Here is a 236819-nt window from a genome sequence, read left to right as displayed (position 1 = left end):
CTGCAGCCACGGTGGTCCTCCAGGATTGGAGTTGGTGACCCCTGGTCTAGTCAGTCTTCTTTTGATATTCTCTCATGCTACTGTGTCTTTTATGGTGTCTTTTTACCCAACATGTTATTAGCTTCCATGATTACTTCTGAACACTGTCTGGCAGTTGATAGTGTTGAGTCCACTATGACTCCTAAATCCTTCTCATAAGCTGGAGTTTTGATTTTAAGACCTCTTCTTGTGTTTTCAAATCTAATATTTCTACTTCCTACAGTACATGTATAACTTTACATTTACTGACATTAAATTTCTCCTGCCACAAAACTGCCAAAGCCTGAATACTGTCCATGTCCCTCTGTGACATGATGATTCTACATTGTCTCTCCTTCCAGCACCATCTTTAAACCTGACTAGCTTGTTCTTTATATTCTTTCCCAGATCATTTATATATGTTAAAAAGAGCAGTGTCCCCAGCACTGACCACTGAGGGACACCATTATGTACATCTAGACAGCACAGGTAGCACCATGGATCCAGTGTCTTAGGTTTGAATTCCTAGACTGGTCTTTTTCATGTGGGGTTTGGCACAATCTTCCCATGGATTTTCTGTTTTTCATATTCGTATTAGTGCACTGTGGGGACAGCTTAAAAGCTCTGGTGGCAGATACACCATTCTAACGCTTCTTCTCTCCCTACTTCTGCAGACTGGATGATTGACAATCTCACCACCTTGTACGTCCCTTCTGGTATCAGTCCAGTATCTTGGATAGTCTAATTTGAGACATTCGTTTTACTGAAAATCTTTATTTTTGGTTTCCTTTACAATATATAGGGTGACAGTGTTGCCCCAAATCTTTATCTTTGTCCTCTTTTACATAGTTTAAAATTGACAGTTCCAATCTAGCCCCGTGGGGGTATGTAGTGTACTGGTGCATTTGTGTCTAATGCTGATGAGTACCATGATCTTAAACTGGTGTCACATGTGGGCACCACAGGGTTACCTTCCAGGCTTATCAGGAGTAAGCACCACCACCCTGGGACTTTTCTGTCTGGTTTTGTCACCCACAGCTCCGAGAAGACAATTTAGGGCAAGTGACCCTGTCCCTTCCAGGAGCTATAAAGGCAAAGCATTCCCAGAAGGAGGCATCTTATTTGAGAGATGAGCCACCTGTACTATGGATCTCCAACCCTGAAGCTTGATCACTCTCCAGAACCTTTAAACAACAGGCAACGGTTAAATTTAGCTTTTGCTTCCATACCATGCCACCATGTGGCCTGGTTGGCACCCCAACATTTTCTCTTGACTCCTGTCATACCCTAGGCTGACTACACTGGATAAACACATTTGAAAATAGCTATATGTATACAGTACAATAAAATTAAGACTATAGTCCATGGTCAAGAATGATAGCCTCAGGATTTTATTCCCTGATGTTAATAAACTACTTTAACCTATTAGTGTATGTTATATTAATTTGCGATTAGGTTTTGACATGAAGCAATAATAAAAAACACCATTCAACAAACGTTATGCAGATGTTTATGTTTTAAATATTGTTTGGAATGTTCTTGGGCTACTTTAACAGCTTCCTAAGTATGTGGGTATGCCGTGCAGAGTGCCATCTACTGGTTATTTCCAGTCCATGCTGAGATGTTACTTGTAAATGAAAGAATGAAGCCTGGAGGAGAAGCATTTCCATGATCAATGCAATCACATCACATGTCTCATGCAGCCTCAGAACAAGTGCATGGCAGCACAAATTGATCCTCATGGCCTACATTTTGTGCACTACCAGAAAGCAGTGAAACAGCCATCATCATTATCATCATCACTACACTTTAAAGAGGCACTGTAAATTGCAATCTGAACCTTCTCTTCATGTTTAGGTGTTACCTCAGAGCTTGTTTAAAATTTCCTTAAACTCTTGAATGACATTATATAAAGGTTTAAATAGGATTTTTGTCTGCTGTATATGTCTTAAGTCACAGTTAGAAGTCTGCTAAGGTTAAATTTCATTAAAATGTTAGAATTGTAGAGCAACTGATGAAAGGAAAAATCAATAAATTTCTGTTGTAGATAGTAGTGGTTTAGTGAATCTCAATTTAACAATAAGAGTAATAAGAGTCACTAATTGAACAGGAATTGATGAGCTATTGTTAAAGTGTAAGCTCTCATCCAGGGCTGTCTTAAGACATGAGCATGATGGGCAGCTGCCCGGGGACCCCATGCTAATCTATGCAGGTTGTGACTTGCTGAGTGGGCCTATAATGCTATTAAGATTCTATCCAGCAGGGGACGCTAGCTCCCTGGGTGCAATAGGCTCTTTTTTAATTACGGCATGTTACATAACCCGAAATTATATAGATGTAATACTAAAAGGCGATATGACCCCCCGCCCCCCCTTAGTGATACGACGGTAAGAAATCACATAGGAGAAATAACTTTAGCTTTCTTTAATGACGATTTATGTGGCACAACAGACGAGGAAGCCATGACAAGACTATTACCGAAGTGGGATCTCGATGTATACAGTCCGCCATTTTTGTCGCTGCACTGGAGGGATTTTCAGGATTGGATGACGTTATCTCCCATCCGTCCGTCAGCTTCAAAGGTGTGCTGGGCAATGTTCCAAGGCTATATACTCTTTCTCCATGTCCATTCCAAACAAGGAAAAGAAGATCCAATATCATGCTGACTCTGTCACACTGAAATAGTACAATCCCCATTTTCTTAGTTGTCCCTTTCTTGTCTTCTATTGCTTGCCTAGCAGTTCTAAATGATGAGCCCCTGTGTGCTAAATCTGGCCTTGTGTTAGCTGTACATGTGAGAAAAAGAAGATCTTTAAAATATTTTTTGTACAGAGCAAAGTGGCATATTAAATATATAAACTTATTATAAGACATCCCTGCTCTCATCAGGTTTTTTAATGCTCTTAAGAGTCACACAGGGAGTCAGAGGCTGGGTCTGAACCAGCCTTGCAGTATTAAGTCCAGTGTCAAAGCCACTAGCGTCACTCACTAATTATGTCACCAGAGGGTGCTGACAATTGGCTTGTTGATTAAGACATGCAAGCAAGCACTCGGCACACATGAAAATGATGACTATATACGTCTACAGGTATATCCAAATCTACCATGTACAATATTCTTACTTGTTTCATTATCTACATCTAAAATGTTGTTGAATTACAAATTGAAGTGAACAATGTCTCAGTTCTCTGGTGACAGTGATCCCAACCTCTAACCTGGATACTGGTCGCTTTCTTTAAGACTAAAGTGAATTCTGCACTCATCTGATTGATAAGGTTTCTTATTTGCTTTCAGAAAAGATCCCTTACAGAAGTGTAATCATTGATCTTGAAATTATTAACAATAAGATGTTATTGTTGATTACTTGTGGAGATTCATCTTTGAATTTTCTAATCCCTTGTGTTTGTTATTTAAAATTGAACAAACCATATAAATGGAAAGATACAAAAAAGTCAAAAATTTTTCCATAAGTTTATTAAACTACAGAAGGAAGTTGAATTATCACATAAACTAGGTCAATAAGCTTTTTTACATAAATTAAAGGATTATTGTTGGTACTGACACACAATGCAAAACAAGCTCAATTGTCATTTTAAAAAGGCAAGGTGACAAAACTGGAGTTGGCAACATTCATTTCAGAGAGTTCTGAAGACATCTAACATTTTTGACTTTTGCAAAATAGTATCTGTATTTAGGATTTTGACACCATTTTCAGATCTTGTCTTTCAGAATCCTCTCTCTACTCTTCAGAAGTTTTTGAATCCCGAGAATAAAACTCTTTTAGCATAGCCTCTGGAATTCTTTTCAGCATTTCTTTGGGGAAGATGCGTAGGAGCTGCCAGCCAATATCCAGGGTGTCAAAAACTGTGCGATTCTCATACGCTCCTGTACACAGAGACAAGCACAATAACATTAGCTTTGCAAAAGCAGGCTTTTTAGTAGACATTTGACAAAACACAGCCCTAGTACTTGAAATTACAAAATTACCTTCGCTCGCCCACCCCCGGGTTTGGTTTACAGGATATACAATTTAAACAGATTGTTATTTAATGGGAATTGTTACATATGCATTATTTTCACTTTTACTTTAAAACTTCAGTTAAAACAATATTTGGAAGTAACTTTTCTTCAAGATCGCATTGACTTTTGATTCCATGTTTGGACTTACATCGTGGCAACGCAACGTATAACTGCCTCTGAGTGAATATCGTTCCTTTCTCTTTAATAAATAAAATGACTTTTTCAAATATTTGTCCCTGCTCTTTCTTCTTTGCTTTGTTATTGACATGTCATCTAGAATGTAAAGAATTATTGTCCTGATAAAATTTATAAGAGCGCAAGAAGTGTGTCTGCCAAAAGAGGTTACATGACCGTGGTCTTATTTGAAAATGGTTGTAAGTACAGAGTGACTTGAAAGAATCTCATGTTAAAAGTCTCCATCTCACGGGACTTCATACCGTGCCAGCGTTTTTGGAATCTTTTAAATCTCACTGGCAACACGAATTAGACAATCTACAAGTCTCTGACTTAAAGTTTAAATCCCAACAATATATTCAATCTCATTTTACTGTTCCATTTTTTCACAGAGTAATAATTTCCATTTGTTTTTGCTAATGCAATCTTTACTATCCTTTTTTTGTGACTTTCAAATTTTTGTACTTCCATTATCTCTAACCTGCTCTGCATGGATACCATGCCAACATTTTTGAATTCTTTATGATGTTTTACTTTGTCATCTACTCTTTGTCCTTTATTTCCAGTCCCGGGCGTGGTTAAATCTCTTTTTCACGGGACGTACGTATATGAGTCTGTCCCTGAGAAAATCACATCTCGTCTCCTTCCAAGATTTTTTTAAAAATAGAGAGATAAGAAAAAGAGTTCTTTGTTTACTTTTTGGCATATCCAAGAAATTAGACAACTAAGCCCACCTTCTCCCTTGAGAATAGCTTAAGAGTAATACAGTTGGTGGCTCAGCAGTGTAATGGTTTGTGTTTGCTACCTTACATTTCTAATGCCCTTAGTTGATTTTATTGCTCCCATATCCTAAAAATGAACACATTAAATTGACTGATGAATGAATGTGTGTAGATGTCGATGTGTGTGCATTGCAATAGACTGACATTCTGTTGAGTGTCGATTCCTAACTAAATAAGTTTAGAAATTGGACTGAGGTCAAAGAACCTAAGACTTTCTACATTATTTCAACTGAATTTTGTATAATCATATTTAAACTCTTTCTTCAGATTTAATAATATAGCTAAAACTAAAAAGATTACAAGATGCAAGCTTTGGAGACAGCTCAGGTCCCTTCTTCAGGCAACATGTAAACTTTTTTAGTTAGCCAATGAAAGTTGTAATTTTGCTTGACTTCTCAGTGTATATTCTATTGTAATGGTACAGAACGTTTTATAATAAAGGATATTATTTCTACTAAAGACTGACTAAATGACAAGCAATACTTCAAATATATATATAATATATTCAGAAGTTGTTCCTCCTATTTTATACCAACCTTGAGCAATGAATTGCTTCTCAAACTTCTGTAGAAACTCCAAATAAAGAAGATCATCTGAGGACAGTGCCTCTTCACCAACTACAGCTTTCATGGCTTGGACATCTTTGCCAATGGCATAACAAGCATACTACCAAAGAGAGAGAGAGAGAGAGAGAGCAAGGTGGAGGGTATCAAAAAAGAATCAAATTTGGCTCCCCTATGATCAAGTCTTCTATCTAGTCTAGATTCCCCAGCTTTTTCTGCACCATTAGAACAACTGTGATGAGAAAATAGATCTCAGCCCCATAATCTCATCCATCCTATTTATCGGGTTTCTCCAAAAGAGAGTCACCAGAATCGTTACCTAATTCAGCTGTAACTCTTCCAGTTTTGCACAAGCATCCAATAATCCACTGTAATGCACTGTACCATTGTCACTGAATTACCTTCTTTTCTGTTAACAAAACCTTTTTCCATTAATAACTGGAGTTCTGTAGTACTGTCTGCAGTTCTGGGGCCTCATGTATAAATGGTGCGTACGCACAGAAATGTTGCGTAAGAACTTTTCCACGTTCAAATCGCGATGTATAAAACCTACACTTGGCGTAAAGCCACGCACTTTTCCACGGTACCTCATGCCTTGTCGTACGCAAGTTCTCCGCTCAGTTTTGCAGACTGGCGGCACCCAGCGTCAAAGCAATTCTACTGTTCCTGTGTGGTTACACCTTATTTTCCTGACGCGGCTTTATAAATACACTGAAACTAACCGCATATTGTTTATTAGTGTAATGCATCTGATTGTAATTAACTTGTAACAATATAATGGTCCAGGGAATAGCCATAGTATTCCAAATACCATAACTGCTTTAGCGTTGTTACTCTCATTGCACCTTCTTCTTCTTCTTCTTCTTCTTCTTCTTCTTCTTCTTTCAGCTGCTTCTGTTAGGAGTTGCCACAGCGGATCATCTTTTTCCATATTACTCTCACTGCACCACTCGGAGTATTTATATCACTGTATCTGAGTGTGAATCACAGCAGCAGCTGATCGGAAAGAAAATTATCAGTATACAGCTTCAAGCACACGCTGCCTCAGCCATGACAAAACGTTTCAAAGCCTTTCCTGTACGGACTTCGCGGTTCACAAACAGTTTCATCCCAAGAACTTTAAATGCACTCAATCAAGTGCTCCTTGTAGAACTGTTTGTACTTATAAGTACAATTACCTCACTGTAAATTTGTACTACAGTTATAATATTACACAACCTGCCCCACTTTATAAAGCGCGTATTTACATATGATGACAATATCATTTTTAAGGTGAAATGCAGCAAAATATGTTTATTAAATTATACAGATAAAACTTTAACGTCATTTAAATAAACCAATATTCTTCACTGGGACTGGTGTGAAGGATAGAATAGTTAAACATGTACTACGAAGATATTTCAATGTTCCTTAAACGTTTTGAAGAATCGGCGCTCTAAGCTTACAGATGGCTTAATGTCTATTACAGAGCTGATTGTGTGGCGATCGGTTACTATGAAAAAGAAAAGCAAGGACTGCAGGGGCGGCCACCCCAATATATATTGAATATAAAACAGAAAGAGAAAATAACGACACAGCTAAAAATGCGGCGTCAAATTTCGACTAAAGTTAAATGCTTGTGTCATGAGCACGAGGCAGCTATGCAGTGTCCGCAACGGACGTGGCCATTCACCGTGCATTAGATACCATATTGACATTGGCAGGCAAAGGAGCCACCGATTCTTCCTCTGGCCAGGGACGCCACAAGCCTAGAGCCCCTGAGTACTGTTGCAATAAATTATTTCATCAAAGGTCGCACACAATCACTGCGCCGTAAAACCCATGTTTAATAAAGTGCTTTAACTCCTATCATCATGAAAATGATATCACGTATACATCTCAGTATCTTAGTTATTCAGAGAGCTGTAATATCACGAATGTAATGGACTCTGTGTCCAGTTGGAGGAAGAGAGCCAGTTTAAGAAGAAAGTAGTGATTCACACACATAGATCACATACGAGTAGAAGATCAAATACAAAACAAAGCATTTAACGTGCTACCTTAATTACGATGTGATTTGAGAAACTGGTTAATTAAACGATTTTAAGATGAAGTTTATGATGTTCTACTTTAATGGCAAAATAAACTATGAGATTAAAGTGGAAATGTCGAGATTGAAGTTGACATTTCGTGCTTTTTCCCCAATGTGTGGCTTTTTTTCTCTGTACCCTAATAAGCTTTCATATGACTCTAAGACAGTGGGCTACAACTCGCCTTTTCACAGCGACTTTGATATGTGACTTCTTTTTTATTTCCGGCACTGTGAGACTTTGTGAAGGTGAGCTTTCAAGTTTTTCCAGCACGCTATGTCACTCGATCAACTTCCTTTTGTTGATTATACCACAGTTTAATTAAACAAATAGTATGTTTTTCCTTTGCCTCCACTTGGTATTCGCTGAAATTCTTATATTTTCCCCTGTACTTTTCCCATTGTCTTTTCACAGAAGGCTGAGCTTAAGGGCGATTTATATTGATTTGCATATTCAAAGAGGCGTAATTCTGGGAGGAGTTGGGGTGGGACAAAAAGTGCCTGCACGAGTGTTACTTTTCCGGGATTTATGTAGCGGAAGAACTTGGAAGTTGAAGTACGCACAGATTCCTGCATCTGGACTTTTCTGTGCGTAATCACATTTCGGCTTTTGTGCTTACGCCATGTTATAGTGCGAGTTCTACGCACGGCGTTATACATGAGGTCCCTGGTCACCATACTACAAAAAAGACATACCAGCAAAACAACTGGGTTTTCATTCTGATACGGACTTAATATACTAAAACAACCATTGGGATTTACCTTAAAGCCCAACTCCTTCTGTCTACTTTATCTAGTATTTTTTCTACTGAACGAAATCACATTATTTTACTGTGTCTTTGCAGCTCCCAAAATTGCCCAAGGTTAAATATCAAAGTATCAAAGATGTTCAACTATTCTGATTCAACAAAGAAGATGGTGACAGAAAAAGCTGTTTATCCAATTATAGTTTGTATGCAGGGATGATATGTGGCAAGGATTTCCCATAAAAAAATGTCATCTCATACTAATTCAAAAATGAGCCCAAGTCAAGTTCCCCACTAAACTTTTTCAAAACAATCTAGATGCTGTCACCTCATGCCTTATCTATAATAACTTTGAATGATAATTTTTATAATTTTGCTGTTTAAACCAGATATGCAGAATATACTGATTACAATGTTTCAATCCATCCATACATCATCAAACACACTTAATCTAGTTCTGGATTTATAGAGCAAGTGCCTATTAAAGGTGGACTGAGATCAAGGCAATAATCAGTCCTGGAATGAACATAAGTCCCTTGCATGGCACACTGATGCCCACTCCATGCAGTCCTTAATGAATGCACACTTTTGAAATGTGGAAGAAGAACCAGAGCTACTAGAGAAAACCAAATGAAAAAGAAATGTGCAAACTCTACAGATGTCCCCACGATCATGGTTACAATAAAATTAAAGTTCATCTCAATTTTACATAAATTATGTTTCTTATACAGATAAATGGTTGTCTTGTACAAAGCTTATTTTTGCAAGAATGCACTTTCTGAAGAGATTTAGCTAATATCCATATATTTCATATTAAAGTTTCAGTTACTATTTCAAAATATCATTATAACAATAAAAGCAAGTACTGTAACAGCAGACATTTTGAAAATGAGGAGAAATTAGAGACCCATGGCCTATAACAAATAAAACATTCAGGCCTGAAATTAAGACTCTTAGGAACTGTACTATCTTAAATGAGACCACAATAACTTAACTGTTTTTTTTTTGTTTGTTTTTTTGCATTATTCAGGTGTCTTTTTTATTTTCAAAACAACTACACATGTTTTCTGATTAGGGAAATTCAGACTGACTAAGATGTGATGAGTCAAGAAAACAAAATACCAACCAATTGGTTGGAGACATCAGCATGGTCCTTTCGTGTCATTTCTTCACCAATTGCAGATTTCATAAGTCGAGAGAGTGAAGGAAGCACATTGATTGGAGGATAGATCTGTTAAAGGCAAACCCAATAATGTAGTGTAAGTAGAGAATAAACACTCCCATCCCTAAACATCTGACATTAGGAAGTGACCCCTTTATAACATACCTGCCTGTTGTGTAGCTGCCGGTCCACATAGATCTGTCCCTCAGTGATGAATCCTGTCAAGTCTGGAATGGGATGGGTGATATCTGGCACACAAAGATGGAAAAGATTATTTATAAAGCATTTCAAACAGCTTTGCCTTTTGTTTGCCATTCAGTATTCTACATTTTGCTTAATCCAGCCATCGAATTCTGCAACTGAATCATATTTCACTCAAATTTTAATGTAAATACAGTGCACACCCATTTCCACAAACTCTTAACGCTCTAAATTTTGACTGCAAACTAAGATCACAATGACAATGAAGTTAACACAGGTACAATTTTCTTCTTCTTCTTCTTTCGGCTGTTCCAATTAGGGGTCGCCACAGCAGATCATCTTCTTCCATATCTTTCTGTCTTCTGCATCTTGCTCTGTCACACCCATCACCTGCATGTCTTCTCTCACCACATCCATAAACCTTCTCTTAGGCCTTCCTCTTTTCCTCTTCACTGGCAGCTCTATCCTTAACATCATTCTCCCAATATACCCAGCATCTCTCCTCTGCACATGTCCAAACCAATGCAATCTCGCCTCTCTGACTTTGACTCCCAACCGTCCAACTTGAGTTGACCCATATAACATAGCTGGTCTCATTACCGTCCTGTAGACCTTCTTTTTCACTCTTGTTGATATCTGTCTATCACAAATTCCTCCTGACATTCTTCTCCACCCATTCCACCCTGCCTCCACTCTCGTTTTCACATCTCTTCCACAATCCCCATTACTCTGTACTGTTGATCTCAAGGTATTTAAACTCATCCACCTTCCCCAACTCTACTCCCTGCATCCTCACCATTCCACTGACCTCCCTCTCATTTACACACATGTATTCTGTCTTGTTCCTACTGTCCTTAATTCCTCTCCTCTCTAGAGCATATCTCCACCTCTCCAGGGTCTCCACAACCTGCTCCCTACTATCGCTAAACACAGACACAATTTTGATGATATGAAAATGGTCTATCAATTTTGTTTCCTTTTTCCATAAATGTAAATCACACCATTGCAGATACCTTTCAGCTGTTTGCAAAACCTAGAAAATACCTTCACACTTAACAGATTTTTTTAATTAAAAAAAGCATAAAAAGTGGCATAGTAAGTCAACATAATATTCTAATTTTATTTTATTCCATTCTATTCTAATTCTTCAAAGGCACCCAGGGTCTTTAGTGACAACACTAGCCATAAGGTGGGATCCCAGCTCCTTCAAACAGCCCACTTACACATACACCTGTATTCATATTTACACAGAGGCAATTTTGAATTGACAATCTTTTAACTATGAAATATATCCCATGTTGGTTTATTCGCATCAGCAAGTAGAGAATAAAAAGGGTTCATCATACATAAGGTGACATTCTATGGAAAATGTCATGCTAACAAGAAGAGAATTTCATGAAACTGTATCATAAAGCAGCAGCTCTTTTATTCACAATGGGATCATGAAGGGTTTCATTAAAATGAAAGTTCATTGGCATGGAAGAAATAAGCTAAAACGTAAATGCACTTTGAAAGTCAACTTAATAAAGTGGAAGCAGCATACAGACAGCTTTATGATGGGTGAAAGTTTCATTTAGTTATGCCTGCACTCATCACCTTCTGTGTCTGCTGGGTGAGTCACATGCCATCTGTTTCAATATTAGAAAGAAAACTGTAAGAAATTGCAAATGTATTCATGTGAGGGATGAGTGATGGGTGTGCCACAGCCAACCATTTAAAGTTCAGTTTATAAAAATCTTTTTAAACTCGTATAGTTTTTATTTAATAGAAGTCAATAGTTTTTTTCTAGACATTAATTTTGTGGAAGGCATGTTACCTGTAGTCCACTCCACAACCAAGTGTTTATCTTGGAGCCAGAGCATCAAAATGAATTGCATGTTGCTTGGACATTCAAGTACTAATTGCCCTGTACTCTGTATATGAGACTATACTGCTACTACTACTTTTACTGTTCAGAAATTCTCATTTCTCCTTACAAGAGTGGGTGGTTGTATACACCATGACAAAATACAAGGGGCACATCCACTGGGCAAAATGTCTGAGCAGCAGTAAATATCCTCCTGAAATGCACAATATTACACTCATTTTTGATCCCCATAAATGGACAATATCTACATATAAAGTGATGGAAAATCTGGCTGAAAATGGACCACCATATGATCAAGATACGCAAATCATACATGTTACACAAGTAGCACCCTAGATGAAGAATGAAAAAAAAACTCACCATCATTTGGCATGGTAAGGATGGGAATCTGTGTAATGGAGCCGTTTCTACCCTCAACTCGGCCTGCTCGCTCATAAATGGTGGCCAGGTCAGTGTACATGTAGCCTGGGAAACCACGGCGTCCAGGTACCTCCTCTCGAGCCGCAGACACCTGATGAGAAATGAAGACAACAACATGTAAGTAATGACTGAGTAACTGTCGTGCCGACTAAGGGAAAAATATTTTTACCCTCACAGGTGGTGCAGTGGTAGTGCTGCTGCTTTGCAGTATGGAGACTGTGGAAGATTGTGGGTTTGCTTCCCGGTTCCTCCCTGTGTGGATAGCGCTTTGAGTACTGAGAAAAGCGCTATATAAATGTAATGAATTATTATTATTAACTGATGGTAATCTATAAAATTTGGGTGCTGCATTACTAAACGTCAGCAACTGAGAGCAATCCAGAATTACAGTATGTTGTAATAGACCAATGAACAACTTGAATTTTTTTTTTTAAATTACAAAGCTCAACCTGATCATACAATATATAAAATGCATGATTTGTTAAAGGGGCGGCACGGTGGCGCAGTGGTAGCGCTGCTGCCTCGCAGTTAGGAGACCCGGGTTCACTTCCCGGGTCCTCCCTGCGTGGAGTTTGCATGTTCTCCCCGTGTCTGCGTGGGTTTCCTCCCACAATCCAAAGACATGCAGGTTAGGTGGATTAGTGATTCTAAATTGGCCCTAGTGTGTGCTTGGTGTGTGGGTGTGTTTGTGTGTGTCCTGCGGTGGGTTGGCACCCTGCCTGGGATTGGTTCCTGCCTTGTGCCCTGTGTTGGCTGGGATTGGCTCCAGCAGACCCCCGTGACCCTATTCGGATTCAGCGGGTTAGGAAATGGATGGATGGATGGATGGATGATTTGTTAAAGATCTAAGAATTTTACAAGACAATTCATAAGTAACTATCAATCCATGTTTCACTGTGTCTAAATTGTTTTCTTGCTTTGAAAATGAATAGGAACTAGGAGTAAACACAGCGTTTTATGTTTATGTTGGATTATTATCACACGCTCAACACAGAATGGTAATATACCGGTAGTCATCTTTAAAGCTAAGTCGTTTAGCAACATAAACCACAGTGAAGATGTGCAGGTCAAAACAATAAAATAACATTTACACTTAAAATTGACCTTGAAATGAATGGAAAAAATGAGTTGGTTGTAAGTATGGTTCTTAAAAGCTTCTCTAAACAAAGTAACATAGAAGTTGAATCATCTTAGCAAATCCCTGATACGCAGGTTACAGTTGGTCCAGAATGCTGCCCCTCGCTTTCTGGTTGGAGCAAGAAAGTCTGACTTTGTTCCTCCAATTTTAGCTTCTTTACACTGGTTGCCTGTCAGTTTTCGAATTGATTTTAAAATCTTGCTGCAAATTTTTAAATCTTTACATGGGATCGCTCCTGCCTACTTATCTGAATTGTGTGTTTTGCACCAGCCATCTAGAGTGCTTAGATCTTCTGGTCAGTTGTCTCTTGTTGTCCCTCGTACCAAATGTAAAACCAAGGGGGACAGGGCCTTTGCAGCTGCTGCTCCTCGCCTGTGGAACTCTTTACCTCATCACATAAAGGAGTCGTCTACAATTGAACTGTTTAAAACAAGATTAAAGACTCATTTCTATTCACTTACATTGCGTGACCTTCAGTACTACTTATGGTTTCCTCATTGTGATTATATAACATTATTTCTATTTATTATGTATCTTATTTTATGTTCATATATTTTATTTATATTTATGTTTTTATGTTAATTGTTTTGTTTTTCTTTTTTTCTAATATTGTAAAGCACTTTGGCCACAGCATTACTATGTTGTTTTAAATGTTCTATATAAATAAAATGACATTGATATTGACATCTTTGGTGTCATGTCCACTGGTATGATACTTCATCACAACTGTTACAGTCACACATATTTACTGTATCAATTTGTATATAGTAAAGGTTAAAGAAAATTCCATAGTCACAGAAAATTCAGTGCTATTTGAATCTATATATTGTGCAATTTCTAGGTTAATTTTATTGAACTGTAGCCAAATGTCAACACTGACAGGTTCATATGTCCATGATGCTGAATGAATTGACTATGTGGTGATTTTGTATAAAGTGTCAATGCAGTATCTCCAGCTTCCATTGTTATTGAACAATAGAATTAGAAATGAAAGGTCTGATTGTATCATTATGGATTTTTTTGTGGCATGTAAATCCATCCACCAATTATTTCTCTTAACCTGTGTTGAAACGTAGTCCCATAGCATCAGACATAAAGGAGGAACCAGCTCTTCATTGAATGTCATGGCACTCTCATTCACATACCAGCACGCTAGGTCAGTGTAGTGTTACCAATCAGCTAAGCTGTCACATGTTTAGCATGTGTGAGGAAACTGGAAAAACTGAAGAAAAATCCATGTAGTATTAGAAACCTGGGAATCCAACTAAGGTACCTAGAATACCTGCATTAACCACACAAAGAAGATGATTAAAATGTTTTCTTGAATACTGTGCAATCTAGACTACTCTAAACCATTTCACACAATTTGTTGAATCAAAATTTAAAAATTTCTATAACAGGTGGCTGACGGGAAGTGAACCTACCAATGAAGGAAAATGTTTTCTTAAGTAGTAAGGAATTGTTTGTAATTCCAGCCAACTTTCAACCTGGCAACTGTTTGTCCAGCTCACCATTGCTGTAAAATGTGCCAGAAAATGTCTCTCAGAGTCCTCTTTTATCATGAAAATGTTCCACCACACAGAGCACACACAACAATGGAAACTTATAACTTTTACCCCACACTCCTTATTTGTCAGATTTGACACCATCTGACTTCTTTCTCTTTCCTGAGATGGAGAAATACCAGTGTGGTTGCCATTTCACACAGATGATGGTGTCATTGATGAGGTGGTGTGACTCGCAAGGAGTTTCATTTTTTTCATGGGCATCTGGAGGTTGGAACACTGGTGGGAGAAGTGTGTTCACCTTTAGGAAGACTACACAAAAATCACAAAGAGATCACAAAATCCTAAAATAGAATTGGGCTGCACCATTTCTATTCCAGGAAGGCTCCCTTCCGATCCACGCCCTTTTTACAACTTGTTCATTTTTAATGACTTTCCACTGAGGTAGCACAATGGTGAACACTGCTACCTCACAACCCCTGGACATACAGTAGTCTAGGTAATTTCACATATTCTCCTCATGACCACACAAGTTTTCTCTGACTTTTCCAGTTAGTTACCACCGCTAACAGAGTCTTCTAAATTTAATTCTTTGTGTAAAATGGCTAGTATAAGTCAGTGGTTTGTGTGTGTGTGCGTCTTAAATCCCATTTAAGGTTGGTTTCTATATGTCTGAGCCAATGCCAATTAGCTATTGTGTTGTGTAATCCTAAACTGAATTTATATTTAATGCATAAAATTGTAGCATTTCATATTGTACTGTAATGTTCTCTTCCATTATTGCTACTTTGGAAAGATAAACTATTGATTATGAATAGATAAGGTAACATTAATTAATTGTGCACGGGTAGATCTCTGTCTTTATTTAATGGACTAAGCAAGCTCAGCAAATGAAAAGATAGCCTTTGCTTAGGACAATAATACTTATCTTTAAATTAATAGACAATTTAATGTCCATACATGATATTTAATCTTCCCATAGTCAAAATTAAAGGTATTATAATTATTATTGTAATTATTATTTGTAATAGTAGTTATAAAACTAATGACTGCAAAGTGAATTGTAGCGCATATGAGAACATGAGGGCAACCATTAAGAAGGGTATCAGAGAGGCTAAAAGACAGTCGGAGAGGAATAAAGCAGATAAGGCGAAAGAAGACCCCAGGAGATTCTTTCAGTATTTTGGTAGTAAAAGAACAGTTAAGGAGGAGGTCAAGTTCATCAGGAATAGTAAAGGGGAATTAAAAGATACAGACAGTGAAATAGCAGATGCCCTAAACTTACATTTTTCTGAGGTGTTTACAAGTGAGCAAGTGGATAACCTCAGAGTGGTAACAGGGACTACTAAGGAGGTACTGAGGGATTTGGAAATTGAGGGAGAAGTGCTGCTCAGATTAAATAAGATGAAATCAAACAAATCACCAGGACCAGATAATATTTATCCTCGTGTTCTTAAGGAGGCTAGTGAGTACAGATATAAACCCTTGACACATATTTTTAGGAATTCACTGAGCACTGGAGAGATTCCGAAGGACTGGAAAATGGCAAATATCAGCCCATTATATAAAAAGGGTGACAGGGCAGATCTAAGCAACTATAGGCCAGTAAGCTTAACAAGCATCAAAGGAAAATTAATGGAAGGAATTATTAAGGATAAGATTGAGCAACACATGGCAAGGACAGGAGTTATTCTGAACAGTCAGCATGGGTTCAGAAGAGGGAGGTCATGTTTTACTAACATGCTGGAATTCTATGAGGTTGCAACAAAAGCATACGATCAAAGTGGAGCTTATGATATTATTTATCTGGACTTTCAGAAAGCATTTGATAAGGTGTCACATGAGAGGTTGGGCATCAAGTTAAAAGAAGTGGGAGTTCAGGGTGATGTTTTTAGATGGGTGCAGAATTGGTTCAGACACAGGAAGCAGAGGGTGATGGTGTGAGTAACGTCATCAGAACTGGCCGATGTTAAGAGTGGTGACCACAGGGGTCAGTGCTAGGGCCGCTGCTATTTTTAATATAAATAAATGATTTAGATAGGAATATAAGTAACAAGCTGGTTAAGTTTGCAGATGATACCAAGATAGGTGGATTAGCAGATAATTTGGAATCCGTTATATCATCACAGAAGGACTTGGATAGCATGCAGAATTGGGCAGATTTGTGGCAGATGAAATTCAATGTCAGTAAATGTAAAGTATTACACATAGGAAGTAAAAATATTAGGTTTGAATACACAATGGGCGGTCGGAAAATCGAGAGTACACCTTATGAGAAGGATTTAGGAGTCATAGTGGACTCTAAGCTATCATCTTCCCGACAGTGTTCAGAAGCCATTAAGAAGGCTAACAGAATGTTAGGTTATATAGCACGATCTGTGGAGTACAAGTCTAAGGAGGTTCTGCTCAACCTTTATAATGCACTGGTGAGGCCTCATTTTGAGTACTGGGTGCAGTTTTGGTCTCCAGGCTACAAAAAGGACATAGCAGCACTAGAAAAGGTCCAGAAAAGAGCGACTAGGCTGATTCCAGGTCTACAGGGGTTGAATTATGAGGAAAGATTAAAAGAGCTGAGCCTTTACAGTTTAAGCAAAAGAAGATTAAGAGGTGACATGATTGAAGTGTTTAAAATTATGAAGGGAATTAGTACAGTGGATCGAGACTGTTATTTTAAAATGAGTTCATCAAGAACGCGGGGACACAGTTGGAAACTTGTTAAGGATAAATTTTACACAAACATTAGGAAGTTTTTCTTTACACAAAGAACAATAGACACTTGGAATAAGCTACCAAGTAGTGTGGTAGACAGTAAGACGTTAGGGACTTTCAAAACTCGACTTGATGTTTTCTTGGAGGAAACAAGTGGATAGGACTGGCGAGCTTTGTTGGGCTGAATGGCCTGCTCTCGTCTAGAGTGTTCTAATGTTCTAATGTTCTGATAGCAGTGGTATTGTGACATGTATTGAGTACAGCACAACTCTTACTTGACTGCCTGACCAACATGCAACACCTTGCCATGATAAACAACCATCCATCCATCCATCCATTATCCAGCCCACTAAATCCCAATACATGGTCACGGGGGTCTGCTGGAGCCAATCCCAGCCAACATAGTGCGCAAGGCAGAAAACAAACCCCTGGTGGGGCGCCAGCCCACCACATGGTGCACACACACACCAAGCACACACGAGGGACAATTTAGGATCGCCAATGCAACTAACCTGCATGTCTTTGGACTGTGGGAGGAAGCTGGAGTACCCGGAGGAAACCCACGCAGACATGGGAGAACATGTAAACTCCACGCAGGGAGGACCCGGGACATGATAAACATGAATGTATTAAAATATAGAACTTAATTTTTTTCATTAAAAGGTATTAAAGGAATTTGGTCTTCATGGTCAAAGTGTTTTCAGTAGCTTTCTTCCACAGCCCCAAAAAAGCATTTTTTTACTTAATATAAAAAGGTGGAGCCATGTGAACCCTCTGTGTTGACATATCTTGTGGAAATACCCAAAAGGACTTCAAGCACTGTTAAGTATACTACTAAGAACACCTTCTGGCTGCTCCCATTTAGGGGTCACCATAGCATATCATCCATCTATAGCTACCCCTGTCTTTTACATTATTTTCTGCCAACTGCCTTCACGTCCTTCCTCGCCACATCCCCAAACCTCCTCTTTGGCCTTCCTCTTTTCCTCTTGCCTGGTAGTTCCAACCTCAGCATTCTTTACCTGATGTAGCCCTCATCTGTAAGTGTCCAAAACATCTCAATCCAGCCTCTCTCACTTGGTTGTTGTCCCTCTAATATACTCATTCCTAATCCTATCTATATTCATTACTCTGAGTGAAAACCATAGCATACCAGCAGGGTATCAGCAAGACAAAGGGAACAAGCTTACTAAGACATCATACGAAAGTACCTGTGAGATAAGGAACATCCTATTAGAGTCTAGGCAGAGTTAAGTGGTGCGATAGGTGCTACCTATCTGAGATACATCTACTGGGTGGTGGCCCTTAAGTGCCTTCATGAAAATTTGACTGGGTAATGTGACAGATAGGAGCTCTCTTGACTCCTTGAGCCCTCAGACCACTCGTCAGACACCAGGTAAAAAACCAAATACTTGATTTATTAGGACAATAAAGCACACAAAGCACCCTCTCCTCCCCAATACTCATAAACAAATCAATAATAACTAATCACAAATATAATAAACCAATCCTCCAACTCCCAGACGCGTTGCCACCCAGCTCAGCTCAACACTCTGGTGTCTCTCAGTCTTTTATAGTCCTTGTCCCGGAAGTGTTTTGCCCTCTCTGTCCACGTGACTAGGAACACTTCCGGGTCAAATAAAAAATATTTTCTTTACCCCGAAAGCACGTCATTCCCCTTGTCCATATGTACTTCCGGGGCATAGGGAAAATAGTCACTGCTCCTCTCTGCAGCACCTTCAAGTGGCCCCCATGGTATCCAGCAGGGCTGTAAAGGAAAATTCCAATGTCCATTATTCCCTGCTGGCATTCAGGGCACCACCATGCTACATGGAGGGCTCCACCCGGCGGCGTGGGGGTGTTGGCTGGGATGAAAGGCCAGCCATCTATCACAGTAAGTATTAAAAAATCACCATGGGACAAGAAATACAACTGTGGTACATCAGGTAGTTCTGCTGACTATGAGACACAGAAGAATAGGTTCAAACTAATGTAGAATTTCTGAGTCCGGTCTTTTTCCAGGTACTCTGGTTTTACAACAGCACAATGTGGCATTTGATTATTTGGAGACTCTAAATTGTCCCAGTTAATATTTGCATGAATGCAATGGGTAGATGTTCTAGGCTGGTGCCTGATGAACCTGGGATGGACACCAACACAATGTAATCCTTAATGTGAATTAGATGTGTTTAGAAATTGGCCAGACATATATAGTATTGTGGGATGGAAGATTCAATTGTGGGAAATCTCTTTGAACCAATCTAAGCTGATGATGGCTTTCAAATTCAGTAAAGAATGGCATGACTTTTGACTGTTGCTAATTTTTGTAGCATGGTCTCATCTTACACCACAGGTGGGCAAAGACAGTCCTGGAGGGCCACAGTGGTTGCAGATTTTTGTTCCAACCCAGTAGCTTAATTAAAAAACAATCCGTATTTAATTTCATGGCTTGCTAGTGTTTTAACTCTGCCATGTCCAGTCATTCTCATTTCCTTACTAAGGATATCATCCAAATGATTTAAAGTCTAAAACGGACAAGTTATTCTCAGTGCTTCCCTTTTTTCTCTTCAGTTTCCTTCCAAGTATTTAATTAAACCCAACAGTGCATGACGAATACACAAAGGTGTAAATGGAAACAAGCTAAATTGAGAAATGCTGGTCTCTTTTGTCATTTGCATGTTATTGCTAATAAGGAGCAATTAAAAAACAAGAATGCAGCTGTTTAAAACTAAAATAAGCAATAAGGGTTCAAAATCTTAATGTGTGAGACAACTAAAGTAAAGCAGAAGTGTTACTTAAGCAATAAGTGCTTCTTATTAAGCAATTGGGTTGGAACAAAATCCTGCAGTCACAGCGGCCCTCCAGGACTGAATCCTCCCACCCCTGTTTTACACAAACACTTTTTAATTAATATATAAAGACTCATTTGCAGCTTATTCATATTTCCAAAAGCTAACTAGAAGCTGTTGAGAAAACCTATATGGTCTTATGTAAGGTATTCCTTATACAGCATCTGAGGTGTAATAGGGACATAGAGACTACTTTTCAGAGCACATATGATAGAACAAATAATAAAAATAATTCTCAAAAATATTTTCATATGGCAGGAAATGGCTATTTCGTATTAGGAGCAATATGACAAAATAATACTGAATAATAATAATCTATTAAAACATATAGTTGTATTTCATGACATAGGAAAAGCAGTCTGGCTCTTACATCTTTTCTAGACAGCCATGTATTAAAATCCTACCTCTCGCAAGGCCTCTGCATAGGAACTCATATCTGTCAAGATGACCAGCACATGCTTCTCACATTGGTAGGCCAGAAACTCAGCTGTGGTGAGTGCCAGGCGTGGAGTGATAATACGTTCAATGCTATGAAGACACGATCGATATAAAGAAGTTGAATACAAGCACAGATTTGCAGGAACATTTTCTGTCTTTATGAGTACCAGATAAGCATGACATAATTATTGGGACTAATGTTTGTGGGAAGCAGGAGGTTTCCAGCTTCAGTCTTCCATACTACATAAAATAAAACATGACTGATAAACTGTGGGACATACACTTATCACTTAATCTGCCTGCTGGCAAACTGTTACATATACAGGGTGGTCCAGATCTAATTATGCAGATCCAGATCGTCTGGATGACTTTGATTTATGCGGGGACGATTCCAGTTCGGCGTGAAGACGATTCTTCATGTCAGTTCGCACACTTCTTCATGGTCCGGGATATTTCGGGTGATTTTCTATGTAATAAACTTTATAAGTTATAGCGTAATGAAAATTGCATAATTAGATCTGTACCACCCTATATAAGGGCCAAATTGTGTTGAAAGACCTTTAAAATAGTTATTACCACAAAAGATTACATAAAATCTTTCTTTCAATGCAGTGAAAAACTTAGTAGATAGTAATAAAAAGAAACGAAAAAGAAAATCCACATGGCCACCATCAATAAGAGTACGGAAACATCAGGTAGGGATTTGAACGTGTGACTCTAAATCTGTGAAGCAGCAGCATAAACAGCTTTTCTATTGTTTTACATTTTTTAAGAGTTGATAAAAAGCATTATTGATTTTTTTTATTCATAAAACTATATAAGTTTGACAACTTTGACAGAGGTAATTTCTAAAATACATTTAATTATAAAATTTTGAAAACACAGCTGTTCGTTAAACAAACAAACTTCACGGATTAAATTATCTTATTTTGTTCATGAAACTTTTTTTATATACATAAAAATACCAAGAAAGAAAGACTTTGCTCTTACGTGGGGTCATTGGCAAGATTGAGAAAGAGACACACGTTGTCCATGGTACCATTCTCCTCAAAATCTGATTTAAAAAATCTGGCAGTTTCCATGTTGACCTGCCAATAAAAGTAAAAATGAAAGCGTAAATATCGTTCTGAATAGCATTGTTTGTAAGAGAAACTGAAGCTGAAAATGAGAGACAGAGAGCATGAAACATATTTACAAGTTAATCAGTAGTAATTTTTACAAAAGTCATTTCCCACCTTTCTTTCTGCTTTCACCCTACAATCATTTCACTGCGTATTGTCATTGGATCGAACACATCATTGATAGCTGTATCTAGCCATTAAGTTCATAATTGCTTTTAAATTTATTTTTATTTATTATAACATCTCCCATCTCTAGCTGTGTCTCATGCATCTCTTTCTTTGGCTACATTGGCCATGTGGTAATCACATGAGGGTCATATGTCTTTAATTATCCCATTATTCAAGTAGGCACGTTTCAAGCATGGTTTCTCATTCCAGGTGAGTTTAGAGTAGCCTGTCAGCCTAATGAGCACACCTTTGGGATATGAGAGATAAAAACAAAATACCTGGAAAAAATACACTAAGAAAACAGGGGCAACAAGCAAACTCAACACAGAGAATGCATCAGGCCAAGAACCTATTAGGAGCTGTGAGGGAGCAGCAACTGCCGTAACTATTGACTTAATCGTAATCTTTACATTGGAAGAAACCGACTTTATTTTTAGAGTGTAATCTGCTTTTTATAACAATGATATAATAATAGTTACTGTCAGGGATGCCAGGGGCTATGACCCGGCCGGGACGCCAGGAGGGACCGGAAGAGGGTCAGAGCCCGGCCTGGATCACGTGGGGTGTGCCTTCCGGGTTGTTTTGGGAGCCACGGGTCAAGGGCTTGGAAGCTCTTCCCTGTAGGGGCCGTGGCCACCGCCAGGAGGCGCCCAATGCCTTGGGATTTGTTTCCCCAGCACTCCTGCCACACCAGGAAGTGCTGGGGAAGACTGGGACGGTGCCGGGGGCAGCGGGAGGACAGCCGACACTTCCGCCACGCTGGGGCGTGGCCAGAAGATGCCGGGAACACCTGGGGCTCATCCGGGTCCTCCATAAAAGGGGCCGTCTCCCGTCATTCAGGGCTGGAGTCGGGTGGAAGGAGGACGAAGCAGTGGAGAGTGGAGGCGGCCCGAAGAAAGGCATTGTGGCCAGGACATTGGGAGTTTGGGGTTTGTGCACGTGACTGGGTCTTTGTGACCATTGTTTGGGGGTCTTGGTGACCTATTATTGTAAATAGTGTGTAAATAAACGTGTGGTGGTGACAAAACAACATGTCCGCCTGTCTGTGCCCGGGTACCGTTCACATTACTATAAAACATATGTTTATCTTTATGGTCTATTGGCAAAGTTGAGTGATGGTATCAAACAACACTTCAAATTAAAATCTTACCGTTTACCAACTTTGAGAGCTTGAGAAGGTCATTTAATCTTCCAGTGTTCATGTTATGAAAATATGGATATAATAGTTTATACCGGGTGGCATGGTAGCGCTGCTGCCTCGCAGTTAGGAGACCCGGGTTTGCTTCCCAGGTCCTCCCTGCGTGGAGTTTGCATGTTCTCCCCGTGTCTGCATGGGTTTCCTCCGGGTACTCTGGTTTCCTCCCACAGTCCAAAGACATGCAGGTTAGGTGCATTGGTGATTCTAAATTGTCCCGGGTGTGTGCCCTGCGGTGGGCTGGCACACTGCCCAGGGTTTATTTGCTGCCTTGCGCCCTGTGTTGGCTGCGATTGGCTCCAATGACCCTGTAGTTAGGATATAGCGGGTTGGAAAATGGATGGATGGATAGTTTATACTGTGATTTATAAAACTCCTGAAAAAACTATGTTAGTCAAAGAATATAAATGTATGTCATGGTCCTTGCTGTTTAAACAAATCATTTTTCACACATATGAGTACCTTTTCAGCATGCTTGTTCTCTCTCTGAACCTTGTAGGATACTGGCTACTACCAAAAATTATCATTAGTTACTTTTTATATAGTTTTACTCAACGGATTTGCATTCATATAAAGTACACTTTACAATAACATCTTATGAACTGTTTGCAATGATAACCATGAGATACCTATGACCCTTGAGGCATAACCATCAGAAATACATGGCACATAACCAATAGAAAGGTAAGAGTGTCACTGGCAAGCCTTATTTGGCTGCCTTTGTGGGTTTATACAAATTTCACCAACTGTTGTTCTACAAAGTGTATAACCAAAGGAGTACCATACATACCAGTGTTCATAGAAAATGTAAAAACTAAGTTATACTGTATATGAAACATACAAGTGTTCCTTTATTTGATTGATGCTCTCAAAGTTGAAGGGAGTTGATCTGGTTTAATATACTGCAATAGTAAGCTGCTAAAAATGTTACAATAATTACAACTATACATAAATATCAGAAAGATATTCAGTTTTTCTACAAGGGTAAAAGCAGTCATTGGTGTGTTTTCCTTTGTCTGTGTGGCTGAATTTTTACATTTACAACATAATATAGCCTACCTTTGTATGTGTTACAAATTTGCCTGTGACTATCATGTAATAAAATGGCATGCAAGCCACTTTTATTTAATTAGGTTTAATTATATGATTGAGAAAGCTCGATTTTAGCATCTTTTCAATTCTACCATCAAAAATAGCACTTTCAAAGCATCAATCCCTATCTCTTTCTCTATCTCTCTTTCCTAGCCGGTTACTATCTTAGGTTCCATGTAATGTGTTTGCTTCACAAGGGCATTTGGGCATTTGAGCATTCAGGTTCACTTGCATGATAATGACAAGTTCAAAGAGGCTCAGAGTGATGTTAAAAAGCTGGGGCTTTATTGAGATTTTAAAGGTCAGACGAATTGATTGCCTTGATTTGTGCATCCAGGGCTGCAAGCTAACGTTTTCAGACAGACTTACTCCCATCGCCGCAAAGACGATAGCAAAGTTGTCCTCATGAAAGTCGCCTACGCTCTTATGCTGTTTAACCAAACCAGCCTGTCTGCAGATTTGAGCTGCAATCTGAAAGAAATGAACCAAAAAAAGCAAATTAATAAACAGTAAGTATAAATAGTTGAAGCAGAGTTCATAGTTTAAAAGATGTTTTATAGCTAACACAATGGGCTGTGGACCAGGAGCCTGCTGATTCCATTTCTATCTCATACTTGCTAAACCTGTCAGTGCCACATTTCTAAAATATATGAGAGTGGTATGGTAGAGTGGATAAGGCATTCGGCTCCAGTTATAAAGTTGCAGGTTTAATCCCCCTATTCGACTCATTGGATGACCATGATTAAGTAACTTCACTTAGTTGAGCTCCAACTGTAAAGTAGATACTCTTGAAAGGTGACTGTCAATGATAACGGTAATAATAAAAAAAAAACACTAGCATAAAATATTTCAATAACTTAAAACAGTTTTTAGTTACAAGTAGTTTTGGATAAAAGAATCAGCTAAATAAAAAATACAAACAACTGTACTTCCATTTCTTCAAAATCAATGAGTTATAGGAGGCCTCAAAACTCCAACTATAGGGTGGTCCAGATCTAATTATGCAATTTTCATTATGCTATAACTTATTAAGTTTATTATATAGAGAATTCACAAAAAAATCTTTTTGTTGCTGATAGATGGAAGCACCTGCCCTGCATTCCAAAATGGCGGGGAGACGGTTGTGAACAGCGGGTGCGATGTGTTCGCCTTTTCATAATTGCATAATTAAATCTCTGCGGTGGGCTGGCGGCCTGCCCAGGGTTTGTTTCCTGCCTTATGCCCTGTGTTGGTTGAGATTGGCTCCAACAGACCCCCGTGACCCTGTAGTTAGGATATAGCAGGTTGGATAATCGATGGATGGATAATTACATCTGGACCAACCTGTAGATCAAGACCCTTTAGTTAGCCCTGGAACAAAGAACATTTTTTTCATGTTATGTTTTTTGTCATTTTGTGTTGTAACTGCTGATAGATGGCAGCACCTGCCTGGTTGATATGTAAAGTTTTTTTTGTGGTAGTGTACTTACTGTTATAATTTGTCGTGTATAATTCCCCTCCTAATATAAGCTACTGATTTCTTTTTTATGTTTTTATTTTTGCGATTTCTGTTTTGATTTTATTGTACCAAGCTGTGTAATATAATATGCTAATCGGAAATGTGCTTAATGGTGCCATATAAAATAAAGGTTGAGTGATAAAGTGAAAATTGAATTGTTCACTACATTAAGTGTAATGAAAACGTCTGATAATAATGCTTTGATTTGGGTCTTCTTTCAAAAATCTACCCCAAAATACTGCATGGGTTTTTAAGCTTTTAGCAACATTTAGATAGATAGATAGATAGATAGATAGATAGATAGATAGATAGATAGATAGATAGATAGATAGATAGATAGATAGATAGATACTTTATTAATCCCAAATTTATAGCAGTCAATTTGTGCTATATACTATTTAGATGAGTTAGATCATATAAAACCATCTCCTTTTCTACACTTCTGCACAAATGTTTACAAATAAGAAACTGATGAACAGGATTGATATACAACATATACTGGAGGTATAATATACAGGCTCTTTGCACAATTACTCGAGACAATGGCTGAAATGGATCATGTGGGGGGCAGTTCTAAAAGGAAAACTAAAAACCCGATTTTTATTACAGTAGATTGAAACAAAGTAATGAGGTAGCAGGACTGGAACTTACACATTAACTGGCTCAAAGTCACAATAATAGCATGAAGTTGACCTGATTCAGAGTTAAAGACAACCATTCCTACCAAAACTTACTGCTGCCATCCTATACTCCATTCACATCAGGTACCTGCACGTACCAAATGGCCAGCCTGATCACTTTGCAGCTATGGAGGGAGGCTACACACTGAACCAGGTGACTGATATAAACAGAAATAGAATAGACAGAGACTTGACATCATTTATATGTTCCAGCCTTTTTATTTGCCCTGTGAATAAGGCAGGAAAGCCACAAATGCCTTTGACTTGCAAAGTTTACAAATGAGTCAAGAGTCTTGGGTTACAATGGCATGTGAAGGGAGTAGATTCTATTGTTTTGGCAATTAAACACCTCATAGCCTGGCATAATGTCTGGGTCACACAGTAAATTATACAGGCTCTTCAAAAGGAGATCTTCTGACCAGGCACTCAGATGACCCAGGGGGAAGTTGGAGTTCACTCCACACCATGACAAAGAGAGAGAGAAATAAAATAGTTCAGAAAAAATCATCCTAATCAACTCAACTGGTAAAAAAGAATCTACTAAGTAAGAGTCTTTCGGCATCTCAAAAGGAAAAGCAAGTTCTTCCAGCTGGAGTCCCCATTCATTTTTTGCATCCATTGCAATTTTTTTAATGTATATAATGCAAATGCTAATTACATTTTTCTTGTAAGTAAAACTGATTTCATTAAATTTGTTTTACAATGAGATACAGATACTGGACCATATATAAATGTGTTATTAAATACTGTATATAGAAAACAAATCTCTAAAAGGAAACAACATGACAGTGTGAGTCTCCTTCAGTGCCCAAGAGCACATTAGAATTAAACTATTTAGAGGATACCTCATTATGTGGCAGGCCTGCAGCAGAGAAGATAGGGATTTTCTGGCCACGAGCAATGCTGTTCATGCCGTCAATGGGTGAGATGCCTGTCTGAATCATTTCCTCTGGATAAATGCGCATCTCGGGGTTGATGGGTTGCCCTGTGAATAACAAAAACACTGTTTAATGTACTGCACTTGACACGTTCATGCTAATAAACCTGTCAGATTAAGAAGGCAATATCAGTACTAGCTCCTACTCAATAACACATAATGTTGCCATTCTGCCAGGAAGGGTGCCTTTCAGGCTATTTTCCAGTCCATGTTCACCCAGTGGTATATTTGTAAGCCAATGGTCTTCTTACTCATGGGATCTGAACCCAATCAAGACCTTACCAGACTGCCTAGAATAAAGCTTTGGCACACAACATTGTGATTGGGAGACAAGACTCAAAAAAAGTGTACGTTCCCACTGGACTAGGGATTAGCACTGCCCTCTACGTCTTTCTCCTCTCTTCCTGCAGAACAACCAACAACCCTTCAAACTAAACTAAAACAAACTAAAGATCACGTCTGGCCCTCAGAAGACACCCACAACACCACTTCCAGTTCCAAGCCTCAAGATCCCACCTACTGCTGATTACAATTCCGAGTAGAATAACCATTTTCCATGATGTCATTTCCCTTCCACTTACCATATATATGACCGTCATTTTGTTGTTTTTAGTTCTGTTTGGACTCAAGTCTGTAAAGACCTCAACCACTTTTCAACATTATATAGAGGGTGGATCCCCAAACCTTTGACGTGTTCTTGTGCTTTATTTACAGCTTGTGACATTGATTTTCATTTCTGGCAACAATATATAAGTTGATTGACTCAATCTTTGATGAATGACATTGGAAGAAAGACATTTAATGATAGATTTTGTAGTGCTTATAAGATGTCCTTGTGGTACATTACAACATTTAAGCCAGTAACTACAGTTACTAAATTCTACTTGTTTCCAACAGACTGCAGATATGGGTGTCAGAGGGTAAAGAGCAAATTGTTTTATTCCTAGCGCTATGAGAATTTGTAATTCAGTTACTTGAGGGGAAATGCTAAATTTTAAATTGTTACTTTTTTTTCTGATAAATGTAATTATTCTTTGTTGTACTAATCCTGAGTGTGTGCATACCACTGGTTGCCACTTCTTGTCAGTTGAATCTTTGTATAATATGATGAAAATGTACAACAATGCCTTTTTCCTTTGTAATTTCTTGCTGCAAACAAATTTACCAGTAGGATCAAAAAGTCTACCTACCCTAACTTAACCTAATGTATGACACAACTGCCAATTGCAAGGCACAATTACCCAAAGAAATCCAAAGAAATCAGATGAACACAAACCCTTCTGCTTTGACGAGTGTCCTATTGTTGTTTGTTAACTGTATACCTAATGTATATCTACGTTTATATAAATCAGAAAACAACACTGCAGTTGGACAGGTTATTAACAGGCATCCAATCATGAATTTCACATTTAGGACTGCAACACACCTCAGACACTTACTTTTTTCATAAATATTCACATTTTGCCAAAGGCCAACAAGTTTATGGATGACAGCACACTCACCATTGATATCCAAAAAGTCCTCTGCCAGTACAGTGGGGCCCTTGTCGATTGGCTTTCCAGATCCATTGAAAATTCGCCCTATGGAGTTAAACAGGATAGAGGTTAATGAGAATACATTGCAAATTAAGGAAGCTACACTTCTGAAACTTCTGTAGTTTCAGCCCTAGAGTCATTCAAATGGTGAACCACAGAAAATCAAACAATTTCATGCCAACTGAAAACTTCAAATGTTCACGTAACATTATATGATGTTGCTTTATATTGCTTTTTCCCAGTAGTCTCTAATCCTCATTAAAGCAAAATAACTGGTGGAAGTTAAAATCATGGGGTATGCAGGAAAAGATGCAAACCTTGACTCAAACTTACAGTATTTGATGAAAAAAGTCAAATAGATAATGATAGTAATCATATGTGGGAGAAAGGGGGTGTAGCCCACCAAATGTGTCAAAAAGTGATGCTACACAACTTGCTAATTGACCGTGAACTCGGGAACTAAAAGGTGTGGAGTTAGGCAAGCAAGAGTGAGTAGTCAGCAAGCACTCAGACTTTAAAGATTTTTGCTGGGAAACTGAGAAGTGTTTTCATCATTTGCTATTTGATTTTCCTTTCTAAAATTCCAACAATGGATGGGAATAGTGATGTTATTACAGTGAGATTAAGGCAGTCTGGTAGAAGTACAGTTTATCCTATTATACGTGCAGTAACTAAGGTGCACCTTTTACTTGCAAGAAAGACACTTTTATGCAAGTGTATTGTTATACTGTACACTTTAAAACAAAACCAAATGGCCAGATGATCTCATAGTACGAGTGAATGTGACCAACCACTCTCAATAAATCACCTGGAACCACTAAATACTTTGACATTTTACCAACATCTTAAAGTATTTGGAAAAATCTGCAAATAATATTGTCTTCAGAACCAAAGCTCATTAAATACTTCCTGATCAGAAGTTTTTAAGTTAACCAAGCACTGAACATATTTTATATATGTAGGTGTCAACAGAATTAGTATTATTAGTATATCAATACCAAAGTCCATAAATCACTATACTCTAACTGTCCATTCCTATTTCTTAACTCATAATTAAATGTCCTATGATCACCAAAACTGCCAGCAGAATGGTCCTGGAATGCCAAGATATATTGAATGCACTTGTGCAGTTTATTGTTAATGTGTTATATATGTTAATTAGACAACTTCACAGTACCAAATAAAAAAGACAGACTTGTTCACTTTATGATCCCATTTATTCTGGTGATGCCCTGTGGCAGTACCATACACAAGATAGAAATTAACCATTCATATGGTGCTAGGAAATTGCCAGGTACATCTTTGCACGCACATATTACTAATAGGACAATTGAGAACTGCCAATCACCCTAACCTGCATGTCTTTGCAAGGAGAAAAAAAAGACAGATTGCCAGGAGAAAAACCAAATGTCAGTGATTTAAATCTAGATATCTGGGGCTGTGATGGACCACTGCTAGCCAAAAAATAAAATTACAAAATTAATTTGTAATTATGTGAAACATTAAGGGGCAGCACAGTGGCGCAGTGGTGGCACTGCTGCCTCGTAGTAAGGAGACCTGGGTTCGCTTCCCGGGTCCTCCATACGTGGAGTTTGCATGTTATCCCCATTTCTGCGTGGGTTTGCTTCGGTTTCCTCCCACAGTCCAAAGACATGCAGGTTAGGTGAAATGGCTATCCTAAATGGTGTGTGTGTGTGTCTCCTGCGGTGGACTGGCGCCCTGTCCTGGATTTGTTCCTGTGTAGGCTGGGACTGGCTCCAGGATATAGTGGGTTGGAAAATGAATGACTGACTGAAAGATTAAGAAAAAGTAATTAGGCTGACTGAAACACTTCTCACTTGGTCAAGTGTCAGCATACTGGTTGATTCAGCCTGCCTTGTTTCTTCTTGGCTACCTGTGCTTAAGGGGCATTCTGGGATGGACAGGTTCTGAAATCATTAGAAGTGGATTAACAGGTCATTTTTTTTATTCTGTAGGGTAGCTGACAAGAGCAAAAAGGTGTAAACAACATTGACACTGTCACCGTTCATTCAGATCAATGTGACCAGGGTGATGGCAAGTGAGGGGTGACAGGCATGAAAAGGTCAGGGAACTTCACATCTTGCACTTCCCTGCACCGAGAGTGTTTCAGGGTGGCTTGAAGGGGAACAAAAGATGCTCAGCCTCTGGATCATTCTTGGTGCAGCATGCAGTATTGACACCATACATGTTTGCTAATCATTTCAACCAGACAATAGAACATAAAAAGTTACAATTAGAAGTAAATGTATTATGACCATTTCGTAATGCTAGCCTTAATGTGATGAGAAGTCTCATGGAAGAACAACCAGTTACAAACAAAAACACAGAGACAACACTTAGCAAAACTCAGAAAATCTACCCTGCTGGTATAAAACCTTTAAATGGAACTTTGTTTGAATTAATGATTCACCAATTTTATTAATCTTTTTTGTTTATTTCCTGCAAAAATCAACCCTAAATAACGTACCAGGCTTTTGAAGGACATACTGATGCACACATTGATTTTTACACAGTGGAACACTCACAATTCCCAAATCATCCAATTATAAATACACATTCTGGGAAAGGAGATAAATTAGAAAGTCTGTAGAAAACTCAGGAAGAACTTAAAAACTCTGCAACGACAAGGGTGTTTTATCCCTGTTCTCTTCATCTGTGGGGCAATAGTAGTTTCCAGTTTATCCCTGTGCTGTGTTTTAGTCGCTCAAATCCTTTAAAAGAATGTTTAGCTTTAGCTCAGTTTCCAGTAGAATCGAGCCCTTATCACAGGTATGCACAATGAGCAAACAGTGAGAAGCTTGCTGCTTTAAGATGTCAGAATCAGCTGTGGTCCCCCAGAACTATGCTCACTGAAGACCACTTAGAGAAAATGGATGGGTGAAGGGAAGAAGAGACGCCCAGGTGTAACTGCAACAATTTGAGGGATAGTGAATTAGTAAAAAACAGCATCAAGGTGTCCCGGGCACTAAAACAATATGTGCAATGCAATTTCTAACCTTTTAGGGCCCTAAACAATTCAGGGTATATCTAGGGCACCTCACTTAACTCTTCTTTTGTGTGTGAGTTGTGGCTCCCCACTGGCCACAATACCCAAGGCAGTCACTTCATTTACCTATGACTAATGTTGGCTGCACTTCTATGGTAAAGGTTAGAGTTTTTAATCAGCAGAGGTAAATTCAGCCTTTGGAAAGTCAGATTTAGGTGTTTTAAGCTCTTGTACTGGTATACAGTTACATCATTATTGGGAGCAGATGTAGGACTATGCCACATTTGTCAATAAATTTAACCAATGTATCCATGCTTAGACAGGCAAATTTGAAATGCAGTTTAGCACAAATATTTCCTGATTGAAAACACATGAAAATGAGTGGCAAAATGCAGTGTCATGAGTAGACCACTATAGTGTGTTTTATGTTGTGCTTTGCCAAGGACAAAGTGCATTAGCATTGGGTCATAGAAACATATAAAATGAAAACATAAAAACTAAAATATATCCAAAAAGTGGAAACTGTCTTTCCTCTAGTAGATGCAGATGTGATAGAGGTAATTAGAAAGTACAGTAGGATATTCCCTACAAGTGTCTTAAATGCATGATTAATAATTACATTCATCCAGTACTAATTTTGCAAAAGCAGATGAGGAACACACATTTTCATGGCGTAGTTCCTTTGACTGGGCCTTTTAGTATGAAAAGAAAGGGCACAGTAGATAAGAAAGTTCAATAGAAAAGGCTAAACAGCTTTTCAGATATATTTTGGGCAAATTTATCTATTCAGTGCACATTTTGCAAGCACCAGACAGGGGACATAGATTTCCAACGCATAGCTCAAGCCGTAAAAATAGGTGGGCAGTGGGCAGGACTGACGTGCAAAGTAAGAAGAAAATGCTTCAGAAGACTGTATGCAAGGTTTAAAATGGATTTTCAAGAATTATATTAACTCTGTGTTCAATTTGCAAATAGCAGACTGAGGACATGGATTTTTGAAAATTAGCTTCAGCAACTGTCTTCTCCAGTTTGAATGACTGAACAACAGAGATTAAAAAGTGCTATAGATGAGACAAATCCACAGTAATGGGCCTGGGTAGGCTATGCACACCTATTTTCTCATTTACCCAACGTGTTTTGTAGCTTATCTCTTCTAAATTTTTTCAGCTTTTTTAAAAAAAATGTTCAAATGAAAATGAGCCTATACTATGTCCCTTAATTAAAATATCAATTAAATATAAACTTACACAGCTAAATTACCAGTGTGAACTTTATCACTGTAAGTGTTCACTTTATTTTTAAAATTTTTGGAAAGTGTCTATGTAACAAGGTTTAGAAATTAAGACTGATTATTAATTAGAGTATCAGCTACTAACCTAATGAATTTACTACTTGAGGTAGGTCTTGTGTGTAATCAATATCTCAGTTAAAAAAACATTTTAGGTTTTATTGGCAAAAGTTAAGAAACTAACCTGCAAAACATGACAAAGTCGGATTGTGAAATAGAACAATTTTGGCAATGTCCCTATGGCAAATGAAATCCCCACTGCTATCGGCGTTACTTTTAGTGATGGGTTAGCTGGCTACCAACTCAGCTACTGGGTGTACTGGAAAAATTACAACTATTCCACTGCCAAATGTCGAAGGATCAATTAGGTTATGAATTCACCTGATATTCACATGCCACCAACTCAATCGGTGTTAAAGTTTACAGCTTTAACAGCCAGTAAGGTTCACAGTTTTGCAGCACTTTGATAAAACAGATAACAGTGTGTGGCTGTAATACTGAATATCAAAAGATGTGATTTAGGTTTTTGGAGATATTTCAATTAAGGACAAATTCATTCTTACATAAAGAGAGTGGTAACACTCATATCATGTATGCATACAAAAATTACAAACAATTGCAAAAATGATAATTTGTCTGTTTGTTGTTATATAATACTATTGGTCAAAATTATAATGAGTATTTATTTGGGTATTTCTGCATTGCAGAGGGCAGGTGTGTCATACATTAGGTTAGGTTAGGGTAGGTAGACTTTATGATCCTACTGGGAAATTTGTTTACAGCAAGAAACTAAAAAAGCAAAAGGCATTGTTTTACAGATTCATCATATTATACAAAGATTCAACTGACAAGAAGTGACAACCAGTGGTATCATATATACACACACTCAGGATTAGTGCAAAAAAAGAATAATTACATTTATCAGTACAAAAAGCAATAATTTAAAATTTAGCATTTTGCAGCCTCTCCACAAGTAACTGAAGTCAAAATGCTTATAGTGCTAGGAATAAAGGAGTTCTTAAGTCATTGCTCTATACCCTCGGACACCCATATCTGCAGTTGTTGGAAACAAGTATAATTCAGGAAAAAGTGGATGGCTATTTTCTGATTGAACTGATAGCAGTAGAGTGTTGTACCGTGTTAGCCATAGATTGATGCAGGAGAAAGTAGGGCAAAATGACATCTTGCCTGAAAAAGGGGCCTTAGTTGCCTCGAAAGCTTGCATTTGTAATCAATTTAGTTAGCCAATAAAAGGTGTCATTTCACCCTACTTTCTCCTGATAGAATTGAGTCTGCCTTCTTTCTAACCTTTTTGTCATACAGTTCAGTGACAGAGGTCTGCTGCAAACCAGTAATTTTACTGCTGGATTTTACAGTGGATGGTTTATATTAATAGTGCTGATATTGCCAAACCAACATATAAAAGCAAATATAGCAATAGATTAAATAAAGGACTTATAAAACAGTGTCACTATGTGTTTTTTTGTTTTTTTTTTTTAAATAATTGAGCTACCTAAGAAAGGAAAGCTGTGTCTTCCCCTTCCTACAAATTTGATCTATGTTATGTGTCGTCAAAAGACAGGTATATTTTCAAAATTTGTAAGTGGATTTAAATTAGTGTTAAGAAGGATCCTATATTTATCAGTAATAAAAATATTAGGTCCACTCTTGACAACTTTAGGTTCAGCCTTTTATGAAACCCTAGTGCTATAGACGACTGTCTATAACTTTTTTCTTTTTACAGATGTTTTGATCAGTTTTAGTCGCCCAGTTTTTGCATGTAAAATGTGTGGGGAAACTGCATTTTATAGACAACCCCTCGAAAATGAGTTCCCCGTTCATTTTAAAGCAGAAACAATCATCAATAAATGTTATTTTTGCCTACAAGCTTTTCAAATATGTCTTGATCAGTTGTAATTACCAAGTCCGTGCTTGTACTTTACTGCAGGAAATTGAATTTCATAGCGACCGCGGTGAAAGTGAGCTCCCTGCCCAATTTAAAGCAAAAAAAAAAACAGAATTAACATTATGTGATTTTTCCATCAATTTAAGAATTTAGAATTTAAACTATTTTATTCACACATTTCAATTGATCATATTACAGACGAGAAAATGAGTAGCTTCGTGACAGTGGAAGGACTCAGCGTTGTAGTTTTAAATGAATCTTAAGACGGACAGAGGACAAACACGCTAAAGAATTCCAGATAAAGAACAGCCGCTGGAAAAAAATCAAGAGAAAAAAAGAAAACTACGCAAAACTAGAAATCGGGAAGTCCATAATAAGACAAAATCTAGAGCAGAAAAAGCAACAAATTACTAAATCGTCAGATGACACACCTACAGCAGCCACAGATGTAGATTACGATGACACCAGGCAGTGCCCGCCGACACTGAATAAGATTTTTCTATGAGACCCAGCCCTGCAAAAAGGAGGCGTGGCTAACGTAAGCCCAGCCTGTCTCACTGAAGCCAAAGCCCGCCAAGAAATGGCCGTGTGTCCGATTAGCTCGCGCGCGTTAGCCAAGCGTCTTCACAAGACACCTGCAGGAGTCGCCACCAAAACTGCAGTCCCACTACACCGTTCGCGACCGCTTCCTGTGTATGACATCGTTTGAACCCACTTTTGAATTTTGATATCGAAAAGAATCTTTTCATGTTTGACAAATGATAAGAGTACACTGTTCACAGAAACCTAACCGTAAATAGAAAGTAAAGAAGTGAATATCTAGCTGTTGTCAGACCTACAGTGTATACAGAGTGCAGAAAAAATAAAAACTAAAAGCAAGAGGGCAATTTCTACCATAGTAATTTCTATAGGTAAGTACTTCTTAGTTTTTTAATTTTTAGTTCTTGCTTTCAATGCCATCAGTGTTGGAGTCATATGTTCTTTACTTTTGTTGCATTATACCAGGGGTTCTCAATCACAGTCCTGGAGGGCCGCAGTGGCTTCAGGTTTTTATTCTAATTTGTTTCCTAATTAGAACGCAATCCATGCTGATAATGAAACTTGGTATTGAACCATTTACATTTAATGCTTGCATTCATCCATGAGCAATTTTAATTACACTTAAAGTTTCCTTCAGTGAGGACATTATCTTACTCTTTTGTGGACCAGAATAGACCTAAACTTAATGGTCTTCCAATTCCTCTCTCATTTATTTCTAAACATTTTTTATCACAGATACTTCATGGTAAGCACGTTATCTGGAAAGCTGCTGGTTTATTGCTCATCTGCATCTCATTATTAACTAATGTCTGATTAAGAAAACAGGCAACAATTAAAACTTAAATTCAGCTTCTAAAATCTAAAATAGGCAATTAAGGGTTCTGAATGGTAACAGGCAAAAGAACTAAAATTAAGCCCAAAAATGTATTGCTTTAATAGAAAATAAAAGAGTTCTAATTAAGAAATTGGTTAAAGTGAATGCCTGCAGCCATAGCAGACCTCCAGGACTGTAATTGAGGACCTCTGATCTACAAAGTAACTAAAATTTGTCTTTGAATAAAAACACTAACAAGGCATAGAGTTAAACACCAACTTTCATTATCAGCAGGGACTGAGTTCTAATTAGGACACTGGCTGGAATGAAAAACCCGCAGCCACTGCGACCCTCCAGGACCGTGATTGAGGACCCCTGCATTATCCATCCATCCATTATCCAACCTGCTATATCCTAACTACAGGGTCACGGGAGTCTGCTGGAGCCAATCCCAGCCAACACAGGGCGTAAGGCAGGGTGCCAGCCCACCACAGGGCACACACACACACCAAGCACACACTAGGGACAATTTAGAATCACCAGTGCACCTAACCTGAATGTCTTTGGACTGTGGGAGGAAACCGGAGCACCTGGAGGAAACCCACGCAGACACAGGGAGAACATGCAAACTCCACCTGGGAAGCGAACCTGGAAGCTAACCCGGGTCTCCTAACTGTGAGGCAGCAGCGCTACCACTGCACCACCATGCCACCCACCACTGCATTAAACAGTCAAAATTGAGAAGCAGTACCTTCATTCTTCCATGTATTTTCCAACACACTTATTTATTTCAGACTACCTAGTCATCCAGTTAAACCCATTTAATCCTATTGAAGGTTATCACAGTAGCATTGGACACAGGGCACCAGCCCATTCTAGGGTCCATCCTCTCACCCCACACATTAAAAATACATAATAAACATATGAAATGATAAGTTGTTTTAGGTAGCATCTGCTGTCACATAAATACGAAAATAAATTAAGAATTCAAATGAATACTTACCTTGAATGTACATAAACTGCCGCAACCAAGAGAACAACATTTAGACCCAAATTTTTAAAATCTATTCATTCACTACAAACAACATCTCTCTATAGTGTGTATTAATAAATTAGGCATTTTTTATTAAATCAGTTCCTTGCAAATGTATATAGTACTAGGGTGTTGTACCGTGTTAGCCATTATGAATGTAGTGAGAAGTCAAGCAAAATTACCCCTTTTATTGGCTAACTAAAAAGATTACAATATGCAAGCTTTCGAGGCAACTCAGGCCCCTTCTTCAAGTAATCTTGAGTTGCCTCGAAAGCTTGCATATTGTAATCTTTTTAGTTAGCCAATAAAAGGGGTTACTTTGCTTGACTTCTCATTATAGATGTATAGAAAAAGCTATTATATTTGTATCACAAAATATGGTTGATTGAAAATGGAATGGAATGAATAAATAGATATTACCATCAATACAAAGTTGATTAGAGAATAATCAATAAGTCATTAAAAATCAAATTGAAAGACAGAGCCAGAGCAAAGTAAACATTTTTAGAACCTTGGCCACAAGACTGCATCGCCTCGAGCACAGAGGTTCTGCATGATATGTTAATGGCCTTTCCATTTTTGTATTATCTATTATCTGTTATTATAAAATAATTAACAGAGGTTAATTGATTTTCATTGTTTGATTTATTTAGAATTTCATATGAATGATTTTCAAGGGGCTTACAGGATATTATGCACAAAATTCCTAAGTGCAAATAAATGTTTGTATGGATGCACCTTCTATTGCAAATCTCACATTCAAAGATATAATACTTTAAATGAAAAATATGACTAGTATGAAACACAGACATAGCTGTGAATATATACTCTAAAATTAATAAAGGCTGTGAATCGCTACCTAAAATAGACAGAAAGGTTAAAATTAAACACTCAATATTTATAGAATGCCTCTGTTCTAATAGCCATAGAAAGCTAAACTTTTTGGCAAGTAACTATTGGAACATTTAACTTTCATACTACCAGGGGAGGATTACTTTAAGCATAATCATATTACCAGACCAAATTCTTCTAGTCTAACAAAGTGAACAGCTTGCTAAGGATGATAGAGCCTCTTTTTAAAAAAGGTACTGAATCTCTACTTTGTCCATTCTGTTTTAATATTAAGAGGACCAGGGTGGTAATAATAAAAGATAAAATCAAACAAAAATCTTTATTTGGTATGACATCTTTTAATACTAAACATCATCCCAAGGCACTGTACAAATATGGGTATACAGTACAACTGTTGACACAGTGACTGGGTGGTGGGGTTTCAACTGGCAATAGTTTATTTTTCAATTCTTTAACTTAAAACCCTCCAATAATTTGTTATTTAATTTAAATTTTACTGGGATGTAGTATGGGAATCAATTATCTGTCCTCTGATTTTTATTAATGCTATATAATTATACATTCAAGTTCAAACTTCATATTTTGTGTCAAAATCTACTTCATCATGTTCATTATCATCATTAAGTTGAGCTGCTTTTCCCTGCTAAATCTTTTTAAAGACTGAATATATGTCATAGGTTGAGCCTCCCAGTGGGTGGTAACCTGAATCTGAAGGCCGTAGAAAAGGCATTGAGAAATGAACTGAGAGCAGACGTTTAGTAAATGAAGTTATTGTGAATGTGTAAAAGAAGAACTCCTGCTATAGCCTATGAGAGAAATAAAGTGCCAGAAAAGGGTATCATCCACTGCATAGTACAGACTGGGTGGCATAAAGAAGGCTAGCATGAGGCTTTAAGTTTCTCCCTCATAGTATGAGACAGAGGTGGCCTTAGGGGTGTGCGGAGCCTAGGGCTGAACAACCCCACGCGGGGCCGGTTACGTCAAACGCTGTTACCGGTATGTGTGGACTGTATAAACTTGAGTGCAAATTTGATTAAAATAATTTTCACATACACTGGATTTTCTCATTACAGTATTTAGCTAAATTTTTGCAAGATAATACACAGACTTTATCTAAATGCAATGATATAATCTATTAAAAAAGTTAAATTCATAATTCATAACAATACCACAACAGTGTGAAATGCAATGCAGTGTCATGCGGAAATTAGCAGGGCCTTTTCTATAAAATTACCCAAATTGCAAATATACTCTGAGTCTCAATATCCAATAAGTGTTCCTCTTAGAAGCATCTCAAATATATATAATAATAATTCTTTGCATTTTTTATATCACTTTTCTCACTACTCAAAGCACTCAGCAATGCAGGTTAAGGGCTTTGCTCAAGGGCCCAACAGAGCAGAGTCCCTTTTGGCATTTACGGGATTCAAACCGGCAATCTTCTCATTGCCAGTGCAGATCCCTAGCCTCAGAGCCACCACTCCGCCTATATATATATAAAACGCCACTCTATGTATGAGAATTCCAGGTTCATGTTGATTGAGTTGAAGCACTAAAAGCTGCCTAACCCTCAGAGTTGGCACTACATGGAGTGTAGTAGTAGATGTATAACAAGCCCACAGATAACAGGTAGAGGGTGCTCAGTGAAGTGAGATCACACATTTTGATAGCAAAAATACATTGTGAGAAGACCCTGTTTTACATAAAATACACTTTATCATCATTTATAGGAGATAGGTATAGCAAAATGCATAGTTACATGATGCACATGTGTGAGTCGTGCCACCTGCTTTGCTGTAAACTAATGTTCATGGGTACTGCAAAATTTATTACCTGGACTATGTAACTATTCATATCTGATGGAAGTATATTGTTGAATGTTAACCCTGTCACGGGACTTAAATAGTAAGATGTAGTGTGCACAGAATGTTTTATTTAAGAATGGCATTATTCCATTGAATTGTTTGCTTATAATACATATGAAAAACATTTTGTCTGCTCCACACAGCAGTGAAGTCAACCTCAAGGCACCACTGTTTGAGTTGCTAATGCTGTTTTCTGCAGAGTGAAAGCAATGCCCAATGAAAGCCATTTACAGCAAGGTTTCAAGAAATAATAGAAATGTTCATCAGGGAAGTGTCAGTAAACAGAACAACTATAAAGAACAAAATCATGGCATAGAAGTTTTAGAGTACTTGGAAATCAGTGAACTGGAGCAGAAGAAAACACCAAGACAGAAACATCAGTAAATGAAAACAGGAACAGGTATTTTCATTATTGCAAATGTTTGTAGAAAATTACTTTGATTGCAATTACATAATAATCTAACAATTAATGTATGAAAAGACAAAACCGACTTTTGTCTATGTGAGACACTGACAGATGAAGTGCAGCTATCTAATATTCCCTCTCTATGACTGTGACTGTGTAGTAACCTATACTCACTAATAAAAAAGTAAAAATTTTATCAATAAATTATTCAGGGATTGAGCCAGTGAAGGTAGCAGAGTCACTACATTAGAGAAATTTGGATTTGGCTCGAACATTTGTGCATTGATCAAACTACTGTATACCAATCCTGAAGCTTAAGTTTGTATTAACAACATTTGTTCAGACTACTTTAAACTAGAATGTGGTATCAGACAAGGATGCCCCTTGTCACCACTGCTATTTGCAATTGCCATTGAACCACTGGCGGTTCACTGTCGAAATTCTTATCAGATAAAGGGGATTTTCAGAGGTGGACTGGAACAGAACATTTCTCTATATGCAGATGATATGGTACTGTATATATCAGACCCACAAAATACTGTGTCTGCAGTCTTAATAGCACTTACAGAATTTCAAAAGATATCTGGTCTCAGAATTAATTAAAGTGTACTCTTTCCAGTGAATTCTCAAACATATAATAATAGATTGGACACCCTAACTTTTATCATTGCAGATTAGTTTAAATACCTAGGGGTAAATATCACAAGTAAACACAAAGCTCTTTATCAACAAAATTTCGCCGTCTCTATGGAAAAAATTAAGCAAGACTTGCATAGATGGTCAACCCTTCATCTCACTCTAGCTCGAAGAATTAACATTGTTAAGATGAATATTCTTCCTAAGCTTTTTTATTTCAAAACATTCCAATATACATCAATAAATCATTTTTAAGCAATTAGATTCAACAATAACCTCATATATTTGGAACTCAAAACATACACGTATCCAAAGAGCGACCCTACAAAGACCTAAAGCAGAAGGTGGCATGGCTCTACTCAACTTTCAGTTTTATTACTAGGCAGCAAACATACAAGCTATAAAAACCTGGACACAAATAGATGAACATACACAGGCTTGGTCCGCAATAGAAGTAAAATCCTGCAGTACTTCTTTATATTCCTTGCTTTGTGCCCCAATAAATGCAAGTTATCGGTAATATACTAACAACCCAATTGTGCTTCACTCACTCAGAATATGGAACCAATGTAGAAAGCATTTTAAGATGGAGAAGCTTTTATCTGTGGCACCTCTGCAAGAGAACCACCTCTTTCAACCTTCGCAAACATATGCAGTTTTTAATATCTGGAAAAGATTTGGGATTAAATTGCTTAGAGATCTTTATATAAACAACATCTTTGCATCCTATGAACAATTACATTCTAAATTTAACTTTCCAGCCACACATTTCTTTCACTATCTTCAAATTAGGACCTTTGTTAAAGAGAACCCCCCGATTTTCCTCATCTTGCACCCTCCTCCATGCCGGAAAAAATATTGCTCAATTTCAAGGACTTTGACACCATATCTGCAATATATAAAATTATTTTGCAGTCCCTCCCTTTTAAAGATCCAAGAGGACAATAGGAAAAAGATCTCTTAATCAATATATCAGAAAAGGAGTGGAAAATAGCAATGCAGAGACTTCACTCGATCTCCATATGCGCAAAGTATACAATTATTCAACTCAAAATTATATATCGAGCACATCTGTCTCGCCTAAAACTGTCCAAAATGTTTCCAGGGCAAGATCCAACCTGCGAACGCTGCAATCAAGTCCCAGCCTCACTGGGTTACATGTTTTGGTCCTGCACCAAATTAACATCATTCTGGACCAAAATCTTTAAGTGCCTTTCAGACAGCCTCGGTGTCACAATCCCTCCTAACCCATTAACAGCTGTGTTTGGTGTTCTTCCAGATGGGTTTAAATTGGAGAAGGACAAACAAACTGTGATTGCATTCACTACACTTTTGGTATGCAGACTTGTTTTGCTAAACTGGAAGAATCCTAACTCTCCTCTTTTATATCAGTGGAACACCGACGTTTTATACTATTTGAAATTGGAAAAAAATCAAATATTCAGTTCGAGGATCTGTACAGAATTTTTTCAAAACCTGGCAGGATCTAATCAATAATATTTTAGAATAAGCTCTTAATGCACAGAGGAAGTAATTCTCTCCGCATTTCTTTTTCTTCTCCATTCATCTCTATTGCCCTATTAAACTCATCAATTTAGGTATGTTTCCAAGCCTTAAGTTTTACTCCGTTGGCCGTGCTCTCTCTCTCAGGGGTGGGGGCGACTTGTTTTCATTCCTATTTTTTGTAAAAATTGATCTATTTGTATTGAATGATTACAATAAAATTAATAAAATTAAAAAAAAAAAAAGATATGTAAAACAATGCTAAATTTTGCATTGCTACCATGAAATGCCACATTCAACAATTGTGTCTTGGCAATAACAATTTAAAAATTGCCTTGTGATTTCAGTTCTTCTTCTTTATGTACTTAGTATCCTTTGGTTAAAATACCGTTGTGTCAGCAGTTCCTTTCCAGTAAGAAGAATGAAGTTTTTCTAAATGCTGCTAGTGAGATTTAAACACAATCCACACATCCTCTTCCTGTTATCTTCCAGCTACTCTAACTAATTTCAAAGGTCAACAAGGTACTGCTGTCTGGTTTGAAAGATCTGAAAAAGAAAAGTTTTATAAAAACGCATATAATTTTTATGATGAAATAATTTAAGTTCTGAAAATGGCTTTGCATTATTCCAGTGCCACTACTTTAGCTAAATACTCATTTTGTTCAGAGGCACCAGTGACAACTACTATGGTTCTCAATGTTCAGTTCCTATGTTCTACACGTATTATATTCCGAGAATGGTCTTCTCCTATTAAACCTGTAACACTTCAGTTTTTCTGTTCTTCTGCCTCTTACTTTTACATACAGTCACTGCAAAAAATTTAACGATCTTCTAATGCTTTAAATAGATAACTATTAAAGGAACTATGTAAAATTAAAGCTGTTCAATAAAACATAACTGATATGTACTAGCCATTAGTTGAGGAATCATTGTAGGAATTTTATTCAGTCTGAATACAATTAAATGTGCTGTTCATTAGAGGTTGTGGTCAGACAAACCTGTGGGACACAGTGTTCTTAAGTCTCCTGAGATGGCCTAGTATAATATTCCACCCAATCCATTCCAATTATAGTATGCATGTCAACAGCCCCGACTGTAAAAATATGGCATTTCATATCCAATTGCAATTACATGAGTGTTCACTATAAGTTCTTTAACAAATAACCTGTCAAGGATTATTAAGGAAACAGTAACGGCATACTGTAGTGAATACACTTGACTTGAGCATTCCTAGTTTTCATCCTCTTTCTCTGTATGTTTAGCATTCATTTGCTCAGAGGTTGATGTGCTTCCTGCTTCCTGAGCAGCTCTTCTTTTCTTCACATTAGCAGCCTGCTTCTTCTCTTCTTTCGTTGGCATCTTTTCGCGTTAACACTGATTAAGTCAGTGTTTTGTTTGCAATGACTGTACGTTTCCTTAATCTTTCACTTAAGCTAGCACTTAAGTCTTCAATCTGCCTCAAGAATGATTTAAGATATGAAGAGGTAAGGGAAGTGACGGCAAAGGTGGTAGGGAGGGGAATAGCGCCCGTACACATGCGCCACATGGCCGCCCTGCTGGCCACTGCTGAGAGTTGATTTTACAATGAAGTAAAATACAAATAAGTGGAATACCCTTGGAGGTCAATCATCACCCCGAAAGCGGATAGTAGAAGTCACACAGTATATGTGCACCAAATTTCAGGTCAATAGTTCAAACGCTACAGGTGATTTATAATCCTGGACAGACAAATGGACAGCTATGTTAGCATATTATATAAAACTATTATGAAAATTTAAAAAATAGCAGTTTAAAGAAAAAACTTTCAATATACAGTATGTACAGTATATGCAGGTACATACAATATGCATGTGAAAAATAAACAATATTTTATATTTACAACAAGTTTTTAATTTACAAATGCATCTGTCTTTCTGCAACTCACAAACTTTACTGGATGATGAAGATTTAACTACACAGATAGTAAGAAAAAGAGCATGAAGTTGTGTTGCGCTAGTAACATCGTCATTGATATCACAATCATGTTTGAAGAGAAAAGTGCTCTCAGCTTACATTGACTTCAGTTTGCAGTGAAGAACCTGGAGAATAAAACCTGAAAAATATGCCTGCAGTTGCCTTTGTAAAAGAGACCATTATTTTGGGCACATAGCACCATCTATAGGGAAATATAGTTACTGTGGAAAATTATAATATTATACACGTTACAAATTAGACATAGCAGGACTATTTTGAAAGAAATTGCGATATAGTGAAAAAAATATCAATAATTATTTTTTCAATAAAAATGTATTTAAGTGCTACGACCAAAAAACTTTACTTTTCTTTTTTAAAATTTTTACTATAACTGTTTTATTGTCTTTGATATATGTTGGCTCAATCACTGTGTGAAGTCTGCCTTTTCTCTTTGCATCTGTAAAATTTTACTATAGGTACTCTGGCTTCCTGAAGATGTTCATATATGATTAATTTAGTCAAATCAGTAACTATTTGAATGTGTGTAATTCTTCATTGGACTGATATATCCCACATCTTTTTCTGCAATTCTTAATAGAGAAAACGAGCTCAGAAAGTGGACGGAAGAATGAATTAATTCTAATATTGCGTAAAGTGATGAGTGCGGCTTGATGGCTGAGGTTCTAGGCTTAAAAAACATAAAGATGCACATACTGTATGACCATGAACAAATTACTTCAACTGTCAAAACTGTCAAAAAGCAGTACAATTCAAGTAGTTCCTGACTGTATACCGACGTCGTACAATTTATTACATCCATTTTGCCTATGTACTCGTAATCTGAATTTATTTAACTTGTGTAGCCTATTCTTATTATAATTATTATATGACTACTACAATATTTTAATAATAATGAATAAAGTTAAAGTATTTCTTTACTTCTATGCAAGATTTATTGCATAATAATAATAATAATAATAATAATAATAATAATAATAATAATAATAATAATATCAATTTCTGAAACTCTTTATTAAAATTAAAGATCACAGGTGTCCAGCATTATTGGTGTAATAATAACGTTTTCAAAAGCGAAGGTACACGCAAAAAATATGAATTGTTGACGATGTTCACCTTTTTGTATCTAATTTAAATTATACTTCAATTAAAAAAAATGTTTGGTGGTATTCTTTATATTTTTCTACGTTGTTACATGTCACGATAACGCTGCTAATTTATATCGAAACAAAGCATTCGGATTATTTTCAGATTATTTTCTTTCAACAGAAACATAATCCATCTGAGGGACTGTTGTCATTACTCACTTATTTTGTATTAACCGTACTAAAAATGAATCCTTTTCTAATCCCCCAAATATGGTATTCCAATTTTCCTTATACACCTTTAAAAGTTCATTTAACTTAAAACAATCAAGTTTGGTGTACATACCTATCTCACATTTTTATGCTATTTTGCAAAAAGAATCGTCCTTTCTGTTGACAACACATTTCCGTGGGATTTACACATCTTTGTAAACTTGGAAACAATATTAATGACTTTTAGTAAATTGTTTTTTTTTTCCCTAATGCCATGCGGTTTGTTGGGTTGCGGAAGCCAATTTATGATAATTTTTTATACACGTCGCCCACCCTGCATCGGAAAAGCATATTTATCTTTGTTTCCTGTACGACAATGTAATGAATGTCAACATTACAGGAAAAGTGCGATTATCTAAAATATACCTTGTTCACCTTATGCGGTAATAAGTAAACCATTACACGCATAAACAATCTTGATAATGACGCCAGATGTATGTTATGTTTTTGATTAACTTCGATTTAGCAAATTAAACGTTACTTGAATGTGAGTATTGAACTGGATTTCAAGATAAAAATAATATATCGATTGAAACGTAAAATTTTTATTTAAAAGATACTCAACAAACTATTGTAACTTATTTAACTTTAAGCCAAGACAGTTTAGTTGTACTCGTATTTACTTCAAATAAACACGTTATATTTATTCAAGTCATTTTCGTAGAACTAATTAAAGAAAGAGTTTTAGGTTAGTCCAATAAACTATTATTGAGTGTATATTTTATATCTTTTTTGGTAGCTAAATACGTGATTAATATTTATTAATTTCATGCAATAAAACAGGGAGGTATATTTTTAACAATTTATTTCCTTTTATTATTAATAACTAATAATTAAGCGCGATCATAATTATTTATCAAAGATTATGATTACAAGTTTAAAAGTTTAAAGCCCATTTGCTTATTTAGGTGGTACTTCCTAACTCACCCAGCATGTCCTCGGATACTGGGGTGCGTAGGATGTCCCCAGTGAACTCGCAGGCGGTCTGTTTGGCGTCAATTCCAGATGTCCCTTCAAACACCTAGAAAGAAAGAAAGAAAGAAAGAAGGAAAGAAAGAAAGAAAGATTGATTCGCATTTTAAAAATGTTAACCTAACTGCAAAACAATCATAATAATGCTTTCTTTACATTATTTTTATTTTAAGTTGCAAAATAATTCTAAAAAAAAATTCAAAACTGTACTGCAATTATGGCCACGACACCGGCAATTCTGCTGTTTAAAAATACACTTTTGCGGAAGCGTTCCTTAATGGCTCAAATATATATATATTTTTTTATCGTTTTAAAATTCTTTTTTTCTCATCTGAAAGTTTGTGCATATATTTTTCAACAGTAAGGATGATTTTACAGAATCAGTTTTATGATGAAAAATTTTTGCTCGTGTACTCATCGAAAGTATTCTCTAGGCGATTATAATGTATAAAAGCATAATTATTTGCAGAAAAATATTAGGCATTTTTTTCTTAGGTTTTATATAGAAAAGCATAGTAGAATATCTACAGCTAATTCAGGGACTAATTCGTTGCAGACTTTGCAAATTTTTCTCGGCCATCTGCAGTTAAGTTACATGTGAACTCATTTTTAATAGACTAAACCGTTTCACTTTTATTTCATCATCTTTTAATGTAAGCACCATGTAACACATGTTACTTCTGAATTGTCTTATTTAACACCTGGATGCTTGTTTCACTTACAGAGTTAAAAAAAACCCACATTTTAAAATGCGCTCATAGGCTGTAATGGAGCACAGAAAATTAAACGAATGATTGACGTGCACGTACACTCTTGGTAGAAGTATATACAGGTATTGTTAGTACAGCAACCAGAATTAATACGCGATCACCTAACATCAGGAATACGAGTGAACTAAGTTTGATGATTAAGCAGCGAATTCTCATCTACGATGTGTGTTGGAAAAAATCATATTTCATTGCTTCAGTTCAATAACAAAATAAACCAAAACAACACCTTTCTTTATAAATTTTTATTTTTTGCATAAGGAAAAGTGAAAAACGTTATATTCGTTTGAAACAAATTATAAGCGTAGACCAAAATCATAATGTAGTGCTTTCCTCAAATTTTATGTTATAAGATATTAAATTACCTTTGAAATATTATTTTAAAAATGTGTAAATATTTTTTCAATATACGACAAAGAAAAAAATATATATGATCAACTTACTGGTGAGGCCCTATCCCTGCGTTTTCATTGTCAACGATACCAGTAGATATGGAAAAAATGTCTGGCAAATTTGAGAGGAACAAAATAAAAATCATTGCAACAAAAGCAACAGGGTCTTTATTTATACATTGTTGAGATTAATGTTTTCTGTTAATTGTAATATTCAGTAAAGTCGAATTTATAAAGAAACGATAAAAATATGCATTGGGAATATATCGTCCATTCTGCTGCCATGTACGCGTGATATGCATTATACTTTATTTCCATAATTCATAAAACTTTTACTTTACGGAAACAGTGCAGTAATTGAAACTGCAGCAATCTAGGCTGGAATATGTATAGTTAAAGTTCGAAATAAACCACAGCTAATTCATGGGACAGTTGATTTAATTTTAGAAAAAAAAAAAGTTATCTAATGAAATTCATACAGTTCAATAAATAAATAAATAATAGTCTCAATTCCATTAAAATTGTTGAAGTCATTTTTTCTGTTTTGACGGGCATCGATTTAATTTTTGGAGAGGTACGATTTTACATCTCGAAATTAGTATGGTATTAGTATTAATAATTTTACAGCTCTACTAGCCCGAGGCCAAAGAGAAGTATTTTAGAATAGACCACAACACCCGGAGAATATGGGGAACAACTGCAAATACACAAAGCCGATGGGGGCAGGGAAGGGGGGAGAGGGAGGTACAAACTGGGCTGGGTTTCAAGTGTTCTCAGGCCCACCTACTTATTACACGCACATAACCTCATTTAAACTTTTAGATCTGTTGGCGAAAAAAGTTTTTTTTTTTCTTTTTACATCTCTGCTCTTATTTCTTAGAAATAGAGGCTAAGAAGTTGATTTTACCATAGACGCAAAGAATTATTAAGCTTGCGAATGGTATACAAATAAAACGTCAGGTACACAGTGATAAAAGATGAGTTTTATTTTTCCTTGTATTGCGTCTTCGAATTAGATAAAGTGAAGGTTGATTGAATATGATGTGTACTTTGTTTTTACCCAATGCTAACAAGAACATTATTTTATATGGATAGTGCAAGAAGCATCTACTATATTGCTCTTTAACTACTGCATACTTTTTATGCATGTGTGTATGTATGTATGTATTTTTATGCATTGTATTTTGTAACCTGTTCTAAAGAGATATGCAATTTTCATTTTACTGTGTATACATAACAATAAACTTGACTTGATTTGTTTATCTGGCCAGGTCTGGTGCTCAGAAGAATCATCTACTATTGTACAAAAGTTCAGTTGGCATCGATATGTGCAACGGTTGTAATAAATGAGCACCCTGACAAGGACAGAAATAAATGTGCGTTTAATGGAATTTAGCTACCAAAATATATAACATGAATATTTAGTCATTTAAAAATAGTTAAATGTATATACACTCCGTTGTGCACTTGAATAATAAAATTCTAGATTATTTCAGAAAAATGTATCCGTTTTTTGACTACGACGATTTGAAGAAATACTTAAGCGCCTTTTTGAACGAACACAGCTTAGATTTTGTATTTGAATGTATATTCGTGTTTAAATATAAACACCGCAATTATTTTAAAATCCATCTCTGATTTAATTTGCTTTTTTCAATTTTGGATCCTTTGCAATGAGAATCGTGTTCAAATCATTAACCAACACCGAGCAGGATTCCAGTCAGTCGCAGAGCACACTCATATACAGTATGCGTATTATCGGAACAGTTAATTCATTAAGGTAAGCGCCGTATTTTTGCGATGCGGAACCGCAACACAGACACTCCATACAAACAGCGATCAAGAAGGACAGCTGTGATACATTTTCTGGCTTTCTATATTATTTATATTTTTTGTATCCTCACAATGATGCCTGCATACATTTGATAATAAATTTAATTTTTCATACTGAAATTCTGCTCGTGAAAGAGTCCAAAATGATGTATTCTGCCTCTTATACATGTTTATATCTTTATATTTATATCAAATCCTTTTTATCTATTCAGGTTTTTTAAATTGAGGAAGCATTTTATATTTTAGCCTGATTTTTAAGACACTATTTCAACATGTGTCATGGCATAATTATTGGAAACGTTTAGTTTTTAAAAGCATTTCAGACAAGTTTGTCAGTTATAGAGTATAAGTATTCTCTTCTATAGAGCATTCATATTTTACCCAAACATTCTATTGAAAAGTCATTTTCTTTTCAGTAATATTATATGTCAGTAATCTTAGACTTTAATAGATACTATTAAGGGATGCATTTCTAAAGGATAATAACAACATTACACAGGTAACATTGTCAGATCTCCAAACTTATATCATTAGTGTTCAACCGTAAACAATGCATTGGTTATATTGTGATGGAACAGAGTAAAAAGCCTATTATTTAGGAAAGTTATCAATCTTATCAGTAAGTTTAGTTAGATTTACTTTTTCAGGAAGTGTTTGTGGTGTCTAAGGTGTTACTTTTATACCATGGTGTTTTACTTTTTTTCATGATGGCTGTTTACAAGTCATCTGACTGTGACTTGTCCTCATAGACAACTGTTTGCTGAAACACTGAGCGTATCATCTCAGTTTGCTATGGCACTATGCCTCCACACCCCTCTATCTATCTATCTATCTATCTATCTATCTATCTATCTATCTATCTATCTATCTATCTATCTATCTATCTATCTATCTATCTACACATACATACTTTTCTCATTCATTAATTATTTTTATTTATTATCATGTACATTACATATCAATTATGAACTTGTTATGCTGCAGTTTAACAGGGAAATACATACAGACAATAAAACAAAAAGGAAAAATCATGATAGTGTTAAATAATATGAAAGGTAATTAGTACAGAACTATACAGCAGAGAAGTAGACTCAAATCCATTGATTTGAGTCATGCATTTGATGATTTCAGAATCAACTCAAAATTAAAACTGATTTTTTTAATCTTGCATAGAAACGTTTTCTGACTAACTCCCCTTAGAGGTCAGCTGTGTGAGGTCTGTGATAGTCTTGCTGAAGGTAAGGAAAGAAGCCTATTTAAATGGATCTTAAGGTATCTACAATACAAATATTTTTTATGTATGACTGATGTGTTTTAAGTGTATTGTTTTACTTAGTTGCTCCACAGGAGTGCATTGCTGGCTCCCCGATTCAGAACTCTTATTTCAAATTCTGCGCTCATTGCCATCTGTTTGGAGTTTATATGTTCTTCCTGTGTTTGTTTATGTGGTGCTGTGGTGTCACCTGCTGCACTCGGGTCCCAATCCAGGTGGTCTGTTGTGTGGTGGTTGTGGCAATACAGATGTCAACCTGTATGCCAAGTTGTTTGCTTGCCTATGGTAAAGTCATCCCTAATGGAGGATCGCAGGAATCATGGGAAAGAGGGGTCCTTTCATCGGATTGGCTGGCCTAGCACTGTTTCAGCCATGGAATGGCCAAATGGGGGAGGCAACTTGATGGATGAGGTCTCCAGGACTCTAAAAAAATCCAAATCTTATTATGTGGCATCATCTACTGTTAAATTCTTTTCTGTACTTCTAAAATTTTTTTTTATGCTGTATTGAGGATTTGTTCTGTTCTGTGTATTGTATTGTATTTTATTGTATTGACCCCCTTCTTTTGACGCCTACTGCACGCCCAACCTACCTGGAAAGGGGTCTCTCTTTGAACTGCCTTTCCCAAGGTTTCTTCCATTTTTCCCTACAAGGTTTTTTTTGGGGGGAGTTTTTCCTTGTCTTTTTGAGAGTCAAGGCTGGGGAGCTGTCAAGAGGCAGGGCCTGTCAAAGCCCATTGCGGCACTTCATGTGTGATTTTGGGCTATACAAAAATTAACTGTATTGTATTGTATTGTATTGTATGCATAAAGGGAACACCCACTATCATCAAGTAGGCATCTCTCAAGAAACTCAGTGTTTCTTTCCTTCTGACTACCTAATGATTGAGACCACGGGAGAAAACATCGTGGATAGTCCCAGGCCACTGTGCCACAATATCAACAAAAAGTGCTTAGTATCTAAAAATCACCTGTATGTTCAGGTCAGAGAATCTTTATAACAGTTGTGACTAATAGGCTTCTAGAGGCTTGGACCATTAATACAGTAGATGCCATCTACAGTATGTAATGATTTTAACTCAATTAAATGTGTTAGCATTGGGTTGATGAAGAGGTAATTGGAGAAACTGACATAGAATTCAATGCATAATCTGAGGAGGTTTTCTCTCCCCAAACATACCAGCCATTAATCCATGTCCTTACCTTATGTTTTTTCATGCTTCACTTAATAATTAATTGTATTACAGGAAATGTCTCCATGAAAGTAAAGCTAGATACACCTTTATGCATAGATTTTTTAAAACTTAGCACCAAATGTAGTTATTAATAGTGTAAATAATTTTATTTTATTTCACAATTGTTTATATAATGTAATCACAAAAATGCATTTCATCATGAAAATGATTTCTTCTTCAGCATAAATCTCTGTATTCTAACTGAACGGTCACCACATGAATTTAATGTGCTCTCTCTGGTGACTGCAGTTCGTCATAATGGCTGGCACAAAAGCACTTAGCTATATTTGGCCTGTACTGTATATATATATATATATATATATATATATATATATATATATATATATATATATATATATATATATATATATATATAATCCTTCATAAATTAAAAAATGTTTTCAAAAAATAAATATGAAAAATGAAAATGAAATCTTTAATAACATACACTGTATATATATATACACCATTTACATTGGTAGATTCTCACTGAAGGCATCAAAACTATGAATGAACACATGTGGAGTTATGTACTTAACAAAAAAATGTAAAATAACTGAAAACATGTTTTATATTCTAGTTTCTTCAAAATAGCCACCCTTTGCACTGATTACTGCTTTGCACACTCTTGGCATTCTCTCGATGAGCTTCAACAGGTAGTCACCTGAAATGGTTTTCACTTCACAGGTGTGCCTTATCAGGGTTATTTAGTGAAATTTCTTGCTTTATCAATGGGGTTGGGACCAGCAGTTGTGTTGTGCAGAAGTCAGTTAGTTGGACGATCATTTATTTTTCAACAGGACAATGACCCCAAACACACCTCCAGGCTGTGTAAGGGCTATTTGACCAAGAAGGAGAGTGATGGAGTGCTGTAAATGGTCATGAAAATAACAAAAACACATTAAATGAGGAGGTGTGTCCAAACTTTTGGCCTGTACTGTATATATATTAAGGATTTAACTTTTTATTTTGGCTATGGTGAGTTTTGAGTTTATGATGTTCTCAATATTGTTTTATTTTTTTTTTTTGGAAAAATTCACCCCTTCTTGGTAAGTCTCAGTAGAAGATGAAGCTCCTTTGAATAAGGGCTGTTTGCTGGTATAAACCCACATGTGGAAGTTGTTTCTTCTGTATAGCAGTCAATAAGAAGCATACTGTTTAGGGTCCCAAAAGGTTAAAGAGTTACATCAGTTAAGCAGTATTTACTTAAAGTATACAAGTTGCAGTTTATAATAATAGATGGAGTACATTAAGTTATTTAGTATGTTCCCAGGAATTCATTATATCGGAGTGTACTCTCAGTGTAAGATAAGGTTCACAGTGTCAAGAAGGACCATACAGTAAGTGATGGGGTTCATTGAACTACATAAGACTTTCTAAACCAATGTAGTTTTAGGACAGTGTTGGCTGCAGTGTCTTGTGCAATACTAAAATAATGGAAATCTTTTTTTAGAGTGCATTAGTGAACTACTATATAGTTCTTCAACAACACAGCTGTCATTTAATGAGTTGGAGACATTCTAAAATATTGCACTTTCAGAGTACCTAATGTTCAAGGAATGGATGCTTAAGAGGTGTCATTGAATCATTAGCACAAATGCTTCTAACTTGCATAGAAGGCACCTATTAATTTTTCATCTAAGCAAAATTCCTACCTGAACAATGGCTTTGGATCCAGAAACTTCAAGCACCTGTCCACTCCTTTGCGTCCCATTCGGAAGAGTGAAATTTACAATTTCAGCAAATTTGGGGAACTGCCAAAAATATAATAGCAGGTCAGGTAATAGTTGCATTTATTGTATTAAACCTTGTACCTGTTAAAGCTAAGGCAGAAACTGGCAGGTGAAAGACCTCAAAATTATTGCAAAAGAATAAGGAAATAAAGAAAATTAACAACAAGTTAGGGAGAAAAGAAAAGAATAATCAAACTGCAGTCTAAGGTCTGTTAATAAAATATAAAGTGAACTAAATACTAAAGCCAAAGAATAGGGTTAAACATTGTCTAAAAAAAATTGAGTAAAAAACATCTTAGACAAACTGGAAAGCAGATTCATCATTTATAAAACTTTTTATACTTAGAGATGTGTATAAGCCATTTCTTATGCAAAATTAAGGTTTATGATACACAAATATGGTGTGGAAACTGACTTAATATCACAGAAAGTTTCAACCATTCCTATGCAGAGTTTTTTGGTGTTAGCATTTTAACAACCTCAGGCGGTAGGACAATGAAGAGAACAGAAACTATCATTTCATTGTGCATTTCAATAATGTGTTAGTCTCATTCTGATGCCCATCTTGCCTTCCATTTTCCAAGCTTGCTTTTCCTTAGCAGAGTCATATTACAGTTAACTGACATGTTCTCTCAATACAGGCTATCTTTCATGTTGGTAATAATGCATAATGAATGTGCTTAGTGTTGACTGGCTTATTGTGTAGCCAATTTATTTTGTCTATAAAAAGGGTGTGTTGTTTAACTTAACTGTCAATGGTAGTGTTTCTAAGAAGTCAACGATCAGACACTACTTGACCCTAAAATCTGCTTTCCAAACTACTATTTGGTAAAATAAAGGAATATTGGTTCAGCTGGAACTCTTCACAACAATATTTTCTCAATACATTTAAGAATTACATATTAAATAATAATTCATTACATTTATATAGCGCTTTTCTCAGTATTCAAAGCACTATCCACACAGGGAGGAACCGGGAAGCAAACCCACAATCTTCCACAGTCTCCTTACTGCAAAGCAGCAGCACTACCACTGCGCCACCTGTGAGAACAATTAGTTATTAGTTGTATATTAATGTACAAAAGCAAATTCATACAGTAATGTTACCTTTATCACAATATGTGTGAAGTTAGTTGCACTGATTACATTAAGAAAATCAGCAATCATTGTAAATTGCCTTTTGGTCTTGGCCTGATTACCCTGACTATAAGGAAATTCTATGAATCTGGGTAGCATTTTAATTACACCATCCCATACAAATGGCATGGTAATACTTAGGGATGATTGTGAGATTTCTCACCAGTCACCCAGTAACACTGGATAGTGCCTGTGGCCTAATACCCTATGGTTGTTGAATCCTGTATAGGAACAGAGAATATGTGATTTCTGCGTGATGGTCTTTGTAATTTAGGTTCTTATTAGGCACATAACTCCAAGAGGACAGCTCTAGGAAATCTAAACCAGTTTATAAACCAGTCATCATTAGCATATAAATTACACATATACTTTAACAATATTTAAATTACACAAAAACATAGTGTTTTTAAGTTTATCTGTCTTTGGACAGCGGGAGGAAACTGGAGCACCCTGAGGAAACCCACACAGACATGGGGAGAACAGGGCGGAGTGTATATTGTATAAGGTGAAATAAAGAACAAAAAAAAACAAAACATGCAAACTCAATGCAGTGAGGACCAGGGAAGCAAACCAAGGTCTCCTTACTGCGAGGCAGCAGCGCTACCACTGCATCACCGTGCCGCCCTGGTGTAAACTTCATTTGTTTTGTGTTTTTCTTTGAGATTCATTATTATTATTCAGTGTGATTGTCTTACTTTATGTAGTTATGTACACTGTATATTTTAGGATTTCACAGCCCTTTTAGTCTAGATGTAAATATGTTTAAGGACTCAGAGATTGTACTCAATAAAGAGTGCTATAAAAGAACAGATTAAATTGAGCTAAATTATTCCAAGACTGCTTTTATGTTCTACCATTTATGATTTTTATGGACATAATATCCAACTATATCCAAGTATCAAGTATGGTGGCCCGAAGATTACATCTCTGCTGTTTGTAATTGATAAGCTCCTTTTAGGCTAAGGTGTCCATGATCTCAGACATGTAACCAAGTGCGAAGCAGTTTCACTCAGACAAGAAAAGCCACCTGGAAAACAACTTTTAGTAAGAATGACCTTTGGTCTCATGAAGCAGCAACAGTATTCCTGGCCTCATATTGGTCTGTGCTGGATAAATAGACATTAGATTATTGGACAATGGTTTGATTTTACAGTTGTGAGCTGTAAGTTACCAAAAATATGAGGTTGTTGGTATATGTCTTTTTTGTAAGCCACTTTGGATAAAAGCATCTTCTAAGCAAATAAATGAAAATGTACAGTAAGTGGCTGAAATTAGGTCCTTACAGTTGCAAAGATCTCAAAATCTAGAATAAGGCTGCTATGCTGCATTGTTAAGAGAAAAGTGAGATGGTTTGAACATGAAGTGAGGATGCTCACTGCATTCAACCCACAGGAGATGTACTGGGCAAGGCCCATTAAAAGAAGACTTAACTGTAAGACCAGGAACACATCAGATACTTTATATCCCTCTGCTTGCATGACACCACTTTTGAACTGCCCAGTTGGAGCTATACATTTTCTACATGTTATCATTATGGTCATCATCAAGATAGGAAAATGAAAAATTAAATGAAAATAAAAGAAAATGGTATTCATATACAAAAATGAATGAAAAGGCTGTGAAAAATGCACATCAACAGCTGAAACACTGTGTGAATAAACTTAGAATAGGGTCAAGGGATGTGCCTAAAAAGTAAACTCTTTTAAATTCAATTTTATCCTTTTTATTCTATGCGCAGCCATTTTAGCCGCTTTTTTACAATGCCAGCTCTTCTACACTACCTATACACACAGACAAAAAGGTGATGACTACAGTTTGGAAAAAAATATATAAATTATTACAATCTAATTGCACCATTGCCTCTAGCTGCGATTGGAATCCATCTATCCATTTATTAATTACTTCATTATTTTTAGGACATCAAGATATTTCTGCATATCATGACAAGATATCCAGTCTTGGACAGAATGCTATATCATTGAAGAGCTCATTTACTAAGGTACTTACCCTATATCCACAATCTTATTTTACCCATATGTAGTGTAACTAAATAGAAATCAAGCATGCAATCTATAATGTCTAGACTATCCAGTAAACACTAAAATACATCTATTAAACCATTTTTCTTCTAACTGATAATATATATCATTGTATCTTGCATTAACAGCTGTATCTTGAAGCATTGATCTAATATGTATCAAAAAGTTTATCAACATGAACAGCTACTGGTTAATGGTTTGGTGTGAGCTGGTCTGGTCTGAATAGACTGTCAGGAAAAGAAGTAATGCTACCATGTTTAATTGATGTAATTGACTAATCAACTAAAAAAATAATCAGATTGCATTTTCTTAATCAACTAATTATGCCTCCCAAACCCCACCTTGCATGCCCATGTTGCATGTCAGCATTCTGCTCTACCTGTACTCAAGGAACTCCTCAAGTTCACACAGAATGCAACCTTTGACACCAATTCTGTGCAGACATTCCAGATGTCAGTTTCACAAGAAATTATCAAAAGATGGGAGCTGGTGATGAGCTATAGAGGTGATACCACAAACATAAATGTATTTGATGCGGCCCTTGACCTCAGATTTTGTAAGCTCAAATTTCTATCTTCAGAAAAAGAATTAAAAGTGCAGTTGAAGGGAGGAGGAGGAAAAGCAGCAACAGTCCACCAGTGAGATCAAAAATGTGGCTTATGCTAAGGAGGAGAAGAAGCAAGTGTCTTTACTGGACTCACTACTAGGGTCTGACTCAGAACTACATGACAATGAGAATGACAGTGCAGAAGATGCATAAGAAAGCACAGTTATCCCCAAATGGTGAGAAAGGAGAGTCTATCCTATTTTGGAGAGCATCCTCTTCCCACTTCAGTGGTGAAAAGATTATAAGGCAAGTTTTCCCACATTGGCAATTCTGGCAAAATCATATTTGTGTGTACCCGCCAAATCTACTGCTTACAAAAGCCTGTTTTCAGCCACTGGAAATATAGTCACAAAGAAGAGAGCTAGCCATAGCCCAGAGCATGTGGGCATGTTAATGTTCTTTCATTGTAAAACTGAGGTCTAAAAGGGCCCAAAGGCCTAATGTTTTGAACTTTTTTCAAATTGGACTGCTGACATTAAGTTAAGTCGTTAATGACGTTAAGTCCATTATTAATCAAAAATATTGTTTGACTTAAATATTTTATTGTTAACAGTGTTTTCTTGTTTATCTTCTTGTTGGGAGTTATTTTAGTTGTGTTTTTTTCTCATTTCCTGATGTTTTCAAATTCCATATATAAAATTATTCAATACATATTCACATACAGCATCCACATGCCTGGTTGAATTATTTGGACAAAATTAGTTTTCAGATTAATCAATAAAATAGTTGACCAATTAATTATTTACAAAATAATCACTTCTGGTAGCTCTAAAAAAAAGTAATTTTTAGATGGTGTTTCTACAAGGAAACGGCTTACCTTAACATTATCCAGAACCACAAGGGGCCCATTCACGGCACATACTGTTCTGTAGGCTGGGAACAAAAAAAGAAACAAAACAAAGAATCCAGCTATTTCATGATGTCCTTGTCTATATTATAAGCTTTATAATGATTTAGTGTATGGTGCATTTAATTTTATCTTTTGTCATAAAGTGATTAGTTCAAAGTAGTAAGGGGCAAAACCATTCAGATCAACAACTACATGTGACAGAATATTTATTACAGAGAAAAGTAAAAAGAGAGTGTGGAGTTGTTTAGAAAGAAGCATTAAAACTACAAATTCACAAAAAGCTGCTACTATTCAAGCCAAAATGAAGAAATTACAAGCTTTTTAAAAGTCGGAAACGGCTTTACACCTGCATACATTCTGGGGTGTGTGCTGGAGGGGGGTTCCTGCTGGGGAAGACCTCCTCTTATTCTGTCATGTGCAGTGTCTCCCTCTGCCCTTTCCCCCACTGCCTGCTCTTGACCTGCATTAGTTCTGACACGTAGAAGCACCAATTCTGTAAAGGTCTTGACCCCCCAGTAGGCCTTGGCAGTGCAGAGCTCAGAGCTCACACATCTGTGAGGGGAAGAACGGGACTGCCTACTGTGCCCGTAATCTCTGCACCCCTCACCTTCTGCCCCGCATTCAACAGATTGCATACCCCCTGCTCTTCAATTCGCTTCAAAGTTATGAAGAATTTAAAGGGTAGTTTTGGAAGTGTATAAGCCCTAATTGGGCCTGATTTATGAGGGATTTTGCAGCTGTGCAAGGCAGTGTGTGTGTGTGTCTGTGCGTGTGTGTGTAAATGTTTTGCTTGAAAGTTACAGCACATTAGCAAATCAACCTACAAATTCTTGTCTGCATGCAAGCAGGCCTCAGACTGAAAGTGAAATCCCTCCCCTGCCACAATACAAATGAGCTCTGTTTTGATTTAGTTGTTGCTGCTGTTTGGCTGGCCACCTGCAATGAATCTTGGCCAGTGGATTTCACGTGACTGGTCACAGGGTCATCTGACCTGTTAAAGTGGCAGGACCCAGAAAGAGAGAGGCAGCAGGATAATATGTGCCAAACTAATTTTGGTGGTTGCTTCAGTATAACTTCAACTTGAAAGTAAATTAATTTTCAACATCGGAGTGTGAGACTCAACTATTTATAACCTGTGCTGGAGAGCTGGGTGAAATCCTGGTTCTTGAGAGTTTAAACTGTACACATTGTGCTCTGGATTACAGTGATTTAATTATCCAGGCCTTATTTTAAACATTTTATATTGGTTACTATTACAAAGAATTTTACACTCATAAAATAGAATCAAGTATGAATATCAGTCTTGAGTGTTTATATAAGATGTCTGTAATAACCTTTAAATCAAGTAATGAAATAACATCAATCATTCTTTGTTTTGCATTATATATTTTAAAGTGAATGCCATGACGGAGTGCTTTACATTTCAATTAACAGAATTGTGAGTGGGCGTGATTATAACTATTATCCGAAAGAATAACTATTGGAATTACGTTTAAAAAACAATGAAGGAATAGTCTCTGTGTTTTTATATGGTGCTTCTGATGCTGAGCGCTTTTACATTAATTTGCCAGTTTCATAACAAAATAATTAATAATTTAATAATTTAAATAGATAGACAGTCACAGTGTGACATTATAAAGATGTGTTGCTGTTGTTATAAAAGAGCACTAGTAATGTTTCTTGACACACCTATACTGAGTAATTCATTGGCTCAAAGCACTCACTGTTAGTGTGTCAGAGAGAGGATATGCAGCATTGTCCATGATGGTACTCAGTTTTCCTTTAATTCCATCCTTTGAAACTACTTCCAGGAGGTCCAGAGTGCATCCTATAACTGAGCTTGCCCTTTTAGTTAGCTGTTTGACAATTAATCATTCTTTCTTTTATATAGTTCTGTCACAAAGACCTTTACAAGTATCAATGCCACAGGGCAATTTACAAAACAATTAATAGTATAATGGTCAAAGGAATGGCAGAATGAATAAATACATTATCTCAAAAATACTGTTTGTTGTACACAGTGTATTCTACAGGAAGTTCTATCATGAACTACTTTACAACACTATTAACAATTAAAGATGTGCAAAACTGAAGCAGTTAGATCCATGGTCCTGACTTTGAAGCCCATGCCCAGTCTTTATCTATATGCAAGCTACATGTTTTCCTGGTGTCTATGTGGGTTTACTTCCAGGTATTGCAGTCTCCTTGGAAATCCACAAAACATGTGTTACATCAGCCCATGACTCTAAATTACCCTGTATGAATGTCAGTGTGACAGTTTATGCACTAGGACCAAGTCCAGGTCTAGTTCTTTCCTTGTACTTAATAGTGCCAGAGTGGGCTCTGGCTCCCTGTAACCCTGAATGGGATTATGTAAATATGAGAATCTTACTTTTTAAGAGCAGCATGAGTTGTGATTATGGGTGGCACAGTGGTAGCGCTGCTGCCTCGCAGTTAGGAGACCCGGGTTCGCTTCCCGGGTCCTCCCTGTGTAGAGTTTGCATGTTCTCCCCGTGTCTGCGTGGGTTTCCTCTGGACGCTCCGGTTTCCTTCCACAATCCAAAGACATGCAGGTTAGGTGGATTGGCGATTCTAAATTGGGCTTGGTGTGTTTGTGTGTGTCCTGCAGTGGGTTGGCACCCTGCCCAGGATTGGTTCCTGCCTTGTGCCCTGTGTTGGCTGGGATTGGCTCCAGCAGACCCCCGTGACCCTGTATTCGGATTCAGCAGGTTAGAAAATGGATGGAGTTGTGATTCTTGTCATTATTTTTATATAGACATTTTGATAATAGCTACTATCATATAAACCATTTAAAGGTACTGTTATCCAATTTAACACTTACTGGGCACAGTCCATTCATTCCTCTGAAGCTGCATTATTCCATGTATAGCAAAACAATATCCCAGCAATAAATGTTAGAAACTACCCATGGGTAGGGCACCATTCCACTGCAGTGCAAATTCGTAATGTAGTCCGGTTTCTTCAATAAAACTGACAGCATGTTTTTGAGATGTGAGACATCTTCCAATGAGACGATGCTCACTGTTACAAATACTGTATAATATGGTTTTTGGCGTTAATTCTTTTGGTCTTTTAAAACAAGAGGGAAAAGTAAAGCTCTGGTGTCATGTTTGCTGAGTACAAGAAGTGAACGAGGTGAACTTATTTCATAAACTACACTCAATGCTGCCTCTCTTTTGTCATTTGTACAGAAAAGCCGCTGACCTCTCACAGGCTTGTTACAGCAGGTCACATGAAGCAGACGCTCTGGAGAAGGAAGTCTTTATATATTATGACACATCAAATTACTTCCAGAGTCTTATCTGATCGGCACATCCAATTTAATTAGTCCTGCTTGCAGGCTGCAGAGCTCCTTTTGTTAGGCGTTACAACTTTGCAGCAGATCTTACGACAAAGCCAGCTTTTCCATCTAATTGCAATGTATTGGAGAATGGCTTGCAAGGAAAAAAGTGAGAATGAAATGGTTTGCTAAGTTGGCATGAGCATACATGGGGGGTGGGGCCGCAGATTTTTTTTGATGTGACGTTTGTGCTTTGCTCTGCTAAATTGAAAGTTATTAAACTTTTCAAACTATGGTCTCAGTGCTGTGCCCAAATGGAAGAATAAGTTCCAAATTGCAGAACCAGTGCCTCCCAACCTGCACATGTCTGACTGAGCTTGAAAACTAAGGATCTCAAGTGCTGAAGGTAATGCCCAGAGGTCAAGTGGCACATTGATTTTTGTGAGTTTTTACCTTTTCTACTGTAATTTCTATTTTGCTTTTGTGCCTGTTGCAATTGCAATTGCATTATTAGAGTTATCATGCTATAAAAATATAAGTGAAATTAAGTTAGTTCCACATGGAATTATTAAAGAATTCTTTTAAATTTTTGTGATTCATCTCCAGATGGACACTCCAATTAAATTGAACAGCATGCCCATTGTTCTTCTCAGACTGCAGGTAGGGCAATTCCCAGACCTGCATTTTACCTTATAGTTTAAAAGAAATTGAAACGTGTTATGGCAGCAAAGGGTATAAGGCAGGAACTATCTGCAGAGAGGCCCCTTTATTGCAAGGCAAACTCATACACATATTTACACTCACTCATGAAAGGTCAATTTAGTGTGTGTGTAGGCATCTATTGTATGCAGCTCAATTAGAATTCAATGTGTTACTGTGGTGCGTGCATTCAGTAAGATTTGCCCTCATGTAACCTGCTTTTGAAATATTATTTCATGTCCTTTGTATATTTAATTTCTAGCAACTACTGTATTTATTTTTATGCTACATTGCTTTATTGATTTAGTTTACATTTTGTTGTTTGTGGGATGGCACGGTGGTGTGGTGGGTAGTGCTGCGGCCTTGCAGTAAGGAGACCTGGGTTCACTTCCCGGGTCCTCCCTCCATGGCATTTGCTTATTCTCCCTGTGTCTACGTGGGTTTCCTCCCACAGTCCAAAGACATGCAGGCTGGGTGCATTGGCGATTCTAAATTGTCATGAGTGTGTGTGTGTGTGTGTGTGTGCCCTGCCCAGGGTTTGTTCCTACCTTGCGCTATGTGTTGGCTCCAGCAGACCCCCATGACCCTGTGTTATGATATAGCAGGTTGGACTGACTGACTGCTGTTCGTTTTCATTATTATGTTGTTTCTGTTTATCAGAAAGTATTTATTGAACTCTGCCAGGAGAAACCATGAGAAAGCTATGTTGACAGCGATTTCTAGAATGGATGGGTTAAAGCTCCTAGTTAAACACTGATTGGTTAATTGTGTCTTAAAGATATAAAAAAGTGTTACCACAACCTGGCATGGAGAACCCAACAACTGATGACCCCCAGACACTCTAGAGCACCTGATCAAGATAACAACCAGCACACTGAGAGCACCTCAGTTAATAAAAAAGAGTGCCCTAACCTCTTCCGCAACAGTCACCTTGCTGATAGTCTCCCAGCAGAGCCTGTTTGCGGAACATGATGAATAACTCTTTAATACAAGCTAAGCATGACATTATTATTTTTGTCATGAGTGGTGTGGTGTTAATTGAAAAAAGAAAGAAAAAATAACACAGTTATTAATCTAGCATATACCTCATAATATTGTTGCTTAAAAACATACAGTACTGTAAAATTTCACATACTGTATCTATCATGTATACAGTGAGTGCGATATTACAGACAGTACTTAACAAAATTATGCATTCATTTACAACTCACAATTCAGATAAAATAAAATTGTACTTTCAGCTCAGCACTTCTGTATTGTATGTAAGCCACCAGACACGAGTATTATATTTGCCTCAAATGTTCCACAGTTGAATAGTGGATAATGTGATGAGTAATTCTTTATAGCCTCTTATGTGGCTAATTTAGATATGCATTTCCTAGCACATTTTGTTATACCCCTCTTTTATATATTACTGAGTTACAGTATATGCCTGTTTATTTAATACTTACTTATACTAATCTATTGTGATGAGGTCAGTGCCATTCTACAACAACATCAATTAGCCCATCTATTCATTTATTTTATGAAAGCACCATAAAAGGGCAATAAGTGTCCACATTCTATTCTGATATCACGTGGCTATCAGCAAGAACCAACCCTGAATCAGGCACAAGTTTCAGACACGGTGTATTCATCTTGGACCAAGTTCCAGTCACCAATCAATTTAATATGTAAAAAAAAAGTTATGTAGAAGTGAGCAGGCCAGAAATTAACCCAGTCTATTTAGTTTAGTTCTGTATCAACTGCATAGCACTGTCTACTACTCTAGCTGCAGGGAGCTGTACTCCTATCTTGACAATCACAAGTTAGGAATGAACCCTAGACACCACATCAGGCTATTGTGCAATGTGCTTAAGGCAAATTCTCAGTGCCAGTTCAGAATCTCCAATCAGTCTAACCTGTACGTCTTTGGGATGTATGGGGAAAATTAGCAAATATGGTCAAACCCCAAGGAGACACACAGAGAACCTGCAAACCTTTTTACAGCAAGAGGACATTTAGATTAGAATTCTAATATACTTGTAATAAAAGGTAAATAAACTATACATTACACTGCGAGGCCCCAATACCAATCAAACGTCAAATGTCTAAAGATATTTGATCTACACATTGCAATTAACATTCATTTTTATGGTTCCAGTACATTTTTATCACCATCCTACCCTTAGATAACAATGTAATTTACCATATTTTATGCTTCATACCATTTAAAACATACATACGTATATGTCTCACTTGCAACGGTGTTAAAATTATGACAGGCGGATTTTCATCCATGCTGTTTTTGGTTAAAACCAAATTATTAGCTAAGTAGATTCAAACTGTATACAGTATCCAATTATGTGTTCTATAAGAGTAACATAACGTCTGATGGATGAAATATTATCAAACTGGCTATTCCTCTTTATACCTGTTTAATAAGGGTTAGCCTACTAAAATCACAAAGCTACCAACAACCTTGCCACACGGTTCCTGGGGCGCATACGTTTCAGTAGATATTAAGTTTATAGTTGAAAGCAATAAAAAAAGGAACAAAAAAGGATTCTGTGCAGGGTTAGTAACATTATGTGACATGACAAGGAGAGTAGTGGTTCTGCTACACCCAATAAGGTGGGGCTAGTAAACATGCATAAGGGAAAAGTCAACTCTATTACACCTTTTGGAGTAGGTTTAACAAGGCCACAGAGAGAGCACAGGACATGCTTGAGATTATGTATGGAAATGTCTACAGAAAGAACTGCAATGTATCAAAAGGGGAAAGTCTGTGCAACATACTGTAACTACATAAGGATGTCATAAATGGATGCATGTACGTAATAATTGCTACAGTCAGTTATTGTGATTATTTATTTTGCTCTATCTAAAACTACATTAACCTACTATGGATTTGTGCAATTTATTAAAGTATGCTTTATTATTTATACATACTGTACATAGATAACAAATAAAGAGTTTAGTGAAAAAGTTAAGAAACATTGACAAGAAAATGCAATGTCAGCTAAAAAAACTTTATTTTCTGCTAATGTGTAGAGGTACTTTTTTAAAGAGCTAATGTTACATTATCCAGTATTCATTGCTTTGTCAGAGGTTTCTATTCTGCGGAAGGTCTCCCCCTGTGTGTATCTGGTGGGTAGGCTGAAGTGCTGGGCTTACTTTCCTCCCAGGCTACTGTCTAATCATAACTGACAGCTTTCATTTTAATTGGTCTTAACACCCAGATGGACAGCCCTTAATTTGCTGTTGCTAATAACTGTGTCCAACGATTGAAAAAATAAATAAATAAAAGAAGAAGAAGACAGGGGCTGGGGGGTTGCTTTGATTTGTTGGTGATAGATACAAAAGTGGTAAACACCCTTGGGTTTGACCTAGCAATGTGAAGGGCCCTTTGTTCACACATTTTGTGAAAACAGCTCAGAGAGGAAAAGAGAGGACTTAGTTATAGCCTTTCTCTGTACATTTTACAAAGGGCAGTGAGCTATGCAGGTGTGGGCAGTGTGGATGCATGCCTTGCTAGTAATTAAGTTTTCAAAGGGGTGGGGGTAGGGTAGGTGGTGGTAGGAGGGGGTGGTGTTAGGATTTATCAGACATACCACTCTCTCACTGATCATCCTTTCTGTGTGGGCCTGCCACACTCAGGAACATGATGGATAATAATAAATGGCTTAAAACCTTATATTTCTTAATGAGGGCAACTGCCCTGACCCTGAGGACTATTTTGTAGGAAGTTGGGAGACAGAATATTACATTAAAGCCATCAACAATTTGCTAGACCCAGAACTTAAACAAGCTGTCATGCATATTATATGCATAATCTCCATTATGATTCACCTTTGTCACACTTCCATTTGAACTAGTGTGGTGCTGAGGTGTCACCCATTGCACGACCACACTTGGGTCCTAATTTGGGATCCTAATTTGAGGCAACACTCTATATCAGTGCATATCTTATTGTGTGAGGTCACGTTCTTTGGCCTCTCCCTCAAGGCAATCTGTCTGCTTTGAGAATGGGAAACCAAAACCGTTTATTCTACAGAGGCTGATCGTAATTCAGCAAAAAGCCATTTTTTTATTAAAGATATACTTTTTATTTAAATTTATATAGTATATTCAGTGGGTGGCATGGTGGCGCAGTCGGTAGCACTGCTGCCTCGCAGATAGGAGACCCGGGTTCGCTTCCCGGGTCCTCCCTGTGTGGAGTTTGCATGTTCTCCCCATGTCTGTGTGGGTTTCCCCCGGGCGCTTCGGTTTCCTCCCACAGTCCAAAGCCATGCAAGTTAGGTAGATTGGCGATTCTGAATTGGCCCTAGTGTGTGCTTGGTGTGTGGGAGTGTTTGTGTGTGTCCTGCGGTGGGTTGGCACCCTGCCCAGGATTGGTTCCTTCCTTGTGCCCTGTGTTGGCTGGGATTGGCTCCAGCAGACCCCCGTGACCCTGTTTTCGGATTCAGCGGGTGGGAAAATGGAAGGATGGATAGTATATTCAGTTCACTTTCTGACAGAAGTGACTGAAAAACTGGCCAATAATTTGGCCCTCTGGCAGCAGTTCTGCAAACACTGAACTGGCCAGTGATAAGACATTGTAGAAAGTTTTTAGTTTACTGGTCAACATTTATTTCACTTCTCAAATTTTTGTCATGAGTTCTTAGTAGAGACTGAAAAAAACAAGACTACAAGTACAATGTGGTTCCTATTCAGTATACTGTAGCTGGGCTCACTCATTCTGATTAGGTGATGCTTTATCAATGAAGGCATGTTCCCACCTTAATTCAGACCAAAAATGTATGTAAAATGTATCAGTTCATTTGATTTTAAATGGATTTTTCAGGTCAGCATGTACAGTATTACTGTATCTGTGAATGTAATGTGTGTTGTGTTATTTTATTGTTTTGGTCCTAATCATTACACTCAAATAATTATATTGCCTGATATAGTAATTGAACAGTGCTTTCCTAGCATATCTTTCTTCACCTGAAATAATCGCATGAAACAAACATATATCAAAATGTATGACGTATGCATTATTAGAAACCCAAGGGAGGCTAACATAAGGAAGAATTAAAAATGATTAAGAACAAAACAAGGAAACAATTTCAACTATAGACCGTCCTTAAAGCCCTCGTTATGCTACACAACTTTCCAGTGTTTTTTCCCTTTCATTTAAACAATCTTAGAGAGATGGGGACAGTCACAGAACAATTATGTGACCATTTGTCACATAGTGTAACATCCCCAGTGTAACATCCCCAGTGACTGAGTCATCGCAGTCTGCAATTTGCCACATCAAAAATCAACCTGGTCTGATTTTGTCTTAAGTTATAGGAGTGGAATCCTGTGCATGTGATAGTTGACAACCTATGAGAGGATGGCTGAAAGTACAATGAATACAGTGCATAACATATGCTGCAGGGAGGAAGGAAGGAAGGAAGGTGTTTAGGGTTATACAAACATGAAAGGGTCATCTGTCTGAGGTCTATTGTTTGTCATACCATGACAGAATTTAAAAAAGAAAAAGAGGAATTCCCCTTATTTAGGAAACATTTGAACATGCACTGGTGCTGTCAGAAATTTGAAAAGGTTTGAGGTAGTAGCGTAATTCATCAATAATGTAAGGAATTATTGAGGGAAAGATTGAGCAACACATGGCAAGAACAGGAGTCTTGCTGAACAGTCAATTTTTGTTCAGAAGAAAGAGTTCATGTTTTTCCAGCATGCTGGAATTCTATGAGGATTCTATGAGGATGCAACAAGGATATGATCAAAGTGGAGCAAATGATATTATTCATCTTGACTTTCAGAAATCCTTTGACAAGGAGCCACATGAGAGGTTTGACATCAAAGTAAAAGATGTGGGAGTTCAGGGCTTTGCTTATAGATGGATACAAGAGTGGCTCATACACAGGAAACAGAAGGTAATGGTGCAAGGAACACTATCAGATTTGGATGATGTTAAGAGTGGTGTCTCACAGCAGTCAGTATTAGGGCCACTGCTATTTTTAATAAATATTAATGATATTGAGAGGTGTATAAGTAACAATCTGGTTGATTTTGCAGATGATACCAAGCTAGGTGAATTGGCAGATAATTTTCAAACCACTGAATCATTACGGAGTGGCTTGGACAGGATACAGGCTTGGACAGATTTGTGGCAGATGAAATTTAATGTTAGTACAAAATGTAATGTATTACATGTAGGAAGTAAAAATGTTAGGTTCAAATACACAATGGGAGGTCAGAAAATCAAAAGTATACCTTACAAGAAGGATTTAGGAGTCATAGTGAACATGACACTATCAACTGCCAGACAGTGTTCAGAAGTCATTAAGAAGGTTAATGGAGTATTAAGTTATACAGCATGATCTGAAGAATACAAGTCCAAGGAGATTATGCTGACATTTTATAACATACTTGTGAGGGCTCATCAGGAGTACTCTGTACAGTTTTGGTCTCCAGTCTACAAAAAGTGTTAGAAAAAGTCCAGAGAAGAAATGAGTTCATCAAGAACATGGGGACACAGTTGGAAACTTGTTAAGAGTATATTTTACACAAACATTAGGATGCTTTTCTTCACACAGAGAATCATGAAGTTGTAAACATCTTGCCTGAAGAAGGGGCCTGAGTTGCCTTGCATATTATAATCTTTTTAGTTAACCAATAAAAGTGTGTCATTTTGCTTGACTTTTCACTATATTCATAATGGCTAACATGGTACATCACCCTAGTTCTACAGTATTCTAAGTATAAATTCTAAAAAGATGGGAAGGGCTTTTTGCCTATATTAGTTGGAGTTTGATAATTTTTAACACAGAGCTCTCTTTAGTCATACATACAAAATGATTAATAGTGTTTATCGTCATAGAAACAACTTCATTAGTAAACATGCACATAAAATCAACTGCTGTTCAATAAGCAGTTATGCATCTGGGTTGCTGTCAATGTAGAGTGACCATTGGTTGGAGTCGCACTACTGGGGTATATTGTGGTCCTTCTACATTTCTTTAGGTCAGGGTCTGAAAAACTGGAAGAATTAGTCTGAAATATGTTACTCCCATCACGTATTTGTTAAATTTAAAAAAATTACACTTAAAAACAGTTGAATATTTTCATATACCAAAATGTAGTCTCTGTAGGTTAAGGGAATAAAACGGTATATAAATTTGATATTTTGATGAGCTCTTTCAAGATTAAATTATTTAATCGGTTCTCAAAAGGCCTATACAGATGATTTAGGAGGTTTATTATTAATGAATAAACTACACTTTTGTGTAAGTTCCAAGCAAAATGCTAGGCTGTAGAGTTAATTTTTGCATTATGTTTAAAATAAATTCAATATTAACCAATACCCTAATATTTGAATTTCCAAAATGACATTTGTCGACATTTCAGTGATTCACAGTTTAGTATGTAGACATAGAGTAAATTAAAAATCTTGATTTTAATATTCATGAATGCAGTTACAGTCTACAAGTTATTGACAATAAAACTCATAAATGTCCCCATGGGCATACAACCTTGCAGTCATTCCAGTCCCTTACAAAGCTACTCTTACATTTCTTCAACAGTCTGAACTGCTAGCTGAAATCTTTTGCTCATATTCAGGGCAGATGCTATTTCTCTCTCTCCATCCTTCTTTTACTAGTGAAGTTCATTTAACGCTTTAGTGGTTGTATCTTTGTTTTTTATCACTATTTGATAGAGTTATTTTTTTTGCTGAGATTTAGATGTTTAAATTTAACTGTTAATGATCCTTAGTCACTACTTTTGGTCTGTTTAGTTTTTGAAAGTGGGGACAGTCTTAGTTATCTTATTTTTAATATTTTTGGAAAAGTTGTTACTAAGTTGGAATATTTTATCTGAAGATTTCAATAGACAGGAACAAGAAATGAATAACAATGTGGATTGTAAACTGAATGACATAATAGCCAAATGCAAAATATTGAAATTGTGTTTACATGAATGCTACTGTATTTGAACTATTCTGGAAAGCAACATTAAATTTGAGTCTCTCAAAATAAGCATCCTGCAACACTCAACTTGCAATCCTTTCCTACAAAGCAGCTTCTTTCATTGGTGGAAACACATTTGATGATAAGTAGGCTTAATATTTTTTGTCCATGATTTGGAAGGTGGGGAGCTCTGTAATTATTAAATGGGTCCAATAACTACCAGGAATGTTTCAAACATTCACCAAATGTTTGCTGAAACAATTGAGTCTCGTCTTATTGGTTCACTCACAGGGATGTCAGCTGTATGTGAGGACCCTGTGATGACATGTGGGCTTTAAATGGGGAAATTGCTGGAATCGATAGTCTTAGCGTTCATTACGCAACAGCATTTTTGAATCTTGACTAGGCTTATTCATTCAAAGCCCAGGGACAGACTGGATTAAGGGAATCTGAAAATGGATAGATGAATTTGTGAACATAGGTTCTGTTAATATTAATTAAACAAGTCAATGTCATACTACATCATCAATGGAACTTTGGTAACAGTTTAGTTTAGGTACTGCGAGAAATGCAGTCTATCACTCATTTACTCTTATATACCAAGACCTTTACAAAGCTTCTTTTGGTCTTCATAACACTTATAAAACATCAGTAGATGGATTATGTATCTCTGTGCAGTGTGGCATATTGACATGATTTTAAAATTACTTGTTAATATGAAGGATTCACAGGTCTTCTATTAAATATGTAATATATTGAGAAATGAGTCTCAGTTAAGCCATCTCAGACCACTCCAAAGTGAAGTTTTGTTAGAAAATTAAATGGCATAGATGAATAAACACTTTACTTATGCTTTGCACATGTTTTGAAAACCCAAAAAAGTGTTTGTTATGGTATTTTACATAACAGTAAATGAGTAATAGATGTACTTTACAGTACCTAAGCTAAAGTGTTAGCCTAACAGACATGAACATTATTAATCATAATAAAAGTAGTTGATGAAAAAGTTAATTATTTCTAATGCTACATGTAATATAAAATTGTGTAGGAGGGCTTGGGTGGCATTAACATAGGTTATTTCAGCTCGAATGCTGCCAGAGAATTATGTTACAGCCCACTTACATGTGGGTAGCGTCTTTCCTTCTTTTACTTTTAATGAATAGAGCTTTTTTTATTAATTAGTTCTGATCTATAGTTCCACAATTCACTTTTCACTATTTTACTGCATGCTTTCCTTCCTGTCCCCAAATCACTCCAGAAAGGCAAAAGAAAAAATCTCCTGGACACCATTTGTCTATAAAGCTCACAAGATCACTGGGGTCTACAACCTCTCACCTGTATTTTCTAATTAGTTAATTTAATAGCAGTCAGCGGGCTAGTTATTGTATTTGTCACCTTGAATTTTTTTCTGTTTAACAAAAATGGAAAGTGAGAATTTTTCCCATTAATTTTTCTTTATCATATTAAAAGCTATCTGCATGAAGCACTTGAATAATGCTGATGTAGAAAAATAGGTTAAAACAGCTTTTTAACATATTGTAAATTAATCCATCACATGTTGTACAGTGATATAATAGTTAGTTTTACTGTTTCATAATACCAGGGAAGTGAGTTCAGATTCTGTACTGATCACTGTGTACTGAGATTTTCCACATGTCTAGTGTTTTTATCGGTACAGAAGTGTTCTTTCTCTGTGTCATAGTCATGGGTTTTAGGTTCATTGATGACTTACTAAATTACCCATATCTGAGTATATGCTGCAATAGACTGATGCCACATGATGGTTTGGTTGATGCTGTGGGAACATTTTCAACTCCCCAAGAACTATATATTGGCTTTAATTAGTTTAGAAAAGAATGTATTAATTAATCAAATATCTTTTAAAATTATTATAAAGCCATATACAGTTCCAGTAATACAGCACTGGATTTTAGTTGTCGCTGAATGTCACTGAGCTCTCTCTCTCTCTTTATACATATATATGTTGTGATTGATGTTTTTATTTATGGAAAATATGGAAGAAGATGATCTGCTGTTGTGACCCCTAATGGGAGCAGCCAAAAGAAGAAGAAGAAGATTGATGTTTTTATTCATTAATTTTTTTTTCTTTTAGGCTAGAAAACCTATGCATCTTTTCTGTGGTTTTCTAACCCAGAGATTCAATTTCTAACAGTGGTTGCGTGTTTGGAGGTGGCAATGCATCGTGTGATGCACCAAGACTGTGCCACAGTGAAGTCAGCACAACCATATAAAGGTCACTTTACACAGTTCCAGCTGATCTGAGATTTGGATATTATATAGTGATTTTGTGTGACTTTCTTTTTATTTTTTGGTATTGAATCTGTACTTGAATTAAGAACTTTGGTTTAGCGTTTGTGACTCTGACAATCATTTTCTTGTTTCCCAGTTTTTACCTGAACAGGTTTGTTTATCTGAACATGTCTTTCACTTGGCCTTTCCTCTTTAAATTAGACTAACTCTTTCCTCACTAGACAGTGCAGTTCAAATATATTTTCCTTTGATGAATTTACTATTATAAAAATGAGCAGGAGATGGATATGAAAGGAAATCAAAAATCTATCTGAAGACAAATGATTTGGAATGAAACTCAGATGACTAAAAGTGCTCTCAGTACATGAAATGTGGCTAAATTCCTTTAAAATGTTAAAAACTATTACATCATGCACTAAAATGCATAAAATGCAAACCTAAATTCAAAGTTAATTAAAAAGCCCTATAAAGGAAAACAAAAAAAAAAATCACACATTCTTAATTTTGAAGTTATGTACAATATTGAGTCACCTGGAAGTCCACAATGCTGACCTTTATACTGTTACCCTGATGATGTCACTTCCAGATGTCATTTCTTACCAAACGGAGACTTGCCAACAACAGGAGTTCCAAAAATGTAGAGACTATATAAACAAACGAGCGGAGTGGTAGCAATAAATTTATGATGTTAGTGAGACTTAGGAAAATACCCAAAATATGAAAGATTAACTGTAAAATAAAATAGAAACCTTTCAAAATCATACTAGTATCTTGAGTTAAGTGATTGGCAACTGAATTTACAGTTGCTGGTGCATTGCTATATTTTTGTGGACATCTTGTCCTTATACCATTGGCAAGTGACTTAAATAAGTGATCAGCTATTTCTAAGTCTCTTAATTTTTCAAATTGCTCTAAAAATGCAGCTAATTTCTTACTCAAACATAGAATTTAAACAGAGCAAAACTTAGTAGAAATGATGAATGTGCTGTTTGTAAGAGTGAACTATGTAAATCTGTGTATTCTCCATCCACAGGTATGTTTTGGTATGGTGCTTATATACTCCTTTTTACTTTCTCCATAAACACACTCCTTGGCTTTGTGAAGGTTTCATTGTCACGTTGGTATACGTCTAAAGGCTGGAAGAGTTAAACCAATGTGTATGATGGAAGGTTGATATTGGATATGTGGGAACTCATTCAGTAAATTACAATGTGGTAGTAGGACATTATCATTCACACATGACATCCAGTGAAGGTTTGATGAAAACTCTTTTTGCCAACTGTTTTTGTAAAATTGAATGTACAAGGGCAAGGTTGTTGCAGGATACCCAAATTTATAAGCAGATGCCTGCAGCACTAATGAAAACATTTTACAAGTAGGACTATCCATAGTGCATCTGTTAGTTATTACTGCTATATAACACAAACTTAATAAATGCTTTTTTGTATTAAATGGTAATACGTGACTATTTGATGCACTGATTCCTTAAAGACCATATTCAAAAGTATTATCCATCTTGTTACCAAAACGTGCATATTATTTGTATATTAAACATGGTAGAAAATCAGGTGTAGAAATTAAGAAAAGCTGAAAAATGATCTTCTTGCTCTGAGCTTCATAATAGGCACTGTACAGTGTTTGCCATTAATTTTGGCACTGAATTTTTATCATTATCAAATCGCATCCGCAATCTCCTACCAACAAGCCTGAAGCTTTCCTTTGCCTTTCAGTTGCTGTTTTGCTGGTTTAGGACCTGCACAGTACTCCATCTGCTTGTCTTAAAAATTTTCAAAGGAACAGGATAAAACTGATGCATGATGATTAGTGAATCACATATTCAAGGACACTAAGATACATTAAAACAAATTGCATTTAAGACTGAGGCTAGGAAAAATTTCTTTAAACAAAAGGGCTTTAGGAATTTGAAAGAAACCACAATGGAGACAAATAATCACATTATTGGACTAACAATGCTTTGAGTTGAATAGTAAAATACATACTTAATGTAAACCTTGAAAATAAAAGAGAATCGTAATTAAGACAAAGCTAGGAAGCATCTCTTCATTAAAAGCGGTCTTGGAATGTAAATGGTGGATTTGAAAGAAAAAATCGTTGTGATTTTGTAACATCTTAAAATATTTATCAAATCAAAATAGACTGATGAACTGAATGGCTGTTCTATCTTTTTGAAATATGCAGTATATATATTTTTTATTATTACGTTTAAACCCTTATGTTAAAGTGCACTCTGATTTTATTAAGGTGAATCAAAGAAAATGCTCTGACTTTCATGTATTCATTGTTGCTATGAAGTTCACTGCAAAATCTATTAGAGTACTTTTTGAATTACAGGTTTTGCAGTCATGTTCAAGTTCAAGCACTTTATTGTCATTGTGTAACACAACGAAATTACTTTTTGTGACAGCCCCAAGGTGCATTTAAAGAAAAGTCAAATAATTCCAAATATGGTTTTGCAGTCATGTTCAGACCTTATAGTTTTTGACTTTGATTTTTGTAAAGATCTACTGAAATCTTGGCTGATAGTACACCAAAGTAGAATGTCAGAATGCAAATTTGTCTTTAGTGTTAATCTTTGACTGAAGTCAGTCCTAAACTCTGCTGATGTGAATCAGTCCAAAACCCACATCTACTGTAGGAAAAGGTGTGGAGTTATCATCTAACTCAGAGTTTAACCCGACATTGGGATCATTCTTAAAAGCAAACCTGCTAATGTAAGTAACTGCTCATTTGTAGACACTAGTATCCTTTTCCATCTTGATCTCTTCGAACACTGAGCGTAGTTATTTGATATACCAAAACATTGGTATATTATTTAATGAGCTGGCATGTATTCCTTATTTCTATTTAGTTCAGAGTAAAAAAAGAAAACCATCAATAAGTCAATTTAATTTTATCCCTAATCCACATCTGATGCATGCATCTAATACATGCAGTATATATGATTAATTTTTTTCATTTTGATTTCTTACATCAGTTCAAGTTTTGTCTGCTTCTTTCAAGTATCTTAAGTAAAGCACTTAAAAGCAAAAAAGCATAAGGACATACTGTAAGAACATTAAAACATTTGGTGACAACAAGCGTTTTAGCACAAGATAATTTCTATACATCTAATTTTGCCTTAACAACCTCAAGTTGCAATAGTTTAATTTCAGTTACACTGCAGCTACCAAATGTTCATAAATAAAGTGAAAGAGTTTCTTGGAAGGAAGATTCCAGAAAATTAATTGGGAAGATTTTGTTCCATCTGAATATGTATATAATGCAAAGCTGACTGACTGACTGACTGACTGACTGACTCACTCACTCACTCACTCATTCACTCATTCATTCACATATTAATACAAACATTATTTACTGTTTAATTAAAAAGCTGAAAACTGTTCAGGATGGTACATCTAGGGCACTAGGTATCCACTAAGAAAGGATATACTGTATCTATATATTAATATTGACGGGTAAAAAAACACTACAAAAAAAAAATTAAATAACCTTGAAGATTTCTTTTATTTATTTATTTTTTAATTTGTCGATGTTTATTAATATTATGCTAACTTCTGTGCTCTTCATTGTGCTGAGATCATGCTTTAGGCAAATTAAGTTAAGTAGCTAAAGGGGTGGACAGATGACTGAAGATGGTGTGGTGTCCTGGACAGGACAAAGGAGATATGATTGAATGGAAAAATACAGTTCAATGAAACTCAAGAAAAATGAATAGGTCAATGGTTAATAATTATTTATGTGTTATTCTACTCCCTGTTTACCTCCAGTGCCCAGTCAAGGCTCTGAAAACTGACCCACCTTAGAAACCAATGGAAAAGTGCAGGTGGGAAGTTCCATTTTTTCATGGTTCCTCCTTAATGAAATTTGTATGAGTGGAAGAGACGGTGAGGTGAGAGTTGCCCCACCCCCACTCCAACCCCCTTGGTGAAATGAGTGTGGTTGGAGTCAACAAAAGACATCATACTGCACTGACAGATGCTTTGGTGAACCATGTGAGAGGCACATCAAAGTACATCTTACTTACTGAAATGGTATTTTTTCCTTGTTGCTTGCAGCCCACCAATGGCAACATGCAAGAGGGTGAGAAACACTTATGCTTACTTTACATAGGAATTACATAAAAATGATGAAAAACACTAAAAGAAACTGAGTAAATGGCATAAACACATGGAAATTGTAAACATCATAAAATAACAATATATATACTCAAATTTCACATCATTCCTACTGATTTCAATTAAAAAGAATACACTTTCCTGAAATACTGTATTATGTTTTGCCATGACCATCAACAAAAGTCAAGTCACTAGGAAAAGAAGAAAAAGCAGGAGTTTATCTAGCATAGGAATGTTTTACTTATTCACAATTATATATAGTATGTTCAACATTATGCAGCTCCAGTGACCTAATACTATTATTACTTGACTGATGCTTTTATCCAAAGTGACTTACAGCATTTTGAGATACAATTAGTTACATTTCTTTTATATTTACAATTGGAGCCCAATAATCTGCGCTGGTATCTCGAAGGTTGCTGGTTCGAGTCCCCATCACTGCCAAAAGAGATCCTACTCTGTTGGGCCCTTGAGCAAAGCCCTTAACCTCCAATTGCTCCAGGGGCGCTGTACAATGGCTGACCCTGCACTCTCACTCCCAGGGGTATGCGAAAAAACCCAAGTAAGTTAAAAAATAAATAAAAAAATAATGTAAACCCTTAGTTTAAAAAATACATATATGTGTACAGAAGACAATTTAGTTACTTAACTAACGGCACTATGACTGACACTTATTTTATTATGAAAATTTCAGGGTGAAGCAGGTAAGACAGCTAGTTCTATCTACACTGTATATGTCTATCCTGAATTAGTACCTATCTGTCTAAAATTTGTAGGATTATTAAATTGAAGCCCAACAGTAATTATTGTGCTGACATTTTGAATATATATATTAGTATGCTATTTTTAGGGTTAGGGTTTTTGACTCCTGAAAGTTAGACTGTGACAATCCTCTATATATTTACCTACTTATCAGTGTAAAACATGAAAATAGATAAAACCCACAGGCAGAGCCCATCACATGCTCAGTCTTTTTGCTCTTACAGAAAGCTGTTTACACCCACAACACCACCTCCTTGTATATGGCAGCCATTTCCTATATATTACAGAGAATGTCTTGTTTTACAGCTAAATGTGGCTCGGCTTGAAGTAGAATACAAAGCTTATCCTGCAAACTAATGTTTTGTATAAGGTGAACAACTTCAAAAGATCATTAAAAGTTTTTATGTTCTGATGATATTGGATAACTGAAAATAACACAGCCCTGAAATTTCAAATTAAATATATGCTTTTTGGTTAACTTGTAATTAATAAAAGCAACGTTTCATTGAAAAAATATTGTAACTTTACGTTTTAATTTTCATTTGAACATTCTATAACTTATGCAAAACAGGTGAAGAGGAAAAAAGGCAAATATATACAAAGTGCTCTCTATTGGTCCATCCCATTGCTTGACACTCGCTGTTGATAATGAAGATAAGGATGGAGCACAGTCTGTACCCTGAACTGGAGGTCTAAGAAAGGACAAACAAAGCTTGGAAATTTCCCTAGAAACTAAGGAAAAGCAGAAACAAAAAATGAAACAAGACAGCTTAGTTTCACCTCATAGATAGATAGATAGATAGATAGATAGATAGATAGATAGATAGATAGATAGATAGATAGATAGATAGATATTACAAATTAGATAGATAGGTGAGCATATTTTGCCACTAGAGTACTATTTTTCAAGGTGTTGTTCTAAAATTCTATACTGAACAAAAGCATTGGATAAAAATGCATGATGTAATAAGCACAACTAAATAGAAATGTCATTTTTATTAATTTTGCACATTACACAAAAATAACCTGAGACATTATTATTCAATATGTGATCAACGAGTTAAGCAGATTAACACAGAACATGCTCACAGATGCTGCATGTCTAAGCAGCTACAGCAGGCATAAAAGCTGGATTTTTTTATTTTTTTTATTTTCTTTCTTTATTTTATATACACTGTACCTCCTCATTTGCAGTTAATTAATTCCAGTGCCTTGGTGAAGCTTTCCCTTTAGTGCAGTCGCCCTGATTTTCTTGTCCATCTTTGAGCTAATGACAGAGGAATGACTTGCCAAAATGATCAAGTTTTAATCTTTCTTTTGTATGGCTATGATGGCTTTTCCCTGGAGGAAGTGCCTTTTAACAATGCCAGTGCCCTGGCTGACTGACTGACTATAGCAGTGCTGTAATTACATTCAGGATTTGGGGGCGAGGGGGGGGTTGTTGAAGTATTTAGGTAAGAACTGATTGTGTGAAGGGTTAGCAATTCCAATTAAGATAATTAATGGTGTTAGCTACTTTGAAAAAAGGGGAAGAAAAGGCAAAATCGTCACAGTTGGGGAAATGTGCCAGGTGGGTGGGCCAAGTGGAAAGGTGTCAAGGAAAGGTTTTCAGTCTTGCCACAAAGCAAAACAGGAGGAGAGAGCAAAGCCTCCTTGTCTAGATTCTTTGGTCCTGCTCCTGTCAGATTCTGTCAAAGTCAGGCCAGTCAGCTGGCTTCTTTATCTGGCCTTGTCACAAAGGGCAATCATTTGACTTCTCCCCAATAAAGCAGAGAAGCCTGCTGGGGTCTGACTAGGTAGACCTCAGGTAAAATAGTACAAAATCAGGCAGGGGTGGGCAATTTTTTGATATTGTGTTTTTGTCATGTATTTTGCAGTGAGCAACTTTAAATATCACAGCCAGTGTCCTCTAATATGGAGGCGCTATTCTTTACAGTATATATGCCAAAGTACAGGTTGACTGTTTAAAGAAGAGTTTGTGTGTATAAATGACTCACAATGAATCTTCAAAGTAAAGTGTTTTGTGTTCAGAAGATGCAGAAATATTACTTGTGATGTTTACGCTCCCAGTTATTTTTATTAGGGTTAGCTGGAGTCCCATTACTAAGGGTAGGTTTATTTGTTTATTGTTATTTAAGAAATGTATTTGTGTATGATGGTTTGAGCTTTCTAAAATAATTTTATTTACTTATTAAAAGTCACATTTATATATCGTCAAAAAAGTCATAGGCATTAATTACCCTGCTCCTAGCTTGTACCCAATTTTTCTTTTTTTTTTTTGCACATGTATGCTCACACAACTCCTCTCTGTTGTCTGCATATATTATGTATTGTATGCTTGTGTATTTATGTTTGTATGTGTGTTCTATACAACTTTTCATGGTAAAAATGTCCAGTATATTTTTCAAAAAGATATTCCCAATGCCACGTGGCTACTATTCCTATGGAATGCTGTATGAAGTCTTCAAAATTTCATAACCCTGTCCAGTTAAGTATATAGTTGTGTTTCTGACTGAGCATGTATGAAATATTCTGAGATGGTATCTATTGTACAACTTCCATAGACTGTCATTTTTAAGGGTGAGCAATTGCCTAAAGCTTGGTGCTTGCCTACGGCGTACTCAATGGTTCAACACTTATGTATATGGAGACACTTGATAAGTTCTACACTCCTTCTTGCCCTCTCAGATCTGCTAGTGAATGGTGTCTGAAGATGTCACCTCTGCACAGAATAAAATCTCAGTCCAGGCATGTGTAGTTCCTAGCTGGAGTAATGAGTTTCCCATCACCATCTGAACTGTTAACTCCCTCAAAGTGTTTAAGCAGCATTTGAAGACCCTCCTTTCTGTGAATATGTATCTGATTAATGATGGCTTTAATAGGTTCTTATAGCTAAACTCTTAGACAGTTCTGCACATATGGGGTGTATTGATAAGGGGGATGAGACAGCATATAGGAGTCAGGTGGAGAACTCAGTTATGGTATGTGCAATTCTCTAGGCTTTGGTGTGCTTGGCTGCTAATATCACTTCAAGAGAGGCCCACCAAATTAATAAGCTAATTAAAAGGGCAGGCTCAGAAATGGGGCACACTCTAGACCCCTTGTACAGTAGGTAGCAGAAAATGAAAGAATTAAAATAAAATTGAATACCATTATTAACAATGCTACACATCTTCTCTCTGACACACTCACACTGAGTACTTTCAGCGAACAAATTATTCAGCAAAAATATGTCAAGAAACACTACTGGGGCACTTTTATACCTAGAGCAATACACTAAATATAATGCCTCAATGGGACTGGGACTAATATCAGAAGTTTTCTTTTGTTTCTTTTTTAAATTTTCTTTCTTTTTAGTCATTCTGGTGTGTGTAGAGACCATAGTGTGTGTGTATATATTGTATATTTATTTATCTATTTATGTATTTATTTATTTAAACAGCTTCTGTAAAAAGCCAAATCTCCTACTGGGGTCAAATAAGTTATCCAGGCCTAGAATGCTGCAGTGGCTGCAGGTTTTCAATCTTACCATCTTCTTAATTAGTGACCAGTTTTTGCTGCTGATTACTTCTTTTAATTAACTTGACTTAGGCCCCATAGTTGTTTCTTTTTCTTTAATTAGCAGCCAAACAATAATGAGACACAAAACAAGCCACCACATTGTGCCCATTACACAATATCTGAAATTAAAGAGAGGTGATGGTGCTCTTGGAAAGAACAGAAAAACAACAGTTTTCGAAATGTGTGCTGTGGCAGAATGAGAACAGCAACAAGTCATTAAATTAAATAATGGGTTTAATTACCAGCAAGAATTGGCTTCTCATTAAGACAGTGATTGGAGTGAAATTGGTTGGAGTTTCAAGCCCCAGTTTAGCCGGTCATCTGGTAGCTTATTTCACATGTCATTTCTGCTTGGCTATCATTTAATGAAGAAAGGAGTCAATTCAGAGGCCTGAACTCTTCTAACAGGGCTATTAAAGTGATGGGGAAAAAGTTAATTATTATTGTTTTTATTTTTTTTTATTGTGCCTTTAAAAGTCTAGACAAAATACACCATTGCACCAGTAGTTATACATAATGTGGAGGTTGCTACAATAAAGTAAGTGATATCCATCCATTATCCAACTTGCTATAATCTAACTACAGGGTCACGTCAAATTGAAAATCCGGAGTGCTTCCTTGTGTTTTTTTAATTAACTCCCAGGACCTTAATGACCTCAATCCAATAAAAAAATCAAGGTTGGCCTTGCTATGTATCCGTAGTTGGTGTGTCTTCTTGGTTGTACATAACAGGAAACATGGTTGGTTAGTCTGATGTAAGATTGATAACTATTAATTTTTTCTCTTGGAGATGAAGCATTTATGTAGAGATTTCTAGGCTGGTATGGTAACTGCTCAGCACAGGATTGAAAAGCATGACAGACTATAGTGAAGACAGCACAAAATATCATTGGCACACAGGTTCCAAGGACACAACGCATAACTTCAGAAAGGCAAGCTGCATTATGAAGGACTACAGCCATCCTGAATTAGAATTTTTTCTTTTTTCCATGTGATTGGCAGCTCAGACCCATCAGCACACATACAATAAGATTTAGAAACAGCTTTACACTAAGGCAGATTGTCCGGTATGCCTTAGTATTTGGAATATTAATATTTCTAAACTTCCATTAATGCTTACAATGTCAGTTTAATGTGCAAAATTTATTTCTTAATTTACTGTTTTTCTTCTTGCATTACTTGTACTTAACTTGCATGTCACTTTCTGTGTACCTACATATTATTGCAGGCCATTATACTATATCTATATTTAATCATACTCTATTGTGTAAGGTTAACTGTAGTAGTCAGTGGATTGGCACACAAGTTAGAATTTTATTTCACTTTGCTATATATACATAGCAAAAAACATTTTGAACCTTTGGACCTTTTGAATCTTTAGCAAAATTTGTGTGACCTTGGGTGTCTGTGATCTCATGTTCTAGTTCTGAATTGTAAATGCTGCCTTCACACTAAATTAAGTTCTATATGGGTTTTATGTTAGTCTGTTATCAAAGTGTTTTTTCAGCAACCTATTAGTAGTATGGTCTGGTTTACTGGTTTTGTTGTCTATTCTGTAGTCATAATCTGGCGTCTGGCATTTCTAGATGTCTGCTTTGATTATTGGATATTGATTTAGATGGTGAATGTATCTTGTTCATGATATATCGCTTAATCCTATACTGGTTTTGCATTGGTTTGCTTTTCCACTTCTAAGTTCAGGTGTTTTATGAGTAATGTGCATGAAAAACTGAGATACAGAGGCTCATGATTCAAATAGTATATCAAGTACACTGTGTCTTTATGGAAGATCTGGTAGACAGGATCATGAGCTGGTCTAGTCTCATCTTTTTAAATCATGATTAGTGATTGTGATGGTTCAGTTTTTAATTTGATCTCATAAAGTTCATTAGGTGATACCTGTGTCTTTTTAGCATTATGCAAGAATACCTGAAATACAGTACATTGGCTCATTTGATACATTTTGCATTTTAGGGGTATAGTAGGTGCACTGGTTCTAAGTTGGCACATTCTGTGCAGTTAGTTTTTGAATCTGGTCATTACTAGATAGCCTAGATTAAGCTGTTGTTCCTTGTCTCTCTAGTTAATGTGCTATTCTGGCTCTTTTATTTGTTTCATTGTTATATTAGTCTTGTTAGTGTTATGCTTGGGTTCTATTATTAGTTTAGTATCAGATACTGGCTTCAGTTTTTACTTTATCTCTATTAACAGCTTTAGAGACAGTCATATTACTGTGTATGATTAGATGCTAATAAAACTGTGTAAGAAGTACTAGAAGAATGTTGGGCACATAAAGGCTTACAGAATGTTGCTGTGGTAACATTTTTTTTCTCAGAGTGGGTTTTTTGTCTCTGCCCTCAGTGCAAGCCAGTTTAGAAAGTTTTTAGTGGTGGTCAGAAATTCTACTGCTTCGTAGCAGACTCAATAGCCCTGCAGGGGAGCTCTCCCTCCATCACTAATTAGGTCGGCTATTCTTGGATTTCCATACACACCTGCACTGTCATGTGAATGTATAACGTGAGATAGAGAGCTTGTAGGGGCAAAGGGCAACATATGTCAAGGCCCTAGGAATCTGTATTTCATTAGGGGGGCAATGGCCAGGTGCTAATAAATAAATAAATATTAATCTCATAGAAGCATCAGTATTTCTAAGCCTAATCAGCACTTCATTTCCTCTTTGTGCTGAAGATACCCATTGCTAGCTTCTGCTAAAATAGCTAAAACACCTACCATAGGCATGCAGAAGGAACTGCCAGGTTGAAATATTTGCAGAGTATCAAGCTGTTCAAGATTAAACTAAGCCAAATAACGAAAACTACAACAGGAACACTTTGCATCAGTCTCTAAACTAAAAGGTTTTATATTCCTAAATCATACATACTCAAATCTTTCAAAAGTAAAACCATAGTTAAAAACATAGATAAAATAAATATGTATGTCCATCCATCTGTGGTGGGTTGGCACCCTGCCCGGGATTGGTTCCTGCCTTGTGCCCTGTGTTGGCTGGGATTGGCTCCAGCAGACCCCCGTGACCCTGTGTTCGGATTCAGCGGGTTGGGAAATGGATGGATGGATGTCCATCCATTTTTAATTATTTTTTCATAGTAGTGTTATAGTAAACCAGAACCTACATGTAAAACTTTGGACACAAAGTGAGGACCAAACTCAACCATTAAGATATAAACCCCAAGGCTGATGACTCAGTGTTCCTCACAGTGACTCCCTGGGTCGGTTTTAAATCCGCCTGACATCACTACATGAAAAACTGTAATCGTTATGAAGGGGCAGGATAGTTGTGCAGTGGTTAGATCTGCTGACTGGGATTTCACGGTCTTCTCATTGTCCATGTTCAAGTTTGCATTATTCTCATGAGTTTCTTCCTACATGCTAAGTTAATTGAGAACTTTAAATTGGTCTAGTGTGGTTTGTGCATTCTGACGGACTGGTGTCCCACTCACTTCTGATGTTGCCATATAGGCACCAGTCTCTAGTGATTATAGGATTTGATTAAGTAAGTTTGAAAATTGATAGATTCATTGATTCTAGTAAGTTTGCTGTAAGCAACCATATGTAGTAATGTGATTTAAGCAAAATTTACAAAATCTTCATAGGAGGGACGTCTTTTAAAAAACTCTGTTTTTGACCCAGAATTGTAATTTCATTAAGGGAGAGCTGTAAGAATATCTCTCATAGAGGTGCTTTAATACATTCTTTTGTCTCAGTAATCATGAACCCTGCATAATCCTCTTTGGCCCAGTTCCTCAGCTGAAATCCAACTTGTTTACTAAACAAAAACCTGACTTGCTTGTTTGAGGACTTTGGTCTGAACAGGGTGACTCTTAAAAAAACTGAACCTAGCAAGACAGGAACTTCCTTGGAAAACTGTTGGCAAACTGAACACAATTACGCAAGAAAAACATTAAGTGAAGGGCAGCCAAGCTTATCACTTATCCTGCCAAAGTGAAACATTAACTATAGCAGCGTAATAATGTCAGACATGAAGGTGAAATGAAGAAGGCGCCATAATAGACATTTACGGCATTTATATGCCATGGATTTTACTGTATTGTTTCAGCACAGGCAAACCCTCAGATCACTAATGCCCACTTTTCACTTGTTCTAGTGATTACAGTATAAATAACAGTTACAATTTTTAATTATAACTACTTATTAATCATTTTATTGTACTTTGCCTATTACATGTTACTGAGGATGATTATTATTATAAATTTTTCTATCACACATTATTGTATAGAAGGTCTAAATAACATTTATAAATCACTAGCTGAAGAATGAGAAGCACTTTATTTCATGAAAAACTGTAAGCCCACAAAGCAAGATAAATAAATACTCACTTCTGATACACTGTGTAACCCTGATCAAGTCACTGAATACATCTGTTTTCTAATTGAGAAATAATATATGCATTGAATTCAGTTGATTCCTACATAGCACTTGCCTCTAAAAAGAGGATCAAAGTTTTTTCAAGTATTTACAAACGCTAAACCCATCCTAAAACATTAATAAGCATGCTATTTAAATAAGCGGAAATAAGGAATCTATACAAAGATTAAAATATTATTGAATTCAAATTAACAGGCAAATGTTTCTTGCCATAATTTGTATATTTCTGTATGCTTGTATCGTATATTAAGATATGGGTTATCTACAAAAAAGTGCTATATACGGATATGGTGGTTTGTTTCTTAGATGACCTGATCAATATCTGGAGATAAACATTTTTCAGGCAGCAGCAGTTTCTGAAACCCATTGGTGTATGTTGGTTTTCATGGCATACTTGTGGTGGTTCATCTATCTCTTATGCTGACTGTTTCTTACTACAAGTTATTTGTAGGCAAGTCACATTTATACAGGAATTAGCTTAAGGCAGGAGACAACACGATATCCTTACTAAAACTTATAAATTCCTTTCCACTCTCCTGCTAGAGGTAACTTATTTCATGCTGTTCTATATTATAACATACTCTCAAATCCGTTTACTTCAAGTTTAGATCCAAAAAAAAAAATCCAACAATACAGGAACCGTCCCTGGACAGGATGCCAGTCAATCACATTTCCCATTATACAGTTTATATATATATATATATATATATATATATATATATATATATATATATATATATAATGTGTGTGCATGTGTGTGTGTGTACAGATAGACAAAGGAGACAAGTTCAGCACAGTATAGTTTCAAAGCACCAAACACAATGAACACAGTACTTTTGCTTCCCTTCATGTTTCTTTCTCTTCTCTCTCTTTCTCTCCTTTCACCTCCAATCCTCCTCCAGCAAGCTTTGTCATCTACCTTCAAACTCTGGCTTCTGGAGTATTGGCTGCTGCCTTCTTTTATACTGCTCCTGGGAGTATTCCAAGTGGCTTGTTAGCCCACTCCAGAAGTACTCCCAGGTGTGGCAGAAACCCAACATAGTAAGGCTCTGCAGCACCTCCTAGCGGCACCTACTCTAACCCCCAGCACATCCTGCAGAAACCCAGGGGGACTGCCCTCTAGTGTCTCAGGAGAGATAATGCCATGAGCACACTCTCTCCCTCGGCCCTTCCATTATACAGGCATCCCAAGGGCCCCAGACGTCTGCCACTATATATAATAAATGTTCTCTGGCCACTTTTTTAGGTACACCTTGCTAGTACTGGATTCGGCCTCTTTATGCCTTCAGAACTGCTGTAATTCTGTGTGGCATAGACTCAGTAAGGTGTTGGAAACATTCCTCAGGGATTTTGGTCCATATTGACATCATAGCATCAAGCAGATGCTGCAGATTTTTTGGCTGTACACCCATGATGCAAATCTCCCGTTCCACCACATCCCAAAGGAGCTCTATTGGATTGAGATCTGATGACTGTGGAGTCCATTTGAGTACAATGAACTCATCGTCATGTTCAAGATAGCAGTGTGAGATGATTTGAGCTTTATGATATGGTGCGTTATCTTGCTAGAAGTAGCCATCAGAAAATGGGTACACTGCGGTCATAAAGAGATAGACACAGTCAGGAACAATACTCAGGGTGTCTGTGGTATATAAATGATGCTCAGTTGGTACTAAGAGACCCAAAGAGTGCCAAGTAAATATCCCCCATATCATTACACCACCACCACTACCAGTCTGAACTGTTGATGCAAGGTAGGATGGATCCATGCTCTCATAATATCAACGGCAAATTCTGAACCTAATATTGAAAGGTGTAGCAGAAATCAAGACACATCAAACCAGGCAATGTTTTTCCAATCTTCGATTGTCAAATTTCCGTGATGCTGTACAAATTGTAGCCTCAGTTGCCTGTTCTAAAAATGACATGAGTGTCACCCAGGGTGGTCTCCAGCTGCTGTAGCCCATCTGCTACAAGGTTCAACATATTGTGCACTCAGAGATGCTCTACTGTGTACCTCACATGTAACGAGTGGTTATTTGAGTTACTGTTGCCTTCAACCAGTCTGGCCATTCTCCTCTGATATATGGCATCAAAAGAGCATTTTTCTCAGAAAACTTCTGCTCACTGGATATTTTCCCTTTTTCAGACCATTCTCTGTAAACCCTGGAGATGATGCATGCATATATATACTGTATGTGTGTATGAGTGTATATATAAAGCCAAGTTAACTGTCAAAGAAAGAAAATATTTCATATTTGATCTCTCTTGCTCAATGTGTACCTTCAGCGTTCCTTGTATGCATTTCCTTGGTATCCACGTGTATCTGAACCATTCTTGCCCAGTACTCCATCTCTTGTGTGCATTCCCATAAAGTCTTGTTTTCAGACTCTGTCATTTTGAGGGGCCTTCCTCATCTCCTGACCATTTTTGGACTGCCACCAGTGTTAGATGGGTCCCCATTTCCCACTGTGAAAACTTTATTTGTATTTTTGCAAATACTTCCCGTTTTTGAAGGCGACTCTTAGCATGCCTCCTATGCCTTGACTCCTCCTCGTGTGCCTCAACCTCTGTTGCTTCACACTTCCTCTGTCTATTGCACCAACAAAACCAAATGGACAAATGAGACCTAGGCCAAACTGACAGCCTAGACACCCACACAGACAGTAATGTGTTAATAAATTGTAGATATATCTTTGGGGAAGTGAAAGAAAACAATAGAGTACCCAGTGGAAAAGCCACACAGACACTGGTAGAATCTGCAAACTCCACACATACAGTGACCTAGCATGAGATTTGAACTAAGGAAGAAGGATCTAAGAGGCTGTCATGCTGTGCTCTGTGTGATAAAAATTGGCATTAAACACTATTTACACCACAGACTGTTGAAAGCTACTTTGAAGGTGATCTTACGGCCTACATTAAGAATAACATAAGAGAAGCAGAGTACATTTCAGCAGAAGTTTTCCAGTGTAGGTGCACAGATAGAGTGTCCCAAGATCGGTCATACCTGTACATGATTCCAGTGTATCACTAGAGATAAAATCTTTGTAATAATAATAATAATAATAATAATAATTGTACTGTGATATTTGTGTGCTATAAAATACAAATCCGCACACTGTAACATTTAATGCATGCATTTTGTTTATATAGCACTTTTTACAGATGGTTAGAGCTGTTTTGTTGCTCAATTAATTATTTTACTTAAAAATAACAAAATACATTAAAAGCTTAAGGTAATTATAACAATTTCTTTTATTACAGTATATCTCAAAAAATATTATTAATACATAAATGCACATTATATTTTCATAACAAAAATATTAAGCAATTGTTCTAAACTTCAATGTATGTTCTATTAACAAATTATAGTACTTCACCAGTGAATCAGGATGATGAAAAATCCAACACTTTTAATTATACTGTGATGTTTTGTTTTCTTATTCTACTTAATAAATCCTATAATAAGATAAGAATGACAGGAACCAGTCATTCAGTTCTACTTACAGTTGCTAGTTAGTCTTATTTTCCTACTACAACAAAACAATATTAATGCAAAACTTAATAAAATATTTAGTATAATTTCTTGCATATGACAGGGTTACATGGGTTGGAAAATGTTCAGATACATATACGTGTTTCTTCAATATTTCAGTGAAGTTAGGAACAGTAACTTAAGGCTGGACACTCCAGAGTGTGATCTGGCTAATGAGAGATCACACTCTTCAGCCTTCCTGGGAAAGCCTTTCGTGGGGTAGTGGATCTGAAACTCAGTCAGGACCTTACATACTGCAGGAGCAATGCAAATTCCCTGCCTATGAAGCAATGAACCAGATGTTTGAGAGGTCATGGGAGTTTACCAGTTATTGCTTTGTAATCAACTGTATTGATTGACATATATAATCTCACCTTTGGTCATGAGCTCTGGTACTGACCAAAAACTTAAAATTACATGTGACTGAAATGAAGTTGCTGTGCAGGGTTATGGAGCTGATAACACAGGTGGTCCTTGGAGTAGAACCACAGCTTCTTCAGAAGCAGGTGTGGTAATTTGGAAAATTTAATGAGGATTTCACTTTGGTATGGTTCAGAAAATGTTCATCTGATATTTATGCCCTGCTCTAGGGTAGATTACTAGTTTAGGCAGTGCTTGGGCAAAGGGTGTTGTTCCCTTTTGAGATTGGCACCCAAGCGATCAGGTATGAAATTGATGAGCTTGGCACTCTTGGAAAGTGGTGCCCTTTATCTGTCCAACTCAGAATTTTGGCAACATGACTTTGCCTGTGGTAACCCACAAAATCTTCCAGACCTGGCCATTGTGCTGTTGGAATAGGGTCTAGCCTGTTGAAAATCTAAAACTGACTACAGTGTATTTAGTTAAAGGATGGATGTTTCTTGTTGGAATTAACCATCACTGGAAGCTCAAAATAAATGATGACACTTGTTCAGCTCTTCCTTTCATTAGTGTATTAATTAAAAAAAATTAAAGTATTTTTTTGCTCAGATGACTACGTAAATACATAGAAATAGCCTTAATGTACTTTTCTTTTTATGTATCTAATTTTAAAATGAACTCTGAAACACCTCACTCTAAAAAATTAATAAATCTTTTCTGAAAGCTAGTAGTAACAAACACTGATGAGTGACACAGAACAAAGAAGTACTTCCCAGAATTATGCTCCAGTTACTTCACAATGCTTAGAATATAATTCATAGATAGCACTTACTGATTCGGGGCTGGTTGATGTAGTCTCTGGTCACTGCCAAGGCATGTTCTCTTGCTCCAGTCAGGTTGTCTTGTTGCCTGCTCATCCTAACATCCACTTTAGTGGCCATGGTTCCTTGGTCAAGCAGAAGTGTAAAGCTGCTGTGTGTGCGTTCCTTTCATAAAGCCCCAACCTTGATTGATGCTGCTTGATCCAGAGTTTGCTGTCTCTGACTGGTTTACCTCTGTGAGGACTGCACCTTGTAAACAAGGTCAGCTTTTGCTGAAGTCACTCCTTCTCCATTTCTCAGTTTACTGTAAACTGGCTTTCAGTACCAGTGAGTGTTTTAGTTGTAAACATGTGAGAGACTTGAACAGAACAAAGAGATTTCATTTCTGTCTGAGGGTAGCTCAGTAAAAATGTTTGTCAGGTGTCTTAAAGTAAAATTGATTGAGTCAGAGGTGCATGCAGACAATACAGCTTAGGAGATGTTTAACATGTGTGTAAAAGTAGCTAAGGTGGTAACTTCTACAGTGGCTTCTTTCTTAAAATGCTGCACATGTACAGTATAAAATTGATTACATATTGAAGCAGGTTAAATGATATGCTTAGGGTCTCACGGTGAGTCAGTGGTATAGTGATGAACAAAACAGGCAAGTTTCAATTAACATACTTTTGCAAAACTGACACTAAATTTCATTTCACATGTGGCAAATGTTTTTGGGGTGGAAAACAAAGAATATTGCCCCATACATACGCCCCTCATGGACCCCATGATTTTCAGAGGTGACTGTGTGCAGAGGGTGCAGACCTATAAATATCTGGGAGTGCAGCTGGATAATAAATTGGACTGGACTGCCAATACCGATGCTCTGTGCAAGAGAGGACAGAACCGACTATACTTTCTTAGAAAGCTGCCGTCTTTCAACATCTGCAATAATATGCTGCAGATGTTCTATTAGACGGTTGTGGCGAGCACCCTCTTCTACATGGTGGTGTGCTGGGGAGGCAGCATAAAGAAGAGGGACACCTCACGCCTGGACAAAGTGGAGAGGAAGGCCTGCTCTATTGTAGGCATGGAGTGGGACAGTTTGACATCTGTGGCAGAGCGACGGGCGCTGAGCAGGCTCCTGTCAATCATGGAGAATTCACTGCATCCACTGAACAGAATCATATCTAGACAGAAGAGTAGCTTCCTGCTCCACTGACAGACTGAGGAGATTGTTCCTCCCCCACACTATGCGACTCTTTAATTCCACCCAGTGGGGTAAATGTTAACATTATATTGTACAAAGTTATTGTCTGTTATACCTGCATTTTTATCACTCTTTAATTTAATATTGTTTTTTATCAGTATGCTGCTGCTGGAGTATGTGAATTTCCCCTTGGGATTAATAAAGTATCTATCTATCTATCTATCTATCTATCTATCTATCTATCTATCTATCTATCTATCTATCTATCTATCTATCTATCTATCTATCTAAAGCCATATTCACACTTTTGTGTTTAATCATGTTCTTTACTTCAGCTGCTAATGCATGTAAACCACCCCACACCAGTAACAACAATTCTATATATGCCTCTTGTTCACATCACAGTACAGTATGTTTTTTTGTCTTTTTTAATGTGACATGCTGCATGGTTCCCACATTTCACTGTACCAAACTTATGGGTTTTCTCCATCAGAAAATCTCACTAAATGAAAAGCTGCCACCCTTGTGCCACCCTCCTGTTACCTAGCAACCATCCTGTTTTTTTTTAATGCCTGCAGAAGACAATGAGGACATGCCTTGTCCGGGCTCCATGTTATGTAAAGTTTCTTTTCTGTGTCCAGTGCATCTTTAGGATTGTGTTCACCAAATTTGTCATTATAAATAGCAAAGTGGGGATTTTACTACCGGAACACGTTTGGTGGCTCTCCAGAATGTCAACAAGTGACAGAAAAGGATTCAGCTGATTTTTTTTTTTTTTTTAATTTTTAAATACAGATGCATGTGGAATCAGAGCTTGTAAACACTTTCAAGCAAGACTAAGTGCCATTCTTCTTGTATCACTGGAATGAATTTCGCTGACAGGGAAAAGCTTTTTGTTCCAAGCAAAAAACAGAGTTAAACTACAAATTCAATTTCATACACATCATTATGGTAATCACCAGTGGTAGGATGTCATCTTGGCCTGTTTTTGTTGTAAAGCTTAGCTTTGTTTGTCCAAACAAAACAACTGTATACATGCCTGAGGTTTAGTCTATTTAACTTTATGCACACTTAATATAATTCATTGGGATTAGAAGGAGTAGCCATGCATTTAAATATAATTTCATGAATTTATTGAGATCCACTACTTTATGTTGTGATCCTGTCACTCACAAAGCTCAAAAATGGTCCAGGCCCGAAAAAACAAAAACCAGGCTTAATCTCACCAAAGGTCTGCATTAAAGGAGCAGGCCTTACCACCTCTATGACCCTGCAACGACACAAAGATGGGATGAATGTTTTTATAATTGGAATATTAAAAATATCCACAAAAGGAGAAGAGGAAAACCTAAAACATTTTGCCCAGATACAAAACAAAGTTCCCTTAATATTAATTCACAATAGAACAAACAAAACAAAGGGTATTTTGTGAACTTAGTTCAACCAATTCAGGGACATATAGAGATTGAGAAAATGAACTGCTAGTAAACAGCTGGTTTGTCACAGAGCATTTTCATATGCACACTCAATAATCCTGAAGCTTTTTCATTTCCAAACATTCATCATGATAACTATAACTAAAGAACATTACAGATCACTTCAATATTTAACTGGGGTTACAGGCAGATTTATTTCATTTGGTTTGTATCACACAGTGAGTTCATGGTGAGGACTGGATCTGCAGCCTGGACCTTTATTACCCAATGCTTTGGTTACTAGGAAAAACTACAAAATACTTTGCACAAAAAGGATGGATGGAACTCTTCTGTCAATCTGCAGGTTTTAGCAGATGAGCTGGAAAGAGAATTAACAGTATATGATAATCTGCTGAGGGTTCATATTGTCTAACAGTAATATTTTGATTTACACAACAGTCTACCAAAAAAACTTACTGTGTCATTAGGCAATGCTTTAAGCATATACAAAAAATTGTAAAGTCAATAGGACAGTGTATCAAGACTGTAATGATCAGTAGTAGTCTTTATTATGGTATACTGAAACTAAAATGATTCATGAGTTAGTGGTTCAGAAATCTTGCAGGGTTCATATCTTATGGCTCTTTTGAATATTATTTTTCAAAGATATCAGCCTTCAGATTGTTAGAATTTAATCAGTAACTAAGTTCTCTCTATTTTATTTGTTATTTTTGATTATCTTTTGTTATTTTGTATATTATTGTCTTTGTTATTTTCTGTTATTTGATATTAAAAAAGATACAAGTTATGTATGGCAACTAGCTAAGCAGGGTAAACCTATAAAATTTCCTTTAAACTGGGAGTTGATGATAACAATAATGATAATGGAGTATACCAGCCTTCTTCATCTGCCTTTTTAGAAAATATCATCCCCAAGACAGAAATCACATTAGTTTGACTATCATACATGAACTGTAGTTTAATTCTGAAGGAAAATGACTAGCCTAGAAAGGTGTGGTGATCTTATCTGTTTTAGCTATTGACATAGATAACATTCAGGAGTGTAGTTATTCCTCTTATTGTAGACTAGCAAAATACACACGGTTCGCAGTGGAGAAGTAGTGTGTTAAAGAAGTTATGAAAAAGAAAAGGAAACATTTTAAAAATAACGTAACATGATTGTCAATGTAATTGCTTTGTCACTGTTATGAATGTTGCTGTCATCAAGGATTTGATTATCATTATTTCTTTCAATCAGGTTCGTATTTGGAGGATGTGTTGTGTTCAAGTTACATTCCGTGTTTAAGTTACATTCCGTGTTTGTCAACCGTTGTAAAGATAACAGGTTTCATTCATCAAAGTGTTTACTATCCTAATTGGTACTCATCAATGTAAGATGTTTAACAGGCATTCCCAGTATTAAGTTGTGGATTTGCCTGCAAATATTTAACGGCAGCGTGTCTAGGAACTTGTGTAATTGACTGCAAGTATTTAGCAGCAGCGTCTAATGAACTTGTGGATTTGCCTGCGAGTATTTAGCGACAGCGTCTCTATGAACTTGTGGATTTGCCTGCGAGTATTTAGCGACAGCGTCTCTATGAACTTGTAGATTTGCCTGCGAGTATTTAGCGACAGCGTGTCTATTAACTTGTGGATTTTTTTGCGAGTATTTGGCGGCAGCGTCACAAAGTTGTTTCCGTCTAGCTGTATCAGAAAATGTACCACAACGTCTGACACGCCTCCTTTTTACTGTTTTCTCACAGCTTGGATTGCTGCTGTCATAATCGGTTTGATTTTCGGTAAGTGCAGTTCTTTGATCAATGGTGATCACCTTGATAGACATGTTAATGAGGGTACAGTTGGAACGGTAAAGGAAATGGGTACCTGAACAGTAAACTAGGTCTAAAATACTTACATAATAACTATAATCATAATAAACTATCAATAAAACAGCAGAGAAGCCGTGGATTAAATAAAAAGGCTGCAGTTATCAGCATGGAGACGTGAATCCCGTGGCGTAGCAAGGAATGGAATATAGAGACTGGAGTGACGGATGGCCTTATATAGGCAGGCAGCCAACAACGTGGGAGGCGTGGGGATCGGGGACGTAACGCCGCCTCACACACCGACTGAGCTGCAGGCTATGGACGTATATATGTACGTAAGTAGGATTCAGTTATGACCGTTATGCGTAGAATTTCGAAATGAAACCTGCTTAACTTTTGTAAGTAACCTGTAAGGAATGAGCCTGCCAAATTTCAGCCTTCTACCTACATGGGAAGTTGGAGAATTAGTGATGAGTGAGTCAGTGAGGGCTTTGCCTTTTATTAGTATAGATGGACGGACTGTTTTTTTGTTTTTAGCAGTGTCTTGTACTTACAAATGTAGCCCAAATAGCTTGTGCGGTGGCTGAAATAGCTTTCAAAGGCAGCATATTTCAACTTGAGTGATGAAAACACTGCATCAAAGATGTGCTATAGTTAGTTGTTGCTTGTGGACTTCAAATTTCTGAAACACTGAAAACATTTTTTAAAGAATACCTGATGGAGATTTAAAATATATGTTGAAATCTCAATATACAATTTTTGGCTGCATCTGACCATTGTGGTGCTTTGAAGATAAATTACTGTCTTAGAGAAATATTGAATCACCACGATCTGCAGATAATGTAGATATGAAGTTGTTTATAGCATAGTGGTAATCCTGAGTATGCTTCTTTTTCTTATTTTCTGAGAGGTATTTTTTTGCAATGTATTTATTTTAAAATTGTACCAATAGCACACTACTTCATTACTTTTCTTTCAGGTAGACTGTTAGTGGAATTTAACAAATACTTTGAATTGGAGAGTTTTGAGAACTGAAGTGGTGATGTTTTAGCCATATCACAAAATGTATGTATTTTTGGAAAATAAAGGTGTTTTTTTCTTACTTCTTGTTGTGCCAATGTTTATTAGTGTTTAATGTTATAAAGTTTTTTCACAAGCATACTGTATAAATACTTACAGTACTGCACTGATGACTAGCTTTAAGATTACTTTTCTTGTGTGGCCTAAGACATTTCAAGACAACTATACATACATACAGTATGTGCATAGTTTTGTACACGTATGCATTGTGTTTTAGATTTTGTGTGTGCAATACTATTTTTGTGGATTATATTTTTTGTTTTATAAATATATAGACTTTATACTTTACATAACGTAGTCTTAGAAGTGGAAGTTAATTTTATTAGACTAATTTAAATGAATTGTTCATGCCATATATTTCTAGTGTTTATACTATATTAGGTGGTTGGGCAGGTTGGGGCTGTCCAGAAAGCAACAGAACATCATAATCAGTAGATTTTCTTACGATTTTCTGCGTATTCCTAATCTGAATATAAAAGTCAACATTTTTTAGTTAAAAAGAGAGAAAGAGTAAGAGAAAGGAATGAAAAAAAGAAGATGTCTTTTTTGTTTGTAAATCCAATTGGGGTGATTAAGTGTTCAGTCTAGTAGTAAAGTAGGCAAACTAGAAGGGCAAAATATTGCCCTTTTTTATCACATAATACACAAATAATAGCTGCAGACTTCCCTTCACTGATATCAAAAAATTTTCAGTCAAAATGTGAATTTCACAGATGCTGCACTCGTTCTTATATTTGGGATTTTCTTTCTATGTCTATATTTGATTAGACTTCATCAATCACAGTTAAATGATTCTGGTACTGGTTCAGAATTATACTATTTACCACCATTTACCAAAATGGTCAAAACTCAACTATTTCCAACCTTGATGGACAAAACTTTGCACCAATTATCAACCAAAATGTTGGGAATATGTACACCCAAGAATCCAATAGCAAAATGTCCACTCCTTTCTTTGTAATACAGTGTATCCACTATTTATGTGCTTTCTGCTAACTTTCTACCTGATTTTAAATTTTGCTCCATAGCAGAAACCCCTGCTTCCAAGGCTGTGGCTATAACAAATATGGACGCACCCTTTTACTCCAAAGGTTAATCTACTATAAGACTGTAAGAGTGGAAGACTGCCCAAAATAAAGTTGAATAAGCATGTTGCACTGACCAACTCTTTAAAAGAAATTCAGATTAATTAAACTCTACATAAAAGATACATGCTTAACTCACTGAACAAAGAGGCTGCTTGATCAACAGCCCCAACAGACATCATTTTTATGCTAGTAAATGAGGACCACTGTATGTGAAACTTTGAAGCCTGTAAGTGCAGCTCTGCTAGTAAGCTCAAGGAGTAACCAAAACCAAGGGAGCGAAAAGCACTTGGACAAAAAAGACAAAGCACATTTGGAATTAATATACATGTGCCAGAAATGAAAACTCTTAGAGGGCCCCAAAGAAACCATTACAAAGCATTACCTCCATCCTTTGATACATCAGGAATCAAAGAAACGTCTGTGCCTTGATTCTTAGGCTTTAATGTGTGTATCTTTGTAGTTAAAGTAAATCTCACAAATGTATCAACATATGTATATAACAAGTGTAAAAGATAAGTACTTAGTTAAATTCAACATGAAAATTTACTTACCTTTTGTTGATTTATAGCAACTGCCATCAGACATGTATCATACAAGACAGGTTGACACTAAGAAACATACAACTAGACAAGGACTGATCGATTTAGCTGACCTAGAGACCAGATCTCTTATGAAATCATTTAAAACCTGACAATTATGGAAGGGAATAATTCATATGTTTGTGCCTTTCTTTATAGAACAAAGGAGATAAAACCAAGAAAATGGATACTTATACTTTGTACTGCTTGTTTATGGTCCAGTGTCTCTATATACAGCATTTGCATAAAACCATCTTCTTTTATTCTTTTGTTATTCATACACTTTGTTATTTTGGTAATTGATAAAAGCATGTCAAAGTTATCCGTCCATCTCCTTAACCCGCTTATCCACAGCAGGGTCATAGGGAAGCTATAGGCTATTCCAGTAAGTATTGGGCACAAGATATTAAGAATTCCTGGAGAGAGGAGCAGCATATCACAGAACAAACACACACACAAACATCAAGTGACAATCTAGCTTCACCAATCCAACTAACCTGTATGTTTATGGACTGTGAGAGGAAATCAGTGCACATGTAAACTCAACTTGCACAATAGCCCCTTCCTTAGTAGTTATTACTACACAACCGGATCATGAGCTCACGTAATTTTCCACTGACAGCAGCAGACAACTTTTCTTAACACGTCACTACTTACGTGCTTATGTGATCATCAACACCTGCGTGTGATCTTGGAATTTTTGAGAATGCTCCCTGATTCATAAACAGTTCAGAATTGGCCTCTCTGCTCTCTTTGCTGCAGAAAAGGGTGAGCCCAATATACTGTATGCAATCACAATACTAATGACACCTCTTCAGTACTGTAATCACCAGGGTTAAAAGCACTAAAGTCATAGAAAACATTGTGGAGACCCAACAATCACCTCACAACATGACAGCACCTCATAATGTATAAAAATGGAAATGATGTCAAACATGTTTTCCCTGCAAAACACTCTATTGAAAACAAATGCTTGAAAAACACTTGAAAAGCACCTTAATAATGACCAAAAAACAGTTGAAAAATGTTGGTTAAAGGCATGAAAAATGTTGAAAAATGCTATACAATGGTGTGAAAAACTATTTGCCCCCTTCCTGATTTCTTTTTTTTTGCATGTTTGTCACACAAAATGTTTCTGATCATCAAACACATTTAACCATTAGTCAAATATAACACACGTAAACACAAAATGCAGTTTTTAAATGATGGTTTTTATTATTTAGGGAGAAAAAAAAAATCCAAACCTACATGGCCCTGTGTGAAAAAGTAATTGCCCCCTGAACCTAAAAACTGGTTGGGCCACCCTTAGCAGCAATAACTGCAATCAAGCATTTGCGATAACTTGCAATTAGTCTTTTACAGCGCTCTGGAGGAATTTTGGCCCACTCATCTTTGCAGAATTGTTGTAATTCAGCTTTATTTGAGGGTTTTCTAGCATGAACCGCCTTTTTAAGGTCATGCCATAGCATCTCAATTGGATTCAGGTCAGGACTTTGACTAGGCCACTCCAAAGTCTTCATTTTGTTTTTCTTCAGCCATTCAGAGGTGGATTTGCTGGTGTGTTTTAGGTCATTGTCCTGTTGCAGCACCCAAGATCGCTTCAGCTTGAGTTGACAAACAGATGGCCGGACATTCTCCTTCAGGATTTTTTGGTAGACAGTAGAATTCATGGTTCCATCTATCACAGCAAGCCTTCCAGGTCCTAAAGCAGCAAAACAACCCCAGACCATCACACTACCACCACCATATTTTACTGTTGGTATGATGTTCTTTTTCTGAAATGCTGTGTTCCTTTTATGCCAGATGTAACGGGACATTTGCCTTACAAAAAGTTCAACTTTTGTCTCATCAGTCCACAAGGTATTTTCCCAAAAGTCTTGGCAATCATTGAGATGTTTCTTAGCAAAATTGAGATGAGCCCTAATGTTCTTTTGCTTAACAGTGGTTTGCATCTTGGAAATCTGCCATGCAGGCCGTTTTGCCCAGTCTCTTTCTTATGGTGGAGTCGTGAACACTGACCTTAATTGAGGCAAGTGAGGCCTGCAGTTCTTTAGATGTTGTCCTGGGGTCTTTGTGACCTCTCGGATGAGTCGTCTCTGCGCTCTTGGGGTAATTTTGGTCGGCCAGCTACTCCTGGGAAGGTTCACCACTGTTCCATGTTTTTGCCATTTGTGGATAATGGCTCTCACTGTGGTTCGCTGGAGTCCCAAAGCTTTAGAAATGGCTTTATAACCTTTACCAGACTGATAGATCTCAATTACTTCTGTTCTCATTTGTTCCTGAATTTCTTTGGATCTTGGCATGATGTCTAGCTTTTGAGGTGCTTTTGGTCTACTTCTCTGTGTCAGGCAGCTCCTATTTAAGTGATTTCTTGATTGAAACAGGTGTGGCAGTAATCAGGCCTGGAGGTGGCTACAGAAATTGAACTCAGGTGTGATACACCACAGTTAGGTTATTTTTAACAAGGGGCAATTACTTTTTCACACAGGGCCATGCAGGTTTGGATTTTTTTTCTCCCTAAATAATAAAAACCATCATTTAAAAGCTGCATTTTGTGTTTACTTGTGTTATATTTGACTAATGGTTAAATGTGTTTGATGATCAGAAACATTTTGTGTGACAAACATGCAAAAGAATAAGAAATCAGGAAGGGGCAAATAGTTTTCACTCCACTGTATATATATATATATATATATATATATATATATATATATATATATACACATACATAGGACAAACTTAAAAAAAAATCGCAACACTTATACAGGAACATCGCAACACCGTCAGAAGAAAGGACTCACGATCACTGATCTATACGCATATTAAATCTACAGGACATACATTTAACTAGGACAATGTACAAGTAAGATTTAAGGCCAGTACTAAAAGTGCCAAAGAGCTGGCCGAATCTTGGTTGTCAGACAAAAATGCCATTAACAGACATTTGAACATAAACCCAGCATATGCAAACTTAAGAAGAACATATTCATAATAAATAAAATGTTACGACTAATACCCCCCCCAATCACACTGACTTACACACACAGTAGATATATATATATATTGTGAACGCTGGCCCGGACACAGACAGACAGACGGACATCATAATTTCATCACACACCATTTATTTACACTAATATTTACAAGTCTCTACCGTGCAATCACCCCCAGTGCCTCCAGCACCGATACCCCAAAGTCCAGGCCACACAGTCCTTTTCTGGCCGCCTCTTGTCCTCTCGCCAGCTTCGTCCTCCTTCCTCCTGACTCTCGCACCGACTGCTGGGAGGCGGCCCCTTTTATGGGAACCCGGATGGGCTCCAGCTGCTTCCCGGCACTCCTCTGCAGACATGCCCTTGTGTGGCAGAAGTGCCGGCTGCGCACCCGGAAGTCGTCCGGGTGTCCCCTGTCATCTTCCCCCCAGCACTTCCTGGTGTGGCGGAAGTGCTGGGCTCCAGGGCTGTTCAGGCAGTGGGGCGCCGCCTGGCGGTGGCCACGGGCCCCTACAGGGCTGGGCTTCCATGCCCCCTACCCGAGGCCACCAATGTAACCAGGGCGGGCACCCCCTCGTGATCTGGTGGAGGTACAGGCCCTCCTCCGGTCCTCCTGGGTGTCCCGGCCGGGCTCCTGCCTCGGCTGGATGTGGCAGATGATGGTCTGGAAGTGGGGCGCCGCCTGGCGGTGGCCATGGGCCCCTACAGGGCTGGGCTTCCATGTCCCCTACCCGAGGCCACCAGCGTAACCAGGACGGACGCCCCCTCGCAGTCTGGAGGAGGTACAAGCCCTCCTCTGGTCCTCCTGGGCGTCCCGGCCATATATATATATATATATATATATATATATATATATATATATATATATATACACAGTAAATGTATGTATACAGGCGTATTATGAAGGCAAATTGGAAAGTTCTTGGTAGGTCACCAAGAAAAAAGGTTTAGAAAGCACTTCCCTAGACATTTGTGAACATCAATGTGAGGTGCTATAAGGTTGAACAATCAGTCAATTTCTGAAAGGTTAATGGACTGAAGGTATACTACCAATAAAGATGAAAATGGCAGGCCATAATGGTAAAATCTGAGAAATAGGCCAGCAGGTATTTGCCCGAGAAAAGTGAAAGCAAGAATACTGAGCATAAAACATAACCAAAAATAATTGTCAAAATTCCTGAAGTCTTCAAAGATTTGAATAGCTAAATGAACCACAAACTATTTTATATTATGTGGAATCTTTGATGCCATGCTATCATGTGCCACATGTCTGTAAGTGGCAGTGCTGCAAAATGTTGGATAACTATTCAGAAAAATGGCCACTTGGTGATGCATTAACATATGACTAACAAATAAAACCTTGAAAACAAAATGAATGCAAAAAAAATAATAGCAAAAATACATTTAGAAGTGCAAAAAGCCATAATGATAAGAGGAGGGGCACACTGAAGCCCTGGACTGCCAAGATCTGCTCATTGTGTGTGTCATTTTTAGAAGAGGTTCCTGTCTGCTTCTTTATCTTCTTTTTCATTCTTTTCTTTTCCTTTACCTTCATCATCTTTATAATGTAATCTTGAGCATCAGATGAAAAGGTTTTCCAGTTGCTTTGCCTGAACATGGTGTAAAATGCATTAGAGAGAAACTTCAGTGAAGAAAAAGTCACTTTCACTTTTGTGTATTGGGTAGTTGTAGCTACACTGCTTTAATAACTTAATAAAAATCATGTGATGGTGGTTTGGAAGATTTAATTTTGTGGTGGAAAAAAGTGCACAGAAGGACAAAAAAAATGAACAACACCCAGTTACTGTTTGTAAAGTTCATAAATATTTGTTTACTTATTTTGTTTTCTAATAAAAATGACTTTTTTAAATTATATACACACAGATATAATTGTACAGTTCATAAAAGAGACATGTATTGTTTATTTGTGCTACATCTATTATTCCTCACATTTGAAGGAGTACCTTGCAAGCTTAAATTCAACCCAAGGCTGGTCTTTGAACATTTTGTGATAAAAGTCAATTTCTGCCATATTACACTTATTTTAAACATTCCCACAGAACATCCACAAGTACTCACTACATCTTCACAAACAATTACAATAATACATCTCTTTTCTTCAATAATGAAGGTGTTTAACATGTACAATATCTGCATTTCTTGGAGCAAAACTTTCCCTGATTGTGCTGAACGCAGCAGTACAGACACATCTAAAACAGCCAACACCCTCCTTTGTAGTGTCTCAAGTCACAGATTGTGTATTTCAGTAGCATCATTGTAGTAAGGTCCAGGACCCTTGAACAAATGTCTTTGTAATGACTATCTTCCATTTCATTTAACTGGACCCTATATTGGGCCACAGCTGTATGGAGTGTGTCTCAGCCTAATGTAGTCCTCTGAAAATCCCTGGATAATGAAGCATCCATTCATTATTCAAATCTTGCTGAAGATAATTTTTTTTCTAGTTTAACATCTTAGAACATACTGGCTGCCAAGAAGAATATTTGATGAGCCAAACTTTCAAAAAGTAAGAAATACATTCATAAGTTTAAGCATTTGCCTTCTAATAGTTCCACAATCTATTTTCCCAACCTGCTTAATTCTTGTTTAGGACTGAAAAGGACTAATGCCTTTTCTGGCATCAACAGCCAGGAAACATTCCCCAGGGAAGAGGCTTTTAGGATGCTGACTCTACTTAAACCACACAGTGAATATATTGTAAATGATTTGTTTTCTGTATACTTGTACAATTTGCATGTGGCTGTGCTTAACTGAGAAGAAGCTGCGTGACACAGTACAATTATGAAACTGCTTGTTCAGTGATCTTCAATGGGTAATGTCCTGCATATTATATAAGGAAACATCTAAGAACACCAAATATCCTAAACTGTTTTCTCACTTCATAAGGCCTTGATACAGTTATGCAGATTACATACACTTCTTTCAGATTTGTAAAATTACATTAAAGATAAACAACTAGAGTTCCTGAAATGGCAAATCAAACAACAAGTGGTAAATGTGTAGATAAAGCGTGCTTGCCCATCAGTATCACATCAGGAGAGTGCCTGGGAAACTAAGCCATCCATCCAGTCATCTCCAAAATGAGTAAATGAGAGTCAGATCACAGCACTGTCACAACCAGAATGAACAAACACATCTCTAAAATCTGATCTGGATGCAAGAATAAATGTCCCACATTTCTCTCAGCATTTTATGGTCTTTATGTTTAGTAGGGAACAATTTTGTGGGCCTAACAGGAAAGAAAAAGTTAATTACAAATTGCCTCTTCTGATTTCCTAGTTATGTAGCTGTAATACCTAATTTTATTTCTCATAATAAATAGTCACACACTTGACAATTAAAAGCTATGGAACAAAAACAGATGTGTTAAAAGTTTGTAAACTGCTATTAATTTCCTTCTTTACCCTCATCCATTAGTAACTTAAAACAAATACATAGTTAGCACTGATGTAAGGTAGCATCTTATCCATCCATCCATCCATCCATCCATTTTTATGCCATTTACCCAATTCATGGTTTCTTGCTTACCTCAGCAGCACCAAATGCAAGAAACGTACCAATCTTGAGCAAAGCACCAATCAATCACACATATACCTACATTCCTCGAGACCAGGGCTATTTAGAGTTGCCAGTTAACCTAGCCTGCATGTCCTTGAGATGCGGAAGGAAAATCAACACAGAAATAGCACAAATGTGCAAAATCAGACAGTACACCAGCCAGAATCAAAGCCTATAAATTCTGGAGCCACAATTTCTTCTTATGAAACAGAATTCCACTTATAATCTCAGCATGTTACACTCCATACAGAGGAGTTCATTTAAATCAGAAAATCACTTGTAAAACATAAAGGCCTGCTTTATTTGGTGTTAATTTCAATTTGAAATTAAAACAATTCACACTTCAGAAAAGCCATACAGATTTCTAAGCCAGTCTAACTCTTATTCCATTTTTAGTTTTCATTTTGCATAGCACTTCTACTAGTATTTGCATCATTTAATACATGAAGAATAATTAAATTAAACTTGTAAAGCCATGTTTTGTTTTACTTTAGCAAAACAGTTACTGACAACAGATCATCTGCTTTACTTTAAAAGCAAAGATACATTATGATGAATACTGATATTTTTTGTCCTTTCTAACAATAATAATAATAATGACGTTTATGCCCCAATCACAGGTTGGTTTGATATTGTTAGGATAGGCTCTTGCTCAATGCAATTCTAAACACAGATAAGCATGTTTCATAAATGGTTGGGAGTTAATAATTACAAAGCACTGTTGTCTTACAGCCCCAGAGTCCTATATTACATTCCTTAGTCTAATCAGTGTCTATACAGTAATACTTCATTAGTAATAAAGGTTTAATTTGGGTACTCCAGTTTGCTTCCCCATTCTAAAGATTTGTAGGTTAGGTTAGGATGATTGTTGATTTAACACAAAAATAACTTAGATTAATACAATAAGAGCGTTCCCTGTAATGGGCTGCTAGATTATGAACACTGTTAAGTTTCATACAAATTCTGATGACGCTAAGATGTATTTATTGTAATCCAGGAATAACAATTACCTTTCTTCTTTGCTGAATCCCACCTAATCCTACTGTAGACCACCCGCTATTTATTAAAAAAAGGTTCAAAGACTTTTGTCTGCACCTTCACATATTAATGGCTATTAATGTTTAAAGGTCAAACTTCCTTACACGCTCCTTACCAATGAGTACAGAATCTCCCTTCTTACAACAAACAATTTTTTGGAGATAAGCTGAATTTATAACCCAACAACATACCATTCTCAAACCCACTTGATTCTTTTAAAATCAGGAAACAACCCTGGACTGGGCATCACTCATGTTCACTCCCACACAAATCCAATTCAGAGTTGCCAATTAACACATATGTGTGTAGAAGAAAAACTCACACCATCTTGGGAAGAATGTTCAAATTAGCTGCAGGATTTGAACCCAGAATGCTGTAGCTGTGACCCAGCAGTGCTAAACACTAACTACTGTCTATACTTGCTGTATCACAGCTCCTGGTAATTGATTCATTTGAATCCAAGCTCAGGTACTGTTTTGTCAAGTGTGGCTACTCTCCTCATGTCTATGTGGATTTGTCTTCAGATGGCATTATTTTCCTGATATTTTCTTAACATTTCTTTGCTAAATGAGTTTCAAATTGTGGCTTTAGATTGGTTGTGCAGATGTGAATATGTGTATGGAATTTGCCATCAACAATCCTGAACTGGATTAATCAGTTTTGATAATACATGGATGAATGGAGAAAACAGAAACAGGGTGAAGTATGTCACATTGTAAAAAACAAAAATTATGTAATTTTCAACCCTTTTGCATACAGTATGTAGAATAAAATCATTACAACTACAAAGGCCTTTTCGAAATAATGCATCCAAACCTGCCTTTTATATTTTTGATGTAAAAATTAATAATAAACATAGACTCTTGAATATTATTTTTATGTAATTTAGTAGTTAAAGATTTAGGATTCCATATTGAAAATTTGCTGACCGAGTCCCCGGTGTGCCTTGAATAAATCTAGCAACATTTTTAAAAAAGCAAGTAATGTGGTCAGCATAGAAAATCTCATTAAACAGGATTCATCTAGTACATTCAGAATTCTGGTTTTTGCAATCAGGGTCAGGTTGCACAGGACCTAAATTGGTCCATTTATTTACAAATGTCTTGCAGTTCCAATAGGTATAATTCTTGGCAACCACTGCTAAGTGTCAGTGCTGGGTTAAGCTTAATTTTAACTGCTCAGTACAGTTTAATATCATATTACAAGCATCCAAATGAATTAGTATAGATTTTTAAGTACAGTATATACTGCATATGTTGCTATGTACAACTACACTTCAGAACAGGTAATCCACCTGAAGCTAAGAATGTTTGGGTTGGCCAGTACCCAGATTGCAGACCATGTAGTAAAAGTTTGGATTGCCGCTGAAGCAGGTGTTGGTGAGGCCAGCAGGGGGTACTTACCCTGTTGTCTGTGTGTGGATTCCAGTGTCCCAGTGCAGTGATAGGAATGCTGTACTAAAAAATGGTATGGTCCTGCAGATGAGAAATAAACATGAGGCCATGACTCTCTGTGGTTATAAAAGATCCATGGACATCCTTTGAAAGGAGTGGAGTGTATGTACTCCAATGTCCTGGTTAAATTACCCAGCACAGTGTTGTTCATTCTGGCACCCTAATCATCCCCCAACCCAAATGTTCTATTTCTTTCTCTCATTCACCACATAACAGCTAATGTTGCATTAACATACTGGTGCAAAATGGCTGCCGTTACACTGTCCAGGTGGACACTGAAAATTGGCGGTGGTTAATGTTGCTTGCCACTGCCTATCTAAAGCACTCTGAGCGTCTGGAAAAGAGCTATATAAATATATTGTATGCTGGAGAGCTGATCGCTCCCCCAGAGAATACAGACGTTCCTGGGAAAAACCCTGAAAAAATGTCGACAGACTACCTTCACATTGCTCACCTTAATTACACTCTGTCTCGTGATAAACCTCTCGTGCAGTACTCTGCATACTTAAAAGCTTGTTCAGCACTAGTCAGTATTGGAATTGATTGTTTTTCCTTTTCTCTTTTTCTCTCTCTCTCTGACATTCTCTGCTCCCGACGGAACTGTCATCTCTGTCCTGTCATGGAGTTTAAACTTTTGAAAAAGAGACAAATGTTCGTTTGCAGTGCCTGAAAAAAGTTCATGTCTCTACAACCTCCTGTGTTTCTGTGCATCTATCGATCTGTCTTTTATCTTTTATGCAATGCCCTGTTTTGTCTACAAAAACCCCATTAACAATCTAGATTTGTTTGTTAGAACGATAAAATATGAATTTAATACTTATGTTAAACTTAATATAAACACCCTAAAAAAAAGGTAGAAGATTCCTAAGAACCGTATGTTTCTCATTTTTATTAGAGTCATTTGTATACTTTTGATTCTTGGGAGATGCACATTGTTTTTGGTCAATGGAGTAACTTGACCACTTTGAGTTCCCCTAAATTATAAAGCTTTAACAACTTTCATTTATAAATTCAAAGTTACACTGGGGACCATTTAAAAAATACAATTTGTTCATTGTTGTGTGTGATGCACTGGCACCCTTTCCAGGATTGTTTCCAACCTTACACTAGTTGCTGCCAGGATAGACTTTGGTCCTTCAGAAATTAGGCTAAAACTAAATACTGTACAATTAAACATACATTTTTTTTAATTGGCAAAACTGCCTATACTGAAGCAATGTTTTTTTTTTGACTGGCACATCGTCACTAGTGGGTCTTATCTTGATGATTCCTATAATTTGTAAATTTGTAAATGAAAGAAAGGAACTACATCGTTTTACTTTATGCTTTCAGTAATCCACTTTTACAAAATGTTATTACATGGATGTTAAAATTACTGCTTTATTTCATTTGTTCTTCTTAGATGTCTTTATCAAAATTCTTTCTGTTTCATTCTTCAGAGACACATTCCAAACATACATTATTTGACTACATAGAGAGATAAGCCAGATTATATACATTATGTCTGTTGACCAGTATAACATGCCAGACGTAAAGGGCAATGGTTGGATTTGAGCTTGAATTGGTTTTGGAACAGAAGGATAGTTAGATTGAAAATTTGTGTCTATCTGTAGTATGAATGTACAGCAGTATCAAGATATTACAAGTGACAAGGCAGTGAAAGTGTCCTGTTTCATTCTTTCTGTCTTCAAATCTGCTAAATATTCAATTGAAAGAAATTAGTTATGGGAAAGCACTATAATGAAGTGAATAGCACTGCTGATTCATAGCTCTAGGAACCTGGGTCCAAATTCTGTCTGAATCAAAGAGTTTGTGTGTTCTTGTGGAAAACGCTTCTGGGATAGGCTACAAACCTACCATGACTCCTTAATGGCATAAGCACGCTCAGAAAATGAGTTGATGAGTGCAAATTGCGTGTTGGAGTTTAGCAGAACAAATACTAGCTGTCTGCAGGTCTAAAAGATACTTTGCCTAAGAACTAATACATGCAGTCTTTACTAGTTATGTAGACAAAATGAGAGAACTTCAGACCATAACTGTATACACAGAAAGAATAAACAGAGTGCCACAGTAACAGGTTAAATATTAAAAAAAACAAACTTTTATTTTATAAGGAGCAGCATCCTAGAGGGCTTTACAAGTACAAACTACTGTATAGCGAAATCTTCTATAGAGATTTTTTTTTTTTACAAATAGAGAACAGGCAGGTTAAAGGACTAGCTTATGGTGAAACGGTGAATCAGAGGCAGGCAATGAACTTGCAACTTTGTAGTCGATTGTCCGCTTCCTTACCCACTAGGCCATGCTAGCTCTCTGTTTCACCCAAGCTAACTCAGATGCATTAGGGCAATGCATTTGGATCTTCCTTAGATGGAGGATAGCATGAGGTTTAATTGCCTATTGCTGGCCCATTACTGTGTCACTCTTAACACACACTACCGTAGACATATTAAATTATTAAATTACCCTTGCAACTGTAAAAAAGGTACTCCTTCTTTTTTGTACTTTAAATAAATGTGACAAACCCACACAGAGAAAGCTGGTGTTACTGTTTTTAGCAAAGTCACACAAGAATTTTTGTAAATTATAATAATTAGTCATAATTGTGACCCTATAACTAACCTGAGAGATTTAATTTTGTTTTTAAACTGTGAATTACCAGGAAACCACACCAGTGCAGCCTGCCACTCAGTACAATGTACACAACATTTTTAAACCCATTACTGTTATTAGTATAGTTAATTTTAATTAAAGTGCTTTAAAGCAGAAGGCATTTACTGCTTAATGGTGGATGGCATACAGTTATTGATTTTCTTGAAAAACTATGATTCAATAAATTTCAGTTTAGGTGGTGAGCTATGGTAACTACAGACACAATGTGAAAAGAATTTGTAAATTTGGATGTTCAACATGACCCAAGTTTTTTTAGAAGCCTGTCCTTTGGTATGACACTAGAAAAAAAGAGAAGAGCAGTCAAACTGCAGGTAAAGTAAAATGTTAGCATCTGTAGACAGCAAGAGTCCTCATTCTTAGCGAGAGGTTTAAGCTCAACCAGTGAAGTCAGCTTTAAAAAAAAAAATTGTAACACAACATGTGAAGAAATTCACACATTTGAACATTATAAGCCATCAACAAAAGAAAAGTTACTCCCTTGTTTGGAATAACAAGGCTTCTACCTGACACTGCCCCGAGAAGCTTACAAGAAATCAACTCAAAGTTTAAGTGTAAATCACAGACAGACATACTGTTATATTTTAGTAATTCTATAATCCAGCACACAATCAAGACATCCGCCTCTATCATTCATGGGTTTCTGTATGCTGCTGTAGGGATCTTCTCTCTGTCATTTTCCTTCAGCACAGAAGCATCTTGTAGTCAGTGTGCTGGTCTATGATTTACACTTAATCTGACTTTATTAGGTAAAATTACACAATAGCAAGTTGATTGCCCCATTTGCCAGATTGCACTCCTTGAGGTGGACTGTGTGTGGCAAAGTTCTTGCTCACATTAACTGTATCTCTCAGATACTCATGCAGATTGAGATCTGCTGACTGAATAGACAGTGCTTTAATATGAACATTCTTCCATCTTCTTGTAACATTTCCAGGATTTAACTATTTCTATGAAATTAAGAGTTATCAGGCTGGAAAAACCCATTTACCAATGGGTACAATGCTGCCATGAAGGATGGATCTAATTGTTCATGATCTTCAAATCATCATGTGGAATTTAACTGCTGTTCTGTGTGTATCACTGGATTTGAGATGTACAGTACCCTAAAAACAATCTCCACAATATTAATCTTCCGTCACAATGTTATACTGTTGACAAGCAAGAAGATGGATCCATAGATCATTGAGATTTCGCTCTATCTCAGACCAGCAGGACTCAAGATTCAACACATAAGTTATAATACGCTGTTAGTTGACTGACTGGTACCTGTGCTAATGTGTTTATCAATGGTCTTTTTAAAGCTACAGGACCACTGTTTGCTATATGTCATTTGTGCAGTGGCTGGTTTTCCATACACTAAAACTGGCAGTTTTGTTGTTTCACTGATTGCTGTTTCTGATACACTTATGTCATTATATTTGGCAATCACTTCATTGCCATATTTTCTGTAAAGCCACTAATTCTTAAGTTTCTGTGCACAGATGATGCTAAATTTGATTGTGCAGTAGGATGGGTAAGTGTACCTAATAAATAAATAAATATGATATGATGTGAGTATGACGATGTTGGATGATACTCATTTTATGGATTTGCTACTATTATTATTATTTAATTCCACATCAATTTATTGTGATGCACATAAATTCTCTTGCAAGCCTAGGCTGATCATGGTATACCTTTTCCTAGTATTAAGATCTTAGTGTTGATTAATGAACATATTATGCTCTGGTCATTATTAAAGCCAATTGCACCATATTATGTTGTTTTTCCTTTTCTTGTAATCTCGCCTATGTCCATATAAGCTTGTAGTGATCATGGAGTTGTTTAATTACTTTTCTATTACTTCATATCTATATCTGCAAGACATTAACCTGAATATTGAATATAGCTTCTGTATGAGGTTCTACCTTCCTTTCTGCTGGACTTTCTGACAATGTTTTAAACCTTATGGTGTTAAACATTTTTGTTACTTGAGTCTATTCATTTTATTGTCAGTCACTCTCTGCTTATCAGATCCTGCTTCACATTGTCCTGAATTCCTCCAAATGTAGATATACAGTATTTTCATATTTGGTTTAGCTCATCATAGGATTGGTTATTCCCTGCACTGCAGCAGGTTTTGCAAATCTTAGTGTTTGCTTCTTTTGCTCTCCCTCCCCCCAAATCTAGTTATACTTGGAATGGAATATGTCTATCTATTGTGTATAGCTTAACTTGGCATTGGTCTGTCTCCATAGTAGGCTCTCGTTATCATGCTCAAAATTTTACATTCATATCACAATGCTGACACTTTAACTAGTTTATCCATTTGCCCACTAGAAGATTATTTTTTTCACCTCTGACAATATTCTTCCAGTCGTAGTGATATCACATGTACTGTACATCACAGCTTATCATTGAGTTTTCTTCTTGTTATTCTTTTATCTTCATATGAACTTCTCATTCTTATGCTGTTGGTCGCAACATTGATATCTGCTCCTTAAGTTGTTAGTCTTTTGTTATTGCTTTGGGCGTTTCTTCACATTGCGTTCTGCTCCTTGTTGTGTTGATCTCTTTCCACTTGTCTTCTCCTCATGCTATGTATCTGTCTCTACATTTGTTTCTGTTTTTTATGCTTTCTTTCTATTGTATTGTTCCTGCATGATGTATTCCTAATTGCACAAAACACATACTGCACATCTTTGTTAGAACATAATACTGCATGTACCTGTATGCTACTGTATATTATTGGTTGAAATCTGCTCAATGTTCTTAATCTATTTTTCTATTAGACTCAGAGCTCTAGGTTGTTTTCTTTGTGACTAAATAAATGTGCACACTATTAAAATAGTGTTAAATGATACTGATGTGAGGATTTAACCCACATGTTGTTGTATCTTGTATCCAGTTTCCAGAGTTTCTTTTTTTAACTGTCTGCTTCTGTTTACTAGATAGCTCTTCCATGATAACAGTCACTTGTTATGTTTCTGCAATTATATCAAAAAGTAACAATACTGTGTCAATAAAGCATATTTTATATTAATATTACAAAACAACTGATACCGTGTTACTCCATTTCATTTATGGCTTTTTGACCATTACAAAGTTAATTAATTTTTTATTTTTTTGATAATTGTACCCTGGCCTAAATCTCTTTATGTCTGTTTTAAGGCTCTCTTCATCATGATACTGAGCTGTACCATTTTATAGGCTTTATTCATTATGCTGTTAGGCTAGTTAGAGTTTAGATGCTCATTATGGTCTTAGGTTATTCTAATTTTAAGCTCTAGGCATCTGCTGTGATGTCCACCGCAAAATCATAGCATGCTCAACATAGTTGTGACCTATTCAGATTTTAGATCACAACTAATTGCCATGTTAAGTGCAATATTAAATCACCATTTTTTCACTGTTTTCTGTTCATCATACTAATAGACTATGTGGATTTCTCATCTTGCTTACTGTGCAACTTCTGTGCCTCACAATTAACTTTTTCCATTGCAGGGCTAACATCTCAGATTACAGACTCTGCTTATTCACTATCCAATAATAACCATTACTCATTGTTGAGTTGGTCATCAAATGATTTCTGGGTATTCCTATTGAAGAAGTAATCTACCTTGATTTAGGCTATGTTTATTGCAAAGTTGAATCCTTTTTAGGTACTACATTCTCGGCACATTATGCTATTATTTTACCATGATATTAGATCCACTGTGGAGATAACCTAACCCAAATTTCCACCTTTGCTCACTTTGGTGGTATTGAAGGAGCATGTACACCTAGTCCTTTACTGTCCACGAAAAATGCAGTCTATAAGGTTATCTTTTTGTCACAGCACTCTGCGTCTTTCCTCTCTATCCGAGTGTAAGGCTCAAAGGCAGATGACCCACTGCTGTAACTTGATGGCAGTTCATGCATGCTGCCCAAAATGGGACCTCCAAGGCAAAGCGTGGGGGCTCCTAGCCTTGGAGAGGAAGAGGGCCCAAGTGCAGGCATTGCTAACCCAAATGTATTTCCACCAGGTGGTGTGCTACTGATTCCAGGGGAAGTGCTGTCAGGTGTACCCAGACCTGAGCCATTGCTTGAGGAAGCAGCCATGTTGCTAGATACAGTTGTCAGCAATGGACTTGGTGGTACGGGCACCGATAATAGGCGCCCCTGCTCCAGAAGCCTCAAGATGTTACAAGTAGCTAGCGACTCGGAGGAAGAGGAGGAGTGCTTGTCTGAATCTTTTGTCTGGTCCTTTTTCTGTTTTGTCCGTCGGTTCTGGAACCATACCTTTACCTGTAAAACACCAAAGAACAGGAAACATGTTAGATTCTATACTATTAAGAACAGAACTACATGCCTAAGAAGATAAAGTAGGCAGGATTTTGGCATGCTCTCCATGTAAGCATTATGTTATATTCATCTGTTTGCCCAAACATAACAACTTTATAAAGAGCTGGGCACATTTCACCACAACAATGTTCAAATCAGTTGCTTACATTCCAGCCAAATAATTAAAAATAAGTCAGACCAGTGCATTTATTAGCTACATTTTTTGTTAGAGATCTTTGTCAGGATTTGAGAGGATTACAGACAAATATATTTTTGGACTGAACTTCCTGTCACCTTGCCAAGGAATGATATCTACTAGCATTTTGTATTGAGCTGTAAATGTTATGCATGCTAGATATAGCAAACTAAGTTTATTGCTTCTAGGAAATTACTATTTCCCCGTGCTACTTTAATTAGATTCAATCTGGAAAGTGAACATTTAATGTCTGTTCCTGAAATGTGCAGTATATATTCAATGAAGCATATGCTGCTCTTAAAGATTGGACACTTTCTATAAAAATGAATGCTGTTTAGCCTGTGATGGATTGGTACCATTTTCAGCATTGTTTCCTGCCTTGCACCGGCTGTTGCCAGGATAGTCTTCTAGCTCCTGCGTATCTGAAATGATTAGATGGGTTTTGCAAGGTATGTGTGAATGTTATGTATTTATAAAATGCTTTTTTAGCTCAAGAGGTTATTCATATATATAACTGTGAGTGCTCTGACTAGACTGGAGGAAGGTGGCTTACAGCAAGCTGACATTACAGAACTACATTAATTTATTTCTCTGATATTTTATCCATTACAACTTTGAAATCACAACAATATAGTACTGATGCTCCAATATTGGCACAGTGTGAGACTCACTCAGGAACACACAAGGAGTGGTTTACAGTGAGACATAAACCCATACTAACCCATTCCACTGCAGCTTCATCAATCTTTGCTTTACACAGAACCTTTTTAAATAGATCTGAATTCAGCTTAAAACTGCAGTAGAATATGTAAAACACAATCCAAACAAAAAATATAACCAGTGCAACATTTAATGCATTAAATAATTTAATAAATAAGCCCCACAACTAGGATTGTGGACAAAATCTAGAAATAGAGCTGATATTCTCCTCATTCCTAGCTAAAATATGTTCAAGAATTGTAACACAGAGCACACATTCCACATTTATCAGAGACCACATAATAAGGCAGTTTCCTGAGGACTAAGGAATATAGTGTAATATTTAGGTAGCCTTCATAAATAGTTTTGCTGAGGGAAAAACCCTTCTAAATTGTCTGATTATGCATGCAGCTAAACTGTTTTGCTAGTGTTTTTCACTCACTTTATTTACTTGGAAATAACTCATTTAACCATATTAACCATTCAAACTTGTCTTCTTCTAAATGCCAAATATTCATATAATCACAAGTATACATGTACTTATGCATTTTTATCCTTTCTGGATTAGTTGTTTTCGAAAATATATAGTATGCATTGTAATGTATGTGCTTAGAGCCATTTAAAGGCCAACACCTGCGTTGTGCACAAATTTGATGGGATTAGCTCAGGTTTCTTACAACCCTGAAACAAATTAAAGCTTATGGCACTTAACATTGCTACCTTACAGGTGCAGAGACCTCGGTTAGATTCCTCAACTAATCACGGTCTATGTGAATTTGCCTGCTCTCCAGGGATGTAAATTAAGTAGCAAAAGCGAGCTGACACAGAGAGTATATATGTATGTGTGTGTGGGTATGAGTGTTTATTTGTGTATGTGCATGAGTGTTGTCTAGAATAGACTGGCAACCAGTTCAGAGATGTAATTTTTTTTCCCTTTTTAATAATTTTATTGCATTCCATACAAATTAATCAAGTTTTTGCAAAAAGAAAAATTGAGTTAAGAACAAATCGATCCCCACTCCTGAGAGAGAGAGCAAGCCAAACAGCATGAAATTTAAGACCTGTAAACATACCTAAATTAATAAATTCTCTGTGCTTTATGAGATTATTTTAAAATATTACTGATTAGATCCTGCCATGTTTTGAAAAAAGTCTGTACGGATCCTCTAACTGAGTATTTGATTTTTTCCAATTTCAAATAGTATAACACATCAGTTTCCCACTGACTTAAACGAGGAGAGTTTGGGTTCTTCCAGTTTATCAGAATAAGTCTGCGTGCCAAAAGTGTAGTGAATGCAATCACAATTTGTTTGTCTTTCTCCACTTGAAGCCCATCTGGAAGAACACCAAACACAGCTGTTAATGGTTTAGGAGGGATTGTGAGTCCAAGGCTATCTAAAGTCATTAAAAATTTTGGTCCAGAATGATGTTAATTTGGTGCAAGACCAAAACATGTGACCCAATGAGGCTGGGACTTGGTTGCAACGTTCGCAGGTTGGATCATGACATGGAAACATTTTGGAGAGTTTTAATCGAGACAGATGTGCTCGATATATAATTTTGAGTTGTATAATTGTATGCTTTGCGCATATGGAGCGCGAGTGAATTCTCTGCATTGCTACTTTCCACTCCTTTTCTGATATATTAATTGAGAGATCTTTTTCCCAGTAATTTTTTTTTAATTCAGATGAAACCTTGGGGGAGGCACGGTGGCGCAGTGGTAGCGCTGCTGCCTCGCAGTTAGGAGACCCAGGTTCGCTTCCCGGGTCCTCCCTGCGTGGAGTTTGCATGTTCTCCCCGTGTCTGTGTGGGTTTCCTCCCACAGTCCAAAGACATGCAGGTTAGGTGGATTGGTGATTCTAAATTGGCCCTAGTGTGTGCTTGGTGGGTGGGTGTGTTTATGTGTGTCCTGCGGTGGGTTGGCACCCTGCCCGGGATTGGTTCCTGCCTTGTGCCCTGTGTTGGCTGGGATTGGCTCCAACAGACCCCCATGACCCTGTGTTTGGATTCAGCGGGTTGGAAAATGGATGGATGGATGGAAACCTTGGTTTTAACAATACGATGGATGAACTGGATTGTAGCATAGTATAATAGTACAGTTTATTCAGTTAATGTTTTACACCCAATGCTGCTTTTGCCACATTTTTGCTCCCAGCAATCCTAAATTAGACAAGTGGGTTCAGAAATGGAGATGGATGATAATCTCATGTTACAACAACCAAAGATGAATAAATCAGTGGAAATGAATGAGATATAAACCGGATTCTATTTTAGTAGTCAAAAACTATTTACTTTTTTATATTTCTACCTTTTCAAAACTGTAATGTTGAAGTCTTCCCTCCCTACTAAAAATGTCGAATTTCTAGCCATTCATTCCTCACACAGGCATAACAGAAAACGGCAGGCAGAGAGCAACTAAAACATTTCATTAAGCAGAACTGTGTTTGTGTACTTTCTGAATCCCAAAGATCAGCTTAAAAGTCTGTTTAAGCACCATGCATTTTACCCAGTCTTTAATTTACTCATCAGTTTCTTGCTCAAGGTTGATTCCATTTTCAAAGATGTCTTATCTTCTAAACAAATCCTTGAGAGACCTATGAATGCAAGCACAGCTTCTTGAGAGTGTGGTTGCCAAATCAGGGATGTAATCAACATGATGGCCAGCATCTCAGCAGAAAAAGCCAGTTATGCAACTACAGGAGTCACTCAGATTGAAGCAGCAGGTTTTAATGTACTTTTTAAAAATCAGGAAAGGCAAGGCAGTAATCAGCATTGGTCAGTCAGTTGCCTTAACATCACAAATTTAAAGAAGACCATTCAAACAGAAAAGGTCAGATGCTTGCATGTTGCCTACTGTGTAGTACTTTGGCTATCATTAGATCTGGTAACACACTGTAACTTTCACTTTTCATTCCAAATGACTTCTGTAACAGACACTTTTATACACACACACACACAATTATACATATTTCATAAGTTTCAAAGGCTTTTTTAGGCAAATGCATCAAATTTATGTAGTGTCAATATTTATAGTGTTGACCCTTCATAACTTTTGCAGTTTACTGTGGCATGCTGGATATCAGCTTCTGGGCCAAATCCTCACTGATGGTGTTCCATTCTTGCCTTTTTAGTGCATGGATTTGATCACAATTTGTTCGCTTTTGCTTGTCCACCCACTTTTTGAGAATTGGGATTGAGATCTGGGGAGTTTCCTGGCCACGGGTCCAAACTTTCAATTTTAAGATCTCCAAGCTGCTTCACTGTCACTTTTACCTTGTGACATGATGCTCTATCATGCTAGTAAATACACAGATCATCACCAAATTGCACCTGGATTGTTTGGAGAAGTTGCTCTTAGAGGACGTTTTGATATCATTCTTTATTTATGGCAGTGTTCTTGTGCAGAATTGTTGAATGAGAAGCAACCCCATACATGGATTGTCTCCGGACAATATATTTTCCATGTCTCCCAAATTGTCAGAAGGAGGATTCATCCAAAAAAATAATTTTGCACCAGTCTTCTGCAGTCCATTCTTTGTACTTCCTGCAGACTTTCGGTCTGTCCTTGATGTTTTTCTTGGAAAGAAGTGGTTTCTTTGCTGCCCTTCTTAACACAAGGCCATTGCCCAAAAGTCTTCATCTCACTATGCATGCAGATGCTCTCACACCCACCTGCTGCCTGTACTGAGCAAGCTCTGCAATGGTGGCAACACAATTCTGTAGCTGACTCCTCATAAGGAGATGGTCGTAGCGCTTGCTGAACACTTTTAGCTGATCATTTTGTGCCAGGGCCAAAATAAGTGAAGTTTTTTTGTTTCTTTACATTTTATTGAATTTTTTTTAAAAGCAAGTAACATTCCATATAAGTAAGTCAAACTTGACAATAGTAAATTCAAATCAGCCACCACCCATGAGAAAAAGAGCAAGGCCAAAAGCCAGAGAAAAACTTTAAAAGTAGAAATAAAGGGGAGACAACCACTTTACCCAATAAAAATGCTAATTCTAAATATTATTGATTAGATCCTGCCAGATTTAAAAAAAAAAGTTTTGAACAGATCCTCTGAGAATTTGATTTTTTCCAATTACAGATAGTATATAACATCAGTTACTCACTTAAAAGAGGTGAGTTAGGATTCTTCCAGTTGAGCAAGATAAGTCTACATGCCAAAATTGAAGTAAAGGCAATTATAGTTTGTTTGTCCTTCTCCACTTAAAACCCATCTGGGAGTACATCACACACAGCTGTGTTATGCTAATAAAGCTCTTTCCAATTAATTAATATGCATCTTATCAGTCTACACAGTAATATAAAAACAATGTGAATTGAAACCACACAAACTGAAGCCACAAATTTTGCAAAACAGAACATTTATGTCAGTGCCAAAACTTTTGGCCACTACTGTACTTGGGATTTGTTTCGAACAATCTGCTCATCGATAGCTTCTTTGGTAAATCAATGTAAGTTGTGTCCCTAAACAAGCCAAATAAATAAATTACCACAACTGCAATGCTCTTACTATACTACACATTACAGTCTAATTTCAAAGAAAAACATCAATTAATTATATTAAAACATATTTTCTTGATTTTAAAAATTACAAATTTGATTCCTCATAAATAATTGAATGATCAGAAAGAGGATGTTTTCTGAGAAACATTGCTACCTTGTTTGTTTTCAACTACATTCTTCGGTGCTTATAAAGTTATTTCAGATGATGCTTTCACCAAAAGATGCCGTGTTAAATAAAGACTAATATAGCTTGAAGAAGCAAGTTATTGATATCCAACACTCTATCTGTTACCTACAGTGCAATTTCTAAGACATTGGAACCAAAGTGGGAACCATAATCTCTAAATGGAAAACACTTGGAATAGCAGTGAATCTTCCCAGGAGTAGCCAGTCTGTCAAAATTATTCTTAGAGCTCTGTGTAAAATCATCCCATAAATAAATAAATAAATAAATAAAGACCTTAAAAACACTGGAAGAACTATTGACTTCTCTTGTTATCAATTAAGGTCAGTGTTGAAGATGCAACCACAAAAAGCCATTTGGCAAAATTGACTTCATTAAACAGAAGCCACTCCCAACCCAGAAGTACATAAATGCTTGTTTCTTATTTGCCAGGAAGCACCTGGATGATCACCAAGCATTTTGCGATAATGTTAGTCAGTTGTACTTTGGGGGCACTTGGTATACATCATGCAAACATTCCATGGGAGGTATGGAGTTTTTGTACTAACATAGCAGCTTACATTGCTATTGCATGTGTGTTGTAAATTTTCAAAATGCACACACAAGCATATATATTTAAGAAAAGTGATTCTATTTTTGTTCTCAGATGATCCCTTTATATTGGGAAAGCTTCTACTCCAAGTTTATTGTAAATAGGTTACATATTATGGATATCTTTTATGATACACCTATGATTTCCAAGGCTAAACAGTCTCAATACTCTACAATAAACAAGTTGGCTTTTGTTCTTTTGTTATTCTGTTTCAGCATGTCCTCATGCTGAAAACCTTATATACACAATTTATTACTAACAAGAAATCTGATGATCCTACCATAAACAAAGAGGTACAGGTTTCTTTTAGGCACACAGTTTTGAACTGGGGTTTGATCATTCACACATGCCAGGGTGGCTGAGTAATTTTGCAGGTCCATAACATTCCAAAAGGTATGCAAAAGGCTGATAACCATCAAAATTACAGGGATTTTTTGGCTTAAAAGAACCTTGAATTAGATAAAGCTGATTTGTTAATATTATGTAATGCATGAGAACTTGAAGTTGGAGAGCAGCAACTTACTTGAATTAGACACAAGTGGATTTGTAATAATTCTGCTCAGACTAGCTATTTTCCATATATGATAAGTAGTCACTTGATTAGGCTTTACGTACTGCCTTCATGTAACTAACTGCTCGAGAAGGAACAGATCAAGCACTCTAAATCAGTTGGCAGATCCAAATGGATAATGTGTGAGCAATTAATAAAGAGTAGGCAAAGCTAAACACTAAAGTGTCTTTGACCACACTGTTGTAGTGGTTGCCAGGATTTAGTGAACCATAACTATTTCATTGGTATAATGTGCTATAACATACCACCCTAGCACAGTATCAAAAGTTTGTACTAAGAACCATTTCAGGTTTGGAGATAATTAAATCTCAAAAAAAAAAAAAAAATAGCAAGTGGAACTTTAACCATCAGATTGAATAATCTGGAAATTGAGCAAGAAATGGAAGTTCTGACCATTAAAAAAGTACAATGAAAAGCTATAAGGAGAAGAATATTAAAGAATAAGGAACAAAACAAGGTAAAGTCAAAAGTCTGGGAGGACAGAAAAAACAAGAAAAAAAAAACTCCAGATAGGCTGGAGAAAAAAAAACCAAAATCTGCAGGGGTTCGAAGGCCAAAAGACTATGCGGCTCCCACTGGACATTCCACCTAACTTCAATGTTCTCTTTGTTTTCATGCTTCTCATGATAGGATTCTGATGAAGTTGATCTCATGGACAGCTGAGACACCTGCCTTCACTCCATCATGTCAGGGGGCTGCATGGTACCTTGATCAGGTGGTGGTGATGCAGATTGCCACCACAGAAGAAACAGAAAAGACAGCAGAGGATAATGGGGATTAGTACAGATTACAGATCCCTGAAGAATATGATAATTCTATACCCATATAGTCTATTAGGAATACAACTGGAATGTAGCTACAAAAAGGCCATATTAAAATAATGGGTTTTTAGCAATTCTCTAAAATGTTCCACAGTATTAGCCAGGTGAATTTCTATAAGGTATTCCATATTTTAGATGCATAACAGCAAAAAGCTGCCTGACCATTTCTTTTAAATTTGGATCTTGGAATTATAAACAGACCTCCATTTGTAGATCAAAGGTTACAACTTGGAGTGTAGGGGGGCAGGCATTTCAAAATAAAGGAAGGAGCAAGATTATGTAAGGCTTTATAAACCAAAGTCAAATCTGAATGGCACGGACAACTGGTGTAACGACACTAAAACTGGTTAGATGTGCTCAAACTTTCTTTTTCTAGTTAAGATTCATGGCTGCTGCATTCTGCACTGATTGCAACCAATTAATGTCTTTCTTAGGTAGTCCTGTTAGGAGTGCATTACAGTAACTGACTAAGAACAAAAGCGTGAATTAATTTTTTAGCATCTTGTAAAGTTATAAGAGGTCTAACTTTTGCTATATTCCTTAAGTGAAACAATGCAATCCTTGTAATTTGTGATTTAAAGTCAATGTCAGTCAGTGTCCAACCCACTATATCCTAACACAGGGTCATGAGGGTCTGTTGGAGCCAATCCCAGCCAACTCAGGGCGCAATCCTGGGCAGGGCACACGTGCACACACACACACACCAAGCACAAACTAGGGACAATTAAGGATCGCCAATGAACCTAACCTGCATGTCTTTGGACTGTGGGAGATAACCCATGCAAACATGGAGAGAACATGCAATCTCCATGCTGGGAGGACCCGGGAAACTAACCCAGGTCTCCTTACTGCAAGGCAGCAGCGCTACCACTAAATTTTTTTTATCTTTGCCTTGATTTTTAAACCGAAGGGATCAAGTTTATTTCTAATTCCCTCGCTATATCCATGTCTGCCAATCACTAAGATTTCTGTTTTTCATCCATCCATCCAGACATATATCCATGTCTGCCAATCACTAAGATTTCTGTTTTTTCCATATTTAATTTGAGAAAGTTACTACTCATCCATAAAGTTACTACTCATCAAGGAAGTGCATTATAGGATTTCAGGGGCTTCAGACATGGTGCAGATAACCAAACCTGTGCAGGATGGACTTTAGGAGATTGGAAAAGAGAGATAATTAATTTGAGTGTCCCTCTAGATCTGGTTCTAGACAACTGAGAAGAAAATCCACACAATTCTGTTATGAACATTGGCATAATCTGGGTCATAATAAATAAGCTACAGTCCATTATCTTACAGCAGAGAACAAAAGGGATGAAAAAATAAGTATATCAAAGCACACAATTTATTGCACCCTGTCACAGACAGGGAGTGGAAGCTAATGACTTACCCAAGTCAATAAACAAGACAATATGGATGTAATAGGATAAGTAACACAAAAAGTGAACATTGGAGAAATGTAATAAAGGTAGTGTGATCTTATACTCCATGTGTCCTTTTTGATTCATGGTGATTGAAAGAATAGAATATGGTGAAAAGCCCAACTAACCAGTTGTCAACAACACATTTTGATGCAAGGGTTGTCATTTTGGTGTGTGTTTGTGTGGTACACAATAGGTCTTATGATGTGACTATATTTGAAAAAAAACCTAGACAATCCAGTGCATCATCAACATCCATCCACATGTCCAGGGCAGGGCTACATGGAAGCTAAAGCCTATTCCAGAAAGTATAGGGTGTCAAGCAGGAACAATTTCTGGACATAGCAACAGTCCTTCACAGGGTGAACAATTTCAAAATTACTAACTTTCAAATGTTGATAAGTACATATCAAGAACAAGTAGGTGATTTATTACATTTTGTTTTTAGGAGGAGGAGGTTGGAAGATTGTCACTGCGTTGCTACAGCCACCACACGACAAACTAACTCAAGAATAGGTTTTGTGCAAAATGAAAAGACTGTTGTATTCACACAGACTGACTGATCAAAAGAGCTATTCACACTGCATATGTGAATTATGAGGCCAGATCCATTTTAATGCAAACCCTATAATACTCAGTAGTTCTCAGAAGACTTCAAGTTTTATTTAACTAGTATCCTGTAGTGTGGATATTTAGAGACAACATTAATGGTGATCAAAAAGAGTAAAAACGCTTTCTGTTTGACTCGGTGGCTGCCTTTCCTCTCTGTTTAATTCTTCTCTCACATGTCTCACATTTATCTATATCCACTCATGTAATCCTGTTATTCTTAACATCATTAGCATAATCTGGGGGAAAATTAGATAGTCTGGGATAGTGTTTCTTTCTCCTGTCTTGCTTTTTGATCTTTACTGTTTTCAGATGGCATTTGCAGGAGGGATTGTGTGGTCTTGGATTGGAACTTTGCTCAGAAAGTAATATCAACAAGCAGACTTCTCAGGTAACAGCTGTGATAATGCTCAATGTGACAAAGAGATCTTCTGACTGTCTATTGAATACTGAACAATTTAATGTTGCAGGACAGTTTGCAGTGACCTTAGCAAAATAAACTGTAGTTAAATTGATGAATTGTATTAGACTGAAATAAGACATAACATAACATTGTAAAATCTGCTTAATTCAAATCAATGATGCAGCCACATAACAAGAAAACAGTCCTGGAGAAGGTTTAGGTCCATTCATACTTGCACACAATTTATAGTCAATATGAAACTTGGGTGGCTTTGAGAAAAAACAAAAAAATTCCAAGGAAAACTCACGGAGACACTGCAATAGTCTGCAAATTGCACTAGAGCAATGTTTGGTCTTGAGATTCATGACAAGTGTGGATGTGTGAGAGGTGGCAGCAGTACCCAATGTGCCACACAGGAGGAATATAAATATACTATAATCATAAGTGACTTTTAACATGATTAAAACCACTTGATTTATTTTGAGATCACAGGGGGCTGGAGATTTTACTGGTAGAGCGGTATTTTGGAGCTCTTGTGTTTGGATATTTGAATTTCCAGAATGCTTTTGAAATATACTTAATTACATATTTGTCACAAAAGGACTTCATCACAGGTACAAAAAAAAAACTTTAAATAGTGTATTTTGGAGGGATTTAGTTGCACAAGTGTTATCATTTTTTGAATATCATGGAATAACAATATTTTGGATTCGAAGTAATTCCATAAAAGGTTTACGTCCATAAATTATTTTTTTTATAGAAACTTTCTACGATGGACCCAGCACTGAAAAGGTTTATAATGAGAATTAAACAATGGCTTCCTGAATTAATAGCTTTGTCCTCCTGACATTAAATAACAGGCTATCCTTGTTGCTGACCGCTTGTTGACCCCGAAGGCCTAAATTTACACAAGTAAATCCCTGCTCAGCCAATAATTGGAAGATTGGGGGTTGACCAACAAAAAGGTGCTTTATATTAGCACATATCTAGTGCTGGATGAGATCTTAAAATTTACATCAGAAAAAATAAAAATACAAAACTTCAAAATGTCAGTAACTGCTTAAAGAGAAAAGCCAAGCAAAATGACACCTTTTATTGGCTAACTAAAAAGATTACAGTATGCAAGCTTTCGAGGCAACTCAGGCCCCTTCTTCAGGCCTGAGTTGCCTCGAAAGCTTGCATACTGTAATCTTTTTAGTTAGCCAATAAAAGGTGTCATTTTGCTTGGCTTTTCTCTACATTCATAATGGCTAACACGGTACAACAACCTAGTACTAGTAACTGCTTAAGAAACATACATTTTTGAGAATTGGTAGACATTGACGAAAACAATATACAGTATATAAATTTCCATCAATCCATCATTTCTTTTTCAGATTGAAGTGCTATAATAAAAACACTAGACAAAAGCATAAAGATCGTTTCATATTAAAAATAATAATCCTTTTCATTCGCAGCACACTTAAATCACAGCCGTCTTCAGCTGTCTTCTGCACAGCTGACTCTAGCCTTTTCTTAACATTCTTTTTTTTTACTGAATTGTCCATTTTAACTTTACTTTCAAAGCCTCATCAGTTTTAATAAAACTTTTCAGTTCACACACTGATGCCAGTTTGTACAGTAAATGATCAAAAGGAGCCCTAGGCTTATTCTGGTAACATTAAGAGCAAGGCTACAAGCAACTCCAGACAGGAAGTCAGTCAACTGCAGAGCACACTCATTCTTAGCTGGTCAATTTAAAATCAGTAACTTAAAAGCACTTCTGTGAGATCAGGGAAATCAGAAACTGAGGAGGTGACTGTGATCCCTGAGAGTAATAAACATGGCATTGACTTAATCAGGAAACACTTTTATTTAGATACATGAATAAAAACACAAAGTGGGTATACAAGTACAATACATTAAACATAGGTTTTGTATGATGTGATTTCAACAGTGTTTGTTAATGAGATGCAACACAAATTGTGTTTAACCTGGAATCTAATTAGAGAATTAATAAGAGCTTTGCTGCTTCAGAAAACATGAACAGCTTATTATCACTACAGTACTAATTATAACACTGCAAGATGCAGAATACAAAAATAAGGTCAGTGGCATTATTTTTGATTTGGAAAGCGAGTCCATATTATTTGCATCACACTTGGATACTGAAAACATCTAAGCAAGTCATTTTAGCTGAATAATGTGTGTCATTTCTTATTCATCTATATATTGAGTTAACTACATTTAACTGGGACAATGTACAAGTAAGATTTAAGGCCAGTACTAAAAGTGCCAGAGAAATGGCTGAATCTTGGCTGTCAGACAAAAATGCCATTAACAGACATTTGGACATAAACCCAGCATATGCAAACTTAAGAAGAACATATTCATAATAAATAAAATGATACGACCAATACAAATTTTGCTATATATTGCCTTTGATTCTTGTATTTCTAAGCATTATCCTCTGATGAAGGCTCCTGGTAGGGGCTGAAAGCTCAGGAATAAAAAATACTTTATGATACTTGATTCATTTTTTCTCCCTTTGTGGATCTCCAGCTGCTAATATACAAACCGTATCACAGACCTTCGCTTCCATATTCAGTTATGAAGGCATATAGTAGACAGTGCCAGGCAACAATTTTATGAGCTATCTTGTTATGGTATATCATGCCTGCACAAAATGAATGTTCAGCTCTTCTTTGGGGCTCATAGTTTGCTCCACATTGAGAACTGGGCCATACAAGAACAAAAAGGGCTTTGGAGTATTCTTTAAAAGACTATCACATAGTGGGTAATGATACATGGTCAGAATGGAAAACAAAATCTGTCCAGCATATAATTTTACCTATATAAAAATCTGTAGGGTAATGTGTACAAAAAAAAAAAAAAAGAAAAATCATTACTTTCCAGAGTAACATTTAATGAGCAATTTTGGTCAAAATCCATAGGCTTCAAGCGTTTTACAGTGATAATAACTGTACTATGTCACAAACAGACTAACTGAATGATGTCCTAGCCCATAAAGTCTCATCAGAGAGGAATATATCACTCCATGAAAGTGGTTATATTTTGGCCAGGGATGCCCAAATGTGTAAGTCCACTGAAAATTGATATTGAAGTTGATATTTTGACTCACTCATAATTTTTGCTCCAAATCAAGTATCTTCTACCATTTTACACGGTTCATATACTAATATATACACACATCTGCGTTGGGTTGGCGCCCTGCCCAGGGTTTGTTTCCTGCCTTGTGCCCTGTGTTGGCTGGGATTGGCTCCAGCAGACCCCCATAACCCTGTAATTAGGATATAGCAGGTTGGATAATGGATGGATGGATGGATATATATATATATATATATATATATATATATATATATATATATATATATATATATATATATATATATATACACGAGGGACATCCAAAAAGTTTAAAAGTTTCTGCTCTTTCATATTTTGGTTGAAAACAGTAAAGGCAGGAATAGCAGTAATTGGGCATTAAAAAGTTGGTACGATGTGCGAAAACTTTTTGAATGTCCCTCAAGTTGTGCGCGTTGTGAAGAGGGGGGCTGAATGCACCCCAAGGAGACACGGTCGCTCCTCTGAACCCCCCTTTTAAACGGTGATACAGTGGGAAACAAGTACAGTTTTTTATTTTACCTCCCCTTTACTCAATCTGCTGCTGGATTGCTGCTGCTGCAGTGCCGCGTGATCTGCAACTCACATGGCACTTCAAACATTTAAAAGCCCGTACAGCATTTGTCCTACTCTTTGATTTTAATACCGGCCCCGGGCATGGTTAAATCGCTTGGCACAATGACTCATCTCGCGGGACATGACGTCTTGATATTTTTTAGTTTATAATTTAAAAATGGAATAAGAATCTGAAAATCTAACAACATCACATTAAAGATCGATAAATTCTGAAAAGAATGATACCAACCATATATATGTAGGTTTTAAAATAAGTCCCAATTAAAAGTGTGACATAAAATCATTGCTGTTTTAGGCTTAAGATTTTATATATATATATATATATATATATATATATATATATATATATATATATATATATATATATATATATATATATATATATATATAGTATATATATATATATATACTATTTATAAATATAAATAAAAAACAGTATACAGTATGTAGGTTAGTATTCAATCCATTAAACTAATCATAAGCAGTAGATCAAAATTCAAACCCAACAAAAAATTCATTTGAATGATACTGAGGCACAAGAAAATGTATGCGGCATTACCTCCAGGGAGAAAACATAATTATTAGTCAAGTGAGACATTTCTGAAAGGTAAATCATAATGAATGAATGAATGAATAATTAGCCATACTTTTAAATACGAGTATAAGAACATTAGAAGTTTGACAAATGAGAGGATACCACTCAAACCATCAGTCTATTTTAGTTATCTAATTGCTAAGCTTGTGTTAAAAACTGGTATCATAATCCAAAATGATTGTTATAAAAAAAAAAAAACACAATCTAATAAACACACATATTCAAGAAGAGGAATAAAATATTCAGCATTGAAAAATAATCCACAATGCAAAAAATAGTATATACACTGTAGTTTTAATTAGTAAAAAAATTCAAAAGAATAATTCTGAACAAAGTCTGTTGAAAACTGGCAAAGAATGAAAAAGCCTTACTATGTGCCAATTAGATAAATGCAGTAGGTGTCAGTAGTGCCCACATATTAAATTACATCCCATTGCATTATATGTCTCCAGAAATTACCCATCATCAATGGCTATCAGAAAAGCACTGCCACTGCACCTTAATAGCATGTGATGGATAAGGAACAAACTTCATTGTTTTTACTTCTGTTATCAATTTTGTAAGACAAATGCACAATTTGGATATGGTTAGGTTTGGAAGATGCGCAGTGGTGAGTGCGCATTGGTGAGTTTGATTCTTGGCTTAGTTACTGCCTAGAGTAACGTGCATTCAATTCATTTTATTTTGTGTAGCACTCTTAACTGAGAGCAGTGTTGTGACACATTTATAGATAGATACAATTACAAACTTTACAAATCACTGATTACATAAGAGTACACTTAAAGAAACAGATTTGTTTAAACAGACAGGAAAAAGGTGGTGCAAAATTAACATAAATGGAGCCCAGCAACACCTAATCTCAGAGATATACAGGTGGATGAGCCTATGATGTCTGACACACAACAATTTGTGATGCTCAAGGACTGTGTCTCTGATATGGTTATGATCAACACTGGAGCACTGAAAGGAACAGTCCTGTCTCCTTTCTCTTTACTTTTTACACCTCAGATTATAAACATAACACCAGTTTTCAGATGATACTGCATTTATGGGGTGTATTGATAACAGGCATAAGACAGAGTATAGGATTTATTTGGTTATTGCCTTTCGCTGCCCTAAAGTGCCTCGATGCACAGTCATTATCCAGGTAGTGGATGTAGAGGTGGTGCAATCCTTTAGATACTTGAGGGTCCACATTAAAGACAGGCTGGACTGGTCTCATAACACAGAGGAACTATATAGTAAAAAGCAGGGCAGACTCTTTTTTTCTTAGGGGACTCTGTTGCTTTAATGTGGGTAGTGGTTAGTGAGATTTTCTATGCTGTGGTGTGCTGGGCTGGTAATATCACTTCAACAGAAGCCCACCAAATCATCAAACTAATTTAAAGGGTAGGCCCAAGACACACTATGGACACACTGGAGGTCAAGCAAAGAAGAGAATGCAAACAAAACTAAGTGCCATTATGAACAATGCTACACATCCTCTCTCTGAGACACTAACACCGAGGACTTTCAGCCAACAAATTATTCAACAAAAGTGTGTCAAGAAACACTACTGGGGGTTCTTTATACCAACAGCAATACACCTGCATAATGTCCCCTGCAATGTAACTGTGACTGCCAAGTCAAAAGTTTTTCTTTTTTCTTCCTTTTCTGTCATTATGGGGTATGTTTAGAACATAGTGTGTGTCTGTCTGTCCATCCATCTATCTATCTAATTTTCTTCTGGAGACAAAGTTATAACTAATCTAATCTAATCTAAAGTTTCCTGCAGTTTTTAAAACAAAAAGAAGGTTCAGAAAATAAATGGTTTGGTTTTTCTCTCAACAATATTATTTCCAAATTGTCATTGAATACTGTAGCAGTAAACTTAGATAATTTTCTGTATAAGCTTTTTGTAGTTACAAGCCAGGCCACTTTTTGATTTTACTTGATGGAAAGAGATTTGATCGAGGAGTTTCAAAGAGCAAAAATCAATCACCATAACAGGAAATCTGAAATAAGTTTTCATTGCATCATTAACTTATGATGCCTATTACTGCATTTTTGGATGCTTGAGTGAGGCATCTAACACATTTACAGTAATGAAAACTTCTCACATTTAGATTATTATTTCTTTCAGTGACAGTGTGGCCTAGAAGTAACTATTTTGGCTCACTGTATGATACGGAGTAATTCACTTAAACTACCCATTGTAAATAAGTATTCTCTATAACTCTTTAATTATAAAGCACCTTAAACACCTTAGAATTGTTCTCACTATACAAATGCAGGAATACAAATTGCTTTAGAGATAATGTTGGATATCTGAAAATATTTTGAAATGCATTTTGAAAACTACTGCTAAACAGTTGAACTTGAGCAGATCTGCCCTAACGGTAACACCATCCATAAGAAAAACAACCTTCTCAGGGTATTATTGAGCAACTCTTCAATTGCAAAGCACCTTAAACACCTCAGGATAGTGTTCACTATTGAAAGGCAATATATAAATCAAGCTGTTTGTTTCCGTGGCAATCCTATGACAATAATATTCCTGGAAACAGTTCTAATGAGATTTCTTTTTATCATATATGCATGGGTCTCACTTTGTGACTTGACAGCTCCTTCTTTCACATTATCTAACAGCATACTTTTCTTTTGCAAACACTAGTACAACAGTTAGGTTCTTTGCCATATGATCCTATCACTTAACTCAGAGAAGTTCTTTTCATTTATGACATTATCCCACACTCTAATGTTCTACAAATCTTGTTGAAAGATGCCACTTTTTTAATACATCTTAAAGCGCTACTTTATTTTTGTGATCCTTCATTGGGAATGAGGTCTTCCTTACCAAATATTTATTGATTTTACGTCATGACCAAATATAGTCTTTTTTCATTATTCTTCATCTATCCTTTTCCATACCTGCTCATCCTGAGCAGGGTCATGAGGAAGGTGGAGCCTGTCCCAACAAATATTGGGCACAAGACAGGAACAGTCTTTAGACAGGACACCAGTTCATCACAGGATGAACACACCCACAAACAAACAAACACTAGGGCATATTCAGCAAAGCCCATTTATCTAATCTGGTTATCTTTGGCCTTTGGAAGTAAACCGGAGCACCTAAATGAATCATATACCGACACAGGGGGCACATGCAAACTTGGGGCATACAGCACCCAGGATATGGACACCAGTCTCCTTTTTGCTTTGCAGCAGTGCTACCACTGCACCACCATGCTGCCCATTCTTCTTTATCTCACCTGATAACGTCCTTTCTGTTTAGTACAAATGATGGGAAGGTTCTTCATCATTAGGTCCAAAGTCGTTGTCAGATGAGAACACCACACAGTTTAATTGTGTTTTTTATTTAAATTTGTCATGTCGTTCTGTTTGAAGCATTTCTTCACAACCAATCAAAATGCTACCTTTACCAACATTTTCATCAAAAGGCTTCCTTCACCATCTAAAGAATAACTCCAAGAAAACAATCAGCTTGCTTTCTTTATATTTATACAGATATGACATGATGAAACACTTGCCTCTGGAATGGGTTTTAAGCTACACATTAGCAGCACCATTTAATCCTTAAATATCTAAGAGTATTTCCTAGGGAATGAAACTTGCCTTTGCTGCTTTTATAATAACTGATACATGTACAGTATACAGTTTATTTTAATCTCCAAATCCTGTGTTAGCTCTTCAGAAAGTAATCAAAAGCCCCCTTCAGCATATAAAAGCTACTGTTAAAATATAAGCGACCATCATGAACAAAATATCCTTTTTTCCAAATTAATTTCAGAGATCCTTGCATGCTAACAACAATTAAAGAAATCAGTGAGAGAGAGGAGAATGGTAGTGCTGCTGCCTAGAGACTAATGAACTTCAAATCTATCTTCAGCGACTAGCATTTGAACAGATTGTGGACCTTGAAAATTACTCACATTATGTCATTCTGAGTATCAAGGACTAATGCCAACAAGCACATTACATTCCCCAGGTCTGCTCAGCTGCTTTTGCTAAGCTGGGTCTATCTGTAGTTTCATGCCTTTTCCTATAATAACTTTTAAGAAAAAAAAAACCCTGGAATCCTTTCAAACAGAAAAAAATTCTAAATCATATCCAGTATGGTACATAAATCATCTTTAATAGGATAGAGAGTTCAGCGAGAGGGCAGATTAAAAGAAAATCTTAGTCTTTTTTCTCGAGTTCTACTTTATGTCAACTTTGAGCGATTCAGCCTTTACCTTAGAATAAAAATTGCTTTAGCAATAATTTTAGATATTAGAATATCTTTTCAAACGCATTTTAAAAACTGTTACTAAAGAGTAGATCCCGTGCAGATTTGCTCTAATGGCAACACCAGGCATAAGAAAATGGACCTTCTCTGTGGCTGCTGCGCCCTCTTTCTCCTTCCACGTAATCCTTCAATATTTTTCCCCTCTGTGCCCTTTGCACAGATCTCTGCGCACTGCAGTATTTATGAAACACACATCCCAGGGAGTTCATCCAGAGTTCAGGCCCCTCTTAGCAAAGCGCTGGTAGACATGACCTAGTAATCCGCCTTTGCGTAAAGCATTTCACCTAAAAATAACTCCCTGCTCCATATCCTATGATGCTACAGTCCAAATAAGGCAATTAGGATGATACCATGTACAGTGATTTAACGGATTCCATTTACAACTAAACAAACACCTGCTACAGAAAACAGCTTCTCAGAGCCAGGCCAATGACAGCCAACATGAAAGGCACACTCAAAGGGTCACACACAAATAAATGCACGTGGACATGTGCTACTGCTAAACCAGACATTTGGCATGAACACTGAGCCAGCACCACCATGGACATGTTAATGCCACACGCATATTGTAACCCACAAGAATGCATCTCAATGCAAAACAGTATCACTGGTATTTTAATTCTGTTGCTTTCTTGGATGATAGAGGTTTGAACACAAAAAATGAACAATAATCGTAAGACAAGCAGGATTCAATTGATTGGGGAGACATTCATAATTGGGCAAAACTAGAACTGCATCACAAACCAGTAAATCTTAGACAAAATAATTTATTTCCATAAAACGTTTCTCCTTTACCTTTCAGATAAACTTTCAAGAAATTATTGCAGAATTATGGTCTTAAATAAGATGGTGTCAGGCACATTATCAACTGGCACATGTGCAAAGGTACCACAGCAATTGTGTTTGTAGACACAATCCATTGCACACAATCTCATCAATATATATATATAAACTCCTCAAAAAATTAAAGGAAGACTTTGAAAACACATCAAACCTCAATGGGAAAAAAACATTCTGGATATCTCTACTGACATGGACTGGGTAATGTGTTAGGAACGAAAGGATGCCACATCATTTGATTGAAATGAAAATTATCAACTTACAGAGGGCTGAATTCAAAGACACCCCGAAAATCAAAGTGAAAAAATGATGTGGGAGGCTAGTCCAATTTGCCAAAATTTAATCGTTGCAACTCAAAATCATACTCAGTAAGTTGGATGGCCCGCACATGCTTGTATGCATGCCTGACAACATCGGGACATGCTCCTAATGAAATGATGGATGGTGTCCTGGGGGATCTCCTCCCAGATCTGGACCAGGGCATCACTGAGCTCCTGGACAGTCTGAGGTGCAACCTGGCGGTGTCGGATGGACTGAAACATAATGTCCCAGAGGTGTTCTATTGGATTTAGGTCAGGCAAACGTGGGGGCCAGTCAATGGTATCAATTCCTTCATCCTCCAGAAACTGCCTGCATACTCTCGCCACATGAGGCCGGGCATTGTCGTGCTCCACGAGGAACCCAGAACCCACTGCACCAGCATAGGGTCTGACTTTGGATCCAAGGATTTCATCCCAATACCTAATGGCAGTTACGGTGCCGTTGTCTATCATGTAGAGGTCTGTGTGTCCCTCCATGGATATGCCTTCCCAGACCATCACTGACCCACCACCAAACCGGTCTTACTGAACGATGTTACAGTACTAACCCTAAAAAGTGAAAAAAACACTATCAGGTTCCAATACAGGAAAATGAAAGTCTGAACAAGGCATCTGATTAAATAAAAGCTGTCATTAACAACAACAGTTTTCTGTTTTATTTTTGGATCTTGAGGTCTGCAATAATTAAATGTAGACCCTTTTACTAGTTTTGTGAATTTACTTGTACCATAATCATTGCAGTGTACAATATATTTCTGTTCTATCATGAAAGATCTTGGTGCTGCTGTTAGTAAATTACAAACCGTACATCCAGATGGAGTCTTTATAGTGGCAGAGGATATCATTCACCCAAATTAAGGAGTGTACTTTCCAAATTCTTTTAAAATGTCTCCTGTCCCACAACTGGTGACAGTACACTACATTATAGCTACTCGAGCGCACAAGGCAGTGAATTCTTCATTACATCATCAGTATCCACATAAAAACTGGAATTCATTTGCTTATCATTATCAAGCCAAATTGGACTCTCATATGGACATTTATATCTAGATTAATTCTGTTCTGGACCACATCAATAGAGGTGCTGCCACAGTCACTACCTAATAGAGAAGAAAAACATTCCCAGCCAGGGGCACTGGATGAATGAGTATGTCTGCCGCCTACTGGAAGCGCACAAGTCTTCCTGTCTGGAAACCAAGAAGGCTATATCTCTTTCAGGGCCATCCAAGGAGGGGAAATCATGAGATCTAAATAATAGTAAAGGGTGAAGACTTAGGATAACTTTAATAACTCTCCCCATTAATATTTGCGACAAGACACTAAAATTCTCACAAAATACAGTCCAACCAAAACTACCCCAAAATTAGTGGTGCTTGTTTTGACAGTGAAAACCCGGAACCTCTTATTAGAGTTGACTGACCATCTGACGATCTGCCACTCACACTCTCCTTCAGTGGATGTTTGCATCACTCAAAGCAGGGGAAATGCATGCAGGCCCACTGGCCCAGACAGCATTATTTGCTGGGTGGATGGAGCAGTTGCCTGGGGTCTTCATAGACATTTTCAACATGTCTCTAGCCCAAGCAGTTGTCCCCACTTGCTTTAAACTAGCAATCATTGTGCCAGTGTCAAAACATGCTACTGCTATGGACCTTAATAGCTTACTCTTGTTGTTCTTACCTCCATTATTATTATGTGTTTTGAGAGGTTAGTCCTTTCTCATTTGAAATCCTGTTTGCCTGCATCACTGGATCCTTATCAATTTGCCTGTCATACCAACAGATCAACAGAGGATGCCATTACTGCAGCACTTCACTTGTTACCCAATTGCAAAATGTAGCAATTCTTACGCTAGAGTTGTATTTATCAATTTTAGCTTGGTCTTTAATACTGGTATTCCTTCTGAGCTTATTTTAATTCAAAGCTTATCTGGATACTGGCAATCCATTCGAAAATGGATTCTGGACTTTATTGTGATTTATGCTTGGCAAACAGACCTCCACTAACCTTATACTGAACATCAGAGTTCCACAGGTCTGTTTGTTAATTCCTGTCTTTTGCTCCCTTTTCACCTATGACTGTGTGCCTGTTCATGGCTCAAACTCCACAATGAAGTTCCCAGATGACTCCCTGGTGGTAGGCCTGATCAGTAATAAAGATGAGTCAGACTACAGGGAAGAAGTCTAGCATACTGTATATCAGTAAGATGTGCTGAAAGCAATCTGACCCTGAAAACCCAGAAAAATAAATAGCTTATTATGAAGTACCAGCAGACTAGGAGGAGCCACACATGCAGTACACTGCTATCTTTATTAATACGGCTTAGCTATAGTTTATGGCTATGACTTACCGATCTTCACATCCTGAGGAGGATGAAGAAATCTCATGTATCTCCAGAGATTTTGATGAAATTTTACCCCTGCAACCCTGAGAACATACTGGCAAACTGCATCTCAGTGTGGTATGGCAACTGTTCAGTCCCTAAAAGAAAGGCCTTCCAAAGGGTGATGAAAACTGCTCTTTCAGAAATTCTTCACTGGTGTCCAGTTAACCAGTACTGAGGACAATCAGTGCAAACACTGTGCAGGGTGAGAGGTATTATCACTTCACACCTCAGTTACGCTCGCTATTTATCCTTCTGGGAAACATTATAGGTGGTCTCTGCTGTCACACCAGCAGGTTAAGGTATGGCTTTTTCCCCTTGGCTGTCAATATGCTAAACTCTATATTAGAGAATTAATGTCATTTAATCACATGCTTACTTACTGCATACATTAGGACAGAGTTTCTCAACCTTTAAGTATTTGCGACCTGAGTTTTCATAACAGTTTTAATCGTGCCCCCCAACATTTTTTTGAAATGTAGATGCATATTTTATTATACCTACTTAACTTTTATTGACATTTATCTAACTCTATATTTATTGCTCTAGTATCAGAATGTAGTTTAAGTTAATTTGTTTTGGTTTCAACAGATGTTTTTTCATATTTTTGATTTTTGTTTTCTTTTTTTCACATCTTCGCCCCCGGGCCCACAGGTTGAGAACCTGCATTAGGGTTTTGTACTCTAATGATCGTTTGCAATTTATTACGTTAATATATTGCTATTTTATTTTCCTGGCTACAGGCTAACTGCATTTCATTGGATCTATGCTTGTACTCTGCACATTGATAATAAAGTTGAATCTGAATCTGAATCTACAGTATGTAAGAAAATACAGGAAATAAATTCTAGCAATGGCACACCTGTTAGCACTGCTGCCTTATAAGTTCAGAGTCCTGGATTCAAATCCCTACCTTTACATTCTGTGAGTGGAGTTTGCATAACCATTCCGTGTCTGCAGAAGAATACTTTAATTTCCTTCTGCATCTCAAAATTGCGCAAGTGAGGATGGCTGATGACTCTAAACTGTTTGGCAGATGAATGATGGATAAAATGCCAAATATGGGTTAGAATGGTTCCTTTTATGCACTCAAAGTGTCAACATGGTTTGAAATCCAGTACCTTGCAAATAACTTTAATCACATTCTTCAAATACCTGTATATGGCACTGTTCTTCTCATAATTCAGTTTCTTATGTTAATAAATGTTTGATAAACCATGGGTCACAAAAAATAATATTTTTTAAAGCTATAAACACGTGTAAGGACAATTAGGTATGAATATAAACACTTGGTATCTGTGAATGCATCTTCTATTTCTCTAAGGTTCAATTTCTGTTGTCTTCTGTAATGCATGCTGAGATGTAATAACAAAGCATTTTCCTGTGTAGTGTATAGTGGATAGATAGTTTTGGATGGCCTACACTGGATAGGCCTTTGCTATAATTATAAGACAGCAAACTCTAAATTTGAACACCACTTATGATGCCTAACAACTTCTGCACAGTTCTATGCAGGGTACAATTTGGCAAATTGGCATACAGTCTTTGTCAGAAACTTGAAAGAGATTGAGCTTGTCCATGGCAGACAATAGAATTAATGGGATATGTCTAAAGAGTAGTTCAGTGACATGTATAATGTATTTTGTGGACACTTCTCAGGATACACTTCAGGTACTCGTCTATTTACAATGAAATAGACATCTGTCAACTTAGAGAGCTGCTGTATTCCCTTTTGGGTGAAACTGATGAAGATAAAGTGGAGACGTGCTAGAGATCAAAATGTCAGATTGATAACTAAATTCCATAGATCAAACACAAATTAAGAAGAGAACAGTACACATTTCAGCAGAGGAACTTGTATGAGGAACCATTCAGTCAAAGTCCTCTTTGTTTCAATAAAGTGCTGTAAATACTGTAAGCTCTTTGCAAAATGAAACAGCGGTGGCTGGAAAACCAAAAGGAATATAAAGCTGCAATGTCAGCTAATTTTCCCAAAGCCTAAAATTTGGTCTACACTTGCTGGATTGAAATCAGTTTTCTAGAAAACCACCTATACTTATGTGATCCACCATGAATCTCCTGTGGGCACTCAATGGCACGTTAACACTCTTCCTGCTTTTTCAATTTAAAAAATAAACCGAACAAAAAAGATGTAGCAATAACCATCCATCCATCCTCTTCCCCTTATCCGGGGTCGGGTCACGGGGGCAGCAGCTTAAGCAGAGAAGCCCAGACTTCCCTCTCCCCACCCACTTCTTCCAGCTCTTCCGGGAGAATCCCAAGGCGTTCCCAGGCCAGCCGGGAGACATAGTCCCTCCAGCGTGTCCTGGGTCTTACCCGGGGCCTCCTCCTGGTTGGACATGCCGGAACACCTCACCAGGGAGGCGTCCAGGAGGCATCCTGATCAGATGCCTGAGCCACCTCATCTGACTCCTCTCGATGCGGAGGAGCAGCGGCTCTACTCTGAGCCCCTCCCGGATGACTGAGCTTCTCACCTTATCTTTAAGGGAAAGCCCAGACACCCCTGCGGAGGAAACTCATTTCAGCCGCTTGTATTCGCAATCTCGTTCTTTCGGTCACTACCCATAGCTCATGACCATAGGTGAGGGTAGGAACGTAGATCAACTGGTAAATTGAGAGCTGACCGATGCAGAGCCCTTATCACTGCGGATGCCGCACCGATCTGCCTGTCAATCTCATGCTCCATTCTTCCCTCAATCGTGAACAAGACCTTCAAGGTACTTGAACTCCTCCACTTGAGGCAGGATCTCTCTTCCAACCCTGAGAGGGCACTCCACCCTTTTCCAGCTGAGGACCATGGTCTCGGATTTAGAGGTGCTGATTCTCATCCCTTGGATAAGCGGAAGAGGATGGATGGATGGATGGATGGATGGATGATTCTCATCCTAGCCGCTTCACACTCAGCTGCAAACCGATCCAGAGAGAGCTGAAGATCACGGCCTGATGAAGCAAACAGGACAACATCATCTGCAAAAAGCAGTGACCCAATCCTGAGTCCACCAAACCGGACCCTTTCAACACCCTGGCTGTGCATAGAAATTCTGTCCATAAAAGTTATGAACAGAATCGGTGACAAAGGGCAGCCCTGGCGGAGTCCAACTCTCACTGGAAACAGGCTCGACTAACTGCCGGCAATGCGGACCAAGCTCTGACACCGGTTGTACAGAGACCAAAGAGCTCTTATCAGCGGGTCCGGTACCCCATACTCCCGGAGCACCCCACAGGGTTCCCCGAGGGACACGGTCGAATGCCTTTTCCAAGTCCACAAAACACATGTAGACTGGTTGGGCAAACTCCCATGCACCCTCTAGGATTCTGCTAAGGGTGTAGAGCTAGTCCACTGTACTGCGACCAGGACGAAAACCACACTGTTCCTCCTGAATCCGCGATTCGACTATCCGACAGACCCTCCTCTCCAGAACCCCTGAATAGACTTTTCCAGGGAGGCTGAGGGGTGTGATCCCTCAGTAGTTGGAACTCACCCTTCGGTCCCCCTTTTTAAAGAGGGGGACCACCACCCCGGTCTGCCAATCCAGAAGCACTGTCGCCGATGTCCATGTGATGTTGCAGAGACGTGTCAACCAAGACAGTCCTACAACTTCCAGAGCCTTGAGGAACTCCAGGCGTATCTCATCCACCCCCGGGGCCCTGCCACCAAGGAGTTTTTTGACCACCTCGGTGACCTCAGTCCCAGAGATGGGAGAGCCCACCTCAGAGTCCCCAGGCTCTGCTTCCTCATTGGAAAGCATGTTAGTGGGATTGAGGAGATCTTCGTACTCCCCCCACCGACCCATAATGTCCCGAGTCGAGGTCAGCAGCTCACCATCCCCATGATATACGGTGTTGACACTGCACTGTTTCCCCCTCCTGAGACGCCGGACGGTGGACCAGAATCTCCTCAAAGCCGTCCGAATGTGGTTCTCCATGGCCTCCCCAAACTCCTCCCATGCCGAAGCTGCATTCCACTTGGCCTGCCGGTACCTATCAGCTGCCTCCAGAGACCTACAGGACAAAAGGTCCTATAGGACTCCTTCTTCAGCTTGATGGCATCCCTCACCACTGGTGTCCACCAACGGGTTCGGGGATTGCTGCCATGACAGGCACGGAACATGGCCCATTTGGACTCAATGTCCCCCACCTCCCTCGGGATGTGGTCGAAGTTCTGCCGAAGGTGGGAGTTGAAGCTACTTCTGACAGGGGACTTTGCCAGCCGTTCCCAGCAGACCCTCACAACACGTTTGGGCCTTCCAGGCCTGACCGGCATCTTCCCCCACCATCGAAGCCAACTCACCAACAGGTGATGATCAGTTGACAGCTCCGCCCCTGAGTGTCCAAGACATATGGCCGCAAGTCCGATGACACGACCACAAAGTCGATCATCGAACTGAGGCCTAGGGTGTCCTGGTGCCAAGTGCACATATGAACACCCTTATGCTTGAACATGGTGTTCGTTATGGACAATCCATGACGAGCACAGAAGTCCAATAACAAAACACCGCTCGGGTTCAGATCAGGGGGGCATTCCTTCCAATCACGCCCTTCCAGGTCTCACTGTCATTACCCACTTGAGCATTGAAGTCTCCCAGCAGAACGAGGGTATCCCCAGTAGATACGCCCTCTAGCACCCCCTCCAGGGACTCCAAAAAGGGTGGATACTCCAAACTGCCGTTTGGCGCATACACACAATAAAAAAGTCAACACCCTTCCCCCCACCCGAAGGCAGAGGGAGGCCACCCTCTCGTCCACCGGGGTAAAGCCCAAGGCACAGGCTCCAAGTCGGGGGGCAATAAGTATGCCCACACCTGCTTGGCGCCTCTCACGGGGGGCAACTGCAGAGTGGTAGAGAGTCCAAACCCTCCCAAGGAGATTGGTTCCAGAGTCCAAGCTGTACGTCGAGGTGAGTCCGACTATATCTAGCCGGAACCTCTCAACCTCGCGCACTAGCTCAGGCTCCTTCCCCTTCAGAGAGGTGACATTCCATGTCCCAAGAGTCACTTTCTGTAGCTGAGGATCAGACCCCCAAGGTCCCCACCTTCGGCCACCACCCAACTCACACTGCACCCAACCTCCTTGGCCCCTCCCATAGGTGGTGAGCCCATGGGGAGGAGGACCCATGTTACCTCTTCGGACTGTGCCCGGCCGAGCCCCATGGGTGCTGGCTTGGCCACCAGGTTCTCGCCATCGAGCCCCACCTCCAGGCCTGGCTCCAGGGGGGACCCCGGTGACTCGCAAGGTAAAACGTTGTCCAAAGTTTTCTTTCGTCATTGGAGGTTTGTTGAACCGCTCTTTGTCTCATCCCTCACCTAGGTCCAGTTTGCCTTGGGTGGCCCTACCAGGGGCATAAAGCCCCGGACAACATAGCTCCTAGGATCATTGGGACACACAAACCCCTCCACCACAATAAGGTGACGGTTCAAGGAGCGGTGTAGCAATAACAGTACAGGTAAAGATGACGTTACATAATATGGGGTACACTCATCTGTGCTGTATTTCAAACAAGTTATGGGGGACTGTCTTTTATTGGCCTGAAATACAGCACAATGGGGATTATTCTGTGGTGAAACATAATGTTTGAGGTCTGTTAATCAATAATATTCCTCCATTGCCCGAAGATGTCTTATATGCTACTATTTTTTTGCCTCTAGAAATCTGTTATGTCTCAGTGTCCCTCCACTTCTATATTTAACACTTACAAAAAGCTCCTTACTTATGTTATTAAACACATGAGATTCAGTGTGAGTGATTTTGTGTAACTGTGCTCTGATCTTTAATAAAGTAATTTATTTATTCCTCTTTTTACCTACCAAACTTGTAGACAACAATCACAATCATGCTTTTTTGTAAAAATGTAACTGGCTTTTATGCAAGACATGGTGAAACAACAATAAACATTGCGCCAATTCATCACAGTGTGGCAGACAGCCAGGGATCTTGGACCATCGGGACGTCTGGAACCAGGAAGGACCGAGAGGGGCCGTATATTCCCCTGGACGCAAGAGGGCAACCTCCCTGGATTCCGTCAGGGCCACGGATACAGAGCTGGGAAGCTCATCCCTGTGGGGGTCCGTGGCTGCCACCAGAGGGCACCTCGATGGTTCCTGAGCCATGGATTGCAGCACTTCTGCCACACCAGGAAGTGCTGTCGAAACAGGAGCCAGATACGCCTGGAGTGCTTCCAGGTGCAAGGGCAGCACTTTTGCCACACCAGGAAGTGCTGGCGGAAGATCATCAGGGAGCACCTGGAGCACCTGGGCCATAAAAGGGGCCGCCTCACTCCATTCAAGGAGCCGGAGTCGGGTGGAAGAAGATGGAACTTGAGAGGAGTGGAGTGGAGGCAATAGACTGAGGAGAAAAGGACTGTGAGCTGCGTTTAGGCGAATTTGTGTACTGTGTTTGTGCTGTGTAGTGTTGTGTAAATAAATGTGTGAGCTTTTGGACATCTGGCTGTCTCTGTGTCTGTCTGTGTCCGGGAATCTTTCACAACAGAAAATATTTTTTATATTGTATGTAATGGGTACCATTCAGGAAAAAATATAATATAAATATTTGCATACATATGCATACATGAATAAGTGCATCCTTATGTAGTCAGAGAATAGCTACATAGCCCCTTTTATAATAGCTAAATGTCCCTGTGTGAACTTTCAAGGTCTGTCTTCTATACTATATTAGAATATTAAATACAATACTATTGGAAATGTCCTTCCGTAATATTTACAGTTTACACTCCCTTGTTATAAATTGTATACACCAGGTCAATATCTACAGATATCCTACAGTTATCTATTCCAAACCAAGCATTACACACAAGTTGTGGGTTTATAATTACCCATACTCAAAAGGATGAGGACATCTTCATTCCTGAACTCATCTTTAGGTACGTTACTTTCATGAAAGAAAATCCCTTTTGTCATTAAACAGTTTTTCTTCTTGTATTAATGTACCAAGTGTGTGCTATAAAAACAAACCTCCCAGCACTATATCACTTTGACTGGTCTCTTGACAGGATAGCTTGATAAATATTTTTCCATATCTTTATCATCCCATTAGTGTAAATCAACAAGAACTTAATTTTATTTGGTTTTGATTTTTTTTTTTTGTTCACGGCAAATGCATCTTTCTATTCCGTCTAAACAGTTACCTGCAATATAATTTATCATGACAAAGTTAAACACATTGTGTCTTTGATATGCCTCTCTTGACAACACTGTCATAAATAGTTGTTATCTGACCGATTGTGGACCATCCATTAGTCTATGCATTTGGTGACCGCCTGTGTCAGCACCATTCATCAATAGTTTCTGACAAAATGCAGCCATTGCTTTGGTTGTAATTTAGTTCACACATACACAGAATATAGCACAACATAAACAAATGTTGTTTAACATATTGTATGGACAGCGGCCTACCTAATGCTGCATCTGATAGTCTCTCTGATTAAAATATTAAGCATGCTATTAAAATGCTTTATATAATATTCAGTAATCTGATACTAAGTATCTAAACAGTGGCACAGCATCAATGACCTGAACTCATTTTTTGCCATGGTACTGTCTGTGTAGATTGTCCTCTCTATTTTGGCATGAGCTTTCTTCAAATACTGCAATTTTAGCTCAAAGACATGCAGACTAACTGGCGACTCTGAAATTGTCCTGTGTGAAAAAGAGAATGGATATCTGTGCAAATGTTGCCTGTAATGATCTGTGTTGCTTCCATCCTAATACCCCATACTGCTGACTGCTCTCTGTGTTAGTAGAGGCCTATTTATGAAATGCATTGGTAGATAATTTCAAATAACTGAAAACATAACTTTCTTTTCCTTAAAATAATGTCCAACAATCTATCCTGTCATTTCTAAAAATATCTTAATGCAGTTTTCGGTTGGTGGCATGGTATAATAATTCCAGGTAAAGAAATGTTCAAACAAGCACTATCAAATGGTTTAACTTTGAATATAAGTAGCACAGCAGGTCTTCTCAGTATTAAATGTACCTTGATATGAGGGGTACCCTGTACTAGGACAGACTGCAGCCCACTTGTAACTTGTTTGGAGTTAATAATGAGTCTGTGGTTATAAGCTCTTTCCCTGTCTTTTGCAAACCTCAAGTCCGCAGTCTTGGTGTTATCTTTGATAGTAAACCTCTCTTTTGAGAAACAAGTAAATTCTGTAGTCAAGAGTTGTTTTTTCCAGCTTCATCTATTAGGTACAATCAAGCCTTTTTTATCTTCTAGGGATCTTGAGAAAGCTACTCATGCTTTTATCTTTTCTCGCCTTGATTATTGCAACTCGCTGTATGCTGAGATTAGGAAATCCCTGATACACAGGTTACAGTTGGTCCAGAATGCTGCCACTCACTTTCTGGTTGGGGCAAGAAAGTCTGATTCTGTTTTTCCAATATTACACTGGCTGCCTGTCAGTTTTCGAATTGATTTTAAAATCTTGTTGCTAGTTTTTAAGTCTTTACATGGGCTTGCTCCTGCCAATTTATCTGAATTGTGTGTTTTACCCCAGCCATCCAGAGTGCTTAGATCTTCTGGTCAGTTGTCTCTTGTTGTCCCTCGTACTAAGTGTAAAACTAAGGGGGACAGAGTGTTTGCAGCTGCTGCTCCTCACCTGTGGAACTCTTTACCTCATTACATAAAGGAATCGTCTACAATTGAACTGTTCAAAACAAGATTAAAGACTCATTTCTATTCTCTTGCTTTCCGTGACCTTCAGTAATACTGATGGTTTACTCATTGTGGTTATATAAAATTACTTCTATTTATTTTATTTATGTTCATATATTTTATTTCTATTTGTTCCATCCATCCATTTTCCAACCCGCTGAATCCGAATACAGGGTCACGGGGGTCTGCTGGAGCCAATCCCAGCCAACACAGGGCACAAGGCAGGAACCAATCCTGGGCAGGGTGCCAACCCACCGCAGGACACACACAAACACACACCAAGCACACACTAGGGCCAATTTAGAATCGCCAATCCACCTAACCCGCACGTCTTTGGATTGTGGGAGGAAACCCACGCAGACACGGGGAGAACATGCAAACTCCACGCAGGGAGGACCCGGGAAGCGAACCCGGGTCTCCTAACTGCGAGGCAGCAGCGCTACCACTGCGCCACCGTGCCGCCCCATTTCTATTTGTTATTTATGTTATTTGTTTGTTTTCTTTTAACTTATTATTATAAAGCACTTTGACCACAGCATTCCTATGTTGTTTTAAATGTGCTATATACTGTAAATAAATTGACATTGAAATTAAACTAAACCAACAATTTTATGGTTTAAAGTTAAATTATCCACTAGACAGCACTGTGTGTCTGTTCTGTTATTTTATAATTATCGTATTATATTGTTTAGTAATTCTAAGGCAATGTAAATTTTTAAGTTAATTAAAAAGATGGGCTACAATAAGGCGACAACCAGCAAAGCACTTCTTTGTAACCAACCGCAAAGACACTGAGCACATTGATCACCTTTACAAGTCTGGAATGAATACAATTTCAAATTTGCAAATCAGTAAATGGACTGGTGAAAATACAGTTTCTAAACAAACTTTCTTAAAGGTACAATCAGGATGCAATCCATCTTCATCAGATGGATTAACAATTTAACAATAAATACTATAAATGCCATCAAATATTATATGTAAACTCAACTTTAGGTGAAATAAGAACTGTGCCTAAAGTTAGCAGAAATTGTAATATTCTATGGGGAGCAAACATGTCATGTATAGTTTAGTTTAGGCCTAGTGCTTATGAAACATGCACATCTACCATTAGCCCTTTGTAGCATCTGCCGTAGTATATGAGCCAAAAGAGCATCTACTTTAGGCCAAGACCCCAGGAGAGTAGTTGCCTGTATAGCTTAACAAGCAGTCTAACGGATTTCGAGTACCGTTCTCTTTAAGCTGCCAGTAAGTGGCAAAACAATAAGAGCATTCTACCTTCAGTGGTTAATTCTAGGCAATAGTGAGAGAGACCTTTAACTGGTTATATGGGCCATAGGAGATTAACAAGGCCACCTCCATGATCAAATGAATGGTAAACTGGAAAGAACGAAATAGCTAAATGAGGCACAGATTCACCCTGCGACTCAGACACTAATGCTTACATATGTAAAATTTCAAATGCATCATGTTTAAATTAGAACAATACATTACTAACCTATTAAAATAAAAAAATACAATACAGTATGAAACAGATATCTTTATAAGTGGTACTAATATTAAACTGTATTCTTATTAGAAATTCAATTAAATTGTTGTCATAAACTTTGATGAGCTTGTGATGAGGTTGCTGATGGCATCAGAATGGCACAGAGCAGGATGAAGTCCAGCAAAAGAGGACAGTATAACACTGGAAGAGAGACAGCAATTCAGCATGTCAGTGTGAGGAACAGGCACAGTGTCTAAGAAGGCACTGGTGCAAGAAAGTGTTACGGTCTGAACAGAATTGTATTAAGTTTCCTCAAACAGAACATCAGAAGGTGGTTTAAATAGAATTTGTCAGGGATGCCTGACCATCCATGTTAGGGGACTAAAAGGTGATGGAAGACTTATAAGTGGTTGTTCGTTTGCAGAAGAGATTCTTTCTATTAAAGGGATGGATTTAGTGGTCATCTTAGAATCAAAAAACAGAATTTTGCAAGCCTGGAAAAATTGGTGGCTAAAAATTTTGATCAACAAAAAAAAAGAAAAAAGAAAAACTAAGAGGATAATAAAAAATCAAGAAAAATACCTAAATGAAACAAATGATGAAATATGCATTACACTATTAACAATTAATTAAACTAGGGGACTTCGCACCCTGCTCACTTCACCTACCCTCCCTGATGGCAACACAAATTAGACGATTTGTTTGCGCTAATGCAATCTTTACTATCATTTTTTTGAGACTTTCGAATTTTAGTACTTTCATTATCTCTAACCTGCTCTGTATGTGTACCGCGCCAACATTTTTGAATTCTTCTGCTTTGTCATTTACTCTTTGTCTTTTATTTCTGGCCCTGGGCATGGTTAAATCTCTTGGCACAAAGTCTCATCTTGTGGGACGTTAAAGTATCTCTCTGAAAAAGTCACGTCTCATCCCAGGCTAAAAAGTCTCCTCTTGTCCTGAGATTTTTTTATTATGATAGAGAGATTAATTTGAAAAAATAGCAGCCATCAACCATACCAGAGGAGGTCAACAAGATAAATTACAAAGCAGATTCATTTATTTAATGGCATATATACATACTAGTTATTAATAATACACATGTAATATATTTCACTACCCTAATGATGACGATGTTTGGTTTAATTTGTAAACCTGCTTTTTGTTCACAATATGTGCCACTACATTTTCCTCTTTTCTCTGTATGTATTGCCATCCTATATGCAAAAGACATGTAGCTTATCTTAAATAGAAATTTTTAGTTAGACCAGTGTGACCGAGTGTGAGTGTTTCCTGCAATAGGTTAGAATCCTGTCCATGATTCGTTCTTGTCGTTTGCTACCAGGATTGGCAACTGGCTTCTTGCAACACTGACCCAAATTAGAACATTAGAAAATAGATGTATGGATGAATGACCATTAGAAAGTACAGTATTATAAGATACATATCTCAACAATACAAATAAACATATACAGCAGGATATGACAGCCAGTAGAATGTTTAAATAAAGTAATAGTTTTTGGTACACTGTATTAATCCCCGATGGGAAATTGACTTTTTGATTCATTACGACTACTTTTCTCTGTCTAGACCCTTGGTCAAAATTTCATGTCTAACTCATTTCCTACTTTGCAGATGCTAAATAGATAATACTGCCCCAAACAAGTCTCTAGGATCTTAAAGCCCCAGGAAAGGCTATCTCTAGCTAAAGACCCCCCTTACTGATTTTTACATGTTAACTACACATCACAATTTTTGCTTCACTTTTGGACAGACCTGGAAAATCGTGAAAACAAAACATCTACTTATTTTTTTTTAAGATAACAAAATAAAGTGTCAACTGCATTCATTAAGTGCTGTAGTTGTAATTTAAACTGCATTTAAATTTCATATTACATTTACAAAAATTCATATAATTGATATGCAAATATTTAATTTCATATTGCATAACCAAACTATCAATGCATTCCACGAATAAAGTACAAGGAACGAACAGAGGAAAAATAAAGATAACATGTGTAACAACCTTGAAACGTTGTTAGGCTTTATGAGTATTGATTAGAAATCATTAGGGTGTCTCTAAGCCCACATTACCACTAACATGACATGGTTACAGATATTTGCTACATATTATATGGCACTAATACATCATGGCAATGGGAATGAGAAAGGCTTATAAATCATATAGAACCTTCACCCTGTGCTGCATATTTCATTATTTAGATAGATAGATAGATAGATAGATAGATAGATAGATAGATAGATAGATAGATAGATAGATAGATAGATAGATAGATAGATACTTTATTAATCCCAAGGGGAAATTCATATAATCCAGCAGCATCATACTGATACAAAAAATAAATAAAATTAAAGAGTAATAAAAATGCATGTAAAAACAGACAATAACTTTGAATAATGTTAGCATTCACTCCCGCAGGTGAAATTGACGAGTCACAAGACAGTTACAAAAGTCTGTCACTGAAACTACTCCTCTGTCTGGAGATGACACTGTTAAGTGGATGCAGTGGATTCTTCATGACTGACAGGAGTTTTATTTATTAATATCTTATTGCAGATGTTGAAGGACGCCAACCTTCTAAGAAAGTATAGTCGGCTCTGACCTTTCTTACACAGAGCATCAGTTGCTTACAGCTTCAACATCACACACAATTTTTTTAATTTTGCAGATAATATAGTTATAGTGCTTGCATAACTTTTAACTTTGCAGAATTGTACCACTTTGATCTCTGAGACAACAGTCAGTCAGTCAGTCATTATCCTAACACAGTCAGCTATATCCTAATGTAGGGTTATGGGGGCCTGCTGGAGCTAATCCCAGCCAGTGCAGGGTGCAAGGAAGGAATAAATCCCGGGCAGGGTGCCAGCACACACTAGGGACAATTTAGGATCGCCAATGCACCTAACCTGCATGTCTTTGGACTGTGGGAGGAAACTGGAGCACCCAGAGGAAACTCACGCAGACACGGAGAGAATATGCAAAGTCCACGCAGGGAGGACCCGGGAAGCATACCCAGAATTCCTTACTACCACTGCGCCACCATGCCACCCTCTGAGACAACACTTTATCCTAAATATATGATTTTACTTACACTTTTGAAAATTGACAAAATATCACAACTGGTATTATAAAATATTTTTACTTTGCTTGTAGACTGCATCCAATATAACAGCTACTATTAATACTAGGTTAAAAAAATGTTCCCAGCTAAAGCAACCTGGAAGCAGTCTTTCTAAACAAATACCTTAGCCCAAAACATACATCTAGTGCATCTACTCAATGCAAACAACCAGAAACCCCCTTGCGTCACATTATTAATTAGTGGTGCAGCGTACTTATGACACATAACCATCTAGATGATACAATTACAAAAAAATACTTTCATCTTGTGTCTCATCCCAATTAGAACAAAAAAATCCATCTAATTAAACAATGGAATATACTAGATGTACGAGTGACTCATTGAATTGTGCATCTTGATGGAAAAAAAACTTGCAGCCACAGGGTTGCCTCAGAACTGAACTTCAGAACCACTGCAATAGGCAATTGCTTAGTTTGGCAAATGCCATGTGTTTTCAATCTCAGTTCTGGGGTCCCCTGTGGCTGAAGTTTATTTTTCAAACCAGTTTCATAATGAGTAAATCATTTTACCTCTAATTAATTTCATTATTTTATTAGCTGGTCTGTTTTAATTCTATTATGAATTGAGAAAACAGCAATTGTGTGAGATTTACATTTAACATAAATTTAGAAATCTATTTATTTTTCAATATTTAACTCTCTTAGGTAACTTTTCTATTAATTTTCCTTTTTCCTGTGGCATGTGCTTCATTAATTGCATACTAATAAGGACAATTAACAATAAGCAAACATCAGGGCCAACAACATGAAATAATGAAAGACTTGACACAAGAAATTTCAAAAAACAGTTTTGATAAATGTTATTGGAATGTAGCAAACACTTATTTATGTTATATTGAAATAAATTAGTGTTTGTTTTATCTGATTTTTAAGATGTTCATTATCATAATCATCGTTATGATTTTCATTCTGCATGTATCCTGGTTATTTTGATCAGTATTTTCTAAATGTCCTGCTAGTATGTCTAACACAGAAGAAGCGGAAGACTTTCAGCATTCAGTGTTATGTGACCTGTTTTTTACACTTTTCATTGTTTTTTGTCATTATTAGTGCTCCACACTACTAGTTTCTCCTGGGATCTTCTTGAACCCATCATCAACAATAACACTGCTGAGATGAGCCGGGCAAATGTGAACACATACACATAGTAAAGGGTTGGTGCAAAAAGGTGAACAGTACTTTTGGTCAGTCAGTCAGTCATTATCCAACCCGCTATATCCTAACACAGGGTCACAGGGGTCTGCTGGAGCCAATCCCAGTCAGCACAGGGTGCAAGGCAGGAACAAATCCCCAGGCAGGGCGCCAGTCCACCGCAGGGCACACACACCCCCACCACAGTGCTTTTATTTAAAATCAAACACTGCCCAAATTAATAGTACAGTGCTCAAACAGTCTTTCATAAATTAATAATTCAATAAAAATTAACTGCTCGTGGAAATTAAAAACAATTCAGATAAATATCCATAAAAGCAAGGTTAAAATCCTAAGACAAGAAACTGTCCTTTAACATTCAGTCCCTGGTGCAACCTTCTAAAATCGGCACCTCCTCTGCTTACCTTTCACGAGGCACTTCAACAGGGCTCCCCATTTGAGTCCAGGCCCAGGTCCCTATTGCCCATGGCTCTCCAGCAGATTTTCTCCTCTCTGACTCCTGCTGCCTTCCCTGAATTCCACAAAGTGTCACTTACACAATACCTGGTCACTCCAGCTCCCTGAGCTTCTCAGCTGGATGGACATCTTCAACTTCTTCTCCCTGAGCATCAGCTGCATACTCCTTTCAAGGAGCTCTCATTCGACTGTATGCCTTCTGTCTTTCCCACTTGCTCTCTTGCTCACTCTTGAACCGGCTGTCTCCCGTCTTCCTGTCTTTTTCTCAGTCCCGTCATTTAACCTCTGACTCCTTTTCTTTCTTTTCTCTTTTCCAGTCATTTTTTTTTCTCTCCCCCCTTTTCTGTCTCATATAGGCTTCTCATATACCGACACTCCTAATAGGGCACAGTTGTGAATGTGCCACTCCCTCTGAGGAATTAATGAGGCACCTGACTGAATTACGCACTTGCATTTGCCTTCACAATCAGCCAGGCACCTCCATCCATCCCCACAGCAAAGCACATGCGTCCACCCACCCCTTCCTGACTGAAGCATGCAATTTTGTGGGGTTCGATTTATTATTTATTAAAAAATTAGCCACCTATTGCTAAGCCACAGACCCGCTATACCAGATAGGTTAGGTTAGGTTAGGCAGACTTTCAATTGTCCCAGAGGGAAATTTCTTAGCAACAGGAAAGTTACACTGTTACACAAATACAAAAATTAAGTCAAGACGCACCAACTGAAAACTGGTGTTATAATAAGTACATATACTAAAGATTAGTACAAAGAAGAAGAATTACATTAAAGAGTACACAAAATAATCATTCAGAATTCAACAGAATCCCTATAGCTAAAAAAATCCAAAATTCCTATTGCTGTGGGAATAAAAGAGTTCTTAAATCTGTTACTCTTTACTCTCTGAAAACTAAATCTTCAGCCTAATGGCAACAACTGAAATTTAGGAAAAAGGGTATGGCTACTATCTGATAGAATTGAGTTGGCCTTCTTTCTAACCTGTTTGCAATACCGTTCAGTGACAGAGGTCTTCTGCAAACTAATAATTTTACTGTTAATGTTTACATTGTTGTTAAGATAGTCTATATTCTTAATGCTGAGGTTGGCAATCTAACACATACTGTACAAGCAAATGTAACAACAGATTCAGTAAAAGTGGCACTATAGTTTTGTCCACTTTAAAACATTTGAGTTTCCAAAGAAAGTAAGGCTGTGTCTGCCTGTTCTTACAAATTTGTTCTGTGTTTAAAAAAATTATTGTCACTAGAGATTTGTAGTGCTCCACCATGTCTACTGTCTCCTTATTATTATTGAGAGAATGGGAGAAGGGGAACACCTAAAATCTACATCCATATCTTTGGTGTTAGTGACATTTAGCTGTAAAAGAAATGATCACACCATTGAAAAAACTCAACAACAACAGCTCTGTGTCTATCCTCCGTATGTCGTAGAATACTCGTAATGACAGTCATCCTCGAATTTCAGGATGTATATGTGCTTGTGTGAACTCCTGTACTCATTTATGTATAAGATAAACAAAGCACGTGACAGCAGCCTTAAGGTGATCCCATGGATAAATTAAAACTATCAGAGAAACAGACATTAACACTCAGCCTTTGGGTTCTTGTTAGTTAGAAAGTTAGGATAAAAACAGAATTTATCAATCATATTGTCAACTAAAATGTGAAGCTGGATTGTATTAAAAGCTGCTCAGGAATCTATAATAAACAGATATTGTGTGTGTGTGTGTTTTTTTTTCATCCTGCCAATGATCATTCAGTAATTACAGAAATATTGTTCTGGTACCCTCCAAGTCCTCCTTGGCCTGTACAGAAATTGGTAAGGGTCCACACATGACCATGTTTTCCCCTTGTCAAAGGATATCATGATATGAGAAATTAAGTCCACCAGTCTAAAGTTACTTCATGCTTTGGGGTATCTTGTTCTCACTATTAGAACATTTGCGTGTTTCACAGAATGAAATCTTTCTGTAAACCCAGAAACATCTCAAAGATAGAATGGAATACTGGACAGAGCAGACGCTCACCTATTCTGTATAGACCCAAGCATTTTTTTTATTTTAGCATAATTTGTTTACACTACACAGTAAAATATAAATCAACAGAAAAAAAACAAAGCAGTAATTTGCAACCAAGACAAAATAAGAATATTTCTGAATTTCCTATAAATCTATATCTAAATGTAGAATAAGAGAAAAAATACCAGCCTCCTTTCTTTTTTGGGGAATATTTCTCTTTCTCTCCCTCGAGCTTCTGTACAGTTGTAATTTACGACTGGGGACAAATAAAGTACATCTATCTATCTGTCCAATAAGTTATATTTGAAAAAAATGACAAAAACATACGCACACTAACTGCAGTTTCAATACATGTCCAGGGATTCAAAACGGTTTTCCTCCTATTGAAGTTTACGACGTCTTATTAATGTCTATCCTGACAGTTGTCATCAGGTTGTCCCACTATTTGATACTGTTAGATTTTCCCGCGGATAAAAACGTTATTATTGTTTAAGGTAAATTTTATATTTGATAATGACATACAGTATATACAAATTTAGTTTTTTTGTCTAGCTACGTCAGTTGCGCATCTCTCAGAGCACGAATGCGTGCACGTTGAGCGCAGGCGGCCCCATTAAGTAAGGATGTCATTATAGAACACCGGCGTACAGGTACCAAAAGTAACCCCGGAGCCGGTGTTGTCATTGTGTCGTAGGTTATACACACTTACTGTATACAGTATATGCCGAACCAAGTTGAGTATTTAAAGATAATATAATGTGGACACGTTAAGTGTTAATGTGAATTTAGTGTGTATTGTAAGCGATACAAGCAGTGACAGTATCACAGAGGGGCGCGTGTTGAAAATCAGATTATCTAGTAGATCGCGCTAATGATTTCATTAACTCCTGTAATATGTATTCTTTAGCTCGTTTCCTCGTACGTTTCGAAGAATGAATGAAAATCATGAGCAAGCTTTAACAATTGTGGGAGATTCTTAATGTTTACAGGCCAAGCATATTTCTAATAAAACTTACAAAATTGGTGTATCGCTTGGCCGATGCAATTTAGTGAATCACAAATGCCGCTCTATAAATACGTGTGTTTTACGCCATTGTTATTTTGAATTAACGAAAACACAAATATTCAAAGCAGCAGAGATTTGACACCGGTCGAGTCGCTTTTCGTCTCGCGTCATCAAAGTAAACGGAAACGGAAGCTTCATACCGAACTTCTAATTGGGTGGACTTTTTTTTTTTTTAAAGCCAGTGAGATTTTCGAAAGTGTTTTGAGACACAGAAGTTAGATTACCGCTATCAAAAGTAGATGTTTGTCAACAGTTGACTTTTTTCCCCTAAAAAATAATGCTTTTATATTTGTGCTAGTAAAATAAACCACTAGCAACTTCAACAAGTATGTTGACTTACGAACGCTGTCTGCAGTTTTTTTACATATTGTCTTGATAGTAACTCTTTTTAGGTTTTTGAGTTTATACCTTTGTATTTTAAGTAATGACACGCTAATATTTCTCTTAAGAGTGCGTATAACGTAAACAAAGGTACGGGGAGATCAGAGGGCTGTTCCACGAAGCGAGCTAACCTCAAAATCCAGGTTTATTTCGACAATCCCGGTTTAATTTCTCGAAATTCGGTTCCACGAACGAGGCTAACCTGAAGCTCCGCTTAATTACTATGCCAACATATGCTCTTGGACAAGCCGCTCCGTGGCAGGTTAGCTGTGAAGCTTAGCTTAGCTTGATGAATATGATTGGCAAACCATGTGATGTCACAGCACGACATTCTGCGGGGCTGGGATTATTCTGCTGCTGTTCTCTCCCTCTTTCGCACACATCGACCCTCCAATATAAAATTATTACAGATTACATGCAGGCGATTCTAATTACTTAGAAAGTATAAAATGACAAGGAGTGCATTGAAGGCTTTTACATGAATAACCATGGCGTGCCCATTTATTCATAATCCAGTTGATGAGGGAGCGAGGCTCATTCGTAGAGCTTTAAGGCAACAGGTTCCACAATTACTTCGGCCCAGGATAGATCCGTTGCATTTTGCGGATGATTATTTATACGAGCGCTATAGATTTAGTAGACACAGTATTGCATATTTGTGTCAGTTATTGGAACCTTACATTTCTAAAACACACGTCGCTCTAAAGCCCTTACGGTTGCACAGTCTTTGTGTATCGCTTTGCGTTATTTTGCCAGTGGTTCATTTCTGTACAGTGTGGGGGATGCTGAACATTTAAGCAAAGCTACAGTGTGCCGTGAAATCAGGAAGGTTTGCGTTGCATTAAAGTCCTTTTAAATATATTCATTACCTTTCCTGGCCACCGAGGAATTCTTGCCATTAAGGAAACTTTCTTTGGAATTAATGGTGCTTAATCTTTAAACATCTACTCATTTACAGCACATAAATCATTACCTGATAAGTAACTGAATTTAATTTGTCAGGCTTTCCTAACGTCATTGGAGCCATTGACTGTACACACGTGAGGATAAAGGCTCCAGCAGGTCCAACAGAGCCTGATTACATAAACCGCAAATCATATCACAGTATTAATGTACAGGTAAGTACTGATAATATCTCACATTTATATACAAGAGGTGAAAGTGTAGTCGTCCAACATTAGCAATGTATGTCATTACCATTTCCTAAAATGTTTCAGATGGTATGCACTGCTGAACATCTAATTTCAAACATTGTGGCAAAATGGCCAGGATCAGTACATGATGCCAGAATTTTTCGCGAGTCTTCACTGGCTCAAAGCCTCAGACAAGGCAAGTCAACTAAAATTCACAAATATACTATAGTTTATTATACTACAGTCTAATGTGTCTACTTTCCATTATAGGAATTTTTCCTGGTGTGCTGCTTGGTGACAGAGGATACCCATGTCTACCGTTTCTTCTCACACCATATACAGATCCTGCAACACAAGCAGAAAGACATTTCAACCATGCCCATTGTAAGACAAGGGCACGCATTGAAATGACATTTGGACAGTTAAAATCCAGGTTTAACTGCCTGCGGCATCTCCGAGTTACACCAGACAGAGCGTGTGACATTGTAGTAGCCTGTGCAGTTTTGCATAATGTGGCAATACTGCAGCAGGAGCGTATGCCAATAATGACGCATTCTTCACTTGCTGCCAGGACCTTTTCGTTCCACTCATGTTGCTCCTGAAACCAAGCATTATTAATAATTATATTAATAATTACAATTATATATCACTTTTTATCCAAGATGAACCCATATAATTAACATGCTGTCCTGTTTATCGATGTGTTAAAATAACCTTAAAGTACCTTACAACTGGTAACAAAATGCATATGTAAAAGGAAATTTTAATGACTATACATTTTGAAGGCTTGAAACTGTTCTCATTTAGTTGTTAAATAGTTTGACATCCTTAACACAAAAGTTACTAAAATCATGTTCTTATGCGTTTAACTTGTCAGCTATTTTCTGCCATGCAGCCTCACGAGCTTTGATAATACAGCTCGTGTTCCCCTTTCTAGTTATTATAGCTTTGTAGTCCTCATAGGCTTGTAATAATAATTCTTGCTCCGCCTGCGAAAAAAAACGCAGCTCTTTCCTTAGTTTCCATTCTTACTTATCCAGCATCGATTAACAAGGCTGCCTTTTATATCGCGTGAACGCGCACGAGCCTCGCTTATCAAGGTTGGCTTGAATTAGCGGAGATTAAATACACCTGAATTTTGTTCGTGGAACTCATTGAGCCTTAACTGAACTGTTAGGCTAACTTAAGCGAGGCTATTACAAATAATCCTCGATTTTATAAGCTCGCTTCGTGGAACAGCCCTCTGCTTTGACTTTCAGGATTGTGTCGTGGTATGTATTCCAGTTGTTTGCAAGTAGATGAAAGTGTAAGGCAGTATGTTGACCCCTACATCTCATGCGTGTAACTTTAAAACAGCCCTTAACAGTATTGGAGAATCGCATACTTTAGTCGGTAAATGTAGTGAAGAAAAAGAGAATATCAAACTTCTTGATGCAATTAAGTTAATATGATACTCGGAGAAAACGTTGGGGGCGCCAAATCACACAAAATAAAAGAAGGCGACAAGGTAAAATAAATGTGTCAAATCTACACATGTAAACATGCCTTCGAAATTTGTTTAAATTGTTTTTTGCTCGTCATCAAATACACATTTCCCAAAGATTTGTAGCGCTCATTCCTCAAAATATTATAAGGGACCTTTAAAATCTGAATTAATAGATTAATGTTTACATCCCTTGTTATTACAATTATACAACTATCAATGGTGTCAATACAGTTTTAAAAAAAATGTCCAATTGCTTTGCATAGTAAGGCAATCTTAGTATCTTAGAAAACTGCTGAAAGAATAGGTTTTCAAAACTTTATAGAACACCACTTTCGTTTTTGATCTAGATGGGAATTTCATGTGTCTTGGTGATGTGTATTGCTAAACAATATCTGTCCATGTATTATTAAACTCATTTAATGCAGTTCAGGATTGCAGGGGCTGGAGCTTATGCTGGTAGCATCAGGTACAAGGCAGGGCCAGGTTGCCAGGTTATCCTCATTTCTTAGAAGTGACAGGATTAAAAGAACAGCTAGACATGGTGTTTTGAAGGAACTAAAGAAAAAACGCGAAAAACTAAGGGGTCTGGTCTGGAATGGGACATGACCTGGAGGGAGGAATTCAAAATATTAATGATAGAAAAAAAAAAAAAAGATCTGAGGCAGGTCATGCAAAAAGGATTCAAATCTTTGCGAAAATGAGAATAAATAAGAGGATTGTATAATACTAAAAAGTAGAGAAAACGCTAAACAGATGACTGCCAATAAAATAAAGAAGGGATGTCAGTTCAGCAAATTACGGAACTTTGAGTGCAGAATAAGTGTTTGTACATCAAAGTGGAATTTCTCCAGAGCTGTGATTAGTTAAATATATTAAACACAGCTTGCATTCGAGACTTAACATTTCTCATAGTAACAGTTAAAACAGAAGGGAGGAGAGGGATAATTAACAGGAAAAAATAAAACATAAGACTGTGGCTGCTCAAGGAAGCAATTAATACAGAGTATAGAAAATCTGTACAGTGTACCATATATATAGAAATGTGCTATATGACTGCTGTTTTCTAGTCAAAGAAAACAATATTTTAAATATTTAGTAGGGCCACTGTGTAGCCAATAGGTTATTTTCCATTAATAAAACAATCATCCTTCTACTCATCAAACACCAAATTACTCACCTTATTTAAGGTAATGGTGTCGATGTCAGGCAAAACAGTAGCAACTCCATTTTACCAATATCTTTATTAATGTTGCATTTTAAAATCAAATCCATCTGTAAATGACAGGAATTATTCTGTTAAGATATATTTTCTGCAATGTAAGTAACTTCAAATTTTGAGTCAGTGATGATGATTGAACCAACAGCTTTCTTGTCTGCAGTCCAACACCTTAGCTATTAAACTGTACACCCTAGGAGTTTTTCTCCTAATAATACGTGATTTCAGGTCTTGAAAAATTTAACATGACACAGTGCGATTTAAGCATGATTTTCTTTTTCTTCAGAACATATATTCTGACAATTCTCTCCATTCTAGCCAATATATTTCTGCTCCACCATGGTTGAATGAGATCATCTCCTTGGGTGTTCTCGGGTTTGTCCCAGTTTCTTTCATACCCCCAGCAGGGATCATTGTAACCAAAAATTAACACTTCAGTTTCAATCAAAATGTGCATTTTTAATAGTACACATACCTGTAATATTTTCAACTAAATGAGAACATTTATATACTACTTAACTCTAGCAGCAGACAAAAGCATACATTTACCATCATGTAAATATGGAAAGTGAATAATCTCTCTATTATAAAAAAAAATCCCGGAGAGAAACAGTAGGGCGACGAGATGTGATCTTCACGTTAAGATCACGGAAGACACTTAAAAGACCCTTGAGACTAAAGAGATTGGCCATGGAGCGTCACTCGGGGACCTTAAACATGAGACTTTGTGCCAAGAGATTGACCCAGGACCGTCTCGCAATGATGTAGAACATGAGATTCTTGCAAGACACACCCTACTTACAACCAAATAAGAGCACGGGCAGCAACACACTCAGTCATGTTTTTGCTTTGAGCGCACACAGATCCAGGGATCTCAGCGCATATAAAGCGTATAAGGACAATATGTTATAAATAAAACGTAGACAATTAAGCGAAGAAGAAAGCAGCGTGGAGAAAAGAGACACAAAAGCGTTGGAGATACAAAAAAGAATAATCTAGGTATAAATTCAGAAAATAAGGAAAGTAATTGTCAGCCCGAAACAAGTGGAATTGAAAAAAAAGCACGTCCAATCTGGACTTTGGCGCTATACACATGCAGAGCAGGTTAGAGATTATAAAAGCAGTGGAATTCGAAAAGCTAAAAAAACAAAAAAACGGCGCAATACACATGTGGAGAAAGTTAAAGAATATGAAAGTAGGAAAATTAGAAAGTATAAAAAAAGAAAGTAAAGATCGCAGTAGCATAAACAAACGGAAATTATTACTTGAAGAAGCCAAAGTAATCACCACAGACCAGGTGTCATTGGAAAAAAAAGCATGATAAAGCGAGGTCAGAAATAAAAGACATAATGGAAAACAAAGTAGAACATCATAAAGAGCTTAAAAAACAAGGGGGCCAAACACATGCAGAGCAGGTTAGAGATAATCCATCCATCCATTTTCCAACCCGCTGAATCCGAACACAGGGTCACGGGGGGTCTGCTGGAGCCAATCCCAGCCAACACAGGGCACAAGGCAGGAACCAATCCTGGGCAGGGCGCCAACCCACCGCAGAGGTTAGAGATAATGAAAACTGGAATTCAAAAGACTGAAAAAAAAATGTAGGCGCGAAACACATGCAGAGCAAGATACAGAATATGAAAGCAGAAAAAAATGTCTGTCAAAACAAGAAAGTAAACATCACATTAGCGCAAAGAAAGAGAAATTATTACTCGGAGAAATAATGAAAAGGCAAATAGAGATTGAATATATGGACAAAGGTGATACGTCAGAAGTATGTAAATATTGTAAGGCTTTGAAGTTTAAGTCAGAGAATTTAAAAAACGTGGTTTACCTCACATGCATTTATTGGTTACTTTGCAAAAAAAATTATTAACTGCTGATGATGTAGATCATTTTGTCTGTGCTGAAATTCCAAACAGAGAAACCTGTCCTGAATTATGGTACAAAGGCATTAAACACGTCTCACTGACCTCATTTAAAAGATTCAGCATATTGGGACTCCAAAGATTCCAAATATGTTTTTTACAGAAGTTCTGAAATAAAAGTGAAACTAATGAAATAGCAACAATTCAAAGATTAAAAAAATCTTAAAAGTGTGTATCCAGAAAAACAAAAACGGGTTGGTGAGCGAAGTGAGCAAGGGGTGAAGCCCTCTAGTTAGATATTAAAAAAAACTCATTGAGCCACTTTTGAAATCTCACAAAAAGGAGGCCATCACGAAACGTTTTATTCCTGATTTATTCTCTAGAGTTAACCACACTGATCTACTCACTTTCGTTATGATGTACATCAGATCTCATTGCACTCCTGGGGTTAACATTCTAAAGATATTTCAGATTGTTATTTAATCAATGCACATTTATTCTGCTCCTGCATTTGCCAATAAATGTGTAGTTAACAACCTCAATTATGAGGCATCTTAATAATAATAATAGTTCAAAATGTATTGATTTTCAGAGAAACTGAAAACAAAATATTAAGCTAAGGTACTAACATTGGTCAGCATCAAATAATAGATTGTTGTTGTAACAAATTTTAGCAGCTTCTTTCAAAACAAAGGTAATTATACTGAAAAGGGATTCATCATGATTTGGCTTCCTTAGTGTTATGCTTATTCCTGGAAAAAAGAGTCAAAAATGTTGAATCTCTTCAACAAGAAAAAATGTTATTACATGAAACAGAAACATGTAAATATTTAAACATCAACATAAATAGAGTTGGAAAGGTATGTCTTGTTTACAGTGCTTTACTGATGCAGATTTAGTACACGTCATTTGTGTGATATGTTTTGTAACAGTCACCAAGGCACAGCACAATGTTACATTCATGATAGTAGAAACGTGTTTATTTGCACACTTTTCTTATACTGTTTTTCTGTTGCTTGAGCATGACAGAATATCAGTCCCTGATATGCACGGTCAGCGATCCCCTTCTGTTAACCTTGCTACCACAGTGCAAGGTTTAGTGACTTCCACATTTCTCCTGACACAGATGACATTGCTGTATTGTGACAAGTGCTTGGGTGGCTAACATTTTTCTTATCTTTCCACTTGATCACAATGATTTTACCTTTTTGCCACACAGCTGTCAGCAAAATAGTAAACCTTCAGGTGATAGAATTCACTGGGCATATCATGACGGCAGATTGGTTGGACAGTGCTGTGTGCATCACTTTCACTGTCCGTGTCAACATCTAATGGCCATTTCACATTGTCATCACTATTGCTTGATTTACCTAATGGTTAAGTTTCTGTTTGTTCTAAAACTGGCTTCACCGTTTCTCGTTTACATGCCATTGTGTTTTGGTTGAAAGCTCAACCCCACCCATGAATATTGATGTGTTATATTGGAGTTGTAAAACACAGAAATGTTTGTGAATTTTTACAACATAATGTTTTTTTATACACTAGATGGCAGCAGAATGCTGCTCCAAGAGTTTCACGCTTAGCATTGTAAATCGGATCATTACACGTCACCCCAACTCTGACTAGTGCTTAACCGTAATTAGCCAGAATCACACTCGGCGTTAACGCCAAGGATCTAATGGTACCACATATCTTCATAATTTAGAATGCTTAAAAAATGAGAGCATAAATGGGGAACAAGAAAGAAAAGTCTACCAATTTGCATAAGACTAAAATAATAAGACAGTACTAGGTCAAGTACTACTCCAAATAAATATAAAATGTAAATATAAGAAATCAGAGCTGACTAGACTAACTGTAGTATATACAGTAGATTGTATTTAAATACATTAGAGTACAACATGAGGACTTGAAATTAGCCATCAGATTAAATACGAGTGGATTGAAACGCATCATTTTTTTTCTCATAACAGTTTTATAAAATGTAAGTAAAAGACATTGAATGACTGTTTTAGAAGATGAATCCTACAAATTTCATGTTTTCTTGTATAAACATGACTAAATAAAGAAACCTTAAACTTCCTGTTTCTTAGACCACAAGTCCAAATTGTTTATTATCCCATATTGAATATAATTGATACATCTTTCATAAACAGCCCTGTTTTCTGCAAAATGCTATCCTCTTTAATAAAACCCCTGTGTGTGTCCAGGTGTCCATGTGTGTGTGTCTTCTGGTGAAGTGCGCATGCGCGGGGCCACACGGCACATGTTCAGTCTCTTCCTGTGCATTCCCTGTGTGTGCAGAGAGAGAGACACACACACAAAGACAGGCACACAGGCGCGCGCGCGACAGACACACACACACACACAGGTGTGCGCGTGACAGACACACCCACACACACAACAACATTTATTTATATAGCACATTTTCATACAAATAGTAGTTGAAAGTGCACACAGGCACGCACGTGCATTGTTGCAATGTTACTTTTCTTGGTTGTTTATTAAATTACGGATTTTTCAAATGTTCATTTTTTCCCTGTGCTTAAAACTCATTAAAAAAAAGTGTTTTTCGGGAGCGGGACGTAAGGCTATAGCGCGAACTCTTGCAGTGTTAGTTTTCTCTGTTGTTCAAGATTTTCTTAGTGTTATTCAATGTTGTTACATTTAGTTTACTATTGCACTGTGCATTCAATGGTATAATTAACTATATTTGTGCTTAAAAACTTAAAAAAATATATATTTACATACAGTTCGTACGGTCTGGAACGGATTAATTGTATTTACATACAATCCTATGGGGGAAATTACTTCGGTTCCACCGAGGTTCCACTGTATTACTGTCCGACAAAATTACAGGCATTTTACGGAAATACAAACCAGTATTACTGAGAGAGAAAATTAAAGGCACACAATACAGTGCCGCATATTACAGCCACATACAAGGTCCCTTGCCATTTAATATAGACTGTTCCTACTAATGTTTATGCACTACTGTTCTAGCGCCCGTTATTGTAACGGGCTTAATGTCTAATTTCTAAATAAAACTAAACTTGGATATGTTTTTCCTAAGAATTACGGGCGGATTCCATATTTTCCATTTCTTTCTTAAGATTCCTAGGAATCACAAACATAATGACACATATTAAGCAGGTATTTCTCCTGGTCACAACACTGATGTAGAAAAATATTCCACTTCTGGACTTGTAGCAGACTTAAGACCATGTACCTAATGGTGTCTTATGGGATTTTGGGGGTTTCAGCTACGTACAATTTGGTCGCTGCTTCAGCACAGGGAAAGGTTGCATTTGCACCCTTGACATTAATTAAAATCAGTTTAAAGTGGATATAGAATTCACAAGGGTGGTGTCTTGTCTTCTCTCCTGTTTTATTGTGATGTTAATTTCAATGTATTAGTTTTATTGCAGTTCCAGTTTATGTTTCACATTCTGTTTATAATGTTCTTGATGACTCCGTTTAGTGTTCTTGTTATGCTAGTTCCTAGAAATGCGTATCCAATGTGGGGATGCCGGTGGACTTGTGTCAACTGGTGAAATAGTAAATATCATGTTATTTAAAAATGAGTTAGCAATCATCTGATATTTACAACCAATAAAGGAAAGACTTTACATTCCTTAAAAGAAATATTTACTTTAACATTTTTGTTAATTGTCATCTTTGCATTTGTGTTTGCACTGTTTGTAATGTTTACTCAATTTTATTCACACGTGTCCATTTGTTGTCTCTGATTTCTAGTTAGTGATTGCAAACCACTGCCACTTTGTTCCCTATCAGAAAATATGGATTGTTTTATGGATCAGTGTTTTGTTAGTCATAAGGTCTCCTTCATGAGTGAGGATAAAGGTAAACATGAGACTGACCAGTGAAATGCTTTACGTGTGGGAGACAAGCGTATGTTGGTGATAAAGTGGGATAAAGACCACTGACAAAGCCTTCAGTTTATTTGTGAATCTACACACAATCTGCATGTTGTTTCTACAAATTTTGGAATGGTATCAGAAATGAACGTGTTAGCAGCAAATGCACATGAGTCCTTCACCTTATTCTATGGCAACTTGTAGAACAATTCATTTTAACATATCTTTCTCCTTGTGGTCAATGTCCTTAAAAATGTATTTTCTGTAGAATATATCTAAACTAGATTTGCTTTTTCCTCTTTTTGCCTGACAGCCTTCTCTTTACATGTTTATACTTGACTATTTATTAAAGTGTATGAGCATTAACAACCTTATATTTGCAAACATTTACGGCACAGATGGTTTGGAAATAGAGTCTGGAATTGCACAAAATAAAAATAACCACAAGTTGATTGGCACTGTGCCTTACTGGCTAAGGAACAGGTCTATAAAACTGAGCAAGTCATTTAAAGGATAACTCCAACCAAAAATTATATATTTTTTCACTTTTCCTACCTCATGTAGCTTGTAGTGATGGACAAAAAAAAAAATTGTATTTGATATTTTTATGCAGAATACAGCTATACTATGTATCTGTACTTGTAAGGTTTCTTGGAATGGTGTTCACTATAGAATGTTACTCTAAAAAATAAAGGTTCTTTGGTTTGCATGTCACCTTGGAGTAATAAATGCAATGTCAAAAGATTACAAAATTACTCACTTGATATATGTGCTTGGCACCTGGTTTAATTTCTGAGATTGTTTCACCGTGCAATTTAAAACAAAATATCCTGATGTGTACCTCAGCCAGTTTTAAGTTAGTCTGAATTTTTAAAAGTGATTGTTGTTGAGAATAATAGTTTTACTGGAGGTTCAAAATCATCAACAGAAAAAAACTAAATTATAGTTGACAAGCAAGCATTTTTGTCCTGTACAGAACCCTTCAGTCACATTTCAGCAGGCAGCCATTTCTTTCATTAGCTCTCTTTCTCAAAACAAGTGCACAAAACTGGCCTGCGGATTCTGGCCAGGCAAACCATTATAGCACATAATTCAGATCACTTCTATTTTTTTGCTTTGTCTTGCAAGTTTGCAAAAGCGTGTTATGTTTTCTTTATATGTCCTCTTATAGAAAAGCACAGATTATACGGAGGGTTTGAATTTGTTTTCAGTGTATTTAATAATATAAATGGCAATTATGTATTTCTTTGTATATTTACTGTTAATTTAGGAAAGCAAACTAATGTGTCTGTAAAATGGTGTGGTTATCTGAAGCCTCTGAACAGTGTCTTCTCCCACACACCTGAGGCTAGGCTTGCTGGAACAGTATCCCGTGGATCATGAGGATGAATGTTTGTGTGCTATTAATGTTTGTCAGTTATCTTTGAGCTGCTTTTCAGCAGCCACTCATTGAAGCCATTGCAGGTCTTTATGCTCTAGTACTCTCTTCCAGTCTCAATCCCAACTCTTCCAGGCTATAGTATAATTTTCTTTAAAATGAGACAGCTTCTCCTCTTTATCTCACAATCTTATTGCTTTATGCATGCAGTACACTAATTCATTTTGTTTATGTTGCCTTATAAAATGCTTTGAGATAGTGCTTCCCTAAGAAAGGAACTATAAACAAATGATTTTGGCTTATCGTAGATTTGGGAAAGTCATGCATTGCCCCCTTCCCACTCACCAAAGGTAGTTCTGCATACTTTATTATTTAACTTTACTGCATCTTACTGAGCTATGCATGAGGATGTCTTACTATGCTTGATTTTAGGTAAGCCTGTCACAAGGAAAGTTCATGTTCCAGGATTTCTACTGTGCAGGTTTCATATTAAGAATTTTCAACATTCTTACACCAGGTTAAGAATTACACTGTTTCAGTGAGTGCTATTAAGTATCAGATACATTGTATAAATCCACCCATTTTCTGAATCAACTTCTTCCATTACAGACTTACGGAGGACTGAAACCTTTTGCTGCAACATCAGTAATAAGACAAACAACAACCCTAGATTTATCACTAATGTATGTATTGCAGGACACACTCACTAGAGACCAGCATAAGTGATCTCTAAGTGACTGCTTGAGGTGGAAAAGAGGAGTGAAGAGGGAGAGGGTCTCAAGTATACTATTTAGGGCCCCAAAAAAGGCATAGACATGACCCAGGCACTCAGACTTATAGCTAATTCTCAGTCACTTGGATAAATGCAGGCATACAGACAGGAAGAAAATACTGACTCTGTTCAGACAGTGATTCAGATGGGAGTTCACCCCTCAATCCTGGAGCTGTGAGACAAGAATAGTGCAAATACCACCTAGACTATAACATACACAAGCAGAGTGCAAATTGTTATTCTGATGACCATTACGGAAGAAAGACTGCAATGAGGTCGGGAGGAAAGAAAAAAAGAAAATGTATACCTAAACTGAAGTTTTCCTAACTATTTTCCTGTTTAATCTTCTCTTTTGCTACCACAACTGGTATGGTTAGCATGATTTCCAGCCCATCCATTTAGTAAATAGATTTGGGTGACATCTTGAGAAACAACTAATGAAACAAATGTAACAACATAAGATGAAAATGATCAAACGGCAAACTGTTACTGATGAAGCTGTGATAAACCAACAGGCCCACTTAGAAACTGCTAATTGGTCTACATAGGTAAAGCTGTCCAGACACAAGGTAGGCTCAGAATGAACCATGCCCACTGAAAATTCAGAACTGTATTATCTATCAAATGCAACAGAGAATCTCACAGTTTGAGTAATTGCATAGCTTTTATATCTGCGGGTCATTTCAACTTACGGAGTTACTTAACATCTTTTTTCAACTACAGGTCAGGTGATGTTGTACAGTTGCAGGTACAACTCAATTACTTTTTTGATAATTAGACATTCACAAGACTCCAGTTTAGATGAAAACATGGTTCCAGGCCCAGGAAGCTTTCAGACATCATGCTGTACAATACTAAGATCTATGAGATGGTAAAGTTGATGCACACTCTTGGATCCATGACTGTGACCCCACAGAAGGTATTACAATTGCCCCTGCTCTTTAGCTCAGGATGATTTAACATCAGAGTTGCAACAATAGTTCTCCAAAACAGATGACTTTAAGGCTATACCATAAGAAGAGGAGGCTGTGCCCTTTTACCTTACCTAGAACCATACTACTTTTTTTTTTTGCAATTGATGGTGAAACCCTGTTTGCAAATAGTGAGATCTAATTGATTGTGCCAAGAACAGAGACCAGGCCTGGGAAGGATTGAAAATATGTAGTCAAGTGTGTAACAAGACTTATTTTTTGTAAATTCAAATCTAGTTAAATGGAAAAGGTGTGGTTTGTTTTAATGCTTCATTGTTATTTTTCTTTACAAAATAGTCTTTCATAACCCATGGGCTGATAATTAGTAACTAATAGTTCAGAGAAAACATGCAAAATTTATCTATATACATACATACTATTATAAAATAGTAGAATACATTATATAAACAGCATTGAAAACCTAACAACTCTTTATGGACAGCTGTCACCTCTGGGTGAGATGCTTAAATTAAGTGTTAAGTGAAAATGTCACCAGGCTACCAGCAATGTTCATGCAGAAATGACAAACTCACTTCAAATTTTCTTTAAATTCAAATAAGCTCTTCAGAATACAGCAACTAATACTTACCTGGCTGCTTGAAGTAATTTCTATGTTAGAAACACTTTCACTGTGTGATCTTTTTAATAACAAATGCTTCTCGTTGTTTGCAGACATTTCTATGTAAGAAACACTTTCAGTGTGTGAGCTGTTTATTAGTAAATACTTCTCGGTTTAAGCTATCTGATCAACTATACAGACTAAATATTTAAGAGGTACCTCAATTTAAATATCTGTTGTTTAATCTACAGGCGGCACGGAGGCACAGTGGTAGCGCTGCTGCCTCGCAGTAAGAAGAACTGGGTTCGCTTCCCATGTTGCATGTTCTTCCCATGTCTGCGTGGGTTTCCTCCCACAGTCCAAAGTCATGCTGGTTAAGTGCATTGACAATCCTAAATTGTTCCTAGTGTGTGCTTGGTGTGTGTTGACTGGGATTGGCTCCATCAGACTCCCATGACCCTGTGTTAGGATATAGCAGGTTGGACAATGACTAACTGTTTAATCTACAGATAGATAGATAGATAGATAGATAGATAGATAGATAGATAGATAGATAGATAGATAGATAGATAGATAGATAGATAGATAGATAGATAGATAGATAGATAGATAGATAGACTGACTGACTGACTGACTGACTGACTGCAAGAAATGCCAGTCCATTGCACAAACCACTCACTTACACACATACTTGTACATACTTACATGCGACCAATTAGGAATCAAAAAAAACAAAACGTTTCTGTATATGTCGAAGTAAAACTAGAGTAGGCAGAGAACAACCCACAAAGACATAAGGAAAATGTGCAGACTCCCAACAGATTTAACAGATTTAACCAACTGATACTGGTTCTATGTGGCATCAGCGCTAATTACTTTGCCACCTAAGGTAAAAGGAAAAAAATTGTAAAATGCAAAATAATGTTATGTAAAAAAAAACAGAAATAGCATAATAAGTAACATATTTCTTGAGTGCACAAAAAACAGATAAGGCAAGTAAAAACTGGTGAGAAAAGCAGCTGTGTAAAAAATGCCAACATTAATCATTTTGCTTCAGAGGAAAGAAGAGCCACCGTTAAAAGAGAAATTAGAAACGCAAAAGATGCACTTACTGAGGAGCAATGTCAGACCTAAAAGGCTGCATGTGTTTTCTTAGGGGCAATCCATCCATTTTCTGATCCCACTCCTGAAAACCTACACACAAAGTAAGAGCCAGCCTTTGCTGGAACAATGCATTTGTGCCAGTTTGTGTATTTTAACCAGCCAAACAGTATCTGCAGGTGTGAATACAGAGGGGTCATCCAGATTACACAAAAAAAGCATTTCTGTGCAGAATCTAACTGGAGTCCAAGCACTATAAAGAACTATGCAAAAAGATACCCCATGGAATTAATTAACAATATAGTAGGATGCCCTTAAAACAGAATTTAAAAAAAATGACCTGCTCCCAAAATTATGCTTTCTAAAGTAAAACAAAACTGCATTAAAAGGGAGTGAGCAGTGTCACATGTTAGAACCACAAGCATTTTATTCAGTGAGATTGCATGTAAAAGATGAGTGCAGCACCATTGACACTGCAGACTTTCCCATGAGAGTGGAACCTCTGCTAAACAGACTCAGAGAAGCACTGTGTGCACATTGGACATTTGGTCATTTGATTGCAATTTTCTTCACCTTTTTCTATTTTTATATTTAGGATTGTTATATTATGTCCATCCATCAAGTTTTTGAACCTGCTTTATCCTGCGTATGTTCGTGGGTAAGCTGGAGCCTATCATAGCAAGCATAGGGTGTAAAGCTGGAGCCATATCTGGATATGGTGCCAGTCCATTGCAGGGTGGATTAAGAACAATGAATATACTTATTTACAGATTTACATATACCATTTTGCTATACAACACAATATGTCTCATCCTGTTTCAGGTCATCCATCTCAATCCACCAGATTACTATCTTGTACTTTGCAGGTAACCAGAGCTCTATTGGTAGGAATTTCTCTTCTCATGGGACCCACTCTTCAAAGAAGAATAGCATTGCAGAAAGTATTAGAGCTGTGTAGTGAGAGTGCCTTTTGTTCAATTAGTCGTTCATTTATTTACCTGTGTGGGTGAGGTGAAGAGCGTAACCTTGCTTTTGTACTATTTCTGGATTGCATTGCAGGTCATCATGGTAGACCTAACTTTAAAATGGCCCTAGTGCATTAGAACAGTTTTTCTGCTGGCCAAATTGGGGCCTTTAGTGGAATCTTTTTCTTGGTCCCTCCTAAACTCCGTAACTCGCCCCTCTCTGAATCCACTACATTAGTATTTCTTATAACTGTTTTCATTTGAACAATAAATCTATAAAAAAATAGATAAAATAAACAAGGAAGCACCCATCACAAACCTAACTATGACTTTTTGATTTGTTTCCTTTATAGCTGGAGGCCTAATTGGTAATAATACTTAATACTTGTCCATTGTATCAATGTGCTGTTACCCTTTGTTACTTGATATACCCAACAGTATTGCTTGTGACATGTGATACAACAACAACAAAAACAACAATCTTAATATTACTATTACTATAATTACTAATAATAATAATATAAAGCACAACAACCTCATACTACTATTAATAATATATAATACTACTATTATTAATTAAGTAAAAATTACTAACAGTGAACATGCTTAATAAAATTACTTAATACAGTAAATACAGCATCATAATCAAGTTGAATGAAAGCTTGCATATTGCAATCTGTTTAGTTAGCCAATACAAGGTGTCATTTTGCTTGACTTCTCATTACATCCATAATGGCTAACATGGTACAAAAACTCTAGTACTATTGATTAAAATAAAAATTAATATGTGAATATATCACTTACACTTATGAGTTTGACCTTCCAATGACAACAGATAGCAAATAAGGCATTAACTAAATCAGTAATGTTAGCTTCCAATAAAATTAAACAAACAATTGAAGTTAATCTGAGTTAATTACTCTTTTTGCATGTCAAAGTTGATTGCATTGTGCTTTCCTACAGTTCAGCCAATAACTAACTACAACCCCACATCAGAAAAAGTTGGGATGGTATGGAAAGTGCAAATAAAAAAAACACAATAATTCTTTAATTTACTTTGACTTTTCATTGCAGACAGTCTGGTCAACTTCATTTCATTATGTCATTTTTCCATACTGTACCAACTTTTTCTGATTTAGGGTTGCAGTAAGTAAGGAAGTCTGTGTGTTGGTGAAATTTACAAAAGTGTCCTCAGTGCAACAACGCTCAGAGTACTTAATATGTTGACTAAAGTTAGTAGCCTTTAGCAACGTGTATTGGTCCTGAGGTCTATATGGTGTGGAGAATGGCCCGGACACAGACAGGCAGACATCGTTGTTATACCCAACACACGTTTATTAACAGTCCTATTATTTACAAAGTGCCACACAACCCCAAAAGTCCTGGCCAACACACACTGCCTTCTCACTCTTCAGACCGCCTCTTTGCCTCCTCCAAGACCTTGTCCTTCTTCTCTCCTGACTCCAGCCATCATATGAAGGGAGGTGGCCCTTTTTAAAATCACCCGGATGTGCTCCAGGTGTGTTCCGGCAATCTTCCACCGACACACCCCAGTGTGGCGGAAGTGCTGGCTGCATCCCCGGAAGCACTCCGGGTGTCCCTGATCCTCTTCCCCCCAGCACTTCCGGGTGTGGTGGAAGTGCTGAGGTCCAGGGCTCCAAAGGCAAAGGGGCGCCCCCTGGTGGTGACCATGGGCCCCTACAGGGTTGAGCTTCAAAGCTCTGTACCCGTGGCCCCCGAAGGTACCAGGGTGGTCGCCCCCACATGGTCTGGGGAAGGCGTGTGCCCTCCTCCTGTCCTCCTGGGTGTCACGGCCGAGTCGTCCCCCCAGCCATCTCCGACAATGGCTATAATAAATAATCCAAACCATGTGTCAGCTGTGTACTGCAACATCAGATAATGTCTGTTAAAAACTAAATATCAAAAATTATTGCACATAATACAGCCATTATTCAGTTGTGACTACAGTAAACTGACAGCTTTATTGTTGTGGTGACTGATGTAAAGTTAGCTAACTTACTGGAAATTAGACAATTTTAGACTTCTAAACACACATGAAAGTGCAGCCTGAGTTGCTCCTTCAAGCTTTCACATTTTTCTTTTCTGCACTCTTGACTTGTGCAGACTTGAAGCCATCTCTCTGCTCGTCAATGGAAAATTATCACAACAGGCAACAGTCAATAGTGTTAATTGGATGATTCATGAAACAGCAATAATACCATTAGGTGCACCCTCCCCAAATCAGTCCTTTGATCAGTGCATGATGTTTGTGTAGGAAGTGGCAGCTCTGAGATAAAAACAGTTCAAACAAAACACCGCTTCTGTGCTATATGTGACAGTCCTCTAAGTGATTTAACTAGAATAATTTATTTAGCAACACAAACAAAGGACGGTTGGCAGCAACTTCTACTGACTGTACTGACAAGTACAAATAAAGGTTTGGAAATAGGATGCTACCAAGACTTGTGAATAATACTCTAAGAAAACTGAAAAATTCCAAATTGAATAAGGTATAACACGACACAGCACATAGACACCCTGGGAAAAAATTTCAGATCTGTTCAACATCAGCGTTAGAAGTACTGTAGCTAATTCATTTCTAAAATCTTTAGAAAGGGAGAAACTTACTAAAATACATTTTAAGAAGCCTGGGCGAATGTATGTTTTGGACACGATAGGGTTAAAAATACAGCACTCAAAAATTTTCTTTGGGTGAACATTTTTCAATTACATTTAAAATTCCACATAATGAATTAAGTTATTACAATAACATTGAAAATCACCACTCACACTAAATTATCTACGTAACGCAAGTGAATTAATCTACATGTACCATGGACACCTTTATCCAAGGCAACTTACAATATTGGTTACATTTCTTTTGTTTTTTTTATTTTTTCTTCAAATAAAGCACAGGCAGGTAACATGACTTGCTCCAGCGGCATCAGTGGAATTTGAGCCCTCAAACTCAGGGTTTGAAGTCTAAGATGTTAACCACTTACACCACACTGCATACCTCTACTGAAAACGTAATGTATTACATTTGGTTAATGTAACTTATATGGTTTAGTCACGCTTATACAAATTGATCACTGCAAACTTAAAATAAATTAATGCATGATAAGTGAACGCAGTTTTAATTTAAATTTAATCAGTTGATGTCCAATGAATATTCTTAAATGGTACAAAAGTGAGTGGCTAAGTGCAAGGGGTTTAAGAAAAAAGGTTACCAAAATCTGAATTTTCATTTTCAGTGTTGCATGATAGGCATATCACAGGGCAGTGGTCGAAGTTCTATTAATTGTTTTGTTTTCATTGCATTCAGTTTCCTTCCAATCTTCGTATCCTCCACCTTTTCTAAGTTGTCATTTTATTCTTACTTTCTACCACATCATTTATGAATATTTTATTTAAACATTTTCCTATACAACTAATTCAAATACAGGTGAGATTCACTGTACTATAATATGACATTGAACACATGTCTCTTTTAAGCATTCTTAAAATACCTAACTTGTGTTCTTAGTATACAGAAACTCTTAACAAAGTCAAGAGCATATATCACAAAATTCACAGCAAATGGTGTCTAGCCCTAGCTTTTACATACTGCTAGTGACACTCCATTAAAACCCCCTTCTTATTCATACCATCTTTCACCTTTCTTTGGCAGTTACAAAAACTGTACAATCCTCATAATTCATCTCTTCACTTTTCAGATCACCTGGTTCATGATGCATTTATCATGACATAACATTTTCAAACCCACTTACACCAATTCATTGTTGCAAAGGGCCAGGGCATCTCTAGCAGGAACGATCAAGGGGCTCTCACAGTTAAAATGTGATGAAGTCACTTTGTGTTCTTTCCAGGTCTCCAGCAGGAACATATTGTATTGCATTCAAGCTCAATGTATTTTGACAATAAGCAAAGTCATTTGTAATGTGTTGATTGTTTACTTATTTTATACTACTAATTGAAGCCCTGGTAATCCAAAAAACCACAAATAGAACTTCCACAGCATTACAAAACAGTAGCAAGTTATTTAAAAAAATTACATTTTTATAGCCATTTTAGACATAATACAGTTAAAAATAGCTGTCACATTTAGGACATTTTTTCTCTTTTTTCTTTTTATGAAATTCATAATATTTCTGAATATCCTTTTCAAAATTAATTGCATATCCAAACTACTAATCAGCACTTTCAATAAGAGTTTTTTCTTGTCAACCTGTTTTTAAATTAATAATATTCAAAAATATTTGACATATTTTGTTGCAGACTCTCTCTCTCTTGAGATGTTCATTCCAAGAGTAAATTCTCCATAATGCCTCTTGAATGCTTGGAAAGTAACTTTTTACTCAGTCTTCTCTTAGATGATTTGAATTTGGTCATATTTTCAGTTCTTTCAAAAGTCATAGCTAAGCTCTGTAATTACTTTCCACTGGGTAGACACAGTAGAGAGCACGTTAGCAACATATATATCTATTATAAAAAAAAAAATCTTGAAATCTTGAAATGATATGTGATCTTCTCGGAAGACAATTTGACATCTTGCGAGAGACACTTTAACGTCACGAGAAACAAGGCAGTGAGACAAAAGGGCAGCTGCTATACAGGCTTTTAAATGATCGACGCGTGACACGACAAGCAAAACACGCAGCTCGGCAGCAGCAGCAGAAAGACAGCAGCTGATCAGACTGCATCTCCTCAGCGTGCTTTAAGCCCCAAACAACGAGAGAGGCAGAAAGGCAAAGTGGCTCGAGTACAACACACCCGGGTTAGGCGAGCAAAGCGAGCAGGGGGCAAAGTCCCCAAGTTTAACATTATGATTAAGTAAGTGCTATTATTGGCATCAAGAATGATTAATTCTGTGTTTTTTTAATCTAATTTCTGTAATTCCAGTGTCAGCTACTCATAAACATGGGTGCCATAGGGAGGTCTCATCTATAGCTAGAGACCCAATGGACTGTACCTAATTCTTCAGCATGACCTTCCATAAGGTAAGATGCCGGTGGACACATGCTATACTTGTGCAGGTCAGCATTTATGGCAAATGTTATTTGTGAAGGAAATTAAAACACAGATTTCACACTGCTTCTAAATGACAAAGTGTTACTATTGTAGGGTGAGTGAGTGGTTCAACAATAAAAATTTAGGACCAGTGAAGCTATCATAATAGCCTAGGAAAGCAGAAAAGCCCAATGGGATTCATGCAATCTTATGAAGATCCATACTGGTAAAAGAGGACTTCCTCTGGCTATCAGTGAGGACAAGCTGGAACCATTAGGAGCTGTACTCTGTGTTACTTTGTGGTGTTCTTAAAAAGGCAGTAGTTGTAGCAAACTGGAAGGGAAAATGCAGTATTCACACCATGCTAAAAAGTAGAAAATTCAGTCCATAACAAATGTTCCTGAGCCACTAATGAAACCAGTGAAAGACCGTTGTGGGAGCAAGGTCATTTCTATCAGATCAAATGAGGCAGCAAGTATTTCCATCAAAGGAGAAAGTGGGAAATTTGTGTATGATCCATAAAACAGGTAACCTTGGAGATGTCTCGTAAGTCTAGCACTTTTCGATGCTATTTACAAATCAGAAAGGTTCTGACCTAGAGTACCCATAGATAATATTGCAAGCTAACACCCTGGTAGTGATCTTGGAATTCATTTAGAAATCTGGCCTGGACATAACCCTGAAAGAGGGGTTTAAGAGGTATCCCCTGCCTGTGTTCCAGTCAGTTTGGAGGTCAGCTGGAGAAGACTCACTTGTGGGATGAAAATGAGTCAGTGTAAGAAATGCGTGAGAGAAAGTTAGGAGGTGACAGGGACAAGTGTTTTTTTTTCCTTTCCTAACATGTTTTCTCCAGGGAATTATCCAACAGTTGTTTGGTTTGGATTAATAAATCATCCATTTGATTATCTTGGTCTTATTCTGGATTTGTTGAAACACCAGGAGGATGCTGCCCTGTTCGTACATGTGTTAAACAAGTGTATATACTACATACAAGCTTTGTGGTGATGTACTATTTCTTACTCTGTCGGAAACGGCACCAGGTACACAGCAGCTATCTGTAAGTTTAAGAAAAACAAATCTTAACAAGTCTGATGAATAAATTCTCTGCTCGTTGTCACCTTTGGAGATGCCTGTATGCAGCACTTTAGTCTATCATTGCAGCATACTCCATCATTGATACCTGTACTGTATTCCATTTAACAATTATGAGTACAGTCATTCTGGTTTGCTATGACAGTTTTCAGGGTCATCACACCTGGAAGTATTTTCACTGACTAATGTTCAACAACCCTTAGCTTTTTCAGTTAACAGTTAAAGTCGGCAATACAATATCACTGGTCAGCACTAACAAATTAGAATTAGTGGTTAAACAGGACCAAACATCACTTCAATGCACATGTATAGAATAGGAGTTCAGAATATAAATGTACCTTTCTGAATAGTGCAAAAAGTGTAAGGAGTATGTGAGCAAGCAAAAAACAAAGAAATACTGAAAAAGTTCCTGCTTATATGTAACATTTTGCCATGTCCATGAGGTCCAGCTTTTCATTATTCTAACACTTCATAATACGGATAGTAGTCCTAAAGGAGATTTTCTCATACTGTATATTCCTGCCTTCAGCCAAACAGGAGCTGTCCCAATAATTGTATGTTGCCTTTTAATGATTCATTTACTTGTCATTCATCAGTTAAGAGTAACAATATGTAAAACAAGCTTTCAATCTGAGTTGTGAGGGCCACAACATATTTAAACTGACATTTACTGTGTTCCTCATACCTGTGCAAACTGTGTGGCAGCTGCTTTTGAACAAAAGTACAGCCATCTGCTTACACCTTAGCTTGTGGCCCTCACAATTCTGATTGGATTAAACAAGCTTGATTAACAATGGATTGGTGGATAAATACTGATATAAGAACATGAGTATAATTTATTTAGGCAAACTAATTGCTAAATTATTGTGTTTCTTTGAAGTAGTGCTTCTCAAAATGTGAGCTGATGTATATATTTATAAATGTATGTACAATATGTATGTGTGTGTGCATGTATGTATATATGTTTCTTTTTACATGTACCTAGCTACTTGACTCCATGTTCCTAAATGGTCTTCCCCACTGCTAGAATGATAAAAACATCTCTAAAATTCAGAAGCTATCACTTTTATTCCAATTTTTTTCACTCTTGTTTGGTTGTAGCAGTGAGTGTATTGAAATTTTCCTGAGTCCTGTAAAATTAGAGTTCTTTGCAAATGTATGTGTTGAACATGCAAATATAGCTCACTTCATAGCTGCCTTTCAGTAATTCTATAAACTTGCAGACTCCTTTCCAACAAATCTCTATCTGTTTTTTGCTCTTTTAATGTCCACCTGCACAGTACATCTGTATCAAAGAGAATCCCTTGAATTCCATGTGAATGGTAATGCACATTACATCTACTGCTTAGATGGATTGAATAATCGATTGGTTGAGTGGCTGGATAGCTGATGGAGAGATAGTGCTAGGCAGTCCTTGTGTAATACTGAATGATATTATGAATAATGTTTGAAAAGTTTTAGAGAGGTAGAATACAAATAAAGCAATAAAAAACATGCTAGTACATTTCTTTAAAAGGATGGAGGAATATATTGAAGAATATAAAGCCATTGTTTAAAGAAACATGAGTTGGCTCCTCCAGAACTGAAGGTTGAAGCAGTGCAGTGCAGAGCGTGGCCCTGCCAAGAACACTGAAAAAAAACAAGAGGCTATAAAGAGAAGAAATAAATAACTGAAAAATAAAAAACAAACCAAATTAATTTAGAATACTACTCAGGCCCCAGTAAATATTGTTTTGAGTTCTTGCACCTACTGCTGCCAGGATAAACCCATCACAAGTCAAAAATTAGATTAAGCAGGCCAAGGAAATCGGCTAATGCATGCTGCTAAAGCAGAAAGCTAATAGAAATAATAAAACAGAATGTACCAAGGGTGAATAAATGTCCTCCTAATTAGTTTGTTCTCATTATTCCAGATGCTTTCAGAAAAAGCTACATTTTGGCAACATACTTTGGAACATTTTTTAGAACTATCCTCCTGTGTGTTTTTATCAGATACCAGCTCACTCATGAGCACCTAAATGAGCATGTGTATGAGAATTTGGATCAATCCTTTACGTTACTGATTCTGCTTTTTCTATGTCAGGAACATTGATGAAACTGTTTCTGAACCGCGAGGAAAGGCTCTGAAGCATCTGCTGTATGAGAGCAGTTCAATAGACAGCATGGCTGAGGCAGCGTGTACTTGATGCTGTATACCGATAATTCTCTTCCCGATCAGCTGCTGTAGAGCTGTGATTCCCCACTCAGATACAGTGATATAAATACTTCGAGTGGTGCAGTGAGAGTAATATGGAAAAAGATGATCTACTGTGGCAACCCCTAACGGAAGCAGCTGAAAGAAGAAGAAGAAGGTTTAGTGAGAGTAACACTAAAGCAGTTATGGTATTTAGAATAGTTTGACCATTCTGTGGACCATTATATTGTTACAGGTTAATTACAATCAGATGCATTAAACTAATAAACAATATGCGGTTTATTTCAGTGTATTTATAAAACCATGTCAGGGATGTGGATCTAAAAAAGAAAGGGAAACAACACTGGAACAGTAGCACTGCTTTTTGATACTGGGTGCTGCCAGTTTGCAAAAGCAAACAGAGAACTTGCGTATGTCAGGGTATGAGCTACCAAGGAAATGTGCGTGGCCTTACGCCAAGTTTAGGTTTTATACATTTCAATTTGAGCATGGAAACGTTTGTATGTAACATGCATATGCACCGTTTATACATGAGGCCCCTGGTCATTAAGACCCAGTGGAGGTAATAGCAGAGGAGACAATGAAGACAAAACTGATGGCCTGCCTATCTATCTATCTATCTATCTATCTATCTATCTATCTATCTATCTATCTATCTATCTATCTATCTATCTATCTATCTATCTATCTATCTATCTATCTATCTATCTATCTATCTATCTATCATGCTGATCTTGGCAAATAACTTAAAATACTTATGCAAGGCACAAGACTTGCCTTTTGTTTCTCTTCAGATACAAAGCTGGAGCACAGCCTGACAATACAGGATGTCAGTTGGAATCACAGGGCACGCTTACGCATTAATCAGTAAAGAATTCCACTGGTGCTAGATTTGATAGAATGACCATCTCAGGTGTTAGCATCAAAAATGTTTTGTCATTTATTCTCTCATTAGTTGTCCAAATTTGACTACACCAACACAGGGTCATGGGAAACTTTAATCTAGCATGGCACCTCTGGGTGCAAATCAGATGTCAGCTTTGTTCGTTTTGTGCCTGGATATCTTTAACCAAGTCAAATGGGGGCACATGAACTTGCTAAGCCTGACTGTCAGTTGTATGATGTCTAAAATGGTGCATTAGTTGAGAAAAATGTAACTAAAATGTAACTAAGCTAGGTGGGGATACTTGCTATGGGAGGGTAAGTAAAGGGAAAAAATGCTGTAGTGTATACAGTATTTTTACTCTCTGTAGACTCATTTCCGCCAGAGTTCAAAGATAGGTTGAACAGACTATAAATTACACAGAGGCATTTGTGGCTACTGGTGGACCATCCAGGGTTTATTCCTGCCTTGTTCAAAGAGCTGCTCAGATACATTCCACCTTCTTGCAACACTGTAATGGACTAGATGAACTGAGAAAATGCATAGATGCTTGTTAATGGCTAAATCTGTCTGTAACTTGGCATTTCTATACCAGACAAGAAAAAGGCTATAATTTGAATGGTCCTGATACTTATGTGGGTTTTTCTCTGGGTGCTCCAATTTTCCTCCCTCATCTCAAAGACTTGTAAATGTTGGACTAATTACTTATTTTAAAATGAAACTTGTGTGAATGGGTGTTGTTGTATGCATGAGTGTAATCTGTGAGGGACTGTTACCCTATCCTGGATTGGTTCCTACCTTGCGCATGATGACACCTCTGTGACTCTGAACTGGATAAAACGAAACTAAAAATAGATGAATGGCTTATTTTATGATTATACCCAAGAAAGGAAAAGTATAGGGCCATTTTTTGTGAAATAGAAACTGTCACTTGTGTTCCTGGAAGATCAATTGTTCCATAAGCGTATTAAGCTAATGAACCAACTCTTTTCTATAGTGAGTGCTGTTCAATGTCCTTTACAGATATAATGTATTTGTTAGCATATTTCTAAAATTGAAGTCATAGCAGTTTAATTGAATTTTATTCATCATTATACAGTTTCTTGATTATGATCAGGGTAGTGCTCTTGTTACCTAATCTGCTTTACATCCTAATTCTAAAACGTAAAATTCAGTGATTGTGTCAGAATTAGATATTTATGAACTGGATGCTCATGAACACACAATCATTATCAACATCATAACCAATAAATATTTGGACCAAAGCCATCATATACAGTATGTTTTCACATTATACCATCATATTCCTTGCAGCTGACATAGGATGGTGAAAAAAACACAGATTCTGTGTAGAAAGCAAAATGTGTTCTGCACAAATATGAGGTGAAATTAAAACAGACATTTGACACATAACCCTCACGCCACACAGTTCTTAGATATTATCACACTATCTAGGAAAAAAAGCTAAGGAAGAACATGTACAATTATCAAACTATATCATTACAAGGAAACACAAATTAGCAATTACTTATATAATTACGGTAAATAAGCTAAATACAGTATATAAAATAAAAATATGTAAAAATAAATTCTGCTTTTATTGCGTAATAGGTTTTATCACTAAATATTCTCTGGATTCCGTAATTTGTAGTCAATAGGAATTTAATACATAAACAGAGGTCATAAATATGATTAAAAGTGTTTTTACATTGGTTATTCCTTATATAAATTGCTTGCATAAATAGCTTTAAATATAACATTTTAAACCCCCTTAAAGAAATACTACACCCACAAATAGTTTTTTTATATTATTCCATGCTGTTTGTAGAGATGACAGAGACAATTTTTATCTAATTTGTTCAAGGAGAATAGAGAGAAAAAAGTTTAAAATAGAAGCCAAAAGTGTCCAGTGCTATACAATGGCAAATGATATGAGACATGACATTGAAAGAAAGAAAAGAAAATCTTGCAATACTAATTGTTGCATAATCCACATATCAATTATTCAATCATATGCTCAAAAAATTCAAAAGGCTGTTTTGTTAAAATACTGTTAAATACTTACTTCTTGAAAGTTTTTGAACTGAAGACAGGAACTGTTTACCAACAGATGTGGTGAAAAGACAGGTCTTCAATTCAAAAAGTTTTATATTCTCATAAATTTTTTCTTTCCATTCTGCTTTTCTCTTGTTTTGGTGACGTCAACATGGTACCATTTTGTTTTCCATTAACACTGCCATTTTGCATGATAACTTTGTACAGGCACTGCTATATCATTTATAGAAACAATACTGTGGTTATTTGATTCATAACACTATCTCTATAAAAGATAGTGATGCACATAACTTGGTAACTGAACTTTTACTGTTTAACTGTTGAAGAGAGAAACAGAGAGGTTGGGAGCATGCGCTGATTACAGCGTGTTGCTGTACCCACCACATGATGAACCACCTGGATTGAGACGCGAGTGCAGCTGATGACCCCTTAGCACCACACTGGAACAGTGTGAGTTTTTTTTTTTACAATGGCTGGAGTGCCAATCCTGCAACCAAACCCCAAGTATTCCCTGTAAATTGGAGGACCTCTTTGCAGGGATGAAGGCAGATTAACTTCAAACAAAGGACGAAGCAGTTGCAGGTTAATGGCTTTGCTCAAGGGTCCAACGGAGTAGATAGATAGATAGATAGATAGATAGATAGATAGATAGATAGATAGATAGATAGATAGATAGATAGATAGATAGATAGATAGATAGATAGATAGATAGATACTTTATTAATAGAGTCACTTCTCAAATTCAAATGAAATACTTTCTTGTGAAAGTATTTTAGGGACTTTGAATTAATTTTTTGCTGTTATTCTGGTTTCTGTTTTGGCTTTGGTGTTGGTTTTCTGGTTTAAAGATTTTTCATGAAATGACCATTTAAACTGATCTTAACCCAACTGAGCATGCATTTCACTTGTTGAAGACTAAACTTCAGACAGAAAGGCCCACAAACAAACAGCAACTGAAAGCCGCTGAAGTAAAGGCCTGGCAGAGCATTAAAAAGGAGGAAACCCAGCATCTGGTGGTCCATGAGTTCAGGACTTCAGGCTGTCATTGCCAGGAAAGGGTTTTCAACCAAGTATTAGAAATGAACATTTTATTTCCAGTCATTTAATTTGTCCAATTACTTTTGAGCACCTGAAATGAAGGGATTGTGTTAAAAAATGCTTTAGTTGCCTTCCATTTTTATGCAATCTTTTTGTTCAACCCACTGAATTAAAGCTGAATGTCTGCACTTCAACTGCATCTGAGTTGTTTCATTTAAAATTCATTGTGGTAATGTATAGAACCAAAATTAGACAAAGGTTGTCTCTGTCCAAATATTTATGCACCTAACTGTGTATATATTTATATATATATATATATATATATATACTAGCCATCCCCTGTGGCCTCACCCTCGGAGTAGTGAAACAGGACAGTGAGGAGGGCTCTGCCCAGCTCTCTACTCCTGACGTCACTTTTCTCCCTCCCCTTGGCCCACAGCCTCTGTCTCGGATTAGTGCGAATATATCGCTACTGCAAGTGAACTATGATTCTTAGCGCAATGACAGAAGTTGCAAAATCAACCATAATGTTAAAAAAAAACATCCAAATCCGTTAAGTAATTCTCTCATTCGCTAATTAAGTGGAGTTAAGGTTACGCCCTGAGGCAGATGTGTGAGGAGGACCACGCCCCCCTCCCTACAGCCTGATGAGTCTCTCTCGGATTAACACTAATAAATCGGTACTGCAAGCTAACTATGATACTTAGAGGAATGTTCAAGCATATTATAGAAAAAAAACTGATCTAAATCCGTTAAGTAGTTCTGTTGTAAAAAGCAGACAGATATACAAACGGGTCTGAAAAACTATAAGAAATTTCGAAACTTGGACCACAAAATTTTTAAAACCATTTCTTAGCGAGCACCTACGTGCCAAGGGTAACCTACATTCCAAATTTCAAGTCCCAAGTCCTCATGGTTTAGGAGATTTCATGATGAGTGAGTCAGTGGTATTTGGCATTTGTATATATATATTCATTGCATTCATAGTCTGAGTCCCGACCTGATTGTATGGGTGGTTACCTACCAGGTAACACATGTGGTTGGTCTGCCATTTCAGTTGCCATTTCAGTTGTGAGAAGCAGATCATGGAATGTTGCATAGTTTGCTGCCAAATAATGCAACAAGTACGCAACATGTGTTTCGCCCTTATTTGGGCTCATCAGGTGTACACACTCACTGCTCCCCTTGCGGGGATCGAACCTCAGACGTCAGCATCAGAGACGAAGTTCCTTTACGCTGCATCACAGCATGTGGTTTGTTTATTTGACAGCCTGTAGATCGGAGTAATTATAATCATTGCATTCGTAGTCTGAGTACGACCTTATTGTATGGATGGTTATCTACCAGGTAATGCATGTGGTTGGTCTGCCATTCGGCAAACATTCGCCACGGGGCCCTCTTTCAGTTGCGAGAACCGGATCATGGAATGTTGCATAGTTTACTGTCAAATAATGCAAAGAGCACACAACACGTGTTTCGCCCTTATTTGGGCTCATCAGGCGTACACACTCATATATATATATATATATATATACTAGCAAAATACCCGCACTTCGCGAGAGTAGTGTGTTAAAGAAGCAATGAAAAAGAAAAGGAAACATTTTGAAAATAACGTAACATGATTGTCAATGTAATTGTTTTGTCACTGTTTTGTCACTGTATATATATATTTACACACACACATATAAACATATATATATATATACATATCTATACATATACACATATATACATACATATATATATCTACATATATACACATACATATACACACACACATAAATACATACACACATACATACATACACACACAAATACATATATATATACATACATACACACACACATATATAAACATATATATACATATACATACATATCTACATATATACACACACAGCTATTTCGTATCAGTGCAATATGCTGCTTGTTAAAACGGATAACTCCCGCTATTACGTGCAAGTCTGCGTGGATATTATGAACTATCGTATTTGTTCAAGTTCTATTTAAATTTTAAATAGAAGGAATTTTTATTTAGTCGACAGAAATATCTTTGGTAGGAATGGTAAAAACAGACAGGAATATTATTCGTGAATAAATCAACTCAAACCTTAAACAACTTATAATATTTTGCTCTCCATAAAAATTTATCCTGTCTAAATTCTACAAGTTAGAAATAAAGTAAACGTTAAAAGAACAAACATTCACATTTCTTTACTCTTATGTAATTTTATATAAAAAATAAACTTAGATTTTAAATATCCCAAAAGATTTTGCTCTCCATAAAAATATATCCTGTCAAAATGATACAAATTCAAATATGAACATGCTGCATAACAAAACCTAGAAATATAAATGAAATGTGTTCCTTTCAGCAATAACAAATCAAATCATTCAGTTTTCTTTGCTCATATGTCATTTTAGAGCTGGATGCCTGGCATCTTTTTTTGGCTACAGGTTCGTTTATGTTTGGTGTGAGGTTCTGTGTTGTGGAGATTCTCAGGATGGATTGCAGGTGCTCATCAGTGAGGCGACTCCTGTGTGCTGTTTTGTTAGTCTTTATCACTGAGAAGAGCTTCTCACACAGATATGTGCTACCAAACATGCACAAGGTTTGAGCTGCATGTAGACAGACTTTTTTTGTTCTTCGAAGTCACCAAAGCGCCGTGCAAACTCAGTGCGTATTTGGGAACACCGTAGTGACGACTTGGTTTAACATTACTTGGCAACAGGGAAAGTGAGGCAAGGTGCACTGGTGCATTTGTGTCTCCCATAAAAGCAGCTTCACTTGAAATCACTTTGTGATTGTGCACGGGTTAAAACGTCCGCTGAAGTGTCAGATTCTTATTTAATTATGCTGCTTTCTGTATCTTCTGCATTGCATTCAGGTTAACCTGATGTTTTGTCTCATAGTGCCGTCTTAGATTAAATTCTGTAATTACAGCCACATTAGCTCCACAAATGAGACACACGGGTTCAGTAAACATATACTCAGCCTCCCATCGGTTTTTAAAGGCTCTATTTTCAGAATCAACTTTTCTCTTCAGCATCGTGTGAGCTAGCTTCGCAATAACTTGCAGCATCATAAGGTAGACTTGATTAACGGTAAGTGTTCGGCAAGGCAGCTGAAGCGCTGCATTATGGGATCTGTAGTTTATTGTGTTACCAGCGCTTCATATACCCGGGCTTTAATAACAATAATACAGTATATAAAATGATCTCGCGGGCGGATATAATTACACGCCGGGCCGGATGTGGCCCTCTGCCCTTGAGTTTGACACATATGGACTAAATAGAACTTGAAAAGATATATTTTTTCAAATGTGATCGCGCAATTCAGATAGAGTTGAGCGCACTACAGCCTGCATGCCTCAATAAGTCATCCTTCCCTCGCTCTTACTTTTTTACCGTTCATCTAATGAATACACTGAGTATGGCTTTACCAAAACAATCATTGATGGCGAATAAAGTATCCATTATTTGAGTATGTAGATCGGGTTATATATATATACATGATGATGAGTCAGTCAGTGAGTGAGTGAGTGAGTGAGTGAGTGAGGGCTTTGCCTTTTATTAGTATATATATATATATATATATATATATATATATATATATATATATATATATATATATATATATACTGTATATATATATAAATACTGTATATATATATGTATATATTATATATCTATACTAATAAACGGCAAAGCCCTCACTGACTCACTCACTCACTCACTCACTGACTGACTGACTGACTGACTGACTCATCACTAATTCTCCAACTTCCCGTGTAGGTAGAAGGCTGAAATTTGGTAGGGTTATTCCTTACAGCTTCCTTACAAAAGTTGGGCAGGTTTCATATCGAAATTCTATGCGTAATGGTCATAACTGGAAGCTGTTTTTCTCCATTTACTGTAATGGAGATGAGCTTAAAACCCGTGGGGGCGTAGTTTCGTGTGACATCATCACGCCTTCCACGTAATCACGCAGTACGTAGAAAACCAGGAAGAGGCCCAAAAGCGCTGAAGAAAACATGCATTATATAATTGAGAAGGCAGCGAAACAATAAGAAGCGAGCGAGTGACATATACAACCATATTCATGAGTTCTGCTACTTCGGAAACAAAGCACGATGTAAACCTAAACTTTAAATTAAGTTCATAGACAGGCTGCCGCTGGCGTTTGTAATTTAGTGCCTACCCATATAAGGCCGTCTGTCAGCGGCAATCCAATAGCAAACTGCCACGGGTAAATATTCACGGGTGAAGGACTGTGCTTATGAAGAGGAAGATGATATGGTCAGGGTGGTGTTTGGCACAAACTCAACGAAACTGCGAGAGAAAGTTTTAAGTGCCGGGACTTTGGTAACATTAGATACAGCCATGGACATAGCACGACATGGCACCAGCACAGCTGGGAAACTTCGATGCATGTACACCGGCGGCTCACGTGAACTGGCGCAGTGCACAGACAAAAGCAACAGTTCCAAAGAGCGCTGAACAAAAACCAAATTACACAATTGAAAAGGCAGCAAAAAATATGAAGCGTCTGATACATACAAGCATATTCATAAATGCAGCTACTGTGGAAACAAAGCACACGGTGGAAAAAGTCAATGTCCCATTAAAGGAAGACAGTGTAAAAAAAAAAACCCGTGCATGCAGTGTGTCGGGTCTCAGATAAAGAAGAAGACGAGCTGTTTATTGATGCAGTAAGAAACGAATCGATGAATGAAACCTGTCATCTTTACAACGATTGACAAACACGGAATGTAACTTGAACACAACACATCCTACAAATACGAACCTGACTGAAAGAAATAATGATAATCAAATTCTTGATGACAGCAACACTCAGTAAAACTCACAAAACAATTACTGTATATTGACAGTCATGTTACGTTATTTTTAAAATGTTCCCTTTTCTTTTTCATAGCTTCTTTACTTGAATAATGGATACTTTATTCACCATCAATGATTGTTTTGGTAAAGCCATACTCAGTGTATTCATTAGATGAACGGTAAAAAAGTAACAGCGAGGGGAGGATGACTTATTGAGGCATGCAGGCAAAACCACAATAGCATGCGGGCTCGATGTATGAAAAAATATATCTTTTCGAGTTCTATTTAGTCCATATGTGTAAACTCAAGGCCCGCAGGCCACATCCGGCCCGGCGTGTAATTATATCCGGCCCGCGAGATCATTTTATATACTGTATTATTGTTATTAATGGCCCGGGGATATGAAGCGCTGGTAACACAATAAACTACAGATCCCATAATGCAGCGCTTCAGCTGCCTTGCCGAACACTTACTGTGTCCCCCGCGGTCTCTTAAGTCGTTTCCTTACTTTGCGAAGGAAGTAGCTTTCTCACAGCTTCTGCACCGTTTTAAAAATGAACGACATATAAGAAAGTCCTTTTTCCTTGCTTCAACAACGAAGCAACCTTTTTATTTAATTCACGGGTTCTCCGCTGTTTCATTGTTCATTTATTACGATTTTTATAGTTATTGTGTAGGTTTTATTTAATCCACGGGTTCTCTTCTGTGTTCACTGCGGTGTCTTCTTTCGTTTACGAGCTTCGCCAAGGAAACAGCTTTCTCACAGCTTCTGCACTGTTTTAAAAACGAACGACATATAAGAAAGTCCTTTTTCCTTGCTTCACCAACGAAGCAACCTTTTTATTTAATTCACGGGTTCTCTTCTATTTTATTGTTCATTTGTTACGATTGTTACAGTTATTGTGTAGGTTTTATTTAATTCACGGGTTGTATATATATATGTATCTATATACAGTATATGTGTGTGTATGTATGTATGTATATATATATATATATATATATATATATATATATATATATATATATATATATATATATATATATATATATATATATATATACTAGCAGAATACCAGCTCGCTTGGAGAAGTAGTGTGTTAAAGAAGGTATGAAAAGAAAAGGAAAAATTTTAAAAATAACGTAACATGGTTGTTAATGTAATTGTTTTGTCATTGATATAAGTGTTGTTCTCATATCTATCTATATATATATATATATATCTATGTATCTATATATATATATATATATATATATATATGTTGTTATCATATCTATGTGTATATATATATATCTATCTATCTATATATATATATACCCGCGCTTGGCAGCGGATAAGTAGTGTGTTAAAGAAGAAAAGAGAAAGAAAAGGAAACATTTTGAAAATAACGTAACATGATTGTCAATGTAATTGTTTTGTCACTGTTATGAGTGTCGCTGTGATATATATATATATAGCAAAATACCCGCTTCACAGCGATGTCATGTGTTAAAGAAGTTATGAAAAAGAAAAGGAAACATTTTAAAAATAATATAACATGATTGTCAAAGTAATTGTTTTGTGTATTTGGCGGCAGCGTCACGAAGTTGTTTTCGGTAGCTGAATCAGAAAATGTACCATGACGCCTCCTTTTTACTGTTTTCTCACAGCTTGGATTGCTGCTGTCATATATATATACACACACACATACATACATACATACATACATATATATATATATATATATATATATATATATATATACAGTATACACATATATACACATACATATCTTCATATCTACATATCTATATACATATCTACATATACACATATATATATATCTATATATCTATATATATACCTATCTATCTATATATATATACACAAATACATACACACACACAAATTATATATATGTGTGTATGTATGTATGTATGTATGTATGTATGTATATGTGTGTGTGTATATATATATATACACATACATATACTTGTGTGTATGTTTGTATGTGTCTATATGTGTGTGTATAGGTTTGGTCACTGAGTGCAAGGGAAAAATAATAAATTATAGTCTATAAGTTATTAAACAGTAAAACATTAACGTTTTAAGAAGTACAGGTACATTGAAATTACATTTTCTATGTGAACGTTCAAATTTGTGCCTCTGGTAATGTGCCTTACCGGCATTTAAAGAAAATTAGTTTTGTGTCCTCTGCAGTGTTAAGAGAGAAAGGCTTTGGTTTGGGATAAAAGGAAAAAGGTGTAAAGAAAGGAAAGTTGCCTTTTTCTTTTATATAGTATAGAGATGTGTTCGCTGACGTTATGATCGCCTTTTGGGGACAGTCGCGGTGGGTCTTGTGTAGACTGGTGAGACGTCCCCGCCATTAATCGGCTGTGATGGCACTGTCAGTCCTGCACTCGTGTGCGTGTCTTCATAATTCGAGGTGAGGACCTGATAATCGTATATGTGCAAAAGAAAGTGTGAATCGCCTTAATATTATTTTGCCGTGGTGTAGAAAAGGGGTCCCGTGTTTGCACTTGTCTGGGCTATAGCGCAGGGGGAGGATGAAAAAAATTAAAAGTGCTCACTTTGACTTAAGGCAGAAGCGCAGTCAGCGTCTCAAAGGCGGCACAGCTATGCTGCGCTGGCTGCTCGACTTTTGCTGGGCAGGAGACCCCAGTTTGCAGACACGCTCATGATATCAAAAGTCTCAGCTCTTTGGAGGTCATTCATATATATATATATATAGCAAAATACCCGCTACGCAGCGGAGAAGTAGTGTGTTAAAGAAGTAATGAAAAAGAAAAGGAAACATTTTAATAATAACGTAACATGATTGACATTGTCATGAGTGTTGCTGTCATATATATGCCTGCCTAAATAAGTCACCCTCGCTTTGCTCTTACTTTTTACCGCTCATTTAATCATGGCTAGTGGCGGAAAAATTATAAAATGGAAGGAGGATGGCTTTACCAAAACAATTATTGATGGCGAATCGATTATTCATAAAGCTTGAATTGGTGATCTGTTTTTCTGTGTTAACCTCATATTTTTCATACTTCTTCTCAAACTAAGGTGGTGCGAGGGTAAAATGAATCGTGATGCGCTGATCAATGTAATCCGTGTACCAGGAAATCATGCATTGACAAAAGCTCCCTTTGCTTGTAATGCAAAGTGTGATTAAATGCATTATTTTTAACGTTATGGAGCACATGCATCGAAGCTTCTCAGCTGTGCTTGTGCTAAGAAAAGGAAAGATTTTAAAAATAACGTAACACGATTGTCAATGTGACCTTTTGTAAGTAGTGCCTGGAGGATTCAGTGTGGAGAAACTCTAGAGACAGCGTGTGTATTAACTTGTGGATTTTTCTGTGAGTATTTGGTGGCAGTCTGACGAAGTTGCTTCGGAAGACAGCGTTAGCCGCGGAGCTCAGCTCAGAGCAAAATGAGGTGGGAGGGGAGATGATGACGTGACTCCCCCACCCGCCTTAACTGTCAATCCCCCACAAACACAGTCTCTCGGAATTTGCATAAGCACACCCCTTCACCTACAATTTTAACTTAGTTACAAAGTGATCAAAACTCTCGTTTATATCCTGCGTCCTCTCATTAAACTTGTATCCCGCATTACCTGTGGGCATGTGAAACGCCAGCGTAGCCTGTCTATGAACTTAATTTAAAGTTTAGGTTTACACCTTGCTTTCTTTCCGAGCTGGCAACACTCATGAATATGGTAGTATATGTCACTCGCTCACTTCTTATTGTTTGCTGCCTTCTCAATTATAAAATGCATGTTTTCTTAAGCGCTTTTTGGAGGTCTTCCTGGTTTTCTACGCACTGCGTTGACAGTCAGTTCACGTGATTACGTGGGAGGCGTGATGATGTCACACAAAACTCCGCCCCCCACGTCATTCCAGCTCAACTCCATTACAGTTAATGGAGAAAAATACCTTCCAGTTATGACCATTAGGCGTAGAATTTCGAAATGAAACCTGCCCAACTTTTGTAAGTAAGCTGTAAGGAATGAGCCTGCCAAATTTCAGCCTTCTACCTACACGGGAAGTTGGAGAATTCGTGATGAGTCAGTCAGTCAGTCAGTCAGTGAGAGCTTTGCCTTTTATTAGTATAGATATATATATATATATATATATATATATATATATATATATATATATGCCAGCAACACTCATGACAATGACAAAACAATTACATTGTCAATCATGTTACATTATTAAAATGTTTCCTTTTCCTTTTATTCCTTTACCGCCAAGCGCGGGTATTTTGATATATATACTGTATACTGTATATATATATGACAACAACACTCATATCAATGACAAAACAATTACATTAACAATCATCTTACGTTATTTTTAAAATGTTTCCTTTTCTTTTTCATAACTTCTTTAACACACTACTTCTCCGCTGCGAAGCGCGGGTATTCTGCTAGTATATATATATATTGTCACACACGCGCGCATGGGAGGCAGCTAAAGGGCTTAAATGAAGGCAGTTCGGAGGCATGCCGGGATGTGGCGGAGTGCACTGACTCTTTTTCTCACTTCCCTGTAGACCATTCCTGGGAGACTCCACCTGGCTCTCTTGACATCATTTCCGGGACCAAACCAATGGAAACAGACCTTATCAGCTCCGGCCCCCCTGATGTCACGTCCGGGCCTGATCCAATGAGCGATGAACACATGCCCAATCCTTATGACCTCACTTCCTGTCTTCCCCTTTAAAAGCCTGCCCTTTTCCCCTTTTCCCTCAGTCTTGTCTTGGACTCGTTGTATGCACTTCAGTGCTGTATCTTTATAAAAAGAACGACTTTGCAGCCGGGTGACGAGATTATACGGGTGGCTGCCCCAAACCTTTTATTGAGTATGTCTCAACTTTGTGACAATATATATATATATATATATATATATATATATATATATATATATATATATATATATATATATATATATATATATATATATTGTGGCAAGCGGCTGGGGGCGGTACCCTCACATTTTTCTAATTATTTTATTATATCTTTTCATGGGACAACACTGAAGATATGACACTTTTGATGCAATGTAGTCACTGTATAGCTTGTATAACAGTATAAATTTGCCCTGGTGACTATGGGGACCACGGGAAAGGATCATGGAAGCTCAACCCTATAGGGGCCCATGATCACCGCCAGGGGGCGTCCAAATGCCTGAGGAGCCCTGGACGTCAGCACTTCCGCCACACCCGGTGGTGCTGGGGGAACGATTACCAGGGACACCCGGAATGCTTCTGGGTGCACAGCCGGCACTTCCGCCACACCAGGGAGTGCCGGCAGAAGTTCGTTGGTAGGCACCTGGAGCACGTCCTGGTGAATATAAAAGGGGCCACCTCCCTCCATTGACTAGCTGGAGTCGGGTGGAAGAGGACAAAGTCTGGAGGAGAGGAGTGAAGTGGTGAAGAGTAAATGCATTTTGAGATGCCAGGACTGAAGGGTGTTTGGTACGGGGTACTGTGTTGTGCGGGACACTGTAAATATTGTACAGAATGAATAAATGTGTCTTTGGGAGCAATATATATATATAATCCTTTTCTTGTTTCTACATTTTTAACCTGAAATAGCATGTTTGAAACATCTATGTTTTAACACTGTCTTATTTTAATACTATTTCCTTGATTATTGTGAACATTTCTGTATTTTGATTAATGTTGCATAGCAAGTCAGCTAATTCAGTCACATCTTGATTTAGATTAAATTCACATAAAGTCTACACAGGCACTTCACCCTGTCAATTTGTGTTACATGTTCGATTGAAACCATCATTTGAATGTAAGTATCATGTCTATTTCCACATCTGTGTTTTCAAATCTGCTTTTGGCCATTTGCTGGATTTTGTGAAACACATTGTGTTATTAAATTCATCAGAATTTGTTACAAGATTGGGCTCCACATGAGTTAGAACTGTGAGCATTTTAAAGTGTTTGCAATATATTCATTAATGCATTGAACTGTCTACTCCATCAGTCTTGGTGACATTTTTAAATGGCAATCTAAACAAAGTACACCAGTTGTGTACAACCCATTAAATCACATGACATATCTGAGTGCAACTATTTTTAACTCAGTGCTGTGGACAGATCTATATTTCTCTCTTTATTATCTCCCAGGAAGTTCTGCCTTTTCCTGTCTCAATTTCACAAGCATTAAGCTATTGACATACAAAATTTCTGTCCTGGCTCTGTCTCCTTGGAAAAACTGTCAAAGCAGGCACCTGCACTGAGCTAAATAGACTATTCACAGCATTTCAAAATCAAGTCAATGGCTCTGCTTAGGGTGATATGTAAAATTACACACAAATTATTAAAATGAAAAGAGACTGAGGCCCAAATGACCCAAGCTGTTTTCAAAGAACAATTTGGAATGCTAAAAATTATACTGGAAGGGCAGCTTTGAGGCATTCTCATAAATATATGCTACTGGTTAATGAAACATTGATCAAGTGTTACTATGTGAGCATTCCCAATCATCAATAATAGATGCCATTTAACAATAAATATAACAAAATGAAAAGCTAGTCAAATACAACACATACAATTTATTGATTACAATCATCAGCTTCAAAGTGAGGAAGCACACACTTAGTGGCAATGTTTTATGTACATCTGCTCATTAAATAGCCTGCTCTTCCAAACAGCCAATCATGTGTAACAACTCAATACATACAGAATCAGATTTGGTCAAGTGGTTTAGTAAGTGTTTGGCCAAACACCTGAATGGAAAAGACTTGTGAACTAAATAATTTTGACTTTTGTATAATTGTTGGTGCCAGATATAGTGACCCTAGCATCTCAGAAACAGCTCTCCTCCTGGGATTTTCCATGGGCTTCAGTCTTTAGAATTTACAGAGAATGGTGCAATAAATATAATATAAAGAGTACATGTCAGTTCTATTGGCAAAAACGCCAGAGGGAGGTAAGAGGAGAATGGTCAGGTCTGTTTAAGCTAACAGAAAGAACACAAATATTAAAATACTACTGTAGCTGTTTACAATACTGGTATCCATAAGCAGATCACTATATGCACATTGCACAGGACCTTGAAACAGATGGGATACAGAAGCAGATGATCATGTGTGTTTCACTCCTGCCAGCTAAAAACAGTAAGATGAATCTACAGTGGACATATGTTCAACCTGGACAACTGACAACTGGAAAAATGTCACTTGGTTTGAAGAATCTTGATTTTTGTCCATGATGTTCTGATGGTAAATTCAGAACTTCATACAAAAAGCATGGATCCATCTGAACTTGAAGCATTGGTACAGGGTGGGGTGTAGTAGGATATTGGTGTGGGAAATTATATTTTATTACTCTTACATACCATGAAATGATCATCATTTAAATGCCACAGCATAACAAACCAATGTACAACTCCAGTGACAGTAAAATACCATGGAGGTTCTTCAGCTTGGTACTGCTTCAGTTTAAACATGAAACAATGGCTTTTCCTGTTCACTTAAAACAGTGTTTTATAATGAATTAATTTCTCAGGTGACAGACTCTTCAAAAGAATCTGATTTGTCTAAAAGACATTAAAACTATGGTTGGATATCAGAGCAGTGGTTTTAAGACAAAATTTAAAAGTACATTTGATCTCCTGCTTGTATAATAGAGACTGCTGTGATCAAACCCAAGAACTGTGAGGAAGACATGCTAACCACTGTACCACTTATATTGCCTCACTTGTATCATTATGATTTTATTATTAAGTCACAACTTTTCTTAGAAGACTATAAATGTAACATGCATAATTAGGAATACTTCTCAGACCAAGGACAAAAACGTAACCTCCCTTTTAAGTGCTACAGATTTTCTGATTTTTTTTTTTACCATATAGATGATACTTAGAATATTGTCTTAAAATTATTCATATGGAATATTGAAGGATGTGGCATAAATAGACTAGTTAGTGATTCTTCCCTATAGCTCCCAGGTCCAATTCCAGGACCAATTTTATATCTGTGTGGTGCTTGCCCATTTTCTCCATATCTGCATAGGTTCTCTTCTAATACCACTGATGTGCTCAGAAGGGTAACTATTGTCTGAGTGTTTGAGCATACCATATAATGGTCTAATGTTAATTCTAGGTTTGATTCCTGCCTTTACCCTGATGGCTCCAGCTCCCCATGACTCTATAAATACTTAAATGCATTAAGAGATGAGGTGGATAAATGGAGGGTTTTGGAATGTGATAAGCTTTAATCTTATTATCTATCAATCTGTTTTCTGTACCCACTGCTTACAGCCCATGGTTGTAGTGAGTCAGAGCCTACATTGACAACATTGAATGCAATACAGCACAATTGTAATACGGTTTTGCAGAATAAGAGAGCCAAGCACAGAGATGACAAGATTTCTTTTCTAATGAGAGAAGTTTGGAATTTTTAGGGACTTTTTAAGGATGTGAAATTTTAAAGGAAAGGCTCTTGAAGAACAATGGGAATAAATAAATGTGTAGATTCAAATACTCTATTATTGTGCTATATTTGGCAAACACTTTTACAAGGTGGTGTGCAAGATTAGTATCCATTACATTCAGCATTCTACCAGTTTGAACTGAACTTACAACTTTATAGTTTAATGTCCAGTGCCTTAACTACTGTACCACAAAAAATAGTTACCCAGGGCTGGACAAATTGGTAGTAAATCTTTATCCATACCTAGAATGTGAATATCCCAGTCTAAATTTGCCAAGAGTGAAGCCAACCCCAGAAAATTAGACACAAGGCAGAAACTAAATTATTGTGAGAACAATGGGTCAAGGCCAGGACAAGGGTGAGGCAAACAAGGCACTTGCTTCTGGTGAACAATGGGAAAGGGTACGAAATTGATGAAAAAAGAAAATGAATAAACTGCAAAATAAAAAAAAGAAAAAAGCCAAATATATGTTGCAATGTTCGTCAAATGCCTTAAGCAAACTGACGATTTACATCGGATGCTCTTGCTTGATACACTTGTTTCCTCCAATGATATTGCCCTAGTAAGTGTTTTTACTTAATACTTTTTAGTAATTAAAAAATATATACATAGGGGCACAAATTTATCCTCCAGCCTCAGGTGAAAATACCTCTAGGCCCGGCTCTGCAAAGGGGGTATCAATCCTCGGCATTTCAAATGACCCTTCTTAAGATGAACTCAGCTGATAATATAACTTAGCTCACACACCATTGATATTTTCAACTTATTCTGTTCTCTACTAGCATCTTTATCCTCAAAAGAGAAAATTTACTTATTTTGTAGTCAAATCACCCACAAGCCCTTCTGTAATTCCCTACTGAGTATTGCTAAAAGCCCATTAAATATAACCAAGAAGCAGTATCAGTGTGTGTAAATTGCTACAGTTTATACTTTACTCTTTTACAATTATGAAAGTACTTTTTTTTTTTGATTTTCCAGTGAGTGAGTGCTAGTAATTATCATGTTAATATATTGTTAATATACATACTTTAGGTGTACCTCACGACAAAATTTGATAGATTTGTTAGTATCATACTGCCTTAAACTTTCTGAACTCTGAATCTCCTCAGTCTGAGATCATTTTTAATTGAACATGTGCAATAAGCTATATTGGTATTGTGCAATATACTAATGTAATACAATATAAAATATGTAATGTACTATTCGTTAACAGGTGCAATAATAATTTATGCTGTTGTACTTTGAGCAATAATAATTTGCTCTGGTTATTTGATTACTTAACACTGTATACAACATATTTGGAATTATTTGACTTTTCTTTAAATGCACCTTGGGGCTGTCACAAAAAGTCATTTCGTTATGTTACACAATGGCAATAAAGTGCTTGAACTTGAAAGTAATCTGTGATCTATGGCCGGCACCCATGCCTGGCCGAGACGCCCCTTCACCACATCTGCCAGGGGGACAAGGTTGGGAAGCCCAGTATCTCCCCCTGGATGCTCACTGGGTTGCAGCGGTGCCTCTGACTCCCCCAGGGCTTCATGGGGGTTGGAGTTCTGTGCAGCTCTATGAGGTTCCACAGGCACTGCCAAGGGGTGCTGCAGCAGGAGCTGCTGCCCCCTTTTGGGCACTGGTTTGTGAAGTGCAGCCAGATGTCACCAATCAAGCACCTGGAGCACTTCCGGGTACCTAATAAAAGGGAGCCAGCGACCACCACTCAGCAGCCAGAGTCGGGTGGGAGGAGGACAAAGTTTGCTGAGGAGGAGTGGTGGTGGAAGAGAGAGAAAGTGCTTGGTGTTATTGTGGTACTGTACTTGGGACTGTGTTGTGGCTGAAGGGATTACGGGGAAGACGTGTCCTCCAGCTGAAGAAAAATAAACTGTTTTATTTTACCCGTGCCTCCCATGTCAATCTGTGTCGGGTCAGGTGCTATATAGCATCTTCTTACACATCTCAAAAACGATTGCCTGATTTTAGGAAGTTTCCCGTGACCCTGTGTTACAATATAGCGGGTTGGACAACGACTGACTGACTGACTAACTTGTGATTTGTTCCCTGCATTCCTGCTACTTGTGCAATTGACATTCCTCAATCCCTGGCACATTCAAATGACCTGACCTTTCTATCCTTTATCACTGACATTTAATTTTGTAGTGCTGCATAATCCTTGCCTACAGATGGGTTTGTACTTGCCCTTTTGATTTACTGATCTGCTTTTTATGTACTCTATTTTTTTTTATCTTTTACATAAAGTGAAGAATTTTGATTCCCTTTGAATGGTGCCTTTTTCAAGGAAACAGCTCTGAGATAGTATTTGTATAATAAATAAGGTTTATTTGAGGCAGTAAATCAACAGGCGTTCCCTTTGCAAGTTCTTCATCTGTTTATGTCAATTTCCATCTTGCTAACACCTACTTTGGACACATGAAGAAGTCAGTGATAAAATTAATGTGAGGTGAGAATGGAACTTGGTTGGAATGCCACTGCATCACACATAACATTCGAGAAAAATCACATAAATTGGCTGCAGATAATTTAGACACATTAGTCAAACTGACTATGTTTTGGTTCTGTTGAAAGAAAGACGTTGAGAACAAATTAACCCAAAAAGAAGGCATCCCAGACATAAACCTTGACCCAAGTTTTTGTTGTCTGCTGTGCTACTTTATTACTTTTTCATTATTGATAAAAAATCTAACACAGTTAATTGTAAACTGTATGCCAAAGTTTACCAAAGTCAAACTTGAAATTACTACAACAGATATGGCTACAAATGTTGGTACCCTTGCATTTTATTCAAACAATGCACCATTCTTCCTGAAAATTATTTAAATTAAAAGATATTTTGTTATCCCTACATACATTTATTTAGATTGTAATGGAACTAACAAAAGAGCTGTTAAAAGAACATTTTCTAAAAATACATTCTAAAATGGCTTGGGCAATTGGAATTTTTTTTCCAAATTTAACATTCCAGCTACACATTTCTTTCACTATCTTCAAATCAGGAACTTTGTTAAACAAAACCTTCCAGATTTTCCTCATCTTGCACCCTCAACCATGCTGGAAAAATTAGTGCTCAATTTCAAGGAGTTAGACTCCATCTCTACAATATATAAAATCATTTTACAATCCCTTCCTTTCAAAGATCCAAGAGGACACTGGGAAAAAGATCTCTCAATTAATATATCAGAAAAGGAGTGGAAAGTAGCAATGCAGAGAATTCACTCAAGCTCCATATGCGCAAAGCATACAATTATACAACTCAAAATTATATATCGAGCACATCTGTCTCGACTAAAACTCTCCAAAATGTTTCCAGGACATGATCCAACCTGCGAACATTGCAACCAAGTCCCAGCCTCACTAGGTCACATGTTCTGGGCCTGCACCAAATTAACATTATTCTGGACAAATATTTTTAATTACCTTTCAGACAGTCTTGGACTCACAATCCCTCCTAACCCATTAACAGCTGTGTTTGGGGTTCTTCCAGAGGGTCTTAAAGTGGAGAAAGACAAACAAATTGTGATTGCATTCACTACACTGTTGGCACGCAGACTCATTCTGATAAACTGGAAGAATCCAAACTCTCCTCTTTTAAGTCAGTGGGAAACCGATGTGTTATATTATTTGAAATTGGAAAAAATCAAATACTCAGTTAGAGGATCTGTACAGACCTTTTTCAGAACATGGCAGGATCTAATCAGTAATATTTTAAAATAAGTTCATAAAGCACAGAGAATTTTTTTTAAATTAGGTATGTTTACAAGCCTTAAATTTAACGTTATTTGGCTTGCTCTCTCTCAGGGGTGGGGATCGATCTGTTCTTAACTCAATTTTTCTTTTTGTAAAATCTTGATTGCTTTGTATGGATTGTAATAAAATTAATAAAAATAATTAAAAAATAATAATAAAAAAAAATAAAATAAAATGGCTTGGGCAACATTATTAGAACCCTTTAGAAGTTATAAGAAATAATTGTCTTGTCCTGATACTTCAAGCAGATGAATGTCGTTTAATAATTATCGCGGATCTTTAATCTTGTAATCACTCATTCAGCCATTTTAAATGGAGAAAGGAGCTTACGCAACATGGGAAAGAAAAAGAAAGGTAGAGTTTTATCAGGAGGCAAGATAGACAGTAACAGCCAAGTGTGGTCAATAAAAAAATGACAAAATCTTGACGTGACCACCGTTGCCAAAATTCTCAAGAAGTTCAAAACCAAGGCAACTGTTGATGACATCCCTGGATGTGGCCGAATGGGGAAAATTGACCCAAGGTTGAAGAGAAAGACTGTTCAAATGGTGAAGAAAGAACAAAGGAAAACTTTAAACTACACTTCAAGCTTAATGTGCAACAGTTTCATGCCACATCATTTGTCACTGTCCAAATGAAAACATGACTTAGAAAGATCCCGCTTCTAAGAGAAAAACACAAATGAGCTCTGGTGTTTGCTTCATTACATGCTGACACGCTATAGTCCTTCTGAAAGGATGTCCTTTGAACAGGCAAAAGTGTTTTGGTAAATTACACCAACTCTGGGTCCTCCCTGTGTGGAGTTTGCATGTTCTCCCTGTGTCTGCGTGGGTTTCTTCCGGGTGCTCCAGTTTCCTCCGACAGTCCAAAGACATGCAGGTTAGGTGCATTGGTGATCCTAAATTGTCCTTAGTGTGTGGGTGTGTGTGCCCTGCGGTGGGCTGGTACCCTGCCCAGAGTTTGTTTCCTGCCTTGCACTCTGTGCTGGCTGGGATTGGCTCCAGCAGACCCCTGTGACCCTGTAGTTAGGATATAGTGGGTTGGATAATGGATGGTTGGACACCAACTCTGTTTACAATAAAAAGACAAAGCTCTCAAAGTAAAGAACACCATCCCCACCGTGAAATATTGGAGGAGGCTCAGTGATGTTTTAAGTTTGCTTTGCTGATTCTTTAAATCTATACTGCAGGGCAAAATAAAATCACCATCGAACTTTTTGTCATTGTAGGGTGAATAGCCCACAGTGTTAGAAAGCTATGTTTGTCTCAGATCATGAGTCCTCTAGATAAAGACCCAAAATATACCTCAAAACGCACCCAGGAATGAAGGAGAAGAAAACTTCTGAAGTGATCTGCTATGATTCCTGATCTGAATCTATTGAACACCAGTGAAAAAAGATAAAAAGTTGGAAGAAAGTACCCATCAAACCTGAGAGAACTGAAGAATAGAGTGGGCCAAACAAATAAGTCAAATAGTGTATGAATTCACTCAGAGCAACAGAAAGTGCTTGATAGCAATTGTTGTTTCCAAAGGCTGTGCTATGAAAAATAGGTTGAGGATACCAAAATGTTGTCCATGCCATTTTCATTTGTTTAATGTGTTTGGTCAAAAATCAAAACAAAGCTTTTGTAAATGTAACATAAACAATTGTGGATACTGAGCACTTCTGTTAGCTACAGGTTAATTCAAAGAACTCAAGGATAGTTCCTGCATTTTGAATCTGAATTAAGCATAGCAGGTACAGTACATCAAAAGGTTGGATGGATGAATGGTTGACCTCAAACATTATCATATTACGCTTTGCAGAAAAAAAAACCCAAAAATAATTAACAAAAGATGTCAAGTTGTGTTCAAGATAATACAATCCCAATATAAAAACAACCTGGATATGAAAGATAGATGTATATGGCTGATGAAGCTCTTTGGACTTGTGACATCTATTACAGAAATGCCCTACAGCTTTACTTATTGAGAAAGGGAATACTGTTACCTTAAAGGCTCAGCCCTACTGCCATTACCTGAAAGTCACCTTTGAAAATTCAGTTTTTCCCCTAATCTATAAACCACCAATACTTTATTGTCACTATTTACATTACAGTTACATTCGTAGAAATGTGTTTATGTCTCTTCATGCTTTCACCCTTTAAATTACACAATATCACGTAAAATACAAAAGTACATGTTCAGTTCCCACCACCAACTCATTGACTGACTCCAAATAAGTCACCAGCTTGGCTTGATTACTCCAAATGTAATAAAGGTGTAAGAGTCTTGTCAACAATTAAATATGAATAAATAAATTAGCTGATTTATTTTATGGAACACTTAATATAAACCAATTAATGTCTTTGCAAAAAAGCAAATAAAATCAAGAAATATGACCTTTGTCAAGTCATGAAAGGATGTTAAAACTGTATGTGCAAATTATCTCCTACCTACAGCATAAGTCTATGTTAAATCATCCTTGTTCATCATCTGAGTTGAGATGTGATGACCCCTTTCCTGGAAACCCGGATAGGACGCCAGCACATGCAGTCCAATAAAACTAATACTCATAGTCAGCTTGCTGTCAGTCACCACTCACTGTAACTTGCGCAGGAGTGCAGAAGATTTGACTAGATAGATAGATAGATAGATAGATAGATAGATAGATAGATAGATAGATAGATAGATAGATAGATAGAAAAGGCACTATATGATAGATAGATAGATAGATAGATAGATAGATAGATAGATAGATAGATAGATAGATAGATAGATAGATAGATAGATAGATAGATCATTTGTTCTGTAAGTATTGAATTTTAAGGCTCCGAATTTAAAACGAGTAATAACCAGGTAAATTGCCGTCGTCTTACATTTACTGGTTACACACAAGAAATAGCACAAATTGCCGCTACATATCAGAAATGACATGCAGTATAAGCACACACTATCGACATACAAATAAATAAAAGAAAAAGAAATGGCGATTTTTAAGTTTCTTTGTTCCGCAAACACACCTACCCACTTGACCCGCTTTTCTCTGCCACTGTTAAGGTGGGCAACAGGCAGGCAGACAACTCACAGTGCTTCTTTTTGGTTTAATGAAGATGCAATACACCATTTCTGTGTATTGGCGCAATCTTTGGTTCCGCTGCCTTCCCACCTACTGATTTCAAATTCCGGTCAGGCAGACCCCATTTTGAAAATCGCCATGTTCAAGGCGTATCGGTCAGTTGTTTTTTCTCCGGTTACTTTTATTTTACTCCCAAGTTCTAAAAACGCGCATGTTAGGCTATCGAGCGACTCGATCGGAATGGCCCCCTGTTAGGGATTGGCTCCTGCCTTGCGTCCAATGCGGTCTGGATTGGCTCAGACACACAAGGTTATGAATTGGATTAAGCCATTTTGGAAATACTTGGTTACAAGTTCTTTAAAAATGTAAGGATTTGGTATCCTTCTGCATGGAACCATTTCACAATGAAACGGCTGAAATAAATAAATAACCTGAAAATAGCAATATTAATCATTACATCAACAACTGACCTTTACGAAATGTTTCTATTAGTGTTCACGTCATGTTTTTGATCCTTGTCTTAACTACACCGTTTTTTTAAATTTACAAGTAACACGTCATGTTCTTTATAAAGGTTTACATTTGTCTTCTTTGGACTGATATTTTTGTGCAGTTTCATTTAAAAATAGTTTTTATATGTGCTCACATTACGGAATATTTTAATTTCTGATGTAATTATTATTTATTTTTGTGCTAATTTCACACTGCTGGTGCACAAGTTCATGCTTTATCGGTGTTAATGCTTTTCAAATATTTTTTTCTATTTTTTTCTCATCATTGCTATAAATATGGTTACTGATATGCATTAAAATGTATATGATTTAGAAGACGCTTTTATTCAACGGGAATTTTAAATCGCACGTGCACGAAGTCTATACATAAGAGATCTGGAAAAAATACTACGGGCAACTGTACGTATCACTAATATGTCTCTATAATATTTTACTGATTGTTATTGAATATCTTTCTATATTTGTTGCTAATGCTATATTACTGTAATTCGTAGCACTTTCAGTGTTGTTAGTAGCAGTAGTAAGAAAATGACTGATATATTTTTGGCTTAATCGTAGCCACGTTGACTATTTTTGATGTCTTTCTTTCTTTTGACTTCTTTACCTGAAATACAAACCACACAATTGTAACAGTCATCCAAGCATTTTCTGAATGTATTTAGTTCAGTCATGAGGTAATTTTTGGAAAAATTAATAAAGGCTAACATCATTATTCGTATTATTAAATTCAAATACATTTGACCATTTATTCTTAAAATTAAATTTTCGGACTTTTTCTTAAGTTGTCTTTAGATAAATTAGCAGTGTCTCGATTTCTTCCGTATAAAACGCAACAGCATTAAACAATAACGTTAAAGAATAAGACACACTTTCTTTTTTATTAATTTATATATGTTTATGTTCCTGTAGATTTAACTTATTTTAAATAAGTTAAAAAAAAATCACACGCAGTAGTCGGACCCTCCATGTCACATGCCGTGAGTATAAATGCGCCAACTCTTCTCGCGACTTTCTTATTCAAAGTTTTCACTTCTTTCCAACGACCTCAGTAAAGGAGAACTGAAAATATGAGAAGCACGCGTCAAATTAAAGAAAAAATCCCCTGTATGAAGTATTTATGTTTTATGCAATAAAGGAAACTGGAGACTCGATTTGCAATACTTCGTGAGATTCAACAAAATAACGAGAATGTGGGTAATGTAAATATACGATTATTAAAATAAACAAATATAACGAACAAATATACCTTATAAGGACACGGGACTGTAATTGTCCAAAGACTGCTGAAAATGTACGCGAACATTAATTATGCAATATATTAAAACCTAAGGAAAAAGTGCATGGTACGATATTCAACGGACAATTAATCCTAAAATACACGTTAAATTTTCACTTAAGGAAACGTAGACACATTCAGCACAATTTAACAGGCAATATAATTACGGTCACAAAAATGTTATACATGTATAAACAAATATATGCAAACGCGAAAAAATACATTATTTCAGGTGGAATCAAAAGAAAAATATAGAGGAGTGGGTCATTTTCTCGCTCCATATATGTGAATGAATTATTTTTTTTAATTTACTTTCATTTAATCAATCCGTTTAACAAGTTTCTTGTATTACTCAATTGTACTATCTAAATATTTCTAGAGATATAAATTATTCCACAATAGCGGTACCAAGGCTGGACCCAAACCTGGAAGAAGTGCAATCCCAACGCAAATCGCACAATTGTGTCGTGCCCAACCCATATTCAATTAAACTGGGTAATGTATTTACTCGTGTATAATTGCGTTATTGCTTACTGATTAAAAGTAGTGCATGCTATGTATATAATACATGTTTCTTGTGTATGGGTTTGTGCGTGTGTGTGTCTGAGTAAGTGAAGGTGTGACGGTGTGAAAAAAACAGTTCAAGGGTTTCAGAACAACTGAGCAGTTCTAAATAAGTTTTTCTATCCGTTAATATTCTTAACCCGCGTTATCCACCGGGACTCTGGAAAGCAAAAAAGAGCAAAACAAAACAACGAACTTCACACCAGGTTATCCGCAATGCGAACTGAAGTGCGCGCCTTTAAAGATGCATTTGTATCTAGTGCTTGAAGTTTAGCCGTCTCTTCTTTAAGCTGTAGATTCACGCGTGGGAAGGCATTCCGTATTCACGTGTGCTCCTGAGTAAACGTCCCAGTATTCTTAAGAAGTAACTGGCTGACTGAATCGAGTTAACAACGATAAACCAGTAAGATTCTCTCAGGTCTTTTCAGAGAAATGGAATTTATGAGTCCATCCTACAACTCTTAACAATCGGCGAAGTTTTACACAAGTTTTCACTTAAAGCAGATTTCACAGAAAAAATAACCGCAATTCGTGTATGCTTTGATCCAGAATATATGTATTTAACTTAATTAGTTTATTCTAGTTTACATTAATGGTGTGAATGTAACTTGAATATTTTTAAACTTTAGAAAACAATTTATACCTGTAGCCATCTATCTATCGTTTCAAAAATAGTTATATTTTATGTCGCTAAACGATTTTTAAACGTCCCGTTTTCACAGTGATTAGGTTTGATTCCTCATGGGTACAAATCCTTGGTTCGGCCCTGCATTTGCATATTCTTCCTGGGTTGGTGTGGGTTTTTCTTTCATGCCACGCAGAAAGGATATGAATTCGCCTCAAAATAGACTCTGCACCCTTGTCCATAACTAAGTTACTGCCTTGCACCCGACGCTGGTGGGATGTATGCTTAAGACAAATAACTTGATTAATCATGTTTGGCAGTATTCTGTTGCTATAGTATTGTTCGCGGGGCTGTGAGATGGCGCATAGGTTAGCACTAGTACCTTAAGTAAACAAAAATGTGTTGAATTTATGAAACGTGAGATGACCGATTACATTTATTCTTGTCTCGTTATTCTCGTCAATTTCTAACCAAACTTTTCCGCGTCTTTCTTATATAACTTGCACGGAGAGCGATAGGTAGGTAAGAAATATACACCGATGTAACGGAGCATCTCTCACAAGTGGGTTGTTAGCATGGAGTCACCACCGCCTGTTCCTACAGCACCGCAAGGCTAGAACCAACCCTGCCCACACTCTTATTATCCGTATTTTAATGTGTTCTCTTTTTCACCTTGTTACTCAGTTACTGCCTGAATTTTAATTTGTGTGTAATTATGCACAATCAGATGTAATGAAAACGTAATTTAATAAATGAAAATTGTATGTTATTTTTGTGTTCGTCATCTGGGCAAGTTAATGAATGCATACGAATATTTTATTTTGCATTTACTTATTTAATGCCTTGAGATGTTATAAACAATTTTGGTGGATCAAAAATGTCATAATTACATAAAATTAAAAAAAAGAATGCTGCGAGAACAAATGACTAATAAACGAACTTTATTTACCCATACGATTGTTAACCTCGACGGTTATTTCAAAGAATTTATGAAAACAGGAGCCGCAAGGAGCGTGCTTTAAGAACCAGCAAAACAAAATATCATGGGCGCAAGGAAAATAGAAAACACGTAGGCTTTTGAAAACTCTTCAAACATTAAATTCCGGTATACCGCTTTATAGAAATCAAATCTACAAAGCTTGAACTCCTGCCTGGTGGTTGTAAACGTTGCACGTTCTCCTAGGATGCGTGTGAGCTTGGCCTTAAACAAACACAACGTAAAAAAGCACAATTTACCATAAATGAACTGGGTACTCTAAATTGGCCGCGTGTGTGTGTATATACTCAGATGCAGTGGCGGCCCATCCAGTGCCGATACGCAAAAGATCAGTTATATTTAATTGAAAGTGGAAACAGCAATCAAAATAATGTTATGTTAATATATCCTTCAGAGGTCGTCGATTGTGCTTTATATGACAAGCTCTCGTTTAGATTACATTTGAAAACACCGATTTCTGCGTTACATCCTCTCTTTATAGCAACACGTGTCACTGAAATCAGCCTATTAAAATAAAAGGTTGCCGGTGTACAAACATAAGTGATTTTCTGTGTCATAAATGTTCGTAGAAAATTATATTTACAGTACACCTCATTCAAAATGTGAAATCTGAGAGACCATCATACTGTTCAAAGTAAAAGCCAATCAGCTCCCTAACACCCAAACACATGCAAATACAGGTTTGTAATCGGCGCAGGCGCACTACTGGTCACAGCGCTACACTTAAATTCAGCGGAAGATAAAACAACAAACGAGGGAGCGTTTAATTGGTGTGTTCCGCAATGTGCCAAATGACTAAGTAACGCAGTTTGTTAAGAATATTTGGCATACCGTATAAATTATAATTGAATGTATTTACTCAGGTTTACAGTAAAATGTTGCTTTATCTTCTTTTGTGTCGACTTCGGAAATATCAATATGCGATTTGTGTATGTGTGTAGCGCTGAGAGAAACGGAGAGACTGATTTATAATTAAGGTGTTATATTTGTGAAGTTTACAACAATTTAAACACTGGCAGTTGCAGCACCTATGAATTTACAGAAAATAAATAGCGGCAATTTTGGAGAGTGATACAAACCTCGGGCTGTTGAATTACACTGACAGTCAATATTTAGATGTATAACTTTATTTTACTTCTTTTATTGACGATGAGTGTGTTCATTTTGATTTTAACTATTTTGCACACAGTGCACGTTATTTTCTTAATATATTTACAGTCGAACCGAAATGCATTCGTTGTATTTTCAGGTTGGGATGTTTTTAAATATATCTTTATGAAATCAAAATTACTCCGCGTTAAACAGTCACTGGTGTTTGGAGGTTTGGTCCAAACTGCATTTTTGTGCACAGTAAAGCTGACCATTTAGAGACAAAAAAGCATACCAAGGCAGACTTAGACCTAAAATGTTTGCCGTGACAGCCGTTCTAAAATGAACACAACCAGACCGGGAAACTTGACCCACCATATACGGACCATTCCTAAAACAGTTCTTCAATCTGCAAGAGTTAGTCTTTTCTATTACTGTGATTAACATCTAATATGCTCCTTTATACGGTTGCGTCCCAAAACGTTTGTCAAGGAAATGCTTCAATTAAGATATCAGATATTGAATGAATTTCTATCTAAAAATAAGGCATATTATTAAAATGGTTAAATAAGCAGATTTCTCCTAAACTCTGTATGATTAATGAATCAAATTCGATGTGGCGTTTCGCTTCTTGCAGTAGTAGAAACGCCTGTTACCGCTAAACAGACATCACCGGGTTGGAATATGGATGGAATACTATGCACGGTGGAGCCTGAATTGAACGGGCGTTTATGCGCATGTGTATCTCAACCGGCTATAAGCAAATCGCACTCCATTGCTCAGGATAGTTTGTTAAAACTAAAAAGTAAACTGAATTAAACAATGAATACATAAATAAGATCTTAAATAAAGGACATATTAGAAGAAGACCCCTCTTTCAAAATATGCTACAAAATACAAGCAAAGTAAATAAAAGTAAATAATGTCTTACGATATATTAATTTTCGCCTACATTTTAATTGATTGAAATTTCCCAACAATGCATACTTCTGAAAGATGAAAAGCATGAAATTGTGCACACGTATAAGAAAGAATGAATCCGTGCCTGAAAGTGTTATCATTAAGTCAGATATGCTTTAATTTGGCAAAACTATTTAATTCACTCTTTACATTTTTTATATTGCCATCGTATCGTTTGTGATAAGCAGTTTTAAAGTAAAAATAAACATCACTGTTTGTACCAAATTAAACTGATGAAATCTTGCGTTTATCTATATCAGAAATTTATAGCGAACTGTTACGTCGGGGAAAGATATACAGTACAAAACTAATATATAGGATATGCCGTATGTATAGCAAATGTGCACATAGGGTAAGTTTCTATTAAGTATTTGTTTGCAATGAAATTAATTCGCAGGTAGTGAGGCTTATTTCTCAATAAACATTTGTACTGATAACAAATACATACAGTGAAGTGTTAGTACACACACATTTTTTCCCTAAATTTAGTTTCTGTCCTTAAATAGATAATTGGATCATTGAAGTTAAATAAATGTTTTGATAGACGTTTGTTGTTAGCTTGCTTCCACAACAATAATAAAAAAAACCGCAGTTTTACTGCAACAGAAAATGCTAAAAGCCTGACGTTGTGAATCCAAAGTAATTTGCGACTGACAAGTGCATATAATGCTTCGCCATTTATTCATATAGCCCACAAGTAGTGTAAGTGATGTAACAGATAGATAGATAGATAGATAGATAGATAGATAGATAGATAGATAGATAGATAGATAGATAGATAGATAGATAGATAGATAGATAGATAGATAGATAGATAGATAGATTTTTTCAAAGAAAAAAGAATAATGTTATATAAATTACATCAAAACATGTTTGGAAAAATAAATAAAGGTGAAAAGAAATTGCCAAATGAATGCAAACGAATAAAACAAAACACATTTGATACCCCCCTCCCCACCTCCATTCTCAATAGACCAATGATTTAGATAAAGTAGCTTTGACAGTGAATTAATGGATATACTGGTACACTACTGCTAGAGAATCAAATGCTGCAGCTGGTGGTTGTCTGTGTGGAGTCTGCACATTGTTCCTGTGCCTGCATGGGTTTTCCTCCTACATCTCTCAAGATGTGATTATTGGGTTAACAGGTGATTCTGAATTCGGAATTGTCATAATGCTGGTGTACTGATGTGTAGGGCCTGCAGTGGACTGGTGTCCTGTCCGGGATAGAAACCTGTCTTGTTCCCAGTGCTGCTTTGATAGGTTCCTTTAGCTGTAACACTTAATTGTATGCAGTAAATCTGAGAATTTTAGGTTTAATCCAAATGTTCCACAGCTTTAGGTGCAAGATAGGAAGCAACTCTGAATGGTGTACCAGTCCATCACGTGATAGATGTACATACATTTTGGCCATTTAGAATCACTGTTAAATTTTCCTACATGTCTCTAAGGTTGTGGGAGAAAAAAACAAACATACACCATTGTTAATATTTAATGTGCAACAATTACTAATATATTATTTAAACTTTGGTTTCTAACAACCTATTGTTCAACTAAGTAGTTTTGCAAATAAATGAATCCATGGGTGGTATTGTTATTATATATAAATAAACATCATATATGACATACAGGCAAATTAAAGACTACACAATCACAAAAGAATATTGTGCAACAACACATACAGGTAAGTTTCATTTGAAATATACTCTTGCTAATTACATTTATATAAAGGGGCCATCTTTTATTTGCTTCTTGCTGATATTTTACTTAAGGTCATTTTGCCTGACTAAACCTCTGTAGTTTTTAATGAGAAAAGTTGCATTGTTTCTGTCTTTTTGTGGCTAGTTCAATGACATTCAGTGGAGTCATGTCAAAGTGATGTGCTAAGAAACAAACCGTATTATTATATACTATAATTCCATTCATCTGTCATTTTTCTGAATACTCTTATACAGAAAAGTGGGGAAAAGTAATATGAGGCAGAAGCATAAACTAATCTTGAGATAGATAGATAGATAGATAGATAGATAGATAGATAGATAGATAGATAGATAGATAGATAGATAGATAGATAGATAGATAGATAGATAGATACCAAGGGAAATTTAAGGACTAATTTTGGGAAACTTTACACTAAATGATGTAGTAAATAGGAGCAGGTAATGCCATATTTTGGTTTTAGTTAAAATTAGTTCTTCTAAAAATAAAACAGATTTATCCAATCTAGCAATGCATCCTCCAATGAAAAATCATTCCTAATTAATAAAAAGCACTTTGAGATGTCATGCAATAAAGTCAATTTATTAACCAATGAAAAAAGTGTTACCAGTCTTTCGGTCGTCAAAAAAATGTACTTTTTCATATCATTACAGAGAGGAGATTCAGTGTGCTAATGAGAGAAAACTTTATCTTTGCTGCTTTCATCAGCATCATCATATTTTACCTGTGCATGCATAGATTTATTCAAAACAAGGCTATTCCTAGATGTATCTCTTCTTTATATGTTGAAAGTAAAGTCGATCTCATAATTATTCACCTATGTTTTTTGTTTTTGTTAGTGGATATTAATGATATGGTTTAAATGGAGATCAGTTAGAATAACAAATATGCATTTTAGTTTGCCCTGTGTATCTAAAAATGCTGCAAATAAGTAAGTTCTTTGCATATAAAGATTATTCCTTGTATATATATAATTGAAGACACAACATTGTGGTTTCAGCTCCTCCAGAACAGAAATGCTGCTTACTCTGTGAAGTTTAATTGTAACTACATGAGCCAGAAGAAATTTTATTCAGTGACATTCTGGTTTTAAAAATCTTTAACCAAATTAACAAGTCTAATTTACAAAATCTAAAGTAAAAGGAAAGGTGCATTTCTTGATGTAATAAAGTTCCAGTAGTCAAAACTAAAGTGTAACATTTTGTCATTTCTTAAATCATATCTAGAAATAATGGAAAAATAACACAACATCCTCAAAACAACTTAATCATATCAATACAATTCAGTTTGTTTTGAACAGCTCACATCACTGAGTACAGACTCACAGCATTGGTGTAGGCTTAGAGTTATAATGTAAATAATAAAGAATAATGTAAATAAAATCAATTAGATACATAAAAAAGAGCAGATCTGATTTGATAAACATGACAATAATGGAAATATTAACTTTGCAGTTGTGAACTAGGAAGTTGACAATAGAGAAATGCAAAGTGAAAACTCCAATTAATAGCACTTGCGGCAAAAATACACCAGTAACAGACTGGGGTGGTTTAACATACAAAGTTAAATCCAGTTCAGGTTTGTGAGCTCCCAAGTATATCCTGGCAACACTGGGTGCAAAGCACGAAGCAGTTCTGAATGGGATTCCAGTCCATTACATGGCACAAAACCTGCACATTCCACATTCAGACAGGATCAGTGAGGGATCAACAGTCAACCTACCTGTACTGTAGATTTATAGGAGTGATGTACCCGGATAACTCCAACAACTCACATGGAAACAGACATGAATACACATTCATACAAATAAAGAACACATGCAAACTACACATAGATAGATAGATAGATAGATAGATAGATAGATAGATAGATAGATAGATAGATAGATAGATAGATAGATAGATAGATAGATAGATAGAAATATAAAGCACTATATGATAGATTAGATAAACTTTATTAATCCGAATAGATAGATAGATAGATAGGTGATACTACCTATTGCACCATCTGTAATCAGTGAGAGTAATTACTTTGATTGATTAAATGTTACGCAAGAATTGAAAAGTAGCTTTTAATGCATTATTATCCCCAAGTGGACTTTTAAACCATTCATATATATATGTTCTGTTTCTTTAGTGGGTTGGAAAAAGATACCTGGCCATTATTCTGACTATTCTTAGCACAACAAGCAATATTAGATACCCACAAAAATGCAATGAACATCTGTCACTACTGCTTAAAAACTGGTTTCTCTTTTAAAAAACTATTTTGGAAAAATTAAGACAATCAAATCTTATCAGGCATTAAAACAACAATAATATGTATTTATGTAAATGCGCTTTACAATAGTATAGCTAAAAAGAATTACAAAAAGAAAGTAAAATAAACAAAAAAAAGTAAAAAATTAAAAAATTTATTTAAAAAAGATGAATCATCTTTGCAAAATGCTGAAAAAAACATTTCTATGATCGCACAAGCATCGAAAATTTACAGCAACATTTTTGAGGAAACCAAATACTGGGAGTATCTTCAAAATATTTACCATATAAATGACCGCAAGGAAGGTATAGTTTACTAGTTCAAACTAGACACTAATTTAGTCAAATGAAAACAGTACTTTGGGATTTTAAAAGTCAGAATTTTCTGATCTGTGATCAGCATCTGAAAGCAAGGCCACCACATACCATCTTGCATATTAACTTTCGCTGCCCCTTCAATATCATGTAAATAGCTTACCTTTCCCTTTAAGAAGTTGCTGCATGAATAATGAATGCCACAGATGAGAACTGGATGAAACAAACAAAGGTTCAGTGCAATGTTGTCAAACGCCACACACAAAATCACACCCTCTGCAAGCTGCCAAGTGGGCATATAAAGATAATAATAACCTCGTTTATACAGCACCTTGTCTTATAAACACAAACCAGTACCTATATCAGGCTTAGAGGAAAGGTAAACTCTTTATTAAAAAAATAAAACATTCCCTGTTAGACCTTCATATCTGTGAGAGGCATGAAAAAAAGATAAAATAATTGACTTGTAAGAGTCAGAGAAGGGACTTAGTACACCTTCTTAAGTAAACCCACCATGCCCATACTTTACACTAGGGTAGAAAATGGATAATATGCTTTTCAATTTAGTAAAAACTTAGTCATCCTGTTTACAAACATGCGATTAAAATGAGACAAATGATATATTCAACATGCAAACAGCATCACCACCATCTACTATGCACCCTTGTTTACCTAAAATATATAATATATACATATACAGTATATGGGTAAAATGTGCTATAATGAAAAAAGCCATCATTAAGTAAGGACCTAACAATACTAACATTTAACAAACAGCAGAATTTCCTAATAGATAGATAGATAGATAGATAGATAGATACTTTATTAATCTCAAGGGGAAATTAACATGCAATAATGCAGTATTATATACTTTCACAGAATGGGCATATCATTTAACAATCCAAACAGATTAACTGACTTTTATATAAAGGCTAGACACATCATTTTAAAATACGAGGGTTGTTCAAAATGTTTCTGCACTTTTTTAACTATATTTATTAAGAATTTCAAAAATAAATGACATCACTTTTCTACATAGTCTCCTTCGTTTACAATGCAATTTTCTCAGCATCATACCAACTTTTTAATGGCCAATTGCTACTCCTCCCGCCTTCACCGTTTCCAATGAAAATGTAAAAGTGCAGAAACTTTTTGAATGTCCCTCGTATTTGAAAGATTTAAAGTACTAATTGATAATACCTCAGAATGGCAAAAAATATTCTAATTTGCACTAAAATCTACTGGTGCAAACTCTCCATAGTGTACTGTAGTCTAACTGAGTGTCACCACTGAGTCTTTTAAAGTGCGATAGTCTACAGCAGGGGTCTTCAATCATGGTCCCTGAGGGACACAGTGGCTGCAGATTTTCCTTCCAACTGGTTTCCTAATTAGAACTCAGTCCTCGCTGATAATGAAACTTGGTTTCCTTCTTTACCTGAGAGCATTATCCAAGTGTTTTGTGGACTAGATCAGAATTAAACTTAATGCTCTTTCCAATTCTCATTTATTTCTAAACATTTTTTTTTAAACACAGATACTTTTAATGGTTCATATGCACAGGTTTAAAAGGAAACACATCGGCTGGAGAGCTGCTGGTTTATTGGTTATCTGCATTTTATTATTAACTAATATCTGTTTAACAAAACAGGCAACAATAAAAAATTTAAATACAGGTGCTAAATCTAAAACAGGCAAATAAGGGTTCTGAATTGTAACAGGCAAGAGAACTAAATTTAAGCCAAAAAATGTATTGCTTTAGTAGTAAATAAGTGGGCTCTATTTTAAAAAATTGGTTGAAGTGGAAACCTGCAACCACTGCTGTCCTTCAGGACTGTAACTGAGGATCTCTGATCTACAATGTAATTAAATTTGTCCTTGATGAATGAAAGTGCTAACAAGCCATATAGTTAAACACCAAGTTTCATTATCAGCAAGGACTGAGGTCTAACTGGGAAACTGGCTGGAATGAAAACCTGTAGCCACTGCGGCCCTCCAGGACCGTGATTGAGGACCCCTGGTCTACAGGTAATAGACAACATATTTAAAGTGAGTAGAAGTACTGGTGGCAAAATTCACTTGTCCCCATAATACATCCAGGAACAAAAGGCAAAATAAAAACACAGCTTTGTTCAGTGGGATACTCAATAAGGCTAATGTGAGTCTTGTTATAACTTGTGTGCTTTTTCAAAAGTATTATTCATACTGTAAAAATGAAATAATCACTCATTTACTGCAGCATGTTCCACAATCTTGAGATTTTACTATCAGTCTGTTTTTTATTCAACATTTATCTAGGAAAGACAAGCTAGCTTCACATATTCTGTGTCTTGGGTTCAAATTCCACACCTGGTCATTGTCCTTGTGAAATTCTCCTCTCACATCCCCAAAGGTGCACTGGTTAGCATAACTGGAATTTGCAAATTAGAGTATACGTGTATGCTTGAATGTGCTCTAGCATTCTACCCAAGGTTGTTTCTTGCCCTGCACCCAGTGCTGCTCAGGTTAGCTCCTGTCTCCTACAACCCTCGACTAAATTAAGCGAATATGAAAATGAAAGAACAAATGACTTTTTCTACAGCAGGAGTGCAGGGAATTTGCACCTGGAACAAACCTTAGGCAGGGCAACAGGGCACACTTCGACTCAAGCCAGTGTGAGCTTTCCAATCAACCCAACTGCATGTCTTCATACAGGAACATTGTGTGAAGCCGTATTCGGCACTCACTCCCCAGCTCGGGATGATACTCAGGGCCAACCAACGTGATGTGGAAACTCCACTTGCTGTGCCAGTGTGCTGCCATTTAAAGCATGTAGTTTCAGAAAATATGGATTGGTAATTGGGCTGCTTGTGTGAATGCATTTGAATCTGTGTGTATACCATGTGACTGTGTGTGTGTGCTGTACTTTTTGCACTAATTACAATGACCATCAATGTGAAGATACTATTACTAAATGGTGCATTGACTTTTTAAAATAATGAATGCCACTTTTATAACTTTCATCTGAAGCATGTCAAAGGTGAAGAATTAAAAATTAAAAAGAAAATAAAATTTGGGGGAAAAAAATCACCACTTTGTGTCATGAAGAATAACATAATATTCTCAAGATCACATGATATACATCAAGGGTGTGGGGGTTGAAGCCTACCATAGCAGCATCAATGTTGAACACAGTGCAAGTCCATCACACAGGATATTCACTCATATGCAGAAGGCTAATTGAGCATTTGAAATTAACATATCATATTGATGCAGGTTTAAAAACACAGGGAGAACATTTAACTTCCATTCAGGTAGTGGCTGGGCCAGGTGCCAGACCTTGTCTCCTGAAGAAACTGTACCCAATTTAAGTTTAAATAAAACAACCATTTACTTCATTTCAGTATTTTAGAGTCTGAGGCAATGCCTTTCCCCACAGTACCAGTAGAAATCAAGAAATGTCCCTATATACTTTGCCAAATCATACGATGGACATCTATGTGCACACTCTCAATGAAACAATTCAGGAATGGATGATGCATTACGTTTAAATCACCATGGATTACTCCATACAGTACAATGCAGCACAGACACTTTTCTCATTTCCCTTTGTTTTGTCAGGACATGATGACAACTAGTTGGTTTCTGCCTGATGTTGCCTGAGCAAGTTGCAGTCTCTTGTGATTCCAAATTAACATTTTCAGAAATTGATGATCACAGACAAAAGGTGAAGACCTAATTTATTTAGTGTTGGGCAATTCGGTATGAGCAAAATATCTGTATTCACGTTCATAAGTTCTTATTAGATAAAATCACTGGCAAAATCACTATGGGAAGACAGTGAGTTATAATAATTCTTCTTACTGACTTACTTTCAACTCAGTATAACAGAAAGAATATATACAGGACAAGAATGAGCACACAGCATGAACCAGCCCTAGAAGAGATGCCAGTTCAAAGGTACATAAAAACACAGTAACGCACACAGAACCATAAAGTGGAGAAAACTAGATACATTAACTAAGCTAAAAGCATGCATTTGGACATCCCCTGAAGCAAAGGGACATGGAAAACATAAATCAGACCTTATTTTAGAATCAAACTGAGGGCCAATACAATAGTACTGTGCTACCCGAACTCTACAGTAAAAGCTTCATACTCTGTTCTCTTCATAAACCATGCTACAACTAAGTATGCACCAATTTTACTTCTTTTCAAGGTTGCTATGACCAGCACTAGTTACTCCAGAGGGAACATTGATTTGATCTAAAGTGACTCTTATGTTTCACTCAAAAAAAAAAAAGAAAAAGAAAACAATGCACTCACAACAAATTAAAACTTAATTTTTTTCCCAGTATCCCTTTCGGTTCAGTTAAGTATTGTAAACAGATGGGATACATTGTAATGAAACACAAACATGACATTTCTATTTCTACTCAAGAGGAACAAGTCAACTTTGACCAAATTAAAGAATCCAGAGCAGGTGTGCATTGGCTATATTCACTGTTAACTGCAATAACTCTGTATCCATCTTAATACACATACACCACAAACCAAAAATGAATATGCATAGCAATCATATATCAAAAAAAACCCCAGATAAGTGAATCAGTTCAGGATTCTAAATAAGTCAGGTCGTACTGCTTACACTGCTAAATGGTTTCACAGCCATATCAATAAATCAATGTGACTTTTTTCTAGTGTTTATCTCTCATTATTAAACAGTCATCTGTAAAGGCATTTTATACTATTTAATTAGAGTTTCCATCAACTGCATGGTGAAAATAATATGAAACCGATATTTAATGATGAGGAAGAATTGCTAGTAAACACACAATTTATATAATATATTGATTCCTATCTCTAACATGTGCCAATCCACCTTACTGGATATAGTATACAGGTGATCCCCCACCTATCGCGGAAGTTACATTCCAGACCCAAAAGCTATTGGTGAAAATCCGCAATATAGAAGGACGGCCATCGTAGGGCTTAAAACAAAACGAAAAGTTCACAAAAAGTTTGCTCACAACAATCGGACCACAAGCAAGATGTGCGATATGCAGAGAACTGAGATGCATTGAGGACCCACGCGCGCTGTTCTTGCGAGATTACACCACATTAGTAGCAGCCAATCAGAGCCCAAGAGAATGAAAATCCCGCTCTGATTGGTTGAGTCTCCTCTTTCAGCCAATAACGGGCCTTGTAAAAAATCATCTGGGTACTGTAACATGAAACTCTTTGTCTACCATAGTGTACAATGTACGTATATTTAATGATTTACTGTATTGCTTAAATGTTCATTATTTTATATACATATTGACTTTTTACTAGATTTTAGTCAATATTTACAATTATATTATAGTTATTATAAATTATAATACATATTGTTCTAACAAACTCTTGTCTAGCACGCGTAGTGGCAAATGAAAAGCGTATGTACGTTCCGTTATGAATTGCGACTCTGTCTGTCTACGTATTCCTGTACGTAGCAGTATGTTTAATGATTTACTAGTGTATTGCTTAAATGTTACGCATATGTTAGTTATTATAAAGTATAATATTGATAATATTGTTCTAATGAACTTTTGTCTAGCTCACGTAGTGACTGCTGAAAACCGCATGCTTTGTTATGAATTGGCTGCAAAGTACACCACAGGTAGGATGTACTTATTGAATTTGTACTCCATTTTTATTTATATACAGTACAGGTATATATATATGTTATAATTACAGTAATACACTGTTGTTATTAATAGTTTAGTATAGTAAAATGCTTATTTCAACGTAAAAAGTTGTCAAAAATACATAAAAAACGATCACTACAAAACCGCAGATTTCCGCGATAGAAAATTAGATATGTACCACAGACAAATCTGTGATATAGCAGGGGCGTGATAGTTGAACCGTGATATAGCGGGGGATCACTGTAATACAAAAGCATCCATAACATGAGCCAAAGCAGTTGCAAAGAGACATCAAAAATGCCATTGACAAGGTGTCTGCAAAAATTCCATCACCTGAGCGCTACACCCCCTTAGTACCTGGGTCTCAGAGAGGTTCAGCTGCCGTGCCAGCTCTGTCCGCTCCCGTCCAACTACGTACTGGCAGCGCTGGAATTCCACCTCCAATCGGTACAGTTGCTCAGCAGTAAATGACGTCCGAGTTCTCTTAGGCCGGTCCAGATCCAGACCCTTCGGAAGAACAATCTCTCTTATAGTGCCTTTGGCATCTGCAAATGTGGAGAAACACACAAAGTGGGAAAACATTAAATCATGTCTAGGAAGCAGGATGTTCTAAGAAAATGTCCCTGACTTTATCCCCATATCTGCAATATAAAATAATAAGTCCAGATGGAATTTTCTTTAGCAGTGGGTAAGGTGAAGTATAATATAAGAATCAGTCCTGGTCTGGATAAATGTCCCATCATCACACTAGTTACTGTTATTTAACAGAACATTTTCTATTTTTCAGTCTTTAGCAGTTTTTTCTGTATGCTATGAGACCCAACATATACAGTATATATGTTATGGCTATGAGTTTCCTTGAGTAGTCTTTAGGCAACTGTAATTCAGTCCAAGCAATTTATTTAATTCCATCCTTTTTAATGATAGGATAACTATTCTCTTTTCGTAAGCTTCAAATCTTTTGATCTTTTTGTAACTTGGTTACTGGGATATCTTTTTGAGTTTTCACAGGTTAAAATGTCATTAAAATATGAACTGAAAAATTTACTATTTCCTACAGCATTTTTGGAAGAGCAAAGCAGAAAAATGAAAATGAAAGCACAAGCAAATTTCAAATACATTCATCTTGTTTGAGGTTGAGTGGCCCATAGCTACGCCGGGAGCACTGGTCAGCAGTCAATCACAGAGTACGCTCACATACACCCACATTCACTTATACTGAGTACATTTTTGGGTGGCAATGCATGTCCCAGTGTACTTCAAACTCAAGCATGTGTAGAAAGAATGTGCAAACAGCATACAGACAGAGCCCGTGACCAGATTCAAACACAGGACTGTGGATCTGTGAGGGAGCAGCACATATTACATTATATTTGCCGTCTCATTATCATTTCTATTTCAGCCATTTCTGAAGTGTGATCATTTAAACTCCAGTTTGAAGATCAAAGCATCATCTCACTAATCACAGATGAAAAATCTGCTGAGAAATTGTTTCCGCACACTCCATTCCATCTGTGCACTGAAGTTGCCATGTCAGTTAGGAATGATCACCCATTTCTAATCACTGCTTATGTGATACTCTGATTGGTACTGTTATTTTTATTTGTTACTGTTATAAAAAGATCACATACAGAACATAATGGCAGCTTGAACTTTTTGAAGTGCTGCTGTTCCCCTTTCACAAACAGATTCTTGTAAGGCACGTCTACTTTGACGCATATTTGAGATGGACAGGAGTAGAATATTTGACACCGGTAACTCCAGACTTCCATAATTGTCTGAATCTGAACAAGGAGCACTATTATTTAAAGTTCCAGCTGTAAACTGGAAAAGTGAAGGGAAATGTTTTCAGAAGACTAGTCCACTTCAATGAAGGCCTGCCTGGATTTTTTTTCTGTTTCTCACCATTAATCCATCAACTTCCCCATTCTCTATTCCCCATTTTGATTTTTGATTCCATTTTTTTTTATTTATTTAATTTTTTTATCTTTTTTTGTTTGCATTTTATTTTTTATATCATTGTTTTCCATTTTTTTGTTTGGATTTTAATTTTTTTAGTTTGTATTTTCAATTTTTTTTAGCTTCCGTTTTCATCTTTTTTTACTTTGTGTTTTCATTTTTTTAGTTTGCATTTTCAACTTTTCTTTAGTCTTTACCCTCATTTTTGTATTTGTTTTTGCACTTTGTCCTTCATGGCCATCTTAATTTCCTCTAATACACTTTGCCACCTTTCTCTTACTGCTTAGGGTTAACTTTTGCATTGTCAATGATTTTTTTCTTTAACTGCTTTTGCACATTTCTAAATTCTTTTTTTTTTAATTGCCATTGTCAAATGTTTGGAAGCAATATGGTGAGTGGTGGGAATGTTTTGTACTCATTGTACTGGTGCTATTTCCTCAAATATTTTCTTAGCAATTACATTATTGACTGTTTTCATTTTCTTATTCTTCTAATTTATTTACAGACTTGAGCAACATTTTATGATGTGTATGCTTACATATGCCTATTATATTTCAGCAGTCACTTTATTCCAATTTGATTATTCAAGACTTTGATGAATCTGCTCAAAATTTGCTTTAATAACATTCGATTCAATTGTTCAACTGTTTATATGCACTGTGATGGATGACCAAGTGGAAAGGAGATGTACAGGCAGTGCAAGAGCAAAGAACTTCAAGGCCCTAAGAATGAGAGAAAAGAAATTACGTGGTGAAAAAGATGACACATGTTGTCATGTGATTGTAGGATGAAAGAAACTGCCAAGGTGCATTAATTAATCCCTGTAACCCAGTAACAGGTTCTCCAGGATGCTAGAGGGCTGGCAATCCAGGAGGTAACCTTTCTGCAAGAAAGGGACTAAGCCTTGAAGGGGTTGAGAGATTTCAAAAGACATCTAGGTCATAAAACAGCAACACAGGTTCCAAAGCTAGGAGACCATAAACTAGTTTATTCCTTTAATGTCCAAGATAGTGAGATGAGTGAGGTTGGAATCATTGCCTTTCTAAAACTATTGAAATCACAGGAGTGTTGGTAAGCATCATAGGCCACTAAGAGGAGCTCTAGCTTGGTATCCATGTTGCATAACGTAAAAATAATCCTTAGCCTAGCAGTGACACTTGTACATGGTTCAAAGCTCTCTAGTGTCTTAAGGCTCGGTGAGTTTAGAGTCACAAGGCGAGTTAAAGGAAGGGTTTACATGGTGAGCGAAAACGAGACCAGAACAGAAACAGAAAGATGAAAGAGATTATATAAGGAAGTTTTCCTCTGTACTTGAAGTCAAAGAAAGTCCACGATCCACCCAGTAGTTTGGGTTCAAGACCTGTGAAGTCAGGCCCAGAGGCAGAACAGATTTTGTTATTCTGTCATGCTTTGTTTTAATATTTCACCTCATCTTGTTTATCTGTTTCAAGTAATTAGTTGTTCAATAAAATCAGTTTTTTGCATAAAACACTGTATTGTGATTAAAGGACACGACAATTCTTTAAGATCTACTGTATATTTTGTATCATCTACTCTATACAGATTTTTCTTCTCATTGGTTATGTGCACATGAAACTTTTCTGCATTTATATTTGGAAAAAGGCATGTCATCTAGTGCATCATGATGAACCGTAACAAATCCAAGCTACTTTGGCTGCTACAGAGAAACCAGAGCTAAACAGGTCCTCACCTCAATCCACAATTTTACTGATTTCACTAAGCATATACAGTATAGGCAGTTATCAAAGTTTTGCACAAGGTTATGATCACCCATATTCATTTCCCCATTGATTTAGAGTTATTTTAAATCTTTTTACAAATATTTTAATCTTTCTTGAAGACTCATTTATCAGAGTCCAGGACATTTAGCAAGTTAGTCACAAATGCCCTACATTTACATTTAGTAATGTGCCTGAGTATCAAATTCTAGGATCCATAAACTAAGCCCCCATTGAATGCACAATCCAACTCCAGCAAATGCTCTCCCTCTTCCTAACAGCACCTAAGATTTTTTTACATTCCAGTAGTTTGTTGTGAGTGTTTTATTTAATGCAAAGGGTTTGGTTATGATCTGAAATATAATGTAACAAATGCTATGATTATATTTTTGTTTTATATAGCACCTTCATAGAGCACACCATTAGGTGATCATTTTTGGAGGAACTGATACAATGCAAATCAGTAGGATAAAATCCAATCCATGATAACTGCAACACCATTTTAATGGCAAGTAATATTAGACAGGTGACTTGGCTCAAATACAGTAGATCAATTTACCCATCCATCATTTTCAGAATCAGATTTTCGCAGAAATAGTTTAGTGCGGCCTGTCCGTCCCAACAATAACGGGTTCAAGGCAGAGGCATCTATGACAGGATATGAATTTATCATATGGTGAAGTCAGTCCAGAAAGATGTCTAGTGAAAATCATGGAAACATCAAAAGAACATGCAGGTGACACATACAAAGTAAATCAGCTGAGAGCTGAACCCGGGTCCAAGTGTTTCAAGGCAAAATCAAAATCCTCTACACCACTGTCCGTCTTTGGCAAATGTAAACAGAGACAGCCCTTAGTTTTCCCAAACTTGTTTCTTTGCAACAAGTTTGACTTAATAAACAACTTTTTTTAACATGCATGTGTCAATGTGTGTCTGTGTGTTCACACTGTGATGGACTGGTGACCTGTCCAGGGATTGCTCCTGACTTGTGCCCTGTGCTTGCTGGGATAGGCTGTGGCTTCCCCAGGAGTTTGGAAATTCTATGGATGGATTGCTGTATATTTCTGTTGTTTACTTTCAGTTTTTTATAGTGACACAGTTTTGTGAGAGAAAACCAGAAAACAGATGTATTATTTATTTTTCTATCTGACTAATATTTTGTCCTTTACTATGTGATATAGTATAGCTTACTTCACAAAGTGCATTACTAATACTTTACAAAGCACACAAGACTACATTTTAATACTATACAAAAAAAAAAAAAATCACTGGAGAAAAAGTTACAAGAAAAGGTCGCAAGTGTTTTGGCATCAAGTCAGAGTGCAGGCAATAACCTAAATGTACATATAATGTGTCTGTTCTGATAGATTGACTCTTGTGGACAGATCTAAGGTTGATATTGTATGTATGCTTCCTTTTGTACAGAATAGAAATTTTAATGATGTTATTTGAAATAAAAATATAAATTGATCCTTTACATCCATGAAACCCGTTCTTTAACACAATTATCATATTAAGACTGATTTTACCATGTTGAACTGCTAAGATAGATAGATAGATAGATAGATAGATAGATAGATAGATAGATAGATAGATAGATAGATAGATAGATAGATAGATAGATAGATAGATAGATAGATAGATAGATAGATAGATCAACTATACAAAAACCTACACATTATATTATTATATTATCAAACATTATATTATTACACATTATATTATTATAAATACTTTTCATGTTAAATATTTTTGGAAACACAACTGAGCCCACAAGCTCCCCTAAAAACAAACTGTAAACAGATAGATAGATAGATAGATAGATAGATAGATAGATAGATAGATAGATAGATAGATAGATAGATAGATAGATAGATAGATAGATTTTTTTAAACAAACTTTATTGACAAAAAACATCAGTCAACTATACAACAACTTACAACAGCAAGTCCGTGTGCGTTGTGGGTGTGTTGGGCTCCTGGAGTTCATTTTGCAATTAAGTGGGTTTGTCGATGGAATAAAGACTTATGCACTGATGCATTCCTGATTTTTTGGACAAACGCTAACCTTCAGGTGCGTAGTTTATTTGTTTATTTTTTTTAATAATGCCCAATTTTACATACTCAGCAGTTTATTTGACGTCGCATCTACAAACTAATTTGCACCAGATTTTGCTGGATCCTCGGGGTTAATAAAATGGCTGCACCTTACATTTCGCACAATGTAATTCAGATTTTTACTGCATTCATGAGCATTACCTGTGTTCTGTTAACACTCGTTAACTGTGTCCTTGTGTTTAAGTTAATGCAGTTATTCCTGTTTTGTTACTCCATTCTATCCAGTTGGAACTCATAGATTAAAATCCCGGTAGACGTAATTATTTGGTCTTACAGGAGATGATTCAAAATGCAGCATGTGTGAGCCTCGCACATCCACCCCTTATTTTTAAACACGATTTATTTATTTTACCTTCAGGCTTTTCCTGCTATAGGTGCCTGCGTCTCACTCTCATAGTTAATACAATCACATATATCTGATTGGGATGAGTTATGATATCATATAAGAAAAACTAAGAATATCGAAATACTACACTCTTGAAAGTAAAGGTGCTGAAGTGGATCATAGGGGAACAATTTGTGGTTACCAAAGGCATCATCTACGTGAAGATTTCAGATAGAACTTTTATTTATTTAGATAAGTAACAGCGTCCATGAATAGAACAGCCCCATAAAATATCAATGGGCTCACAATTTTTAAAGAGCACTTTCTGTATACAATAACCCAGGTTCAGACCTGTAAACATACTGTTATTAAAGATGTCTGTGTCCACAAATTAGGAACCGTTTTTAAAGACCAGAGAACCAATTTCATATCCTCTTCCCAGAATTAAATAGTTTTTGTCAATCAGGAGTTCTACCAGAAAATCACACATCCCTGTAAAATGTCATTTTAGAAGCATTATTTTAAGCGTGTAGAATTGTTGTTTCACAAATTGTTGTGTGTGCGTGTATTCTTGTTTGTTTCGTTTACACCATTTGTGCAATCGCCTGTTCTTTTCTTGCTACTATCGTCTTTTCTCGAGCAAATTTAACACGAAAACGTGAAGCAAACATTAAGTTGAGTGTACCTTTGAAAAAAATCACTTATTTATGTCATTGCTATACATTATCAAATAAATGTACATAACATGTGTAACCCATATATTTTTATTAAGCAAGACATATTTTTGTAAAGCAAAAAATAATATTTTGCCCGTTTGTTACGATGGAATTACACGTCACAAAGTAAAATATGGAAGGATACAGTATCTCTGGACTGGATAATAAATAAATGACAGGATATTATTTTCTCTTGGCAATGTTTTTGTTTTGTTTTGTTCTATATATTAATTGGTCACTTCTTGTCATTTTAATTGCAACGAATATTTCGATATTTGTCGTGCTAGTTTTTGACACGATTCCTGTTAGTCAGCGTTTCCCAGTTCCTGTTTTTGTGTTTTTGCCCGATCTACTGCATGAATCACTTTCTTACTTCTACATATTGATAACTCCTATTTAGCTCAAAAGGTTAGGAGACAAGTCGACAACTGCACTTGTCTAGAAAAGCAACTGCGATCCGGATGCACAAGCCCAGCTGTTTCATTCGTCTATCCATCTAACTATCTATCTTGACACAAAATTCCAACATCATACTGAAATCAGCGAGCAGCAGCTCGGTAAAGGACCTGGTGTCACAATCTTAATTTGTTGTTAATTTTAGGTTTATGTATTTCTAAAACACAATGAATTGCAAACAGGTCTTACGTTGGGCATTTGTTTCCACGGTCTATTTAACATTAAGAGGCCCAAATAAGACAATGCGTTGCTGCGAAAGGTCAGGTTTGGGGGAGGGGCGACAGCCGTACACTTCATATAACGCGCAGTTTCGTGTTGTTTCGTTCTTGTGCAAAATATGCATAAAGAGAGGTATACTTGATAGGCGTTCTAAATCATAAACAGAAAACTGAGTATACAACAGCTACAATAATCTAATGTGTAATAAGGGCTTGATCCTGCTCTGTTTTCAAGTAAATAACAATCATTGCCAGAATACAGACGAGATAAAAATAATGTTTCATTCATATAACTATATGAACACAGGCTTCTTCTGCATGCAGGTATCTGCAGGAGTTAATTTGGCACACTGCGTCACATGGCAATTTTGTAGTTAAAAGAATACTTGTTAGAATCCCCCGTGTTAACCTTATTGTTTATATTGTTGTATTCTTGCGCTGATCTTTCTGCTTTATGTCCAGTATTGCCATTTTGTATATGTTAAATTAAATCATTCAATTGTATAGAAACTGCATGACACTGAGCATGATTTCAATTGAATCCAAAGCCATTGTTGCTTTTCCATTAAATGGTCTTTAATTGTATTCACCTTGGAAAAGGCAGTATAAAATAGGATTGACTAAATTGGTTTTACATTAGCTGTTTAAGCATTAAAATACATTTCACTTAATATTCATTAAGATGCTGTCATTGGTCAAAGTTTAAAAAAGATTAATTAGTTTAGGAATTTGATTCATTTTCCACTTAATTCCAGTATAAAAACTAGAAGATCATTTAGCTACTTGCTGTACCTTTCTCTAATGTGATAAGTCATGCACTCTTACATTTTTATGTTTATGTGTTTTCTCAAGGCCAAAACTATCTATCTATCTATCTATCTATCTATCTATCTATCTATCTATCTATCTATCTATCTATCATATAGAGCATTTCATATCTATCTATCTATCTATCTATCTATCTATCTATCTATCTATCTATCTATCTATCTATCTATCATATAGAGCATTTCATATCTATCTATCTATCTATCTATCTATCTATCTATCTATCTATCTATCTATCTATCTATCTATCTATCTATGTGCTTGCTTTAAGCAAACAATAACAAGTGTATATTAATTAGTAAGCGTCTTTGCTAGCAAACACCTTCATGATGCATTCTAAAAAGCAAACTAGATCTAACTAACAAGTTATGAAAGCAAAAATTCAAAGTCTGGAGACAAACAAGGGGATTATGTGAAAAACAATGGATGTCACAGCAGCCCTCTGGTAATAACTATAACCTTACAGTACAGTTTTTCAATTGCTCAGCACTTTATTCATTGTACAATAAAAATACCTTTTGAGTAAAACGTTTCAGTTTATGCAGGGTTTTTTTCACCAATATTATCTGTACGTACATTATTCCTGGCACACAACACCTGTAGGTCTTTTTGTTTGGGTTGTGTGCATTCACATTTATAATGATACAGACTGTATATTATGACCTATTTATTTTTCATGATCCATTTGTTTATATCAAAATTAATACAACAGCTTACTGCTTTCTTATTATATAGTTTATGTTTACAATCCCAAAATAAATTAATGAAGAAACAGTTTGGATTAAAGCATATGCAAGCTGAATCAGCTTATGTTTATCCGGTGTACTGATCATTCAAAGCATTGGTGTATGTCTTTGAAAGCATTTGAAAACATTTCTGTTTAGTATCAACTGGACGGCAAAAAGCAGGACAGTTGGGTGAGTTCAGCAGAAGTCGTACAACTTGAGTATGTCAATCACGTCCAGAAGAGACTCACTGACCTTTGTCTGACCTGCACTTCTCACGAGGTATCGAGCGCATTCACTCGTCAGCTTTTAAAACAAATAGTGACATGGGGATTGCAGGCTTAGCTAAGACGACGTAGTCATGCCAATCCACGCCTTCAATATCCCATCAGTCAGCCAAACCCACATAGGGTCCTGCACTGGAAGCACTGCTTCACTCTGCTAAGGATCACCCAGTGGCCCCATGAACACAAATCCAGACACAGCAAAGCATGGCCGTCATCATTCATTTTTGTAAAAAAATATATTGTTTCTTCTCATGAAAATACTTCTTGCAGCATTTTTATGTATTTTGAGTCTGTTATCTAATGCTGCCTAACACGAAAACCAAAAGCCTCCTGAATTTTAAAAAGGTCTTTTCTGGTCTTTGTTGATCACATTTAATTTAGGGAAGGAGAAGGAGAGAAAAATATAAAATGGGAGAAAAGAAGTGTTATACTGCTATACTTAGAATGTAAATATTATAAAAGATAGTACTGTATGTTGGCTACTGATACGTATCGATAAATAAAAATTAAATATTCAGCACTTTAAATTCAAAAGTAAGCACAACAATAGTTTTACAAACCTACTTAAATACATGAACCAAAATATTTAATTGAAGTAATCGCTTTAAAATTACATTAAGAGCTGTTTAATTTTGGCCAAGATACATATTAATAATTTTAATTGCATAACATGAAATTGGTTAAAATACAATATGCAAGCTAAAATGCTAACTGTTTCTTGTTAATTGATACTGATATTGAGACAACAGCTATCATCAATAAGAGACAAAATGTATTTTTATAGAAAATTAAATTATTTTTTAATTGTGTATTGCTAGGATTTTAAGGAATGGTTTTTAACCAAACAACTTAACTAATTTGGTTATTAACATTATTATAATAATGTCAATAAAGCAAAAGAAAGAAAGAATAAGAAAATTAATAAATGAAAAGTTACTAAAAATATTTTGTTTGTTTCTTGGAATATTAATTTGCTACAATGATAACATATTTAAATGTATACTATATTTTGATTTTGCAGAATAGTTTTAAATTTGACCAAAAATTTAACAATAGATTTTTAACAATAAAATTATTTCTCTCTATTTTTAATTTAAAAAATATAACTGTATTGAAGATGTAAATAATTTTAAGATAATTGACATTGTTGTATTATTTAATTTTCATAAACATATATAAAATATTAATATATATTATGAGACTATGAAGAGTCATATTTCATAAAATGTTATATTTCAAGCACAAGTCATAAATATAAAACTATTTTAAGACTAGGAATATCACTGATTATAGGAACATGAAATATTTCAAATATTTTGATTTTTAATTATTGTTCACATTTTTACATACTGTAAGTGGAATTATAAGAATATAATTATATCAAACAGATAGATAGATAGATATGAAATGCATTACATGATAGATAGATAGATAGATAGATAGATAGATAGATAGATAGATAGATATGAAAGGCACTGTATGATAGATAGATAGATAGATAGATAGATAGATAGATAGATAGATAGATAGATAGATAGATAGATAGATATGAAAGGCACTGTATGATAGATAGATAGATAGATAGATAGATAGATAGATAGATAGATAGATAGATAGATAGATAGATAGATAGATAGATAGATAGATAGAAAAGTGTATGCGTTGTGGGTGTGTTTGGCTGCTGGAGGTCATTTTGCAATTAAGTGGGTTTGTCGATTGAATATAGATGTGAAAGGCACTATTTATAATAGATAATAATAAATAATAGATAAAATATTATTAAGTGTACTAGGATTAAATCTGTATTTTAAAAACAAAACGCAAATAACCAAAACATGAAAATCCACTAAGGTGGTATTTGTTTTTGGATATTATAGCTTTTCCAAACAATATTTAAGTATCTTTACATTTATTTTAGATTCCGATTATTTATTGCTCAATGCATAAAATCAGTTTGTTTAAACAATATGTCAGTCAAAAGTAAAAGCAACTAACGATGCCTTTGACTTTTCCTCTTGTCCTTTCTTTGATTCCCAAACTTTTCTAAGTATTTCAGTACAGATCACCTGTAGACCTCCGAATGCCGTTTGTTTTTTCCGCTCTGCTAGAGTGGTGTATGTGTTGGCAGGCTGCTTCGTTAAACCTCTGAAGAGGGAGTGCAGTGTTTAACTATGCATTTTATTACATAAAGTGATGTGCAGCTGAGACCTTAGGACAAGTCAGGCATTGGCGAACCAAACGAACTTGACTGACGCTTATTTTAAACCGCGCCGTGTTGTAACTTGTGTCCAGAAATTCTGATTCTCATGGCCAGAACATTTGAAATAAATTACGGAAGATAACGTGTTTGTTCTAGTTTTGTAACAATAACAGATGATCTATCGTTGCTACCAAACGAAAAATGCATTATCATACAATATAACTGACGTATGATTTTGAATGATCAGACAGCAAGCAACAGCTTAAAAGTTAGGGCAATAATGACGAGATATTTCTGCGACTGAAATGTACAAACCAGTCGTGTATACGGTCTCTCCTAAAAGTACAATTTGGTGTGGCGGGACCAGGCTAAGAAACAGAAGAAGTCCACATTTGCTGTTATGAAAACGTGTATAAAACTTAAATAAACGTAAATATAATTCTCCAAATGTCTAGAGAATGTAACCGACGTAGGGATTTGGAATTAATAAAATAAGCTTAATATAAAATCAATGACTAGCGCGTACTATGTTGTTTCCCGTTATTTTCTGCGATGTGGTAATTGCTATGGCCTTTGTATGACTATGATAATCCATCTCCACGTTCTGTATGTACATTGGGAGGCCATGTTTAAAATAAGCAGTCGTTCACTTCTGCTCCTTAAGTGCCCGTACCTTTTTCCGGCTACTGCGCTTCTTCTTACCTCTCACTAATATCCTCCTGCAGTAGTCCGGGTCAACACCAGAAAGTTTGTCGTGCTCATCCTCTTTGGACTTTGTCGCTGTAGACACGGAAGTCCCCGCGGGGTTTCCGAGTCCCTGTTCGGAACATCGGCTCTCCAGTTCGGTGTGACTCCTATTGTCATGCGCTCTGTCCGAGCAAATGGTCTTACATTCACAGAAGTGGCTTCTTTCCTCGGCGACTCCATCGCCCATGCTAGTGGTCTGATCGAACATGAATTTCAAGCGGATTTCTTTGTTGTCACGTCTTTTGCCTTAAACGAAATAAATAAGGAGTTGTAGGAGTTGCAGTGATAATGGCAAAACAGCGATAATGATATTCAAATCTTATGGAAGCTCCACCATCGAAATGAAGCTGAATTGCGAAGAGATGCTCTGCAAATGTCTCACCATGATGAGCAGGAATACGGGGGGTTCCTTAGAGAGGCGATCGGGGGGACCCACATTCAGTCTGGAAGCGGAGTTCGCGTATTCATTCGTTGGGGAGTGAAGGGGACTTCGGGGCCCCCAGCGCGGGACGTGCTAAGGAAAGGAGCGCTAACTTGGCGCACCGGTGTCCTTCTTGGAAACTTTCTGGTGCCAGCCGTGCCTATTCCTCCAAATGTATTCCGCAACATCAATTTATCTCCTTTAGGCGGGGCGGTGGCAGCAGGTGCATGGTTGGGGAACTGTACATCAGCAATTTATCTTCTTCCTTTGGGATTAAGTGTTCAGTTTAAAATACGAACACGCCTGCAAAAATGCTTTTAAGACGGCTCCGTCTTCAGGTTGGGGAGGGAGGGATCAGTCCAATTGATCAACATATCTGGCCAGTTCCTGTCTTACGCCAACTGGGGGAAGCCAGTTAAGAATCCCACTAAGATTAATGACTCTATAAACTACTGGCAGGGGGCATTTTTAAATTGACTGGCAGCTACCACGTAATTTCCTGTCAGTCTTTGCTGGCCATTGATTGGTAAACAAAGGAACTATTGAGTTCTCGACGCATGTATTCAGGTTTAACAGAAGAGCGAATAGAAAAGGCCCGAGAAACATTGAGGTATTTATTTGGGGGTTCCTCTCTTGTTAAAAATGTACTGGGGTAAAGAAAAGACGATTCGGAAAAGAACACGCAGTCTAATTGGGTTATGGGAATGCAAGAGGATTCGTGAGGTGCCGACAGGCTTGGCTTGGCATTGTGGTGCTCCTTTAAAAATAAAGGTGAGGGCTAAATGTGTGGTCTCCTTTCATTTGATTAGCACGTTATCCGCAAAACATTTTGTACGTGGTATATATGCTTTTCTAAGATTGTAACCGGTTATTTCCTGTCAATTTTTTTATATTGTACACTATATATATATATATATATATATATATATATATATATATATATATATAAAGGCCTATATATATATGATTGTCATTGACCGGTTATTATTATTATTACATTTGTAAAGACGTTGATAAATCACCCAAATTAAACAGCAAACATCATAAAAGCGTAGCACAGAAGTGCTAGTGTTACTGAATATGTGCATATGCTATAATTTTAAATGTTAAACACTTTGATACCGTACCTGAGATTTCTTAAAACTCAAATCATTATCACACGCAATATTTTATTTTTATGCAGTTGTGTTGTTTATTTTTTTTCTACAATGTTAATTCAAATGACACCAGTCGAGGCCCGTGTGATTCGGGCAATATTTATATTCGAGTAATATAAATATCATGAAAAGTACTTTGTAAAAATAAGCAACGTTTCCTAAAATTATTCTGGAATCCTTGTAAGGCGATGCACAGGCACAGGTACGCTGAAGTGCCGGCGTGGAGTGACGCAGTGATTTTGCAAACATTAAACTTCATACAATGGTTGTTGCATAATCAATTGCATAAACCTCAAGCCTCAATTACGAAAGAATGAAAATCATCATTAAGAAGATTAGCTCACACTCTTAATACACAGTTTGTGGGTGGGTAGGTACATACATTTATTTTAAATAAAATGTGATGATGTGTAAGAGTGCGCGAAAACAAATCTTCTCGGTATTATTACTATTATTATTAAGCCTAGTACATTCTAGGGGCAAAATGTAATAAAATCTAGGAGATAAATATGGAATACAGACTGCAGCTTGATGGGAATTAAAAGTGTGTAGAAGTATAAATGCTTTAAAGGTTAAATTAAATTTAGGAAGAAAACTCACCACCCACCGAAGACTACATATATATATATATATATATATATATATATATATATATATATATATATATATATATATATATATATATATATATATATATATACTTCAGTAAGTAGTTAATTATAAAGATATTTTACGTTTTTTTCCAGTCTTTCTTGGAAGCAGCAAAATATTCTACTTAAGTACAATGCAATCGCTCGAAGAACAAAGTTACGACCAATAGCTGTTTTCCATATCTGGAAATATCGTGGCCTTGTAAAAATAAATACATAAAATAAATAAATGAATGAAGCTCTTTAGTCGATTTAGAAAATGCCTTCATGCTTGGATTACACACCTGATGAAGAGTATATGATCGCCAAACCTTTATCTTTCTTTCTTTCTTTCTTTCTTTCTTTCTTTCTTTCTTCCTTCGTGGGAATAACGTTTACCTTTATTCAGTAATTTTACATTATATTGTAAACATACATTATGAACATACATGTCCTATTTATAGTATATTGTTATACTTATTTAGTTTGGCTACACAGCTTAGCCTATGGTATTAAACCTGGCTTTTGCTCTGCTTTCAAAATTGTGTAATTATATATACAGTATTTCCAAATCTCTATCATAACTCCATTCGTTGGAGACATGGAATGACACTAATCATTAATAACGGATTACATTAGAGGATTTCTCAATAGTAGTTCGTGAATTTATGACAAAAAGCACGAATATGGCATGTGAAGGGGGGCAGGCTGCTCAATATTATAATCATATATATGTATATGTATATATATATATCATATATATAAAGCAGTTATAATATTGTATAAAGTCAAAAATAATCGAAGTGTAAGCCCTTTTAAAGTGTTGTTTTTTTATGTATTTTTTTTTGTATTTATTTATTGGATTGAGCTGTTGTATGTCTCGATTGCAATACTTAAAAGTGAAAAATAGATAGAGTACAAAAAAAAAATGTAAAAGAAATGTACTCTACCGAATTCTAATGAAAAGCACGAATATACCACGTCGACGTTTAATTTGTAATCTGACTTGCATGTTTTTGAATAGGTAAGAAAACAAACATTAATTCTTATTTTGCTTAAAACATGTACGGAGGACAATATTACATCTGTAAAAAATCAGTCATTCATTAAAATAATATTAAGGGACAAACTTTAAAAGTACATAATATAATTAGATAAAAAATAAATAAAAATTAACCTTACTTTTTTTTACTTTTTTTCTGATATTTAGTTTATTCTGACCAATAATACATTTCGCAGGTTTTTAAATGGTGTTTATGTTTACGTAGAAACATCAGTACATACAGATGAAAAAAACGCATGAACTGTTGAAAATTATTTGACATCCTCTCATATTATATAAAATAACAGAGATTAGAAAAAGCATGACTATCTCTACATAATGTGTTTAAAACAAAATGATATAGAGCACCGTTATGATTGTTATTATTTAGCACAGGATTTCCCAGAGTGCTGAATATACCACCAACACAAAATTACTGGGCAATTTAGAAAATGTGCTGAATTTACAGTGTTCACTATTCAATTCGGCAATTGTTTAGCGCTTTATTCGTTGCATAATAAAAATACATTCTGAGTAAAACTTTTCAGTTTATGCAAATTGGCGGATATGAATTTGAACGTGAAAAATAATATGAAAAGGGGTTTGTTAATCTTAGGGACTGAACATTGTTTCTAAGTTTTTTGAATTAATCATAAAACTAAACGTATTACTGCAGCACTGTAAGAATAGATAGATAGATAGATAGATAGATAGATAGATAGATAGATAGATAGATAGATAGATTATATACTGTAGAACTGTATCCTAAGGCTCGCTTTTTAAAATAAGCGTTGGAATTGATGATTATTACATTGTCATACTTCTAAAATATATAGAAAATAGAAAATATGCCGTTACATATCAGAAAGCACATTCAAGAAAGAGTAACAAGGAAACAAACAAATACATATACAAAGCTACTACAAACACAACATAATTTTTTTTTATAGAGCAAATTTTAAAACCATTAACAATCAGTTTTAAAATGTTACTTTGAATATTGTTTTTCTTTTCATTTAATTGGAATATATGTTATGTATTGCGGGTTTTATTTGCCCACTGTATCCACTTCAGTGTCCTGCCTTGCGTCCAGTGCTGCCGAGGCAGGCCAACCAACCCCCAGCGGCAATGAAACGAACTGAGCGAGATTAATGGATTGGTTTCTGGATAAAATGAAAGGAGCAAGGTTTATCAGCGTATTTAATCAGCAAAAATATTTTTTTGATTATTGCGACGCTGGAGGAATTGAATCAGATCAACCTGTTTCCAGCCACAAGATAGGTAAGAAATTAGAACTACTTTGTCATTTTCTTTTTGACCAAGAATGCATTTGTAAACCTTATGAGGCCCACCATAAAAATTAAACTTCAGCTCATACCGGCTTCAGAAGAACATATTGCTTGCCAGAATGTGACGGGCTCGCGCGCGCGCAAATCCGCTGGATTCCCCCCAAAGCGAGTCGTCCCACTGGAGTCGAGTTGTCACCAAAGAGAGAACTGTCATTGTTAGTTACCAACACAAAGTATAGACGCAAGGAGAAGAGGCCATTCTGTTAAGAAAACGACTATTTATTAATTCGATTTCTTCTTTTGCTCCAGGACATATTGATAATGTTCTTATATTGGGATGTTTTTGCTCCAAAGCAAAAACAAGAGAAGGGTTTGCAGGATGGAGACGACAGTACAATGCAGAAAGCCGGTTTAATTTGTTTAGAACATCTTTTTAGTTTTAAAGAAGCAAATGAGATGACTGAGGCTAGCATAATATAATTTTTTTTAGTTTATTCCTCAATTTTAAATATATAAATTTACTTATTTATAAGTGAGAAAATAATGAGTATGAAAAATGTATAAAGAAAATAATGACCCAAAAGACATAATTAAAGAAAATGACAAGTGCCAGTGTATTTAGGCAATAAAGCTGATATATAAAGCATACTTATTAGGTTCAGTCATTTTTTCATATTCATTATGTATTGTTAATAGTATATAATAGTACATATACTGTCAATAGTATATTTTATTGTGTATTACACACCATGAAAAGCACATATCTCAAAATATTACTTCGGGTCAAATCTACTTTTATTTAAGAGAGAGCTTTGTATCCTCATTTACTGTATGAATAACATAATTAAGTCCTATTTATTAATTGTGTTCTTAGGCGAACCTATCTGTCCATGAAAATGGACTGCACTCGAAGAATTTAAAAAGAATAAAACATCAAAGAATGAATGCATTGTAGAATAAATGACCCCCAAAAGAATACATTAAAATCTTTTTTAGGGCCATATTTTAAATATGAGTAAATCCTTAAGTGCAGCTAACATGACCATCTTCGTATTTGAAACTGAGCTTATGATGAGAAAAGTTCCGCAAGTCCCAACAAATAAGATAAGCATATAGTGAGTAGCAGTGTAAAGAGTAGGGGACAAAGAAGATGTCACTGCTAGATAGTGACCCTCAACTCCACTATCAAAATCTTTGGAAGTCTGATGTAATGACTGTTGTACTATAACTTACTCATAGGCCAAATCAGCTCGGTCTTATACTGAAGTTACTGACTGCGCTATAGTAAGCCTGGATCCAGCGTCTTTTGTCATGAGAAATAATGGCATCATGTTGACTTCTACCACTAGTTTAGCAAATAGCACCTGATGACAAACAGAAAGTCAGTAAGACTCAAACCCAACTGTACTTTCACACACACACACACATATATATATATATATACACATACATACACACATACACATATATACATATATACATATACACACACACACATATATATATATATATATATATATATATATATATATATATATATATATATATATATATATATTGTCACAAAGTTGAGACATACTCAGTAAAAGGTTTGGGGCAGCCACCCGTTTAATCTCGTAACCCGGCTGCAAAGTCGTTCTATTTATAAAGATACAGCACTGAAGTGCATACAACAAGTCCAAGACAAGACTGAGGGAAAAGGGGAAAAGGGCAGGCTTTTAAAGGGGAAGACAGGAAGTGAGGTCATAAGGATCGGGCATGTGTTCATCGCTCATTGGATCAGGCCCGGATGTGACATCAGA

General features: G+C 36.7%; 2 protein-coding genes across 2 annotated transcripts; both read right to left on the bottom strand.

The window, feature by feature from the left end:
• Positions 1-3476: 3476 nt before the first annotated feature.
• Positions 3477-90907, bottom strand: LOC120527958 (V-type proton ATPase subunit B, brain isoform-like). The gene is made up of 14 exons (XM_039751952.1): positions 90710-90907; positions 58870-58925; positions 54192-54290; positions 46993-47086; positions 28854-28931; positions 27260-27399; positions 24606-24707; positions 21651-21748; positions 20627-20750; positions 11962-12112; positions 9699-9781; positions 9498-9602; positions 5531-5660; positions 3477-3903 (listed from the first exon to the last, which is right to left on the bottom strand). The coding sequence occupies exons 1-14, from the start codon at positions 90816-90818 to the stop codon at positions 3758-3760; spliced, it is 1515 nt and encodes a 504-aa protein (XP_039607886.1). The 5' UTR covers positions 90819-90907; the 3' UTR covers positions 3477-3757.
• Positions 90908-108181: 17274 nt separating this feature from the next.
• On the bottom strand, positions 108182-230875 carry vax2 (ventral anterior homeobox 2). The gene is made up of 3 exons (XM_039751951.1): positions 230435-230875; positions 218520-218707; positions 108182-113871 (listed from the first exon to the last, which is right to left on the bottom strand). The coding sequence occupies exons 1-3, from the start codon at positions 230685-230687 to the stop codon at positions 113398-113400; spliced, it is 915 nt and encodes a 304-aa protein (XP_039607885.1). The 5' UTR covers positions 230688-230875; the 3' UTR covers positions 108182-113397.
• Positions 230876-236819: the final 5944 nt, after the last annotated feature.

This window comes from Polypterus senegalus, chromosome 4 (assembly GCF_016835505.1).
Source record: "Polypterus senegalus isolate Bchr_013 chromosome 4, ASM1683550v1, whole genome shotgun sequence".
NCBI lineage: Eukaryota > Metazoa > Chordata > Cladistia > Polypteriformes > Polypteridae > Polypterus > Polypterus senegalus.
This window is presented reverse-complemented; position numbering and strand designations above follow the sequence as displayed.

Coding starts and splice junctions, on each gene's coding strand:
- vax2 (XM_039751951.1), bottom strand. CDS start 230,687: ATGTTCGATCAGACCACTAGCATGGGCGATGGAGTCGCCGAGGAAAGA. Junction 218,708..230,434: donor CAGGAGGATATTAGTGAGAG/GTAAGAAGAAGC, acceptor CCACATTTGCAG/ATGCCAAAGGCACTATAAGA. Junction 113,872..218,519: donor TGAACCTCTCTGAGACCCAG/GTACTAAGGGGG, acceptor GGTGTTTTACAG/GTAAAGGTATGGTTCCAGAA.
- LOC120527958 (XM_039751952.1), bottom strand. CDS start 90,818: ATGGCCACTAAAGTGGATGTTAGGATGAGCAGGCAACAAGACAACCTG. Junction 47,087..54,191: donor GATCCAAAGCCATTGTTCAG/GTAGGAATTTTG, acceptor CTTTCTTTCTAG/GTGTTTGAAGGGACATCTGG. Junction 9,603..9,698: donor GGCAGCTACACAACAGGCAG/GTATGTTATAAA, acceptor TGCCTTTAACAG/ATCTATCCTCCAATCAATGT.